Consider the following 220,186-nt stretch of genomic DNA (forward strand, 5'->3'; position numbering starts at 1 on the left):
GAATAAACCAATTGAGATTTATCACTAACTCTGTGAATTTTATTGGAATAATGTGAGTAATGAAGGTGGATTGCGTCAGTGGTGCTTTAGACTGACATTAGGTTTTAAAATGGCCAAACTATTGTGCACCATGACGTACGAAGTGGAGGGCCAAGCATTGTGACTGATGACATTGTCTCTAAAGTCGATGAGAAGAGTAAAGATGACCGTCAATTCAAATTAACAGAGAACTCTCACCTAGTCTTCCTCAAATTTCACACAGAAGTTTTATACACAGAATTTAAATTACCATAAATTTTGTGCAATACAGGTACTGAAAATTTAACAGTCTTTAGTCTCATGGCAGAATTTTATGATGCTAGAATTTCAAAACTAATTCACCGCTATGATAAGTGCCTAAATTTGTAAGGTGACTATGTTGAAAAATAGTATTTTAGTTTCGCTTTCAAATGTATATAATATAATTTTTTTCTTTTACTTTGTTTTTTTATATCAGAACATAATCTACTTTCTGGATAGCCCTTGTATATGTTTATAAGAACGTGGGAAATTGTTTAGTATAGTTTAATACCTTGAACATAAACAGTAATTTAATTCCATTTAATTTTTTACAGACATGCCAGAGAGAAATAAAGCGGCTTCGTGAGAAAGAACTTGCTTTACAGTCTGACCTGGCAAATGCATCTAAGGAGATTCTGAGGCTCCGAGAGTTGCTGAAGGAGTACACAACGGCAGGCAGTGAAGGCTCAGCCGTCTGAATGGCACAAATACTAACTGATACTTCGCCTCTTGCTATGAATGAAACAGCCAGTCTAGCAGTTACGTGTTGTGAAACATAGAACACTTTCATTCATTATATTTGTATGTTTTAAAACTCATAATTAAGGTAAAACCGATCTCTGAGTTTGATTTGAAACACAATACCATAATATGTATTATAACTGCAGTATTAATTATAAGAACACAAAAATTATATCTTAGATTTTTATTCAAAATGGTTAAAAAAGATTTTTATAGGTTTATATTTGTATTAGAATGAGTTGCAAACTCTTGGATTTATTTGTAATATTTGTTAATCTTCACAGTATTTTCATAAAGGACTTTAGAAATTACATTTATTTTGTCCAATATGCTCTCAATTAATTTATTGGTGAATTCTCTTAGTACTTTTAGAGGCACAATGCCCTTTAAAGCTACTTCTTATAAGGATTTACGATTGTCAATTGTCTAAATGTTAGTTTGAACACTGAACATACCATAATCACAACACCAATAAGTGTGAATTATCAGTATAAAACTTTGTAGAGATTGCTCTAACTAAGGTGGTGTCTTTGTCTCCGTTATCGCTACGGTAACATAAGCTGATTGTGTTTGACCTTAAAACAAGTTAAGAGAGTGTAATTGCAGTACAGCAAAACACACGGGGGCGGGAGTAAGTAGCAAGTAGAATAGAGTTGTGTGGAGAATATTAACTTTCTCCCGCTTACTTTACCTGATCACACTTGCCACCCTAGTTTGATGCAATCTTTACCGCTTACAAGTAATGAGATAAATTATCGATGTTGAGTGTGATTGGTGTTACATGTCATAACATTCTCCTTAGTACATAACACTGCATTTCTCGATCTACTACTTCTCTTTATCTCTCTTGAAACCCTCTGTGCTTACAACTACACAAGATCAGAGAGAAGTGATGTTGGGACAATTCTGTGATACACAATAAAAGGATACCTAATTTTTTTCTTTAGAAAAGTCATATATTTGGCCACTGAAGATTTAAAAATAAATATTTAATAAACATAAAGTACAGGTAGATTTGTTAATTCCATAAGCCTTCTGATGTAAGAAGCAAATTTTAAGTGTGAAAATACACTTAATTATGATTGTTTTGAATTATTGGCCCTATAAGTGGTAACTGAATAACTTATTGTGAATGTTGTCAACTATTTATGTTCATAAATGTTATTAAGAACATAATCTAATGAACGTTATACTGATTCAAAATAGAAAGAGGAAATATGCTGGGTATATAAATCCTTTGTACTGTGAGGGAAATATATCTTATTTATCTCACATTTTAAATTATGAAACTTTATATAAGTTTATGTGATATATCAGCATACATAGGATATTCAAACATAGAGACCAAACTGCCAATAACCAAAGTAACTTAAACATTGGCTATGTTAAATAAAATGCATGATATTTGGTTTTCATGAAAAGTACGGAATAATTAGTTACCCTGCAAGCACAATAGAGTGAAAACAACCACGGTGCCTAAACATTAGTTTTTGTTTAAAACATGAAAAAATTTAAAAGTTTTGCATATAAATGATTAGTAAAATGTATTTGCCACTTATAGGGCTTAATAGTTCTGAAGTTATAAACTTATACTGGCTAAAAATGAGGACATCCTGTAGCCTTTTCAGAATTAACTATTGTGTTAAAACTCCATTTTGATTAAACTGTAAGTTTCCATTGTGTACAAAATTCAATTTGAATATGCCTATATATCTGCCAAATTGTAAGTTTACAGATCAAAATGTGAACACAAATCAGGTTATTTTTTGTTCCAATGTCATTGATACTGTTAAGTGTTATTGGACACTTTGTGGAAGTAGTTATAAGTCTTACTGATCCATCAAATAAATGTTACATCATTGTTTAAAGCATAATAAACTAAAAACAACATAACACTCAGCTTCTTTTAATTTTGAAATAATGTGATATGTTCTCAAACTGAACGATTTTAATAGTGTTGGAGGAAGGCATGAAATTATATAATACAATGTTAATGTGTTTTCAGAGTTTATAATGACAGTTAGTGATGTGTTAGCTGTGCAGGAATTATGAGAGGATTCTTTTTAGTTTATGTATTGTGAAGTTTTATTTTGTATAGTATAATAAAGTAATAAATTACCAAGTGTATTTATAAGTAGAGTTATTTTGTACAAACAACACATCATTTGAAGCAAGAGCTGTTTTTGTCGTAATATTTTCATTAAAAGAGTTATATTTCTACATTCCACATTTTGAGCGCAAACCAACCTTCGCTGTTGCGTTATGTGAGTTGTACATATTTTGTTTTATAACCTTAAAGTTTGAGTTATGATTGGTTTATTCTTTGATAAATCGTTTTAGTTTTTCCTCTATTGAACGTTTTGTTTGTTTGGATTGTAGATGGATATGTATTGTATTGTATGTATAAAATGTAAGATAGGTTGGTGGAAAAGTTGTAGACAATCCCTGCATCACCATGTAAATTATAAGCACATACCAAAGCTAACATTCCAGTCTACTGGATCTTTATTATTTATTGAGCTTTCTCTATCTAATGTAAATAATGTTACGCATAAGATATATATATAAATATAAGATATTTTTAGAAATCGAATTGTGATTGAATGATACAAAGTCAAAGAAACAGATCTAGATATAGTTATGGAAAAGTTTAAGATGAATCTATTTTCTCAGAAGTTGTGAGTAACCTAGATTCTAGTTAGTGTTGAACTACTGTATTTATTCTCTGTTGTTATTCCACCTGAGTGAATCAAGTAAACGTGGCTTTGGAAAAGTCACGTTTACAACTGATTAATACTAATGTTCTTAAGCACCAACTGTTTTACAGTTTAAAATAATTGTACATTTTGTTTGATATGTGACAGAATTATTGAACCGGATTTGTAGTTAAAACAAGGATATAAAAGTTTCTGAAACAAAATTAATAGTTCTCTAAGTAACGTATGTTAAAACTAAACAAAAACATGTTTGCTGTGTGCCTTCTTTATGTTTTTAATGTTTCAACTGTTGATGAGTTCAGTTGAAAGGGAACAGTGTTTTTACATCACTATTTTAGGAATGCCATGGGCAGTAAAATAAGATAAATGTGAACAAAACTATTGAATTAATCTATGTAAATTGTTATATTAAAATGCTAGAACTGTTATGTACCTCAACTTATTTAAGAAATAATCAACCATTTATTGCTACACTCAAATGTCATCTGATGAGAAATAAAAAGTCAATTACTCATACAATAATATTTTATTTTTTATATGACATGTCATTTATATTTCATTTACTAATATCTGTTAATTTTACATAATACATAACCAATAATTGATACTGATTTGTCTTAGCCAAGTAAATATTTTCACATGTTTTGTTGTGATCATGAGAAAAAAACTTCTCCATATAATTCCTTCAGTTATCACACATTAACAACCCAATACAATCTTAGTACTAGTTAAAGTGATGTTTTCTTCTGTCTGAAATCAAAATGATACAAAAGCAATTATTTCTTTTTGAAGTTCTGAATACTATTTACTGAAAAATTTATTTTTTCATACATAAGTCTTGAACTTAATGAACAAGTTAATAATTTATGAAGCAATTTAAAAATACTAAAGTAACCATTGTTTACATAATATTTAGTCAGTAATGGACCATATTATGATTTTAATTTAAAAATAATGGTTAAAACAATAAGAAACTGACTCTTTTTACCTCAATTTTTGGATGATTCAGTTTTCAAACTATTTTTTCAACATATTGTAAAATTGATTTAAATTTACCCCAAAACGATTTGAATAAATTGAAGGAACATGTGAGTTGGGTTTAGGAAATAATCTTATCCAGTTTAAAAAAGTGTTTATTTCCTTTATCTATATGTTGTAATTTTTTTGAAAGAATTAAATTATTTTATTTGTATCACAGGTGCTAGAAACAAGTTTTGTAAACTATGTTTCTTCTTATAGTGCAATTGAAACTGTTAAAACTGTTAGAATAGTTGGCACATATAATTGTAAATACAAAGGAATTACATTACAATGTCAAATACAATGAACTGTGTTTACTTTACATCCTTTAGTAGTAGTTTTTTCTTATTACTTTCGTAAAATAATATCGGTGGTTGAACGTAAACTTGCCCTAAAATGTTTTTTTATTAACAGCCTCTAAATACAACATGTTTAAATCGAATATCATAAGTACGGTATTATTATTTCTTAGGTTTATGTGGCTGGTGTCACGGTGATCATGTAGATTTGTGGTTGAAACTGCGTTGAAAACTTTCAATTACAACTCAAATCTTGAAATATTTTGACTTTGTTCTGGAGGAAAAACCGTGAAAGTCTTTATGATCACCATGAGTATTACTTATATGTAGATACACTCTGACGTTTAACTGTCACTGTTGTAGTAATTTAATCAAGTTTAATTCTTTGTGGTCTGTAAATTTCAACTTTTATATCTCAGAAGGAAAATCAGAACAAAAATGTTTTGTTCGTTGAATTTGAGGAACAGGTCCTCTCATAGTTTGGTTCAGGGGCATTATGGTTTTCATTGTCAGTGTTGTCAGAGTTGGTATAAACTTTTACTATTTTTAGTCTGTGGTGTAGCTGACTCCCAGTTGCTTATTGATAAACGGTTTTCATCTAACTGTGACAAGGACTTGCTTCTGACAAGTTGAACTAAAAATGGGAACATTATCATGGGAAATCTTGTCAGCAGAATTGTGGCAGTGGGACCATAAAACGAATGGTGTTTGTCTGTCCCAGTCGATATCAATATAATCTTCTACAGAGCAGAGTGGTTTGGCTTCAGCCGAGAAGTCTAGTAGCTAGAACAGGGAAGCTGTCTATCTTTTTACTTAGCCGACAGAAGTGCAAGTATCAGTCTTCCGTAGGTGTCATGGGAATGAATTTCATTTCTCACAGAAAACAGATCCAGGTTCTCTTTAACAAAAAGTAAGCTAATAAGGATATAGGCTATAGATTGTCAGGATTCCCAGTTCCACAAATATAGGCTCACAATGGTCCTGTGGTCCTGCTGATGTAATAATGCGCAGGGTATTTTCTGGAGAATGAGGACATTGTCACTTCCTGACTGACATTGGCCACAGAGTTGTAGGTCATATGAGATGTGGCTGTGGATAAGTGTATAGTTAACTTTGTAGACAATAACATTTAGTTAAAGCTTATCTCATTTTCATGTTACATAAATAACTGCTGGTCATCAATAGGTCTGAACAGGTCCCTCATGCGCAAGTTTTTCACTCCTGTAACAATATATTTTGTTATTACGAGTATATGTGTTGGAACAGCCAAATCACAATAAATTTTAAAAAGCAGGAAAGTTTGTTTATTAATTTATTCCAATCAACTTCAGCAACTTCCAGATCATCTATGATAGGTATTAGTGCTGTTTCGTATGTTTATAAATAAAAATTAAATGTTGTACATTGAAAATAGCATAGTAATGAGAACGGCTGGTTTGATTTGGGCACGCTTTGTTTTAAAATGTTCTTAACAAGACAAATTAGATTTTTTGGAAAGAAAAATTGGAAAAGTAGGAAATACAGATTTAGCAGTTCCTATAGAAATGGGAAAGTGTTTATAGAAATAGTAGTCAACTATTACTGTCAACAGCAATAGTGTTATCTAACCTTTACAATAGTTGGCATCAGTGACAAATTCATACCATTGAGTGTATTCTGGATAGAGTTCAAAAATTCCTATGAAAGTCGATTTAATTAACAAAATTGGAATATGTGCATGTAAGGTACTTGAAGTTGGATTCCTTAGATATTGTGGCACAGAATATTTACAGTACCTGAAGGAATACAAACAAAAGGGGCAGATACTAACATGACTCAACAAATCATTTGCTCCGTGACTACAATTATTTGAGGAAACAAGCAAATGCAGCTAGTCCGTGATCATTGCAAATGAAATTACAAAGCAATGCTCCTGGTATAAAGTTTAATTTTTATGAGGAGTAAGAGGTCAGTGAGTCTGTTTTGCACTTATCACAAATACTATATTCATTACTTATATCAAAATTGACTTAATTCCTAGACTGAACCATGGAACAAGGAAAAAAGATTGGAAAGCAAGAATGTACATTGTTTTGTATCAGGGTTACAAATATTCTGTATTTTCCAAAAATGAAAACCGAGGTTACTAAAGAGGACAGCGAGCTTGTTGGACTGCGAAGAATTCCACGTTTTAGACATTTGACCTAGTGGTAAATAATACAGATGTGACAGTTATAAAATAGATATTTTGTATGTATAATTTATAAATTTTTATCTTTAATTAACTACAGTGTTAAAATTTTATTTTAAATTGTGTGTTTGTGGCTCTTTGTAAATATCAATAATTTCATCGCAATCAGTTAAAAGTATAAGCAATAGACTAAATGTAAGTAAATAATAAATATATATACAATAATAATAGATCATAATTAGGTTTGCTATGTTAATTGTTGAATAAAATATAAAAAGGAATTTTTAAGACTAAACAAAGTCCATATAAATTATAAAATAATAATAAAGCTTTAAGAATATTAATTATTATTTAATAAAAAACAATACAAATTAAAGTATGTTTAAATAATATTTTTTATTCTATTTAAACTATTAACGTTTTTGAGCAGCCATTTTAAAACAAAGTGGCTATAATCATGATCCTTTTAAATTGGAGCCCGAAACCTTCAGTTGATGTTAAACCGCGTAGAAAAGCTTAGATAAATTCCTTGAAGGATACATTTTCACTAAGACTGAGAACTCGCACCTTAAAATAAAATTTGTATCAAACATTTTTTGTTAATTTTGTTGTTGTTAATAATACATAATTGAATTATAATACAACTAAGTTTTACTGTTAAATTAAGTACTTGTATTTCCGGCTAACTGTAACAAAGCTTCAGAAAAAATTTCATTGGCTTTATGGTGGCTGACTGTTTATATTACACATCAGTATCGTTTTTGTATCCAGTTAATGAAGGCATACAATCCTACTTGATTTACAGTATCAATCAATAAAATGTTTAAATATTCCTTTAAATAATCAAATATATTGTGGTATTTGATCACAGGTTTAGAGAATTCATTCATTTATCTTATTTTTATTATCAGGTTTAATTAGCGTTTCTGCAATGTCTGTCTCTAGATGATCTCTAGTTTGTTATTACATGTTGAGCCTTCTTTCAATTCCATATCTTAAATATCCCCAAATTAAATCATAAATTAATGTTTCTATTTTTGTTCAGAAATGATGAATTAAAATGTGTTCAAGTTTATTTATTATTTGTTTTTAAATTTGTGGTTGACATCGCTTAACCTTCTTCATATGTTTATTAAAACTTGAAAGATTCCAGACAGTACATATTTTGGGAGATGATTTTCAGAATGATATAGAATACTATTTTATATGTATAGATATAAGAACATTTTGAATAACTCATGGGGATTCCTTCAAACAACTTTTACAATGTAATATTTTTAATTGTGTAATGTAATATTCTATATAGTGTAAGTGTTTATTTGTTTTAAAGTCATAATCAGATGTTTCTTTGTTTTAGTGTCTAATTTGTGAAGTTTCAAATGTACATTTATGTTTCCTACGTAAATAAATAAGTAATTGTGTAATGTTATAAGCAAATTTTGTCAGCTCTTCTTGCTTATTAACTCAACTCTAAATTATTTCAAAATTAATTAATAAATAATTAAATACTCTTATGTAATCTTTGACTAAAAAGAGATAATGCAATATAATTGAAAGTCCAAATCAAATTGTAACAAGGTTTTAGGTAATACATTTTATACAATATTTATTTATTTCATTTTCAGAGTGTGCAAATCTTTGAACACAATTAATATGAAATAAATGTATTTTTAAACATTTAGAATGTTATAGCTAATGTGAATTAGATGTAGAGTTTATTTGTATTAAAACCATTGTTGTTACTATTTCCATAGTAATGGTTAATATCTTTTTAATAAATTATGAACATGAATCAACCAACATAGGACTGCAGCAAGAAAGAAATCGCCTACATGAGTATCCTGGTCGTGAGTTTCATTAACTTAATTATTATCTTTGTTATCACAAGTAATTAGTTGCTATTTACTTATTTAAATAACTTGGATTGTGAATTAATTAGGTCCACCTAGTTATGTTGATAAGTAGGCGTGGTTAGCTGGAAAATATCTAAAGCTGATATGAATTGATGCAGTAATTCCTTGCAATTGTTGTTGTTGTTTCTTGTAATGTGCAGTTTCTGTGTAAACTATATTTCGACGTTCAGTGAACCAGGAAGACATTGATGTTAGTTCCATTATGAAGTATTTTAAAATGCTGTTCCTTTATCACAATAGCTTTTGAACTGATGTTATATCGTGGAACAATTATGGACGGAGAGTTTTAGTAACGAGACAGAATTGATTACATCAATGCGTGGTCTTAGTAGGAAGGTTGGAGATGCACGAAAGAGAAGAACAACAGAAGGTGTATTCTGATTGCCAACTCCAATGTAATTCCCAACAAAGATGCCTCCATTGGACAATTCTCACGTTATGCACCCACTTCATAAGCCCCAGCCCCTCTCACTCCGCTCCTCATATTGGTCTATTAATGATCATTTCGAGGGGCGTGAAAAGCATACATGGATTCCCACTTCAAGAACACCTTGTCAGCTAATCTGGTGTTCCAGTCATAGAAACATGCCTTCTTCTGATCCCAGTACTCCTGTGCCAAAAATCAAGAAGCTTCAACGCCGGGATGACGAGAGTTCACGTGATGTTTGATGTCCAAATTCTTTCTAGGTATTTTTAGTTAAGATAATCAATTTAAATGTTTGTTTGGAATATAGTTTAATTTACAAATTTGTTCCACAAAACTCTCCGTCCAAAAGTAACAGTTTAAAATTCTTAACATTAAAACCGTACACTGGGAACATGATTAACAAAAGTACAGCAAGTTAAAATATAAATAATGAACTAGTATATCAAATCCTTTACGCTGTTAGAACAGGTCGCCACTAAGTCTGCCACCTCTTATTATATTTTAGAGAAAATGTGAAATTTCTGTACCATTATAGTAGTGCAATTATGTTAAACACTTCATATAAGTCTAACTTGTAAATGAATAATTCTACAAACATTTCAGGTTTAAATATAATTTAAACCTTCATGTTGATTAATGCAAGAATTTAATCAAGAAATGTGTGATAATGTAAAGTTTGAATAGTGGGTAGACTGTTAGGAGATTAAAATTTGATACAGTATTATACTTTAATAATATAATATAATTATATTATTATAGTTTAAAATATATAAGTGATTGCCATAAATGTTATCTCTCCATATTTAGGACAGTTTGGACTGTGAAGGTCACGGTCTCAGGAATCCATGGCCCGTGGAAGTTTCCACTTTCCATGGTAACTTGCCTCAATATGTGTTACTGGTTGGTGAAAACTCCACATTTAAGACCATAACCGACGGAAGTCTTTTGCCACAGTATATTTTAGATTTCTGAGTAGGAGCCTCAGTACAGTCAGTACCTGAGAGTTCAATTCCCTGATCATGCGGACATACCGACTTCTCTAGATGACCCGGCTTCTGGAATCAATTCACCTCTAGAATTTCTAGGTCTATTAGTACTCCAAATTTCTAAATATTCTATATATCCTCAGCTATCATATTACCTGAAAATTATAGTATATTTGTACTTCTATCACGCAAAAGCCTACTATGTGTATGAAAACTGAAATATTATGTAGCCTACCTCAAATATGTCTACTTCCATTTCACAATTATAAGGCTCATGATAAGTTCTCTCACTAAGAAAGCTACAACTCTGTCTGATATTCCTGCCTACTGGCCTAAAATAGTTCAAGCTACAGTAATCTTTGAAGCTAGTCTATCAATTATCATGGAATGTTGCATAGAAATTGGTACTTATAATAACTATTTCACCCTCCAACTTCACTATTCTTGAACATAAAATCTAATCATTCCAAAGTGGATCAAGAGGTGGGAATATTTTCCATTGACCATTATTTACCTCAAGAGTGCTTGGTATGCCATTTAAAAAGGATATCCACAGCAACCCTGTTATTCATTGTGTGTAAAGCTGCAGGTAACAGCTACTGTACTAGCATGTAAAAATACCAGAAATTTATTATAATTATTAGCTTATTTTAATTTTTTTAGAGAGCAATATATTTACTGTTGGTAACATGAAAACGTTAAAAATTGATATGAGTAAAACTGAGTGTACTGAACACCGAGACATTTGTTCTTTTCTCATAATACCTGCTGTTTCATCCAGCAATCCTGTGGATTTGCCAATAGGCCCGGGCCTAAGAAGAGCATGCCCAGTGGGGCCACACAATTATCATTTACCTGTATATACAGTAATAATTTTCTCATAGCATTTTTACTATAAAAATAATGCATTTTATTTTAAAGTACCTCAAATTTAATTAAAATATAAATATACTAATTTATTCTTTTCGTACCTTTTGCCATAAATATTTAAAGGAGGAGAGCACAAATACTTTTAGTCTAGTAGTCCAAGAAAGTTAAATTTGGTTTCATGTGTCATAACTGAATAAAACTAATTGTTTTGATATATCTATTAGTTCGTTAAAGATTTTATTTATGCTTCAATGATCTTGTTTTCGATGGAAGGGCTTGTACATTTATTTCTATAAACTTCAAATTCCACAGGTTGTTTTAAGTTATGATCTAGAGCTTGATGTTGCATTATAAAATCAACCATAACTCTATAAAATATTGTGTCGCCCATCTAGTAGGGACGCGATTGTATCGAATGTGGGGAGAGCAAGCAAGTTCTAGGTTTAGTTATAAAACTAACACATTTTCCTTATTCAGTCTTTACTGATATACATCTGTTTAGAAAAAGTTACTCAAGTAAAACTTCATGAACTGTTAAGTACATTATTACAACATGGAAATTATACTGTCAAAGTAAATGTTTTTCGTCGATATTACGGTATTGAACAAGACATAGCAGTACTATGCAACAGACCAGACTGTTGTTGGCTGTGGTGATGTTTCCGTGCACGCGGTTGAATATTATAGCGGCTCCACCCCTACATGTTTGTTATTTTAAACTTGTATTCTTCTTAATTACAAAATGCATTTAGCTTCTCTGCTAATTACTGAATGCATTTTAGCTTCTCTGCGGGTTGTTAAGGATAACTTTTTTTGAAAATGCATTTAATTTATTGTTGTAGAGTTTTAAACCTGTTTTTTTATATTTGTTTTATTATTAGTTTGAGTTTACTTACTGTACAATATTGTATCAAGTCTGTGTAATGGGAAAACGTTGAAATAAATTAATATTGTTACATTTTGATTTATCAGTTTTGTTTACACCATAACGCGTTTGATTTTTTAATAAACGTGTTTTTTTTTTTAACTTTCTTACATGGCGAAGTTAGACTTAGTGGTGTTTATAATATTACGCTACTTGCCGTGGTAGTTATTGAATACATACTAAATACTAAGGCAATAAATGGAGATCGCTGACCCTCGCTGTGGGCACGTACATTATGCATGATGTTGCTGTTCTGGTTTTAGGTATCAATATAAACCGGAAACATGTTAATTATGGTTAGCCTTATCCGAATATTTGATTATCCGAAATAGTCTTGGTTTCATCATCTTCGGATATCGCGTACCTAATGCACCAATAAAATTTTAATGAATCGATTCTTGCAGAGTAAGAAATAATACATTATAGCCACCAAAGATTGTATACCTAATACATTTTTATTGTAATCTAAAATATGCACAGTACGTTGCAAAATAATTAAAGCTGGAAACCTTTTCTTAACATCGTTATTTTAATTAATTTATACTAAAAAGTAATAATAATTTTACTAAGAAAAATAAAAAAATACACATTAAACTCTGCACGGAAACTTTACTATTAATTATCAAGTGATTCAAAAAAGGAAATTAGCATTATTTTTAAGCTTCATTAAGTTAAATTTTTCTACGCTTTATTGTCTCTTAATAGATTAAGTATTTCGTCAAATATTTTTTATCATCTTTAATGTTCAATTTATATGATTAAAACTTGTCCATCTCTAATGTTCCATAGTGCATCTGAAATATTGTTCAATTTGTTTCAGTATGCTAAAGCTCCTCTGCTCCGAAACAACAGAGAATGAAGAGTAAGGAATATTTGAAGTTGTGATGTTTGGGTAGTGTTATTCTAGTGCTGCTCATAAATTATTTTTAAAAACAATGTGTAACATTTAAAAGCTGCTCCAATGTCAAACCAGTCTCTCTTTGTTTAAATCTTCTGGATAACTATCAACATAGGTTTTTGCTCTAACCTGTAAGTCTTTAAGGGGATCCGCCTCCTTCAATATATATTTTTAATTTTTTTTTTTTAATATTATACCATATGTATTTTTTTTAACTTCATACACATAAAAAAAATACTTTTTGATGTTATAATTTTTTTTATGTTTAGAACATAGAAGTTTTTTGATTTTGTTAATTTTGAGGTCATTTTTTGCGTTTTTTAAAATGTTGAATTATGTTATTTTATTTTATTCTATATTAGATTATGCAACTTTTAGATTATAGGAAACATAATAGGTTAATTATATACAAATTTACAAACGTTTAAAAAAATCAAATATAAATATTTCCAAAAAAATATTTGATTTAGAATAAAAATTTTATTTTAGCTTTTAGAAGGTTTTTCATAATCTAAAAGTTAGCTCATGGTGTCAAGATGACATAGTAAAAATTACAAGGCTCTATCTTTTATGGTTCCATAATTATTTAATGTTTAGTATAGTAAAACAGGTAAAAAATGAATTTGCGCTAAACCGCGTTCAAAGATTAAATGATAAAATACATCTATTTACTTTCTAAAATTCTCCATAGGTTTTTCCTTCCATTGCTTTTTTGTCTCCTCCTCTTGGATTTTTCTTGATTTTAGCAGCTTCCTGTATTTTTTGTATTTTTCTGTAGACCTTGCTTTACGAAGTCGATCTGAATCTCTTTTCTTGGCGTGACTTGCAGTAGAAGCACCTGGAGAAAGTCCGACTTGGTCTAGAAGCTGAGTCATAGTTAGAAGATATCCCTCATTGTAAATACATATACCCTCTCCTACTGCAGCCATAACTCTCCTCTTTGCTGTAAATGATACTTTAGGGCATTTTCTCCATATAAGTCCGTGTAAGGATTCATTGGCGTTTTGAGTTTTCCCTCAAAGAGCATCGTTGTAAAAGATCTTTCTCTGAGAGCCTTACATACAGTGGAGTTATATGCTTTATGCTTTACTACATACTCATTTAGTGGTGTCTTTATAGCTGTTAGATGTTCTCTAGGAGCAATCCCATTTGCCAAGTCTCTCTGATAAAAGCACCAGCTTTCTTTCCCAGGTGGACACTTACTGTGCCGAGGAGATTGGTCAGTTGATCTACAGTGATCAATTGTGGCAAAGATAGCTGTTTTCATTGCATCTACATCTTCAAGGTTGTTAATAATTGCATTCCTGTAGTATTTTGTGAGTTTGTCAATGATGCCTTTCAGACTACCATGGATTTTACCACCTAACGTAATTTTCTTACTAGCACAGGTTTTTACAAGGTTCCGTAATCCTGTCCCTAAACGTTTTGCCACATGATTCACACACTCTTGTTTCTCTATAACTATACTATCTGCATAAATTTTAAGAAATTGTAAGTGATCATAGGTTTTTGAGTCTCCGTCAGAGATCACACTAGTGTAACGGAACCCGATATCTTCTGAGCGTTTCCACATTCGTGCAGCAGCTTCGGTCTCAATTGCTGGAGAAGAGCCACTATAGTTTGCTTGGCAAAGTGGCTTGTGGGTAATGTACCAGTCTTCAAACTCATCAGATTCCTCAGTTATTTCAGTTTTTTTTTCTTTTACAGACACGGCAGTATTTCGACAGAACTATAAAATCAATAACTAGACCAAAATCTAGACCAGTTGTAACTTCAATAATACAACCAATCCCATATTTTTAGGTAAACCCTCTTTTTTGCCAAGACCCGTCATAACTCACAGATATATTTATTAGTCCCACTTCATCTAATGTGCTATCTATTTCTAAATAGGCCTTTCTTACCTCTATTCTGGCCTTTTTTAGTGACTCTTGGGTGTACAGGTTTGGTTAGTTAGTCACTTTTGCCACTTGTTTATCATACGTTGAGTGGCTCATGCATGGGATATTCAATCCCATACAAAAGGTTTCCATTGCCATGTGCCCTTTACCTAATGAACTAAATGTTTTAACCATCCTCATGTTTGTGTCAGAAAAGTTTCTTTTAGTGCTTTGATCAGTAACGCTTTTTGATGTTTCGAAACAAGAATATTGATCACATGACTTACATTGTATCTTTATTTGAATCACAAATGAATTTTTATATACATAAGTAACATCTGTGTTCATATCAAGGCAAAACTTACATGGTAGTTCAGCTAAAAATCCTTTGAGCAGATGTAAATCCATGAGGCAGTAAACAGAAGCGTCATCATGTACATTGACATTAGGCCTATAGCTCGAAACAAGTTCAAATCCTCGAAGCCTTTCCTTTTTTTGTAGGCTTTCATCCTCTTCGTAACTGCTATTTGTTGACTGAGCAATAGGGCTATGTTGTTCATTACTAGGACCAAGATTAGTATGATTAGGCCTAAAATTGTCTTCAAATTGCAAAGCATTTGGGATGTTATTCGCCATGGGTTCATTACTAGACCTACTTTCTACAGATGTATTGGTATCTTTCCATCTCTTGGACATAGCAGTCTTCATTACCATGGATCTATTTACTTTATGTTTTTTAACTCTACCGATATTGTATATGTATGTTATAAAAACTCTTGTAAACAACAACTTATTAGAGCACACTCTTCACTTCAATTGAAATCACTACACACAGCACTAAGTAAATGCCTTTATAAAAGTAAAACCCTTTATATAAAATAGGTAAGGTTAGGATTAGGTTTACAGGGTTACTGCACACTTAGAACACAATTTGTACAATGCAAACATAACCTCTAACATAAAAAGCTCTTGTTGTTTTTTCATCTTCAACAGCTGGTGCAGTGTTGCCAACTTATAGAAATTATGAAACTAAAACATGCACAATTATATTATGACTATAAGTGAACTGTTTATTTGTTGTTTTATAACACTAATAAACAAACAATATTAATTCTTTAGTTGAAAACATCATTTATAAAGCATATCTCAATGCTTATCAAACATAAGAGAGCAAATATAGAGCAAAACAGCAAAATGCCAGAATTTCTCGACTTGTTCTATTTTACAAAAACTCACGAAATTTTAAGAAATAATGTTCAAAATGACTTGAAATTTCACAAACACACTTCTAAGAATATGTATTTTGAAATAATATCAAAAACAAAAAATTGTCAAAAATTACCAAAATTGGTTTTTGAAGGAGGCGCATCCCCTTAAATCGATTTCGCTTATTAGTCCAGTCGTTTTAGGTTTTTTTAAACCTCAATCTGCGGAAAAAATTCCTAGTGAGCTGAATTTTGGTATACACCTTTATTGTGGCGTTTGAATGAAGATGTAAAAATCGACATTGATATCGTGCCGGCTAAAAAAATTTTATAACGGTGAAAAGGTCACGAAAATTAGTTTTTCGCGAATATCTCGCGACCTATCGCTCGGAGGTGGAGGTCAATAAAGGTCATTATAAAAATTATTCCACATACGATTATCTACAAAAAATGTCTCTTGCAACTTTCTGTAAATTCAACCGTTTTCGGACTGGAGTGCTGAGAAAGCGAGTAGAATGCACTCACATAGGGTATTATGTACCGTACATATAAGGCGTCATCTCTATTGCTTTTTTTATCAATGTATTTAAGTTTTCTTAAAACTTCTAACTTCTACTCGGGCGATTTGTGACAAATATACTTATATTATATAGGTTTTGAAACTTAGTAAAATCTACTATATATATAATACAAATGACCTCCACTGGCAGATGTTCTGTTCTTTATTGTTCTGAGACCCGTCCCTTTATACCTGCTACTGCCTGTCGGACTGTGTTTAGCTCAGTTGAAAATATTTCTTGAGTGTTAAAGACGTTATTTGCGTAGTTTTTGCTTAAACAGTTTTCATAATGTTTTTTAACAGTTTAAAAAATGCTCTAGTGTCGCTAGAAGTGATGGCAACATTGAATATTTGAATACTGTGAACATTTACAAATGATCACAGTAATTGTCGTAAAAGTTATACGAACAATTTGAGTATTGCGACCAATACGACGACAACAACATCTCCGCGCAAAAAAGAATTAATTCTTTTGATTTCAAAATATTATGTTTGTTTTGTGGAGAAGAAGAAAGTGAAGAAATCGAAGGAAAAAAAGAAAACAAAATACAGACACGCTATAAGAGAAGTGAGTACTCTCACATTTAAAGACGCGTGGTGATAAATATGGGAGAAACGTAAAGGAGCGTGTAAATTTTGAGTATCTATTGATACTTCTAATAGCACGTACACAAATACTTGATCAACCTATATCAATTTTGTTTTTAAGAAACCAGGGAAAAACAATGTTGAAACAAAAATATACTCGAATTAGAGCCTCAACAAGTATCCACACTGCAAGAAAAATATTCTGTTTCTACATACCATGATCGTACGAGACACAACTTCAACACTTTTTGGGAAAGGAAAAATTAAAGTCATGAAGATGTTTGAAAAAAGAACCTATTTACACAATTCTGCAGAAATATTCCAACAAGAAAATTGCGCTCGAGATGCCCTTGTCAATGCTGTAATACACTTTCTACTAGCAATGTACGGTGCTCCCAAATCAGAAATTTCAATTGACAATTACAGATACTGCAGCTTTGCTAAACTAACAAGACAAAGCACCACTGTGAAATTTCAATTATTACCAACCACTTCTTTAGCAGCTCGACAGCATATTTATCGAGTCTATTACCAAATACAAACCTGGCTAGGAAAAGAAATTGATCCAGAAGAGTGGGGTTGGGAGTAATATATTACAGCCAATAACAACTTTATTGCCACCAGCACCCGATGATCTACTAAACACAATCTTTTGTAATTGTATAAAAGGTTGTGGCGGCAAATGTGGATGTAAAAAAATGGATTGAGATTTTCTAAAGCTTGTGGACATTGTCGTGGATAGTCATGCTTAAACGCAGAGTCGAAAGAAAATGATGAAGATGTTGATTTAAATACAGTAATAAGTCCACTCGATTTTTTGTTAGCAACTTATGATGAAGTTAAAATTGAGGATGTCGACGACGAATGAATATAAAAGAAAATTATATACAAAAAATTGTTTTTCCCTATTTTTCAATGTTAAAATAAATAATTATTGAGCATAAAAACTGTTATTACAGATCATGGATTATGCCTACGGGAGAAACCATGTAAAAACGCGCCTTGCATTGTACCTTAAAGGTGGTGCTGAAACGAGTGCACCATCATAATGTAGACGCTTTCTCAGCGCTCTAGCCCAAAAAGTTGACTTTACAGAAAAAGGCAAGAGACAATTTTTGTAGATAATTGTATGTGAAATAACTTTTATAATGACCTTTATTGACCTCCAAGACATAGGTCGCCGTAGGTGGTTTTCGTGGCCTTTGACTCATAACTTTTTTAGCCGGCACGATATCAATGTCGATTTTTCACATCTTCATTAAAACGCCATACTAAAGGCGTATACCAAAATTCAGCTCACTAGGAATTTTTCCGCAGATAAAACCTTAAATAACTGGACTATATTTGAGAGCTACTAACAAAATCCAAACTTACATATTTTAATACATTAAATACAGTGCCCATCTTGCTCAAAATTCTATAAAGTGTCTGATGTTAAGAGTGTTTCTTCTTGCGTTAAACAAAATTGTTCACCTTCACAGATGTCGATAGACATGTTCCTCTTTTTCATTTTTCCTAGAAAATATATCATTTTATAATTGTTTAAATGTTACTGTAATTAAAGAAAAGTACACTTTTAACACTGTTATTACTTCCGGAGGTGAATAGTAAGGCGACAAATATCTTTATACATTAACACTTTGTCTTTATCCTGTCAGGATGACTAGTTTCGGAGATAACACTTGTTACTCTATGGTTTATACCTTCGAGCTTATATGTTCTAAATCTTCTCCATGTCCTGAAATTGTTGCTAATGATTGCAAAATAGTCTATCTACCTACATGTTGGTATTTCGTCACATTAAAAATATTTTAGACACGTTTATAGTTAAATGTATAAAATTGTAAGAATCACGAAGAACTAAAATAAACCATAAATGTGTATAGATTTTTTTAATTGTTGAAACATCAACATTTGGATATTTTACAATTACAAATTATTAGCAACAATAATTGGACGTTATGGATTTGAAGACGGAGATGTATAACCTTTAAAACTCATCTTGACAGAATGAAGACGCAGTGTTGAAGGTTAAAAGATATTTGTTGCATTATTCTTAATATTAGGCAGGTATAAGATATCAATTTTCATTTGGTTTCGTTTGGATTTAACGACTTTCTTTTTTTGAAGTTTTGAGCGTTTAGATAATATATTATGTTTAGAGATATTCCACGTTTGTTTGAAGAATGTTGTCAATTCTTACTGTAATGGATTTGCTTCTTCGTAGACTTTCATTTTTATGGATAGTAACAAAAATTACATGCCTCTAATTACTTTTACTTAAAACAAGTAGCAACATATAATTGACAAACTAACTGCAAGACAACAGGTTATAAAACATATTCTAGCGATTCGCGCGTTCAGTAGATAGTTGTGACGCAACTTCTATAACTTTGTTCCCTACAATTTTGTAGCAATCACGACCCTTCCTTGAACCCCTCTTAGCTACAGCTCTATTGACGTAAGTATAAATTAGGATTAATGTATACAGACAGTATTATATCTCTTTCAGACATTCTTTATTTCCAATTTTTTTAAATACATTTTTGTACGTATGTGGGTTACAAGTGCTAACTTTCCTATTGTTTTAATAAACAGTCCTGTTCTTTAATTTCCTACTTCAGTTTCACGAAAGATTATATTAAAAGCTATATTGTAATTTACTACATAAATATATACTGCAAGCTTGTTAATCACAGTAATATTTGATAGTTTAAACTGTTAACGATGGTCGTGTACGCTATTCTCCGAAACCACTGTTAAATTTCAAAAAAGTTTATAGATATGTATTAGTTTGGTCCAACCAAAAGATAATATGGTTTTATCTCAATTAATAAACGCCATTTTAAAGTGTTTTCATAGATACAGAGCTGAATTCACGTCTGTAGCCTGTTAAATGTAACCAACTATTCTGACCCAACAGGGATTACTTCTGGCTGGTTTTATACCTTCCAGTTGAACCTACCACTGGGCACAGAAAAAAACCGATGTGTCACTTAAACCTGTGCAACCTTATGGATGTCCAGGAGCGGCACGTCACTAACCGATGTTGAGATTCTGGGGTTTGACGGTCAATTCGATAGGTCTAGTCTACTGTGGGAGAGACTGTTGGAGTTGGTGGGGTTTGTTCCCTAACTATCAGAGGTTCTTGCTAACCTCAACAAGGGTGTGCACCCCCTGCCTACTTTGACAGGAGAGGCTGGTTCAGAGCTGGCCTCCCCTTCTTCCGGGGAGATAGGACTTTGAGATGTAGTGCCCTAATTCTTCCCCATGAATCTCGATAGGAGGCGGCCCCTACTCCCTAACCTTACCCATCCTGAATATCCTGTCACTCTGGAAGCAGCGCATAGGTTCTTACAGGACTAAGTGCAATTTATAAGCTTCTTGTCCTAGGAGAAAAAAACAACTGTTCTGTTTAAACATAGTTTTACGACAGTACAACCATATATGTAATTAATTTAACCACAATTTTCAATTTCTTTATAGTCTTGAAAGCATAGATTAAGGTTGATACTAACATCACTTCTTATAACAACCTTTTCCGCAATTACTGTTTGAATAAGACAATATCCAGGTAAGAAAATTAAGAATTGTAATAAAACTGCAACTGTACATTTTATTAAATGTTTTGTATGCAGGGCTTGGATAGTACTGGTTAGTTTGTAATGTTGAAATAAAAGACAAAGTTACTATCCAACTTTAACGATATACTTAGTCTGTTATAAAACCCGTCTTAGTTGTCTTTTGACGAAGTAGGCTTCTCTGTCGTGTGTTTATATATTGTTGATTTGGAAACCAGAATCAATTATGGAACAAAAAAGGCAAAGACCAGAATAAATTACCTATGTCGTAAATATACACTTTTTGAAAAGAGTTTCTTGAGCCTGGTAACAAGACACTCAACATTGGCAACGAAAATATAATTTACTTGATCCAGAAGTGCTCATACACGTGCAAAGCCTACGAAATTGCGGGCGAAGCCTCGGGTAACTAGATACCTCGTTATCATTCAAAAGGCTTCCATTCCCTATTCGATTAGAATTCGCGACGACCATTAACCAACCTCCATAGGACAAATGTTCGTTTGCCGCTTAGATTTAGAAAATCCAAAATTCTCTTATGGCCAATTATGTGTTGCATGTTCACTGTTGGTAAACCATCTAATTTATTTATCTTTTCAAAAGTCAGATTAACTAAAAATATATTGTGCAGCAAATAGCGCTTGATTGAATTTTAAATAATAGTGATAAATTTAAAAAAAAATGATGTAGTAAAAATCTATCTTTTTTTATACCTGATTGATAAAATGTAACTCATATATATATATATATGTAAGCAATAAAGAAATTTGATATTAATTATTATTTATTGTACTTGTTTGTGTGCTCGCTTGTGACTGAGTGTACCAATAGGTTAATGCAAGTTAATTAATAATTTGTATTGTATTATATAAATTTTAATGGTTGAGTTTTGTTCTGTTAGTATGTTTTTTGTTGACCCGTTACATGGGCCAACAATTCCGTGTCAATTACTAAAATTGATAAAATATCATTCGATGTTCTCGTGGATATCAATGGAGTAGTTTTGAAATGGTATTTAACCTACTGGTGGGAGGGGAGGGAGAATAACATTGTTATCCAAAAAAATGATAAAAAAACGTTGTCTTTGTAGTATTTAAAATAATTTTTTTAAAAACACTTGTACCTATGTGTCGGAACTTTATGTCCCTGAGACCACATACCTGCTCTAGGACCTTAGTATCAAGCATAATGTCCTAGTACAGTTCACTACGAAACTGAGAGAGTTTATAACAATTGTTCAAGTCGAAATTTTAACAAACACACACACACACAGATAATTTAAAACTATCATTGTTCATTGGATAGGTGTAGTATACCGGTACTAATTTTTAAATTTCACCCAAATCTAAATATTTCTATTTATATCAATAAAGACCAAACAATTGTATTTCAATTATACACTGTCAATAGAAAATAAATGGTACAATATTATAAAATAAGAAAGAAATATTACTTTTTGTTTATCTTACAAGTAGCAAAAGGGGGATAACAGACTGATCGACTACACAAGTCCGGTCGCGTGGGGAGTGAGGGACCATATAGATATTGATCAAGCAAAACGGCGACCACACGTCATCCTGCTGTCAGTTGTTCTCAATCTACTAAGTGGTCATTATACAACAAAAAGTAAAATATTTCTGATTACATTTTAAACATAAAAAACCGACATCATATATCGGATTATGCTATCTCTAAATATAACTAGAACTAGAAAAGTTGGTTGTGAAGTTTTAATTCGTTCTGTTCTGGTCCGTGTAGAGGCTTTCTAGAAATTCGGAGTGAGTTTTTATATTCTAATGAGGAGAAAATTAATTTAGCTATCGTAAAGTAGAACAGTGTATCTGCAAAGGTATACCCAAGTAGACACTTATGATGCGTAAGGAGGGCTACAGGGTAGAAAGAAAATCATATATTTAAATGGAAAGGTCATAGCTGGAGCTATGGTCTTACTCTTGGTTAAATAAGTTAAGATATCCGAGTTTTAAAATTACCATAAACTAACCATTGGACTTACAATAACGGGAATTTACATTAGAATTTAGCAATTTCTGCATATTTCTGCATTTATACGTAATTATAAAGAAAACCATTCACCACAAAACAAATTTGAAAATTCGTAACTTGAAAACTTACGATAAATTTGTATCACAAATGTATTTTTTATTATACAATTTCCAAACATTCGTTGTAGTTATATAGTTGTATCGTGTATACAGTTTTCTAAAACCAATAAACAATTAAACGGTTTTAATGAAACGATTACTGAAAAAATCTCATTAATTAGCACTTGCCAACAAAATATTTTTAGCAAGTGCTAATTAAACAGCAAATTACATCTAGTACAGTTACAACATATCAGGCCCACATAGACAAACACTCATTAGATTCTAATTATCTGAAATAGTGATTGAAGTGACTAAAAGTGTCAGGGTTTCAGTCATGGTTTATCTTAGAATTTGTTTCAATTTAATAATGTGATACTAGCTTTTTGCTGATACAATGAAAAAAGGACTTACAGCAAGTTAAAATATAAATAATGAACTAGTATATCAAATCCTTTACGCTGTTAGAACAGGTCGCCACTAAGTCTGCCACCTCTTATTATATTTTAGAGAAAATGTGAAATTTCTGTACCATTATAGTAGTGCAATTATGTTAAACACTTCATATAAGTCTAACTTGTAAATGAATAATTCTACAAACATTTCAGGTTTAAATATAATTTAAACCTTCATGTTGATTAATGCAAGAAATTAATCAAGAAATGTGTGATAATGTAAAGTTTGAATAGTAGGTAGACTGTTAGGAGATTAAAATTTGATACAGTATTATACTTTAATAATATAATATAATTATATTATTATAGTTTAAAATATATAAGTGATTGCCATAAATGTTATCTCTCCATATTTAGGACAGTTTGGACTGTGAAGGTCACGGTCTCAGGAATCCATGGCCCGTGGAAGTTTCCACTTTCCATGGTAACTTGCCTCAATATGTGTTACTGGTTGGTGAAAACTCCACATTTAAGACCATAACCGACGGAAGTCTTTTGCCACAGTATATTTTAGATTTCTGAGTAGGAGCCTCAGTACAGTCAGTACCTGAGAGTTCAATTCCCTGATCATGCGGACATACCGACTTCTCTAGATGACCCCGGCTTCTGGAATCAATTCACCTCTAGAATTTCTAGGTCTATTAGTACTCCAAATTTCTAAATATTCTATATATCCTCAGCTATCATATTACCTGAAAATTATAGTATATTTGTACTTCTATCACGCAAAAGCCTACTATGTGTATGAAAACTGAAATATTATGTAGCCTACCTCAAATATGTCTACTTCCATTTCACAATTATAAGGCTCATGATAAGTTCTCTCACTAAGAAAGCTACAACTCTGTCTGATATTCCTGCCTACTGGCCTAAAATAGTTCAAGCTACAGTAATCTTTGAAGCTAGTCTATCAATTATCATGGAATGTTGCATAGAAATTGGTACTTATAATAACTATTTCACCCTCCAACTTCACTATTCTTGAACATAAAATCTAATCATTCCAAAGTGGATCAAGAGGTGGGAATATTTTCCATTGACCATTATTTACCTCAAGAGTGCTTGGTATGCCATTTAAAAAGGATATAACCACAGCAACCCTGTTATTCATTGTGTGTAAAGCTGCAGGTAACAGCTACTAGCATGTAAAAATACCAGAAATTTATTATAATTATTAGCTTATTTTAATTTTTTTAGAGAACAATATATTTACTGTTGGTAACATGAAAACGTTAAAAATTGATATGAGTAAAACTGAGTGTACTGAACACCGAGACATTTGCTCTGTTCTCATAATACCTGCGGTTTCATCCAGCAATCCTGTGGATTTGTCAATACGAGCTCCTCCCGTTTGTTTTCAATGGGGTGATCGTGACAGGCGGAGAGAAAGAGTGGGGGCAGAGCCGAGCAGTACCGATAAATCCCGAACATTCCTGACAAACCCTGTACATGCGGCTGATAGCGACCTCAGTTCGGAACGGTTCTGATTTCTATTATCTTACAAATTAATGAGTCGTTTTATATCCGAATTAATGAGTCGTTTTATATCCGAATTAATGAGTCGTTTTATATCCGAACATATCTGCAAAACATAGAAATTATATCGAATTAATTATATTAATATTGAACTTTCTTTATAACTCTAAAGATACTTTACAAAATGTGAGATGGTGCACAACGAATAAAATGTCATAATCTAGAATAGAATAGAAAAATTATTTATTTTCTTGAAAATATGTACAATAGTAAAATTATATAAACATCATTTATACCTTAAGCACAAACACAAACATTGCTCCTTAGTTGTAGACACAATTGACATGAGAATAAAAATAAAACAATGTTACTTTTTATTAAAGAAATATGAACATGTCTTTTTTTATTTTAATACAGCTAGGGTACATCAATAAACAAAATTCAAGAAAACAAAATAGGACCTCAAAAGGCAAGAAACTGCCTGTGTAGAGGCTCCAACTTTCTTAGAAAAACAAAAGAAAACAACACTCAAGCAAATGAAATTAACAAATAAATTCAAATACGATAAATCTACCCATTTAAAACTAAGCTTTAATAAAACACTTAAATTTGAATTAAAAACACATTATATAATTTTCAAAGTCTAAAGCTAATTCAGTATACATAAAATGCCATAAATATAAATTATAACCATATCCAGTTATCTTTTTGTGATATTGGAATATATTCAAATTAATAGGACAAAAGCAACATATTATAATGTGGAGTCCTTAATTGGTAGTAAATAAATTAATAATTACTTAACCAAAAACATAATTATAGAAATATGACAAAATCAATGACAACTACCTGACTTAAATACCTAACATAGCACGTGAGAAATAAGCTAGACTTGAAATTGTGCATGCAACTTCGACCAAGCCTGATAAGTGTCATTTTGTGTCGTCTGGCGTACGCGATTATAATGCTGATCTGATCTATAGTACATGGAAATTATCGAATAATTTCTAACTAATAGTAATGTAACCTACAAATTATATTTATTTGATTAAGGCAGTTGGAAAATGCAATGAACCAAATATAATGTTACGAAACAATTTTATTGGTTTACATTTTAATACGAAAGATGCAATTAAAAAACTCAACATAATTGTTGATTTTGTGTTTGGAGACCCTGAAGATAAATTCTTTAACTACTATGCTAAGTAGGGCTCTTTTTAATCCTCCTGGATGTTTAATCCACCCTCGAATAGCTGCGCCACTGAATGTAACGAAGTTACTTTGTTACATTAGACTTCCTTACGTCTTTTTTGGTATTTCGATACTCCGTTGTATTGGTTTATTTGTATGTAGACAAGAGTAATTGCCTGCCATTAATTACGTTGTAAAATCACGGTTCAATGAAATAAATTTAATTGCGCTGCATCCTGCAGCATCCAGCTTTGAAAATGTAATATATATATTACATTTATACATATACATACATATACATATTACACCACCAGGCTCTATTAAATTCAGAGGAGTACAGAGCGAGAACGCGCGGACTGCTTATTCCACTATTCTAATACGCGGGCTATCTCTAGTTGGCAGGAGGGGCCCCTCCATCCCCACTTTTTCTCTCCGCCTGTCACGATCACCCCATTGAAAACAAACGGGAGGAGCTCGTATTTGTCAATAGGCCCGGGCCTAAGAAGAGCATGCCCAGTGGGGCCACACAATTATCATTTACCTGTATATACAGTAATAATTTTCTCATAGCATTTTTACTATAAAAATAATGCATTTTATTTTAAAGTACCTCAAATTTAATTAAAATATAAATATACTAATTTATTCTTTTCGTACCTTTTGCCATAAATATTTAAAGGAGGAGAGCACAAATACTTTTAGTCTAGTAGTCCAAGAAAGTTAAATTTGGTTTCATGTGTCATAACTGAATAAAACTAATTGTTTTGATATATCTATTAGTTCGTTAAAGATTTTATTTATGCTTCAATGATCTTGTTTTCGATGGAAGGGCTTGTACATTTATTTCTATAAACTTCAAATTCCACAGGTTGTTTTAAGTTATGATCTAGAGCTTGATGTTGCATTATAAAATCAACCATAACTCTATATAATATTGTGTCGCCCATCTAGTAGGGACGCGATTGTATCGAATGTGGGGAGAGCAAGCAAGTTCTAGGTTTAGTTATAAAACTAACACATTTTCCTTATTCAGTCTTTACTGATATACATCTGTTTAGAAAAAGTTACTCAAGTAAAACTTCATGAACTGTTAAGTACATTATTACAACATGGAAATTATACTGTCAAAGTAAATGTTTTTCGTCGATATTACGGTATTGAACAAGACATAGCAGTACTATGCAACAGACCAGACTGTTGTTGGCTGTGGTGATGTTTCCGTGCACGCGGTTGAATATTATAGCGGCTCCACCCCTACATGTTTGTTATTTTAAAATTTTATTCTTCTTAATTACAAAATGCATTTAGCTTCTCTGCTAATTACTGAATGCATTTTAGCTTCTCTGCGGGTTGTTAAGGATAACTTTTTTTGAAAATGCATTTAATTTATTGGTGTAGAGTTTAAGCCTGTTTTTTAAATATTTGTTTTATTATTAGTTTGAGTTTACTTACTGTACAATATTGTATCAAGCCTGTGTAATGGGGAAACTTTGGAATAAATTAATATTGTTACACTTGGACTTATCAGTTTTGTTTACACCATAACGCGTTTAATTTTTTAATAAACGTGTTTTTTTTAACTTTCTTACATGGCAAAGTTAGTGGTGTTTATAATATTACGCTACTTGCTGTGGTAGTTATTGAATACATATTAAATACTAAGACAATAAATAGAGATCGCCGACACTTGCTGTCGGTACGTACAGTACGTATGCGTGATGTTGCTGTTTTGTTTTTAGGTATCAATATAAACAGGAAGTACGTTTTTAATGATGGTTCGCCTTATCCGAAATTTGGATTATCCTAAATAGGCTTTGTGCCATCATCTTCGGATATCGCGTACTTAATGTACCAATAAAATTTTAAAGAATCGATTCTTGCAGAGTAAGAAATTATATATTATAGCCACCAAAGATTGTAATACCTAATACATTTCTTTATTGCACACTAGAATATTTCACAGTATGTTGCAAAATAATAAAAGCTGGAAACCTCTTCTTAACATGTCCCACTTTCTGGTTTTGTCTCTGCTCTTGATCAGGTTATTGACGTACAAAGCCGTAGCTACAGGTATATAATTTTCCAAGGTGGAAGGGAGAACAAGCCCTACTTTTCCGTCCCCTTTCCACTTCTGAACTTAGCCGATTAAAAAAAAAATTACTTTTGGTGCTACTTTTAAATCAGGTTGTAAATAATCCAGAAGTACCTGATAACTATTATATAATATTTGAAATACTTCTTGCCAATGATAAAACTGAAGTTTGTAACGTAAGAAGAGGATAAAGCAAAATAATTATTTATATAAATTTGTATTTGTATGTAATTATATATTTGAACATAAATTTTACTTTCACTAGTCATTGTTTTAAACAAAACCATAATTTTATTAAGACAAAAACACACTAAACTCTGCATGGAAACTTTACTATTAAGTGATTAAAAAAAAGGAATTAACATTATTTTTGAGCTTCATCTTTCTACACTTTATTGTTTCTAAACATATTAATTATTTCGTCAAATGATATTTTTTATTATCTTTGATGTTAAATTTATATGATTAAAACTTGTTCATCTCTAATGTTCATCCATGGTGCATCTGAAATATGTTTCAATTAGTTTAAGTATGCTGAAGCTCCTCTCCTCCAAAACAACAGAGGATGAAGAGTAAGGAATATTTGGAGTTGTGGTTTTGGGTAGCCTTCTTCTAGTATTGCTCATAAATTATTTTAAACACAATTGATGTGTAACCTTTAAAAGCTTCTCCGATGTCAATACCAGTCCCTCTTTGTTTAAATCTTCTGGATAACTGTCAACCTATGTTTTCGCTCTAATCTGTAAGTCTTTAAATCAAGTTCGCTTATTTGAGAGCCACTAAACAAATCCAAATTTACATCACTTAATACATTAAAAATAATGTCCATCTTGCTCAAAATTCTATAAAGCATTTCCGTTACAACATTTATGATGTTAGAGCGTTTCTTCTTACGATAAATAAAATCGTTCATCTTCACAGAAGTCAGAAGACATGTTCTTCCTTTTTCCTGAAAAATAAATCATTTGGTAATCGTCTTAATGCTACTGAACTTAAATAAAAGTCCAACTTCAACATTGTTATTACCTCCGGAATTGAATTATGACTAGTAAGGCGACTAATACCTTTATACTTTAACACTTTGTTTTTATCCTGTCAGGATGACTAGTTTTGGAGATAACTTTACTCTATTTTTTTGTTTTGGAGTTTGATAGTTTAGATTATATATCCTGTTTAGAGATATCCCACGTTTGTTTGATTAATGTTAATTATGACTGTAAATGATTATGTCTCTTCGTAGATCTTTAGTTTTTGGATGGTAACAAAAACCACAAGCCACTAAATACTTTGCTACATATACATATACTTTAAATACATATAACTGACAAACTCACTGCTTGACAACAGGTTATAAAAACATACTATAGCGATTCACGTGCTCAGGAGATAGATTTAAATACGCATGTTTATGTGTTTATGCGAAGTTGTGACGCAACTTCTATAACTTTGTCGTTCCTACAATTTTGCCGCCCGCACGATCCTTCCCTGACCTCCTAGCTGCAGCTATGTTGACGTAAATACAAATGGGATTAATATATACAGTATTATATCTCTCTAAGACTAATTATTTATTTACTATTTCATTTAAACAAAATTTGGCATGTATTTTTAGGGTTACAATTGCAAACTTTCCTATTGTTTTAATGCACAGTCCTGTTCTTCAATTTCCTACTTCACTTTCACGGAAGATTATAGTAAAAGCTATATTGTTGTTTACTATATAAATGTATACTGCTACCTTGTTAAATCGCAGTAACATTTGACAGTTTAAACTGTTCACGATGTTCGTGTACGCTATACTCCGAAACCACTGTGACGATTTCAAAAATGTTTATGGATGTGTATTGTTTCGTCCAACTTAAAAGATGGGATGATTTTTATCTCGATTAATAAACGCTATTTTTTTAAATTTCATAGATATAGATTTTGATTCACTTTTAGAGTCTGTTAAAGAAAATTTAACTGTTCTGTCTAAGCATAGTTTTATGACAGTACAACCATATGTTTAATTAATTTAATCACGATTTTCAATTTGGTTATAGTCTTGAAATCATAGAGCAAGGTTGATACTAACACCATTTCTTATCTCAACCTTTTCTGCAACTGGCGTTTAAATAAGAAAATATCCAGGTAGGAAAATTAAAAATTGTAATAAAATGTAACTGTACATTTTAGTAAATGTTTTGTATGCAATGCTTGACCCGATGTAGGCTTCTCTGTCCTGTGTATGTATATATCAGGAAACCAGGAAAAATCAACTGTGGAACAAAAAGGCAAAGGCCAGAATAAATTACAAAGGTCATAAATATAAATTTTTTGACAGATTTTTTTAAACTCAACATTTGCGATGAATATATATCATTGACTCGAACCAGAGTGCTCATACACGTGCAAAGCCTATGAAACTGCGGGCGAAGCCTCGGGTAACTAGATACCTCGATATAATTCAAAAGGCTTCAATTCCCTGTTCGATTAGAATTCGCGACGACCATTATCCAATCTCCATAGGACAAATGTTCGTTTGCAGCTTAGATTTAGAAAATCCAAAATTCTCTTATGACCAATTATATGTTGCATGCTCACTGTTGGTAAACCATCTAATTTATTTATATTTTCAAGACAGATTAACGTAACTAAAAATATTGTGCACCAAATAGCGCTTAATTGAATATTAAATACTAGTCATAAATCAGAATAACAATTCTTTGGAGCAAGAATAAACCTTCTTGTACCTGATTGATGAAATGTAACTCATACCTATATATGTAAGCAATAAAGAAATTTGATATTAATTATTATTTATTGTACTTGTGTGTGTGCGTGCGTGTGAGTAAGTGTACCAGTAGGTCAATGCAAGTTAATTAAATACACAAACTGGCTAAGATAATTTGTATTATATTATATAAATTTTAATGGTTGAGTTTTGTTCTGTTAGTATGTTTTTTGTTTGACCCGTTACAGATGGCGCCCAACATGGGCCAACAATTCTGTGTCAATTACTAAAATTGATAAACTATCATTCGATGTTCTCGTGGATATAAATGGAGTAGTTTTGAAATGGTATTCCATCTGCTGGGGGGAGGGGAGGGGGGAATAACACTGTTAACCAAAAAGTTATATAAAACACTTTATCTTTGTAGCTTTCAAATAATTTTTTAAAGACACTTGTACCTATGTGTCGGAACCTCAGTTTTTAAAGAAAGTCTGATTTATTTGTTTATAGTGCTATTATCTGGTCCTTGAGACCATAGACCTGATCTAGGATCTTAGAATCAAGCATAATGTCCTAGTACAGTTCACTACGAAGCTGAGAGAGTTTATAACAATTATTGTTCAAGTCGAAATTTTAAACAAACACACACACAGATAATTTTAAAGTATACGTAATTGTTCATTGGATAGGTGTAGCATACCGGTACTAATTTTTAAATTTCACCCAAATCTAAATATTTCTATTTATACCAATAAAGACCAAACAATTGTATTTCAATTATACACTGTCAAATAAAATGAATGGTACAATTATACGATTAGAAAGAAATATTACTTTTTGTTTATCCTACAAGTAGCAAAAGGGGGATAACAGACTGATCGACTACACAAGTCCGGGTCGCGTGGGGAGTGAGGGACCATATAGATATTGATCAAGCAAAACGGCGACCACACGTCATCCTGCTGTCAGTTGTGCTCAATCTACTAACTGGTCATTATACAACAAAAAGTAAAATATTTCTGATTACATTTTAAACATAAAAAACCGACATCATATATCTAATGATGCTATATCTAAAGATAACTAGAACTAGAAAAGTTGGTTGTGAAGTTTTAATTCGTTCTGTTCTGGTCCGGGTAGAGACTTTCTAGAAATTCGGAGTGAGTTTTTATATTCTAATCAGGAGAAAATTAATTTAGCTATCGGAAAGTAGAATAGTTTATCTACAAAGGTATACCCAAGTAGACACTTATAATGCGTAAGGAGGGCTACAGGGTAGAAAGAAAATCATATATTTGAATGGAAAGGAAATAGTCACGTGGCAAATTTTTGGCTCCTGACATAGCTGGAGCTATGGTCTTACTCTTGGTTAAATAAGTTAAGATATCCGAGTTTTAAAATTACCATAAACTAACCATTGGACCTACAATAATGGGATTTACATTAGAATTTAGCAATTTCTGCATATTTCTGCATTTATACGTAATTATAAAGAAAACCATTCACCACAAAACAAATTTGAAAATTCGTAACTTGAAAACTTGCAATACGATCAATTTGTATCACAAATGTATTTTTTATTATACAATTTCAAACATTCGTTGTAGTTATATAGTTGTACCATGTATACAGTGTCTAAAACCAATAAACAATTAAACGGTTTAATGAACGATTACTGAAAAAATCTCATTAATTAGAACTTGCAACAAAATATTTTTAGCAAGTGCTAATTTAACAGCAAATTACATCTAGTACAGTTACTTAAACATATCAGGCCCACATAGACAATCACTCAAATTTTAATTAGATTTCTAATTATTAGAAACTAATTGAAATAGTGGATTGAAGTGACTAAAAGTGTCAGGGTTTCAGTCATGGTTTATCTTAGAATTTGTTTCAATTTAATAATGTGATAAATATTTATAATATTATTTTTTTAACTGTTGATATTGCTTTGGGGTTGAATAGTAGAGAGGACTTTTTAATCCTAACTCCGACTCTGTAAATAAGGACCATTTCGTTTTTCATTTAAATAAAAAGGAACTTCTTGATAAATAAAAGATTGTTATCTATGAAGGACGTGGCACTGATTGTGATAATGATGAGGTGAGATACTAATTTTGACGTCACAATTCCATGTTCGTTATTTGCCTCAAAGATTGGGAACTTCTTGATAAATAAAAGATTGTTATCTATGAAGGACGTGGCACTGATTGTTATAATGATGAGGTGAGATACTAATTCTGACGTCACAATTCCATGTTCGTTATTTGCCTCAAAGATTGGGAACTTCTTGATAAATAAAAGATTGTTATCTATGAAGGACGTGGCACTGATTGTAATAATGATGAGTTGAGATACTAATTCTGACGTCACAATTCCTTGTTCGTTATTTGCCTTAAAGATTGGCTCAAGACTGACAGCTGAAGTGTCGCCAGTCCAATATTGGTGGTGAGCCAACACCACTGTTTCCCCTCGACAGGGCACTAAAAACAATAAGGATGTCTATGTGTTCATTTATAAACCACCAATGTTTATTATAGAACCGAGGACCGAGCCCGCATGACGCTTGAAAGAAAGAGAGTTAATTAGATTTTATTTGCTTTAAATGTGCTGAAAATGAAAAAAAAACTCCATTTCAGGTATCGATTTAAGCATACATTTCTTGCAGAACAACATCTTTGTTGAAATTCTGATCATTCTCAACTCTGCCATGTTCGAGATATTATTTTGCATAATGGCATATTGAAACACCACATCATGACTATGTATCATCTAATGGTTACAAATTGTACGGACTTACTGGGCAGGGTAATTTTTCCTTTGAGTTTTCTCATAGTAGAATGACGAAACTGTTTACTACGCGCTGTAATAACAGGCTTCCTTTAAGTATTTGGTGTAGATGTTGTGTCTTAGAAGTAGAGACAGTTTTCACCTCTAGAATCCTGAGCATCTTAAATGCCAAGCGTCAAATGCTTTCCATGCAGATCAATTTGTCTGATTTAAAAGATATCTGAAAACAACATCAAATTCTTGACGGCCATACAATACTTTGATGTAACTATCTCTTAGCTTTGAATTAGTCAACATCTGCATTTGGCTTTGTAAACAATAAGCTCAAATTTGGAATGATTCGGCAACTACCTTGAGGGTGATTTATATTTTGGTAATTTTCCATGCACTTCAGTAACGGGCTGTAAATAATTGAACTCTCAACTAAACATTTAACACTTCTACTGAGCCGTCATATAACTTATTCATATGTTTCATAACTTCCTGTTCTGACAGGACATCAATTTTTTCTTAAAGATGGGCGTACTGCACGAAAATTAATTTTCATACACCATTTTGAATTGTTAGTTAACAAACATAACCTATTTACTTAAAACTTACATAGGATTTTTATAACTTAATTGTCACGTCTGTTTAAAATTTGAGTTGAATTATAACAAAGCGCATGTCAGATTTCTTAATAACAATGATATAATTTAAAAACACCAGCCTTTCAGTGTTTCATACATATAATCAAAACAACACTATAACTATAACTGTAAAACCATATTATGGTTTTTACTCAAACAGAACAACGGACTAGTCATTCAACAGCCGCTCAGTGTTGCCACCTGTAGGGACATGTTGAACTATAACGGTAAATTACCTAACCAAGGCAAAACCTTGAAATCGTCTAAAAATGTTTTATTGCTTATTGTTTTCACTCGCAGTCTTCCACACGGAAGAATGTTGATTGCGCGATTTAAATTCTTTTTTATCTTGATTCCTTGGTCTTTTATAGAATTACGATTTAAGATGTGATATTTATACAGAGTACTTTTTATTTGAGTAGTTGAAAAGAAAACAAGACAAGTTTCTTCATTTTCACTGCTTAATATTTCGTCACTCTTCAGCGACATGACTAACCAAAATGTATCATCAAAATGTAAGCATAGAGGAATCTATTAATAAACAGGTACACACAATGTAATTGATCTTTTGTGACTCCTGAACGAATTTAGAAAAGTGTATAGGTTATGCCCGCACTTAAGGTTGTGCGTTACCACTTGTAAAAAGGGTGTTAGTATCAGTGAGCCCTTCATTTTTATCGATTCAACTCGCTCACTATTTCCCAATCTTCTTTGACTAATCATGAGAATATCACATCTATGTTTACAGCCAGAGCTCAGTTTCTTGTTGCAAAACAAACAAGTTAATTAGTAACCGTGTGTAGATTAGACTCTTAAAATTTTCGCCAAAGACAGTGCTCAGTTACTGTTAAACAGGTATGTATAAGTACTTTTCTCAAACTTCCTGAAAGGTTTGTTTTCTAAAACACTGTAATTCTCATGCATACATTGTCGACCGGTACGTTACATAAGAACTGTGAATAATTTATCGCTCATAAACGACACAATGCTTATTTTTCTTCAAAGCCATTGAGGCGTTGAACATATTAAACTACACAATCTGTACTTTGACAATATTATGCAAACGGGCGTAAAATGAGCCGTGAAGGATAATCTTCTCACTGCCGAACTTAAAGTTGATACTGTAAAATATATAAGTAACAATGACAGTTTACCTAGTCAATGTCAAGAGATTTATATACTCGTACAAGCCAATAACACAAAATATCTGTAATTATGACGGTGATGTTGGGTTAACCAGGGACCAAGGTCATCGACTCGCTGCATAGAATGACAATACTAGCAAGCTATAAGTCGAGAAACATTCAGTAGCCTAGCAAGACACAGTCAAGTCAGTCAGTTGTCACTGTATCCAACGGTTAACAAGGAACTATTACCTAACAATGTGCTAATACGCAATAGCAACTAACCATGGTCACGCTCCAGCGAGTCGAGAAACACTCAGTAGTCTAGCCTAGCAAGATACAGTCGTCAGTCAGTTGTCACTGTATCCAACGGTTAACAAGGAACTATTACCTAACAATGTGCTAATACGCAATAGCAACTAACCATGGTCACGCTCCAGCGAGTCGAGAAACACTCAGTAGTCTAGCCTAGCAAGATACAGTCAAGACAGACAGTCATCATTGTGTTCATCTGTTAAAAAGGATCTATTACCTAAAAATCTGCTAATACGCAATAGCAACTGACCATGACCACGCTTCTGCAAGTCGAGAAACAATCAGTAGCCTAGCAAGATACAGTCGTCAGTCAGTTGTCACTGTATCCAACGGTTAACAAGGAACTATTACCTAACAATGTGCTAATACGCAATAGCAACTGACCATGGTCACGCTTCAGCGAGTCGAGAAACACTCAGTAGTCTAGCAAGATACAGTCAAGACAGACAGTTATCATAGTGTTCATCTGTTAAAAAGGATCTATTACCTAACAATCTGCTAATACGCAATAGCAACCGACCATGACCACGCTTCTGCAAGTCGAGAAACAATCAGTAGCCTAGCAAGATACAGTCGTCAGTCAGTTGTCACTGTATCCAACGGTTAACAAGGAACTATTACCTAACAATGTGCTAATACGCAATAGCAACTGACCATGGTCACGCTTCAGCGAGTCGAGAAACACTCAGTAGTCTAGCAAGATACAGTCAAGACAGACAGTTATCATTGTGTTCATCTGTTAAAAAGGATCTATTACCTAAAAATCTGCTAATACGCAATAGCAACTGACCATGACCACGCTTCTGCAAGTCGAGAAACAATCAGTAGCCTAGCAAGATATAGTCGTCAGTCAGTTGTCACTGTATCCAACGGTTAACAAGGAACTATTACCTAACAATGTGCTAATACGCAATAGCAACTGACCATGACCACGCTTCTGCAAGTCGAGAAACAATCAGTAGCCTAGCAAGATACAGTCGTCAGTCAGTTGTCACTGTATCCAACGGTTAACAAGGAACTATTACCTAACAATGTGCTAATACGCAATAGCAACTGACCATGACCACGCTTCTGCAAGTCGAGAAACAATCAGTAGCCTAGCAAGATACAGTCGTCAGTCAGTTGTCACTGTATCCAACGGTTAACAAGGAACTATTACCTAACAATGTGCTAATACGCAATAGCAACTGACCATGACCACGCTTCTGCAAGTCGAGAAACAATCAGTAGCCTAGCAAGATACAGTCGTCAGTCAGTTGTCACTGTATCCAACGGTTTAACAAGGAACTATTACCTAACAATGTGCTAATACGCAATAGCAACTGACCATGACCACGCTTCTGCAAGTCGAGAAACAATCAGTAGCCTAGCAAGATACAGTCGTCAGTCAGTTGTCACTGTATCCAACTGTTAACAAGGAACTATTACTTAACAATGTGTTAATACGCAATAGCAACTGACCATGGCCACGCTTCAGTATTCTGTCAGTAGTTACTCAGCTTCTGCGTCTAACCGTTTGTTTTCTCGGGTTTAGTGTAAATTGTATCCATTAAATTTGTATATAGTCAGTGTAATTACCTTTAATTGGACTAAAGTCTCATTGATATAATAATGAGATAATATATTTCATTACTCTTACCTTTCATATATTACTATGAGACACTAAAAGTGGCGTTTTCCGATGTGCGTTCGAGTAAAGTACGAGGCGACAGTCGTATACGTAAATGTGATCAACAACCACACACGTAATACAAGTGTTAAAAAAGCCTTTTCTTAATATTTTTGATACAAACAAATTCATTCATTTACCGTATAATCTTTACACTAATTAGAGTTACAAATCCATACTTAGACAAGCAAACTTCTTTTCAAATTTTGTTTATATAAGTTCTGAAACAAAGTTAAGTATAACATTAATGTACACCCAACTACTTTACACCAGATTTAGGGATCGGCTTACATATTACTACCATATTAATTTATTACATAAATTAATATACTGATAACGTATATGGTAAACAAGGTTAGATACAGCTTTATGTAGAGAACGAACCATGGAGATTCCAGTCTTGGCTCTACTTTAAGGCTATTAGAATACAATTTTCAATGACGTGTTCCATGTTTTAATCCCCTAAGGATAACTTCGAGATTTTTATATTGCTCTCTATTTGCTCCATTTGGTCGATAAGGTCAAGATTGCAAATCTTGGTCTGCCAAATTCTCTTAGTTGCATCATGATTAATTTTTCTTAAACCAAAAATACCATTTATAATCAAAATTATTATTAAATGTTTTTATTTATTTATTATTTTTGTACTTTGTTGTACTTATGTTACCTAACAACAGCGCTATAGCGTTGAGCATAGCAATTATTTAAATAAGATATTAAATAAACTGAGGCCAATATTAACGCGTTATTGTTCGTTCTTCTCATATACGCTACCACGTTCTGGTAGGCTAATTGATTTGTAGGCCTGTTAATATTGTTACCTTTTAATGTTACCAAATCTTGGCAATCATTGTTATTCAACATCAATTATATTTTCTAAGTGTTTTTGTTCGGGTTGTTTACGTTTTTCAATATTATTTTTATTTTTCAGTATGATGATATTTTTAAAAAGCTTTAGTACATTTGTTTATAATACCGAAAATAAAGAAATATTCACAAACAATACTGGAAGCAAATTTTATTAATTCAGAGACTGCAACGCTGTCACTATTATAAAACTGAGTCACTTACTAGCCGCTCGATATAAAGGCAGACAGATAATAAGGCAGCCGCCATATCGGTCTGGCAGGCGGTGCCATTTTAAATGCTTTACTTCGGCTACTTTAGCCAAAGCTAATGCTCCGACGTGCGGACGTTAGCTTACACAGGTACTAACTTCCAAACACCCTAACCTCATATTAACCCTCTAAGTTCAAACTTAGATTAGTTAGGTTACAATATATCACCACCAGTTCCTGACTTTGTACTTTTAATGTTCACAATCTCGGTACAGAAATACGTGAATCGTCTCTTTCGGTACTTAGTCGAATCGATTTTCTCTCGACATAAATAAAAAAGATGTTTCCGGTAAATTTCTTTTCCAAACAATATATTAGTAGTATGTTTTACGCCATATTTGTTGTGTTTTATTTAAGTCACGACTAAAATTTACAATTTATAGATGTTGGTATGGATGATGTTGCAGAAAACATTTTACCTGAATTCCGTAAAGTTCCATAAAAGTCTCGTTTGAAATATAATGATGAGTAGTATGTAAGCATTACAAGCACTTGACATCCTTGTCGGAAAATTATCGTGCGTGCACGGAAAAGTCATTTTCCGGAATTGTAACGTGAATGCTCGAAACCAGTATCGTTATACAATGAAAGGAAAACACCTGACCCTGCCGCGTCATTGTGCTGAATTTACGTTCCACATGACATACGTGTCAAATAAACTAATCATTGACTGCACAAAATGCTACTTCTTGATTTTAATACTAACTTAAGTTATTCTCAGTAACTGTCTAGCTAGAATACCTATAGAAAACACTTTCATTGTGGCTCCATACCGAATGACCTTGACTACCATACGATACATCACGCACTATAGCGTCAGGCAAAATTAACGTGTAATGGTAGTGAAATAACCCCCATAGTTACATAGTAGGCTAATTAATGGCAAAACATTGTTATTTTAGTTTTATAATAATTAATAGTAGGTTTTTTTCTCAAAATCGATTCCTATAGGACAATATAATTAATAACTTTCCGATATATATCATCAAAAAAAGATTCCATACTAGGCCAGAACTAACCGCTGTTGCACCTTCATACTAACTACACTACTGATTAGTAAAAGGCTTTTATTTATCCAGGATGTAAAGCCCTTAACTGAATCCGAAAATCCAGTCGTGCAGTAGCATAACACTACTTGGCTGCATTTCTTAAATATAAAATATAGTCTACTATTAATATAAAAAATATTCTTTGACTATACCGTTACTTACGAACGCCAATAAAGTCTAGAATAACATCTTTATTTTCATTTCTCAGCTTTAAAAGTTTATCTACACTGTGTTAAGTGTTTTATACGCTGTGAAGGTAGTACTGGGATTACCAGTCATCGAGTCTGACTCTCTCTTGAAGTTAGTGCATATTTCTAGAATGTACAGTGAGTTTTTAGATCAGCGATATTAATAGTAACTAAGAGGAATAATATAATTTAATATTGTTCCTCTGTGGCTATCTTCTAGTTATTCACGATCACTACTTGGTTGGTCGTTGCAACAAACGCGAAGTTCTTGATAGTTGTCCTTACATTTTCACTGCCTACAAGCAGTTACCGTCTCCGGGACCCACGTGTGAATTTCACTTGGTGGAACTTTCAATGGAATAAGATACCAGAGCTGCAGGGAAAGTGGGTGGCCTTCCACCTATGTCACAAGAGAGAATTAAAGGGGTTCCTCACTACGAAAACCCTTTGTATGAATTCTGAGAGAGCGTTAAAGGTCAGGACATTATCTAAATATCAGATAGAACCTTTATGTGCCGGCAACTGATTTTTTTTATTTGTAACCTTGTCATGTTTAGCCAGACACACAGCACGCCCATTCCAGTACCTTGCCTTAAACAAACGTCAAACTACGACATGTTCGGTTATATCTATTTATACCACTTGAGGCTGATATTTAGAGAGCATTCTGGCCAAAGGTGAAAATAGTTATGCCACGCAAATCCACCGTTACAACATCTTGTTCTCAAGCATTCTCATATTCTAGTTCTTGGCTAATGGCGCGGCCTCTTCCATCGTCACTCGGTTTTACTGTTTCATTTACTCAACAGCTGAACGTCTGTTGCCCTAGTGATACTGGGTTGTTACCTATGGCAAGCTGTGTTGTCGACATAAATATGGAGTTTGATGTGATCTAAAATTTCTGTTTATCCAAGAGAGTAAATAGCGTTTCCCCAGCCCATTATAAGACCTTTTATTCTATATTTCCTTTTGCTCCGGTAACTGCTTGACGATCTTTTTGTTTATACGAAGTGCAAATATTATTTACGGACAATTTATTAAAGTCCGATTCTGTTCAGCCAGAAGATAGTGACCCAAGAATACCGCTTCAGTAGTGGCCAGTCATCTCGTAAGATCTTGATATCAGCGAATCCGGAAAACAACCGCGATCTATTTGCGTCAGCGTTTCTTTTACAACGGATGTGCTGGATTAATGTCACAGTCCTTTGTTATCTTGTCAGAGGTGCGGTCTAAGTTGCGTCAGATTTATTTTGCGTCTCTAGATGTTGCAGGACATTAGAGAGTGTGACTCACTTTGCCTTTGCACGTTTTTATTATCACCTTCTCTTCGGGTAACTACTGGAGTGATAATATTTCTTCTCTAACAATTAGCTTATTAAATTTATTTATAATACAATTAATTTAATTGTCACGATATATATATATATATATATATATATATATATATATATATATATATATATATATATATACAGGGTGTAACTGAAATACACCGACAAACTTCAGGAGGTTGTTCCTGAGGTCAAAACGAACCAAAAAGTTCCTATAAATGTATGTCCTAAAATGCATCGTTTTCCGTCTGTCCGTCTGTTTGTGTTTATTACATTAAATTTTTTTTCTAAACAACCATTAAAGGTACAAAGTTAAACTTTTCAACATATGCTAATCTAGTAAAGATTGTCAATTTTAAAAAAAATTTAAAATTTTTACTCAACAAAATTCAAAATGGCGGCTAGTTAAAATCTTTGATGGTGAATTTCTCAAAAACTACTTCCTGTATAAAAAATTTACTAGAATATAAAAAAATATGAACTTATTTATAAAACGAACGGTACCTCATTTTTTGAAATCGCTCAAGAAATAAAAAAGTTATGGCATTTTTCTTAACCTAGTAACATATCACATTTACAAGTTTTTTTTCTTGTTTCAAAAGTTAATGTAAGTATTTAGGCAGTATAAAAATAAAACGATATTTTGGGTTAAAAAACTTTAAACATGATAATTAGTATTAAATTTTAAAAACGACATTGTAACAAACAATCTACATGACTCAACTTTCATGGTTTAAACAGCTGAATATGTTTTCATGTTGAGACACAGCTGATTAGAACAACAACGAATTCAGATAAGTAAGTCATTTCCATGTTTATTTTTGACAAGATATGATCTGTTACTTTCACTTGTAGAAACATTATTAGTCGATAGTGCTCTTATTCTATTGAAGATGGCAGGTACTTTTTCCGCCGGGAGCAAGTACTTTTTGCGATTCAATGTTTATTGAAATTAAATATGGCTATTGCCATTTATACAATTTAATATAAATATATATACATATACATATATAAATTTGTATTGCAGTGTTAGCTTGTAATTATAATATGTTTGTGCAGTACCGGTAGGTATTTTATTTTTGTTTTGTTTTAAAACTGACAATAAAATTTATCTTAATGGGTTGGTTCATTTCCCAGTGGTCATATTCAAGGTTTAATTTTATATACGTTAGGCTACATTCTTCAAATTATCACATTTCAAAGGAAATTAAATCATCGTTGGTATAGATTTACGATAAAGTTTCTTTATATATTCAAAACTACAAAGTAAAATGTAACAGTCTAAGTCAACGTTTAATTTGAGTCAAAAGGTTCCGAAGGACCATTGGCATAATGTACTGATCAGGCTGAAGACTGTTTTATACTTTTAATTAGTATTGGACAGTCTTCTGGATCGTCAATCTAGATGAAGTATCTGCGCTGCCTGTGCCTAGAAGTTCTGAATCAGTACGGAGGACATTAATGGACCGATTCGTTTCTAGATACGAAAATAGTCTGCGGGCCAGTTCTAGACCGGGGGATACTGTCAAGTGTCTCGATGAATTTTCACAATAGCAATGTTTTGGACTTCACCTTCATTAAGGTGGTCTTCTAATCGTGGATAAGAAATGAAATAATACGTGAACAGATCATTAAAAATAATATATTCAAAATTTCCATTTAGCTTAGACATTGGGATAGGAGAGCAATTAATAAAATCCATTTGTAACACAAAGCAGGCGAACGCCATACCACGCGTCACATTACAAGCTTCGCTGTTTGGAGAACTTAAGTGTTTTCTCATAATGGCGTCCTAATGGAATATGTTTCATCCCATTGTAAGAAAAACTGTATTGACCTAACTTCTGCAAAAAAACTGTTAAAAGTTGTCCTGTGAAATTGCAGAGCTATCCTCCCCATGAGCCACCCCCTCAACTGTCTGCAGACCGTGGGCGTATCCTTGACGTCATCCTGGCTAGACGAGGGGATATACACAACCACTGAGCAAGATCTCGTCTGCGTAGAATTCGTGTATGTCTATAATTTCGAACCCATGGTTCAATTAGTTCTCAAGGGATTCTACAGAAAAACAATTTTACTAGTCCACTGAGTTATAGATTTCGCTAATGCTCAGATGATAAACATTGATATATCATCATAAAACCAGGTATATTATTACACAAGGAACAGCACATAAAAACTACTCCAGCACTTAAACACACAATCATCTTGGTATGGTCAGTTTGGCAGTACACCAGTTAGTGCTAACTCTCCACCCTATCTGCGTTTTAATACTCGTAGTATCTGTATCATATTTTAAAGAATTTTACTATACACGCCCTTCTTTAACATTTGTAAGACAACCATAACATTTGTGGTTAGGTAGTCTATCTGTGACAGTCTATGTCGTCGGTTGATCTCCAAAATTAAAAAAAAACCAATCCAAACTGTATTAGTGAACTTAAAGTTTAAATTATGAATTAATAAACAATACATAATATTTAATAGATTGTCTGTACAGTAGAGTACAATTCTATCTAGATTAACGCTGTCCAGTAATATAATTAATTTGTAAAGTAAAATTGCTTCGTTACGCCCAAACGTGGAATTTAACTTAAAAGCTGGCTGTAGTGAAACTACCTTGAATTTTACCCCACTAGTACAATGTTAAGCTTCAAACAATTTGTAGTCCCTTATTTTAGGTTGTAGAACTATGGAAAATGTATCATGTTAAAAATATAATTAATACGCATCGATTCGCTTTTTCGTTTTTCTTGTATTGTGTATAGCCTACTTTTTTGACAAACCTTAAATTTAGACAATCTCAGATTTTTGGCCTCATTTTCCTAGTTTATTTATGTTTATTTGTTCAGTATATGGGTAGTGACAAAATTATCTTTTACATAAAAACATAACTGAAAATAAAACTGCATTTTCTTTCTTGAATTTGTACGCGTTGTTGTACAAGTGGTATTGAAGTAATAGCAATAGATTAAACTCTGGTTTTATATAATTAATATTTTAATTAAAACATTGACTATGACAGCTGAACGAGGGGCTTTAAAAAATACAGCCACGCTACCGCCACAAAGAATTTAATACTCTAATTAACATGACAATCTCAGTCTGTAATAAATGTAGTTTAATAACTTGTTCCTGATTCTAATTATTTGTAGCTTGAATATATTAAAGGAAGACTTTGCGTTGATACGGTAACTAGTTTCTATTTAAACAGACTATTATTTTTTTAGTCGCAAAATTCCACGAAATCTAGAAGGCACTCTATAGAATAACACTGCAGCCTACTTGAGCAAATCTGATGCCCGCGCGCAAAACAACGATGTAAAACTATTACTAATTTGAATATTGTGTGTTTTTTTAACATAATGAAGAATATTTTCAATTATATTCTAGTACTACTGTACTTGATTAAGGATTTAGTTGTATGCTTTATAGGACGTTTTATTGTGTGCCAGATCACAAATAATGTAATGTAATGTAATGATGTAATGTATACATTATTTCCTATTGGTCGCTTAAATACCGCCATGACTGAGTCTGGAACCTTAAGATAAGAAAATATCCAGAAGCAATTTCTTCTTGAACAACGGAAAAGTTAAATATTTCATGTCAGGCTATATAACCAACCGCTTCATATTGATTTTACATGGAGCGCTAATGTAGGCCAGTCATGGAGGTAGAACTGCGCATGCCCGCTCACGCGCCTAGCTGACAGTTTATTTCAGAACCTTCTAGGAGTCGGACACAGCGTTCAGCTTTTAGGTCAAACGAAAAGTCGCGAAATATGGTCCACTAAAGGAAAACCATGATTCAGTCGATCGGCGAGCGAATTTTGTGCAGAGAACTTTGTAAATATAACGTAGTTCCTATAAAGTTGATCCGATGGTGCTCGGCCTGGAGTCGTATCCAGGCGTTTGGTGGTTTGAAATTAAAGTCTCTGGAATACAGACCTAAAGCAACACTCCATAGTGAACCGGTGAGTAACTGAATTATAGAATTAGTCATTTTTAAATCTAAAATGTGCAAGGCTCCCAATTCTAAAACTTTTAAGATTTGTAATATTTATAAATTTATTTGACTAGAATATTAATTTAGAGAACCATAAATAATTATTTCATACTTTATAACTTTAAGAAACTAATTAAAATATGATAATAGAATATGTATACATTTATATGCATATTTACACTGCATGCACTTTTCCTCTTTGCTGTGAATATCAAATCAAGTAAACACTGGAATATAAAAAATGTAGTACTGCTGAACATAAAATATTTTATCATAGTTATCAATAAATTTGTTTGATTTACCATCTATACATGAGATTTTATCATACACTAATTATAGAATTTAGAGTAAGTCACTTTGAAATAATGGGAAGTTGTCATCTATTTTTATAAAATATCTACAATAGTCAGAACAAATTGTTTCAAATGTTTTTTAAAGAAACAAATACTGTAACAGTTTTGACTAATTAGAATTAGTTTTCTGCAATTAATTGGCTATATTATGTGTATTTAATGGATTTCATTATGAACAAATAATAAAAAATGTTTAAGTGCTAATAACACAGCTTCAGGTAATGGAGGTGTCCTCATAGCTAAATATATTCCAAAGGATTATTTCCGTTCACATGCACATGACCTGTTGAATGACTACTGACTGTGCCAATATTGTGGGAGGTCACTAATAAAACTACAATTGGAAATATTCAATTGGCAGTGGCACTTTGACTTTTTTTAAAACACTTGATGTAGTCGTAATTACTTTATTGCACAATCAATACTATTGTCTTCTACTAAAACACTTAAGGCTACATAAAATTACAAAATATCGTAGTGAAATTTAAAAAATTGAAACTCCATGAGTTTGTCCATAAAAAAAACACAAGTTATATTGTATTAGTATTATATTTCCATAAATATCTGCCTTGTGACACATACATTGTGTGATTTAAATATTACATAAAAATATACTACACATTGACTCTTGGCATGGGAATTAGTGTTTATATGGTGAAATATCAAAATAAAATTTAGATAAGATGAACCTACTACTTATAGTAAATACTTATTGAATTATATTGCACTAAAATTAGCACTTTGTGAGCATTCCCAATAATATTCTGTTTTTATATGGAGTTCTGCACATACAAAATTAAAAGGTTAATGACCCGAGCACATAGGATACACCTATGTTAATATCTTCACTGTGGATCTATACTGAGTGAGATCAACTAACATCAATCAGTTGTGTGTTGTCAGTTAATGTGTTGAAAGGCTCACCTAACCTGTTGTACACACAAGTTATTCACTCTTCAGTTTTGGAGACTATTTCACACAAGCTTACTATTATAAAAGCATTTATACAAAATTATTTAAACATTATTGCAAGGTAAGTTGGATTGAACACAAATTTGTTGTAATCTGAGAATAAAAATTTCAGCCTGTTTAAAACAAGAAGTTTTTTTAGATGATCTTTCGCAAAATCAAAACTTACCCTTCACTTTTCTCACTCCTGAAAAGATCTGATCCACAAGCAAACAAAAATGACTCTGATAAAGACTTGGAGATGATCTGGGAACATTTGCTGATCCCACAAAACCCCAACTCTTTCAGGATTGCTTCAGACAGATTGCTAGATGCAATATCACCATGGCACCAATGCCACTTGAGACAATTTTGCAGAAAAGTTGAAAATTCTCATTTTTGTTATGTTCGTGAAAAGTCACTTCCAGAAATTTGTTTCTCATGAGAAAAAGTATCAACATTATTTTTTAATATTGTTTTACTTTTCTATTGTTAGTTTCAAGTATAAAATGGAATATAATTATAAAAATAAAATTGTCTGAATTATGGTATGATTAGTTAGTTATCCGCAAAAAGACATGAAAATTTCCCTACAAATAACATTGATGCTTGCATGTAGTATTTATGAATTTATTTATATCATCAGTTAATAATGAACTCTGCCACATTATTTATAAACTTTATTACTTCAAGGCCCCCAAACTGAATCACAACCATGTCAACCATCATGAGAAGGATTTTCTGAAGGCAGTTCTAACTGGAGCAAACACGTCCAGTCAAAGGTAAACAGTTTGAGTTAATTTAAAATTACTCCTAAATGTAATATAAAGTTAACTATACATTTTTATATTAATATTCAAGGTTTCAGTGTTGAAGCTTTTTGTTTTTCTCATTTTTATTACAACACATTTGAGCTACCACATTTAACTTGTCATTACAATTGATCATTAGTCTCATTGTTTTGTGTTGGGAAGGTAACTATGTGACAAGTTGCCACCCTGATTACTCAAATGTTATAAATTAGGTTTTATAGCCTTAACTTATTCCACTACATGATACATTAATAATAAAAATGTGAAATATACTGTTATTTTTTGTTTAAGGTAATAGTTATTTTGTACCGTCTTATTGAGTGCAGAATATATTTTAGCATAGTTTTGGATAAAGAAAACACATACATGTTTAATGTCTAATAGGTGAGAGAACAACAATTTTTCTGTGTACACTTCCTATAAAGATTTAGTTAGTTTTGTGATTGGGACAACCGTTTCACATTAAGCCAGTTACTCAAATTTGTGTAATTAATTGCTAATAAAGCCTTAAAAAACTAAAATACAAATAATAAAAATGTGAAATATCAGTATTTTTTGTTTAAGGTAATTTGTTCAAATTTTGTACCGTCTTATTGAGTGCAGAATATATTTTAGCATAGTTTTGGATAAAGAAAACACATACATGTTTAATGTCATAATAGGTGAAGAGAACAACAATTTTTGTGGTACACTTCCTATAAAGATTTTTAGTTACTGTGATTAACAACGTTTCACATTAATTAAGCCAGTTCCAATTTGTGTAATTAATTGCTAATAAAGAAAAAACTAAAATAAAACAAAACAAAAATGTAAGATATCAGTATTAATTTAAAGGAAGGAATTTGTTCAAATTAGTATAAACAAAACAGACATACATTCATTTCTAAATTGTTTGTGTTTTCATTCTGCTTTGGTAAAAATACAACATTTTACTATGTGTATATGTTTACATATAAAGAAATTATCTAAGTAACAGTGTCATTGAAGTAGAGTTGTAAATAAACATATTACGTATAACTTGCAAGTTTGTAATTTTGAAATTGATTAGCTTTATAGCCTATATGTAAACAATTATAAATTAAATTAATACAATTTTTACCCAATTTAAAATAATTGAAACACCACAAAAATATTTCAGTGATTGGTATAATAGTTCATTTTGAAGGATAAGACACCATTGTAACTAAAATATAATAAAATGCGTTCTGTATTACATTGGTTTGGTTTTTACTTTTACTAATACAATAGTTTTCTTTTATTTAGTTCATGCTATGGCATTTCACTCATTCATTATATTGTTGTAATAATCTCAATCCATTTAAGAATAGTTCTCTAGAATTAAAACAATTAACAAAATATGTGTTTATATGCTTCAAGAGGATATGCTTTCATCCATGACACAAGTTACATTCACTCGTAAGTAAAGTGCATTGGTTGATCTTCCATTCCTCTTTCCTCTTTGCATGATAGCCTGTTTTTGCGTTTTTGTAGGTGCTACTTAGGTGAACAGTAAAATTGGGAATGGGTTTGTCGGTTTGTACGCACATGGAGTGGTAAAAGTGAGTGGGATTTCATTAGAGAGTACTAATATTCTACATAAAGATACTGTTGTGCAGTAAACATGTTTATGGTGGGATAAACAAGATCAGTGGTACCTAACAATTAGTGTGCAATGTTTGGGGTCCAAACAGTGGTGTAACAAGAACTTGGAGGGGTGGGAGTGAGGATGAACTGGTTGAAAAGTGCAATACTCTTAAGGGATAATGGAATAAATCTAAATTTGGGAGTATATAACATTTAACTACCGTATTACAAACAAACTGGAAGATGGTTATATAGAATTCTTTTGATTTTTAGGGCCTTTGCAGATGGTTGTATCCCCCTGATCCTCCATTAGATACACCACTGGGTCCAAAGAATTGAGGGATGGCATTGCACTTTGATTGTTGTGTAACTAATAAAATTATACCCAGAGGAGGAGAGATTTTTCCCTTTCGATTGTAGAATTGGTTTATAAATTTGTAAGTTTCTTGATGAAATCAAAAATATTCTCATTGTTCACAGTTTTCTGGAATTGTAAAACCTTGTAATTCACGGATGTAATGTATCCATATTAGGAATATAATTGGATAAGAATATAATGTTAAGAATATAACTGTATATGTATTAGGTACCTGCATGCTTGTTTTATTATGAATAATTAATGAAAGCTACTAAATAAATAATTTATTATGTTTACATTCACGTAAAAAGTATGGATACTTTAGAGCCAGTTGTAATGGTAGCTATATTGATTTTTGCCTTATAAGTACAACGTTAAATCTTAAGCCGTTTTACTCATTAGTTTTTGGTCCATACAGTTGTTGAGTTATGTAATATATCATACAAATCCTTAAAATTTACTGATATTCCTGGTTATTTAACAAAACAATTTTTAAGTTACCATCTAGGTTTTCCAGTTAATATAACATCAAAAGTTGTTAACTCAATTAATTAAAGTATAAAAATATTTCAGCTTTGCTGTGGAGAGACATCTTTAGTGAACAATAAACATTTGTTTACTAAAGATTTCTAGCCACAATGGCCAAAATATTTCAAGATTTTAGTTTTATTAGCAATTTTTAAAGCGGCGTGAAACAGAAAACCCTAGATTATCTCGTTATGACACCAGCTACATAAGCCTAAAAATTAAGAACCTCAAAAACTTTTTAGTAGAATGCTGAATAAAAAAATTACAAATTTCACAAACTCCTATGGCAGTTGGAGGCATATAAGTGTTACCTTTAAAATAAATATCACAAAACTCTACAACCTAAAACAAGAAGAAATGTTTTATTTATGGTTTAACTTTGTTCTTTTGGGGCAAACCTAAAACTCATTTGGCTACAGCTGGCTCACAAGTAATTTGAATTTATCATTGACAATGAACACTTTTAGAAATAATATTATAACAATCTACTTTGAGTTCAAGCTACTTTCACTTACTGTATTTTATTAGTGTATAGAGCTGGCTAACAGTAAGAGTTGTTTTAGTAGATTTACAAAAATGATATGCTATACTATGAGTAGTGGTTGATGCTTGTTTGTTGTTGAACCGAAGCCTGTTTAGAATATGCTGTGGTAATTTTTGCTTTTGCTCTTCATTATTGGTTATGAGCTTATTACACTATTTAAAGTACATAACAATTTACCCTTGAGGTAAAATATAATATATTATATTTATCAAGGCATCCAGCTCATCCAGAAAATAAAGATCTTATAATATCTTAAAAATCTACAAGATCTTACAAGATTTTTGTGAAGCTGCCTGACAATGGAATCTTTGATTCTCAAAGGCCTTGCAAAAATAAAATTAATATTGGAAATTGTGTAATAATTTACTAGTGATAATAAATTACAAAATCTTGTTTATATTTTAGGGTTGAGATAGCACAGCTATAGAATAACTATTACATGAAATTCCCCTCTAATTATAATTTACTTTAAGCTAGATTTAATACAAACAATAAAACAGACAAAATTGGATATTAATTTTGAAGACTTTTCATAAGGAAATTAGTGTATCCAGTATTATAGATTGTTAAAATATGTTGGACTGTTTCTAATTGTATGAGTACACCTTCTGGATTTAAACTTGTCCTTTATATTGTTTTTTAAACTCAGTTTGTTTTGACACCATTTTGTATCTTAATATGTATCAAATATATTTCAAGTACAAATTACCGATCCTGTCAGCAAAAAGCCCGTCTGCCCAGCGATTAGTCGAGGTTCGGAAGTCACCTTTGAGCTGTTGGTTCCCAGGTTAAGTGTTAGAGACGGCCTCTTAGCCCTAACTTTGCCTGGTAAAATAAGACATTCTTTGCGTTTTTATTATAAATTCATTGGTGTAGGCTCTGAATTTGCAAAGCAATACCTTGTATTTTTTCAATTATTTTAAAATGACAATCTTTATAAATATTTTAAATTGATGAAGTAACAAAAATTATAAGACTAATCAAAATTACTCAGGGATACACAAAGATGCTGAACACCTTGTAAAACCATACAGTAATTTGAAGGAGATAAGATCAATTTATAAAACATGATTACATAACTGAAATAATGTTGACACAAGTTTACTCATTCTGGATTGAAACAATACCCAAGCAATTAATTTTGTTACACCACTACCTGTGTTGGGATCTCTTTCCCTATCTCCATTTTAACTGATGTAGTTAGAATTCCATTGTATTTTGAAAACCATAGTTGTTATTGTAAAGTGTTTCATCATGTTGTATTCTTTCTCAATTTTGAGTAATTTTCATCATATTTAAATTATTTGAATTTGAAAAAGTATCAGGTTAAATAATGGGATAAATAAAATACAAAATTATTCTTTGACGATTTATTGATATAATAGAGAGTTTACTTAGTTTTGAGGTAATCCGTTCAAAAAATATAATTTTAATTTAAAAAATATATAAGCAGCTAATTGGTTTAACAAATGGAATTTCAAACTATTTAATGAAAATTTTTACCCAAATTATATTTCAAAACCATATTTAGCCTACACTAAAAACATATACAAAACAATTAGTTTCATACTGTCTATTATGTCTAATGCATGTTGATCTAAGAGATGTAGGACAAAAAAAATATAAATAATATTATATACTTGTATATTACAGTTTTAAATGTTTTTGAAAATGAAAGATTGAGCCTTTTGTACAATCTATCTGTTTATTCTCATATTTAAAAAAATCAAATATGAGTAATATAGAAATTATTATACTTAAGAACCGGCTGGACTGGTAATAGCTCCATAAGAACAGTGTTGAGCTTCAAAGATTTTTACGACCTTATTTTTAGTCGCAGTGGAAGATATCTCACTTAGGAATAAGGATGATATGATCAATATGCATCCAAACTCTTTTTAGTTTTTTTTCAATATTTTTATTGATTACTCAGAAACAATAACAGCTTTTTTGCACTTCATATTGAAATATTGAAAAAGTATACATTTCTGAAGAAAATCTAAGTGTATTTGGATATGCATTAATTATAGAATGTGAAGTATCACTATAATTCTATGCCCAAACATAAAGTCATTGTGTTTTAAATTGACAAAGCCTGATGGTGCAAACTCAAGGTCGTTTGAAGTTGGCTTTATCATGGTGTAAACTCAAGATTGTTTCACTAGGCCGTTTTTAACACATTTTAACTGGGATATCTTTTAAAACAATATTTTAAATAATACTTATTTGTGGTCATTCATGATTTTATATTATTAGTAAATTTTAAATATATACTATCAATATTCATTATTATATTTTTGGTAAGTAAGGCAAGGAAATAACAGAAACACTATTTTACTTTACAGTAGGATAGCTGAATATAAACAAAACACCATTTTTAATGTCCCAGGCAAAACCAAGGACAATTATTTATAAAATCGTGTAAGTGCTTCTCTCCCCTTTGGCACTGTTTTCTTGATTCAAAACCTTTACATTTAATTGATGATGTGATATCTGGCATGGTCCAGGTTTTTTCTTTTCACTGACAGAAATACAAATATAGAGCAATTGGAAACTTAATTTTGAAATAATGGTAAAAGCTTTTTTATATGTTATTTTTTCTGCTTATAATTTTAACTGATTTAAGTCAGAAAATTCTTTGCAGAGAAACAATAGTTTTTGCACTTAGATGATTCTGTAAATACTTCAAACCTTTTAAGTTTGTCTACACAACTTACTTGGGTTGCACAGTTTTCAATGAAAGACTTTGTCCTCTCAGTACTTTATACATAATTGTTATATGCTTACAGATCAGAATTTATTGATAGACTGGTTGATCATATAGCAAGATGAATAACAGATGTCAGCTGAATGGCAGAAATTCTAAAAGGAACATCATAATTCATCATTGATTAAATGTGATAATAGAGGAGATCTTGTACTCATACCACATTTAGAGCTAAAAAATTACATTATTAACAGCACAAGAACATTATTGATGTTCTGAAGTGTTAACAGTAGCTGTGGTACTCATACAACTCTTCGAAATCCAGTGGAGTCATAGTCACTAGTCTTCTGTAGGCTTATGGTCACTATCAAGACTTCGGTAGGCCTTTGACTGCATAGTTTAGGAGGGCTTTTCGAAGGGGAAAGGGATGATTGGGGCAAGCTGCCCCGGGTGCAATTTAGGGTGAGGTACGGGGCGTCGTGGTGTTAGGCTGAAGCAGGAAGCATAATAATAACACAGCCACAGCCTACACTTGTACTATAATATGAAATTACAATAAAAATACACTCCTTAATAAATATTGCATTGTTATTATGTGACTAAAAGTAGAGATGATAAATGTTATCATTAAATTATTCACTTTTATATTAATGTTGGTGGAGTGAGGGGGGTTGCAGAGGCTACGCTGATCTGGATGTCACCAACCCTAGGAACGCCCCTGTGTCTTAATACACAATACAGAAACTATGCCAACCTGTCATTATGTAAAAATTCATGACAAAAAAACCATTAAAAGAGCATCACTTTAAAAATCTGTTAATACATAAATTTGCCTCGAAAATCTGTACTGAGCCCAGTAGGTACTGGTTTTGATGTTAATATTTTAATTAATGATCTATCGGCATTTCCACACGATGTATGAGGCTCTAGTGGGAACCACCAATCCTTATTTTATTATCATAGTTCGTTGACATACAAACTTCAAATTAACCACATAACTAAATAACCACTGGAATCAGACTCAATGACAGAAATTTGAGTGCCTTCTGAATGTTTCCTTGAGGCCCTTGTTTTTGGAGAATGTAAAATAGATCATATAGGGGACTTAGACAACACAGAGTTTAATGTAATGTCAAAGTGTTTAGTGAGAACTAAGTTAGTGAAAACCACATATTCCATAAAAAATACATTGTAAACTATTTGTTAAGCCTACAAAATTTCAAATGTATTTAAATTATTTGGATGTTCAGTTCTGAAACTCAATTAAAACAAAAGACACTAGTGAGCGAGAAACATTTTTCATAACAAATTCAGAATGTATTGTTTGAAATATTTAATATTAAATAACACTGGATGGATTTACCTCAACTTAAATCAACTGCCCATTTTTTAAATTCAAACATTTTTTTATTATTTTGCCAGACATGAATTTCACTAGCAAGTTCTAAGTAGCTAACATTGACATCCATTTAACCTCTCGTCTAGCATAGTTGATCTAGTGATCTAGTAAAAAGATTCCAAGAATAGAGTTTGTCCTCTACAGCTACTGTTATATGAAAGAACAAAAATATTCTTTGGCCTAAACAGACTTAGAGAAACAATCTTCAAGTTTAAGATTAGAATACATACTACTTAACAACTTATTACTTAGGAAAACAAACTTAAAATCCAAACAAAATTTAAAGTAATCATCCTTTAAAATGAAGAAGAAGAAAAGAACCATTTCAAGTTTATCTAGATGTAAATGGATGAAAACATTCGAATCATTTTCAATCAATAGCTGAATTTATTTGTAGTTCATTATTGGTTATGTTCCCAAAATTTATAAGTGGGGAACTTATAATTTTTAAATTTAATTTAAACTATAAAGTCTAGGATTAAGTTCAAAAATGACTATGCATAAAATTTGTAGAAACTTTATTTGACTTAAATTTATTTTCTGGGCTAACAAATGGAATAGTGTTGTTCTTTTTTACGAGGTTCTCATCTCTGTCTCCTTTCTGTAATATCAACTGGTATCTTTACTGCATTTGCAATCTACAAACATTCAGATAAGAATTTAAGTGTCTTTTAGCATTTATTGGGATAACTATTGATGTCTCTCTCTGCAACATAAATTGATAGACTCATGGTCATGGGACAAGGATTCTTTGGTTAAAGCATTGAAAGATTCAGGATCACATTGAAGTATTTAGGTGAGCCTTGAAGAAACAGAAATATCCACGCAGACCTACTGCCAATGATTTTTATTTTTAATTACAAATGTTTTAACATTTATATTTTTTTATTCACGTTGCACTTTACTTTAGTCTCTGGCTCAGCTGGCTAATTCTCCTGTATAGAAAAATCAATAAAAAATGGTATTTCTTAACAGTTGTATACTATAATTAGTGAATTTTCTTAGACCAACTCTAGAACTCCCGGGAAAGTGAAGCACCTTACAAATGGTTCCTTTCTCCTCCAACCCTCTCCTACCACCTATTGTCAATGGTCCTGATTGGGGTGTGTGCTGTAAGAAAAATTAATCAAAATAAACAAACCAAACCGAGTAAGACTAATTACAATGCCCTTGTTGAGTATAAGGATAACAATCTGAGGGGTAGCTATTTACTAGGATTATGTAAAAGCACTAAGCAGTTTTGAATTGGTTCTATGATTATTTTTCTCGAGGATATGTAATTATCAAGTAAATCAGAGGCTGTCTAAGTGAATGAAACTAATACCACTCAATGTTGAAAAATGTATTTGTCTGCTAATTTTGTATTATCACGCTAATTTACTAAAGCTATGATTTAAACCTAATGCTATGCAGTATATTCAATTTGGGTATGAGGAAATTAAGTAATTTGTTGAGTGAGAAAAGTTCCTACTACACAAAGCGTTTTAAATAGTTAACAAGGCGTAGTTTCCTCCCTCATGATGCTACTTACTTAATTTGTTTTGTTTCACAATTTGTAAAATATGAATTAATAATTACAATACTGAAGAGTTCATTATTTAAATATGAGGTGGTTTCCAGCTACTGAGTGTTCTATTTAGGTGTACAAAAATGAAATGTAAAATTTTTAGATGTTTATAAATAATAATTGTCAGGAAGAACTTGATAGGGTACAACTATCCATGGTCCGACAAGGTCATGCATGTTTAGAAGCTAGAGAAGTAAATTTTAAACTTTGATATTAGTTTTTGTGTTGGTGAGCTCGATGGTCTTAATGTAAATATGTACTCATTCGTTACTGGAATTTTTTTAATCGTTGGAGATATGTTCATACACATGAATTGTTATATAAGGAACCTTTTCTGAAGTTTATACAAGCACTTCTAAAACAACCAATTATAAAATCAAATCCTGTGTTTGAGATATTGAAATAAACAATAAACATTATTAATTTGTATTTAGCTCATCTTGTTACAATTTAGAAACATACAACAGTTTTATTTTGACTTGCTACAGAACACCAGTTGTATAGTAAAGGTACGTTAAGGGTCGGATTACATCGTAAAACACGAAGAATTTTCAACTAGTTGTTATTGCTCCCTAAACTTTGTTGGGAGGAAAATCATATCTGGAAACCAAATGTATTGTGTTCCAGAGCAACAGATGACAGTGGCAGTGGAGACAAGAGTACTGAAGATGTGTTATTTGATATGTTCCGAGATGAAGAGACTGATTTAATTCATATAGGAAAATTTTTATCTGTGAGTATTAAATTCTTATATAACCTAGCCGCTTTTTATACCTTTGCAAACCTCTAATTGAATTGAATTGAATTGAATTTATTTCATGTCTTTAGGCCTTGTGAGCAATGGACACAGTCATCTTACAATTAATCAGTCAGCACAATATTATATACTAGAGTAACTTATAAACTAAACACCAACAATGTTGAGTCAACAAGAAAACAAATAATCAACAAGTCAATAACAAAAAATATAAAAAATCTATAAAATTGATAACAAGATAAAATCCAAAAATATAAAATTTAACAAGACAAAATCAACAAGATAGAATCAACGAGATAAAATTTAGTAGATAAATAAAAATGTGGACTTTCTTAAGTTAAAAAACTACAATCTACATTTTTACAAGTCAGGTACTCATTGATTGAATAGAAAGGGTTTTTTACAAGCCAAATGAAAATAACCTGTTTGAATTTCTTTAAGTCTACAGAATTTGCCATACGACCGAGTTTATTAAAAAAGGTAATGGATAAATAACCAAAGTTCTTTTGAGTTTTGCTTAATCTACAGTAATCTTTGTCTAGTAAATGCCTATTTCTAGTATTGTGAGAGTGCACATCACTCCTATGGACAAGATCATTTGAATTCTCCTTAACATAAACAAGACAGGTGTATATATAAAGATTTATTACTGTAAGAATGGATTCTTGTATAAATAAAGGTCTACAACTAGCACTTCTGTCTGAGTTTGTTAAAATCCTAATTGCTTTCTTTTGTATTAGAAGAACTCTATCAATTCCAACTCCGTTTCCCCAAAAAAGTAAGCCGTATAAGAGTATGCTGTTAAAAAAGGCAAAATAAGAGTTTTTTAAGTATTCTTTAGGTACAAAGTGTTTTAGCTGTCTTAACAAAAATACAACTCTAGATAATCTAGAACAAACTTGGCTAATGTGATCTGACCATGTTAGTTTACTATCTAAGACAATTCCCAACAGTTTGACATTAGGTAAAAAAGTGCACTGATCGGGTTGTAGTGCAAATAATATTTGTTGTGTCTTACATTCATTCAGAGCAAGTTCATTAGCCTGAAACCATGTCTTAGCCTCGAGGCAAGCCTCGTCAATAAACTTACATAAGTTAGTGGTATTTTTGTCAGAGCTAAACAGAGTAGAATCATCAGCATACAGAATGGCGTTGGCCTTAACATTACAAGGGAGATCATTAATAACAATTAAGAATAACAAGGGTCCGAGCACCGATCCCTGCGGCACGCCAAACTCGACCGAGCGATAGGCGGTGTATTCTCTAATGGTGTATTCTAGAAAAATATTGCACGAAATAATACTTGAACTTCAATATTATATCATAGAAATTCTTACTATGGATATATAGCACATGCAAAATTAAAATCACTGCTCTGATGTTACAAAACAGGAGCCACTAATGGTAGGCAGTTTGCTACACTCAACTAAGAGGTCAAATGCAATTTATTTCTGGATTGCCCTTGTCAATTTATTCGCACTTTCAATCAAACACTCAAGAGATGACATGTTTGATTAAAACATCCAGTGGAGCGTCACGTGATAACTGTTATCAGTAGAATACTTCTGGAGAACTGATCTATCAAAATTATGAGTTAATTACGACACGCTTTCCAAAGCAAACTCCCCAAGGTAAATTTTATAACAGAGTGAATTCAATTACTGTTAATAATTATCCAATGAGATATCTAATGAAGTGTAACAAAGCGTTCAAAGTTAAAGAGCAGGATTCTGGTAAATTGCTTTCAGTAATTGCAGAACTAATTACTTGCTTTTAGTGTGAATAGTTTGCAATGTTTTGTTTTTCTTATTTCTTCATACTAGACTTCAAATTGATTCTTTCTGCAAAACTTTCAACCAGGTTGAAACAGTCACTTACAAATTGATAAATATCTATCCTTTTCACCAAATATTCCACTTAAACATTTTTGATCCTGGAATTTATATTATATTTTGAAAATAATTGTAATACCATTTAAATTTATTCAAGAATACATTATGTTTACAAATTAGGTATATATTATAGTCAAATATATACTTTTTTTAAATATATACTTTTAAACAAGTAAAACATGAAATGCAAGCATTCTTTTTAAATGATGAATAAGAAGAAGAATCGTCAATCTCTGATGTATATTATGGTTTTAATGATTTTCATGAAGTTCAGAATTTACAAGAGATTTGTTGTTGTAGGCAAGGTCATACACAATGTCACAGTTGACAGTATTGTAAACAAAAATATTGCTCTACAATGTTACACTTCTGTTGTTGATTTAGTTCAGAGTTATAATAAACTTGATGCTATAATGCCTTGTAAGGACATGAGATTTACATCCACATGCCTTAGATGTGTGTTAAAAGTAAAGGTACTGTATTACAATTTATTGTATTCTCATGTCAGTTTGAATTGTTGTAGGCCTTGAGAAATTCAGGACTTAGGAAGAATGATCCCAGGTTAGGTGATTTTACTGACAATTTAAGAAAAGTACACAAGGGTTCAGGATCAGAGGGAGGTTCACCAGAGACACAGAAACTGAACAGAGAGACTTTTAAAAGGTAATTTAAAATAAATATTTATCCTTACATATTTAGTTGTAACTGAATGAATATATTTAATATACTTAAGAAAGCACATCTATCGAAAAAATAATGAAAATCAAATTTATAAGTGAGTTACAAATTTATAACTTAAAAAACTTTTAAACAATACACTGTTGATAACCGATATGACTATTGTTATTTTTGTTTCAGTGTGGTATCTGGTAATCTCGTGTTAATATCCAGGGCGTTTCGAAACAACTTCATTATTCCAGATTTTCAAGGTTTCACAAAATACATAGAGGAATTTTACTGGAAGTGCAAAAGCAATTCTGAAGGGAAAGTAGGTAAATTCAGTAACTCGAAAGTAATATAGATGCAGTTAAATATAAATATAATAGTGGTAAATAAATTTCACTATGTTGTAATTATTGTAAAATAACAGCACAAGTTTTCTATCTTATTATATCAGACATTTAATTCAGCCTTAACATATGTTTTGATTGTTCTATTTTTGTCGAATTATAGAAGGCTATGCACAAGACCGTAGCCAGGAAAAATTTTGGGGGGTTCAGACAACCGATATGTTCCTGTAGTGGACAGAGAGTAAAGCCCCATTTTGTTCCTTAAAAAGTTCTTGGCCCGTTTCTTTGTTGAGAACGATCTTTCAGCTGTACATATCAGTAATACTGAATTATTAAAATAATAATAATCGTTTACTAAAACGTAATTGAAAAAAATTTAAAATTTGGGGGGTGTCTGGACCCCTTGAACCTCCTCGGTGGCTACGTCCTTGGCTATGCATTGATATGCCATTTGATGCTTAATGGTTTGTATTGAATTTCTATACAACATTTAAATTAAATATTTTTAGAAGATTATTTTAAAGTATATATATATATGGTTTATGGCAGCTTAACATTTGATGATTTTTAAACAGTAAAAAATTTATTAAAAACACGTAAGCCATCTTTGGTTTTTGGCCTACTTTATGAGTAAAACTCATGGTTTAATTGAAGCACATTTTAAAAATCTTGGAATTAAGCAGATTATGAAAAGGTTTTCTTGAGATATTTATTAATTTGAATTACATTAATCATTTCATACAAATCAGACCATCAGAATTGTCTTTAATGGTTTTACTACATGTTAATCTGAATTTAAATTAAGTTTTTTGAATAAGAATATTTAGAGAAGAGAGAAGATGTATTTATTTTATTTTATTAGGCCTACTTCGGCTGTTTATAACAACATTTTTAATTAAAGTTGTTTCAAACAAACAATGCTTTGATCAAAAACATAGCTTTTTGTTCAAAATTAAATTTGCAAATAAATATGGTAAAAGCATATTTTGGTAACTACAGTTGCACACCAAATTTGGTCAGACTGTTTGGTGCCATGTGCGTTTGTTTGGACATGTTCAAAAACCACTATTTTGACTACGGGATCCTAATAAATAATTTTATACTGAAAATTAATACAGAACGTTTTTAATTACATTTTTTCCTGTGCAATGTATGTGGAAGAAAGTAAAAAATCTGTAAATTATGTATGTTCTGATTATGAGAAGTTTATTGTTCAGTGAATCTAGACTCAGTAATTATAGAACTGTTTGGCGAAATAGAAATGTATGAAATAATAATAGAATTACTAAGAAAACCTCTCTTGCTGCTAGTACTATACTGTGGTTACTCTGATGTACTGATTCACAAAACTAGATTATTTCTGTGGTTTATGTTGTGGTTTAGAATAAATATCTTCGCTTTATAAATAATTATCTCATAAATGTTGTAAAACAGAACAAAAATGATATTTAACTCACAGCTAGCATTTACTCATATGACATTTTATTACGCTTTTTTTCATTTTTAATGAGAGGCCATTCTCCTATTTAGCCTTACTCTGCCTGTCCCACGAGCCACTGGCCACTGCAAGGATCTTATCAAATAGAATAAAGGCGGAAGTTGGTACAATACAAGGTTGAGAGTATTGATACAATATACTATTCATAGGCAGGAATTGAATCTGCACTATCTATAACTCAGACTCAAACTCCAACACTTATATAGTGCAGCTACTGGCTCTCCCATTAGACAACGAGGGATTGTTACTAACTGGCCAGGGAAAGTTTTCTTTAAGAGCAGTGGAAAAATTAAATTTCTAGTTGCAAAACTACAAATTTGATACATATTTAACCATTGCGTACTCATCTAAATCTTGCCATCACGTGATATTAAGCTAAACAGATTAAAGGAGTTTTCTTAATTGAGTAATTTTAGTGGAAGTACTTTTATTTCATATTCTTGGTAGTAAAATCATGCATAAGTGTGTTATCCACGAATAACAAACTACAGACATGATGTACTTGAACATTAACTGAAGTGAACGTATTAGACTCTTCACTTCCTCTAGGTGTATCAGAGAACACAAATATCTAGTGTCTAAAGAGTAGCATTGTGCAGGTAGCCAGTTACATTCCGCAGTTGGCTCGTATGAACCCTGACTACTGGGGAGTCAGTGTCTGTACCATTGATGGCCAAAGATTCTCCATTGGCGATGCTACCATTCCCTTCACCCTTCAGTCTTGCAGGTAAGCCTCAGTGGATTTTACTACTAAAATAATGCACTTGTTACTAGAGCACAAATTCATATAGTTTTCTTCATTCTTATTTATATTCAAACTAAATCGTTCTTTATGAATTTCCAGCAAGCCGTTGACATACGGGATAGCTCTGGAGACCCTGGGTCAGGAAGTTGTACACCAGTTTGTTGGGCAGGAGCCCAGTGGCCGCAACTTCAATGAGTTGGTGCTTGATCATAATAGTAAGCTCAGTAGATTTTCAATATTTTATTGGTCATTCAGAAAAATCTCAAACTTTTTTTGTATTTTATATTTTAAATATTAAAAAAGTATAAACTTTAAAAGAAAACTGAAAAGTATTTGAATATGTATTAATTATAATTATGTCTTTAAAAAGCTACGGTGGCCATCATTCTACAACCAAAAATAAGGGCTTAAAAGTGTTTGACTTTTAATATTGTTCTTATAGAATAAAACTTGAGTCACTTAACTACATCCGGCTTTCAATAAATGATCAGGCAAAGTAAGGATCCTGATATCTTATCTACAGCATGGCACTAGCATGGTTACAATTACTTAATACAATACAAAAGAGTGTTTGATACAGTTAAAAAGAGCTTGTGTATCAAACACTCTTTTGTATTGTATTAAGTAATTGTAACCATGGCAGTGCCGTGCTGTAGATAAGATATCAGGTGAAACCGTTTTAGTTACCTGCTTTGGTAAAGACAAGGTAAAACAACAAAACACAACTAACTCTCACTCCCTTTATAGTATGGTCCTCAACCTTGACATTGGAAAATCACACCATTTTTTCATGTAGCTTATAAATATTTATTTGGAAGTTGGTTAGTATGTAGCTGTAACATCCATTTCATTAAGAGCCTTGTGTACTAGTGGCCATCTTGATTATAGTCCCATAAGAATAATTTTAAACCTCATGCACTTTTACGACCTTACTTGTAATCATAGAATTATGGGAGATTTTAAGATATCATTAATACACATCCATATGTTTTTTAGTTTTTCAATATATTATAGGTTAATTAGAAAAATCTCAAACTTTTTTTGCATTTCACTGTTAAAATATTCAACAGTATGCACTGTGCAGAAAAACTAAAAATGTTTGGATTTGTATTAATTATATCTTTAAAATGAGACACCAAACATAACACTATGATGAAAAATAATGGTGTAAAAGTGCATGCATGGGATTTAAAATTGTTCTCATGGAGAAAAATCCAAGATTGTTTCACTACAACCAGCTGTAATTTCACTACAAGAGTCTTGTTTGAAATACAACTTCATTTATTTGTGAATAAAAATTCCTAACTTTTGTACTTGAAGTTGTTCTTAATTAACATCATTGATTGATCACAATTCAATTGAATTGTCTTTAGAATAAACTGACCTCCGGTCTCCAATCTTGGCGAGGCCTCAATTAGATCTTAGACTACCTTGACATTAACAGTCAAGTAGTCAACAAACACTGTCAGTAGTACTGGCCTCAGAGTCCTTGTGTTACAACCAATGAATGCTGGTGTTATTGTATTCACATTATGTCATGATGTTTATGATGACTAAAATATTAATAAAGGCTAATCATAACGCTGCATTAATTTTGTAGAAAGTTGTATTTCTTGTCTTTAATTAATTTGATATGAAAAAAGAATAACTCAATTGTGTTACCTTTTTCAGAGAAGCCTCACAATCCAATGATAAATGCTGGTGCTATTCTAGTTTGTTCCTTGTTGAAAACACTTGTAGAGGCAGAAATGACATTAGCGGAGAAATTTGACTACAGCATGAATTATTTCAGGGTGAGTGTGAATTTATCACTATATAGTTATAGCATAATATTTAAAGATAATGTTAATTCAGTTAAATAAACAAAACATTTTTCATTCTGTTACTCCACTTTTGAGTAACACCATAAACCAATTGGGATTTGTCACGAACAATGTGAAGTTTATGAGAACGATGTGATTACTGAAGGTGGAGTGCCTCAGTGGTGTATTAGGTTTAAAAATGTCTGAACTAATGTGCATGATGATGAAGGAAAAGGACGGCCAAGCATTGTGACCGATGAAATTATCTCTAAAAGTTGATGAGAAGATAAATGAAGACCGCCGATTCAAATAATAGAACTCTCACTTAGTTTTCCTAAACATTTCAAGGAGTTTTTTACATGAAATTGTTATGCAGAAGTTAGGTTACCATATATTTTGTGCAAGATGGGTACCGACCACACTCGGCAAATTGGACTTGAGAAGTCCTGGATGCTTTTATGTGGGGGGGGTTTCCACATCCGCCTTACAGTCCACACCTTGCACATAGCGACTACCACCTGTTTCCAGCAATAAAGACCTGGTTTGCGACGCAGCGTTTTCATGACAACATGTAATTGCAGGAGGGTGTAACTACCTGGTCGAAGTCTCAGCTGGCAGAACTTTATAACACTGGGATTTCAAAAATATTTCACCACTATGATAAGTACCTAAATTTGTATGGCTGTTATGTTGAAAAATAGTTTTTTTAGGTTAACAAAAACTACTTCCAAATGTTTGTGTTACTTTCAAATGTATGTTATAACATTTTTTCTTGCACTTTGTTTTTTTTTGTATCAAAACGTAATTTACTTACTGGATAGCCCTTGTAATTTATGCTTAGTGGAACTTGTAACCCACTGCGCTCTTCTTAAACACCAGATTGGGGGGTGTCTCAATTCCATCAAAATTTCACCAAACTTACTTGATTTTTTTCATTCTATAGTGTTATAATAAAATACAATAATTGCTGTCTATTACATATGTACGTATAACAAACCTTTTATTTAGCCTACAGACCTAATGGATTACCTGATTTCAGCATGCTTTCGATTTTGATGTTGTATATCTCAGAAGCAACGTTTTGCCATATTTTGAATCCCATATGCCCTTTTGCTTATTTATTACAGAGTTATACCTAGCTAAATAAAATTCAGTTACGATATGTGCTAATCCATGTCTAGTGTTTTAAGTTCCATAATTTGAAATTTGTCACGGTACCCTGGGTCTTTGGGCTTTTATATTTTTAAGGAATATATTTAGATTTTTGAATTACACAATTATGCTAAAGATCAGAATATTATATTGAATAAATACAAAGTGTAAGTTATTTATGACATTCATCTTATAAAAGTACACTAGAGGTAAAAAAAAGATGTCAAATAAAATACCACACTGATGGTATCGTAGATGAAGGGTATGTTGATCTACCTTGTTGGTTTTTGACTACTATTCATTATTTTATTTGGTTATTTTTCAGAGGTTAGCGGGAGGAGAATATCTCGGGTTCAACAATGCTGTATTCCTTTCGGAAAGAGAAGCCGCAGACAGAAACTATGCTCTTGGATTTTATATGAGGGAACACAAGTGTTATCCAGATAGAACCAATCTTAAGGAATGTATGGATTTTTACTTTCAGGTAATAAATAATAGGAGACATGTGTTAGAATAACACAAGTTTTACATGTTATTTACTTGAGAATAACCAGTAACAACAATAATTGAGAAAACGTGGTTTACATTGAAAAAAGTAGAGCACACTACTGCAAATATAGAAAATCTGCTAGAGTTTATAGAGCGTTTAACACATTGTGTAGAGTAATACCCTCATGTAGTATATTAGTTGGTTTAATACCTTCACTGCGACACAAGCCATGAACAGATTTTAGGATAGTCAGAGTAGTAGTAATGTGTGTCCACCGTAGTCAACATGTTAAACTAATATAATATCCACACTGAAAGTAACTTTCAGTTGTATATATTTAAAATATTTATCAGTTACTTCAGGAAGTTTTTCAAAGGAAACTTAAATAAGTTTTCTTTGACAATGGAATTTAAAAAAAATGTTTGGATATAAATACAGTAGAACTGAATAGTTAAAATTTTTAAATTCAAAATTGTAGGTAAATCAATCTTTTCTTCCAATCCCTAAGAAAGTTATTCTGTGTGTAATGGTTACATTAGGATGGTTAGTTTAAATTTTGTTTAGGATAATTTGAAATTCCTATGTACATTGTACATGATTTCTAAACTGAAATTCCTAAAATTAGACAAGGTAACATTAAATCCATCATCTTATAATTAATTGTTATAGCTGTGGGAACAGCTCCACAGGTCATTGCCAGTCATGTAATGTTTAAAAAAAGAGCCCCCTCCCGCCATATCTCACATCAAGGCTGTTTGATTTTCACAAATTTAGCGTTTTGAACGATCTGAATGTACTGTACCATGCGTCACTGCTGTTAAAATCGACGCCCCATTCTCTCCTTATCAGATCTCTTTTTTTAACCATCACTGTCACAACACATTGATTAAAAAGAATTCATAAAATCTGTGTGCTGTGTGTCTTGATTTTCTTTGTGCGTTAGACTATATTTTCTTTATTACAATATATTAACACTGTGTACTAAATATATACCAACAATAGCATCGGTATTTAACTATTTTTATAACATGAAGGTTTTTGTTACCTACCTATATAAATATCATGTCCAGTTCCTTTAAGTTTGGAAGATCCATGTTTCAATATAATTCTTTAGACATTTTTGTCTGTGATTTTCTAATATCCTAGTATATAGTAACTTTCACATTTTGGTTAGTTACGTAATTAAAGTATTTTTTACTGATTTGTTATATTCAATAAAAATTCAATTTCATTTTGTAAATGAAACATGCTGCATTTCTCAATCTTAAATCGTACAAAAATCCAATATTATAAACATTATACCTGTAAATGTTTTTCATATTGAAGAAAACATACCATACCTGATGTAACAATTTGACTCAGGAAAATACTGGCTCTAGGCCTTGACAAAATGTCAGTAGGGTCTACCTACTTGAAATATTACAATTGAAGATGTATAAAAAGTAGTATAGCTCTTTCAAAACTTTCCAGTGTTGCTCAATGGAGGCCAACTGTGAGAGCATGTCTGTAATGGCTGCCACACTGGCTAATGGAGGTATCTGCCCGATTACGGAGGAGAAGGTGCTGAAGCCAGACTCCATCAGAGATGTCCTTTCTCTCATGCACAGCTGCGGCATGTATGACTACTCAGGCCAATTTGCGTTCAAGGTAAAATTCCAAGACTGTTACTACTTTATCATACTGTAATACGAGACATATCATTGCAAGCCTGTGTTGCAGCAAATAAACTTGTTTTATATACTTAGGCCTGAGATACATTGTTTAAACTTCACATGAGTGTAGAAGATTAGTTCTTGTAATAGCACTAGGTAGTATTAACATTATAAATTGAGATCTCTTTGCATTATTAGTAAATAATACAGACAAACATCCAAGTAATATCCATAATATGTACACCACGCTTTAATTCAACGCGAAAGAAAACTACGAGTACACATACATTGAATAAACAAAATATATTCTGATGGAGCTGTAGGAGTAATCTGTTTTAGATAGCTAAATTTTGTATTATAAATGTGTAAACTGTATAAATTTGCGGAATTTAAACTACACTTATCTGAATACACGACTAAAATGGCAACGTAATGAGTTATCAGATCAATCTCAATACAATCATATCAAAAATGTAATAATAAAAATAAGAACAGAGCAAAATCATTATATTAGGATTATATTACATAGGAATCATCTTTTAATTTATTTAATAGCTGAATATATTACCTTTACAGCATTTGTATATCTTCAAATTTCTCCAGATTTTTTTAATCGTAGTGGTAATAATGAAACCGATCTTATAATGCACAATCATGACACGCGCAGTAAATCAGCCAATTTATTAAGAAAACAAAAGTTTTCAAAATTCTTAACAAGAACTTTTATTTTTTAGGTGCAAAAATGTTTAATGAAATACCAGCTGACTTTAAATTGTGTAAATCACTAATTAAGCATAAAAATAAATTAAAACAGTAGCTTTAGGACATTACAATTTATGTATATCCTAAGGTAGTCTAATTTAGTATTTATATTGATTGTTAATAAGTTTTAAATAGTTATTTTGAGTACTATTAGAAGTATGGATAATACGATTTATGTGATGTTATTCTTTTTATTATTTCCTTTTCAGAAATTTGTAAAATATTAGTTTAATTATAGTTTTAGCTATGTGGAATTTTTGTGTCACTTTTTAGCTCACACCCATATTTATTATGAATGAAATTTTGTCTTTTGTTGAATTATGTAATACCTATTATTCTGTAGTATGTTATTTATTGTCTTGGGATATGTACATACTGTTTTGGTTAAGATGCTGCACAGGCTCGTTACACTGTTTATTCTGTTATTGAGGTACACTCTAAGCTCTGTATTTTTTATGTGTTGCTGGTTAAAGATGTATTAATTAGTATTTTAAAATAAGTAGGTTAGGTTGTAATTTCATTGAAAATATAAACTGAAAAATAAATCATTATTTCATGTATTCTATAACCTAGTAGTCTTTTGTTTCTAATGGAAAAATATTGTCTAAATGTTGTATAGGTTGGTCTTCCTGCAAAATCAGGAGTTAGTGGAGGGATGTTGATTGTGATCCCAAATGTTATGGGAATTTGCACTTGGTCTCCACCACTGGACTTCATGGGCAATAGCTGCAGAGGAGTCCAGTTTTGTGAGGTACGACCAGGATTAGGATTGTACTTAATTATTATGTTTCTGTGCTATATTTTCAGAACAGTTGTAAAGATCTAAAAACAATTTCAAGACACATAAGTTGTGTAAATAATTCTAAAAAAATAATACATTTAATCATTGTATTTTTTAAATTTAATAATATAGTTGATACATTTATTTCACATATTGTCAGCTCACTTCTCGTGATCAAAACAAGAGTAAAAAAAGGTAAATTATCTTGAATTTTTAATTTAAATTAATTTATAAGGATTTATAGGTTGTATATTCATTTAACAATTATAAATAGTATATAATTGGTTGGGGGAATTTCAAAATCTCCTTAAAACATAAGAATTTCTTTTCATTCAAATTTGAAAAATAATAACCATTCAGGAAAGCATTTACAAGATACCCTGTTGTAAAACTTGCAATAATTCCCATTTATTTGTTACCTCATTAGGAGCTGGTTAGAATGTTCAACTTTCATCGGTACGACAATCTAAAACACGCAACAAATAAAAAGGATCCAAGAAGGCACAAGTACGAGACCAAGGGTCTGAGTATAGTGAATCTCCTCTTCTCAGCTGCGAGTGGGGACCTGGCAGCTCTTAGAAGGTTTGTTCTTTTTGGGTAGAGCAAGTATTAACAATTTATTTTAAGAAATGTAGAACACTTTTCTACCATGAGAACAATGTTGTAGCAATAAGGGAAGTAAAATAATGTTAGCTGCAAGCAATGCATTGAATAGCATCTAATAAGCCCATTCAGTCTTCCAATTCTAACTTGAAAAGTGTTCTCTATGTTTCTGCAAAACACAATAACGACAAATTTCAATTATCAAAGTAGTTCAGAAATAAAGCAATATTTTGAACTCTTATTATTTGAAAAAAATAGTGTATGACTACTGTGAGATGAAGGAGGCAGAGAGCCACAAAGCTGAAGTGCAACCCAAAGGAGTGGAGGTAGGATTGCAACCCAAAGTTGAGATAATTGTAAACAAAGAGTTTGCTTTCTCTAAAGTTTAACATTTGCTGTTGCTACATAAATAGTTTAAATCTGTGATTCAGATTCTTCAGAGAAGAATAAACAAAGAGATATACTGTGAATTCAAAGTAAAACAAGACATTGTGGCAATAATTTCCATAGCATAGAAGAAAATGAATAGACAGCTACTTAGTCATTCTGAAACATTAGTTTATTCTTATTAATTATTTAAAATACACTCACTGCCAGAATTGTGAGTTTATCATTGTGTAAAACAATTAAGCTGGATATCTTATAGTGCTAAATAACAGCCAAATAACTGGGATCCTACTATATTATCAAAATTGGGAACCTCAATCCATAGTTAAAATACAGAAGAGGATATCAGAGCATTACAGCAAACTTGAATTTCAATTTCAGTGATCATGGATCTCTGACAATAACAGGGTTCTACAGATTCAGTATAAAGTTTTCCAATATCCTGAGGTGATGGTTTTTTTTCATTCACTAGTGTACTAAAAATTAGTATTCCATACACTTAGGTTACCTTGTTTACAGTATGGTTTGAGACAGAGGAATGGCTTTTTCCTGACTTGGATTACCAGGATCCCAGTTATGAATCTAAATTATTGTTACAGTCCTGACGAGTTCCTGAGTATTTTGAAGAGCAAAATCAAACTGAAAAAATATTTTAGATGGCCACTTTAACAATTACCAGTAATAACAGCAGTCAAACAAAAATAACACACTACTCCAACCAGCTTCTGTCCTGTCTGTATATTTGAACAAGATAGCTGATGTTACAGACACAAGTTGTCCGGGATGGATATGACGCTGTGTGACTATGACGGCCGCACAGCTCTTCACCTGTGTGCGGCTGAGGGTCACTTGGACTGTGTCATCTTCATGTTGGAGCAGTGTGGAGTGCCTCACAACTCTAAGGACAGGTACTCCTGAATACTATTCATTAGAATATGGTGTTTTAATGATACAGTTCAAATGCAGATGTAGTTATGTGATATTAATACAGTAGAGCGTCAATAACCCGAACGTCAAAAATCCATGCCTGCTTTAAACATGTGAACTGTATTTTGCACAGTGCTGTGAGATGAAAATGGGGTAAGGGAACTTAAATCTTAACATGGGGTAAGGGAACTTAATGTTCAAGGGGAGCGTTTATCTTTTGACAGCTCTGGTGCAGAAGATCTCAAAACTAACGCCTTTAACAGAAATATTTACAACTGTGACAAAACTGGAAGACTCCACCACAAAAATCCCTTGCCTCTTTCAAATATCACAGCAGCTGCACGTATCCTTCTGTGGGTATGAAAATGCAATATTAAAGTTGCCATCAAATATATCACTAAAAGTTGTCAAACCGATAGTGTGCTCTTTGTTAGATTCATTGTACATTCTGTGTAATTTTGATTTTAACTCTTCGGACAAGTACACCCTTGATGAATCTTTTAGTGAATAATGCGATTTCCTTCCTCTAAGGGATGTACAAGTACACAATAACAATAAGAGGACGTATGATTATTTGCCCCGCATCATAATTTCTGTCGTTATGTTCACCGCTGAACTGGAAGAACGGTGATCAATCCACTTATGATTATGATCCAATTATGATTGTTGTAATCAACCAGTTTATTAAAGTTTGATATTATACATTGCTTTCTCCAGGTGAAATAACTTTAAAACAGTTATATCGAAAACACCTACAATTCTCACCTATCTCATTACTTGACATTCACAGTTTTTTCATCATGTCCTTCATTCTACCTGTTCTTTTCCTTTTCTTCATTACTTTGTACTCCAGTCCCATCTACACTATCTCTTTCACTAAATCATCACATGTATCACTATATAGACCTCTTTTTTCTTTTCCCTTGGGGCGGCCTACTGCCATCAGTTACACAATTATATCTTCTTTTTATGGTACTGTAGTGTCCTTCTATACTTAATATATGTGATCACTTTGCTCACATTTGCTAAGTACACATTGATACTTATTAACCTATACTAAATAGTAAGTATGCAGAAGGCCCTAGGTGTGGCAGGACAGGGCAAGTGCACATTTAGCCAAAGACCAAGCGTAGCCCTTAGTTATACAATATTTATATCTTCCTTTTTATGGTGCTTTAGTTCTTCACTTTATCTGTGTGATATGTTTTAATCATATCTCCTACTAGAAATTGTTTATGGAGTGGAAGTCATGCCTAATTGTTAAAATGTAGATTATCTATAAAATAATGTATTAGAAAAGATGGAACTATTTCATTTGGAACAGTTCCACATCAACACCATATTTACTGACAATGCCTAGAGCTTTAACTGTAAATGTTGGATAACTGGTGCAGGTGGGGCAATACTCCACTGAACGAAGCCATGACGTTCGGCAGAGTCCAGGTCGTCCACTATCTCAAGGAGTGGGCCAAGGGGCAGCCCATAGAGGAGGAAACCGATAAGCCGCCGATCCAGAGTGTGGAGGCCACGTCTCCTCTGCCGTAGTGAGTGGAACAACACGACATTATGACAATAACTGCAAGTCCAGCCTAGGCTACTCTCTGTACTCTTTGTTAAATAACTGTCCTTATCTTTGTTATAGTTTTAAGTATAGTGATTTAAGGTAGTTGAATGATCGCATAATACAGAGTTGCACCTACTTTACGTGTCATGCAACAAAACGACGAGCCTAAATACTTAGTTGTAAGTTGAGAAACACTCACCTTCAGAGCTCTTTGTGAAACAAATAATGTTATAAATGTGTTATCGTAAAATAACTGAGAAAATGGAAAGTATAGACAAATTGAATTAGTGTATTAATGTATGTGTCTCCTAGAGATGATCTTAAGTTTATCAACTGAAAAACTTATACACTTTATTACTGTTTAAACCAGGAATAAGCAAAATTAAATATTATTTACTAAATGATAGCAGTACAGTAATGCAGATCTGATAAGTTTAATGACTGACAGTAGAGTAGCATGTGAAGAGCATATCTTTGAATAAATTAGGAGGATTTACTTTCTTTGATTAAATCAATATTAGTACAATGTTTTTAAACGGCCTTACATAGTTAGAAAGCAATTTTTCATGTGCTTAATGGAACTTTTCCTTTTCTTAACGAGGGCATTAAGTTTATACCAAGAATGATATAGCATAGGTACTAGCTAGGTACAACCTACTAATAATATTAGTGTATTATTTCATAATCAAATTGTTGTTTGTCCTGTTGTATTATATTATTTTGTGAATTCATTGCATTAACTATAATTTCTCAAAGAGTTAGAATAAGCCAAAAAAAGCAAGAATGGGGTACATTTCTATGATTTGTTTAAGAGAATACAAGTTAAAAAACAATATACATTAATGTGTTAATCAACATTTAAGTTACACAAGATTACCTTATGTGAAAAAATAATTGCGATTTTATAGACAGATGTGATTTGACTAATCTTAGAAAATCAGATTTTTAATGTTTGAATTTAAAAACAGTAAATAATAATTAATCTTATAGAGAATACCACAAACTGCACTCAGATGCTTTATAACTAATTGTGAGTTTTTCAGTTAACAACTAATGACATTAAAAATAATAATATTGTAATTTTTGATGAGACCGGATTATTTTATATTTGCCAGCAGAAACATCATATATAAGATTTATAATTGAATTCCACCAAACCTCTACAAGTAAAACATTAAAATGTCACGGAAAAACAGATTTAAGTGTAAAATAAATATCTAATAATCAATTAAACTACCAAATAAACATATAGTTGTTGTGTGGCTTAATTAGTGCTTTAAAGCAGTATTATTTATTTGTATGTAGTATTAAAAGCTTAATGTAAGTTAGGATTAGTTGAAAAAACCAATTCCATGCAATTCTGCTTTTGAAGTTTTGTTTTCTCTACCATGTTACAATAGTTTAGAATTACTATCATACTGTTCTCGTGAAAGAAAGGATTACTTTACAAATCAGAGAAGGATAAAGCAGGCTCTAAGGTCATATCTTTCCCCCTTAAGTTTTCTCGAATACGTTGAAACCTGCCTTTCAAATACCACAATTTTGTTCAACCTTCAAGTTATTTTAAACTTCAGATTTCACAAAACCTTTCACTAAGATATCAAAGTTTGAATTCAGTGAAATAGTTCCAGATAAATTACATCTGATACTGAGATGTGAATTATAGGTTAACTATTTTGGCACTTCCACGTGTATTTTTTAGTTTGTCATTTCTTATTATTTAAAATTGAGTAACCAACCGGATACAATATTCCAGATTACAATATTCTTTGCATTTTTAGTTTTGTACATCCCAGTAATAATATGGAGTCAATGATGAAGTCAATTTGTATATTGTGCAATACTGTTCCAAAGTATGGATAATGTTAAGGTGTTATCTAGGTTGTGTAAATTTTCTTAAGACAATAATATGATAAGACAAGTGTTATAATTAGTAGTGCAAGAACAACAGTTTTGTAAAACATCATCTTTAAATGATGATGATTTGGCATTTTAACTGAAATTTGAAATTGTCTGGTACTATAAGTATTTTTACCACCCAAACTTAAAAAAATTATTATTTTTAACTCTTTATGTAAACACAACATATTTTATTATTTCCATAAACTACACTGAACACAATCATTCTGAAACACAGTTCATTGATATTTACAGTTATACATAACTTTTTAATATTGAAAATTATATATATTTAAAAACATCTTTTTAACAAATTTTAAATAAAAACTAAGTGAGGTTTAAGTGCAAGAAAGAATTGTTGAATGAACACACAAAAAATACGTATTAAGAGGAACCTCTTGTTATTGCACCACTATGTACTGTAAATATCGTAAGTTATAATAAGATTGTGTATTCATTCTTTCTTTGATCTAAATTGTTGAATTTACAAATTTTACATATTGTGAATCAGCCAACAAAATGAAATCAATCAAGCTTGAACTTTTGGAATGTTACTGTTTTAACTAGTAATTTTGATCCATCATGTTTTTTATTTGAATTTGACAGTTAATTGTGTATTACCGCAAAACCTGTCCTATTCTAAACTCCATTTTCACAAATAAAAGTAAAAAAATTAAGGTATTCAGTTTGAGTTGGCACATATAATCTGTTTTAGTTACGTTCTTTGAATTTTGTTTAATACTTGATTAGTTCGTATAATAAATTATATTAACACATTTATTATGTTCGGATACAACCACTCTACTGTATTTAAAAAGCAATGTACAACATAACACTGGGCATAAGATATTTACATTTCTTCTTTATCAAAAACTGACAGTAAAACCATCTCAAAATTTCAGGCTTGTTAGAAATGGTTGACTTGCTATCTGTTTTTATAACAGAGATTTATTGTAACAAAAAGATGTCTATTTTAACATAATTTTTATTTACTATTGTATAAATCTTGTTTCTTCTGAATATGACTAAATTAGTTGCTGATTTAAGCAATATAAAGTATTTTCACTTAATATTTTCATTTTTAAAATGCAATAATACAAAAACAACAAGGATGAATTATCAAATTTAGAAACTATGAAAGCTCTAAGTGTATATTTCTTTTAGAAATAAAAGTCAATGTTACAAAACAATATTGTATTTAAGTTACTAACCCCTTAACAGTTTTCTTTTTGACCCTTAAGTCTAGTGCTATGGCCATGCAAACTTCCTAAATGTTGTATCATTGACATAATTGACAAAGAAAATTACATCTCTGCACTTCCTATAGACCAGAGTGTGAGGTGCGACCCCCAATGAAGGTTCAGGGAGGGCCAATGCTTGCTTTAAATATTAATTCTATTTACTTACAAAATAATAAAGCAAACTTCTTATTTTTAAAATTACAAGTGTATGTATTATTTTTAGTCATCTCCGTAATAGCTGGAGATGACTCGCGTAGCGCCTGCTTGTCCAATGACTCGTGAAGTACAACCGTGACCGATCGGGTCCGGACTTTCCTGAAACCCCCACCACTCCTGCCCCTACCGCCAATACGCAGTCTAGTGCAGTTCCATGTTTTGAACGTAGCACATCTCCATATTTTGTGGTTATTTTCATAGATACTTTGGTTTTGCGTAAGTTTTTTGAGTACAAGTGTGTATATTTACATCGAAATGAAAAGATTTCTTGTAAGTGTAACAAGTGGTGGAAGTGGAGACATATCCATGAAAGCAGGTACGAGTAGTGGCGTCAGTGACAGTCAAGGTCAAAATGAGAACCCGGGCGACAACTGGACCAAGCGTAGCCAAAGTGTGCAAGTATAACAACAGTTATTTATCACTGGGTTTTACAAAAACAATCATAAATGGGCCAAGAATGGCCCAGTGTGTAATCTGTCTAGCCATCCTGGTCTCTGACAGCATGAAACCTAACAAACTTGACACTAAACATGGAAATATTGCAAACAAACTTACAGTTTTTTGAACGAAAACTTAACAGTGTTACATCTACAAAGAATGTTTTTTCCAACATAACAAGTGTACCTTCAAAGGCTTTGTTGGCATCTTATCAGATTTCTCACAGAATCGCTCAGAAGAAAAAAACCACACACTATTGGAGAAGACCTGATATTACCAGCAGCAATTGATATGGTTTCAACTATGTTTGGAGAATCTATTGGTTAACAGTTGAAGGCCATACCAATGTCAAATGATATGGTATCAAGACGTATAGCTGACAATTTGGAAGTTCTTTAAGCGCAATTAATAGAAAAGGTGAAAAATGCTCATTTTGCCCTACAAGTTGATGAAGCTACCGATCTTCATGGAGTTGCTTAATTAATATGTTATGTAAGATTCGTCGATGGTGATGCGATGCGAGAAGAGTTGCTTTTTAACACTCTCCCAGAATCATCTCTTTAATCTACATTATCTGAACCACCGGTCTCTGAGACCGGTTGATCGTAATTTAGATTTTATAAGTACCTAAAAGTGAGTTATGTAATTCCCGTCTGGAAAATAATGATTTAATATTCCAATCCACACTATAACACTATTTATTACATGTATCTATTAACAATATACATAGAAAACAGTATATAGACACAAATGTAATTGTCAGTAGTCTCAGTCTGTAGTCTGCAGCATTCCCTACTGGACACATTCAAATAGCACAGTCCTTACACACCTTCTGACTGCATACAAGACACACTGGTTTTGAGCACCTTGTGCACTTGTAGGCAGTTTTCCTCTCTTTTATTGATGGACAGGATGCACAAGTCTTTCTCTTCTCCATTTTGTCATCAGGAACTTGTGGTCTTACTGCTGCCTCGTTGTTCCCCAGAATCTTCTGAATGGTGTCTTTTACGTCACGTCTCAAATTAGGGATCCGCAGTCTTCTTTCAAGATGAGGCTTGATAAAATTCTCTCCCAATGCCTTGGTAAACTTGAATCTTGTAATCACTGGACTACCAGAATAGCTGAAGAAATCAGGGTCAACTAAAATCAGGGTTATTTGTTTGTACACCACTACTCGTGCCTGGATCCATTTTTTACACTCTAAACTAATTACAAAAAACAAATTAGGTACAGGATAGTAAAAATATAAACGTATGTTGTGGCTTATAACTAACCACCGGTCAGTAAGACCACCACAAACTTGGGCGCTAACCGAACTATCCGGTATGAGAGAGTTTTAAAAAATATACGAAATATATGGAATTCGAGGTTTGATCAAAAAGGTAGCTCCAGAAGCTAGATGGACACTGCATAATTCATAGAAAGGCTTTAGCAGCAAAAGGTATGACCCCAAATTTTGATGAAATTTTACACGTGGTTGTTAAAACAGTCAATGTCATTAAAGGGCAGACATTTAAATCATAACCTAAATGAAGCCAATAATTTATTTGGATATTTCCATGGTACAATAAACACTAGAAAGAAACCATAAAATACCCTAGGACGAGCGATATGCAATAGCTGTCTGCACTGTGTGACTACAGGGAACTCACCAAGCTGCAAACACTCATTATACAGAACCAAGGAAGAGCTGACATCTAGTAGAAAAAGCCAGAACTACTTGTGCAACGCATGGTTGTCATAGAAATGCTTCTTGTGCAGTATTAAGACACACATCAGAATAAAACAGAAACACTATAATGATGGGTAATATTATGTAAGTAGCAAATTTTTATGCAGTTGCTATGAACATTATATTATGTAAAAAACAGTGAAGGAGCTAAAATCCATACCCAAAAATATAATGTATATGTGGTCTTACTTCAAAACCTTTGTCTCTTAAAAAGTGAAACTCTGGCACATTTCTTAATCAACTAGCCTCCTAATTCCCATTGAACTATACCAGAAATTTTGTTAACAAGTAGTTTTTGAACTAAAAAAATAAGATATTCTCTTCTCAATATTTTATTTTAAAGATCAAATGAGAAGTGTTCACGATTCCAAACAAAACAAAGAAGAATAGGTGATTTAATACCATCTTATCACTATTCCCTGCAGTGCAAGAAGTTAATGTAAATTTTATTCGTAACTAGAAAAGATGCTATTAACCCTTTCCGCTCGGAGCGGTAATGTTAGAATGTCCACAGAGATCGGATGGGCAGCAGTGTTGACCACCGCCATTTCCTCTAGCGCGCGCATTTATTTTTAGAGTTGCCGTCCTCAGAGATCGGATGGTCAGCTGTGCTGTCCGTTGAATAATCCTACTAGCGCTCGGATGGAGAGCAGCGTTGACCACAAGTTATAAACTCTTTTTTTTATTCTGACGTATTTTGTTATAATACAACGCATTAATATCAATCAGCTGTTTCATTACAAAGCTTGGAAATTGATCATCTGGTCAATATTGCATTCTAGGCTTTCGTTTTAGCGCACTTTTAACCACATTGTCACTAGTGAGTTAACCTACACGCATTATTAGAACGATTGTTTATTATTCTTAGTATTGTGCAATTTTATTAAATATTAGTGTAAATGAAGTATTGTAGATATCAGTATAAATATAACTGTAAATAAAAGTTTAAATTTATCAGTATTAATACCTGGTTTTACTGGTATTATTATTAATTACTGGTATTAGAGCTTGTTGGCGATGTAAGGAACACAAATAAAAAGGAAGACCATCCCAATTGCAAGACATTTCCCGACTAAATGGGAAACTTCATCTACCATATCCTCTTGAAGGTAGAAAAGTGAAGGATTGCGTCGTGTGTAGCAGCAGAGCACAAGGCGGCGGCACCAGGAAAAGAGTGAAGTTTCATTGCAAAACTTGTGAAAATGAGCCCGTTCTTCACATCGGTGTTTGTTTTGAAAAGTACCATTCATCTCAGATATTTCAACAAGATGACAACTAGCCTGCAGTTAAATTTATATTCGGAACAATAATAAGCAGTTCAATTTTATTTTTTATCATGTTATAATTATTTACTGTCACATTATTAATACTCATTGTAACTCATGTTAGTTTATAGAAATATAACATTTCCATTGTAATACTTTTCGACTACATTATTATTTACCTTTGGACCTTTAAATCCATTTAACTTTTTAAAAGGCACAGTATCAATGACGCAGCGAAAATAAATCCGAGCTGGTGGCGACGCAACAATGACATGGCTGCTGTGTGCACGCGGGCGCCATAGTGGACAGCACCGCTGCCCATCCGATCTGAGTGGACAGTACACGCTAACGAGCCTACGAGAAACCATATTTGGTCAGCACTGCTGCCCATCCGAGCGGAAAGGGTTAATCTGCACTCATGAAAGTACCCTTGGACAGTGAATGTGAACTTTTATGATGTTTGATAGTTTATTTGAACCACTTTATAAAAAATTGACTTAAAATATTTTAGTTGTATTGCATACTGAAAAGGCTGAAAGTGAGCACATATTTACATTTGCTAAAAAGTTGTCAAGTAATTTTAGAAAAATGTTTAAGAAATCATTCTTTGATGTCAGTTATATGATAAAAGTGTATATGCACAGATCTGCTTAGGCCAGCCACACAGATAAAACGTTTTGTTATGCTCTGCTTTGTCTTGTCGGAAGAGCTTGTAGGAGCAGATGACACGACATGGGGTGATGTCTATTGAGTTGCCATCACTCTTTCTTAGTACTTAATACTTTAAGAAAAGACATACATGGGGTGATGTCTATTGAGTTGACTTTACTCTTTCTTAGTACTTACTACTTTAAGAAAAGACAAATTGCATTGAAATACGAATACATTAGATTTCTTTCCAACTTCAGTCTACATTTTATGTAAGATGTTTTTTAAAGACGAACTAAAAATTTAAGGATTGTTTTGAACTAAAACTAAAGTCTGTTGATAACCTCAAAATTAGAACAGGATAAAACATGATCCTCCTGATTCAGGTTTATAGTGGATGAACATATTTAGTGATTCTTTCACTATACAACAAAGACCATCTGTGTAATACGTGAGTGACCACAGTCAGGACTTGCAGCCTTTGAGCAGAACAGATTGTTTGATGTGGTTTGACGGAAGAGAAATACATTCAAAGGTGTTAAATCGCTACGTTGTGTTTTATAAGTTATAGTGTGTTGCAGCTCAATTCGAAGCTGTACAAAAATAAATGTCTGTGACCTCTTCTCTCAAAATGTTTTGTTCTATTGTGACACATTCGAGTACAGACATCAATTATATCGGAGATATAAACTACGCATAAAGTACCACTGCCGACTATGTAAAACAGTCATATTCCTATGATATTCAATATTATACAACATTCTGGCAATATAACAATATCTTCTTACAGCTGATGTAGTGGTTGATTTAACATAGTAAAGTTTATACTGAGTAACGGTGACAGCAACATGTTGATACTGAGTAACATGTAACGATACCATGTTGATACTGAGTAACATGTAACGATACCATGTTAATACTGAGTAACATGTAATGATACCATGTTTTCTGGAGTGTGTTTTGATTTCATGTTACCAGCTTATCGTTTTATTTAAGTCTTGTTTTTAACGAACAATACATTAGTGTTCAGATCAATAGAGCTCCAAGGTTAAACTTGAATCAAGTCATATGATTTTATATAAACATATGGCATTGATGATTGGAGCTTCCATTGATCTGAATACAACTATAGGACTAATGTTTATTATTTTTCTTTTATAATTTTTGTTGCATAAAAATATTGTGTATAAGCTATTTGGATAAAATTTTAATTTTTAATCTGGCTATTTCTTAGTGATGATGGCTTGTAGGAACATAGCAAACCAGCTTTACAAAATTAAAGGAATATATGGTTTATTTCTTATTTTTCTTAGTCTAATTAGGATGACAGTGGCCTGGTAAACCATATGTGTGAAACAATACAAGTATGTTACCATATTAAAGCAAATCAAGAACCTATGCTGTTAGTAATGCAGGGCAAATAAATTTAAATAGGTGTTCAAAACTATTTTTATTTTAATAAATATCATTTACAATAAATAGGCAGGGTATTAACATTTTCAATAAAACTATATGTAATTTCCAATAAAGTTATATGTAGTAACAAACAACAACAAACATACAATACAATATACCTATTTAATTAAATACATGAAAAACTCAAATTAAAAACAATTTCAAAACATAACTTAAGGAATGCTATGAAATGAAATATGAATCATTGCTTTCATTGGCTTTGCAACTGGAATAGTTGATCCAGAGTTATTAATTTTTTATTAGTTGCAGAATAACCTTCCTAAAATTTTACAAATACATTATTAAAAAAAGTTTTGGCTTATGAAAATTTTATTGAAATATAAATTTGTTTCAACATTTATTATGTAACCTAATGATACATTTTGAATTTGTGTTACCACATTTTTAAAACTAGTGGCACATGTTTTGAGAAAATATTCCTGTTCTCAATTAGGCTAAATTATCCATCATTAATAATAAACTTCAAACAAAGGCAACATGTTGAAAAATATCCGGACATCCTAGGATTTCCTCAAAATTTCAAACTTTTTGAATCCCTTATCTCTTGCAATCTGTTGTGGATTGACATTACAATAACCTGTAAGTAGCAAAGCACGAGGAAAATGAAAAACCATTATGTGTGCAATATACAGAACCTAGAGGACATCAGAAAGTTTAGAATGACTATGAAAGAAGAAAATGTTCTTTTAGTAAGAAAATTTAGTCTTTAAATTTGAAAAAAAGAATATTTAATAAAACTTTAACTTTTTTTAATAAATGTTGCAAGTTGTTTATACCCAAATAAAGATCAGACAACACAATGATTGCAAGCTGCTAGTATTTAGATAAATAAATCCATGTTTCTCTCTCTTTCTCTCTCTAACTAGTGTTGAATCAGTGGATTCTGAAAGGGATTTTTAAAACACTGAATTGTTGACAAACTTTTACTCCCAATGTAAATTGGATGATGCTTCAATGTTGGCCATTAAAGCCTTGATATTTCTAAAACTTAATCTGACCCGATTAAAGTAATTTTAATGTGGAATCTATCTAGATAAACTTAATTTACCTACAGATAAAAACTACTTCAATTCTTTTTAGAACTAAGTATTACATAAACAATACCAAGCTCTTTTTTATCACTGTACCTTTAGAGAAACTCTTCCTAAGATAGTTCATTACAATTTGGGTGAATATTAGTATCTAATTAACAAGACCACAACTGTTAGGCGCAATTTAAGATCCAAAAGACTATGTGTGATTTTATCTGATAAAAACATTTTATTTATAAATATAAATAATTTTATATTTGTACAGAAAGAATCTATGGCTGTATATTAAAAAAGAAATTGGAGCTAATATACATGTGTAATTTGTAGCCAGTATTCCATGCTTTCCATTTCCAAAGTGAACAAGGATGGATGTAGAAATCTTAAGAAATATGTAAGGACTTACGAAAATGTAAGAAATTCTAGCAAGACCTGGAAAGTCTTCCAGAAGCTTCCAAAATACTAAACTCCTTTAGGAAAAATACAAATATTAACTCTATAGGAGAAACAGAAATATGACAATTCACCAGTTGTTGGAGGTTTATGAAGTTTCAAGAAGGTAATGTAAGTATTTCACCCATTCACCCATTGACCCATTGTACGATTGCACAGGGAAGAAGTTTGGGCTAGAAGACAAGCGATATAATAAAAACATACTGGAAAGGGTCATCAGAACCCTAAACCATTAACAATCCCATGAGTGGACATGTTTGTTCCCTGCACTACTACAAAAAGGGTAGATAATAATCACTCATCAGTTTTGATTTTTAGAGCTAGCTTCTATTTAGGATGTATTACAGTTTTATGGACTATGAAAAAAAACTATCTTCCAAGCAGGAATTTCCTACCCAAATCCTATTTCCAAGAAGTCTTAAGCAACATTTACATTTGCGAGTAAAGTTGTGAACTACTGGGGTCACATAATATTAAGAAAGATAAGCAATTTGAAACATGAGAGCTGTCATAAATTCTTACAGCTGCATCCCTGGTTGTTGTGGAAATTAGTACAAAATCTTTTTACACATGAAAGTGATATCTCGCCAATCTTTAGAATTGAAATTTTAATCTCCAACTGATCTCTAATTCTCGTGAACAACTTCCCACTGTTGTTCTCTAATTCTTCGTGAATTCTTCGACACTGCTCTCCAGTTTTCAGAACGGCCATCTCATAAATGCCGGTCATGGCATCTCTTGTAATTATTTAGACTAACATGACTTAACATTTAGTTAAGCTAAAGTGGAACTGAATGTTTAGTAAATGGGAAATTGATCCCTTATAATACATAAATAGCATGAGACTTATCCATAGTCAAAGAGAATGGAGACAGCCAAGCGCTTGAGGGCTACAAATCTAAAAGTGTAACTCTTGACACAGTATGCAATTAACTATAACCAAATTCTGAAAGAATTGCCAAAATACAATCAGGTACACTGGTATCTTGTCAGGTCATGAAGGTAACAAGAAAAATAAAAAGATGGACTTATTGGCAAGAAATAAAGAGTCAAGTCCTTCTCAACAGGTCTGGAACCTCAAGTTATTTCAGAAAGATAGCTATGAAAAAGTCGAGAGGTTAGCTACAACCATATTAAAAACTGAACTAATTAATATATAGACAAAGCTGTTTTTAAACCACTTGGAGAAAATCAAGAAAAATCAAGACTTCTGATAAAAAATATGTACAGACAGACCTCAACGAACACATCGTACAGAAGACTTGGTGACTCAAAGATCTGTGTATTTCTGGATTGATCTGGATTTCTGGACTAGAAGCCATAACATCCTCAGAAAAAAAATATTTCTGCTTAAATCCAAAAGATTTACAAATATTGTAATACATAAAATTAAAATTTATATGTCTTAAATGTTTTAATTACAATAGTATGTTTTCAATAGAGCCACTCTTTGCCTTCATTCTATTCTACAACCAATACAATATCAAATACCAACAAATGACAGCCATTTTTTTTCATTATTTGATGGTTACATTGCTTATCAAAATCATCAACCATTCTACCAAACAAATTGTGAAAGATTACATTGTTTATACAAACTTGAAATTAACTGAACTGCTGATGAATAGGGAATGTACATGACATAATATAGTATATACAATATACTGAAAAGTAACTAATTTTTGGTGGTTGTACGGATATACTCATAGTTTGATGGACAAGTACTCTCCTGTTACCCCTTGACTGCAGTAGGCTCAGTGATGGCATGGTGTGAACTGACTTGGCTGATCTTGCGTTCACTCATCAGCAGGGAGGCAGATGACAAGAGAACTGCCACCTGCTCGGGAGTCGGACAGGCGATCACGATGCGGTCCTCGTTCGTGTAGCCATTGTTATTTGACAGAACATTCAGAAGCCTTGATAATGACCCCACTATGTTGTTCTGAAACACAATTCAATAGATAATGCGATCCCATTAATGAACTCATATTTTGCTGAACTATAAAGTTATTAACCTGATGAAATATGTTCAAACATATGGTAGGGGAGGGAGTTTCTGAAACTAATTCATATTGGTAGCGCTGTTTTATTGAATTTTATCTTTAATGTTTCAAATATGTACTACATCAGGGTGGTCACTCAAAACCTCTTTTCAAATTCCCGGTTTTTCCCAGTAGAACATTTCTGATTTCCTAGTCCATTTTCAAAACAATTAAACAACTGTAATACTGTATTTAACCATTAGGTGAAGTGCAACAGTGAAGGTCTATCGTCACTAGGTGTATTTGCAGGGAATGCCACAACGCTGTGGTTGTCTAGCAAATTTCGTAACTAACGATATGTGAGAAATTCAGTGACAATTCATCGCTACCACATATTTTAAGCTAGTTTTTATCTCCGTCTTTCATTGTTTTGACATAACATCATGTAATACCTAATAACTTTCCTTTCTGTGATGTTTGTAAAATACATGTATCCAATTCAGAAAAATAAAGAGAAAACAAACAATTACCAACACAGCTCTACTGTGGGCAGACTGCAGTCCACCATTGTCAGAGGTCTACGATTCACAAACTTTAGGAAAGAGACCACGATTTTACCGGCACACAAGGTAGGTTTGGTACAACAACAAAAAAACCCTAATACTTTCACCTGAACTTGTAGTAAAAACAAGCCTAAGAATACCACGCTACTTCAAAGGAATTTGCAGAGATTCAGGGAAGTGAATATATTTTTAAAACTGGAAGTCATATCCTCTACCTTCTGCTTTCAACTAATAGAAATGGTAGCTTATAAAATGAGCTTCCAGAATATATTCCATTTGCATACAAATATATGTACATAATATATATAGAGATATTTATAGAGAATATATTTACGTACAACAAAACAAAGTATATGAAATAAAAATTAGCCACTAAGTAACTAATGCCTGCACATAGTACCAACAGACACGCTGGCGTTGTTAAAATATAGATATTGAAAATATGAACTTCAATTAAATTATTATTTATAAATCATGTTATTTTGATTCTGTAAGTTTTTATACACAAAGAGCTGCAAAACACGTTTTAGCAATCTGTAATTTGTGTACTGTCAGTCAGCTGTTGTCCGGGAATAGATTTATTTGGATTCGAAGTTCAGCTTTCACACATCACTAATTGTAATATTGTGATTTTTCAAGTGTATTTTAAGCACTTCTGTTGGTATTGAAATCAAGTGAAAAGAGCTGTGGTATCGAGTATCATAATCCATACATCTCTAGTAAAACATTCCATGGGCATTGTAAAAACTCACACATGTTTACCCAGAGCCCGAAAGTTAAGCATAATCTACGCTTTTGTAGATTCTCATCGTTGGTGGCAGCCCTGATTACAGTTCCGCAAAAGTATTGTGGCTCCAAATACATCCCACTGCCGGCCAATAGATGAAGAATGGATCAGAAATATATCTGCTACGGAAGTTACTGAAGTGCAGTTAATATAATTAATGCGATCTGTAGAATTAATAAAGACCAGTAGAGAACATTACCTTCCATAGTTGCCGCCAGAATATGAGAAAAATTAACGTTATCAATTGCTGGCTCTTAAATATTTAGTGTTTGTCTATACATTATACCATACTAAAAAATAAGACCACAAAATGTAACATATTTGTACATAATTATCAATGAGTAGTTGCTATGCTCAAATAAGACAATATAAAATGATTTTAAATATGCTTACATTAGATTTTGTAATAAAACCATGTAAACCTTTTTCCTTTAAAACATTTGGTAAATGTTTTATTAATAATATAATATTAAACAGAATTTTACAGATTTTAAACAAACGAAAAATTAAATATGAGGCATGTACAAATTTTGTATATATGAATAATAAATAGTCTTAAACTTCAAATTAATTTAAAATGATTAAAAATGACTAACATTCTTTAAAGAGCCCTGTTATTTACAACCTGTAATTAGCGTTCAAGTTTAAATAAAAATTTCAGTACTGGCTTTATCATTTAGTAATGGCCAAATCCAAAAATTTCAAATCTCAAATCCAATTCCGAATCTTTAAAAAAATCAACTCTCGATTCCTTAAACCAATGAAGATCATCCAATAAAACAAAAAGTAATAAAAAAATATTACTCTATTTTAAAGTTATTTGCAAAAGTTCAGGGAAATGAGAAGTTTTTACATATCTAAGTCATATACTCTACCTTCTAATTGTATTTCATGAATTATACTAGAATTATACTATTACTTGCAAAAATATGGGTATATTTTTATATTTCTTATAAAATATATAATGAAATTTCTATTAATAGCCAAATGAATATAACACTCATACAACAAAGAACTCACCTCAGGTCGCTTTGATTGTTTAATCTATATATATAAAAATGAAACTGTTCGTGTGTAACAGCATCACTCACAAACGGCTGGACGGATTCGCCTAATTTTTTTTTTAATTTGTTCGTCTTGATCTGTAGAAGGTTATAGGATACTTTTTATCCCTTTCCCGATTCAGGATTCCGCCCCACTGGTTACAGAAATACCCGTAAGAAATGCATTGCAGCAAACATATGTTATTAAGTGAAAGAGTCTTTTCAAATTTTTAATCAGCTGTTCTTTGTAAACATATATAATGCGACAAAAAATTGTTGTTATTTTTGACAGTAACTAAGTAAACATAAATATTTTTGACGTTTCTATGTAAACAAACATTTTTTGACATTTACAACGAGATAGATACGTATATTAAACAGTGAAACACTATTTGAAGGCGCTAAGTTATGATGTATAATTGTCTAAACTAAATTTTTGGTTGAACTTAAAGGTTGAGTGGTAGACCACTTTGTAATAAAATACATTATGCATGTACAATACATTTTTGACATATTTTCTTGATCGTGACATCAAGGTAAAATCTACATCGGGGTTGGAAATATAATTTACTTCAACCAGAAATGCTCATACGCGGGCAAAACTTGCGAAAAGCGTGCGAAGCCGCGGGAAACAGCTAGTAGTACATATACAACAGACAGACAATGCAATAGACAAGACTATTTTCATGAGCATGAACATAAATTAACACACGGTAAATCTATGCAGATTCCAGATTCGATTATTGAACTTCATCTATCAAATCTAGAATCCAAATCTTTTTGAATCCGGTGGATTTATGACTCAGCTTCGAGACATGACTCTCTAATGTTGTATTCTTGGATTATTTTTTGTTATTGGGCATCTCCAAAGGTAGAATAGCAGAAATTTCTTTGATAATGATTTTGTTACAAACTTATACTGAAACTTACTAGGATTTATAATATCAGAATCTGAAATCAATTTTTGTAGGATTCAGAATCGATTTTGACATTTGGAGATTCAATAATCACTAGGTGACATATAACACTTCGCTACCAAAGGTTACAGCATCATCGTTGTGTCTCCCAACACTAGTCTATGAGTAGCTCAGTAATTAAGGGGTTAAACAAATACGAAATCTGCTTATCAATTCAATTTTCAAAACCTCCTTGTCTTGCACTTTGAAATAAAACAAATATTTCTCAAAATTTTGTAAGTGAAAATTTTGACACACTGAAATACCTTTACTGGTCTATACAAGATGAATTCAGTATCTCGGTTGGCGAGGTAGAGCTGCATGCTACGTTGTATGGTTGGTAATTTAGTCTTGATATTACGACTGATGTCCTGGACAAGCGTACTGACTTGTTCAGGACCCGCCCAGGGTTGTGTCCTCAACAATCCTTCTGCCTCAGTCAGTGCTTGAACCTGGCAAAGGACAGATAAAATAACAAGTTGAAAATATTTAATAAAATATAAATGCTATATTTAAACATATGAACAGAATTTATAATCTTTTTAATTGTGATTCGTTATTAGAATTTCATGAACATATTTTAGTAACCAGTTTTATATGTTCTACGACAAACTATCCATGAGGAACTCTATATATATGGAGCATCATAGTTTAATTTGGACTAATTACCCTTCTTGCAAATGATGTATTTCAGATTTGAAGTGATGTCAATTTGATGAGAGTGGCAGATTATAACGCCAATTTGCTGTGTGTCACCCCCACGTTGGTTGCGATAATTTGCTGAAAGTCAGTTCTTTAGAGTTATTGACTCACCATGTAGTTGTACGCCCCTTGTCACCAGTGGCACGTTGTTGTACCATGTTGCTCATCATGGTATCGGTCGCCATCTTGCCCAATGCTAGCTGTATTCCCTCGGTATTACTCAAAAATTATTAGATTTGAACGTCTCTGGTATTATCACCAGAGACAAGTCTGTGTGTATGTCAGGGTTCCAATATATGTTAAGTAATGATTACAAAATTTAACATCACTCCACACTTTTTATAAAAGGGATATTTAAAGAAAGTCAAACCAAGTGACCACGAGATTAATTTATTAAATGTCACACTCTCAACACATATTATAATTTCACTCACCTTGCAGTGCTTTGATAATTTTAAAAGTCTAAACAATATCCCATCCTTGATTAAATTTCAATATACTATACAACAGATCATTACTATCCCAGGAGAACTAACACAACCTCCTTGCTTCGAGTCTGGTGAAAGAAGAGCGAATCTCCGTATAAAACAACGGATACCGACTCAAAACAATACTCATCCCCTCTCTCGTTCAAATCAGCGTCTTCACGAATAAATATAATTTGATTCTTTTTTTATAATTGTCGAAATTTATTACGTTTACTATAATTAATCAATTTAAGTATTTCTATTTTCTTTTTATTATTTTTTCAAAGCTTTTTATTTAAATTTTTAGCAACATGTGCTTTATGACGTCATCAATATACAAGTCATTCATACCACAATTGGCTTTTCTGCGTAATTCTATTTAATGTTTTTGTAAAACACGAATTTTGGTTATGTTTACTTCATTTTAATTAATCAAATCTTTTCCCGAATAAAGTTCAATAAATTTCTTCGTTATTAAATAAATCTCAATTCCGACAACATGTGATTCACTGACGTCACAGTCTGCCGATTCATTGACGTCACAGTCTGCCAATTCCCCGCGAATATTCAAATGTCGTAATTTGACCTGTTACACAAATTAACAAGCAAGTACATTTTTATTATTCATTAATTTAAACACCAAACACTCCAAAATTTAATTATTGGTGTTTGATTTATACAAGATGTTTCATATAAACTGTCTCAAATCGATTGTGAAAAAACAGATTATCGCAGAAAAGAGAAAAGTTTGTCCAATATGTCAACACTTGAGGACAGTTTTAAAATACTTTAATGAATATTAAGTACAGAAAGTGTTAAAAATCTATAGAACTGGTGTTTGATTCTGGAGGTTTTAATATGTAAACTCATGTAATGTTATAGATAAATTTAAAAGTCTCTATAGAAAATACACTTTGATGAAAATAAAATTTAACTACCTTATCTAATTTTAAACTGGTGTTCAAAAAATGTGAAAAGTAAAACTTTACGTATAGCGCCGCATTGATCCACAGTTAAATTTTACCATAGAAACAGTTTGTTACATCTTATGTTAGAAATGTAGCACCATCATCCTAACAAAGGAACAAAGTGACCAAAATCTGTAAACCTTAACCTGGTTAAGTGTGAACAGAATATGTGTAATATATATATATATATATATATATATATATACTAATATATTATATAAGTTTATTGTGGAGACATCAGCACATAAAACAAATACTTTGCCCATAGTGTATTATTAACCGAATATTTTACATAAAACTGTACTGTTACCTTATCTAGAAAAGCTGTCAGAGGCCCAATAATAGAGTTTGTAGCATCAGCGATAAATACTTCACAAGATGTTTTTAGCTGACGGTCTACATCTTTACGGGAGTCCAGCCATTGTTCCTTCACTATGGGTGACCCTTCCAGCAAGAATTGTAACAAAGCATTGCTGGAAAAGAGGCGGCTTCTTTTTTGTAGAAGTTCAAAAGCTAAAATTATAAAAATCATGTTAAATAATTGTCATACATATTATTTATGACATTATTATCTACTATGTAATATTCTGTACTCATTAGAACAAAACATAGTAATATTATATGAGTAATATATACGAATTTTAAGTTTTAAAAGTTAAGAAAACACCCTAATTCCAATTTATAATTTTTTATTGCCTTGTTAACACATAAACAAAAGGAAAAATTCCAATTCAAACATAATGTTCTATTTTTTCTATCCTTTCCAATCATTCATTATCAATACCAAACTTTAAATAATAGAGGGTGTTCAAAATAAATCAATCTTTCAAAAGCTTTATCAAACGCTATTAATTCATATCATTAAGAGCACAGGCATATTGTACTATAATTCAGCAAACCCTAAGTATTTTAATTGTATTGCGTGTAACTATTTAACTTTATTATATCTTATAAATATTTTTAAACATTCCTGTTCTAACAGACATGAATAAATTTATAATCTGGAATTAGAAATTAATAACAGCCTACATGAGATTAATCAGTAACATTACATTTGATTAAATTATATTAAATGTTAAAACTTAATTATCCATACACTATAATTTTTAACAGAAAAGAAAGTCAAAGGTTAGTATGAAACTAAACTGTGTGACGTCAGTTTTTATGTAAAACAGACCTTCAATTGCAGACAAATATTCAAAAAATGGACAATTTTGACCATTGTAAGCTTGTACATAGCAGAAACCATTATTAATGTCATTGGAAGACAGCTTCAACGAAAAAAAGATCTACATCACTATAACACAAGACATGGAGGAAACTTCACCCTACCTAACCACACTAGAAAATTATTTGAGAAGAACCCTTTGTATGGGAGCAAAAGTTTACAACAGTCTACCAGATGAAATCAAGAGTGAAAAATTAAAAGTGATAAAGAAAAAAACTTCACCAATGGCTCCTGGATTGACCTTTTTATAACCTAAATTGTTTTATTTGACTGATGTATTTAATTTGTATTTACTAACAACTTAATGTGTTTCTTGCTGATGTTTTATATATATATATATATTATATATATATATATATATTTTACATTTTTTAATCGATTGTATTATATTTGTTGTTGTACTTGACACCATTTGAAATCTTGAAGATTTTGAAAATAAAGATTTCTCTCTCTTTGAAGCTGTTTGGGTTCAAACAATTTGGTAAAACCTATACATGAAAATATATACACACATTTATATACATGAAAACTTGAATGACAATTTTATATACATTCTTACCTGCTGTTTTCACTTTACTAAAATCAAAGCTCATTTCTTTGACAGTAAAATCCACCTGAAATGGAGCAATTTGTTCTCGGAGAATCAGAAGATGTTTAATTTGAAATAGTTCTCCATCTAAAGAAGTCTGAAATAAAAACAATATATCATATTATTTTACTTACATTATGTTATATAATGTAATATTATTGTTCCATATTATTATGATTATTATTATGATTCCATATTATTATGTTAATATTATAACTATGATTAAAAATATTTTCAGCAACTTTCAAGTTATAGATATAAAACATATAGTAAATGTTGTAAATATAACTAAAATTATTAATTTTCATACTTCTTGATTTGAAATCAAAATTTCATGAATTTTACATTGTACCTTTACTGTCAGAAAATTATGTCAACAATGTTGTTAACAGTTTTATTTTTTAAGTTTAGTCATATGTTTCTATACAAGGTCAACCTAGGAAGAGTGTTCACTTCTGGCCGATTTATACCTGTCAGTAGCACCTATATACATAAAAAACCTATGTGTCACTTAAATCTGGGCAACCCAATTGATGTTCAGGAGCTGCTCATCACTAATGAAAATGTCAAGATAAAAACTGGTTGATAGACTGCGAAGGGTGACTGTAAGATTGTGTGGGAATCTCTTAATATTAAAAAGTTTTTAAGGTTAAATATGAAGGAGTTTAAATTCCCCTGCCCGCTTTGACTGGAAGAGGCTGAAATAAAGTTAGCCCCTTCTTCCAAGGTGACAAGCCTACTACTACTTACCTTACAGGATAGGTGCCTGTTACTACCCATCATGGGATCTCAGCAGGGGGAGCTCTTACATCCAACCTAACCCATACTGAATATCCTGTCATTCCAAAAGTAAAACGTGTTTCTTGTTCAATGCCACAGATATTAATTAAAGATTCATTTACTGGCAAGTTGATGGTGAAGAAATAAATTTCACCAAGACCTAACCTGCTACTTTGCTAGCAATTGTGAATTTTGTCAATCTGAATTTTTATAAACTTTGCTTGGCTCAAGAAATTCGAGTCATTTTGAAAGTTGACTGAAGTTTCCTCAAAATTGTCCTATTATAAATAGTGATAGTAAAATCCACTTTCACATGAGTAAAATTCTTAATATCTAACAATATTCTTTCCTTTAATTGAGATTAGTAATAAGTTAAAACTTATACACTTCTTAACTTTGAAAATTCAGCAAAATTAATTAGACCTAGAATTTATTATACTTTTTTGCATGCTAGAGTACAAGTGCTACATTATTTATCGATTTAATTGGTTATGGCTCTTAATGGCCCTCGCCGTTTTCGGTTCAGGTCTTCTGTCCACTATGTGTGACCCTCTGTATTGCATAGTTATAAAACTCAGTCCTTACCAGTTGTGGCTGGAAAGCGCTGCAATCTATGTACCAAATAAGGAATGAAATTAAACATTTTCCTATTTGCAGCACAGACCGTAGTACAAATCGTTTAGAGTTAGTTGATTTTTATCCGAGTTTTTTTTTTTTTGGTTATCAGTGCCATTGTAGCTTCTGTGTAACCTATCAATTTATTAGAATACTAGTGCATTTGGTGGAGTCAATCCTCAAATAAGGAATTTTTTTTATATTCTGTTAATATTAGATACCTACTTCAAACTAGAACTTTAATTACATACTACTTGGTATGGTTTAAAAGAAAATAATAAATAACCAATTGAAAAAGGTTTTAAGCTTAAAGCTAATAAATTTTGTACGTGTTCAAGAACTGCATTTAAATCTCAGTCCTTTAAAGGGCCAAAGGTCAAATACTGCCATTTAAATACGAGTAAAAATTACATAGACGATCACTCAATCACCAAATGGAGATGCAAAACCCAGCATAGCATAAGCCTGCCGAGCTGAGAGGAAAAATATTTGTAATTTCTAGAATCAAGCTAAAACCTAAAGGGCTAAAATCAAGATGACTACCAGTAAGGCTGCCTCTTAAAATTTATTTATGAGCTTTCTCTGCTTGTTAAAAACACATCATTATACCAATTCATGACCAAGTAGAAACACCTGCTTGATGTACCTTATTGGTTTTGATAGTGTCGGCTGCATTGTTTATGCTCTGAATGCACATGGTAAGAGCCTCTTGTGACAGCCCTTGGAAGATGGGCCGCTCTATACACCGGTACAGTCTGGACAAACAGACCAGTGTCCGTCTGACTGGAGGATACCACATGCCATGCAGATCTCCTGGCGAGCCTGCACAATGCACTTTAGCTGAGTAAATATTGGTTTGATTAAATATTGCTCTACCTTGAACTATTACAACCTAATATTCATACATTTTTATAAAATCGGTTTAATTTAAATAAATTTTCACAAGTCAGCAATTACATAACACAATATTGTATTAAATACAAATGTATGAAACAATTAATACATCAATACTGCTCATACCTTTAGTGAGATCTATAATAAACCTCTAAATAATATAACTTACAATGAAATATCATTAGTAAAGTAATGGTCTTCATTAAAATTCAAATACACTTAGACTAAAACTAAATAATGGATTACGCTTTCTCCAATTAGCAATCACATTTTCCATTTTTTATTTATTTAAAACTCTCTCCAATTAAGGATTTTACAGTACAGTAAATGTCATTGTTCTTGTCCACTAGATTGTCCACTCAAAGTCATATATAGTAATTTTAACTAGTATTTTGACATAATGAGACTCTAAACAAATATTTGCTCACATTACAACAATCATCTTGGAAGGAATTTCATAACATTTACTTTGTTTAAGAAGTAAAATCCACAATTTTTACTATTTAAAAAAACATTTACATTTTGCTCTAAGAAACTAGTAGACAAACACCTACTTGTTGGTAAGTGTCTCTGATTGGTGGTGATCCGGGCGATCTCCTGCGATGTGGTAGAGCCCATAGAGACAAGAGAGGCTCGAGATTCACTCCTGCTCAGAGCTGCCATCTCCTGCTCATGGAGCGATTGCGCTATACTCTAAAAAATACACAAAAGTACTGAAAGACAATAAATATATTTTTTTTATTTAAATGATTATAAGTAATATACTTAATTACCTCCATCATCTCCAGTTTCTCAGGATATGCTAGGTCTCCTGGGGAGGGATTGTAGTCGGCAATGTCAGTCTTGAGGTAGAGATGTGCTCGGAACACCAATCTCTCTTGCACATCTTGCAGCAGCTGTTCAGCCACTCGTCCAAATGCTTCAAGAGCAGCAGCTGTAACAATACATACTTATTGTAAGTAATATATAATACATACTGTAAACAAGGGTGTTGTGTTTTAACATTAGTGAATATTAGTTTGTTTTTTTTTATAGTAAAATCTTTCCATCACACAATTTGAAGAACTATTTCAGTATATAGTTCAGAAAATTCTTGCGATATCTTTAAATGAATGGCTGACAATATAATCTACTGAATTCACAAATTATTTTCCAAATGACCTCAAGTTCACAATATTTAACATGTTTTGTCAGTTATCATCTCAACCTAAGAAGGTTGGTGGGCTCGTAGAGGCTCTTGCTTGTCTTGTATCTGAGTACAGTATTTTACTGCTTCAAATACAGATAAAACAAACTTAACTGCTTCCAAATACCTTAAAACGATTTCATTAATTTGATTTTGCAATGATTATAACCTATTTTTTCAGTCTGAATTCTCTCTGCAAAATGAATTGCTCCATACGTGCAACTGCAATACAGAGACATTGTTAAAAAATTGTGGTAATATCAACCGTAGATATAGTCCATCCATAGATATTAAATACAAAAAAATCAAGTTGCCCTCTTTACACACCCATACTTTTAGATGTAACATTTTGAAGTCAAGCTTTTTTTACATAAATTCTTAGGAATATTGGTAGAATCAATCTTGTTAAGCTGTTTCATTCTTTTCTACTATTTAAGTTCAGTTTCTGTCAAAATTCCTTCATAGAAAAACACACACAACATTGACGTCATTTGTCTTTGCTGTTTGTCTTTTGAGTTTGTAAACAAACATTTTTAATATAAGACTTTTGGATGAAGAAGGTTTTAATTGGTAAATAAGTCTAGAATTGAAACAGAATGTTGAGTTATCTGTACATTTAATTATATGAGACATGTTCTTTGTAACTAAATACTGTTTTGATACATAAAAAAGTTAAATTTGACTAACAATTTCATTTTTATATAAAAGCCCACACTTTTATCTACTATTCTACATAACCCCATCAATATTAAGGCAGTTATCATATTGAAAAACAACCTATTGTATTTCATCATCATAGAAGTTTGCCATCTGATTTAATCAACCACAAGATGATCGATTAGACACTATTATTGTCAAAGCTACGCTAGCCTTTAAGATGCTTCTTCAGTGTTACAAAAGCACATAAAAGTCAATAGGTACTAGTTTGGTGTTGTATGGAGGGTTATCAAACTGTTTCCAGCCAAATCTTGTGATGAGAGTTTTAGTTCATTTTGCTGCACGTAGAAAGGCATGTAAACTATATTTGTTTTATAACAGTTTAATCATTAAATACAAATTTCATAGTGAACACTTAATCATTAGTGATCTATGAGGGTCGTACAGTCCATTTCTCATCATGATGGAGAGAAATAAAACAAATCATTATTTCAATCTCTTTTAAAACACGTACCCATTGTTTTTGCACTCATAATGTTTAGTCTGAACACTTCACAATACTGAAGGTGAATTTCAACTATTTTCGTTCCTTTAGCTCTAAGAAAATAACCAACAATTTGTACTTCACAGTTAGCAGGACTCTCCATTGATGAAGGCATTTTATATTTGCATAAACATATGTAAACACAATTATACCAATTACATGGTATACTTTAAATAAAAATAAAAATTTAATAAATAAAATTTTATTTTAGAATTGTAAATGGATAGGGAATAAAAAAGTAAATTTATATTGTAATCCAGCGGCAGGCACAACGCGCTTGGAATCTGGTCTAGACCTGACTTGATGGCAGTGAATGCTAAACCAATAGTCTACAGTGGACTCAATCTTTTGTTAGGCGGCGAACCCTGCGTTGAGAGTGATTCAAACAGGCCTGCAGGAACAGGAGCGTAGTCGGTGGCAGGCCAAGAAACCACGCTCTGCTTCCATTCCGAGTTGAGAAGCGATAGAGTAAAGTCTTTAGTGCGAGTTTAAAAGTAGTGTCGGGCGTAGGATCCGTTGGTATAGATTTATTTTTAATACCGAACTCCAAGACCTTCACGACCACCAAAGAGCTAAGTACTTTTGACTGAATTATTAAATTTTTCTAAAATTTGAAAATTTGAAAATTTAAGAAGTGAATTAATTTGAAATTGGAATTGAAATTTGAAATTAACGATCAAATTCTGTGAGTGTGGACTAATATATATCTAAATTGTAAAGGAGTTATTTATTTAAAGTCAAACGTAAAAATTTAATTGAAATTATAGGGATTCTAGTTAAAATTAAGAGCTGCAGGTGCTGCACCATATCCTGTAGGAAACTTGTGGAAAAATTCCTGTTGAGAACTGTTTAGATTTGTTTGAGAATTTTTATTTTAAAGAAGTTTATAATTTTTATTTTATTATTAGTTTTTGAGAAGAAGCCTATTTATTTTATTTCATACAAATTTATTCAAGATTATTATTTTATTTTTATATTTTATTACACACGTATTTGGAGGACAGTGAGTCCATGTTAAATCGAAAGTGCCTTGCCTAAGGAAGTAGTAATTTTAAACTATTGTGCAAAACATTTCATTGGTGGAATACAAGGTTAATAATTGAAATTTGGATTGATTTAATAAACCTGAATATTTCTAAAAAGGTGCAGTTTTAATTTCCACCAGTATCTACTTAAATCTTATGAGTTCGAGAATATTTAAGGTCATCATAATAAAAACAAAAAAATTTTGTATATTAACATTTGGTATACAAATAAGTGCGCCACTCTGCTTTATTCTGGTGAACCTTAATAAAATTGAACTTAGTGGTTGTTCATTAATAAGTGGCTTGGATACTGGAAATTTATAAAGTGTTTAATATTAAACTTTTAAAATGGCACCTTAAGGTGGACTTTGTTAACCAAGGAGGAATTGGACTATGAAATTAGGTTAAGAGGTGTGGAAGTGTCTCCTAGTCTTAAAGTGATAGATTTAAGGAAAAAAGTTACGGCAGTTAATAAGTCTTGATGTAAATAGTAATTATTTGAACCTGAGTGGAAAGGTCGCTTTCAAGGAGGAATGGGATAAAATTAAGTTAGAAACCCAAGTATTAGGAAGTAGACTGGAGGAATCCATTGAACAGGGACTAACATTGGACATAGTTAGGTGTGAAACAAAAATAAATCATTGGCAGCGCCGACTAACTAACTTAAGTAAAATTGTTTAAAATCGAAGAAAAGGATATAGCTAAACATGTTTGAAAACCGGAATAGTATATTAAGTGAATTGTTGTTGTTAAAAATAAAAAACCTAAAAATTGACAAGGAAACATCTGATAACTTGGTGCGTAAGTTATATCTGATTTCCAATCTGGAAATAGAAGGTGAGCTGGAAGAGGCTAGTAAACCGGAAGTGAAAGATAAGTCTGGTCTAAATATGAGAGATGAGGTGTTTTGTTTCGGGACGGCCACATTTAAGTTATAATAACTAAACTACCGAACCCCATTGAGCGTTATTTGAAAGAGTTAAAAATCTGCGATGGATTAAATGTTCAAGAATTATTAGAATTCTTTAAAATAATCTTGAAACTTAAAAAGGAAACTAGATGTACGGAAGAGGATATTATGGAGATTGCGATTTCACATAGTCAGGGAGCTCTTTTGTCGAAACTATTAGAAATAAAACAGGACAATGTCACGGTCAAATTAATGCTTGAAATATTATTGAATTATTTCGTGCCATATCATCAGCGTGAACTTTTGAAATTTGAAAAGGTGCACCGTTCCCAAAGATATAATGAAAGCTTATCCAACTACATTATAGACATTAAGGAATCAGTAGAAGTACTTTGTTGTAACATAAATGAAAGGGATGTTGTGGAATTAATTAAGGTGGGAATTAATCCTGAAACCAGAAATAAACTAGTGTTTATGGGAAATCCGAGCACATATTCCGAACTGGATGAGATGTGTATAAGGGCGAATAATGTAGGTTATGCTGACAACGTGAGGAAAACAGGGAATAATTTGAATGTGAATAGGAAGTATAATGTACCGGTTAACAGCATCAGGGCGAGGCAAGAAACAATAAACTTGTTATAAAATGTAATAGACCTGGTCATTATGCTTATCAGTGCCGGGAGGTAAACAGGAAACCTGTTGTAAACCAGCGGAGACCTATTGTAAACCACACTCCAGCTATAAACCCCGAAAATGTAGGTCGTAATGTACAGGAGTCAAAAAACTAGTTAGTAGGGAAAGTTTCGAAACAATGAGTTAAGGAAGGGCGAACTTTCCCGGTTACCTAAAAATTGTGTCCAACAAAAATTCACATGAATTATCTGCTAAATTAAAATCATACTTGGCAAAAAGAAAAAATTCGGAAAATATCAGTTCATTGCCCAGCTTAGAAATAGATTTTGGCAAGAATATATCATTAAAATGTATTATTAGATACTGGTAGTAGTATAAATATAAATAAGTGATAGACTGTATAAACTATTATTAGAGAATAAGATTGTAAAGTGTTACCAGTTATCTAACCTGACATGTATGAGTGCTGAAAATAAAAAAATGTCCGTAATCGGCAGTGTAAATATATAAAATAAAAATAGATATGTTCACCTGGAAAGTGGAATTTGTTATAGTGAAGGACTTAGCTCAAAAGGCAATTTTAGGAGGCGAACTTTATAAAACATTCTGGTTTGTTAATAGACTTGAAAAATAATTGTTGTCGATTTGACTTTAATATAGAAAAGTGTATAAAATTTGTGCAAAATATTACAGTAGCGTGTATGAACACCAATCACACTTATAAAATAGGATGCGAAGAGGCCAGTAATGAAATAATAAAAATTATAAAGGAATTTCCAACGGTATTTTACCGACAAAATTGGTAAAACTCTAGATTTATGAGTATAAATTAAAAGTTAAAGATCATGAACCCGTAAAACTTAGACCATATCCATTGAATCCACCTAAACAATTAAAAATAAAAAAAATTATTGACGAATTATTGGAACAGGACATTATTCAACCAAGTGTGAGTCAGTACTCGAGTCCAGCCTTTTTAGTAGGTAAGGAAGATGGAAAATCGGAAAGATTAGTAGTTAATTACAAAGGAGTTAAACAAGAAGTTGGAAGGAGTGAGTTATCCTATAGGCGACATGCACGAACTATATTACCATTTGAAGGGAAACAATTATTACTCAGTAATAGACTTAACCAAAAGTTTTTATCAAATAAGTTTAGCGAAGGAAAGCCAGGAGTTAACTACGTTCTCGGTACCTTTCGGAAGTTACAGCTTTAAACGAATTCCTTTTGGATTATTAATTGGAAGTGGGGTATTGTCGTCATATATGAATAAAATCTTAGGAGAATTGAGATTTACTTGCACTCTCGCCTTTTTGGACGATATTATTGTGTATTCGAAGACATTGGAGGAACATTATATGCATTTGAAACAAGTGTTAGAGTGTTTAAAGAAAAATAATCTTACTGTGAATCCGGAGAAAGTAAAATTTTGTTATAATGAAATTAAATTTCTGGGACATTGGTTTCCAAAGACACTATAAGAATGGACCCTGACCGTACAACGGACGTTATTAGAATCTCCGAGGCCCCCGGGACAAGAAAAGTATTGCGAGATTCATAGGGATGACTAGTTATTTCTCTAAATTTATTCCAAATTACAGTATGCGGAAATAGCTCATCCACTCAATGAAATGAGGAAGAAGTCGTCCAAATTTGTGTGGGACCAAAATGTCAGGAATCGTTCGATAAACTGAAACGAGCGGTTACCCGTCCCCCCCGTGTTAGCCATCCCTGACTTCAACAAGGAGTTCACAGTCCAATGCGACGCGAGTGATAAGGCCCTCGGTTCCTGTTTATTACAGGAAGCGGACAATGGACATTTAAAAACCGGTGGCCTATTATTCGAGAAAATTTAACGAAAGTGAGGTGAAACTTACTCCCTATCAAAAGGAAGCTTTGGCAGTTGTCCTGTTCAATAAATAAATTCCGTAATTTCCTAGAAATGAGACCATTCAACTTAGTGACCGACAACTCAGCATTGGCTTGGGTATTGTCCCACTTTCGTAAGTTAGGAAAATTAGGGCGCTGGGTGGAGGTTATATTGTCTCTACCATTTAAAATTACGCATGTTAAAGGTAATCAGAACCCAGTAGCGGACTATTTATCTAGATTATTTCAAGATAGTGAAGTTGACCACAATGTGTTACATGAACTAGAAAAATTAGTGAATAAGGACAAGATGAATGATAACTCTATAAAAATGAACAATGAAACTGTAAAATAAATAAGGACTTAGTAATAAGAGAGGAAACAGTGTCTATAAATAGTATAAGTACGATGCCTTTTAGCTTTATGGACTTAAAAACGCATCAGAAGCAGGATGTAAATATAACTAAAATTATGGAGGGTGTATTGAAACTATACCAATAGTGATGTTTTACAGTGTGGAAAAAGGGGTGTTATTTTATGTGAACAATAAAAACAATTCTAAAAGGATCTATTTACCTGAGCACTTATTCAAGGTCGTATACGAGTATTATCACAAACTCATTGTCTGGCTGTCACTTCGGCATTTTAAAAAACACAACAGAAAAATAAATGAAAGGTTTTTATCACCCTAAACTAAATGATTATGTGAAAAATAATGTAAAATGTTGTGAAGTGTGTTTGAAAGCAAAAGTAGCAACTGGAGGGACCAAGGACCTTTGAACAGCAATCTGAGCAGTCGTCCAATGCAGAAGTTATATATGGATATTTATGGGCCATTACCTGCATCTTCCAATCGAATGCAATACATCCTGATAGCAGTAGATGACTTCACCAAATATAATTGGATAATGCCACTCAGGAAATGCACCTCAGGTAATGTAATTAATGCATTAGAAAATAATATTTTTCAAAAATTTTTCTTTGCCTGAAGAATTCGTTGACGGATAATGGAACATATTTTGTCAGCGAGGAGTTCAAAAAAAATTTGTTTAATTTGGGCATAAAACAAAGGACCATAATACCTTATACTCCTCAAGGAAATAAAAGTGAAAGGCAAATTCGAAATTTAAATCAAATTCTGACAGCTTATTATCATGACTGTAAAAAGAATTGGGACAAGGATTTTGTACCATGTGCAAATGGCCCTAAATACTTGTCACAATGAAAGCATAAAGTCGTCTGCATTTGAATTGATGTTCAGTTTCAAAGCAAATGATGGTTTGTCACTAAAATGGCAAATTAAAGATATTTGTGATGAAAAATGGAGCAAAGATAAGAATGCAAAGATGGTTGAAGCTATTCAAAATTTAAAAAAGACAAAATGAGCTGAATTCGAGAAGAAACCGATACAACCGAAATCACAGGCAATTAAAAATGTATGATGTAGTCTATTGTAGAATTACCAAATCAGCGATATAAGCTAGATCTGAAATATGAAGGACCATTCAGAATAAATTTCAATTATTAGCTCCAACTCATATGTGGTTCAAAATTTAAAAGAATTGAATGAGTTCCGTAGAATACACTTGCAGGATGTGAAACCCACTGGGGGAAAAGAAGAATGTATATTTAAATATAACAAAACAAAATAATTACCGAGGGATAAATAATTGAATTACAAAAAATTTTTTAAAAAAGGAACTGATTAAAAATTTATGACGAATTAAATTAGTTGTAAGAATGAAGAAAAAACTATATTGGATGTACGCTGTATGTATGTATGTTTGATTTGAGAAATTTCAGTGACAAGGAAGATTAAATTAAAATATAGTGAACAATTGAGGAAATTCTACAGCCCTGTTAAATTGTAAAATATTAATTGGAATTGTAAATCTTGTAAAAATGTATTTTAAACTTGAAGAAAACCTCAAGAGGAATAAAAAGTTTATGATTTAGATAAAAAGGGCACAGGTGAAGTACACAGTTGCGATAACTACATGGTTTGGGAGAGGAGGAGTGTATTAAACCAATTCAGTATTTATTTTTCTGAATAATGCACAAATCCGAAACTCATGGTCCGTAATTAATCTTATTAACATGTGTTATTTATGTTTGTATGTAAATTAATAATTAACACGAATGTTGGAATATTAATTTAAACTTGTTTTTAGTTTGATAAAATTTATGCCAAGGAAGAGGGGAACAGAAGAAAAAAAGACTGTTATTTCTATGATAAAGAATGGTATAGGTAAAAATAATAAAATAAGAACTGACACCCCCCGTCTGGGGATATGTTTTAATTCTATATGAAGCTGCATCAACCAGTGAATGGGCGAGCCAACACACACAGCCGTGCAGGGCAAAGGTTCCAGGGACGACCCAACTGATAACAGACCGGACCTGCTATAAAACATCCCACAACAACAATCACCGTCTTCCTCGTTCGACCCATTGTGAAGGATTATCTGGATGGACTATCTTTATGGTAGGACTTAGAATTGTAAAAAGGTAGGTGGCAATTGGACTCTTAATACTTGCCGTAGTTTAGGTCGAGGTTTCTATTGGGGAACTTAATTGTTTAAGTTTTCAAAAACAATCTAATAATGTATGGACTCTTTTAAAAAGAATTTATAATAATTAACGCTGGGTTAAAATAACTTGACAACTTTGTATGCTGCCACTTCTTACAAATATTATCAAAAATAAATTAAAACAAATAGTATAAATAAAAAAAAAAGGGTTTTTGTAGATTTTATGATGCATGTTAAGGCTAGGTGGAAATACAATTTCTAAAGGATGTGAGATAAATTTCTTAGATTTAAGTATTAAACTTGGCAGATACCAAGCGCTTTAAGGGGGGGTGTGGTATACCAATTACATGGTATACTTTAAATAAAAATAAAAATTTAATAAATAAAATTTTATTTTAGAATTGTAAATGGATAGGAATAAAAAAGTAAATTTATATTGTAATCCAGCGGCAGGCACAACGCGCTTGGAATCTGGTCTAGACCTGACTTGATGGCAGTGAATGCTAAACAATAGTCTACAGTGGACTCAATCTTTTGTTAGGCGGTGAACCTGCGTTGAGAGTGATTCAAACAGGCCTGCAGGAACAGGAGCGTAGTCGGTGCAGGCCAAGAAACCACGCTCTGCTTCCATTCCGAGTTGAGAAGCGATAGAGTAAAGTCTTTAGTGCGAGTAAAAGGTAGTGTCGGCGTAGGATCCGTTGGTATAGATTATTTTTAATACCGAACTCCAAGACCTTCACGACCAAAGAGCTAAGTACTTTTGACTGAATTATTAAATTTTTCTAAATTTGAAATTTGAAAATTTAAGAAGTGAATTAATTTGAAATTGGAATTGAAATTTGAAATTAACGATCAAATTCTGTTGAGTGTGGACTAATATATATCTAAATTGTAAAGGAGTTATTTATTTAAAGTCAAACGTAAAAAATTTAATTGAAATTATAGGGATTCTAGTTAAAAATTAAGAGCTGCAGGTGCTGCACCATATCCTGTAGGAACTTGTGAAAAATTCCTGTTGAGAACTGTTTAGATTTGTTTGAGAATTTTATTTTAAAGAAGTTTATAATTTTTATTTTATTAGTTTTGAGAAGAAGCCTATTTATTTTATTTCATACAAATTTATTCAAGATTATTATTTATTTTATATTTTATACACACGTATTTGGAGGACAGTGAGTCCATGTTAAATCGAAAGTGCCTTGCCTAAGGAAGTAGTAATTTTAAACTATTGTGCAAAACATTTCATTGGTGGAATACAAGGTTTAATAATTGAAATTTTGGATTGATTTAATAAACCTGAATATTTCTAAAAAGGTGCAGTTTTTAATTTCCACCAGTATCTACTTAAATCTTATGAGTTCGAGAATATTTAAGGTCATCATAATAAAAACAAAAAAATTTTGTATATTAACATTTGGTATAACAATCTAATTTTTCTATAATAGTAAATGTGACTTGCTAACAGTTGTAGGTACACAGTGCACTAAAGCAGGACACCAACCACAGCACAATACCAACGGTATTTCAAAACGGTACTTAATTAAAAAATGTGCCTCGTATTATAGCCAGAGTAACACAATAAGGACAAAAAAAATTATTCTGTAGGACGTTTTTGTTTACTAACATGCTAATTATAACAAATAAATTACTTGCACAACCTGTCATCTGTTGCTATTGGTGTGTAACGTATGAGGCAGTATAACATAAGTCACACAGCAAAGTTAGATACTGGAGATAAGAAGCAGGTCCACGTGCAAGTCAGCTCTTCAGTTCTGTGCAGTTTTATGCAGTTCTTAGTGAGTTTTTACTATAATAATTGGTACCTAAATTAGCAGTTTCTTGTTGTGAAGACTTCATGAACTATAACCAAACAGGTTTGACTCCCAATAAGAGATAAAATTCAATTTATTAGTCAAATTTGAATATAAGTGAGTGTCTCTAACCAGTTTGATAGGACAGGCTCTCAGATAAGGATATATTGTTGCTGAGAGCTGACCTTTGACCAGCAGATAAGATAAGCTGGAGCACCAGTGTTTGAACACCTGCAGCATTCTTTGATATTGGGCAATCTGAGCATTGTGTGCCCCTACTACTGGTTCTAATTGAATATCACATCAACTAATACCGGCTGTAGTGACAGCTGGGCATGAGACTGTCGGCTGGTTTGTTTATATAACAAACTTCTGAAGTTGTTATTTCAAATGAAATTTATTGTACTTTGCATGTGATGAATTGAGTAGTTACTTGTATAAGTGCTGAATTGTATGAATGACAGAACTCTGCACAAGGAAAACACCCGTCTGTTGCAACCAGCCGGGTATAATTCGGTAGTTGAACAGCTGTCCCTGTTATCTCTTATTGTTGTTCGTTATCTACAACCTGCTGTGTCTACAATAACCAAATAACAGATAATAACTGCTACAATATAATTACTGTTGGTGACTGTTTGTTTAAACACATAACTTAACTGCCTGCACACAGACAGGAGCAGTGACCGCCACCTGCTGACGCTGTACTTCACTGACCACAGTCACAGCTGTACTGCAGCGTGCTGATATCTGACAATATACTAAATGCCCGCATGTATCATATTAACACAACCACTGTGACCTCAAATCAGTGAAGGTTTTTAACATTTCCCCTTTGTTGTTACCAGTTACAAAGAAGCAATCTTTTTAGATAACTAACTCAATATGCCTTCAAAATATCCATGCGGAAACTGTGAAACTGGAGTCAGGTTTTCAGGAATACAATGCACAGGCTTATGTGAAAAGTGGTATCACGCAGGTTGCCAAAACATCTTGGAGAAAAACTTGAAAAAGTGGACTGCTCTTGAAATTACAAAATGGCAGTGCCTCAAATGCAAGGGAAGCCAATCTCCACCGGCAGACCAAAAAAACATTGATCCGAGCCCAACAAAAAATCCAACTACTCCCCATGGCTCTAATGGCAAACACTCTGATCCTCACAGGAATTTAGAAAACTTAAAGTCCTCCCCAATAGAAACAAAATTAGAAGAAGTGAGAACCAAAGTTATTGATCACGGGATGATAGAAGATCGAGACTTGGAAATCTCCCTGACGTTAGCTGCCGAAGCTGGAACTATTCTGTTGCAGGAAAACATGGAACTAAAGAACACACCATACAAACCTTGAAAAACCAGATATCGGTACATGAATTTAAAGCACTAGGCCTGGAGGCAACAATAGAGGATCTCACAACACTGGAACATGCTCAAAAAATTGAATCTCTCCTCAACAAAATACAGGACCTGGAAAAGCAACTGGAAAAATGCAGGACAGATAAAGCTGATCTGCAAGCTATCTTTGAGGATCATGATCTAAAACAATCTGAACTGCTCAAGAACTACATACACAAAATAAATGAACAGGAAAAAATAATTCTCAAACTAAAAAGAGCACCAGAGCCCTGCTGTACTCAGGACTTAAAATCTTTAATGGATATGGAAACCCAAACGACTGGCATACCCCTCACCAACTCTACTCTCTTGTTGGATATAGCTCTCATGAAAAAGAAGCAGGAGCTGATGGAACAGTCCATAATGGAATTGAAGAACAAAGTGAACAATCAATCTACAACTCCTGAACATGATATCATGAAGAAGAGATACAACAATAACAAATTAGAGAATAAGATAGTACCTGCTAAAAAGAAGCTATACAAATGCTTCAATTCAAATGTCAAATCAATCCCAGAAAGACCAAACAAATACCTTACACAAAAAACAATCTCAGTTACCTCAGAATTTTCTTAATGTCTCACTGCAAGTACAGAAATTGAAAGATTCTCATATAATCGGAGACTCACCTGAAAAGTCACTCATGGCAAATAATGGAGCCGGCCGAAACTCAGTACAAAATCTGAATGACCCCTGTGTGACACTGAATCATCCTCAAGAACTGAATAATTCAAAAGACCTCCACATTCTTCCACCCAATCAAACCACATCTCCACTCCCCCCTGCTCACAACAATAATTATATAATCACAGAAGCACAGGTTCATTTCCCAAATGATCATTCTCCACCAAAGCCAAAATGGGGTGACCAAGTACATCAACATAAGCATTTTTTAGACCTATACCCAAGAAAGATGTCCAAACTCTAACTCAAACAAACATTCAAATCCAGGACCTTTGTAAACTCGTGTCTCCCAGCAAACAATCTCACGTACAGGCATACAAGCAACTTAAAGTATCTCACCAAAACATCAATGGCCTTGTAAACAAAATTGACAGACTTACCCACTTTCTGTACAGCACAGACACCGACCTACTGGTTCTCACAGAACATGGCCTAAACAAGGAAAATGTTAATTGCTGTAGGATACCAGGATATGCTACTCTGGGAGGCTTCACCAGAGAAAAACACAGAAAAGGCGGGGTGATAGCATATGTCAAACAAGAGCTGGAAGATCAGTTCTCTCTGGTAAAAACCTCTGACCAGATTACAGAACTTATTTGTGAAGTAAGCCACTACAAACTGATAACCAATAGAAGCTGTCTTCTAATCCTGGGTGTGTATAGACCACCAAGCAGCAAGCTTGATGATGCTATTGAAATTCTGACAGCTGAACTAGACGAGGCACTAACATCGAACCAGGCAATCATCATCATGGGTGATATTAACGTTGACAGCCTCAGAGACGATGAGCAAAAAAAGAAACTAGAAGAGGCATTGCTCGCTTATGATATAGTAAGACTGAATCTACCAGCTACAAGAATGACACCGACCAGCCGGACTTCCATTGACATCATCTGCACTAACCTAAGTGAAAATGAAGTTGACTTTAAAGTTTTGACTACAGGTCTGTCAGATCATACAGCTCAAGTCTGTACTATTGACATGACAATGAAATGCAATGTAATTCCTCCATCTAAACAACGTCGTATCAACTCTAGAACTCTAGACAAATTAAAAATGCTACTAGCAGATCAAGACTGGACCAAAGTAATACAAAAAGCAAATGTTGACGACTCTTATCACATTTTCCAGAATATCCTTCAGCAAGCCATTAACACAGCTTGTCCATACTCAGCAGGTAGACAGAGAAGACGTTCAACGAAGCCCTGGCTGGACGCCGAGAGTGAGGAGCTTAAGAAGGCTTACTTGGCTGCTCTAAGCAAACAAATACTCACAGGCCTTCCAGCTCACAAACAAGACACAGCAACTAAGAAAAAAGCCTATGATCTTAAGTTAAAGACACTCCGGAGACAACAAAACTCCGCTTTCATTGCAGACGCGGATAACAAATCAAAAGCACTGTGGGCAATCATTAATCAGGAACGGAAGAGGAAAAATATTCACAACACTATAGAAACTCTTACAATCCACAATGAAAAAATAACCGACCCACTTAAAATAGTTCCTGTAAACCAACCCGAGACAGTACTTGCAAAACTAAAACTCACCAAAACTGACCCAAGAGAAGTCAGTGCCATCATAGACTCTTTCAAGCCTAAAACTTCAGCAGGTGAGGATGAAGTCTCAGCCAAACTCATCAAGTCTTGCAAAGCTGAACTTATTGAACCAATAGTAGACATTATAAACAAATCCTTCGAAGAAGGAACATTCCCATCAGGTCTCAAAACATCAAAGGTGTATCCAAAATATAAAAATGGAGAAATTACAGACATCAGCAGCTACAGGCCCATCTCACTGGTACCTACTCTCTCTAAAATCTTGGAAAAAGTCGTATTAACAAGACTACTTTTTAAGGTAGCAATCATCTTAAAGGTAACAATCTCCTGACTCCAAGACAGCATGGATTTCTCCCAGGCAGATCAACCACCTCAGCCATTGTACAACTCGTGGAAACTGTGATAGACCACCTTGAAAACGGATCCATAGCCACCACTATATTATTGGACCTAAGCAAGGCCTTCGACTGCTTAGGCCACAGTCTGATATTGGAAAAACTACACACCCTTGGCGTAACAGGCAAAGAGGCAAAATGGTTTAACACTTACTTAACTAACCGTAAACAGATGGTTGAATTAACCTGCAAGAGTAAAAACTCGATCATCAAAGTTAAATCTAAACCATTGGAAATGAAAAGAGGTGTACCCCAGGGGTCGGTGCTTGGACCGATCCTCTTCATACTGTTAACAAATGACCTCCCTGACTTCCTGCACAACTTCTGCCAAACAGTCTCCTACGCAGATGACACGGCCCTCATTCTTGCCAACAGAAATAAAGACCAACTTGACATTCTCAGTTTCATTGCCTTTGAAATGACAAAGCAATACTGTGGCAGGAATGATTTAGCTTTGAATGAAAGGAAAACACAGCAATTAATTTTCACTGCATCCAGAAACAACTATGACCCTCTTCCACAGCTATCCATTGCTGACTCAACCAAATATCTTGGCATAACCATCGACAGCACTCTCTCATGGACACCCCACGTAGACCATCTTATTAAAAAACTGAGCAGCAGTGTATACGTCATTAGAAGAATGAACCAAATAGATGACTCTCAAACAGCAAAGATCGCATACTTTGCCTTGTTTGAGTCGCACTTGAGGTATGGCTTGGTGGCCTGGGGTGGAACAACAGCCCAGAACTTACATAGAGTGCTGGTTGTACAAAAGAGAGCGATCAGAGCCCTCACAGGTCTGAACTGTCGTGAGAGTTGCAAAGAAGCTTTTAAGGAGCAAAAATCCTGACTGTAGTGGCACTGTATATTCTCGAGACCATCATGCACGCTGTCACATCTAACCAAACAAGACTGGCAAACCAACACCAGAAACAGACACAACTTTCTTCTGGACTCTCATCACCTCAGCCTTTACGAAAAAAAGCCCTCATACAAAGGCACTATGTTGTTCAACATGCTTCCTGACCATTTGAAGACCCTACCCGTAAGAAACCTGAAGACTGCTACAAAAAATTGGCTGCTGCAACAATCAATCTATTCTGTGAAGGAGTTCCTTGACTGGAGGAATAACGCAACAACAGAACATCCATAACCAATGCTTTTATATTTGCTGATGTATGTAAATAATCTGACTCTATTACTTTTCTCCAAGAAAATGTTAATAAAGAACTGTTTGATTTGATTTGAACAGAAAAGAGAAGGATATCTTGTTTCATTATGCTTTACACATTGACTGCATCAAACTCATAAGGGAACCTTTGTCATCATTGCTGTACGAATTATAAGTTGATAACGTCATTACACCTACATGTATAAAGGGAAATGAAACATTGTTACACATACGGTTGTTTTGAACTTGCTCTTGTATCATCTCATGGCGAAGTATCGAGCATTGTTCAGCCAAAGTTTCCAGATGTTTCATGTGAATCACAAGTGGTCGCAATGTATCGTACAAACTGATGCACAAGCCTTCTAAATATGATCTGAAACAATACCAAAATGGCATATTAATGTTTTAATTATAATACATTTACAAAAACTATACCAACACAACTAAAAAAAATTAAAGTAACTCTTGTAGGATTACGTGGTAGTGACGGGACTAAAAAAAGTCCAGACTATTCCTGCTACATTTTTACTCCTTTACAATGGGCCAAAATTCAAAAGATAGCATTATACACATATTTATTATACCATTAGATTCAGTAATTATCGTTTGACGTTGACTTCCCAAATGTTAAATTGGAAAAATTAGGTTTATTATCAGCTGTGTTAATGAATTAATATTATTTACTTGTTTATACATTATTAACTTTAAAATTGGTGGTAATGTTGAAAAAAAAAAAACACTGTTATATAATGATTGTTACAAAATTTTAAGTGTATTTAATAGTATTTCTGTTCGGAAGTAGAAAATAAAAAGAATTGTCAATAAATGTAATTTGGTTTGGTTAAATTTAAAATATAATATATTTATAAAAATGTTATAATATAGGTAATATAAAATATTTTATAGATTAGGAAGAAAAGGATAATAATTTTACCCTAAATATTTTGGTATTGTAAAAATTATAAAATAATAAGTAAAAAAAATATACTGAATTTGTTTTAAACACTTATAAACATATGATTCACAATGTGCAGTTCTTCAGTATAATAAAAAATAAGGGCATATAATATTATGAAATTATGACTAGTAAATTTTAAAGCTAGTCCTAAAATTATTTAAAGATATTGCTCATATTTCTTTATGTTTTTTTTTTTTTTAGCATTATTTAGCAGTTTACTATATCACTCTTTTAGAATGAGCGGCAGTTATCAGCCCACAAGTAATTTACAGGAAAAGACAAGATTGCCTGCCTGCTGACTTTTGTGTAATACTTACATAATAATGAAAATATGAGGAATGAAAATAATTTACTATACAGGCATATCCTTGTTACCCTCACAAAACTATTTTAAAGTTGGCAGTACAACATAACATCTGTCTATTTTTAGTAAAACTGACAATGTGCGCCAATTGTAGTGTCAAATCACAGTTAGAATTTTGTTACAAAACCTTTACTAAATAATGTAAGGAATAGAATAGTGTTAGTTCTGACACTAAAAATATTTTTTGTTCTTATAGTAAACCGATGGTAAACTTAAGAAATAAATGTATGAATTTTAAACTGTTCTGCTGAAAACATTAGCCTACTAATAAATATGACCATGTTATAGACAATTTAATTCTGTATAATTAGATAACAAATGTTGTATTTACAATACATAGCAATCACCCATGATTTATTTATAAAATTACATTTCTCCATTTTCACCATTGTCTTCTTTGGTATGTCCATTATGAAATTTGCTCACTTCAAAAATATGTGTATCTAAATAATACCAAAACTTTTCGTCATCCTAAAAGTATTAAATGCTTCAGTAAGTGCACTGACCCAATCTAGAGGACCATATTCAGTTATTTCTACTTTGTGTTAAGTGAAACAAAGTTTTGGTACAGCCATTCTATGTACAGTAGAGCGTCAATAAACCAAAAGTAAAAAATCCTAAACGTAAAAATCCAAACGCCCACTTTAAACATGTGAACTGTATTTTTCATGGTGCCATGAGAGGATAATGACCTTAGGAGAGTTTATTTTTGAACCATCCACTCCCTCTATTCTTAGTGGGCGTCTATTTTTAACCCCATTGGTATCGTTATGTCAGTGTCATCAGTCAATTCAGTTGCTTCACTTTTTGAATAGTGTTGTCATAGTTGTGTGTTGTGTCTCATAGTGCGTAATATTCTTTGGAAACATTCATTAAATAATACATAAAGTGTTTATATTTATCCTACCATTTTTAATGTAACTAGGAATTTCTAGGTTATGTTCAAAAATCCAAACTAATCAGAATCTGAACCACCACAGTCTCAATTAGTTCGGATTTTTTATGCTCAACTGTATATGTTTAATTTTAGATTGTTTGTTATGATGCCATTTGATTTTGAAAGAAATTTTAATAATTAATATTGAAAGCTCCTTGTATGAGGTGCATGGTATCTAGAACAAGTGTGGGTGTCCTGTGTATCTTGCATTATTTCTATCTAAGTTAAAACTGATCATTATAAAAAGTTATTATGTTATTAACTCCACTTATAGGGTTATCTATTTATATTAATGTAATGAAAATAACTAAAACCCAAAACTGTTTACAATTAATTGTTGTTGTAGAATAATAAGTTTCGTTATTTCTGAGAGGAATCGGAGTTTTGGGTTGGTAAAGTTAAAATTAAAAAGCTCATCAGTTTATTTTTTACATTAACCAAAGTTGCAAACTCAAACCATCTTTGAACGGCTGTCATTTTTGACTCGATTATCCGTTTGAGGTCGGGTTTGCGGCTCTGTACTCTACTAATAAAGACCTTTTATTTGATATGCATATCAACCTATGCTTACATTTAAGATTTTCTTCTGACTCCTAGCGGGCCGCCCCCCTGAGGAAGTAGCGGATCACTGAATATGGGATAAAATAGATTTTTATGTCCAGTAACTTTGTGTAAGGTTTTGTAGCTCTATTTTAAATATTTTGAAAAATATTTAACCGACCCGGGACTTTTTGGACACCCTGTATAATAGAATGAGAATAACAAAACATAGCGTGATGCTCCCAACCACCAACGCAGGGAATAACGCAGTTGAATAATTGAATTCTGTGCAATATGTGCAAAGTAACAAATATGCATATTTAATCAACATATTAATTTAAAACCTAAAGTAATTATATAGAAACTGATACTCATCAATTCTGTAGGCAATATGATAGAGCCTAATTTTGAGAGAAAAAGGCCATTATAAAAATACTTTCCAATACGTAGTATGCTTCAGTTCCCTTTTTTCAGTTTGGTTCTGCATAATATAGCTTAACAACAAGATATACAGTTCTTCAACCAGCATGGGATGCAGGTGATGTTTGAAGGCCGGGCCCTGTTGGTTTGTGACAAGATCAAAACACTGGGCATTGAGGTTTAGAAACCTGTTAAAAGAATCCGCAAAAGTTAAGCTCATGCAGTCAGTCATTTTGTCAGTATTTTACTACTGTTATCCAGCATATGGAAATAGCCTCTCAAGGGAGGACAAGGGAAGGATTCAAAATTGGCAAAACACTGCAGAGAGGTTCGTTTACTGTCTCACACATTTTGACCACGTGTCCCCCTATCGTGAGGCTGTCCACCTGGAAGTCTTCTGCAGGATGCTGACGTATTGCATATTCCACAAAGTCTTGTCTCTAAAGGAGTCGCAGTACCTGAGTGAGAAACTTCGTTCCCGGGTGTAGGGTGCTGAATGATGCGTCCATCAGCGTGGAAAGCTACACTTTTCCAGAATTAGGCTAGAGAATGGCTGGAAAAGCTTTTCTTAATTTTAGCCTACCCTTTATAATGATCTTCCGTACCTTATTGATGACATTGAAATAGTTTTAAAATTATTTAGCTGTTTAAATCGTTTATAGTTTTAATTTAATTATTAGTTTAAGCTAAGTTAGTTTTAATGTTACTTTTAACTATAGAAATTTATGACGCAAGCGATTCTGAAAAACACTTAAATAATGGTATTTTTTATTTATTTATACTAGTTAAAACCAAAATAAAATAGTAAAATTGAACATACAAAAATAATGACTCCCAACTAGGATAATTTATTTATTCTACTAGTTCCTAAGGCAACCCAGTTATGTAATTAAAAAATGATTAAATGTGTATTAATCATCTTTTAGCACATTTTAATAAAAACTAGATATTAACCTTAAAGTTCTTAAGTTGTTTTAGTAGCTGTATGAACTTACGTGAAGAGTGGCGACGGGAAGGAGAAGAACTGGTGATACAACCGCAGCTCGTCCTGTGACACATGGATCAAGAAGGCACATGCTGAACGTGTGAGGGAGCAGTGGTCTCCAGACATATTGGCTGCCAGCCCTCGTACTGTTGTAAGCACACTCTCGCTGATTAGACTCTCCCTCTGGGCCAGATACAGTTGCTGACAGTCACTCAGCAAATTCTCATACCTATTGCACATGTATCTGGTTGAAATTTGTTCAAATACCAATAATTTACACTCATCAAGCAAATGCTGGAATACGACACTGACATGTGTTCACATTCTAACCTAACATGCAACAAGAGGCTTTACTATTCCACAAAATGTCAGACATGTTTGAGTTAGTACACTATGACCTCACAGCACCGAATCTAGAGAGCCGAATATATAACAAAAAGGTTTCCAACATACAACCACTGCATTTTTCATCCAAACATGAAAGACTTTTTGCTTCAAAGTATGGTACTGAAATATGGGGAAATAAATTTCAAAAGAACATTGATAAAATTGGATTAGTACAAAAAAAGCAGAATTTTGTATCTCTGGTATTGGTTTTAAAATTAATATAAACAAAAATTTGAAGAACATCCTACCATGACAGTCCCTTGTATAATTATATATAAACTGTTGCTATGGTGATGTCAAAAAAACTTAAGGTATCAAAACATCCACCGACATAACACGAGGAGTGCAACAATATTTCACATTGAAAGTGTTCTTGCAAGGGCAGCTTCAGGCATTTATGCTTTAAATAGATTAAGAAATTTTTGTGATGTCAAAACTCTAAGAACAGTCTATTTTTCTTATATTCATTCCGTTATTTCCTTTGGGATTTCAATATATGGTGCCACAACAGTTAGAAATTTAGAAACAATTTTAAAAATCCAAAAGAGAGCAGTAAGATCAATTTTTAAACTTAAACCAGGCACATCGTCAAAAGAACATTTTATTTCATTAGGTATAATGACCGTGTATGGTATGTATATTTATGAAACAATATTATCGGTAAAGCTCAGATTTTCCAATTTGCCACAGCTTGGTACACTTCACCAATACAATACCAGGCATCAAAATGACCTTGCCATTCCCACACATCATTTAGAATTTTTCCACAAAAAACCTCAATATATGGGCACAATATTTTATAATAAATTACCTCAATATTTAAAGTCAGAAAATGTTTTATCAACTTTCAAATCAAAATTAAAATATTTTCTCATTGACAAGGCTCTTTATAGTTTTAACGAATTTTAAATACAGAACATGTCAAATTATATAGTTAATAATAATACTTTAGATGTACAATGCTATTGATGACACCATTCAGTGTACAATGTTGTGCCAATGAATAAAGAAATTTTGATTTGATTTGATTTGATTTGTAGCCAAAATACTGACTCCTAAACAATATTCACTAACATCAAGATCATTCAAGATTATTTTTTCTTGGGCCAAAACTATGGAATGCCCTGCCATATAGTATATTCAAAGATAAATTGGCTTTATCATCTTTGGATCGTCCATTTTAAGAAGTAGATGATTTTAATGGAATTACTCATGAATTAAACAATTATTGTTAATCCTAGGAAATTCTTTTATCAGTATTCTAAAGAGGTTTTTTTTTATTTAACGTATTGCTTCTTTTAGAAAGCTTGGATAAACTGGAGGATAACATTTCTCCTAACATTGAGCTTTACAGCAAAGTGTTTTCAATGTGACAATGAGTATCATTGAGTACCGTTTCAAGTATAATGACCAAATGATTTAGTTATTTGATTGATATCTGAGTATACAAAAATAGTCATGCACAGTTTAATTTAACTCATATATACCCAGATTATGGAGGAGATTAATTGTTACTCTGTGCGGTTGTACTAGTAGATGGTTGATACTGGTCCAATGGGCTTAATACCCAGTTTAAAAGATTATCTTAAAAAAATGAGAAATTACTTTTAATAATATAAAATTTGGATATCACTTGATTATATTTTTGTATACAAATTTTCAACTCTCGTCTATTCTCCATTCATTTAATTAATCATAATATCTTTATTGACAACTACATATAAACTACAAATAAAACGTGTGACCTGACAATTTATACTTCCAAACCAACATTACCATAAAGCTTATTCAATAAACAAAATAAACACCACCAGAGAATATTGTTGTAAAGCAATGTTTGTCATTTATTTCCTCTGATGACTTATATGGTCCATTCAGCAGGTGCTACAAGTGCATAATCTTTTATTGATCTAGTGTAATCTTGATGAAGATATATTCTCATTGTGTCATCAGGTGCACAATTGAGTGCATTACAATGTTTAAGACACATTTCCAAAGCACAACAGAGCAACTGAGTATTCTACACTTAACATAGCTATGGTGGGAAGGGTTGATTCATGTCAATATTGAGTATAGCTCCATTTCATCTAGATTACACTGGATAGCTGCTGAGTAACCATACTGAGCTCCTTTGTAGTCTGGGTGTTTCTGATGTCGAAACGATGCAGAGTTAATTTTGAACGTTTTCGTCTCTAACTTTTGATGGATCTTCAAATGTAGATTCCAGAGGTCACTTCGTATCAGTGTCAGATTTCAGACTCTACGCTAAACTCTACAGATACTATATTAATAATATATTTACAATTTTTTGAATTTGAAATATTTTTGTATACTAAACTCTAAACCCATTAAACTGAATTTTTCCCACAAATGCATGACCTGGCCAGTAAATAAACCTATTGGATTTATATATTAACATTTAAAACAGCCAAGTTCTAACTGGCGATACAGAAGAGATTTGCTAATTGAAAATTCTGGTTAAATCTAAAGACAACATGTAATCAGGAAGAAAATGAAAAACAAAATTAATCAACATCCTATAAAGTAAATTTTTTTATTCAACATGGCCCATCATTTCAAAGGGCAAAAACTAATAGTCTGTATTTAAATGATTTGTTTAGTTTTTATACACAATTTGAAGTGTATCAAACTAATCAATTGACAAATTTTAAGCGCCCAGCTTGTTTGAATTTGGAATTGAGAAAAATTGAAAAACGTGAAGGTTGATACCAGAGTCTTAGTTGAAGTAAGTATTGTAATAGAATTTAGGAGACAATGTTGTTTCATAATGAAAACAAGATACTTAGAGGCTATAAATATTAGGATTGTCACAGTCATATGAACCAATCTATCATGAAAAAATAATTATTACAAAGAGCACATCCTTTGCCCCCATTTTCCTCTTCCTAATTACTGAGTACAGAGCATGGATGATTGGCACTATATTATACTGTTAAAAGAAATAAGAAAGCTAAATATACAATAACGTGTCACAGCGATCAACAATTTTTTAGTTATTTTTAAAACTTACTCAGGAAACTTTGAACTGCGGTTTTCAACCAACTGAAGAATAGGTTTGAGTTTTAGGGCGGACGCTTGAAAACGAGCATAGTGGCTGGCATCACTACTGGGGTAGCTAGCTGTCTGCTGAGTGGCCTGTGTCAACACGCTCGTCACAAAGTTGCGAAGTAGACTGACAGCCCGAGACAGGCAATGTTGGTACCTGGCGAGGTACACTCCTGCTTCTTTATAGTCTGGCTGTATGGGAACAAAAGTCTATAAATAACTTCATATGTCAACTTATTAAACAAAATTACTAAAGCAATTCCAGCAAAGTTTAAAAAACAGAGCTTTAGGACTTTTCAGCAATAATTTAATTTGATTGCTCTATATCGGACGGACGTTATTGTCTGTCAACACAACAGCCAAGCAATCTTAGCAACATAAACGCAGGCTTCTTAAGAAATTAAATTTATTTTATTTCCACAATGTTCCAAATATTTAAAATATGTACTTCAATAATTATCACTTCTAAATGCATTCTTACTACTTTATTTAGCCTTTTGCGGACCTAACAAAAATGTAATGTTGATAGTGGATAAGACCAGCTGATGATATAATTTTCAATGTAATCATCAATGTAACCAACAATCTATTTATTTGAATTTTGTAGGTAAATTTGTAATTTAACACTAATATTGGCCTAAAAACATTTGATACCATGTTTTCAGACCAATAAATATAAATAATAATAATACTCTATATGTTAATTGGAGGGAAAAAATATCTGTAATGAAAGTTACTACACCATACTCTGCAACAAACTTGGAATTTAAAACTTTAGATACTTTTGGTTTAATTTGTGTGAAATGTTTGTGCTAATTTATAATTGTATATATTTTTTAAATAAAAATATTGCACTAATAACAAATTTGAGCTTTTATTAAAAAACTCAACTGTAATGATCATTTTATACTACAAATTTAAGAAAACCTATCTTTAAAAACATACTTTAGAGCTTATTAAAACATTAATTAACAAAATACATATTGGTGCCACACAATTACCAATATCAGGTGTGAGGTTGAGTTGTGTTTTATACTAAACTGATATAAAAAACCCAACTTTTATAAGGAGTTTTCATCACACTTATCTAGAAACGTTTAGAGGCATATAATCAACCTGTGTGTAAGAAAACAAAGAATATAGTGAAGATTAGTCAAATATGCTGAAAAACAGAATTATGAAATACAAGTCATAATATAAAGTCATATGCAGTGTAAATTGAATATTTCCAAAAGTGAACCCTAATTAAAAACTTTAATTTGAATTTATACAAGTACATAACTTTGAGAGCCAAAACAAAATGATCACCAGTAATTTAGGAGTTTTGGATATTAACCCTTTGAGTGCCGCAGCATTTTGATATATGGTATGCATAAAATGCCGAGCGAAAATGCCTGATTCTGCAAGGGTCTAGTTAAAAATTCATAACAAATTTATTTATTGGTGGTATAATGTCTTGGGTTTTTGTTTTTTTTTTTAGATAAATATATTTTCTTTATACATATAATACATTGATCACTTATTTAACGTTTTTATATAAATAAAAAAATTATTAACAAAAATTTTATGAGCAAAAACATTTAGTTTTTTATTTTGACACAACTTAGTGTTATTGAAATATTTTATTTTTTCACTTTTAGTTATTCTATCTTATACTCCATTTAATTATTTACAAAAAGACATATAAACATTTATTTTATACTTATAAATAAGGTTTGGAAAATAAATATGAAAATATGAACCACTACAAAACTAGAAATGTTCTAACCTAACCTAACATTCTGTGTATTGTCTACACTGATAATGCTTAAATCTAATGCCTGCAATACTAGGTCTTCATTGTCAGCAATGTTTTTACGACTCATTGTTTATAAATATCACTGAACAAACACAAAAACATAAAAACAATACGAACGTATTTAGTAAAGTACTAGATGCTTACGATCGCCGTAACTCGCGGCCGTCGTTCTTCTACTTACACACAGACTAGAACAACATACACAAACGAAATAATTTGAAGATACTAACACTACAAACCCATTTACACTTAAAAGCTTTCAATATCATTTGTGAAATAAACAGCAGCGCAAACAAAACTTGTGACGGCTCGTCCACGTAGCGGCCGATTCTAAACGCGATTGATGCCCTCACTTTACAACTGGCGTAAAAATCAGAATCTAACCAAAATGCAACAAAACCTACATCAAAAGTTACGTTGAAGCCTTTGGAATACGTATGTATAGTCATTGAGCCAATTTAGATAAATACTATATAAAATATATGCGTTACTGCAGAAGTCGCTAACAGCGATTCTGGCATTTCTTGCATATAATGCGGGATCGCTGACAGCGATGCTCCGGCACTCAAAGGGTTAAAAAGGGAACTAAAATCCCTTTGACTAAAAAAACTAGGGAACTAAAAAGCTTTGAATACTTTACAAAAATTAAAATAATAAAATCTTATATAGTATACAAAAACAGTAACAGCAGAGATAAGAATTTTCGCTATGAACTTAATGAACTTTTTTTGTTCTTTTAGGACAAGAAGCTTAAACAATTGCACCTAGTTTTATAAGGACTTTGCGCTACTTACAGAGTGACAGGATATTTTCATTGGGTAAGATTGAGAGAGGGGGACGTATCCTGTCGAGATTCATGAGGAAAAGTTTAGAGCACTAATCTCTAGTCATGTCCATAGGAAGAAGCAGAAGCCAGCTCTGAACCAGCCTCTCCAGTCAAAGCAGACAGGGGGTGGCACAACCTTATGCCTATACTGACAAGATCCTTTGACACTCCTAGACATCAATAACGTTGCCCAGATTTAAGTAACATCGGTTTTTGCTGTACCTATTGTGCATTTAACTGGAAGGTATAAACCGGCCAGAAGTGAACCCTCCTGGGGGGGGGGGGGGATAATGCACTTACAGGCCTGTAAAAGTTAGCGATACTTATGTGAGACTGTATGTACTATATGTCCTCACTCAACTGATTAAGCAGATGAAAGAATGTTGAACTGGTGACCGACAGACAGTGCTGGTGACTAGGCCTGTTAAGTATTTATTGCATTAAATAACTTGTTTTTTTATTGCCTAATATGAAAAGGCTACTTTTATTGAATAATAATTATGTATATATTTTTTGTGCAACTTATACTCTATATTTGCCTTTATTTACTAAACTGTATATACTACATTAATTCCATATCTCTTTCTGCGGCCTAGTGCCTACAATACCATTCCTTACTGGATTAAAATATTCACGTACAGTGACAGACCAATGAACCATTGTTTTCCCGAATCAGCTGTTTACTGTAAACTCACCAACCAATCACAACGGTTGACTTATCAATTGCCTACCTTGCAAGTGACGGCACGCTTGCTCGTTATACTCTCGATCCCGCCTGGGGCACTTATGTACTCTCTAGCCACTGCTTACCATACTTACTCTCTCCCCCATGTGTTACTCTCTCATTTAAATATTAGTTTATTCTATTTGTTGTACATTTACATTAACATTAAAGTCAGTGCTCTGGATTGGCAATCTCTACCAGAACGTCTCTGCTCCCGGACACCCGCGTCTACCGTGCTCTACAGGACTGGCCACAGTGTTATGAACTATTCGTTTGCGGTCGTATTGTGCGTGAGTGAATCCGTGAAGGACATCTTCCGTCTTCACGCCTGCCTACAAGACACAGCAGCCTATTTCCAACACTTACTGATCACAACCTGGCCCTCAACAACAGCAGACTACGGTTAGGTACCTCTCATGAAAATAAAGGTAACTGTTTATTTTATACACTTTATTTGAATATGCACTGTTCATAAACTCATTATGTGTAACCTAGTGAACTCTTGTTAAAATCAGTGTGTTCGGCGTCTTCACTGCCTAGTGTGAAGTGGTCCTTCTTAGTCGAGCCTCTAAAATATTATTTCACGGTTCTATAACCAAAATCCATTCTTTTCATGGTCCTTCGAGCCGGATAATAAGAACTTTAGTCCATTGGTGAATATCAGTGCAATCTCAACTCTTATAAGCTATATACAGTGCATATTTCAAAGTGTGGTTTCAGGTTCTTTCACGATTGCAAAGTCCGTGCAATATCGATTTTCCAATCCCCTCTCCAGTCATATCAGCTGTGATCATATCAGCTGTGACGTCTGATCATATCAGCTGTGGTGCTCTGTCGACTGCATTGTTTTGTTGACAAACAAGCTTTCAGACTGTTACAGCACAGGTGAACTGATTACTGTGTTTAATGGTTACCGCTTCTCAATACTTGCTGGTTATCAGCCCTACTTGTAATACGCATTATTCTAAGCAGGTTAAATATAAACAATCTTGGTTATTGACACTTTACCTTGAGCAGGACTTGCACCCTTATTGCAAAATTAAATGTTTATTTTGTCAACACTATATTCTAGTCTCAGCTTAAAAAGAAAAAAAGGCTACTTACTGCTCACAATTGTTTATTATAATTTCTATTTGAACATTGCTCACGCATATGTATGCATGGTTTATGGTTACTGTCACAACATTACCATACTTTACCACTGACAGTTTACATGTAGTACGTGCGCATAATGTTTCCAGAGCCTCTGCTACATTATAGCTGAATTTAGCTCAACAATAACCTTAATTGTTGTTTATTATTTAATAACAACTTGTCTTGTTTACGTTTTTCCATAATAACAGTGTATTTTATTTTCTCGAAACAAAACTATACTATAGGCCTATACGAGCCTACTCTACTTATTGCATTATTATTGAGTTTTTTACCTCAAAAAACTAAACAATATTTTTTAAATTGTTTTTCATTGTATTATATTGTTTAGATACTTCTTATTTCTTGGGGAAAATACTTCAGAGGAAAATAATTTAGTTTCTATTTTTATCACTGACTCAATTCAAGAGGACAATATTTTGTTTAATTTTTACTTTTGAAGTTTTACTCAAATTGATTAATTTTCTACAAACACTTTCAACATGGCGATGTCTCTTAAAGTGGCCAATGCAAAGCGAGAACACCTCTTTTCTCAGATACAAAGTATCTATGATTTAACTAAGAAGACTTCCGATCCAAATATACTTCAGCAGTTGCTTGTCAGAGCTAAATCTATTCAGAGACTTAGACAGGAATTTTCAGCAATATTAGACTTGTGCCACGAGTTGGAATTAAAAGTGGATGCCGACTATACACCTAACTATTCCGCATTAGCGAGCGTGGACGAGTTAGTTGATTACATTTCTGCTAACGTGCTTATGATTGAGACCAAGAGACAAGCTAAAGCTAATAAAAGCGAAACTATTCCGCCTGCCTCCCCTCAAGTCAACGTCCGGCTACCGAAATTGGAATTAAAAACTTTTGACGGAGCTGCCTTTGGACTTCTGTACGTTTCAATTAACGTTTATGAACAAGCCGTACACAACAATGCGCACTTAAGCGATGTAATGAAATTTCAATATCTCTTGAGCGTGCTTTCAGGCGAACCACTCTCTCTGATAAAGTCGCTAAATATAACTGAGCAAAATTATGCAATAGCTTATCAGCTGCTGAAGGATCGCTACCATAATACTAGGCGTCTACTTACACTACATTTAAATCCAAATACTAGACCTTCCTGTCATCTCCAGCACATCTGTGAAGAATATCCGTGCTTTCCTTAATCTTTTTCACGAACATACGCATATCACTTAAAGCGTTAAACAATGACATCACTAGTAACAACCCACTTCTCTCAGCCTTGTTATTACGCAAGATTGATAATCGGATGGTCACACGCCTAGAAACAGTTTCGAAAAAAGGAAGAGCTTCATACTTTGCCCTCGGTTGAACAAATAATTGAGTTTCTCAACCTGGAATGCAGCCACATTGAGGACAGTAGTCTACATGACAATATTGTGGACCCCAAGAACGCTTCAAGTTCTTATTTTGGGTCAAAACCCAAATTTGATAAACCCAAATCGTCTCTTAAAAACGTGAGCTTGTTAGCGGCTTCCTCTCCACCCTCCTCGGCCTATAAACAAGGCCCATCATGTTTTTTATTGCCATCAGAGCGGTCATAAAATTTATGGCTGTCCCAGCTTCGGCCAAAAGACACCTCAAGAACGGCACGGGATTATTAAACAGCACAACCGCTGTTCTTCTTGTTTGGGGACGCACAGATTAAGTGAATGTCAGTCTAAATTCACGTGTCGAACATGTCGTGGTCGTCATCATACCTTGCTACACTTCACTGATCGGCCAACACGGTCCAGTGTTAGTACGTTGGACCGCGTTCGTCCCGTTGTGGAGAACGGCCCGTGACGGCTGCCGGCCTGCAACACCTACACCTGCTGTCCGCCCTCCGCCTGCGACCACAGCGCTCTCACCTCCTAGCCCGGCCGAACACACCACACTACACGCTCATATGGCACACTGCATCGAGACCTCGCCCCTAGTACCTACGGTTCTTCTGGGTACTTTCTCTTGTCAAGCTCACCGCCTCTAACGGACAAGCTTATGTCTTTCGTGCGTTAATTGATTCAGGAAGCATGCTAAATTTTATTAGCGAGAAAGCCTCCCAACTGTTGGGTACACAGCGTCGTCCAGCCACTATTAATGTCGCCGGCCTTTCTCAAACCTCTGCTCACACACGCGGATTTTTAACTCTGGGCGTGGAAACTCTTGCTGGCCACCCAGTTGCCGCCCCACACTCGTTCCACATATTGCCACAAATCACTGTAGATCTCCCACGAGTGCAAATATCTCAGGAGGTCATGAATAAGGTTAAAAATATTACACTGGCTGATCCAACCTTCCACCTCCCTGGTGGCATTGACGTGCTTATTGGTGGAGCGCTATTTCCACATATTCTTACTCACGAGACCTACTCTCTTGGTCTCAATTTACCTCACGCCCTGGGCACCTGTTTTTGGTTTCGTGCTGATGGGGACGGCTCCCTGCACACCACTGACGCAGTCTGTCTCTACTATGGCTGTCTCTCTTCTCTCGACACTGCTGAGGTGGACCTCCACGCCTCTCTGCAGCGTTTCTGGACACAAGAGGAACTGCCTGCTCCCAGTAAAAGGTCTGCAGAGGAAACTCAATGCGATGAATATTTTTCTACCACGCACTCCAGGGACCGTGAGGGTCGATATATGGTCCGCCTCCCTTTCAAGGACACCAGTACTCATCTGGGAAGTTCCAAAGTTCATGCTGAAAGTAGACTCTATTCACTCGAGCGCAAGCTCCACGCTCCCACTAATGTGGAGTATTATAATTTATATTCTGATTTTATACATGAATATCTCTCTCTAGGCCATATGCAGGGCTGCCCTACTCCTGACTTAAGCACTCCCCACTACTATCTGCCACACCACAGTGTTTTTAAGGCACAAAGTAGCCACCACCAAACTACGCGTCGTTTTTGACGCCAGTGCCAAAACCATTCCGGACTCTCTCTCAACGACACTCTGTATGACCGGACCTAAGCTGCAAAATAATATTTTGTGACATTCTTCTGCGCTTCCGCCTTCAGAACGTAGTGTTCTCTTGTGACATCAGACAGATGTACCGCCAAATCAAGGTGCATCCTGACGATCAACATTTTCAACTGATATTATGGCGTGATCACCCTACCGACTTGATGTCCACGTTCAAGCTCACGACAGTTACCTACGGCCTAACTGTTCACCCTACTTGGCCATCAAAACGCTACATCAATTGGCAGAAGACGAAGGTCACCGCTACCCCCATGCTGCTGAGATTCTCAAGCACCAAGCTACGTCGACGACCTGATCTGCGGGCTGAGACTGAAGAACTCGCCGCTGAACTTCAAGATCAACTCATCAAACTCCTTCGGCTCGGTGGCTTTGAGCTCCGGAAATGGGTCTCGAACTCTCCGAGACTTCTGCAACACCTTCCTGAAGATCATCGGGAAATCCCAGTTTTTCTGCAACCCCTCTCAGGAGCCTCATTTCTCTATTTTGGGCCTTAAATGGACCCCTCTGACTGACACGTTTACGTTTTAATTTTAATTTTTCTTGTGAAAACCCCACTAAGCGTAAAGTGTTAAGTCTCATTTCTCAAGTCTATGACCCCTGTGGTTTTTTGGCGCCTTGCATAATGCTCGCAAAAAATATCATGCAACTCGTATGGATTTCTGGCATAGATTGGGATGATCCGCTCCCTCCAGAAATATACAAAAAATGGCACGCATTTTTATTTGAACTTAAGCACGTTGCTACTATTACAATTCCTCGTGCTATCCCCTACTCTGCTGCTACTCACTGGGACTTGCACGGTTTCTCTGACGCCTCAGAACTAGGCTATGCTGCTGTAGTCTACATCCGCTCTACCTCCAATGACACGGTGCACGTAAGCCAAGTTATGGCTAAAACTCGCGTCGCTCCTCTCAAAAGAGTGACGCTGCCCCGACTGGAGCTATGCGCAGCTCATCTCCTGGCCCAACTTGTGAAATATTGTGTTACTCAATTAGCTCCCACCCACAAGTTTGGTTCTAATTGTCTGCTGGTGCGACTCTACTGTGACCCTCGCGTGGATCAAAACACCTTCTTATCGCCTCAAAAACCTATGTGGCTAATCGTGTGGCGCAAACTCAAGAGCTTATGGCTGTGGAGTGCTGGCGCTACATACCCAGTGCTTCCAATCCTGCTGACTGCGCCTCCCGTGGGATCCTTCCCTCTCAATTGGTGGATCATCCCCTTTGGTGGCATGGACCCGACTGGTTGCGTCTCCCCTCCTCGGCCTGGCCAGATACTGATTCCAGCCTGGACTCGGTCCTCTTCTGGAGGAGCTTAGGGGAGCTGAAGCATTCCACTCCTGTCATTGCCTTGGCCACAGCACCGCCTACGTGGGAACCTCCTCATCCAGTACCTCTTCCTGGAGGAAATTGCTGCACGTGATGGCCTACGTCTTGCGTTTTATCCACAACAGTCGTTCACCAAACCGCCACTTCGGACCTCTCTCCAAGACAGAACGGGATTCCGCCCAGCTGCGAATTTTCAAGACCGTGCAAGAGGAAGCTTTCACTGAAGATCTAGCTCTACTGCGGGACCGAAAGATGTGTTCTACCAGACTTCAACGCCTCGCCCCATTCCAGGGTCCGGATGGACTTCTCCGCGTCGGCGGCAGACTGCGCCACGCTGACCTCACCGCCGAACGTGTCTCACCCGTGCATCCTGCCCAAGAAGCAACCCTGTCGTGGACCTCCTCATTGACCATGTCCATGTCAAACATCTCCACGCTGGCGCGCAGCTTACTCTCTCTCTGCTCTCCCAGCAAGTCTGGATCCTCTCTGCACGCAGCGTGGTAAGATCCTCGCATTTTTAGATGCCTCACATGTTTTAAGAATCGGCCTAAAAATAACGCCCCTCTCATGGCGACCTCCCCAAAGCTCGCATTACTCCAGCCCGAGCTTTTCTCTCCACCGGCATGGACTATGGTGGCCCCTTTTCGCTCAAGGGTCCATAATTTACGCTCTGTCCGCATATATTAAGGCCTATATTTGTATTTTTGTTTGTATGGTTACGAAGGCCGTTCGCACCTGTCCACCGAAGCTTTCCTTGGTGCTCTCACTCGCTTCGTTTCTCGTCGTGGCCTGTGCACAGACCTTTATAGTGACTGTGGCACGAACTTCGTAGGTGCTAAAAATGCCCTACACAAAATCCTCACGGCTGACCAGCGCAAAGGTCCAAGACTTTGCTGCTGACCGTTCAATTCGATTCGATTCCACTTCAACCCTCCTGCTGCTCCCCCATCAAGGTGGAATTTGGGAAAGTGCCATCAAGAGTGCTAAACACCATCTAAAACGTGTCATGGGACTCCACATACTAACTTTGTCTCAATTCATGACGCTCACAAGTCAGGTTGAAGCGATGCTCAACTCTCGCCCGCTTCACCGCTCTTTCCAGTGATCCCAACGACCTTCTCCCACTGACGCCTGGACACATTCTTGATCGGCTCCCTCTGGTTTCCGTGCCTGAAGAGAACTTGATGGACATACCCACGAACCCGCCTTCTCACTGGCATCTGGTTCAAGCGCTGCACCAACGTATCTGGAAGCGTTGGCAGCGAGAATAACTCCAGACTCTTCAGCAGCGCCTCAAGTGGAGCACTCCTTCCCGCAACCTCCAACCTGGAGACCTCGTCCTGGTGCATCAGGATACTCCCGCTCTCTCATGGCCCCTTGCACGGGTCACTGATGTCACTCCAGGACAAGATGGTACAGTTCGAGTGGTACATCTCAAGACCTCAAGTGGAACTCTCACTCGTCCAGCAGTGAAGGTGTTTCTCTTACCTCACCTCTACAATTAATTAACTGTCTCTCTACCACCCGCCTATAACCTTGTAATTTGAGCCTATGTTGCTCTTTCTCTCATTGAATCCCAAGGTGATTCAAGGCGGCCGTATGTTAAGTATTTATTGCATTAAATAACTTGTTTTTTATTGCCTAATATGAAAAGGCTACTTTTATTGAATAATAATTATGTATATATTTTTTGTGCAACTTATACTCTATATTTGCCTTTATTTACTAAACTGTATATACTACATTAATTCCATATCTCTTTCTGCGGCCTAGTGCCTACAATACCATTCCTTACTGGATTAAAATATTCACGTACAGTGACAGACCAATGAACCATTGTTTCCCGAATCAGCTGTTTACTGTAAACTCACCAACCAATCACAACGGTTGACTTATCAATTGCCTAACTTGCAAGTGACGGCACGCTTGCTCGTTATACTCTCGATCCCGCCTGGGCACTTATGTACTCTCTAGCCACTGCTTACCATACTTTACTCTCTCCCCCATGTGTTACTCTCTCATTTAAATATTAGTTTATTCTATTTGTTGTACATTTACATTAACATTAAAGTCAGTGCTCTGGATTGGCAATCTCTACCAGAACGTCTCTGCTCCCCGGACACCCGCGTCTACCGTGCTCTACAGGACTGGCCACAGTGTTATGAACTATTCGTTTGCGGTCGTATTGTGCGTGAGTGAATCCGTGAAGGACATCTTCCGTCTTCACGCCTGCCTACAAGACAGCAGCCTATTTCCAACACTTACTGATCACAACCTGGCCCTCAACAACAGCAGACTACGGTTAGGTACCTCTCATGAAAATAAAGGTAACTGTTTATTTTATACACTTTATTTGAATATGCACTGTTTCATAAACTCATTATGTGTAACCTAGTGAACTCTTGTTAAAATCAGTGTGTTTCGGCCGTCTTCACTGCCTAGTGTGAAGTGGTCCTTCTTAGTCGAGCCTCTAAAAATATTATTTCACGGTTCTATAACCAAAATCCATTCTTTTCAAGGCCTGTATTAGTTAGCAATAATTACATGAGACTGCATGTACTGTATGGCCTCATCCAACTGATCCAGCAGCTGAGTGAAAGTTGACCTGGTGACCGACAGTGCTGGGGACTAGGCCTGTATTAGTTAGCAATAATTACATGAGACTGCATGTACGGTATGGCCTCAGCCAACTGATCAAGCAGCTGAGTGAATGTTGTACTGGTGACCGACAGTACTGGGGACTAGGCCTGTATTAGTTAGCAATAATTACATGAGACTGCATGTACTGTATGGCCTCATCCAACTAATCCAGCAGCTGAGTGAAAGTTGACCTGGTGACCGACAGTGCTGGGGACTAGGCCTGTATTAGTTAGCAATAATTACATGAGACTGCATGTACGGTATGGCCTCAGCCAACTGATCAAGCAGCTGAGTGAATGTTGTACTGGTGACCGACAGTACTGGGGACTACACCTGTATTGGTTAGTGATACTTACATGAGACTGCATGTACGGTATGGCCTCAGCCAACTGATCAAGCAGCTGAGTGAATGTTGTACTGGTGACCGACAGTACTGGGGACTACACCTGTATTAGTTAGTGATACTTACATGAGACTGCATGTACGGTATGGCCTCAGCCAACTGATCAAGCAGCTGAGTGAATGTTGTACTGGTGACCGACAGTACTGGGGACTACACCTGTATTAGTTAGTGATACTTACATGAGACTGCATGTACGGTATGGCCTCAGCCAACTGATCAAGCAGCTGAGTGAATGTTGTACTGGTGACCGACAGTACTGGGGACTACACCTGTATTAGTTAGTGATACTTACATGAGACTGCATGTACTGTATGGCCTCATCCAACTGATCAAGCAGCTGAGTGAAAGTTGAACTGTTGACCGACAGTGCTGGGGACTAGGCCTGTATTAGCTAGCGATACTTACATGAGACTGCATGTACTGTATGGCCTCATCCAACTGATCAAGCAGCTGAGTGAAAGTTGAACTGTTGACCGACAGTGCTGGGGACTCTAGTCGGCGAGTTATTAGTTGCAGCACTTTGAACTGGTGTAGTCGTTCGCTGACTGCATTGTTGATGTCACTCAGCTTCATCTAAATGGATTTAAAAGCCATTCTCTATCAAAATGTATATAATAAAAACAGCTTGTAAGATAATATTACTCTACATAAAAGAAAATTATAAAATATTATTACTGTGTCAACTTTTTCTGACTGATTGAAAACAACACACACTGATTTTAATAGTAAATTCACAGAGTATAAATACATCTGACAATAGAGATCCAGGTTCCAACTTAAGTTGGTCAGGCATTTATCCGCAATTCACTAATTATTTTAATAAAAGCTGCTTGTTTATAATAAATAAATAATAATAAATGATAATAATGTCTTTTATTCAGTTAGCATATTTCAAATATACATTATTGTTTTACAAATAAACTCTTAACAAATCAAGATATAGTTTTAAAATAAGAATAAAAAACAATTATATACACATAACAATACATGGATAAGTCTAGTCCTATCTAGAAAGCAGCATCACGAAGTTGAAAATGAACCTGATTGCAGGGTTCTGTAACCTCCATTTTCTACCCATGTAGTCAGCTGCTCCCATAGGTAGGATAACAGTAGCTGAATACTGACAAAACCTATAGCTGCAGCTTAGCTAATTCCAGTAGCAATGTTCAGAACCTGTGCAGGCCTCTCAGTCCACCAAGAGCACGCTGGGAGGCGACGTGAGATACGTGGTCAGTGAAAGTGAGATCAACATGAAGCAAAACACCGAGAGTCTTAACCCTGTCACACACGGTCAAACCCCCACCGTCGAGCATGACCGCCACCCCACCCCTACCAAGGAACTGCACCAGGTAGTGTGGGGCAATATGAAGGACTGAACATTTGTGTACGTTGAGCTTAAGACCATTGTTTACTGACCAGGTTGAGACAGTTTTAAAGTTTTTGTTCACCCGAGTAATAGCAGTTTTCTCAGGCTCATACGCCAAATACAGTTGCCAGGCATCTGCATAAAAATGAGGAGTACAATATGTAACACAACTGGGAAAATCCGAAGTGTATAAATTGAACAATATTGGACAGAGACAACTGCCTTGAGGCACACCTCTTGTTTTAAAGAGAGGCTTAGAAGTCTCACTGCCAAGCCGTAATAACCCATCTTGGTTAACATTTCATGGTTAATCGAGTCAAATGCTTGAGAATAATCAAGCAAAACAAGGTGCTATCTCTCCCTTTATCCTTTGCTTCAAATAAGTTACTAAATAAATTGCCATACGCCAAATACAGTTGGCAGGCATCTGCATATAAATGAGGAGTACAATATGTAACACAACTGTGAAAATTCAAAGTGTATAAATTGAACAATATTGGACCGAGACAACTGCCTTGAGGCACACCTCTTGTTTTGAAGAGAGGCTTAGAAGTCTCACTGCCAAGCCGTAATAACCCATCTTGGTTAACATTTCATGGTTAATCGAGTTAAATGCTTGAGAATAATCAAGCAAAACAAGGTGCTATCTCTCCCTTTATCCTTTGCTTCAAATAAGTTACTAAATAAATTGCCATACGCCAAATACAGTTGGCAGGCATCTGCATATAAATGAGGAGTACAATATGTAACACAACTGGGAAAATTCGAAGTGTATAAATTGAACAATATTGGACGAGACAACTACCTTGAGGCACACCTCTTGTTTTAAAGAGAGGCTTAGAAGTCTCACTGCCAAGCCGTAATAACCCATCTTGGTTAACATTTCATGGTTAATCGAGTCAAATGCTTGAGAATAATCAAGCAGAACAAGGTGCTATCTCTCCCTTTATCCTTTGCTTAAAAGTTACTAAATAAATTGGTGAGGGGCATGCATGTAATATCCACTAACTAACTTAATATAATTTATTTCTTTATATTACACCTGTCACCTTACGAATGTATTAAGGCCCAATTGATGCAGATACAAGCAAGAAAGAAGTAGTTGAGATACACTACCTGATCTGCCAACAGCTGTTCACTAACTTGGTGAAGTGAGTTAGTTCTATTGGTAACTTGTCGATATTCCTTGTTCAACTCATTCAGATGGTTCAAAGACGATTCAACCTGCAAACATTATTTATAATTTAGAATTTAGCAGTCACTACACCACATATAATAATATGAAGTGAAGTATGTTCTAGAAAGTCGTTGATGTTTTCAATTGAATTACAATAAGATGGCTGTATCAAAATGGAATTTTCTCAATCTATATGGATTTTAGTAGCAGAATCCATCGTTAGAATGTGTGCTCTATTACTCCAGTTTGTTTATAACTAAGAAGAGTTCAGTTTCCACTGTTGTTTGTGTTGTGTACGGGTTACGGGGAATCGGAATAAAAGACTGAATTAGTTTACATCATCGACTGTGCTCGGTTAAGGTTGGAGGGTAACAGAGAGAGAGACAAGGGCAGGACACTGGAAGTGGTAGGTGGTACGATCTGGTGGCGTGATGAGAACAGCCAATGGCATTTATTCAAACTAATCACCCCATATGACGTCACAGCATCATAGATCATACAGTTGGTCTTTGGCTGTGGCTTTAACTTGCCAGTAACAATTTATAATATGTATAATAATTATTATTATAAATTATTATTTGTAATTCAATACATTACATTTCCTCCCTTCCAAATTTCAAAATAAATTGAATTCACACAAGTCATAGATAAATTAAACAATACAAGTGTAATAATAAAATATAATAAACACATATAAATATAAATAACACATATCATTATTAAATGTCATCCCTTAAGTACTGTAAGTTATTTACAAGTTTTAATTTCTCTACAGTTTCCTAATACGAGTTGGGTATCTGTTTGTATGATCAGCTGTTCTAGTGACAGAGAAGGAACAGCTGAGGGTAGAGAAAGACGTGGTCTAGAATGAGGGTAGTGAATGTGACATGGAGAGGTATGATCGGTGAGGAGGGGAGAGACCAGCTGATCTAGTGAGGTCAGTGTTACTAATTCTGACTGGGCTTGGAGTTGGCGGACACTGAGCGCCTGTCTCACGCTCCGCAACTGTAACGGTCCTGAGATGGTGGAATTTGACTGTCACTGTCAACAATACTACTGTGTAGTCCTATCAGCTGATCAATATGTCTACTCCAAATTAGACCAGTTTTTGTCATAACAGAATACATTACATTATTTAACTGTTTTATTACAATGCCCTCTATCCATTTGTCTTAGAGCGATAATCTCTCACTAATACAGATTGATTAGGAAATAGAATTCTCGTTTTTTCTAAAACCGCCAAAATATTCTTTTTGTTTGTCCTGTTTTTAATTGCACAGTTCTGGCTATATTAGGTCTGAGTAAATCTAGCCTGCATCTTAGTGGTCTATTAAACATTAATTTGGCAGGTGTCTCGTTAGTAGTGCTATGAACGGAGTTTCTGTAATCAAATAACATCCTAATTCAAGGCTACTTTAGTATCAATATTTTCTTGAAAAGCCAATCTTATTTTAACGTTTAGCATACTTAACTGAGTTCTCAGCCTGACCAATTAGACTGAGGATGATAAGCTGGTGAAAATGTATGTCTTATACCATTAAGTTGCATGAAATTTTTAAAATTCAACTGAGGTAAATGGTGGTCCAATTATCACTATGGATAGTGACAGGTAATCCAAATCTAGAAAATAGTTCTCTTAACTTTTCTATAGCTAGCTTAGCTGAAGTAGAGCCTACTTCAAATACTTCCAACCACTTAGTGTAAGCATCAATTACTACCAAGTAGGTCTTATCTTTGAAAGGACCCAAGTAATCAATATGCAATCTTTCCCATGGCATAGATGGATAGTGCCAAACATGTAGATTACTCTTACTAGGACTAGAACGTTCCATAAGACAGGAAGAGTAATTGTTCGCTAGGCTTTCAATGTTTTCATCTATATTTGGCCACCAAATATAGGATCTTGCTACTGACTTCATTTTTACAATTCCCAAGTGACTCGCGTGTAACTCATTTAATATGTAGCTACGCAACTTGTTAGGAACAACAATTCTATATCCCCACATAACAATGCCATGCTCAAACTGTTAGCTCGTCCCTATCCTTTGGAAATAAGGTAACAATTCCCTATTCTCTCCTGACAAAAAATTTGGCCATCCGTACATCACATAGTTATGTAAATTTGTTTTATAATAGGATCATTTTGGTTTCAGCTTTTACATCTTCAAAAGTTAAAGGTACTGAACTTTCAGCGATACAGTGTAAATAGGTACCTTTCCACCTTGGTTCATTGTTATTATTTACAACGTGTTTAGTGCTTAATGGTAAGCGTGATAATGCGTCTGCGTTACCATGCTTTTCTGACCTTACATACTGTACATCAAAATTGTATCCACTTAAAAATAATGCGTATCTTTGTAATCGGCTTGCTGCGAAAACAGGTAAACCCTTTTTCGGTCCAAATATGCTAATTAAAGGTTTGTGATCAGTACACAATGTGAATTTTCGGCCCATACAAATATTGATGAAATTTCCTTACTCCATATACTACTGCTAAAGCTTCCTTATCTATTTGTGAATATTGACATTCTGCTGGTGAATAAAGTATGAGAGTGGTATGCAATAGGTTTCTCAACGCCTTCAGGGGTTATGATACTAAGTACGCAGCCCAGCCCTGTCGAGCTTGCGTCTACTGCTAGTTTTACAGGCAAACTTTGAATCATAATGCGCCAAAACTGGTGCTTTAGTCAAAACATCCTTGAACATGGCTAAATGATTTGAGACATTTTTCATCAAAATCAAATGGCACGTCCTTTTTTAACAAGTTGTACAACGGACCTCAAGATTGTTGACAAATTTTTGATAAACTTTCCATAATAATTTACCAAGCCAATAAAAGCTTTGACTTGAGTGACAGATTTAGGTACAGGTGCTTTAATTATACCTTTAATTTTAGATTCAGAGGTATGCAGTCCATCTTTATCGATACTAAAACCAAGATACTCGATTTTGTCTACAAAGAACGTACATTTATCTTTCTTTACGGTAAATCCTTTTTTCACTCAGGCGTTTACAAACCTCTTGCAACCTACTTACATGAGTTTCGTTATTAGGTGCGGTGATAAGAATATCATCCATGAACACTGATATGCCTTCTAAATTAAATGCAAAGATTGTTCAATAACTCTTTGAAATATGCCTGGGGGCTGATGAGATTCCATAAGGCATTCTACAATATGAGAAAAGACCCTTATTGCGTGCTAATTGTACATAATTTTTGTGACTCACTATCTAACTTTAATTGCATATAGGCTTGACTAAGATCTATTTTTAGAGAAACGTTCTCCATGCCTGTAAATTTGCAAATAAATCTTCTATTCTAGGTATAGGGTACTTGTCTACTTCTAGATACTGATTTAGAGTAACTTTAAAGTCTCCACATAACCTAATTTCACCGTTCTTTTTTAATACTGGTACAATGGGCTTCCCCATTCCGAGCTGCTTACTGGAATTAACACTTGTTCGTCAACTAAGCGTTGTAGTTCTTTTCTACCTTACTTTTCAATGAGAATGGTATCGGTCTTGGCTTAAAATACCTAGGACTAGCATTTTCTTTTAGATTTAGTTTTACTGGTTCGCCTGTATACTGACCTAGTTTCTCAGTGAACACTTCTGGAAATTGATTAGTTTAGCTCGGACGTCATTGTCTCGAAATTAGCCTTGTTATCTATAGGTCTGGTTTATAACACACAAGTTATTTTTAAACGAAATGTCAACTCCCAGTACTTTAAGCCAATCACGACCCATTAAAGGATGTGAACTTCCTCTAATCACATACAAATCTAAGCATTTATGTATTTTCTCATAGCAAACATCAACATTAACTTTGCCACAGGTATAATAGGTTCATTAGTGTACGAACTCAAAGTTAGGTCGTTTTTTCTAACAATTTACAAGAACTAAAATTATTTTCATAAAAATCCTCACTACACACTGTGACACTAGCTCCAGTATCAACTTCAAATATGGTTTCTCGACCTTGCACTAGGACTTTAATCTTAATTGGGTCAACTCTAATTCTTTTACGGTGAGTTTCATTTACTTTAAATAAATTCTGTATGTCCTCGACATAACTCTCAAGATTTTCATCACTCTGAAACATAATTCTTAGAATTATTTGAATCTGACAGTTCTGAACTATCATTTACAAAATTATGTTTTCTTATAATCTTTTGTTTTTCTTGTTTTGAAAATTAGACTGATAAGATATACCTTTCTTAACTTTCGAAAGCTGATTGTCTGGTAACTTACTAATTTCAGTAGATCGACATACCTTAGATATGTGATTTCTTTTACCACATTTGTGACACACAACACCAAACAATTTGCACTGCTTCCTATAGTGACCACACGGCCCACAGCACGTACACTGCACCTTGACTTCGTGCCTTGCGTTGTAGCTCGCGCTGCCACCGCTGCCGCCGACTCTCACATGTGGGTGGTGATGCGCTGCCATCCGCTGGACCCCGGCTGCCGCCGTTCACTGTCAATGCCGCCCGCATTCTTCTTCCGCCGCTTCCACTGAGCAGCAGACGATTTTCACAGCCTGGTCGAAGGTTAGGGTGGTCTCTCCCAACAGCCTCTGCTTGGTCGACTCACTCCTGATGCCGCTCACCAGTCTGTCTCTGAGATAGTCGTTGAGGGATGGCGCCAAACTCGCAGTATGCAGACAATTTCTTGAGGCTGCGATGTACTCTGCGACTGATTCTCCTTCCTGTTGATTCCTTTTGCTGAATTTGTACCTTTCAGCTATGAATGATGGCTTCGGGTACAAATGGTCCTGAATTAACTTCACTAATTCATCGAACTTTTTCACTGAAGGTTTTTTCCGGCGTACATAAATCTCGTAACAAACTGTACGTTTTCACACCCACGACTGTTAGTAACATACTAACCTTTTTGTCGTCACTAATACTGTTACAGTCAACGAATAATTCAAATCGTTCAACATACGAATTCCAAGTTTCTGCACTGTTGTCGAAGTCACCAATTCCGCCAATAATTCCCCGCCCATTTTTACTGTTTCACTAAATAAAGACGAAATGTTCTAATTTACGACCTTGTCTTCCAACATCAAAATGTACCGATTTTGAGTCCACGTGACGCCAAACTACAGACACACTTCCTCCCACTATAATTTTCGGAGAAATTATTTACGCACAATCGAACAGGTTGCATTGCACTCGCGGGAATCGCATTAATACCTCGTCGCCAATTGTTTGTGTACGGGTTACGGGGAATCGTGAATAAAAGACTGAATTAGTTTACATCATTGACTGTGCTCGGTTAAGGTTGGAGGGTAACAGAGAGAGAGAGACAAGGGCAGACACTGGAAGTGGTAGGTGGTACGATCTGGTGGCGTGATGAGAACAGCCAATGGCATTTATTCAAACTAATCACCCCATATGACGTCACAGCATCATAGATCATACAGTTGGTCTTTGGCTGTGGCTTTAACTTGCCAGTAACAATTTATAATATGTATAATAATTATTATTATAATTATTATTGTAATTCAATACATTACAGTTTGTTTGTTTGCTCAAGTAACATAAACATAACAAAAAATTACAAAGTTGTTGGTGAAATGTGTGATATATAACCTATATATTAGCATGTTGAACATATGAAATGATTGCAAATATGTTTAGATCAATTCAATTGTAATACGATATACAATTCTACAATCAACAATTATTTTTCAAATGCATACACGATTAAAAGTGAACATGGATATAATTCTACAAAACGTTTTTATGTGATATCAAAAGTAAAAAACAAATACACAAAAAGAACTAGGCAGTACTTGGTTCCTACTTTATTAAATGTCTTGTCTACAGACATTAAAGAGATCTCTAGTTTTAGAGTTTTAAAATTAGAGGTGAGGAAATGGATTTTTTAAATATATATTATTTGAAATAAAGTTACTGAATGTTATGTTATGGTCTAATTTAAAATAGTAATTTAAGAAAACATTTTGTTATTGTGTTGCATTGTGTATTTCGTTGTTTATTATATTTAGATATTTTAATTGTTATTATATTTTATTATTTTGTATTATGCTCTATTGTTATTATATTGTTATGTTGCCAAATATTTCATATCTCCTGATTTTTGTTGTTGTTGTAGTTCATATTTTTTTATCTAGGACAGTCTAGTGAGGATTTCACACATATTTTTGAGATTTTTATTTCTCATAACTTGCTGTTCTACTTTGTTATTGATATTATAGGATTTTGGATTTAACATATTTTTAAGTTTGGTTTGTTCTGAAGAATGTGTAGTGAAATAGGATTTTTGGACAATGTCTTGAATGAACGGTAATATTGGACTGAACTGTATGAAATTGTAATTGAAATTGTTGTGCAAGTTTTATGTTATTTGAAACTGTGGACAAGCCTTATATGGTTTTAGCAGTTTCAAACGAATTATTGCAAATTTGTAAATATCGATTGAATAAAATTTACTACTATGTTATATGTTCTATGATGCTTGTTGCATAAATATGACTAAAACCACCTCAACTTACTCTCCTCTACTTCAATATTTTCAATATATTTCATCCTCAATACCAGCTAATACTTAACACAGCCAAAGGCCTTATAATAGATCATAACACCCCTAGAGCATTCTATCACCATTCATTCAAGACAATAACTATATGACCTGGGAATTGTTGTAAATGTGTTTTTTATCATATTGAAACTCACACAAAATGTAATTCTTCTTCAAATAATCTCTAAGTTTATCTTAAAAAGATGGTATTAAAGATACATGGTGGTAATGGATATAGTCACCCAGTAGATCCAAATAATATTAATTTTACAGTTGAAGCTGGTAAGTGGTAAGTTGGATTTTAGGAGCTTCACTCTACTATACTATTCAGGAGAGGGCTGAGGACTGTTTCCCCATACAATATTACTGTCTTGACCACAATATTTTCAAAAACCATTACTTTTATAAGGATAAAATTATTTTAATGTAGCAGTGGTAAAATATTGCTATTAAATTTTGTTTGGTAATCCTCTTAATTTTTTAAAACTAACAAATATATCTGAAGGAATAAGGAAGTTACTGAGAATTGAATTTATACACCAGCACTCAGATACTCTAAATCCAGCTGTAATTTGAATACATTTTTTAAGTAGTCATTAATGAAATTGGGAATAAATAATAAATATAATCTAACAAAAGTTTATTTGTTTTGTAATATTGTAAATGTAGGTATAATTAACAAGTTTGTGAAAACAAGTTATTCAGGCCACTTATTGGTAAAAGTAAATAGAATACCTGAGTTAGGAGCTGGGAGCATTCTTCTTTGCGTTCCGCAAGCTGTTTGCAATAGTTTGTATATACAAGATCTTCATCTTCTATCCACTCTTTTTCTAGACTAGAATACCATTGCAGAAACTAAAACATAAGATTATTATAAAAGTTATTTACTAAGTTAATTTATGTTATTTTACTTTTTAAAACTACAGCAACAAAAAATCCAGAGGGTCACTCGTGCTCTTTATAGATGCTAACAATCATGCTAACAGTTTGTTTTTCCACTAGATCACAGTTTTGTGCCCTCCTGCATCCTTATTAGCAATCATTCCGTTTCAATTAGTTATGTTTACACACTGGAACCACAACTAATACTTTGTTTTATTATTGTTTACATTTTTCCAAATCCTTAATTTTTATCACTTCAATGTTCTCCTTACATTATATGTGTTGTGTTCTCAATGTTTCGTGTTTATAGTTGTTGAATAAGTTTTTAGTTCTTCTGCTACCTCATGGAACAAGACAATTTGCATACTTCAGAAGTAGTCAGTGATATTGAAATATTGAAGATACTCAAAGACTGACACAAAATTGAATTATAAAAAGTAAATGAATGGTTATTGTATGTAATATAAATATCATTTTAATAATAACAATTGAATGTAACAAACAGTTTTATCTCATCTCCCAAATAACTAATTCAGGAGCTTATCACAAAATCATCCAAAAATGAAAAAATTAAATTAATTTTGATTATTGTTATTGTGCTTTATAATTAGTTAATCCAATAAAAACTGGTTTTCCATGTAAAAAAACATTGTGCTGTTTTGAATACAAAAGTATTTAAACAATTAAAAAAAAGTAATAGAACATTGATAGTTATTTTTTATTTTTTTTATTTAACATTTTTTGTAATATACTAAAAAATTTTGTTTTAATTATGTGAAGAGAGCTTCAAACACTATGTTGGTCGTAGAGCAGCAATATAGACTAAAATGTCTTGAAAAATTGGCTAATTTATCTGTATCCAAACTCATTCTATTAATATTTTAGTACATGCATGAATTTTTTCCAAAATCAATTTAATCATACAGTTCTAGAGAGACTAGGTTAATTGCTTCCTCAATGGGTTAGTCAACAAAATTATTAGAAAGTTGAATAACTGCACCTGGCTTGTAGATTCTATACATGCCACACTGTCGCCTAATATGTTGAAGTTCAAAGCATCTTTATCACTATCTTCCTTCTTTAATTCATTGGTTATTGGTTGCCTGAAGTCATCCTGAAAAATAAGTATGTTAATAATTTATTGGAAACAGAAAAATTTTGTTTGTTAAAAAAATGGTCTTGTTAAATAAATTAAGTCTAAGATGGCATTATAAAAGGTTTTAATTTATTTGAAAGGTCCTATGGATATTTTTATTTCGATCTTGCTACACAAATGAAAACTGATCATTGTAAATAGGAAATACATTTACATATGTGAATGTAAAATAATATTACAGAAACATTACACATAAATGTTTATATTTATAGAGTTCTTAATTTTATTCAGAACAACTTCTTCTACTAAATAGTGAGTGAGAAATCTGCCTATTTATTTGTACTAAACCTGGTCACAGAGGCTGTCATTCCATATCACTTAGAAATGTTCTGATCTTCTTACCTAGCCACATCAGATTTAAATGAAATTTTGCAGGGATTGCCTTCATATAAATTCAAGAAAATAATGAATTTCATTACTTTTGTATCAACCAGTTGCAAAATAGAGCAGCTTTAAACTTGTAAAATGCCTGAAACTCATCAAGTACAGAGCTGTGAGAGGTATAATTTTAAGTTTTCAAAAAGTATGTAGGTATGTAATATATATATGCAAATATATATCCCTCGTGGATACTTGTAACAAAAAATGGTAACCACAAGATAACAATCATATTTGAGTTGTCAGATTTGTTTTTTTCTTCACTGAACAAACTATTATACAAATCTGAAACGTAGTTACATACATAGTCATTATGTGCCTTTTTTAACATTTTTGATCGGGGGCCAAGAGGTAAATACATTATAACTAACTGATTTCGTTCAAGATTTATATGTGGGCTTATAACACTTGCACATCCTTTAAAGGATGATATTGATTTCACTACTGAACTGAAAGTCCTATGTTGGATTCTATCAACACGATAGCATATCGGGATTTCCGATAGTGTATAGGACAACACGATGGCTTTTTCATTTAAAAAATTATTTTAGTAGACAGGGACAACTATTTTTTTTTTATTACATACTGTGTAAGATACACTTTTTTATCAGTTATCCAAACTGAGAAAGGTGAGATGGCGTTTAGTGTAAAGTTAATAATTTCAGCCATTTTCACAAAATACATGAACTTAAACTTTAAGTAAGAAGTAAAGTTAACATAAAGTAACATTATGAGTTTCTGTTATACTCACAATTTCTGGATTATGCAAGTAGCTATGTTTGCATAACCTTGGGTAAATTTTATTTTGAGAATCATGTATTGAAACTATCATCGAACTGTGTCATTTCTAGAATATTAGTTACTTGTACAGTGCTAGCACTAGTCCTGTACGCCCTCATGCATTTTACAGGGTTTTCCAATCTTCTTAAAGTAAGTTGAGGGATGAACTAATAACAGTTTTTTGGGTTTTTTTTTAAATAAACTAGGTACTTATGCACTATACGGACCCCACCTATTTTTGTACACATTGGGCACAGTTAGGAGGGGAGAAATTGTGTAGCATGAATATGAATATATTTACAACAATGAACAGAGAGAAAAATGGTTACTGTGTATTGGTGTCATCCCAGAAGGCCACAGTGTCCGCTAGCAACGCATCAAACCTATTGCCTCTGGTCTCCGCTACTGCCGACCGCCACATGTACTCCGCCAGGAAGGTATCCAGATGATACTTACCAGATGAGTTCCCCCTTTGGACTTTATTGCGCCACTTCGCACTACCCCACATTCTTTCTACACACTACGTGTTGGCCCCAGTTTCGGGATCTACGAAGTTGCAGCTGTTGTACCGATTGTATTAAATAGTAATTTTGGGGTAACTGGATTACCGGTGGAAGGAGTAGGCCCAGAAGAATGATAAGGACTGGACAGTACAAAAATAGCCTTCTGTCAGCGAGGCGCGCATCGCAGATGGGAGAGTTTGATAACGAAATTGAGAGGTGGGGTGAGGTAGACGTGCCTCTTGATCTGTAGTAGTGGTAACGATTAAAGCCTTTGAAAGTGTTTAGAGTTGTTTCTTGCTAATCGTCATCGAACCTGCAGGTAAGTGAACTTTTTAACTGGAGTCCAATCAATATATTAATTCTTAGTTATTTTGAATAATCTTGGGGAAAGAAATATTGTAAAAATTAAATTTAATGGGATTTTGGAACTTGTCCTTTTGATCTGTGCAATATAAAACTTGTTGGTGCAGTGAGCACATGTATATAAAATTTTATGTAAAAAAAATACTACAAGAGTTTTGTGGTTGTTACAGATGCGTTCAGCAATTTAATTCTCTAACACTGAAAAGAAATCACTTTAATTCTCTAACACAGAAGAATTTTTATAATACAAATATTGTTGATATTTAAAGTAAAGTAAGAAATTAGTAACAGAATAAAATTGAATTTTGAAGATAAATTAAAGTGAAGAAATTAACAGATCAGATCAGAGTGTGAAAGTTTTGAATTTTGAAAATTGAATAAAAGACTAGCTGTGAGAACTTTGTACATTTTTTGAGTGACGAATATATTACAAGTTTGAACTTAAAAGTAATCAAGAAGTTTTTATTTTAACTTTAAATCCAGTGATTATTTTCAAGAAGAAGTTTTATTTTAGTTTTAAGTTTATTAATTTCAGAAGATTTTTGTTTTCTTTTTGAACCTTTACAAAACTTAAATTTCAAAGCTAACCCCTCATGTGCCAGTAAAACGGTACACTGTGGTTGATCGAAATATGTTCAAATCCAGCACTTTCCAGTTCACTGGTTTTGTATCCTTTCCAGCAGTCAGACATAATCGTATTACCTTGTTAAATATGCTCCAGAATATCAGCCATAAGGGTAGCTGCACAACGGTTCAGTACCTTAACCAAAAATCTAGCATTAGTTTCCCTCAGAGTCCGCCAAACACCCATTGTTCAGGCAGAACATGACCAACATTCTTCTTATGTCTGGTAAACAAGCTCTCGTCTGTTTCAACTATTTTATTGGTACCACCAATTTTCCGAACAATCTTTTTTATAACATACAGTATTCAACACATACCTCCCTCATGTAATTGTTCCAGTCCACTGTTGTGTGAATAGACATTCCCAACTGTCGGCCACACCACTTAACTGAATTTAGTTCCTCACACCATAAAGACATAAAACGCAATGTTGTTACAAAAGGCAACCTACTGTGTTCAAAACCACGTACCGACATGAAACCCCACTTTCTTCTCGCACAGTTTGACACTGCATTTCCAAAAAAGGTATTGTTCACCTAAATACTTTATAGCATAATTTCGTTACAGGCAGCAGACCTCGCGATTGGAAAAAGAACCACAGCTCCTTCTTCTGTAGACGGCAGCTCCCAAATCAGTATTGCGACAACAACGGCAATGTACTGTCACTGCGCGGTATGTGCTAGTGGCTTATCAGGCGTCTGTCAAGCAGTGACAGGCGCCCGCTCTGCGTGTCCACTACCTAGTCTCCTGACCTAGGCTAGGTTGGGTTAGGTTATGTTAATCTATTTAAAAAAACCGACTTTATTTAACTTTGTGAAAATTACATGTCATTATAAAGATTGAATCTTGTTTTCTGCTTTCCAAAAGGAAGCAAAGTTGGTGAGAAGATCATTCTGTCCCTGTCTACTACTTATTATTAAGTAGGTTACACCCCCCCCCCCCCCCACCCCCCCCCCCCCCCACCCCCCCCCCCCCCCACCCCCCCCCCCCCCCACCCCCCCCCCCCCCCACCCCCCCCCCCCCCCACCATTTAATTTTGTTTGTTGTACAATAACTTCAGAAACCTAAATTCAAATAAAACTTTAAACAAATTAGAAATGGTTTTTATTATATTAACACACTGAGACATTTATATTAAGCGTTCTAAGGGTTAATTTTCATACAATAAAAACTAGGCTAGATCATGAGACATACTCTGGGAGAAAAATAATGGGATGTGCCAACAATTAAAAAAATTATAACAAATTTTAAATATTAACATTATTTGAAAAAGTATTTTTCTCATTTAAAAGTTTTGCTCTGGTGTGTAACAATGTTACTATTTGTAATTTATTTCTCTTGAGTGATGCAATTGTAACAGTATACATTTTAGACTAACCTTGATGAGGTGGAATGTACTTGGCAGGAGGGAGAGTTGGAGGTAAGGGGATGTCATCAGCTGACTCTGACTGGGAGGGAGCTATACTCCACTGGCTCAGTTTAGGCCTTGGTTTATTTCTCTCAGGGAGAGGGAGTGTGCTCGTGTGACTCGACGTGTTCTGTAAGCTTCTAGATCTCCGCTGCTTCAGTGGTAGAGTGGAAACTGGGGATAACTAAATAGGAATAAAGTTCAGTGTCAATAAATTATCACTAATCAATATTGAAATGAAAAAAAAAAGAATTTACATATACATCCTACACAATATAAAATACTTAAATTATATACAAATTGTATAAAAGAATATAGGGATTTCAAAAATTTGAAATTTATTGGGGAAAATCATACTAACTTTTTATATTTGATGTTACTTAACAATTTAAAATTAGTTTAAAAATATTTAATTGCTACGTTTTGTGATCTTTAGAACAAGATGAATAAGATTCAAATATATGGATAACATCTTATATAATATACCAAGTTCTTAATAACTTAATAGTAACTGCTAAGTTCGTTGGTTCAAAATTATCATACATAGTATTATCTAATTGTTATGCTCAAACTCTTAGGAAAAACTAATTTTTTCCCCTATGTAACAATATACAGGGTGGCGCATATATCAGTTTCCCAAGAAAAGAAATTTAAAGACGTTATAGGTTAATTGAATAAAACACTTTTAGGCAAGAAAGCAAACTCATTATATGAAACTACTTACATATTACCACACAATGTTATAGCAGTTGTTTGAAATGTCCACCTTGATTTTGTATACACTTCATACGACTGAGAACAGAATCATAAATTTTTGTCAATAAAAGTTAATCATTATTAACAAGTTCAAATGCATTTCTAATTAGGTTTCTGAGTTCATCAAGATTTTGCAGTTTTGAAGCATGCACAGTCTCTTTTATAATACCCCACAGTGAAAAATTACATGAGGTCAGGTCTGGCGAGTGCGTAGGCCAATCAATTGTACCATGGCGACCAATCCATTAATTAAATGTGTTATTTAAAAAAAAATTCTCGAACTTGGATACCAAAATGAGCTTGGGGCACCATCTTGCCAGATGAGCTAATGAATATTGAAAACAGGATTGTTTCTGAGCTCGGGAACTACTAATTCTTACCGCAACTGTAAGTAACTTTCTGAGTTAACAATTCCTTGAAGAAAATAAGGATCAATCAGTGCAGCACTCGAAATACCTCCCCATACTGTAACACCAGGCACATTGAGTTCTGCTTTGGAATCATCCTCGTAAAGTCCTTGCAGTAAAGATGGACGGTATGGCTTAAATTTTAATTGCTTTAACATTCTTTGCAAGCTTCTTCTTCATATTTCTAGCTCAGCAGATGCCTTACGAGTCGATTTACCAGGACTGGCTACAAAAGCTTGAGCAACTGTCTGCAGGTTTTCTTCGTTGCAAATTGATTGTGGACGACCACACTTCGGCATTTAAAACACTTCCTGTGTTTTCAAATTTCTTATTTAACTTCCTCACATACTATTGAGTGAGTGCCGTGACACCTGGATATTTAACATTAAATTCTTCAATTATTATAGCAGTATTTTTATTATGCTTCCACCACAACTGAAGGATGTAAACTTGTTGTTGGGTTGTAAACACATTTTTAAAAACACACACAAACAAATAACAGATGCAAAGAGCGTCACTTTACATTAGCCAATGGAACATACAACAATGAATTTACTCCATGTTTCTGCCAACTTAACATTGTTACCAAACTATCAAAACAAAATATCCCAATTTATTGGGAAACTGACATATGCCCCCTCCTGTGTAGTTCATATTTTTATTGAAAAGTGCCATACAATGATACATTGCATTGCTATTAAATTTTGAAAAGTGCTTTGCAATAATATATTGTTGTAAAATTTTCTTTAGTTTTGTAAATTCTCGGAACGCATGGAAGACCACTGAAGACATGAAGTGATCTGAATACCCTTCAATGAGTGTTTTAAAAAAATATGTGGCCAAAGTAACAAATTTTTCCTGGACTCCTACCATCATTTGAGTACATTATTAATAAATTGATGAACCATCAATACTGTTTAGAAAACTGGAAAAAGTTCTTACAAGCCTGTACAGAGTTGTTTGACAGTAACAATTAATTGGAGATTACCATGTCTTGGTAGTATCACCACAACACCTTGCTGCAGCTCGATGTGAGCCCAACATACTTGATGTGACTCTACTTTAATATTAATTTAAAATTGTTTTTGTTTTGAAAAAAAAAAAAAAAACTACTGCTAATTCAATAATGGCCCAATAGGCCACAAACTAAAGATTTTATTTAGATACATATTTTGAAGTAAAACTATAAAACTGTCTTTTCTAGCTTGGACTTTTTGGAATACTATATGTTACAAGTCCTAATCTCTCAATATCCAACATATTGTTTGTGAAAATTTAATACAAATTGGTTACATTGTAAGAATATTTTATTTTAGACATGACAGTAAATATCTAACGAATAACCTGTTGAAACACTATGGAGGATATTTGCAGCAAACTTATAAGCAGAAAGACACTCAAGTAATTGTATAAAGATATGTTGTAATTGTTAAGCATCGTCTAGATTAGTTTAATACCACTTCAAAATTTGTTCTATTTTTCAACTCAACTTTTAAGAAATCAATCAACCAAAGCAAAATAATTTCAACTTCCATAACTATGTATTAGTTTGAAAACTAAGTATTAGATTACAATTTTGATAAAAAACATATTGCAACGTACTATTACAGTACTACAATACAGAACAAGAATTAATCAATGAAAATTAACGCTAAAGAAGCAAATTTTGTCAAATATTTGTTATTCCAATTCTTTGCTGAATATCAATGGACTCATACTAAAAGAAAATTAAGAAAATATTTAAATGGTTTGAACATAGATTAATTTAGAATTAATTTATAAAATAATAAATACAAAAGTTTTAAAATTAGAATGTAGGACAGATGCTTACTCCATTACGAAGAGATGGTCTAGGGTTGCTGGGCACGGGAGGAGCAGGTCGAGGAGGTTGGGGCCACCTGAGGTTGGTGGGCAGGCCATCTGGCCCCCATATGGTGTAATGTTCAACCAGAGCCTCCAGTGACTCCAGGAGTGGTCCATCATCAATGAAGTAACACTCTCCCTACATGGACATCCACATTCAATATGTTATACTAGTACATACATGGTGAGTGGCAACCAAAGGTCTCAAGAGATTAGGGTATGGTGAGGATTGGATTATTTTCATTTTTAAACAAAATAATAACTTCTAACCACAATACAGCAAAAAACAGTAAATTTTTTATTGACAACCTAAACAAATACAATTGAAAAAGCATTACAAAAGTAAGCAATGTTACGACTATTTACAACTATTTACGACTATTTTATATGCGTTTAAATTTGATTCTTTTCCAGCACCCTTTGAGTGCTGAGGGCCAACTACGAGGCGTATTCACAAAGTAAGTACTATTTCATTCTACTGCCACCATAGCGCTGCAATCGGTATTCCGTGCATGCACACTAGTCGTCCTTGTTCACTGGTTATCGACTCATGCCATTTCAATTGTTCTATGCTGTGTTTTCAGTTTTCTCTGAACGTTAAAAATGTTCCAGACAATTAGTGATCCCGCTGATTGTGAGATCTGTAATAAGATTTTTGAACGCAAGGAGTATGAAACTAACTGAAATTTATCGTCGTTTATGGGGAAGATGTGACGAGTGAAGGAATGGTAAGAAAGTGGGTTAGAATGTTCAATGGCGGTTGAACAAATGTGCATGATGAGAATCGGAGTGGTTGGCCTTCTTGTCGTTACTGATGATGGTAAGGGCAGTTGACGAAAAAATCCAAGACAACAGACGTTTCACTATGACAACGCTATCTGACGATTTCCAACAAATTTCACGCATTCTTTTGTATGAAATTGTTACGGACCACTAAGGTTATCGCAAGCTGTGTTCCCAATGGGTTCCAAAAATGCTCACTAATGTGCACAAAACCAAGAAACTCGGAAGTACTTTGAATTTTCTCAGACGGTACAGTGATGATGGTGAGGTTTTTTTTAAACAAAATTGTGACAGGTAATGAAACTTGGTTCTGTTATGTTACACCAGAATCCAAACAGCAGTCAATGGAGTGGCGACACACGCAATCCCTGAGGAAACAAAAATTCAAGACGACAATGTCTGCACAAAAAACCATGTGTACCTGATACATATGATTGATTTAATTTTGCCTTTTATAATTAATCCATCAGATGTTTTTTTGTTTATGTTTTAAAAATGTGGTTCTGAAAATACAATGTTATGGCAGATTACAGTTTATTTCTTATTTTTATAAGTTTAGTAATTTAACAGTGGCGACGAGGTAAAAAGAAGGAGAAATGACTAAAGAAGAAGAAGAGTTACAAAAACTAAAAAAGCTCGATCTATTATTAAGGGCCAATTTTCAAAGGGCAAAGAGATTACACCAACTCAAGATACAAGTGGAGTTTTGGAACAATTATGGAAAAAGAAAGTTCGCTACTGTACAAAGTTAAAATGGACGATGGAAGTGTTTGGAGGAGGCATGTTGACCAGCTATTGAAATGTGAAGTTTAGGGGGGGAGAATTGATACATATGATTGATTTAATTTTGCCTTTTATAATTAAATCCATCAGATGTTTTTTTTGTTTATGTTTTAAAAATGTGGTTCTGAAAATACAATGTTATGGCAGATTACAGTTTATTTCTTATTTTTATAAGTTTAGTAATTTAACAGTACCGTCTTTTGAGATCGGAAAGGTGTTTTGCTGATTGATTTTATCCCAAGAGGTGAAACCATTAATGCAGCAAGGTACAGTGAAACCTTAAGAAAACTAAAGCGGGCAATTCAAAACAAACAGAGAGGAATGCTTATAAAATCATCTCTACATATATATTTGTTATGAATTATTTGGCTGAAGACTACACAAACACCAATAGAGAGTGCTTGGGATTGAGAGATATAACATGCCATAAATGCTTGGCACTCAAAGGGTTAAATATTATTACATAGTAAGATTTTTAAATATTTACACTTTTTGCTGTGTTATTTTTAATACTTCACAACTCCATAAATCTTATTTTTTGAAGATGTTCATTTTGCATTTCGCAACTATTATACCTTGTAGTAAAATTGGAAGAAATTAATCACTATTACTCTAATTTATTTTACTTACCATCATCTGTATTTGAAAGTTGTATATATGTTGTGAGTAACACATGGTGAGAACATATCCCTTTTTTTGGTCACTGTAACGTACCAAAAATGCACCATCTTGTTTCCCTGCAGTTTTTAACACTGATGTGGCTTCATTTCGATCTAATGTTCCATGGTACCATTCAGACTTGCTGGTGGTTGGCTCTGGTAACTTGTGACTAGCTGGAAAACGAGCACATTATTTTCTACTTAACACTTAGAGTGCTAATCCCGTAATTTTACGGAACAGCGAAACTTCCGAAGAATGCTAATCCCGTAGTTTTACGTGGTTGTCATTTCAATTAGTATTATATTACATTGTCCGTATTTAAACGGGTTTTGCCTACTCTACAATGTTATTTGGGTTTTTAGTAACACAATTCACCGCTAGAAAGCGTCAGATGTATTGAATGAGCTTGATGACAAAGCAACTTCGGTCGCTTTGTTTACGTGCCGCTGACGTGACGTTCGTTGCAGCCGGCAGTCGATGTCGCAATCATGGCTTCTCGCAGCTTGAACGACGTTGCGATCAGTGATGTATTAGATGAAGATAGTTTTATTGGTGTAGATAGTATTTTTGACGATTCTGACATCGATCCTGATTTAATGGAAGAAGATTAGACACATACTTCAGGTAAGAATAAGTCTATTTATAACATAAACATCAGTCTAAAAGTTTGGTTATGTTATTGTTTTCGTGAATCAAACTATAATTTGTATTATAATAAATTAACTTTATTCAACTAATATTCTATTCATATGAATAAAATGAAAATATATTCATATTTTACATAGTATATTATTATGTTACAGATGCTGAAAACAGTGCTGACAGCGAAAGTGATGCCAACGCATCAATATGACGGCATAGTTTTTTGTCAAAAAAACTACTAAACATAAAAACATGATTTGTATTATTCAAAGGACAGTTTATATTTGTAAATGGGTCATTGTAAATAAATGTATATATGCTTAGTTTAGTTTGTTAGATAAAAAAACTGTCTCAAAAAATAATTTTTTTTCCTGAAATATATGTTTTTCAAAAACATTTTTTATGTGTAGTTTTTTTAAAAAACCACTAACAATCTCACATTAAAAGAAAGACGAAAGTAAGCTGAATTAAGGCATGTAAGTATTTTTTTCATACCTTAAATACTTTTTTTAAATAAATTTTTGAAAACCACCAAAAACGCCCAGCATTCTACAGAGTTACATGTCATTTAGGGCCAGCACTCAAAGTGTTAAATACCTCAATTAATAAGATTCTTGTTCTCACTATCTAAGCAATAAATTATCACAAATTTTGAAGATATAATGTATAATAATTAATTTATTAAATATGTACTATGTGAATAATTGTGAGTTCTTATTTTCTATTTGTACTCTGATTGTTGTATATAATAAGATTTTAAACATTAAAAATGCTTATTTAGAAGTCAATTCAGACACTGTCCTTACGCTAATGCAAATATTCTTGTGCAAAAAACCATGGAATTGACTGTTTTGTGACCTAAAGACACAACAATAAAATAAATGTATAATAAAAAGATATTCAGTTCTGCCAGCTACAATTTTTAAGCCTTGATAATATTTAAATTTAACCCCGGAAGTAGCCATCATTTCCCCATAATAGCAGACACTTTTTGTAATTTTGTAAATGTTTAAGATTTTAATCACTGCTCATCTATTTTTATAGATACAGACATTTTAAATATATCAGTGTTTTTACAAATACATGCAGTTTACAACAAAATAATTGAATATTTAATCATTTGAATTTTACTTTATAAAATAAATTAAAAAAACATAAAAGGCAGTAAAATAATAATATTTCTCAAGTGTATAACACCATGACAGACAATTTAAAATTTATTAACTCATAAATCATAAAAAAATATTTTAGTAAAATAAGTTTGTTGGTACTTTCTAATAATAAAATCTCTCATTGCGTTATGTAATGACAGTTTGGATTCTATTGGATGAACTAAGTTTTTTACTAAAATGTAAATATGCGTAGAAGAAAAAAAATATTTGTAGAAGTTTATGTTATACAGCATTTTTTCTATGGCATCTTTTTTATTTTTACAAAAGTAAAAACTGCAAAATATAGACCTAACCTTTTTTAGGTAATTTTGTTTTCAATCAAATATTATTTATAGCCTGAATTCAAAGCACATTTATATAAGTTTACAAAACTGTATAACAATGTATTTTTATTTTTACTATTTTCAAAGTGAGTAGTTTGAAGCACACTTTTTTTTATTAATTCACCCAGTTTAATTCACTGGGCAATGGTTCATGCAAGTCAGATAAAACTTCACTTATATCTACCAAACTACCAATGTCTTCTGATTAACTACCCAATACATTCCTAATGCCACTACTATTAAAATCAACACTCATTGTGAAATGTACGATAAATTATTTACTCAACAATAAAAATATTTTGCCTATAAGAACATAGGCCAACCAGCAGTTCTACAAAAACTCAATCAATTCACTTAAACCATACACAATCTTCCATATTTTTCACTTAACTAATTTATAAAATACTACACAAACGTTTATTTATACCCACTAAACAATGAAAAATTTAAATACACAAATAAATAGCAAAACAATACACTAGTATTGGCAATTGTGTAATAACAACTGAGAAATCGCTATGGCACCCAGACGATGCCTAAATTATTATCTACTAGCTGAGTCGATGATTGCGCAACAGAACAATAATAAAATACTAGTCAACCTTTACAGTGACAATACTGTTGGTTAGAAAAGTTCTTCTTTGTTTTAAAATGATTTTCACAACTTCCGGACAACAGTAAAGTAAAAAAAATAATAATCTTTAATAAAGCTATTTTTGACGCACTAGGCATTTTGGGATTTTACAAAACATAACTTTTCAAACAACTATTGTATTAACATTATTTCCTTACTGGCTATTGCAATGATGTTTCTGAAAGCCAAGAATACATCCTTTTCAATAACGACACACACGATTGTGTTATACGGTTTGACAGAATACAGCGTGTTCGGAAATTAAGTGAACAAATTGCACTGAAATGTAAACGTCCAAGTTTAAAATGTTTTAATGACAAATTTAACTGATAGCATGATGACAAAACACTATAGCATGTTTTATAGTATATTGTGAAGCCTTGGATCTTTATCTTTAAATTTACATATATTTTAGTTAAAACAAAGTAAAGTAGACTTGCTGTGAGAGATCATAGTACAACATAGTTAATGGGTCAGAAATAGCTTGGAGCCGTTTGAAAATGTAGTTAATGCGTTGATAATCGCTTAAAGCCAATTGCAGGGTTAAAATGTCTTTAATTTATTTTTTTAACTACTTGACTTTTTGGGCAATTCTCTTTTTTTATTAGCATGACCTATATGCTGTTTCCAATTTGTCATAGTACATCGCTATTCGTTTATATTGCTATTACACTTTCCTATAGCCTTAGCACAGTGTTCATTTACTCAGATCATATACCTTCACTGAGACAGGAGTCACTACGAGACTTTAGGACAGTGGGTGTAGTCATGAGGTGCGGACACCGCACTCAACGTGTTAAGTCAATTAAACAAGGGTAAGATTACTAGCATGACCAAAGTCCTATAAACATTGAGATTTTTCTGTAAGAAGCTGAGCTAATGAAGTAAACTCAGATTCAAGTTATCCGCAAAACAGCTCTCTTCAACTTGTTTCTTCATACTATTTGGCAGTGTTATTAAACGTATGTGTATTATTGTATGATTCCAGGATTTCTTCACTTACTCAAAATATCAGGTGGCAGATTTATTACCATTTAGAGATTTTGTCTTTCATAAACAAAAATGTTATCTGGATTCTTGAAATGTTTTGAAATTTATGAATTGAATATTATTCTGTGTAAAGTGCTAAAGTGAATAGAAAATTATAAGAAGTGTAACTCACAAAGAAGTTGTGCCAAGGACTCGAAACCATTCTGAAGTGCGAGATCATATGGTGTTTGGTTGGCAGCAGTTCTTGGCAGTAGGGGAGCCTTCATAGACAGCAACGCCTGCACTACTTCCTTGTGTCCTCTGCTAGCAGCTTCATGTAGAGGCACACACCCTGCATCAAATCACTCAATACTTAGATTTTTACATAAAAAACATGAACACTGAATTTTATATATTTATTTTTATGCTACTATGAAATGACAATTAAGACTGCATTCTTAGTCTGCCAATATATTTTATTTCATATGCAGCAAAGAAAATGTATCTAGAAAATTTAACAGTGTGCAAAGAATGTTCTTTAAGTAAGCACAATTTTGAAATACCACCATTATATTATGCTGTGATCAACATATACCTGTACTATTTACATGCATCTGTTAGAAGCCACAACCAAAATTATAGAAACAGTTAACTGAGTATATATTTATGTTTAAAATTACTGCTGATTGAGAATCCCACCAATTGAATCAAATTTCTGCTATGATTCATTTCTTAGTTAGCTGAGCACTAACGAGCCCGATCACTCGAGGGACTGAACAAATTTCATTAAGGTCTGTGTCTATTTATCTGTCTTCAGAATGAACAGACAGATACCATATAGCACATGATATACCATATAGCACATGATATACCATATAGCACATAATATACCATATAGCACATGATATACCATATAGCACATGATATACCATATTATTTTAATCTGTATAAAATATTAAAACATTGTATTATAACAAATCATTGTACATACTTGACTAAAAATATTGCATGATAATTGTTTGAAATTTATCAAAAAGCTTTATTTCTATATAAGCAGCATTGGGTTCGATGATGGAGCGTCACTCCATGAAGTTTGGCTGAGAATCAGCAAATATTTTTACATTGATCTTATCGTTATCCAAGATGGCAACGAAATTTTAAACAATCTGAGCAGCCTAATGTCATGAGCTATAGAATTGATACGTTACATGCAACCTCAACTAAGTCTGTTATGCAATAGATAGTGTGGCATACTTATATGTATCAAACAATCAGTATTAAATGTGACAAGCTAAGAAAAACATGAACTAACAACAACATAAGGTTGTGTGTTTATTTAGTGGAAATTGGATCTCAGTTTAATATTAAAATCCTGAAACATTATGGCCTTGCCATCAAGTCATTGTTTTTCAGATAGTTATGAGACCATAAACATAAACCTGAAGACATCTTGTTTTTTTTTTTTATTAGCTTTACATATGCTTTATGTAGCATTGTAATGATACAATGAGACAATTTTGAGTTACCAGTTATTTTTTAGCTATATACACTTATTTGCATGTTTAAAAGAGTACATGCAGCAATTTGCTCATACATTCCACATAGTCTAAACGATACAGCAAACTGTATCAGTACATTTAACATGCTTTATTGGGACAGTTTTATTTATAGATAATTTTTAATAGTATATTCTGAGACACTGTTAGCCAAACTAATCACGTGATTTTTTTTGAGAAATTTCTAATTTAATAAAAATAAACAAAGTAAGCTTGAGAGCAAATTTCCTTCACGTGACCTCTCGCATCCAGCAAACAGGTGCGACGACCTCTCACGTGTTAACTGCAACAATAATAATTCAAACTGCTCACAACCTTGCTAATAAAAACAATGATTAAATAATTTATTTCCATAGTAATACAAATCTATCAGTTTAAATTTAAAATTAAAATAGACAACATTCTTCAGTTTACTGGTAATACTGAAATTTTGAGATCAAATTATGCATTACTTTGTATTTAATTATAGATTAGTATCAATTACACGATAAGGCATCTATCAACAAAAAAGTTAGTATATTACTATGCCAAACAAATAAGTGAGTTTCAGAAAATTACTGTTAAAATAGAAATACCTTGTGATCAGTAATTGTGATGCTAAATAATATCTACAGTTGCTAGTGTGAAATTCCAGGAATGCAGTGTTAGTCCTACATCATGAACAGTGAAGAACAACCAAATATTTCTGGTTCCAAGTGTGAAATGCCAAGAATTAAATTTCAGTCCAATACCAAAAGTGGAGAACATGCATTAGTGCTTCCTAGTGCAAAATGCTGGATTTGAAATTTTAGTCCAACTTCACCTATAGTGAGACAAAACAAAATTTTTTGTGGTTCCTGGTGTGAAATGCCAGGAATTAAATTTTAGTTCAACACCAAAAAGTGAAGAAACCCAAATATTTGTGGTTCCTATTGTGGAATGCCGGGAATGAAATTCTATCCAAATCATCATTAATGAAGAACAACCAAATGTTTGTGGTCCCTGGTGAGAAATGCCAGGCATGAAGTTTTGGTCCAATATCAACAGTTGAAAACAACCAAATGTCTGTGGTTTCTAGTGTGAAATAAGGTAAAAATCTTTAGTCCAAGATTATCAACAATGGAGTACAACCAATTTTCACAGTTCCTGATCTGACAATAAATATTATTCAGTTTGTATGACTTTCCCCCTGTGACCTTCACAACTTTGAAGGCAGATTTGGGGAAATAAACCTGTCAATTCAATAATAATTGTGAAGCTGGATCATCCAAAATCTCTCAAGTATTACATTTGTCTACATTGGAAATATGTACAATAATTGAAGGAAGAGCTCTTCTTATTGAAAAACAAATTCTTTTCTTTAAAAGAAACATACAATTCTCCAATAAAAAATTATCGGAGAGTTGTGTGTTCCGTTAAAAAAAAGTACAATAATATTTATTTAAAATGTTTTATTAACCACTTAGGCTATTTATTTAATATTAACCTAATCTTTCCTACAAAATGTAATCCATGATAAGATTGTAGTGAAGTACTGAATAGAAAATAAAATATTTTTGGCTTATGAAGTTCTTGTATCTTAAGCAAACTGCAATTCAGTTTTTTAAAGAAGTAAGAAAATGACTCTAAGAAAATAAACTATTAGTATAATTTTCTATTATTTCACAAAAGAAAACTCACAATTATCCAATAATTAGTGTATTTTTCACGAGGCCTTTCGACATCGAAGATGCCATCATCAGGTGTGAATCAACAATTTAAAAACAAATATCAGCTGAGTAAAACTATCAACATTTATATGGTTAAAATTAAAATAAAATGAAATAAATATTAGTATATGTATAAAAGTTTGGGTCAAAAAGAGAATTTAGTTATATTTTAAGGAATGGTGAATTTTGAATCGGTCCAAAATCATTGTTTAAAATTGTATCTTTGTGTTTTGTTATGTACAATGTTTCATATGCGTCGAGTTCTTCTTGTTTGTGGACTTCTTTTAATAATGTAAAGTTTTTAAATGTGTGGTTTGTTTCAAAAGCATGTTTGGCGATAGCAGATTTATCAGTTTGTCCATATTTATAATATCTTTCGTGTTCTTTAAATCTTTTTTTAATAGTTCTTTTTGTTTGGCCAATATAAATTTTATCACAATCTTCACAGTTAATTTTGTAAATGCCACTTTTATTTTCATCTAAAATTTTATCTCTAGGATTTCCAATTAGGTTATTTATCTTATATGGTGTGTAAAATGTTATGTTTATGTCTTGATGTTTTCTAAATACTTTTTTAATTTCTTTATAAAATGGACCATAACTCATGGATTGCCAGTTTCGTTTTTCTTTTTGTTCACTTTTTAAAGTTGTCTTCGATGTTTTTGATAAATTCTTCTTTTGTTTCTTTAATAAACTGTCAATTATTTAGTTGAGTATCCATTGAAAGCTGCTATACTTTTTATGTTTATTATTTCCTTCATGTATTCATCGTGTTTTAAAGGTGTTGTAAGTAATCTATTAATCATTGTGTGGAAAGCAGCTCTTTTTTGGGAGGGTGGATGGTTCGAATCGTGTGGTATGTATCTGTTGTTGCAAGTGGGTTTTCTGTAAATGTCATATTCTATGTCGCCATTATTCCTTTTCACTAATACATCTAAAAATGGCAATGATGAATTAGTTTCAATTTCACAAGTAAATTTAATAGTCGGATAAAATGTATTTAGTTGATTAATAAAATTTTGAAGGTCTTGGTTTTTGTTAAAATATGGCGAAAATGTCATCAACATAACGCAACCACACTCTGGGGAAATAAGTCATATTTTGTTTCGCGTTTAATTCAAATTTTGCTAGGAAAATGTTTGCAATAAAGCATGATAAAGGGTTCCCCATTGCTGTTCCTTCAATTTGTTGATAGAACTGATTTTCGAATTGAAAAGTGGTTTGAGACATGCATAAATCAGTTAACATTATGTATTCCTTAATTTCGTCTTGTGTTAAATCTATTGATATTAACCATTCCTTGATAATATTTAACGTGCATTTCATAGGGACATTGGGATACAAAGAAGTAACGTCAAATGAAACTAAATATTCTTCACTGGTAATTTTAATAGATTTAGTCATGTCGATAAACTGATTTCTGTCTTTAACAGTAAGACTTGGAGGCTGTGAAAATTTTTCAAATCGTTGAACTAACCATTTAGATAATAAGTATGTGGGAGAGTTTATACATGATACTATTGGTCTCATTTTGTTCCCTGGCTTATACTAGAATATTATACTAGAATATTAGTATAATATTCTAGTTATACAGGGTCTGTATAATAAGTAACCGGACTGACTTCAGGAAATTTTTTATTGGCAAAATATCTACAATTTTTCTTTAGAAATCTTCAAAGTAGTCCCCATTGGAGTCGATAACACGCTGATACCGTATTTTCCAATACATGAACGCTCCCTGGAAGTCGGCAACCTCGATGTTGTCTAGAGCCCTCATCGTAGCACGTTGAACATTTTCCAGAGTCCCGAACCGCGTCCACTTAAGGTGTCTCTTGATCTTAGGGAACAGAAAGAAGTCCGGTGGTGCCTTATCCGGGCTGTAAGGAGGCTGTGGCAACGTTGCCCTCGACTGTTTTGCCAACTGTTCGGTGACGAGCAGGCAGGTGTGCAACAGTGCATTGTCGTGATGGAGAATCCACGAATCGGCAATCTCCGGACGGACTCGATGAACCCGGGCGGTTAGTCGACGGAGCACCTCTCTGTAGTACTGGCCGTTTACAGTTTGACCGGGTGGCACAAACTCTTCAGAGGACTTGACCTCTTCGACTTTAACTTCTTCTTGTTCCATTGCACAGAATAATTTACGAGGGCCATCCGGAAAGTAGTACCCGTTTCCGCCGCGTGAGGCGCTGACGACGCGAGTAGCCGCCGGTCAAGGTCAGATAGCTTCAGTGGCTTGTCTGCCTTCTCTGTTACAAGTTCCGTGACGCTAGCATTGCCTGTGTTGTTTCTATGGCAGTTCATAATGTTTAAAAAAATTGAAAACGTCGCCAGTTGTGAAGTGAGGGCTGTAATAAAATTTCTCAACGCAAGAGACGTTCGACCTTGTGATATTCATCGCCAATTAAAGGAAGTGTATGGAGACAATGTGATGGAAGAGTCATCTGTTCGGCGCTGGTGTCATAATTTCAACTTGGGGAGGGGGAACACACACGACGATGAGCGTTCAGGGAGACCATCTGTCATTACAGATCAACTGCTGAGGTCAGTAGACGAATTCGTGAGGAACGATCGGCGCGTCACATTTGATGACATCTGTGAACATTTCCCTAATGTTTCTCGAACAATTGTTCATGAAATTGTCAAAGACCATCTGCATTATTCAAAAATTTGTGCAAGGTGGGTCCCTCGCTTGCTTACAGATGAGCACAAAACCAAGGCCTCATGCAGCGGGGATAACACAACAACTTCTGCAGCAATTCAATTGGGAAATTTTCGACCATCCACCGTATAGCCCGGACTTGGCCCCTTCAGATTTTCATCTCTTTACAAAACTTAGAGTTTTTGGCGGGAAAAAGATTTGACAGCGATGAAGAACATAAAGAAGGCGTGACTACGTATTTCAATCGGCTGGCGGCGGAGGAATATGACGCTGGAATACAAAAACTCGTCACACATTATGACAAATGCTTAAATTTGCTTGGAGATTATGTGGAGAAGTAGTTTAAGGTATGCTCTTTTCAATAAAAATGTTTATATTTGTTAATATTTACTTCTGTGTCTTTATTTCACAAACGGGTGCTACTTTCCGGATGGCCCTCGTATTTAACAGCATGGTATCACATTTAAAATATGATCCTAGGAATTTGTGTAATGTATGAGGGTAACAATTATATGTCTAAGAAAGGTCAGAATGTTCAAGGATGCAGGCACAATGGTAATATTCACTTATCCAATGGAATTCTCAAGGACATGTTCTCTCTGTGGCATGATATCTCAGGATACTAGCCATACCCTTAATAAAATCATTAGGATATCTGATCAGGATATATACTGTCAGGTAATCTGCACTGTTTCTAGGGGTGACGATTAGAAAAAACACGGTCAAATATATAAAATACAATGTGAATCCTTTCCAAAAAAAAAAACAAAGTTTCACTACTTTTTGCTTAAATTTGTGTGAAATAAGAAAATGGTAAGTTATTTTAAATCAGCTCATTATACTTCTTCTTGTCTTCATATGATTATCTGACACAATTATGCCTGAACACCATTTTATTTAAATGAATGCTGCATAAACTAGGAAATATCTTTGTTTAACAATCAACTTTAACTTGATATTGCACTAAAAGCTGGTCATTTAGGAAAATTTTCCATGTGTCATCCAAAAAGTTAATTTATTCATAAGTCGTATGTGACAAACATGTTATTAAAACTGTACTTCACTTGATGAAACTAGTAAACACAAACTAAAACACAACTTAACACAAAGTAAAAGTTTCTTGGCATGTTCACCAAATAATGGATTTACTGATAATTAATAGGCAATCGCAAACGTAAGTACCCTCCACCTCCTGACAAAGTAGGTCCTGTCTGTCCCTATCCAAATCGGGGTCACTGCCATGCTGTCCTATCTTCTGAGATTGCACTGCCAACATTAAGTTAGGATTTGTTCCACCTCCGTTCACATGTATAATTCATATGTCCTACAGCTTTTTTAATTCTTCCAAATATACTAATCTACTTTACCAATCAAGTAAATGGCTGAACATTAGCCTATCACTTGAAAATTTCATTTCTGTCTGTCTGCACAATATCTTGAAATACCCTATACGCATGAAATTTTGCATCAAGCTTCATTCCTATACAGGTAATATTGAGTTCCGTTGATAGTGCATGTCACTCCATGGGATTTGGCTGAGCATTAGTAATCATTTTTACATTGGTCTCACGGGTATTTTTTTTTTTTAACTGAGTACAGTCATATGACATTATAACATGTGACATAGTAACAAAATATGTAGCTTAACTATCCGCAATATATCTAGAGAAAGAGTTCATCTGTAGAGTTCTACGATGATGCATGTCTATCCATGAGTCTTGGCCTTTAGTGAGTAGGCTGGCACTGATTCTCTTTTGTGAGATATAAAATTTTCTCTTCTGTATGATTGTCTGCCTGTCTGTTTGTCCACAGGTCATCTCAAGAATTAACTTAGCTTAAATTTGAAATTTTGCATAAAAGCTCAGTGAAGGCTGTTACACAACATATGTGGTGTGGTGTTCCCTATCTTGTACAAAAGCGTGAAAGCAGTCAACATTTTATCACCAGAGTAGTGAAATAGACAAGGCACACATTATAAGTAACGGATGGTATGAAAATATGTTATAACTAAAGATAACTGCAAAAATTTGCATGATAAGGAACAAAGTAGGCAACCTTCAATCAATACTGAATATTTGATGCAAAAGTTGGCAAAAAAAGTGTGGGAAAAACAGATACTTTAAGATTATGTTGTACAGTTCCCTACAGTGATTATCACTTGTGTCTGCACTTAAAGAACTGAATGGTCAGCAAAGTCATGACTGCATTGATGTAGTCAGACAGTCTTGTTGCTGTGGTTGTTGTATTAGTGGTAGACTTTTATGAGGACTGGAAAAAGTAGTAATTAATTCTTTCTCTCCCAAACTTTCTCTCAAAGATTTCTTGAATTGTTGCATCGGTGATGACCACCAGTCGTTGAGCAGATGGAACTTTTGGGTTAGAAAATTTGAACACGATGTAAGTAACTTTCTGAGAAATACAATATTGTATTGCTTAACCCTCTCCCGCTCGCAAGGCATGAATTGGCACGGCCACCACATAGCCACTGCAGCTTAAATGGCACAGATCGGCACGCACTGCTTTACCCACCAGAGCAGATAAGTGCTGCTCTCGAGTAGCAATATTTTGTACTACTACGGGTTGTTTGCTATCAGGAGACCATTTACTTTACTTTTACAGTAGATTTATTCCATTATTTTGCTATTTATATTAGTTGTGGTGAAACAATGGCGTGTTGTAGTCGTACACTTCGTGACCGTGAAATCGATCTCATTATTAGTAGTGATTTCGACGATTCAAGTAAGTGTAGTGATGTACCAGAGCTTTGTGAAGTGGTTGGTGGCACTGTGGATGTAGTTCGGAGTGATTACAGTGGCAGTGGCAGTGACGGCGAGCCAGACAATGACCTTCACCAAGTAACTGCGCAACAAACAACCTCGTGCCAACCCACGCCCAGCTGTCCGTGTGCTCCCTCCCTGGTCTCGTACAATCAACTTCATTGAACCAATATATATTAAAATAATTAATATATATATAATTATAGTTAATTACAATGGCAGAACGTGTGTAAGTTGAGGTGCCGCGTATTTTGACCGAGCGCGACCGGCAGAGCGAATTAATTGAGGTTAGAAGCACCGTGAGCGCCTGGAAACAACACTAGCGGAAGAGGGTTAAATATTTCACTATGAGAGGCTGAATGTTTTGTTTTACAGGGTGTTATGTTGTATGAAAAGTTCAAACTTAGATACTCTTAAGAAACCTCCAATATAACAAAATGTTCTGAAATAAAGAGTTTAAAATATTATCAGGCGACAAGATGGTAGTTTTAGATTGGGGAGGTGCCATTTAATGTACTAAAAAAGTAAGCAAAATACAAAGGTGTCATGTTACCTGGTTTACCATGCAATCTTCAGCCAGGTCTACCTTAAACACACAGTGGGCAATAAACTTCGCCACTATAAAACTAATTCAATGTTTTGTTTTAACCCTTTGAGATCTCAATAAAAATTGATTCGACTGTCCTCAGGTCGTATTTAATTTCTGTTAGTTTACAGTTCTTTGACAATACGCAAATGCAATTTTTAAATCCCTTTTTCTGCAACTTTTTTATTTTTTTTCTCTTTATATATCAATGTAAATAACCTAAAAAGAATATTTACATTATTTTATAGTATTTTTTTATAACTTTAAGTAACATTTAAAAAATATAAAAAAGAAGTAAAAAATATAAAAACATAATTTTTATTTTTTATACATATGTAATAAACCAAAATTACATGAATACAGGTGAAAAGGCACTAGGATCTCATCAGATACATGTTATTCATTATTATATATATATTATAATTTTGCCTTGTTCCAGCCCTAGGCCTACTTTCGGTAACATGTCTAGCTCTTCCTCTTAGTCTACTAGTTTGTAGCCTAGGCCTACCTCTATTATTTGCATCTCCTTGTCCTACTTCTATCACATTATCCACGAATTGATCAAATTCTTCCCCATCATTACATAAAGTTTCCAATCCAAACACATCACTTTCGTCGTCTAGGTTACCGTCATTTACCACAATGTATTCAGAAGAATTTTCACTATGATTCAACTCACAATCACTATCACGGTCTTCTTCAATAATCTGTTTTTCATTTTGGATACTAATTTCACTGAAAATACTATCACATTCATCTAATATTTCGTCATCGTCAGTAAAACTTGTACTTGGACCAGCCATATTTGTAAACACGGCGCAAGTGCAGACGTCAGTTGTATTGGTCTTCTATTTTCACTTCCAATGCCTCCTATATCGTGAATAAAGATCGACGTAGCATTCACGTAACCAAAATAGAAGGTCCAAAGTACTGAATAACTCAAATACCGAACAGCAATAGGTTAGAAATGGCCAAACAAGCAGTGACATTATCCGGTCGACCTATTGTCGACATGCGAGCGTTCAGCGAAACTGCCGCGGTCGACCTATAGTCGACGACGGATCGCAAAGGGTTAATATTGTTTACATTTTTTGGTTATTTGCGTAAACATTATGTAGAATACTGCTACAGATATGCCACATTATAAAATCAAACTATGTATGAAACGTACAGGAGATGAGGCGTTCAAAAGCATCAGAAGTGAATTTTTTAACCGTACTCAAGATTATTCAATTGCTACTACCACAAGTGAAACTTTTAACCTTGCACAATATTATCCAATTATTATTGGAAGCAGAATAAATTTATAACAAAAATATACTTTCTTATTACTGGAAGGCCATTCTGTCCCTATCTACGACTTATTATTACGCAATTGTCAATGTCGCTATAATTCTTTATTCATTGAGAATAGTAATGAGTCATCTTAGCCTACACAATACATACATTTCAGTGTTTTCATAAAATTTATAATAAGTTAAAAAATTAAGTTTAGTATTTTGATAGTTAAGGTTCATAGTTGCCGGACTGTACATACTGTAGAAAAGGTGGTTCAGCAACTACTTGTAGATTCTTGTACTTCCTGAGTCTCTGGTTGTGGTGAACTTAACCACAGGTTAAGGTTTTGAGGTTTCCTTTAGAAGAGCTTCCTCAAACTGCCGGATCATATTGGAGGTGGGTCTTAAGAGGGCAAAATATTTGTTTTTCCTCAATTTTTATGGATCATGAAGTGTGAGGTCACGATTTTTCTCTTTCATGTGTGTCCTCTTTTTAAGGCAAACTACATCCAAGTGGTAGGATATTACAAGAGCAAATGCACTATATGTCTCCAGCAATATTGTAGACCTCATTCCAGAGCTCCTTCTCAAATTGGTGTTTCAAAATTTGGAGTGCCTCCTTGTTTATATGTCTTTGTTCAGTTGTGGCATGAACAGAAGTCTGTATGAGGTGTTGAGTAAAGTATGAATAGCTGTTCTGTGTGATCTGAAATGTGATTTTTATCTACCTTAACTGAGATGCCCTTTGAGTCTAGATTGGTGGCTACTACAAGGTTTCCACTCAATCTTAATCGTTAAATTCATGACTCTTTCACAGTTTTTACTGTATAAAAATATTAGTTTAATTTCATGGTCGATAGTTTTAATAAACATCATGAATAAAAATACAAAAAGTTGGTGTTTTTCATACAGAGTGGCCAATTTCAGTATCTAACACCAAAATGCGCCACGAGCACATGCACTAGCCTAGGCCTTGGCAATTTGTCAAGTCAAGTCAAAGTCAAAGTCAAGTCAAAAGTTTTTCTTTATTCATATACATCAAGTACAGAGATAGTGTCAAAAAGTAAGTTATTTACATTTATGTGATAATAATAATCGATAGCATCAAAATTCATGATTTGTCTGATAGTTTGAGACATCCAGATAGAATTCTTGAAGTGTATAGATGGCCCGTTGAGAGAGTAGTTTCCAGAGTGCAGTCTTCAGTTCTTTTCCCTTCTTCGTCCGTATTTCTGTTGGTAGGCAGTTGCTCAGCTTTCTTCCCATGTAGGTCGGTTTCTTCTCATATTGCGTTAAGTGGTGAGTGGGGAAGTTGGTACATTGTTGAGTTGCGTGTGTTTGTAGTAGTGAATGTCTTCAAGCCTTGTAAGGTTTTCTCCGTCCACGTACATCACGAGTTCTTGGATATAGAGAGCTGTCACAGTCAAGATATTTAGGGTTGGAAAGGCCTCTCTGCAGCTTTCCCAGGGGATGAAGGTTTGCAAGGATTCTAATTGCCTTTTTTTTTGGAGGATTAGAATTCTGTTCATGTTGGTTTTTGAGGTTCCTCCCCATACAGCCAGTCCATATCTTATGTGTGTCTCAAACAGAGCGAAGTAGGCAGTACGTGCAGTAGTCAGATCTCCGATAGCTTTGATCTGCTTGAGGCATACAAGCTTGAGTTCAGTCTGTTACATAGCTGGTCAATATGAGGGGTCCAAGATAAGTTAGAGTCAACTAAAAACCCCAAGGAATTTGGTTTGGTCAACTAAGTTCACTTCTGTGTAAGGAGTTTATTTGCCCTGATCTTCTTCCAAATCCTAATTGGCTAGTTTTGGAGGGGTTCACCACTAAGTCGTTTCCATCACAATATTGATATGCCATATTGACAGCAATATAAGCATTCAGGCACAGATTTTCAGGAGAATGGTTGTCGAGGATTAAAGTTGTGTCGTCTGCGTACATCAAAAGTTTTAGTGTATTCACTTAAGTATTCTGGGAGGTCATTAGTAAAAAAGAATGAACAGCACTGGGCCCAGCACAGATCCTTGGGGCACACACCTCTTTGGATTGGCAGAGGTTGCGACCGAAAATGCCTTGGTGGTTCCTTTTACTGTAGACTTAATTTCAACTACTTGACTACGGTCTTTGAGGTAACTCTCAAAACCATTTTAGGGCCGTTGCTGTTACACCCAGTGCATTCAGTTTCTTCAGTATGAGGTCGTGTCCTAAGCCAGTCGAACGCTTTGCTGAAATCGAGGAAGATCGCTGTAGTTAGGTTCCCATTTTTCTAAGCTGTCAATTACTGATTCTAGTAATTCAATCATTGCTGTGGTAGTTGATTTACCTTTGACAAACCCATGCTGAGAGCTTGTTATCAGGTTGTTGAGTGTACAGTGTTCTAGAAGCCTGGTGAGTACTACTTTTTCACAGAGTTTTGCGACCGTTGGGAGTAAGGATATGGGCCTATAGTTGCTTAATTCTGTTCTACTACCAGTCTTAAATTTTGGATATATTTTGGATATTTTTAAAGCGGAGGGAACGTGGCCTTCATTGAAAGATTTATTGAAGATGTCAGTGAGGGGGCAAATTAGTTTCTTCTGCACAGTGCTTTAGTACTTTTTTGTGGATATGTCGTCAATTCCTGCTGAGTTTTTGGATTTTAAGCTTTTAATAATTGATCTTAACTCCTCTTGGGTTGTGGGTCTTAATGATCTGAGTTCACTGGTGTGAGTCCCTCCAGGGAGTTCAACTGGTCTCCTGGCAGTGCCATTATTACGATCAATGGTGTATTTTGCAATGTTTGGGCAAAATAATCATTGAAACTGTTCAGCTACAGCATATGTGTCTTCAATAAATTGTCCATTGATGGTCAGTTTGAGCTGAGGTAAGGTGTCTTGTTTTTTTGATCGGACACTATTAATCGTTTCCCAGATTGTTTTTGACTTATTTTGGGAGTTTGGTAATTTGATCTGCGATTCTTTGACTTCTTAGGGTCTTCAGTCTTTGGTCATACTTTTTTTTTAAGTCTGTCTGTCGCTTTGATTCTGTCAGCAAGATTTCCTGTGGTTTCAAACTGGTTGAGGTAAGCTAGGTAATCATTCTTCAGAATTAATGCTTCTGCATCTGCAAAGTGTTTAGGTTTGGTCTTTTTAGTCCTGGCAGTTTTAAGAGGGCAAGCAGTGTCCAGAGCTATTGTTACCGTGGTTCTGTAGTTGTTGTAAGCTTCCTCTGAGTTTAAAGATGTATACCACTTTTTCCCACCTTTCATTTATTAACAACCATTTCAGCTCATCCAAGTTTCTTCCTCCAATTGCTCTGTGCACTGAATTTAGGTGTTTTTATTTCCTCTAAGTTGGTGATAGTGCACTTCTGGGCTGTGTGATCAGAGAGTCCAGTGTTAAAGACTGATATGTCAAGTGCTTCAGTGATCATATTGGAAGCAATCCAGTCTATAGATGATTTTGATATAGGAGTAATTCTTGTGGCTGGCAGAATCAACTCTTTGAATATTATGGTAAGCGAGCATTTCGTTTAATTTTGCTGTGTTTCTGTCTGGCTCCAGTAATATCAACATTTATATCTCCCATGATAATGAGATGTTTATTTTCGACATGAGTGTAATCTATTATACGAGTTAATGTGGCTATTTGTATCTTCTAAGTTACTATCAGGTGATCTATATGTGCCTATGATGTAAGTAATGTCTTTCTTAAAAATATCTTGATCATTGCGACCTCACATGAAAGTTCTTGGCAATATTGTGACACATCAACCTCCTCAACATAAAGCTTGTAGAGCATCTTCTACAAAGATAGCTACACCTCCAAGTCTGTGATGGGTGGCGGCTGTAGTGGGCTATTAGTTCAAAGCCAGGTAACCATTTAATGGACTCTATCTGGTTTTGTCGGAGTCCATGCTCTGTTAAGATGATGACATTGAGTTTTTCCAGCTCCGCTAAGTGAAGGAGGCGATGGGATTTGCTTTGTAGTCCTCTTATGTTTTGATGCAGGATGGCAAGTCTTCCTTTTTTTGAGATTTTTGTCTGCCTTGCTTTGAAGTGCTCAAGTCTAAAAAAGATGATTCCTTTGATCACTTCGAGGTTGTGTACTGTTCTCCAGAACCATGGTTGTCGCTCTGCTTGGGTAACTATTAATGATTTGCCCTGTAGTGGTCTATGTTTTTGTTGAAGAACTCCTCTATTGTTTTCATTGTGTGATCGTAGTCTTGCATTTTAGGGGGGGATGGTGTGTTGTGATTTTCCTAAGTGAGGACTGCTTATTTGTGGCCGTGTCAGGTTCTAATCTATTGTTGTCACTCCCTGGTCATATCCTGGTTCAGTTTTTTAAAAGGAGTTTGGCTGTCTCTCCTGGTCATTTCCTGGTTCAGTTTTTTTAGAAGGAGTTTGGCTGTCTCTCCTGGTCATATCCTGGTTCAGTTTTTCAGAAGGAGTTTTGGCTGTCTCTCCTGGTCATGTCCGGGTTCTGTGTTTTTGAAAAGGAGTTTGGCTGACTTCCCTTGTAGTTTCTTGGGTCATGATTTCAGCATAACCTTTTTGTTTTACACCTACTGCCTGTTTTTCATTTGTAGAACTGATGCCAAGTAGTGAGATGTCAGAATGAAAAATTATTTTTCACATTGGTAAGGAAGGTTGATATGCAGGATTTGATTTTTTCCTCTTGATCCTTCAGTTTCCTGCATAAGAGGTCGTACTCCGTCTGTAAGGTCATAAGGTTATCATTCTTGGTTTCAATTTCCTTTTTTAAGTGTTTCTTCTGTACAAGATGAACTTTGTATTTGAGTTTTAAGTAAAATAGTGTCTTGTTCGAACTTAAAAGAGTTTTCTTTTCAGTTGTCTCTGTAAGTCGTTAATAGTGCTGTTTAACATATGCTTGTCGCTCTCCCCGCTTGTGGATAATGATTTCTTCTTTTAGACACATTTCTTGGTTTAATTTTCTGTTTAGATGTTGGGTTTCGAGATGGAGTTCTTGATTTCTATCTTGTAGAGTTGCATTTGTATTTTCAGAGAGTTTCAGAACATCCTCCAGGTCTTCGGCATCTTTCAAAGCAGTTTTTCAATCTGCATACTTCAGTTTGCAGATTAGCGTTTTCGGTTCTGCTATTGTGCAGTTCCTGTTTAAGTTCCTCATTTTCCTGAACAAGAAGACTGCCTGCCTCAGCAGCTAGTGCCAGGGAGGTTTCCAAGTCCTGGCCCTCTTGTTCATCAAAAAGTTGAATTTTTCTTTGAATAACAGCTAAGCTTTCAGGGCCTGGGGAAGATTTACTTTGTGGAGATGAGATTTTTTTGTTGGGAGATCTAGCTGGGGTATATACTGTTTTGCAGTCACTGCAAATCCAGGGCTCGACATCTGGCTTTGACATTTTTGTGAGGTTCTTTCTAGAAATATTTACACACTCTGCATGGTACCACATTTGGCAGTGGCCCGTGCACTTTATTCCAGAATACTTGACCCCAATAGTACATGTACCACAAGGATATTTAGTTGGTGGCATTTTATGGTATGTAAAATTATAGAAATGTATAAATGAAAATATATAATAAAGCTGGTATATAACTATGTCAAATTTCTTGAGGTCATTGAATAATTCTTGAGGCCAGATGATAAAAATTGTAGCAGTTTAAATTCGGTGTTGAATTAGGCTAACGATTCCCCTGTCAACAATGCAGTGCACATTATAGAGTGTTGTTTATGTCTAAGGACAGTGAGTGTGTATTCAGCTGGTGTGTCTATTACTGCACCAAGGTCAGATATTTTCAGTGTTTTGTTGAGATTTTGACTGGCTTCTTCCGGTTTATGTTGGTAAAGTTGTCAATCAGATTAGAATATTAATACAGTTTTTTGGTGGACCTTTGGCTGATTGCTTCAGTCAGAATAGAAGTAGTCAATCAGATCAAAATATTAATACAGTTTTTTTGGTGAAGCTTTGGCTGGTTGCTTCAGTCAGAATAGAATAGTCAATCAGATTTAAAATATTAATACAGTTTTTTTGGTGGAGCTTTGGCTGATTGCTTCAGTCAGAATAAAGTAGTCAATCAGATTAAAATGTTAATACAGTTTTTTTGGTGGAGCTTTGGCTGATTGCTTCAGTCAGAATAAAGTAGTCAATCAGATTAAAATATTAATACACTCCAACCAACCAAGTGCTGGCTGTATTGAGGTGTATAGGATTGAGTATAGGATTTGCTAGAATGAATAATTAATCACAGCTAGCAAGGTGGTCGAGGCAGAGCAGTTGTGTGTGGTCAGGTGCTGAGGTTGCACTGTCAGCAGATGCTGGGTCACCGCTCCCGTCTGTGACCTCGCTCTGTACTGTGTGCTTCTGCTGTACAAGCTGGATGCTATTACAAAGTCTAATACGTCACTATTTCTTGTGAGTTGGCTGTCCTAATGACGTCATTAAACCATTGTATGTGAGAAATGGTTAGTTTGTCTTATATCTTGAGTCACTGAAGTAATTTTTTTTTTTCTTTAAATGGTCTTGATAGATAGTGTGAAGAAAAGAGAGAAATTGTTGTTAATTGTTGTTAAGAGAAGTATTAATAACAGTTTGTGGGTTATGGCAGTTGGAATGCCATTTGTCATCTGTTGTTCTAGCATCTCAATTCAGCTTGAATACAGGTGTTTCATTTCTCAGAGACAGCAAACTATATAAAAGTTTTCCTTATTTCACTAACAATGTCGACGATTGGTGCAGGAATGGTTTATTTTTTGGAATTGACACAAGCAGCAAGAGGCGGTAGCATCCAACAGTATGGTTTTTAAAATAATGAGCATGAAAGAGGATACAATTTGCTGCTGGTATCATATCAGAGCTCTTACTATTAAGCGGCCCGTAGGAGCGGATCATACAAGTGAGAATTGCACAAACATTTAATTGCATAAGCCTAATTACGACAACTCGTGGCGTTTAGTCCTGGTGCAATTTAGAGCGATTTCAAAACACTGACGGAACGTAAATAAAAGCTGTTAGCTATTGCAGCGAAATCGCAGGATCCTTTATGATGGCCAACTCAAGTTTCAGCATTCTACTGCGATTCAATTTACCCTTCCCTGCCTCATTCAGCAGTAGTCTCTTGCTAAAACAACATCAACTAAGAATAATTTTTATTTTTATAATGCTTTGCTGTTTTTTTATTTAAGGCAATGAAGAAGAAACTGAAGTGTGGCAAGACAATTTATAGTTTATTCCATCTTAAGCTCCAGATTTCTATCAAGTCAGATTCATCTAATGTTACTGCACTCAGAACTTGAGGAAGATGCCAGAATTTTTAAAAATCATTACCAAATGTCTGAAAAACCATTTTACAAACTAATGTGGAATACTAACTTGTTTCTCGATTCCAGAAACATACGACTACACTCTACTTCTATCATAAGCCGTTCAAAGTTTGTCACCCTTTTTTAACAAGTGATAACATCAGAACTGAAATGTAAAACACCTGTATTCAAGGAGAGTTGAGGGGTAAGAATCAGCAACAGACTTACAAGCCCATGGTGTGTTTTTGCACTAAACACTGAAATAGACCACTTCGTGTGAAAGCACCGATGCTCACTAATTGTTTGCAACTCCATAAGTCCAATAGAGCAGTCAGTGATAGAGAGCGAAAAGCTGAGTTCCAACATTTTGTGGCCTTTGTGAAACTGGCCTAAATATGGTATTGAATAACATTATGAAGTGGTTCACACGAGGGAGCGCGAGCTGGCCCATCGCAATGTGCAGGCACAACGATCGCAAACAACCACCCACCACTAAAGGATTGCAGCCGACAGCAGTGACATAGATATGTGGGAGCAATGGAAGGATCCAGAGATCGCTGATAGTGGCCAACGCTCCACTCTTCTTGAAATGTGAATGCCAGTGTGTTCGACGTAGAACTGTTTGTAGAAATTATGAACAATTAAACCATCTTGGACATCACAATTAATAATGTTTCAGAGCAATAAATATTATTATGTTTGTTAACTGTAAATCAATATTAGTTTTATATTATTTTTACATAAGATTAAAATTTTTTGTATTAAAACTGATTATGCAACACTAAAATGTAGAAAATGAGTAAATAAAAAATTGACATGTTTTAAAAACTGAAAAAAGTAAATTAATTATTCCTGCAGTCAAGTAGAATCTTAATCCCATTACTAAAAATTATGTTTTTAAACAAAAAAATTGATCTCATAGTTGATTATTGATTATTTGTATAGACCAGGGCTGCCCAACCTACGGCCCGCGGGCCGGATTCGGCCCGCGAGTCAGTTTTATGTGGCCCGCCTTGTTGCCAAAACAACCAAATTTGTTTACAAGCATTTGAAATATTAAATAAATACAAATTTTGAGAACCAAGCAGTCCAGCCGATTTCACGTAGAACGAGCCGTATTCATTTGGTGGAGTATGAGTGTTGAAAGAAGTAAAGTAGTTGCAGACAGATTTCACTGACTACGGTGGTGGCTGCCGGCTGGCGAATAGAGCGCGCGTAAAGCACGGCACAGCGCGCGGTGCGGCGACGTAACCCCTACCCAACTCAATGTCACCACTCGCCACGTAATTTGTATGTCCTAGTATCCTAGTAGGCTTAATTAAAATCAATGTATTCAATTTATTGGTGACTTTTTTATTGTTCCCTCAGAATTAGAGCAAACATCCAAAAGTCTGGGTTTATATTTATTTCTACTAAAAGAACCTAAAAACATAATATATTATAAACCTTTACCTAACAACTAATAAATAATAAGAAATTACAATAATCAGGAAACAAGGGCCAAATAACCTTAAAACTCATATTTTGCACAAGATTTCTGGAACAAACCCCGGGCAATACGTTTTGTTTGGGGTTCCAAATCCCCTGGGATGTTGGCCCGCCTGGCCATAAAGGCTTTACAATGTGGTCCTTGGGTAAAAAAGGTTGGGCACCCCTGGTATAGACTATACATTATATACTTTCTTATGTTCCAAGTAATTATTTCAATATTAATAGCGTTTATTATTACAAATTTTTAGTAGATATTATTTTAATCAGATTATGGATTGGAATAAATGTAGGAAGTCATTTACTCTTTTAAGCTAATTAAAAGTTAGTTTAATTTTGTATTAATTTACATGTCAAGCTAGAATAAAGCAAGAAGTTTATATTTCAGTAATATTTTTTACAGCGAACACAATAATATTTGATCAGGCAAAACTGGTACCAAAATTTAGGTGTAATTTTGACATGCTCCTCATAGTAAAATAACCAAATCATTAATAAATGCACTTTTCTTGCCATGCAAAACTAATAGCACTAGTGAGAAAATATATTTATAAAGTACTATAGTTGTAAAATAAATAATGATAATAATGTTTTCAGGTAAACAATTATTCATAAATATGGATAATCTATCTGATTATACGTGACAAAAACAATCAAATAAAAATAAATCAAAGTTATGATTTAATAGTTAGTCCACAGATATCATATGAAATATTGCAAATAAAAAACGATAAAATATGTACATCATACTGTAAAAAAAGTAGGCTAATGTTTATGCGTTTTTGAGCATCTATGGACTCCTCTCTAACCGAATCCACCAAGATCATGTTTACCTACTTATACTGTGTAATAAAAGTAGCAGATGGGGACAGAGTAGCCTTCGTATAATGCAGAAGTACCATAGAAACAATATTATATTGATAAGAAAGGCAAACAATCAAAATTATTGAATAACACAAACTAAATCATTAATAATCATGTTGGAAAAAAAACTTACTTTGATCATTTTAATAAGTAGTAAATGTGTTTGAAGAATATTTTCCAAAGAATTTGGATGGATGAAACACTCAATATTGCAATAATTGATGGATAAAATGAGAAAATTAGATCTATTAGCAATTATAATACTTGTGCCTAACCTGTTGAAGGATTGCGGATCTGGACATTTGCTTTTCCCTTGGTGATTAGTAAGCAGACAGTATTTGGCAAATTACTTTGACAAGCATACTGAAACAAAAATTAAACATAAATAATTCATCATGATCTTTATTGTAAACTATATTTTTGAAATGCTTCTAATTAAAACAGAAAGGTTTCAAAGAACTGTTTATTGCATATTATAATAACCTTAATTAATGTAGCATTCTTATAAATAACAGTATTCAACTTGAAATATTTTTATCTTCTTTTGGTGAATTGTAACTTTTTTTTCTTGCTATGATGCTCATGATGAAGATAATTCCAACCAGAGTCACAACATACTAAATTTCATAATTATATTTATTTTATGAAAGAATTCTATATTTCTAACACATTGCAATCATAGTTCTGATTTTGCATACTATTCTTTAAAAAAATTGTATTATGTATTTTAGTATTAAAAAATTATATTCTATTAAATCACAATATATAACACTAACAGCACATTTAATAATAATTATTATCAGTGCCAGAGTACAGGAAAACTATTGAAGAGTGATGATGATTACAAAGTGAATATATCAGTCAGAGCTATTTCCTTTCTAAGACCTTAAAGATGTTACAAGTCTTTAAAGAGTTATATTCAAAATTAGAAGAATATATAAATATTACAGTAAATTAATGTTCTATTTAGTAGTCCGTGTAAATCACGGGTGCAGAATATATTCAATAATATGAGCTTTGCTTGTAGAAAATATTTGTCAACTCAGAGAAATCTGAAAGAAAGAAATTTAGATGGTACAAAGCCATAACATTAAATAGAAAAATAAAATTTGAAAACTGTACAAAAATAAATAAAATAAAATTACAACATATATCTAGCCCTTTGTGCACCACATTAAGAAAAAACAGTAGAATTGCAGAAAACATGTCTCGACCGTCTCCACTGCTGCTGTCTAAGTGCATGAGTTTACAGTTTTATCCAGAATTTGCCAACCAGTGTAAATGAGACAACAGATCTGTTCAGTTTTTGTTGGGATTGTATGTTTTCATCTAAATTTTGCTACTTACTTTAAAACATCAAAAGTGGACTGCGTGCAAGTATTGAAAGTTGTATGAAAATATGGGTATTCAAAAAGATGTATGATGTAGGACACTAATAAATAAACAATTTTTAAAAAATATTTGTTCACTTTTAAATTTAATTAGAAAGTCTAACTAACTATAGTTGGTGCTGGCTGTATTGCAATATAGATATAGACTGCCAGTAGTCACCGATTTCTCATAGCTTCTACATTGTTGATCTATATTTGTACTTCTATAATTATTGATGAAATAATAAATATTTACTACGCCTACTTCAATTTATAAGTTAAATTATATAAAAACAAAATGGTATTGAAGGAATCATGTACCAGGAAAATTTATCACTAAAAAATTATGCTCTGGGAAAATGTTGAGTAGTCAAACATCGCTGGTATAAACTAATTTAAATATTTAGGAAATTTGAAATGAGTTACATTTCAATGACACCTATAAAATATTTAATAATATCAAATCAACTTGAAAAATTATCTTTGGGATTTGAATCATCACAAATAATAGTTCAAAAATTTCAATCTTTATTATTTATAGCATAACAATTACGCATTTAGGATTCTATCAATTTGCAGAAAGGACTAATAATAATAATACTATTATCAATAATATCAAAATTACTAATAACATAATATATCTTTATCAGTGCTTTTTGTGTAAATTAAATCTAGATCATCCAAATACACAGAAACAGTTATATCATTTACAAGGTGTTTTTTGTACATTTGCAAGCTTTTTGGAAAACAATTGCTGTTCAATAACCACTTGACAAATTTACATATTTTTGTTTTTTTTTTTGAATGAAATTAAAATATATAATTTTTACGTAAACTGCATCAGCCTCGTGTCTGACTCAATGGAGTGGTAGAGTACGCGTTTTCCAATCGAGTCACAAGGATGCAGTTTACAGGCACATTTTCTGCTCAAAATTACGAACTCAAATGTCAAAGTGCACACCTACAATTGACTGCGCCCCTATAATGTGACTCTTTGGATACTGTTAAATGCCTTAATGAGAGTCTCAAGGTGTTGTCACTACTCTGAGGACTATCAGTGAGGTGCTGGAAGCTAGAGTCCAGAGTCTACGAGCTGAGGTCAAGTTCTATGAGTGTGGTGGAATTACTGCCAAGAATACGTGGATTACTGTTGGTGAAGGCGGTACAGTATTGGTCAGCAACAGATACGAACGAACCGTTTATCGATTCGAGGAAGTTAAATTCCAAAATGAATAAAGAACAAAAAATGAGTTAGTCATGAAAGAAATATAAGAAGAAACAAAGAGAATCTATTGCTCAATCTATTTCATTAAAAAAACAGACAAACATTTTGAAGCAGTCAGAATTAAACTTTACATTCAAAATTGGTCGTCATTGGCATCTACAGGCTTCCAAGTGGAAACAAAGATATATTTAAAAAAATTAGAATCCTTACTGACAGCCCTGACTTTCTATGTCCATAATTTCATCCTGATGGGCGGTTTAAACAGCTTTGGACAACAACCACCAATCCACCAAATGTTTAGCCTATTTATTAAGGTCTTTTGATCTTTAACTGTTAGTCAAAATCCCCACAAGAATAACAGTAACGACTCAATCTGCATCATTTCAAACCTTCCCAAACACTGTCACAGTATATGTCATTAATATAGCGATTTCAGATCACTATGGTCAAGAAGTAATTAATAGTGGGGAGAAGTTCAAATGGGAGCCCAAAATTTGCAAAAGAGAGAGATATGAGGTCAGAAAATATTTCTATCCTTAAAGCTTCACTTTCAAAAATAAAGTGGGCATTTTTTAAACTCTTCAACTTGCAGAGCAGCGGTTAAAATTGTATTGATAATTGTTATAATTTTCATTTAAATCTGCTGTTTTACAAAAACTATTAAAGTTTATCAGAAAATCATAAAAATTAAATACAGTACATTACCAAAGAAATCCTGGTTTTTTTCCAGAATTATAAAAAAGATTTACTGAAAAATGATTAAAGCTGCAACAGCACACAATATCCTAAATTTGATTAATTTTGTCAAAAATATTACAAAAACCATTTGGACATTATTAAACAATACATAAAGTTAAAGATTCGAAAAAGCTCATATTACAATTAGAGACCGACTTGGATGAGGTGCCTAATGGATTTCAGTTTTTACAACTGTTGCATGTGAGCAAGACCTTCGTCCATCAGCACCCAAATAAATTCTATGCAAAGACAAAACCCAGTTACCTCAATGGTGCTGACACCCGTTTGTTGAGGCAGAGATAAATATAATCATTCAGTAGTTTCCAGCGAAAAGGTCTAATTATCTCAATTCAATGTCAATGTGGTTCATCAAGCAATGCTCCAAGCACAGTGTGAGACATTTGATTACATTAGTTAATCTGTCATTTTGTACAGAAGTTTTCCCCTCACTCCTAAAAATTTCTAAAGTAATTCTAATGTTCAAATAATGTTCATAAATAATTAATTGGTCTTTCTCGATTTTGTCAATATTCAGGAAAATATTTGAAAAGCTTTGTTTAATATGAATGATTCATTTTCTTAACAAACAAAACCAACTCTCTAATGACCAATTCGGGTTCAGAAAGGGCAAATCATCGGTAGACGCAGTTGTAATTCTTGTCGAGATGAGGGTAGAAATTTTACCTTACGTGTGTTTTTCAATTTATCTAAGGCATCCGATTATGTTGACCATCTCAAGCTGCTTGACAAACTAAGTCTCATGGCATGCCTCTCTTGTGACTTAGATTATTTTTTAAGTCACTGATCTCAAGTTGTTCAAATTTCAAACCATGTTTTTAATTTAATGAAAATGAGTCCTACAAGGATCCACTATCAGTCCTATTCTCTTCCTACTCTATGTCAATGGTATAGAATCATCACTACCACATGGAGGATTCGTGCAGTATGCTGATGATACGACTTTTTGTTTTAATGAATCTACACAATCAGATTTCAAAAGATTGCAAATGTTGACTCTGCCAAGCCTCTACATTTTACAAACAAAGTAATATTGTACGTTACTTTGTGTACTTTGTAGGGAGACATAGGACGGTAGCTCATGAATGCTTACCTTCACAGATAAGAGTTCATCTCAGCAATGAATAAATGAATTTGCCAAGTGAAATAAGAAACTCGCCGAGGATTAAAACTAGTTTTGAAACGCTTTTTAGAGTAGAACGCGTTTTATAGAATGAATGAGTTTTTGGCTTATAAGTGAGAGACTGCACAATCAGAAAACTTACCAGAATTGAGGTGAGAAAAAACCGATGATGAATGGAGCAGAGTGAGTGCCAAAATATATGTTTGAATGAGAGTTTGATGTGGTATGTTTGTCCAAATTGTTAGATACTTAACATTTCCAATACAAATTAATATTTTTTGTCTCTGCAATAAATATTTGGCTACTGACTATTTAATTGGTTACAAGTCAGGTGATGTCTTTATCTACTGTATAAAAATGAATTTCTAAATGTGTTGCTAAGCGATAATCTCAGGAACGGCTACACCAACTCAGCTAGTTCTTTTTTTTAATATTCCTTGAAGTCTGAAGAAGGTTTATAAGAAGAGAAAAGTTTCTTAGAGTATTTAAGAAATCGGGAAAATAATTAAATTATTTACAACACATAATCCAAAGTGAACTGACACTTAACAGCTGTTGACACTTTCACCTGAAGTCTGCCAAAGAGACATTAACATTTGTAGACATTTAAATTTTAGAAAACATGCAGATTGCAGAGACAATTTTACTATCTACTTTTTACTACAGATTGCACAAATGACAAATTAAAAACATTAATGCATTGGGATTAATATTGAATTGTTGTTAAAACAATGTACCATAATGAAAAAAGCAGTGAATGGTTGCAAATAGGTTACTACATTTGTTGGCTTCCTTAACATAGTGTATTACATTTTCAATGTGCCTACAGGAGAAAAGAGGGATGGAAACAAACATGCTTCAACAAGCCATTCTTTTTCAGACACAAAAAACAATAAGACTTCTATCACATAACACTTATAAACGATCATAATGTGTTAATACTAATATGGCATCATAAATACAATAGACCAGAAGTGAATTTAAATGGTTGGAATAAACATTTTAAACCCATTTGATGATAAAAAGGCTGTAGACATAGGGCTCCTCAATCCTACATATGTACATACATTTTCTTCAATGGACAACAAGGCACTCAAATTATGGCACTAGAAATAGACTGGGAGTAAATTACAAGGACCAAAAGTAGACACTTTGTGATTGAAGTTGGTTTTTGTTGTATATTTTTTTGATCGAGGCAACAAGGCACACTCAACTATGGGACTGGAAATACCTTAGGTTGGAAGTTGACGCTTTTTGGCCAAAGTACGTTTCCAAGACTTTTATACGTATATATTTTCTTGACGTGGACAACAGGGCCGCAAACTCATCTGCAGTGCCAGAAATGTAATTAATTCAAACCAGAAATGTATTGTCCTACACTCACAAAACATGAAATAAGGACAAGTAAATGTTTTATTCACTTTTGGATTTATTAACCATGGACACTGAAATAATAAGTTCTAGATATACAGACCACATGGACCACTTATTCTAGCAGTATAACAAGTGAAGATAGAGACTCCGTTTCAACTGACCCCTCCCCCCCATTTTGTGACCAAAGAATTCGATAAAATTATTTTGAATAACATGCATTATTCCCCAATGTCCTTCATCTTGGTGCTTGTGGGATAGCCACTCCTTACTATGTCATTGATAATAGCTTCGGTAAACTTATACAGAGACATCGGTTTCTGTGGTGGCCAAATAGCAGGTCTAATAGTTTCCCGATTATAGGATGGAAGAATTCTTCACCATTCTAGCAAAAGATATTAAAGCACACCTTCTTCCAAAATTTTATAGTTCCCAGTTCGTCCAGGCACGTGTAGTACAACATCATGTCTGCCACATCATTACCCACCATATACTTATTATAATCTAAAATAATGTCTGGTTTCTTTACAACCTTGTTCTCTTGCTTCTCTTTTTACTTTTTCTTTACCTCAGTGACAGTAGGTTGGGTCTTGGAGGAGAGAAGTAGTACCTGTTTTTTCTGGTTCCTCTTTTCTCTATAACCACAGAGAAGAAGATTCCTATTTTTGTAGAAACAAGTTTTACCAACATTAAATTTGTTTTTTATGGCTGTGGGTAAAAACTTCTCTATTTATTCTTGTGGTACCAGTTGTATATGTACTGAGAGCTGAGATGATGGCACAGAAGAAAAGAAGTCAACATACACATGATGGCCTTTAGTGAGGTATTACCTGAGTCAAGTAGCCTCTGGGCCACTACAAATGCCTGTCCCTTCTAGTTTTGTGCTACCTTTTCTTCTGCACTTTTAGCACCCTTGTAGACGTAGAAGCTGAGGCAGTAGTTGGTAACAGAGTCACACAATACCCACAATTTTACATCCCACCTGTGGTGCTGCATCTTTGGTAAAATGGAATAGGCAATGTGTAACTTTTCGTGACAAACTTTCATCGACTGAAAGTTGACAGTTAGGTACAAAGTACTGCTTAAAGAGGTTGTTTGCATGATCCACACAACTGGTGCAAATTTTGCACATGGATCATTGGGTGAAACTTTTGTGATGTCTACAAGGTGGAAGAATTGCAGTATCAGCTGGAATCAATTCCTGGTAAACATATGAGAAAACCAAGGTGTGGCACTACATCCAGTTGTCAAAAAATAAGCAAAGATGGATAGTTTCTTGTTTAGTGCCATGTTCAAAATACAAGTGATGAACGCCTTCATTTCAGGAGCACTAACAGCCAGTCTGTCATACGCGAGTGTTCGGATAGCATTAGTGATACCAAACACTGATTTGTGTACCTATTGGTCTCTTGTAGCATCAAGTACATTGTGTATTGTGTAAAATATTATGACAAAAATAAAGAGGAGGAGCATCCTTGTTTGGCACATATTTGGGGCCAGTAGACTCCAGAAAATCTACTGATACATTAGGAAAAATGTCACGAGCCCACCTCATACCAGGTGTCATCCTCATTTTCATCACTGGAAGGTAAGTCCTCATCAAAGTCACTTGAATTGGAGTTTTAAATCCTCAGGGTCACTTTCGAAAATAAGCCTAAAAAAATGTATTGGTTCCAAATTCATCATCTTACGTTTTTTTATTGGAGTACAGGTAGAAATAACTTTATCTCTGCCTACAACTTTTTCCCTCTTTGAATCTTTAGGCCTACTCTTAGTTTGGATTGAGATTGATTCAAGATCTGTGAAGGATGATAATCCTTATCCTCATCAGTATTGTTCACTGGAATCACTATCAGTGTCTGTAGGCCAAGGCAACAAATGTTTTTCGTACTAGTCAGCCGAAAACTTGGACCAGGTTCCTAAATGTCTTTGTTTTCTGTAGTTTTAAAAGGCAACTCCACGAGATCTTCCTCCAATAAATTCCACAACACTTTCTACGTGGACATTCGGATCTACAGACACATCACCCAGCGCTGATGTCTTCTAAAAGTTTTCTCATGTGACTTTCATCTCTTATCTTATTCATTTGAAAAAACTATGTTAACTTAAAAACACTTTTAAATTAATAAAAACGCGTAATTACAAAAAGTAAACAATGCTCTACTACTAGTCATGACACTGCCAAAAGAACTGAGAAAGAGTTCTATTTTTAGTTGTATACGTCATCTAGCGGCAGTACAAAAGAGAAACATGAACTGCTGAAATGGTTCAGTTCATATTTTAGCCTTTGGTATGATGTCAGCCAGTATTAGATATTTCAAAGCCATAGTACAAATAGAATAGAAACCGTCTCGTTCCGAATCTCTGACACTCTTTGCATAAATGTGTGGTCTTGGAGCGAGACTCTCGGAACTCAAGCGTATATTTAACATCGTCTTGTAAGGAGATCCCCGATAATAACACTGATAACAGTTCTCAACTAACATTTCTGATATTCAATCACTTTTTAAATGTATATGGGACTTAACAATAGTATTTTTGATTAATAATGTACAATATTAGGTAAAAATTACATTTTTTATCTCACCTCATCAATACAGATTCCAACAGCAGCTTTTATAACAAAATATACTAATTATTATTACATCAAAACAATAGTTATGATAACATAACATAATAGTATAATACAAGGGCTGCTATTTATATTTCTGGCCTTGGCAACACTGATTGCTGCTAGGCACCAGCTGATGTTTCCAGTGCAACCTTCACATTGATAAACATAACCTCAACGAAAACATTTTATCATTTTATTGTTGGTAGTGTTAGTGATAGCACGTTGAAAAAGTAATCTTAGGAGAAAATGGAGTTAACTTGTGAACATTTTCGTGCAATAATTTTTCATAACTTTCGACGTGGCCTGACACGACAACAGTGCTTATATGAACTTAATTACTTATATGGTAATGAAGCACCTTCTTACAGCACCATTAAAAACTGGTATAACAAATTCAATCGTGGCCGACAATCACTCAAGGACGAATCCCGTGAAGGTCGTCCAACAACGGTTGTAGTGCCAGAAAACGTCGATGCTGTGCATGACCTGATAAAACATGATCGTCATGTAACATATCGCGAGATTGAGGCTTCTTTAGGCATTATTATGACAAGCATCAATACGATCTTGCATGAACATTTGCATGTGAAAAAGGTTTGTTTACGTTGGATACCGCATAGCCTGACAAACGCGCAAAAGGATGCTCGTGTTGATTGGTGCAAGAAAATGTTGCAGAAATTCACTCAAGGTGCATCAAAAGCAGTTTATAATATCTGCACAGGTGACGAATCATGGATATACTCATATGATCCTGAAACAAAACAGCAATCTACCGTATGGGTCTTTCAAGAAGAGCCAAATCCAATCAAAGTTGTTCGAGGAAGAAGCACATCAAAGCAAATGGTTGCCTGTTTCTTTGGCATAACCGGTCATGTGGCGACTGTGGCATTAGAGCAACGTAAGACGGTTAATTCGGAATGGTACACCACTATTTGTTTGCCAGAAGTCTTTGAGAAACTTCGGGAAAAGTCAAAGAAAAGACGCATCATTCTGCATCACGACAATGCGAGCTGCCACGGATCGGCTGAAACAATGGAGTTTTTGACTAGGCAAAACATTGAATTGATGGGTCATCCGCCGTACAGTCCTGATTTGGCACCTAATGACTTCTTTTTGTTTCCGAACATCAAGAAAAAACTATGTGGACAACGGTTTTCTACACCTGAAGAAGCAGTTTCTGTATTCAAAACCCATGTTTTAGAAGTACTTAAATCGGAGTGGAAAAAGTGCTTTGAAAATTGTTTCCAACGCATGGTAAAGTGTATTGATCTTCATGGAGAATATTTTGAAAAACAATAAAATAGATTTTGTCTTTAAATGCTTGTGTTTTCATTCTTAGGCCACAAATATAAATAGCAGCCCTTGTATAATGTTTTCTCTTTTAAATTACAATTTAACTGCCAGTATATCAAAGCCTCCAATAGCAAGATTATACTGATGATTAACTTACACTTAAATTAAATTTATTTTATAAAAGCAGTTACCCTATATTTTTCAACACACAATAACTGACTTTTAAAATGAATTAATACAGTTTTGAAAAAAGAAACAATAAATATAAATCAAATAAGATGATTTTAATTACACAATTTAGTTATTATTTATTTGTAGATATTGAAAATAGAAGAAACAATATAATATCTTAACCTGTTTTAATTCAAAACCAGTACATAAGTCACAATATTTTCTCTTTATTTGATTCACTACACGACTTGTCAAAATTAAAGGTTATTATATTAAGAAATCTATGTATTTTAAAGCAACTGTAAATATACTCACATGTAAAGGTGTGTAGCCATCTGTATCCCTACAATTCACCAATTTCTCCAGACAATTTGTAGTGATTCCACTGTTTATGAGTTTTTCTAAGATGTTATTTATTCCTAGTCTACATGCAAGATGAACAGCAGTCTGCCCTTCTTCATTCTTTGCTTCTAAGCTCCTGTATCCACATTTCAGTAGCTCTGATGCGACTGTGTAGTTACCTAAGCCAAAGAATTTACTAAAATCATTAGGTCAGTTACATACAAACACATTTTATGAGTTTAAAAATTAGCTACAACAGCTATGAAACTAACTTACCTACTGTAAATAACATGCTTTTCAGTAACTTAAGCATCACTTAAGAAGGAAAACAATCTAAGTTAAAAAAGTACATAATTTGAAAAATACATATACCACTTGCTAGAGAGTCATCTCAGAAAAGGCATATTATTTAGCTCCATATCTCCGTCTTCTAATGCTGATACTAATATACATTTCATTTCCATGTTGTTTTATTATAAAAGAAGAGAAACAAAAATAAATAAAATAAAGGTTAAATACCTGTAATATAATTTTTAAACAATGTAATTATACTTAATAACAAGTTAGAAATTACAATTGTGATAAGGACGACACAAATAAATAAATTAAAATAAAGAATTCTATATCCCATTTTCCCAGTATTTCCACAATACTACACAAGTGGTATAGTATGTGGCAAAACTCAGGAAAGTATTGAAATGTCATCTCATATTGGGCTATCATTAAATAAAGATTTTTTAAATAGTACAAACCTTTTACTAAATTCAAACAAATCAAATCTTATAGCATTCAACAAGGCAGACAAGAGTCAAAATTAATCCTAGTATTTTTATTGACGAAGAAGAAGTTATTCATCAAGTACAAGTAATGGGAGTTTCTTGGCCTGGTAATAGATCAAAATTTAACATGGGGCAAGCATGTAGATTGTTCTACACAAAACTTCTAACGCAATATATACACATATTGAGGCTTATGGCTAAGTAAGCAATGCATTACTGACACACTGAAAACCCTGTTTTATGCTTTAATTCAATCACACATTTCTTACGGTATTTATAGAGCAACGTCCAATAAACATTTAGATAGGATATTGCTTCAGCAAAAATGGCATTAAGAATAATTTTTAATTTAAATTAAGGGAAACTGTAAGGCAATTTTAATTCCAAACCAGAAATATTAAAGGTTGATAAGTCATAAATATAAACTTGATAGTTTATATATTTATGAAACTGTCAAGTTAGTGTATGGAAATAATACATACAACAATTGAGGATGCCAGAAGACACTAATACAACACAAGAGCTCATATAATTATTGCGTATTGAACAATAGTCCTTAAAAAAAAAACTACTTTTAAGGGTCAACAATTTTTGAATGTTTGCCTGAACCACTTAAACTGGAAAAAAATACAAAATTTTAAATTTTATTTACAAATATTTGTTCAAATCTTTATTTTATTCTTTGGACAAACTTTTTAGTGAGGGATTGGTAGATAAAGTGTTAAATGTCTAGTCTATTAAATTGTTTCTGTTTAGTTAATAGCATAATTTTAATGATTTTATTTGTCTTTGACTCTATTCATTGTACAACAATGTACATATATGGAATAAAGAATGATTTGATTTTAAAAATATTGTGTCAGTGTCCCATGCTGAGCACTGTCTATCTTCATCTGTCAGCATAAGAAACACATGCAGATTACATTGCAATTTACAGCAAAAATTTGAAATTTCTGCAGACTATGACTATGAGGTACATGCTTTTATGCATTTTCTAAGGTAAAAGCAGTTAAAATTTACTGTCGGAATGTTTGAATCAATTATGTTCACAAAACATTATAAGTGATGAAATGGCATTCAAATGGGTAAGAGCTTAAAAGATGTCCAAAAGAATGTTCATTATAACAAATGAAGTTGACAGCCCATGATCACTAACGATTTCTTCCAGAAAGTGAATGATAAAGTGAAAATGAAACACTTTCCTCGTTTCAAGAAGTGTTCTCTACGACATTTTTATTGAGAAACATGTTTTTTCTATATGGTAATGTTCATCCACATGCAACAAAATGAACTTAAGATCTCATTATCCAGCATTTTGCTAGGGCAAATTTGATAATCCCCCAAACATCCCCAATTTATCGCTCAGTGACTATCATTTGTTTTTTAATCAGAAGAAGCATCTTGTAGGTTATAACACAACATAACAATAGCGTCAAAATGATTGTGTTGCTGTCACTGGTAAATCAAGCAGCAATAATCTATGACAACACTATACAAAAGGTTATTTTTAGGTATGAAAAGTGCCTTTATGTTAATAGCGAATAAAGTTTACAATAGACTCCTGCTTATCCGAGTCCCGATAAACCGAGGCTCCATATTAACCGAGGCCTTCGAAGATAAATAATGTTTTTTTATAGATCAAGCAGTTGCAGTACAATAATAAGATAATGCGTATGTGACTAGCGGCTATACCAATTTGTGATGCATGCTACTCTGGCTGTTACTAGGTCAAGTAGTGAATTCTTAGAATACGTATCCTCGGTAACGTAACAGTTGCTGATATATGTTAGGTCGCCCGACGTTTGTTTGAAAAAGACTCGTCTGAGCATAGCCTATAAGAATGAACTTTCACTGAGTGATCCTGCAACATTACCATATTTCTGGGAGGCCACAGACGTTAATAAATGTGTGAGGGGGGATTAGTGGTTTATTGCGGAATACAATGAAGAAAGGTGAATATGAGCTGACATCAGAAGCCTTGTTTTCATGGTTTACTCAAATGCAGAGTTTGGGCAGCATTATAACCGGCGTAACACTAAAAGCAAAGACAACAGAATTAAAAGTAATTCTGGTATAAGACAAAAAAAGTAAAGGATGGTGATCACAGTTTTGTAACCAGCGATGGATGGTTGAACAGGTGGAAAAAGCGGCACCGTATTAGACATCTTAATATTGTTGGTGAAAAATTATCAGTAGATTCTTCAGAAACTACAACATTTCAAAATAAATTGCCATAAGTTGTTTTGAAGTCTGATCTAACATTATACTAAATATGTAACTGCAATGAGACTGAACTCAATTTTCGTGTGCTGTTGACTAAAACTTTGGTGGCTAAATTTGAAAGATCCGCTCCAAGATTTAAGAAGAGCAAAGAGCGTGTTACAATCTTAGCATGCTTCAATCAGGAACATTTAAACTGAGACCTCTACTGATTGGAAAGGCCCACAAACCCAGGGCCTTTAAACACATCAATGTTAACTGTTTGCCTACCATATACAGAAACAAAAAAAGCATATGGATGAACACGCAGATATTTAAACCTTTGAGTGCCGGAGCATCGCTATTTGCGATCCTGCATTATATGCAAGAAATGCCAGAATCGCTATTTGGAACTTCTGCTGTAACGCTTATATTTTATATAGTATTTATCTAAATTGGCTCAATGACTATACATACGCACTCCAAAAGCTTCAACGTAACTTTTGATGAAGGTTTTGTTGCATTCTGGTTAGATTCTGATTTTTACGGCGGTTGTAAAGAGAGCGCGAGTTTAGAATCGACAGCTACACGGAGGAGTTGCCACATGTTTTGCTTGCGCTAATGTTTATTTCACAGATGATTGTAATTATTGAAAGATTTAAAGTGTAAATGGGTTTGTAGTGTTAGTATCTTCATATTATTTCGTTTGTTTATGTTGTTCTAGTCTGTGTGTAAGTAGAACATGACTTGACCGTGAGTTACGGTGATCGTAAGCAGCTAGTACTAAATACATTTGTATAGTTTTTATGTTTTTTGTGTTTGTTCAGTGGTATTTATAAGCAATGAGTCGTAAAAACATTGCTGACAATGAAGACATAGTATTGCAGGCATTAGATTTAAGTATTAGCAGTGTAGACAATACACCAAGTGTTAGGTCAGGTTAGAAAAATTTCTAGTTTTGTAGCGGTTCATATTTTAATATTGTTATAAGTATAAAAAAGTTTTTATATGTCTTTTTGTAAAGAATTAAATGGAGTATAAGATAGAATAACTGAAAGTGAAAAAATCAAAAATTTGAAGTTGTGTCAAAATAAAAAAACAAAATGTTTTTTGCTCATAAAGTTTTTGTTAATGGTTTTTTTATTGGTATAAAAATGATAAATAAGTAATCCATGTATTATATTTATAAAGAAAATATATTTATCTACAAAAAAACAAAAACCCAAGACATTATACAAAAAAATAATTATTTTATGAATTTTTAACCAGACCCTTGCAAAATCAGGCATTTTCAATTGGTATTTTATGCATACCATATAGCAAAACGCGCGGCACTCAAAGAGTTAAGAATGGTTTCATAAAAAGTTTATCCCTGTTGTCGAGGATAAAAAAAAAAACACAGAAAGCTTCCCTGAAAATCAATCCTAATTGTTGTAAAACGCACCTACACCCCGATGAGGACGAGCTTTGTAGTGGTGATATTAAAGCCATGTTTTTACCCCCTAATGTGATCTCGCTATTACAGTCCCTAGACCAATCAGTTCTTGAGACCATGAAAAAAACTACATACGTAGACATCTACAAATGGTTATTTCACGTCTAGACAATGGGATGTGGGATGAGAGTTACAGAATCTCTGAAAAAATAACAATAAAAAATGCAATTTTTTTGGATCACAACGGCTTGGAAGGAAGTTAAAAATTCAACACTACAAAAGTCGTGGAGAAAACTTGCCAAAGCATAAAGAAAATGTATAAGCAGAGGATAATTAAAACCTATCTGAATTAGCGCAACTGTCTAATCAGCTTCCTTGTGATCAGCAAATAGAAAATGAAGATATCCGTGTGTAGTGTATTGAAGATGTTCAAATGGAACTTAGTGATGACGCAATTGTGCACATTGTCAACAATCCGCAAGAACTTGAACCTGACACAGACGATATCACCCCTAAACTGTCTCATTCCGATGGACTGAAGGCGATCGACACTGCCATTGCCTACATCGAACAGCAACAGGAGTCCACGCCACTTGACCTCCTAACACTGCAGCAGTGGTGCTACATTGCGGCGACCAAAAGGGGAAAGAGGTAAGCACAAAAACGAATCAAATACTTTTTTACACCTTCAATATTACTGTATATTATATAACAACTGTTTGTAATGAAGTTTAAATACGAATTTGGCACGTATATAATACTGTTTTTAAAATTCAACATGTTTGTTGTTATTTATAACCTATTTAACATTCTCTCTGGATTATCCGAATTTTTCGTTATCCAAGATAGTCTCGGTCCCATTTACGTCGGATAAGTGGGATTCTACTGTAATTTCATAAACTATATATATATATATATATATATATATACATAGTAGGTATATAAATGGTACTTATTAAAAATACAAGCCTCATATTTTCATTTAGCTTTGAAAATAACACGACCAATATTAAAAGGATGTTTCAAAAGAAGGATATGAGCAGAGTTAACTCACCTTCCTTAGTGGCCCTGTGAAGCAGATTGGTGCGTCCATGTCTTCGGGAGTCGTGGGGCGGAGGGTCCTTCTTGATCGGAACGGTCAGCTTCGTGACCAGGCAATCAGCACTCCTCTGATACATATCTATTAGTGTCTCTAACCCATGAGTTATTGTTGTCTCATCTGTAATACAACAAAAAAAGTCAAATCATTTTTATTAACTTATTCATTAAGAATAGTTACAATCAAGAGATCAAAGATTCAAAGATCAATAAAAAGACCATAAAAACAAACTGTATAAAGATCATATGATCTATAATAAGATCATACAAACATCTTATGTATGAAAATTTCAACCAAACACCTTGATGGAATCTCAGTGCCAAACTCACTTATGAGCGGAATGCATAACATTGTAAGGTTCCTAGTAGGCTGTATTTAGCAAGGTGGTAGATCACAGATTATTGTAAGCATGCACCCAAAATATTATCCATATATTTTCTTGTTGTACTTTTTAATATAAATTCAATTATTACAGTTAAATTCAAACATTTGTATAATCCAGTGATAATATTGACTAAACTAGTCTCAACTTATATCCAGGCCTGAAAAGCTCAAAGATAGCAAATTTGTAGTAATATCTAAATTGTGTAAGAATGAAGTGCAGATACAAACATTGAGAATGTTTGACCAACTAGAAAGTATTTATTTATTTGTTAAACATTACACAGCCATTCACAGCAAGCCCTAATTGTTCTACACATTTGAGGTGTGTTAAAATAAGTAATTGGAATTTTTAAGTTTCACGGGTTTGTTGAATCAGATTGTCCACATTTTTGTGTATTATGATACAACTCATGCTCCTGAAGTATAATAAAATTTCCAGCTATTTAATTGTTTACTTTTTCAGGGTCAGCTGTAAGATTAGATGTTTTTTATGAAGTCAGTGATTTTCGTTTTTTTTTTTTTTAATGGATCAAAGAATTTGTATCAAATTTAGTGCTAATTCAAACAAAGTCTGGGAAATATTAACAAAGGCCTTTGGTGAGTCTGCTAAGAGTAAAACAAGGGTTTACAAGTGATACAGGCTATAAACATTTCAAAGATTGCCATGAAGACATTGAAGATGACGAATGCTCCAGACACCCCAGCACATCAACAACCGATGAAAACGTAAAAAAGCGGAAAAAATTGTTATGAACAATCGCTATATTGTGATCAGAGAAGTCGCTAATGATGTTAGTATATCAATTGGCTCACGCCATGAAATAATTTTTTCCAATGTTACAAGTATGAAATGTATTGCAGCAAAATTTGTTCCAAAAATGTTGAATTTTGAACAAAAACAGCGGCAAATAGAAGTTGCTCAGGTGTCACTAAATGAAATCAATTATGATGTAGAATTACTGAAATGTCTTGTAACAGGTTATGGATAGGATGTTGATACTAAGGTTCAATCATCCCAGTGGAGGCATTCTGGATCACAGAGAGCGAAAAAGGCTTGATAAATGCAGTCAAATGTGAAGGTTATGCTCACTGTGTTCTTAGATTTTAATGGCATAGTGCATCGTGGATTCTTGCCGCAAGCTCAAATGGTCAATAAGGATTACTACCTGCAATGCCATTTGCGTGAAGCAAAAAAATGCCAGGATTTGTAGAAATACAATTTACAATTTTGATAGCTTTTGCATTGTGACAATGTATCTGCTTACACTTCACTGCATGTTCATGAATTTTTTGTCAAAAAGAGTACTATACTGATGGTTCAGCCTTCATATTCTTCAGACATGGCTCAGTGTAACCTTTTTTATTTAAAAAAATAAAGAGAACTTAAAAGGGCTGTCGTTTTACAAGCATAGATAACATTAAAAGTACATAGCTAAAAGGTAAAAGCTATCCCAAGATTGAGTTTCAGAAGTGTTTTGAGGATTAGAAGAATCACTGGCACAAGTACATAATATCTAATGGGGACTATTTTGAGGGTAATATATTAATATTAACATATTATTAATATATTAATATATTATAATAACATTAATGTAAACGAATAAATAATTTTTTTAAAATAAAAATTCACGTTACTTTTTGGACAAACCTTGTATATCCTTGCTGATGTTATTCTTGTTTGAGTGAACAATGCTGAGTATAATAACAATTTGTCTACTGTTTATTTACCCAGGAATGTGTTTCCTACACAGTACTCACACAATACACAATACTCTCATAACTGCTGTTGTATCACAGGTGCAGAGGGCTAGGGCTATGGTGTGGGGCTGAGGAAGTGAAATGAAAATGTGAATTTTTTCTCTAGACCAAAACAACTGGTATTTGATTGTGTAATATTGTTTGTACTACTACTACTACTACATAAAAGAATAAAGAAGAATTTAATCCTTTTACTATGGCAATAAAGATTATATGTTTGAGTTGTTGCTTTGTTGTAAGAGTTGGCTACCTTAAAAGTCTTTTTACAGCAAACTTGGCTGTTTTTGTTAATCTAGTGACGTTTAAAAACAATTTGAGTTTATTTTCTAAGATTAAGAGGAAGGAAGAGCTCGCCAACTCAGCAAACAGCAACTGAGAAGCTTTAATGTGGAAGCCAAATCTATATAAACTATTTTTAGTAAGGAAAAACATTTCACATTCAAATGATATTATTTTCTTCAGTCATGCCATATAAATATTTTTAAAAATCTCAATAAACATTGATTTACAAAAAAGTAATTGTCCACAGGGAGATCTTTAAATGGCTGGATAACTTTATTAAAAACAGTGGTATTGATTGGTCAAAATGCATTGGCTTGACAACCGATGGGGCATAAGGTATGTCTGGCATCTTTAGAGGACTGATTGCGAGAGTTAGGCCAGGTACCCCTTTAGTGAAGTGGACTCACTGTAGTCTCCATAGAGAGGCTTGCTGTGAAAGATTTGGATGGCAGATTGAAGGAAACATTGGATGATGCAATGAAACTTGTAAATTACATTTAAGTCCAGACCGGTTTAAAATGTAAAATCCAGAATTTTCTCTATTTTGTGCAACGAAATGGGTAGTGAACATAGTCATCTTCTTCTCCATTGCAGAGTTAGGTGGTTATCAAGGGATACAGTTTTCACCAGATTATTTGAATTAAAGGATGAACTAAGAACTTTTCTAATGGATGATGATTGTGAAAAAACATCAGTATCTAAGTTTCTTAAACTTTTGAATGATGAATTCTGGCTTTTGAGGCTCGCTTATTTGAGTGATGTGTTCAACTATTTAAACACCCTCAATCCATAAGTTTTATGTGCAAAACAAAATAGAAGCTACAGTAAAAAAATCACAAGATGACAAACTGAAGTTGAAAACAATAATTTTGACAGTTTCTCAACAATGCACAATTTTATGGAATCTAATGATTTCACAGTAGACAGGAAACAGCTACAACATTCAAGGAGCACTTGTCTTCATTACTTTCTAATTTTAGGTAATTAAAAATTATTTTTATATATTTGATTTTACCGTATGTTAAACTCTGATTTAATTATGTTTAGTTTTAATCTGCCATTCATCCACTTTGTAGCCTAATATGTACTTTTATAGTTGGTCCCTGCAATAATTTTTTTTTAATTTTAGGAACTACTTTCCTAAAATTGACGATAGCTTTTCATGGATGAGGAATCCATTTTTTGAGGACAATTTAAAAAATGTGTCACATTCTCAAGAGGATTCACTAATTGAAATTTCATGTGATTCAGAATTAAAGACTTCTTTCAAACATTCTATTCTTATTGGTTTCTGGATCTAAGTTGAAATATAAAGTGAATATACAAAATTAGGAAAAATCACAATAATGGAACTGATGGGTTTCACCACAATCTATTTATATGAATGATCCTTTTCGTTTGGTGTTACTTATAAATAAATATAGGAATTAGCTATGTGTTGAAAACAACTTGGGATTGAAATTATCTTCCTTTAATCCTGATATTAAGGCTATTGGCAATAATGTAAAAAATATCACAAATTGCATTGATTTTCTTAGTTTTTAGTTAGTGAATTTTAAATTAAAAATATAAACAATCTTGTTTAAGTTGATTTATTTGTTGATAAACTTACAGTGGGTCACAAAACATCTCTAATTCACGGTGGTAGGTCGCACAAGTAAAAAGATTGGGAAACACTGGTCTAGATCATGTTACTACAGCTGACTCTGTTGTTATTGTAGTACTCTTGTTCTATATATTTACTTCTCTTAGCACTTGTGCAAAATAGCTTATATTATTTCACTAAAGAAATATTCAACTATACAGGGTTTGTCCGGAAAGTAATAGGACTGAGTTGATTTAAAAAAATGTATTGAGCCAATCGTTACAATTCTTTAAAAACTTTCAAAATAGGCTCCTCCTGCGTCGATGCAGCGCTGCCAGCGCGATTTCCAAGCATTGAAGGCGTCACAGAAGGCATTCTCCGGAATAGCCTTGAGAAGCTGCGGTGCATGCTGCTTGGATCCCCTCTGTCGTCTCAAAATGCTTGCCTTTCATCGGCCTTTTCAGGTGAGGAAACAAAAAAAAAGTCCGGGGGGGCCACATCTGGGCTGTAGGGTCTTATGTTTGTTCTAAATAACAGTACTTATGCCGGGGGCGGGTGAATCAAAATAAAGAACACTTTTACATTTCTTAAAACACGGCCACACAAGGGGTGGTGTGGCAAGCTAGACTGGGAGTTGACTGACTGCCGGCTCAAGGAATGCTCGGACGAGGCAGTGACCAAAGGAGAGGGGGGTCAGGTGATCTCGAGTAGCCAATGCCGTTTGTTCAAAATCATACGATTAAAACAGCCGACACATTACGTCATATGGGGTGAGGTGCACATGTTGCAAATATATCTAAACTTACTAGATAATGATACAAAGAATATTCATATATAACATAGGGCAGCTGTGGAAGAGTTGGGATGCCGGTCAAGTAGCTGTTCACAAGAAAGGCGGTGTGAGCCGGGGCGTTGTCGTGGTGCAACTTCCAGTCGGCTGCGATGTCTTGTCGGACCCGATTGACCCTTTGTTTGAGTCTCTTGAGCACTTTCACGTAAAACTTGGCATTGACGGTTTGTCCAGGAGGAACAAATTCATGGTGAACGATGCCTTTGATGTCAAAAAAGACAATGAGCATCGTTTTCACTTTGGATTTGCTCATTATTGCCTTTTTTGGGTGAGGAGACGTCGGCGTGTGCCACTCGGAAGATTGCCTCTTTGTTTCGGGATTGTACTGAAAGATCCACGACTCATCACCTGTGATTACATTATGCAAAAATTGGGGGTCACTTTCACACATGTTCAAATTTTCTTGGCACATTTCCACTCGCCGCAATTTTTGGTCGTCAGTGAGCACTTTTGGGACCATCTTCGCGCACACCTTGCGCATGTTCAAATGCTCTGTCACAATTTCATGAACCACAGATTTCGGTAAATTTAACATCTGGGCAATTAAACGAATACTTAGTCGACGGTCTGAGTTCAAAACATTGCGCACACGAGTCACATTGTCAGTGTTTGTCGAAGTCGAGGGTCTTCCAGCACGGTCTTCATCAGCGACCTCTTCCCGGCCCTCCAAAAAGGCCTGGTGCCACCGAAACACACTACTTCTTGCTAAAGCAACATCTGGGTATGCCTGCTTGATCATATCAAATGTCTCTGTCGCAGATTTACCGAGTTTCACACTGAATTTAATCGCGTACCTCTGCTCTAATGAACGCTGCATTTTCGGCTTGTACCACTCACAGAAACATGTCACGCGAAAATGCCTGTCCTGACTCTCCAGGTGCTCGGAGACAACTGACCAGCCGCTTGTTCGTTCGGCAGGAATGCCCTCTACCGAATCCAGTCGGTGCGTGCATGCTCCGAAGTAAAGTCGCGGCGGAAGAAAATCAGTCCTATTACTTTCCGGACAAACCCTGTATCTTAGAAGTAAATCATACTTCCAATACAATAGTCACATAATACAATAAATGCTCACATTTAACATTTACCTATTGAAAAGAAAGCATCCTCTCCATGTCTCACTATTTGATAGTGAACGACTTCACCTTTGTACAGCACAGACAGTACATAGTTTCCTGCTGCTGTGCTACTCTCCCTCACCAAGAATAATCCATTCTGTCTCTTTTCATCTGAAACCATTAAGTTGTAAATTACTGTTTAGTATATTATGTACATATTGATTCACAAAATGCAACATTTAAGCTTACGATTTAAAGATTGTAGATTTTGTTCTTACAGACAAAGAAAATGGATTTTCTCTCTATCTTTAAACATTACTCATTTATCTGTAAAAGACTAAGTGAAAAAGTCTTATTGTTTCATTTTGTGATTGTATCTTCACAATAACATCAGCTCAACCAACTGATAGTAGAATATTGATGTTTTTATAAAAGATAAATAAGCCGCCAAACTTTGAAATATTGAAACACATTAAAATATAGAAAAAGTTCTGAAATGAAGATCTTAAAATACTTATTTTTCTGCCTGTCTTTTTTACATTTTCAAAGTAAATGTATAAACTTGAAATTTTGAATGGAATTGCTATCCTTCCTTCTGTTGAAATAAACAATAAAACTTTTTTATCAACAAAGTCCAATATGGGAGCCTGTAAAACACAGTACAGTACTTTAACCCTTTGAGTGCCGCAGCGTTTTGCTATATGGTATGCATAAAATGCCGAGCGAAAATGCCTGATTCTGCAAGGGTCTGGTTAAAAAATTCATAACAAATTTATTTATTGGTATAATGTCTTGGGTTTTTGTTTTTGTTTAGATAAATATATTTTATCTACACATATTATACATTGATCACTTATTTAACGTTTTTATACAAATAAAAAAAATCATTAACAAAAACTTTATGAGTAAAAACATTTAGTTTTTTATTTTGACACAACTTAGTGTTATTGAAATATTTTATTTTTTCACTTTTAGTTATTCTATCTTATACTCCATTTAATGCTTTACAAAAAGACATATAAACATTTTTTTTATACTTATAAATAAAGTTTTGAAAATAAATATGAAAATATGAACCACTACAAAACTAGAAATTTTCTAACCTAACCTAAAACTCTGTGTATTGTCTACACTGATAATGCTTAACCCTTTAAGCGTCATGAAAAATTAGACCTGATCTTTGATAAAGTTACAATTTTTTTAAATTTCCAATGTGTAAAGTTAAATTTTTTTTCATTTCTGTATGTCAAAATAGAGTTATTTAACGGCGAAAAAGATTTGTTTAGCCCTTTTTGGATTTCCTAGGCTAATTTTTAACTTTTGAAAATATCGTAGAATAGCAGTGTAGTTGTCACTAATATTTTTTTTATTTTTTTCAATTTGTATGGGAATGAAACACAGTTTTATAGATAAACATATACTATATTACAAACCAATAAAATTAGAAAAATACAAAAGTAGACAAAGAATGTTTATTTGGTGGCGGGCTGTCACAACTGACATTCCGCGCGTCTCCCGCAAGCCACTGTTATCGCGTGGACTTTGAACCTTCTTATCGCTCGGCAACCTGTAGGACAGCCTTGCGGGGCTTGAATTATGTTTCTTGCTTTCTGATAACATCCTTATGACCGTAGTAATATATGAAAAAGTTTGGGGTTGACAAGTAATTGCTCAAAATTACCGAATCTTCAAATTCCGAATCGTCTGGATTCGCCATTCACACGAGTAATGGTAAAAAACACTGAATAAATACTGTAAACTGCTGTATATAATATGAATAATTTACTTTAAAAAGAATAGGACACAACAGAAAATTAGCGATAACCGAAATACATATGCGCGTACCGGACGCTTCCCACTAACTGGCTAGATGCCTTGACGGGAGCTCCCGTCAATGACTTTGTGAAAGGCGCGGGGCCACGCCCGCTAAACAGTGTTTTGGCCAATTAGAAGCAACTGCCACTCCCATTGTAACAGAATTCGAGGCGGGGCAACCCGTCTGTATGTCGCATGACTACTAGAACCATCTAGCAGCAAAATATTAAACTAACATAGCAGTAAGAAAATAAAGAATGCAAAAACGCGGATCCACGGCAATAACGTTTTGAGCTTGTAATGGCCCTCCGCGGATCCGCGTCAATAACGCTGGAAAGGTTAAATGTAATGCCTGCAATACTAGGTCTTCATTGTCTGCAATGTTTTTACGACTCATTGTGTATAAATATCAATGAACAAACACAAAAACCATAAAAACTATACAAACGTATTTAGTAAAGTACTAGCTGCTTACGATCGCCGTAACTTGCGGCATTGTTCTACTTACACACAGACATACACACAACATACACAAACGAAATAATTTGAAGATACTAACACTACAAACCCATTTACACTTAAAAACTTTCAATATCATTTGTGAAATAAACAGCAGCGCAAACAAAACACGTAACGGCTCGTCCGCGTAGCAGTTGATTCTAAACTCGACAGACACGCTCACTGTACAACCGTCGTAAAAATCAGAATCTAACCAGAATGCAACAAAACCTACATCAAAAGTTACGTTGAAGCCTTTGGAATGCGTATGTATAGTCATTGAACCAATTTAGATAAATATTATATAAAATATAAGCGTTACTGCAGAAGTCGCTAACAGCGATTCTGGCATTTCTTGCATATAATGCGGGATCGCTGACAGCGATGCTCCGGCACTCAAAGGGTTAATATTGGATCCCATAACAATCTAACACAGTATAAAAACTTCAAAATAATTACATTTTCCAATTGTATATTAACCCTTGATCGAGATTCACTTCAACACTAGCATCTCGATTGAGGCGCATTATGTTATGCATTCCTTATTGTATAATTGCTTGCTACGATTACATAAAATAAATTTTAAATATTGTACCATATATCGTTATGTACCGTAGTTTTATATTTACGTGTAGAAATATAATTTGATTTCCACAGAAATGTATGTTAGCAGTACTAATATGTGGCAATGGCTAATGTTTTAGTAATGTAATGTTTTATTTTTAATTTTCAAAAAATCTTTAATGAATATGCCAATTAGGGCTTAAAGGTTGATACATAAATGTACACCATTTGTAGGTTTAAATACATGATTTTTTTAATATAGCGCGAAAACAAAAATGTTCAAACATTTTATGAGTCAGTTACACGTGAAATTATCAATTACCAAGTTTAAACAAGAAAATCATTTTCTAAAACAGGCCGCCAAACTTTTGGCTTTTGGAAACATGGTTTATTGTTAAATAAACAATTAACACAACGTCTCATGGTAAAGAAAATTTGTATTTGTTTTACTAATCTCAATGAGTTCCAGTTCTTTATTATCAAAATTGTTTCACTGTCCTTCGTTACCACTGAAAAGCAAGCTACTGAAACAATTTAAACATCAATCATCACACCAATATAATTATTGGACTAAAGTAAATCATTTGCATATTCCAAATGTAAAATTATTAACCTCTCATAGACCTACTACAACATTGTTAAATTTTCATTTTATAGTACGCGCTATTATGAACACCAAACATATTCATGGAAGAACAAATTTTGTTTGAAATTCAATAAAAAATGTTTATTATTACAAAACTTGGAACTCCTTCCACTGTGTAAAACCAATCTGGGTAACCCAAAAACCTAGACAAACAAGATTTTACGATATAGCATATATTGAAAATTTAAATTTTATACCTTTAACATAACTTATAAAATTGATATAATCTAAAAAAAAAAAAAAACAAATATATAGACAGTAAACTTTTTTTAGAAGCTTTATTGGAATTCCAAATCAGCTTTCCATTTTTAATCTGAAAGATCATAATTAACCAGTGGCGCAGTGTAGTGGGTACGGCAGTTATCGCAAGATAACCAGATCAAGCAACGCCGAGCGTGGCTGCTGCTTGGACAGGTGACCGCTGAGCGATCCTGTCCTTGCAAGCGGCCCGCCTGCCCGGCCATTGGTGGTGGTTCGGAAGTCACCTTTAAGCCGTTGGTCCCCAGGTTAAGTGTTAGAGAGGGCTTCTTAGCCCTAGGGAATTTCTCGCCTTGACTAGATAGTCAACCATGGCAGAACCTTAAATGCTGCTCCAACTTCGCCTGGTAAAATAAGACATTCTTTACTTTACTTTTATTAACCCTTCTAGCACGGCTAGCAACGCCTATAAATGCAGAACTGACAATGCTTTAAACGCAGCTAGTGCCGATAAACACAAAAAGCTTTACTTTTAAAATGGTGAAGAACTAGTTCTGAATTAATCCAAGCAGTTCGTCATCATCGTTGATATATTTAACATAACTGTCTACAGTCGGCTTTAAAGCAACGGCCGCTAACATGGCTTGTAGCTGAGATTCCGCCTATAGATGCGTTAATTTTATTAACAATATATATATATATATATATATATATATACATTCTTTACTGGCACATTAGATCCAAGCACAATATAAACACATTTTGGACGGGTGATTTGTCATAAATGCTAAGCTAATACTATAACCATCCTAAAATACAAACACTGAACAATACAGACCACTAGCTTACAGTTATTTTTAATAAACTTGTTTTTAGTATATTACTACACTGGTTTTATTTTTTTTTTAATCATTCAAAATTTAAAATTAATGGATTCTTGTACAGAATAAAAAGGATTATAAATTAATAACGTCTTCAACTCTTTGATTTGATTTTCATTTAAACTTTTATAATAATTTGTTATAACATTGTACAACTTCAACCCAAAGTCCTGAGGACTCCTTGCAAATAAATTAAGACAGTGATTTAGTAATCTATATTTATTACCGATTCTTGTATTGTAATCATGCAGAAATTTTGTACTTTCTGGTAAACTATGTTATTTACAATAAATCCAATTGAGTCTCGTAGATGTACAGTCCCACTATAGTTAATATTTTAAATTTTTTAATGATTTTTGCATTAAGTTCTTGGGTGGGAATTTGTTATGATATGTATTAACCGTTTTTGGAGTCTGAATACTGTTTTAATTCCTGACACCTTCCCCCCACAAAACAATACCATATCTGAAAGTGGACTCAACATAACCATGGTCAACAACTTTAATTGTGTTTAAAGTTGACATGAAAGCTGACTGACACGCTTTTGCTCGCTCCGTAAGAAACCAGTATTTGTGCGGGAATTAGTGATTATTTAATGTTGAAACTGTGCATGTACATTATTTCTGTAGTGTTGGAGTGATTACGAACCAGTTTGCATGCTTACTGGTAGTATATCCCGTGCAATTCGAATTAATAGTTGTTGCGTAAGCAGGTTTAAGGTTAGGAGCGGTGCAGTGAGGTGTGTCAGGTCAAGGTCGACTGATAAGCGCTTGACAATGGTCAACACACGGAGCAACAGCTGTTCTAGTCAGGAGGAGCGCAACAACATGACTGTTGACGAGAAATTAAATCTGCTGATTGACGAAGTACGGCAATTAAAACACAGGAATAGTGAATGTTTGAATGAAATTTCTAAAGTAAAGGAAGACATCAAACTTTTCAAGAAGGAGATTACTGAAACTTATGATATGTGCTTTAGCAAGATTGAAGACTGAAAATTCGGTGAAAGAAAATGCCGGTAAAATTACAAGTGCTGAAAATTTGATTGAAACCCTGAGGAGTGAAAATGTAATCTTGAAGAAATCTGTGTCTGTGTTGAAGAGGAAGGTTGCCGCAAGCGAGCAGTACTCAAGGAGCAACTGCCTGGAGATCAATGGTGTGCCGGAGGCAAAGACTGAGGACATCTGTGAGGTCGTGAAGAAGGTAGCGAATGCTGTCAACTTCAAGTTCGAGAGCTCCATGGTGGACGCTGCCCACAGACTGGCCAAGAACCCGAGCAAGCCTGAGTCTCCGCGCGGCATTATTGTCAAATTCTGCCGTCGGATTGATATGGAGGAGATGCGCCGCCGAGTCAAGGTGAAGAGATCAATCAACGCAGCTGAGCTGGGCTACCACACGAGAACAAGATCTTCGTCAACTTGTCCTTGTCGAAGGATAACCGTCATCTCTGGGCCGAGGTGAGGAAGTTTAAGACCGAGCACGACTATAGCTACGCCTGGATCACCAACGCCGGGAAGATCTTTCTACGCAAAAGGGAAGGCCGAGCTGCTGTTCTTGTCGCGGATGTGTCGGATCTGGACTCTCTCAAGTAAGATACATCAACCTTTCATCATAACTTCGGTTTATATGTATTCTTTTTACCGCATGTTAATAAGCACTGTTGTTGTTGTTAATTTATTGCATGTAATATTAATTTATTAATTTGTTTTGTGTTTATTTGTTACAGTTAATATATTTGCCTGTATTAGAATTTCTAAATAATAATTGATGGGATCAAATAAGATTTTGCATGTATATTATCAAAATGTAAGGGGGCTAACGGTCAAAAACTACAGATTTTCGTTTAAATACGAGGTCCAATCAAAAAGTATCCGACCTCGTCGTGTATCGCGGCTTCTGCTGCCAATAATGAGATAAGATTTGTTGCGACAATAGTTCCTACTATGATAAGGAAAGGTACAAAGTCTTATCTTGATCCCCCGACTGGTTCGCCGGAGACGGGTCAGTATGTACTGATAAGTCAAGTGCATGTATCGGTTTTCTCTAACTGTGAAGATGACGAAAAAAGTGGAACAACGTTATTGCATTAAATTTTGCGTGAAACTCGGAGAAAAACAAAGTGAGACCATTCGGAAAATTCAGCTAGCATTCGAAAATGAGGCAATGAGTGTTACGCAGATTAAAGAGTGGTATAACCGTTTCAAAAGTGGTCGAACCTCGGCAGAAAGTGACGCGCGTTCGGGCCGACCAAAAAACAAGTCGAACTCAGGAAATCATCGAGAAAGCAAAAGTTTTGATCTGTGAAAATCGTCGAATGACTGTGGAGGAAGTAAGTACTGAGTTAGATGTCAGTTTCGGATCAGCTGAAGCAATTTTAACGGATGACTTGGGATTGCGCCGGGTAGCCGCAAAATTTGTGGCAAAATTGCTGACAGACGAGCAGAAGCAACAGCGATTGGATGTTGCCGAGGACATGCTGCAATGTTGTGAGGATGATGCGGACTTTTTGACATCGATAATAACTGGAGACGAAAGTTGGGTCTATGGATTTGACCCTGAGACCAAATTTCAGTCATCACAATGGCAGTCTCCCCAGGATCCTCGGGCCAAAAAAAGCAAGGCAAGTTCGAAGCAATGTCAAAGTGATGCTTACTGTTTTTTTCGACCACCGTGGAGTTGTGCACCATGAATATGCCCCTGAGGGTCAAACTGTGAATGCACAGTACTATTTAAGTGTCCAACGTCGTCTCCGAGATGCGATTCGCCGCAAAAGACCTGACTTGTGGGCGTCTCAAAATTGGCGGCTACACCACGACAATGCGCCAGCTCATTCTTCCCAGCTCATTCAAACTTTTTTGGCGAAACACGGCACTCCGCAAAGTTCCTCAGCCTCCGTACTCTCCAGATATGGCTCCATGCGATTTTTGGCTCTTCCCCCACCTCAAAAAAACCATTGAAAGGCACCAGATTTGAAAGTCGAGAAGCAATTATGAAAAAAACGACGGCTGATCTCATGGCGATGCCGAAAAGTGATTTTCAAGACTGCTTCCAGAAGTGGAAACGTCGCTGGAATCGTTGTGTTGCTTCTCAGGGTGCTTATTTTGAAGAAAATTAACGCCAGCTTTTTTCAGGTAACTTCAGTTTTACGTTGCACCAAAAGGTAGGATACTTTTTTGATTGGACCTCGTATATTGAACAACAATTGGAATATAATTGCCTTAACAGAAACTTGGTTAAACGAGTCAGTGTATAACGCAGAACTGTTCCCCGACGGCTATCAGGTATTCCGTCGGGATCGGTGTCAACTGCGAACAGGAAAGACAAGGGGGGAGGGGTGTTAATTGCAGTTTCAAATTATATTAAAGTTCAGAGACTTAGTGATTTAGAAGATTTTGGAGAAAACATATTGTTAAAGTTGGAGTTTCTAAACAAATCATCAATAATTGTATGTTGCACATACTTTCCTCCCAATTCACCATTGGCTGATTATAATTCTTTTTTCGACAAATTTCATTCCCTATCACTTAAAAACAAAAAACTTTTAATCCTTGGAGATTTTAATCTACCAATTACTGGAATAAACTTTGATTTAAAACTGGGTAATGAAATATGTAAGCAGTTATTATTTTTTATGGAAATGTATAATTTACTTTTGCATAATGATATAAAAAACGAACTTGGTAAAACTCTAGATTTGAATTTATCTGACATAGTAGGTCTAACTGTTGAACAGTATTGTTATCCAGTAGTCAATGTTGATAAATATCACCAACCACTCAGTATTACTTTTAAGTCCACTGTTCAGAGCATTAATTACATAGTTCCTAATACAAACTTGTTTAACTTTAAAAGAGCAGATTTTTTAATGTTGTATAATTATCTAAGAGATGTTGATTGGTCTAATTTATTAGAAATGTGTAGTGTTAATGAAGCCGTTAATTATTTTTATTCAGTTTTAAATAGAATTATTTGTCAATGTGTACCTGTTCATCGTAAATTGAATTCTAAGTACCCTCCTTGGTTTGATCGATATTTAATTAGTTTGATTAGGCGTAAGAACATTGTTAGACGTAAATACTTAAAATATAAGATCCCTAGCATTTATGAAGAGTACAAGGAATTACGAAGTACAGTAAAAGTTTGCACTAAGCAAGCGTTTAAAAATCATATTAGTATTGTTGAAAGCAATTTAAGGTTAAATCCTAAATCTTTTTGGCGAGAAATAAATAATTTGAGAGTAGTAGATGGCAGACCGGCTGTTATGAGCTTAGACGGGGAGGGTAGAGGAGGCCGCCCAGATAACAGACAAGTTTGCTCGGTATTTTGGTTCAGTGTATGAACACTGTCAGCTGGACAGTGAGGAGTTGTGGCGCTGTGCGCTCCGCTCCCCGGTCATGCCCGGCGTGCCTGTCATGACACTCGCCGCTGTCACCCGCAACGAGGTGCTCTCGGCTCTTCAAAAATTAAAACCAAAAGCTTCCGTGGGGCCGGATGGTCTGCCTCCCTATATTTTCAAAGCTTGTTCCGAATTACTGGTTTCACCTTTACTTCACATTTTTAATATTTCCATTTCTTCTTCACAATTTCCTGACGTTTGGAAACGAGCCAAAGTTAATCCTATTTTCAAAAAAGGACAAAGATCAGACATAAAGAACTACAGACCCATATCTATTTTATCAACACCTGCTAAAGTATTTGAGTCCATATTGTACAACAGATTGTTCGCTCATGTAAAATGCTTCATTAGTCCTCATCAGCACGGCTTCTTTCCTGGTCGATCCATCACATCAAACTTAGTCAATTTTTCTGAATTCTGCATTTCAACTTTAGATTCTGGAGGTCAAATCGATGTCATATACACAGATTTCGAAAAGGCATTTGACAAAGTGGACCATTTGACATTGCTTTCCAAACTTAATTATTTTGGCTTATCTTCTTCATTGATAAAGTTGTTTTCATCTTATCTGTCCAAAAGAGTTCAATATGTTTTTTTTTTTTTTTTTTTTTTCTCTCTTAGGACAAGAAGCTTATAATTGCACTTAGTCCTGTAAGAACCTTTGCGTTGCTGCTTCCGGAGTGATAGGATATTCAGGATGGGTAAGGTTAGAGAGTAGGGGCCGCCTCCTATCGAGATCCATGAGGAAGAATTAGGGCACTACATCTCAAAGTCATCCCGGAAGAAGGGGAGGCCAGCTCTGAACAAGCCTCTACAGTCAAAGTAGGCAGGGGATGGCACACCCTTGTTGAGGTTAACAAGAACCTCTGAGGTTAAGGGAGCAAACCCCACCAACTCCAACAGTCTTCTTCCACAGTAGACTAGACCTATCGAATTGCCCATGAACCCCAGAATCTCAACATTTGCGGTTAGTGATGTGCCGCTACTGGACATCCATAAGGTTGCCCAGGTTGAAGTGGCACATCGGTTTTTTGCTGTGCCCAGTAGTGGGTTCAACTGGTAGGTATAAACCAGCCAGAAGTGATCCCTGCTTCAATATGTTACTTATGAAGGTACATTGTCTTCTGAATTTCATCCGGGATCTGGAGTTCCTCAAGACTCCAACTTAGGTCCACTTCTGTTTATTATATTTATCAACAACATCACTTCTCCAATTAAACATTGTGAATTTTTACTTTATGCAGACGATTTGAAAATATTTAAGAGTATAAACGATATTTCTGATTGTCAGATTCTGCAAAATGATCTTGACAATCTGTTTGAATGGAGTAGGACTAATTTAAAATTCAACATAAAAAAATGTTCTATAATGCGTTTTTTAAAAAGATCTCAGAATAACAACGTTATTTTTAATTACTCGATAGGAAGCGTTGACCTGGCATCCAACAGTTCCATTAAAGACCTAGGCATCACGTTTAACGAAAAATTCTCATTTTCAGACCATGTTATTTCTATCTGTAAATCTTCATTCTCAGTACTGGGTTTCATCCGCAGATCTAGCAATTTCCTAAAAAATACAAATGTAATCAAACTTCTTTACTGCTCCTTAGTAAGGTCTAGGTTAGAGTTCGGCTCAGTCATCTGGAATCCACAGTTTGTTTACCTCTCCGATTTAATAGAAAGCGTCCAGAAGAAATTTCTAAGGTTTTTATATTTCAAGGAATTTGGCCATTACACAACAGTAGTTCCATATCTCGAACTGCTGTCAATATTTAATCTTGACTCCCTGGGTAAAAGGCGGCGGGTGGCTATATTGGTCTGCCTGTATAGGCTTGGTGGGTGGCGCAATCGACGACTCAGCTCTGTTATCAAAATTACAGTTCTACGTTCCTAGACACAATTCACGAAACCGTTTGTTGTTCTCTCCTCGCTACTCTCGTACCAGCCGGGCTGCCAACTCGCCAATCAATGTAATGATTGGTCTTCACAATGCTTTACCGCTAGATGTGGATATTTTTGGTAATTATCTAAGAATATTTATCAAAAATGTTTCAAATTGCATTGATTAGTATTTATTGGTGATCTCCGTATTTTTAGTTTTGCATGTATAAATTGATTATCAAGTTCTATAAAATATTTCCATTTTGATAGTTTGTATTTTGTCATCTTCTTCAATAAAATCGGTCACGTTGTTATTTAGTATTTAGAGTATTTTGACTTTAGTTGTTGTTCGTGGTTTGCTATTTATCTATTATATTGTTCTTGATATTATTACTTATTATTTTTTTTAACTTATACTATGTCGTTATGCATATTTATATACTTATGTGCATATAGTATTCTCTCTGTATTTAATTAATTATATAATTTAATGCTGCATTGTAATTGGGGAAACCTGTAATGTAAGCATTATTCTTAATAAACGAATTTGAATTTAAAGAAATCAGAAATTCTTTATTGATAATCTTTAAGATTACAAGTAGCGTCGATTAACAAAAAGTTTACATAGTTATAAAAAAAGAAACAGTATCTCGTAAATCCAAAAAGACAGCTATTGATTTAAGTTTCTTCTGTAGATATCTAAATTAATCTTACAATTAATATTATCATCTAGATATGCCTAAGAATTTATGCTATTTTGTAAAGTCAGGAAGATTTTTGCTTTCCTATTTACCAGTATTTTTAACAGAAAGATGAATTACTTGTTTTAGTATAATACCATTTCAACACATTGGCAGTAAACCAACCATCCATTTAATTTATAACAACTAGAAGTGTTTCTAACATAATCTTCTCTTTTAAAATAGCTGTTGTTTATATATATATATATATATATATATATATATATATATATATATATATATATATGTACACACAACGCACACATACATATATTGAGCTTAACCAATCAAATGTCCGGCAAAAAATTCATGAAATAAATATTTGGAATATTATGAACACTTCTCAAGTGCAATCGATTTTGATGCTGTGGACAATAAAGAGGGCAAAAATATAGGTTAATCCTTCATAACCTAAGTGAAAGTGATGAGAACATAGATGTTAATGATGTTTTCTATAAATACACTACAGTAATTAAACAATATTAACACATTCACTGCGGGTGACGAGCATGCTTGTCATGCGAAAATGGCGCACCAGGCAGTGGACGAGCGAGCTTGGCATACGGCAGCTGCTTTCATATTGCCTCAGTGTGAGCTGAGCAGTTGCCCGGGAAGGCTGTAACACTCATAGCGAGGTGTGCCTGTTTCAGTGAGTCAATTGGTGCGATTCGTCGCCGGTTCGTCATTTTCGTTTGTTGTGTATGCTTTGCGATATTTTGTGAGTGGATTATAGTGTCTGTTGACTGTGTATGTACTCATAATGGAGGAAGACGATAATGTTATTGACGATAATTTTTCATCTGATGAAGACAATGAGTCGAGTTCGAATACATTCTAAGGACAGTGAAGGCGGTGTCCCCCACCCCCAGTGGGCCACCCCACCCCAATACGTGCAATTGATGTACTATCTACGTGTCATTCATGTACTATATACATGTAATTTGCGAGTGTTTGTGCCGAAACCTAGTGCGCTGCGAGCACATACAACACGGGGACCGGCACCCGGTGCGGATGACGAGCAGACTCGGCACGGACATGACGTCACCCGTTCCGGCCAACGAAGCTTCCGGGATACCTTGGACAACCCTTTCGGCTATCCTGACTCCGTTTTGGGTAAGTAAAAAACAAAAATAATTCCCACATTTTCTGTCGCCGGTAATTTTGTCATACGCAGTGAATGTGTTAACAGTGTAGTTTGAGTGCATTTTTTCATGAGCAATATTTTGTGTGTATTTTGTATATAATAACAATTGCATTATACAACTCTATTTATTCTAACCAAATAAGATTTAAAAAGTACAATATTTCAGTTTTTTTCTTGTAGGCTACTGTATGAATCAGTTTGTGTCAAATTTCACATTTTTACATGTAAATATTTATGCACATTTTTATTGAACTTATTTATTTCTATGCACTAAACTATGCAAAAACTTCAGTTACAATTTACTCATTGTAAATAATCTGCATAAATTGATAATAATCTGTTATGTACTATTTCCTCGTGTATTATCGTGCACTGTGGTTTATTCCCAATTTCAAATGTTTTCACTGCGTACACAAATTTCAAAAATATATAATACTGCTGTTATATTTTTTACGGGAGTAATTTTAATTGCGTTTTAAGAGATAATACGTATTGAGAAAATAGCAAAATTATTATGTAGAATCACACAGGTTTTGTCCTTGTTTTCGATGAAAAGAAAAGAATATGAATGGGGATAATCTACATATATGAAAGTAGGGACAGTAATGTATATGCCTTGTAGGTAGGAGAATGCTGACTCCTGACCAGAACTTTTAGGATTATAACTTCCACACCAAAATAAAACATAATTATTACTAAAAGATGTATTACAGTTATTACTAGTATCCATTTTCGAGACAATATTCTCTTCAACTAGAACATTCTGTTTATACACCAGACTACTGACATGACTTACCACTTAATAACAATTCTTCGGCAGCCTCTCTAGACGTCCTACCATGATACCAGTACAAATTATCATCTGTTGTCATATTTTCTTATTTATCTCCTGAAAAACAAAAATGTAGATAACATTATTTTGCTAATAATGTTATATAATGTTGTAATTTATCTAAATACCTTGAAACTAAATATCTACATCAATATGTTTATACATGGAATTCAAACATTGATTGGTAGCCCACTGAGCTTTGTAATGGACATGCACAAGGTAGAACTAATTCTTGTCTATGTAGAAATCTTCCAAAACCCGATCAGCACATCTGTCATTAAATATGTTCACCTAAATAGTTGCCTTAGCAAAATGAAACACCAAACTATAGTAGCAAAAGGAAACTTCACAGTAACCCAAGATTTCATTAACAAAACATGCAGCTACAGTATAATAAGCGGCCACCAACACAATTAGATGATGATTATCGATACTATCGAATACAACATAGGCTATGACCTATAGATACTCATAATTAATCATTGACAGCTTTCTTTATTTAAACTAGTGACAACATTAGCAAGCGTCATAAATAGGCTGTTGCTAGTGTCGTTATTATCAGCTGTTGTTATTTACTTTATGTATTATGAAGGTTAGTGAAAATGACAATGAATATGCAAATATTGGCTCAAAATGTGTTTATAAACAAAGAAATCTTTAAAACTGGTCTCAGAAGTAAGTGCATTGCAGATTATGTGTATCAACGAGAAATTATGATTATTGGTGGTGATCCATTTCAAACATGTCTACTCTGTGAAATAATAGTACTACATGGTTCAAGAGTATTTTAAATACAATTTAGATATTTTATACAATTTAAAAAAGAAATTCATTTCTTTTACATATAAAAATATAGCTTCTCTATATCAACATTTTTAAAGCCTGAAATATGTCTTTCAAATGTTATTGTTTTGTTGTAATTATATATTATAATTTAATTATATTTATACATTATAATTTCAAAGATTGAAAACTAGCCAAACTATACTGTTCTTTGAAATATCTATTACGTTATTTGATCTGACATTTTGCTTTCAGTCCATTGGATGGTGATGAATATCGATGATTTCATATCATTGTCTGATTGTTGGTGGCCACTTATTATACTGCAGACAAACATGCTCAAGAGGTTAACTTATTGTTGTCTGTTTTTTTTTTTAAGGAAAGCTGAGAACTAGCATTAAGAATTAGACTACGTATTGATATCTCCTTCTTTGGAAAACGAACTTCATTTCAGCGAGCAGTTCCATACTAGGCTACAATAAAAGAAAGCTCCTAATCACTGTAGAGATGTTCCTGAAGGCTGTGTCTGAGTTTGTTTTGAAGAATAAGGAGTTATGTTATAGCTTATATCAAACCAAAAACTGAGTTGAAATTTCTAATAACAAATATTATGTTTAAAAATAACATATATCACAGTTAACACAACACTGTGTTTTTTAACAGTTATCTTCAATTAGATAACGTAATAAAAAAATAAAAATAACGTAAGTTGTAGCCTAATTTTTTTAAATGTTCAATAAAGAAATCCAATATACATACCTTACATATCAATTTAATCCTAAAACGTTTAAGTATAACTTTTATAGTAGGATGAAGGTGCTTTACAACAAAAGATAAGAAAATCTGATATCACGTCTTGTACTCAGTACGTAAATTACATTTTCATTTAAACTTCTCTTTTATACTATTGACAACCTCAAATCCAACCAAAGCAAACCAAAGTAGACATTACAGTGTAATTCACGACTTCATATACAACGAAGGATTACAAAGCGAAAGCACAAACTATAAACAGCTGATCAGATCAGATACGACAAAATATTCTTTGGTAATGATCATACGGATCAAATCATAGAGTATAAAAATGGACAAAACTTACTAATCCTTGTAATGCTAAGATCTATGGACTCTAATCATGTTGTTTGTTTTCTACTCTATGATATTTTCAGTAATGCCACAAGCAATGGTAACGCCCAATTATAGAGATTAATCAATTTCACCTTTTCTTTTATTGAAGCGATAAGACAACACAATATCGTTTTTATGCGGAGAGGATTTTTGACGTGACAACGTCTTAAATTAGGTTGCGGCTCGGAGTCACTCATGAAAAAAATGTAACGCCCGGTAACGTTACGATGCCCGTCCAGTGGGTCCGCCGCACGGGATCCACACGGGATAAAGCAGATAACTGTGGGTTCGCCGCACGGGATAAAGCAGATAACTATGTTTATTCGTGAAAATGTGGAGTGCTTAGATTCGTCATTTACAACAACTACAACAATAAAGGTAAATAATTGTACACTGATATTTCATTATCGTAAACTATGATTGATTGATTAATTGTTAGATTGACACAAAAGTTGAGAAACTGAGTTTATAGGTTATGTCATACTATTGACAAATGTTGATAGTGTTAAGTAAATTATTAGTTTAAATCACTCTGCAATCAATCGTAATTCAGTCGATTGAGAAGAAACAGCGCGTATTGCTAGTCAAACATTTAAAATAACAAATTATAACCTCTAACCTGTCATAACAGTGCGACCAAACAAACGAACTAAACCGACCAATCACCACGCGCGGAGTTAGAATTTAACTGTGTTTAGCAAGAATTTCAAATTCCAATTTTAGTAAATTTTTTATTCAACTTTACCATTTACAATAACAAATTTTAATTAATTTCAAATTATGTACAATGTTTTAGTAAACAAAATATATTTCTATAGTTAAAATTTGTGCAATTCTTATTTTCATTCAATTCCTTGTTCCTGTTGTGCAATTTAATAATATTCATATCAATAAATATTCTACCGAGAAAAAGACGTTGTCACGTAAAATCTTCGCCCGTAAAACCGACTTTACAGGCAACCATAATTTTTTTGTTGGTGAACATTAATTTTGTGATCAATATTTTTTATACATAATAATATTAGTTTTCAATAAGTCATTTGTAGAATAAAGTGACTAGGCGAACCGCTAACAGTGATGTATTTAACATGAATTATGATTAAAGATAATTATTAACAAGCGATATATAACAACAATCAGAATGTTGTAAGAAGACTACTTCTCATAAATAAAACAGTAGCGACTTGGACAACAGAACATCAATCATGTATACAATAATAACCAACAATAGAGATTAAGGAAAGGCACGAAATCATATAGAATACCAAACAAAATTCAGAGGACAAAGTCACAGGAGTCAGAGGATTATAAAATGTATGGTAGTAGATTGTAGATATTAGAGCGACTAATAATAAATTATGGAAAGTAGTGATAGGATAACAAGTAAGTCTAAGAAATTAGACTATTGGAAATACTAACTGATAAATTCACCACCATGACAGCAAAGCTCTTAATCCAATCATGATAGTTTCTTGTGGTTGGTCATTGTAGATGGTTAACTGAGAAAGTGGCGGCCATATCTAAAAGATGTTGGACAGAGAGTGATATTTTTATTTTTTTTATTTATTTATTTCTTGTTGATGCCACTTGGCATAGGCTAGGTTTGAAAACCAAAAAGCCTCTTTGAACCCTTAACTCTTTTTAGTTGTGATTGCCTTGAATTATAAATCAAATAGACATTGATAGCATGCAATAGAGAGTGATAATAACATTTATGTTTAACAATTTATTAATTAGATGTTAGTTTAAATTAGGTCCTTTCCTGTGAATTTAGATTTTCTTAAGATGATTTTAATTACAACAGGTTATTTACAATATGTGTGTCTAACCGTGTTTATTAGTAAAAGATTTAAGGACATTCTATTGAGAGAAGGATTAAACTTGGATGGTTGGGTTTTAGGATGATCTTCTTGCCAGGGGTCCATCAGGCCTAGTCTATCCCGAAAAGGTTTGGACCGCGGTAGACAGAGCCCATGACCAGGAGACACTTAATTTTTTCTAGTGTGTGTGAGTGATGTTATAAATTTATTTTACACAATGAAATGAATTGGTTTATTTCCTTATATAACTCTATATCTTCTTGCGCCAGAATGCTACTTAATGTTACATTATCACTAACAATTAGTCTACTGATTTTCTTAAAACATAGTTGTCTTATATAATAATTACTGGGGCATTTGAATATGAAGTGTTCTATGGTTTCTGTTTGTCCTAAGGAGCATTTTAGACACATGGGGGTGAAATATTGTTTCATTTTATAGAGATTAAGGTTAACATTTGCATGACCCAACCGTAGCCTAATGATGTTTATTAGGTTTCCTCTGCTCATGTTCATTGTATTAAACCAAGGTTTATTATTAAATTCACTCTTAATTTGTTTATACCATTTTGCTTTGGGTGAGTCTTTTACATGTTGATTAAATTTGTTGATTTATAATTTTTTTTTATAAGCTTTAAAATCGTGTGCACCAATGAAAAATTCCTCTTCTTTATCTCCATCTCCTATCGCTTCTTTGGCCAATTTGTCTACTATTTCATTGCCATCTATACCTGAGTGTCCCGGTACCCATTGAAATGTAATATTTTTATTTCCATCTAAAATAATTTTTATAATGTTCATCATTAGTCCTTCTGGTGTTTACCTTACTTGCATTTTCAATTGCTACAATCGATGATTGTGAATCTGAACAGATAACATAATTGTCAAAATTGAGGGTATTTATGTACTGTACTGCTTTATATGAGGCGCTAAGCGGACAAGTGGCCTAACCCACAAAATAGCAATATTGAGATATGAGCCTTAGAATATCTCTAACACTCTTATTCTAAATACTGCATATCGATCCAAGCCACCTTTTCCATTTTTCTGATAGATAGCAGCACTAGTTTTGTTTGTTTATTATTGGTCTTTGAGTCAGCTGCAAACTGAAATAGTGGCCCAAGCCACAGCCGTGTGGCCTAAACCCACATTCTGTTCCATTGTTGTGGCTTGAGACATTTGTTTGTTTACTTAAGTGTCACCTTAAATTTGCCGACTGAACACTGTAAAAAAAATATTTTATTCCTATTATGACCTAGCGGACCATAATCTACAAACCTCCTTTATAAATAACTTAGTAACAGTTGTCAAAAAACAAAGAGTTTTATACAAAATCTAATTCAGAGAAACGAATGTTTACAAGGATATATAACTTAAAAAAGGAAAGTGGAGAAGAAGTCAGGGTATGTAAGGAGTATTTAAAAAAAAGTTTTTAGGAGTAAGTGATGGCAGAATTTCAACGGGCCATTAAAAAATAAAGACAACGCCATAACCCCACCAAAAGACAAGAGAGGACAAGGAAAAAGTCCCTAAAAATAAAACCCCTGATCATAGGCTGCAAAAAGGTAAAGGACTTCATTAGTAAGTTTCTAGCTTATGATTCCCACTACTCTAGGGTAAAACATCCAAATCGAAAGTATCTTTCGCCCAACTTAAATATCTCAATCATGTACAAAATGTATGTTGAAGAAATCAGGTTGATCATGTTTCACCCTTTGTCTTTAGAAAGGTTTTTAATAATGATTTTAATTATCACTTTCATGCTCCAGTCACAGACAGCTGCCGTAAGTGTGATGCATATAACATCAAACTTAAATCATTACCAGAAACTGAACAAAGGCCTGTAAAAATTGAACAAGAATTACACTGGCGCTTAGCTGAATCAGCACGAACGGGTTACAGGGTAGATGCTGAAAAAGGGAAGGAATCCTTCAAATGACGTTAGCGTGATTGCGTTTGATTTAATGAAAACATTGCCAACACCTGTGCTATCCACAGGGCCAGTTTATTACACAAACGGCAGTTGTGGACGTATTGTTTAGGAATACACAATTTGTCCAACTAAAGACAGCTACATGTATGTGTGGAATGAGGCTGTAGCCTCCCGTGGCCCTGAGGAAGTGGGATCATGTATTTTTACATTTTTGTGGAAAACCATGTTTAAAACTTCAAAACTGATCATGTACAGTGACCAATGTGGCGGTCAAAACCGCAATATAAAAGTAGCTGCACTATGTGATTACATTGCTACGTCTCCTAAATATTTTTGTACTGAGATTGACCACAAATTTTTAGTCTCAGGACATACATATTTGGCCTGTGACCAAGATTTTTGGTCTTATTGAAAAAGAAAAAAAGTATCACTCTGAAGTTTATGTACCAGATGATTGGATCAAGGTGATCTTGTCAGCAAAAAAGCCACAATTTTAAAGTAAAAAAAATTGAAAAAAGATGACTTTTCATTTGAAAAGCTTATGAACAATATTACAAACCGCAAAGTTGTCAAAACTGGGGATGTGGGAAATGATCAATAAAGGTTGAGTGGCTTAAAATACAGTGGATTAATTTTAAGCAGTCAGAGCCTCTGCTCTTACATTACAAATACTCTAACAACGAAGAGGTCCCCTTTTCCATTGTCAACGTCAAAAAAGGACAACAACGGAAAGTAATGCAGTTAGATGTTCTCTACCCCAATGGAAGAAAAATAGATGAGCCGAAAAAGAAGGACTTGATGTCTCTTTTAGAATACATACCACCAATCAAACACTCATTTTACACATCAATTTTAAGTTCTGGAGGTATTCCGTCAACCGTTCCAGTCGATGAGGAAGAAGATGAACTTGTTTGAATTTTGTATCTTTGTATTAATGTTTAATTTTTTACTATATCCTGTTTTAAAGTAGTGTACAATTTGTTTCATATCAAGTACAAGCTTAATGGTATCATGTGATGTAATAAAATGTTAATTGACAGTAAAGTTGTACAGTACTTATATTAATATATTGGCCCAACCCACATAAATTTACTTAATGTATAAAATATGCCAATTTTCAAGTGGCCCAACCCACTTTTATTTTTAAATTAATGAAAATAATTAAATAAAAAGGTTACCATGAATACAAGGGTTATGTTCTTATATAACAGTAACAATTACAACTAGAAAGCTTGAGTTTTTAATGTGTTTAAAAAATGTTAAAAAAGTGACAAATCTTTAAACGCTAATAAACTCAATACAGCTGTTTTGGGGTTAGGCCACTTGTCCGCTTAGCGCCTCATATATTGCATATAATTCGGTTGTATAGTTTGACATATATTTATTCAGAGAAAATTTTTTTCTTTGTGTTTATCTGTGGAATGAAGAAGGCAGCGCCTATACCTCTAATGTCTTTGGATCCATCAGTGTAAACAATAATATGGTCTTTATAGGTTATGTGTATACAGTTGTTGAATGTTGAATTATTGTTTTAACATCATGGTATTTTGATCTTTTTTAATTTCCTGATCATTTATAGTACTATTGCATCTTAGTGTTGTTTTTTCCATGAACAAGGGCATATTAAATTCCCAATGCTCTATTGTAGCTGTTTTCCCTTGCACAAAGTTAGGGTTAACCACTTCCATAGTATTGAGTGCAGATATAAATAGTGGAATTTTCTTTTTCTGCCAGTAAGGGTTGATGTTGCACATCATATTCATATACATCATTTTTTTATATGCTGGATGGTTTGCTTCTGATACAATCTTGTGAACTAACCTTTCGGTTAAAATTTGGCGTCTCAAATTTAGAGGTAGTGAAGCTGTTTCCAATTGTAGGGCAAGTATTGGTGAAGATTTTTGTGCTCCAGTGCAAATTCTTAGTGCTTGATTTTGAATTGTATCTAATTTATTTAGTATGTTTTGTGGCAGGTGACCAAACAAGTGACAACAATATTCCAATTTTGAGCGAATTAATGCTCTGTATACTTGTAAGACTGTTTTTGGATGAGCCCCATTTCTCCAGCAGGAAATTATTTTTAGTATGTTCAGATCCTTTTGACATTGTAAGTGTAGGTTATTTACGTGATGTTTGAATGTGAATTTGTTGTCAATTATAACGCCTAATAATCGTAATTCATTTACAATTGGAATTTCTTCTCCACCAAGGAAATATTGTCTGCTGTTATCAATAACTCTTTTTCTTGTAAATATAATAATTTTTGTTTTGGATGCATTTAAATTGAGCCTTATTTTCATAAATGTGTTTTCCATGATGTTTAGAGCATTCTGCATTTTATCATGCGCAATAATATAATTTTTGTTAAATGTATATAGAAGCACATCATCTGCATATTGTAATGTATATATATCATAGGGCAAATTCTTATTTATGTCACTTATATATATATAGAAAAAAGTATTGGACTTAATACACTTCCTTGCGGCAGGCCTCTGCTGGTATTTCTTGATAGAGTGTATTCTGAATAACTTATGGTTAATACTCTGTCGGCTAGCCATTTGCTGCAATGTAAAATGAACTTAGCAGGAATACCTAGAATGAACATTTTATTGTATAGTGTGGGAAGATGGACATGGTCATAAGCGTTAGCTATGTCTAGGGATGCAGCTATTATATTTTCGCTTTGTGATAGCGCATTATGCACTTCTGATGAAAAGGTGGTTAAGTAGTCTGCGCATCCTCGTTTCCTTCTAAAACCATATTGTGTAGATGGTATAATATTAAGTTTATTCACAAACCATTCTAACCTATTTCTTATCATAGTATTCATAATTTTTATGAAGCAAGGGATCAATGAGATTGGTCTATATGATGTTTCGTCACTATTCTCTTTCCCTGGTTTCAATATACCAATAATTTTAAATTGTTTCCATACAGAAGGGATGTTAGATTTTCCATTCCATATATCATTATATATTCTAAGAATCATTTTGTGCCCATTCTCTGGTAGTAGTCGTATCAGGCTGTAATTGATATTATCCATTCCAGGTGATGTATCTCTTTTTTTGCTTAATACTGCTATTTGGAATTCATTCAATGTAAAGTTGGTTTCAAGAATGTGGTTGGTATCAGTAATTAAAGGTGTAGTAATTTCAGTCACATGTGGGACATAATCTGGTATTATATTTTTAATAAATTTTTCTCCAAGTTCTTCATTATTTTTTATGCAGTTATCATAATAAGTAGTTGCATGATTTTTAGTTTTTAATTTATTTATAATATGCCATGCATGAGCTGTGGAGTTGGTAAAGGCCATGCTTTGGCAAGTTTCCTCCCATCCCCTCCTTTTTGCTAGCCTAATGACCTCTCTGGTATTCAGTTGTGCAATCTGGTATTTATGGTAATTAATAGGGGTCATAGCTAATCTAAATGTTTTTAAAGCTAATCTTCTTTTAGCTACTGCATGGGAGCATTCCTGAGTCCACCATGCTTTGGGTTTAAATGTAGTTTTTTTCATTATGGGTTTTATATCAAGAATATTTTCTTCTACAGCCTGGTAAATAATTTCATATAGATTTTCTATGTTATGATTTAATTCATTTATTTCCAGATTACTAATTTTCTCTTTTACGTGTTTAGTATACCCTTTCCAATTGGCTTGTTTATAATTTTTCATGTTTGGACAATTAGACTGTTGATTTTTAAAATAAACTATAGGCCTATTGGGGTTATTATTATAATGCTCTTGAAATTGAATGTAAATGGGAAAATGGTCGCTTCCCATAGGGTCATTTCCTACTTTCCAGGTTAGCAGTTGTGCAGGTACTTTGGGATTATACGACCACACCCAGACATGAATCGTTATTTCACATTTCGTTTCTACTGATTACTAGATTAGCGTAGAACAATATTTCGTCAATATAAAACAGGAATTGTCTTATCGCAAACCCCTCCCCATCCTCAGACAGAGGTCAAAGTCGAGCGTCTAGTAGATAACGTGATTGCAGTCTCGCCGCCCGTTCAGCTGGTGCATCGCTTTGTTGTACTTCCGTGTTTTACCTCTACATTTCTCCAAACACAAAAATTCAACAAAAACAATCATTTACCAAACTAAACTCTTTATTAAAAAAACACTAAAAACTTGTTTTTATTCTTGATCACATTCCGCCACCCAAAATGCGAGTGCCTCCGGCCATCAGCGCGGGCATTGACAGCACCTTCGGTGCTGCCCCGCGCTGATGTCGACGAAAGAAAAACATCCCTCGAGATAGTACCTATCAGTAAAATATCAAATTCTAGAGGGGCTAATCAGAAATATAAATTGAATTGTAATGGAAAGGCAATTATGTACCGTGCAAATCACGTGATGCCGCGCGGCCCTGCCGTAATCAGGATTCTCGAGAAAGATAAGATAACAGCGATCACAATACCTGGAAATGCTTGTAAGTTTGTAATTTTGTAATTGAAGAGTTGTTTTTTCGTTCTATCATGTTTGTTTCTATAAATTTCTATTTTTGTGTTCTTCATACTAGTGTGGTCGGTATAATCCCAAAGTACCGTTGTGCATATAGTTCTGGAGTTATAAAGGTTAAATCTAGGATAGATTGCCTTTTAAACATGTTGTTTACTGTTGTATAATTGTGATCATTAATTAAAATAAAATTGGAATCATTATAGACCTTAAAAATTGAATTGCCCCTTCTGTCGGCTTTAGTACAATTCCAGAAAGGATGATGCGCGTTGAAGTCTCCACCAATTAGAGTATGTCCACTATCTTTAGAAAATAATTCGTTGTACCAGAATGCTGGATTTATATGTTTATTGGTGCAATATACGTTATATAGTTTAATAGGAGAACTTAAATTATTAATACTTATAGCTAACAATTGTAATATATGATTGTTATATTCTCTAATAATCTTAAAACTTATACTAATATGTATAATAAAGGCTATTCCTCCATACGAGTCATTCCTATCTAGCCTGATTAGTTTATAATTATTGTCAGTTAGCCTATCATTTGCCTGTAACCAGGTTTCTTGTATAAGTGCTATATGAATTTCATTTTGTATTAATGTATTAATTACCTCTGGCCACTTAGATTTAAGTGACCGAGCATTCCACTGAATAATAT

The 220,186-nt window shown here is 33.7% G+C and overlaps 4 protein-coding genes across 6 annotated transcripts in view; 2 read left to right on the forward strand and 2 right to left on the reverse strand.

Moving 5' to 3' along the window:
* Positions 1 to 4,842, forward strand: part of LOC124363576 (rap1 GTPase-activating protein 1) — a 16,498-nt gene extending 11,656 nt beyond the window's left edge. The window contains exon 9 of the mRNA XM_046818832.1: positions 615 to 4,842. Coding sequence (XP_046674788.1) covers positions 615 to 758 — 144 coding nt within the window. The 3' untranslated portion in view covers positions 759 to 4,842. The remainder of the gene's footprint in view (positions 1 to 614) is intronic.
* A 39,944-nt stretch (positions 4,843 to 44,786) lies between these two features.
* LOC124362683 (glutaminase liver isoform, mitochondrial-like) lies at positions 44,787 to 75,003 on the forward strand. 2 transcript variants are annotated; one of them, XM_046817385.1, is made up of 15 exons: positions 44,787 to 45,060; positions 47,087 to 47,175; positions 48,583 to 48,621; positions 56,520 to 56,625; positions 59,065 to 59,204; positions 59,400 to 59,529; positions 61,649 to 61,776; positions 61,894 to 62,009; positions 63,466 to 63,587; positions 65,074 to 65,232; positions 66,709 to 66,885; positions 68,272 to 68,403; positions 68,861 to 69,015; positions 70,191 to 70,331; positions 71,745 to 75,003. In XM_046817385.1, the coding sequence occupies exons 1-15, from the start codon at positions 44,890 to 44,892 to the stop codon at positions 71,893 to 71,895; spliced, it is 1,956 nt and encodes a 651-aa protein (XP_046673341.1). In that variant the 5' UTR covers positions 44,787 to 44,889; the 3' UTR covers positions 71,896 to 75,003. The 2 variants fall into 2 exon arrangements, with proteins under 2 accessions (XP_046673341.1, XP_046673342.1); XM_046817386.1 differs by lacking the exon at positions 48,583 to 48,621.
* Positions 75,004 to 80,788: 5,785 nt separating this feature from the next.
* On the reverse strand, positions 80,789 to 142,172 carry LOC124363577 (conserved oligomeric Golgi complex subunit 3-like). Its single transcript, XM_046818833.1, has 15 exons — positions 142,137 to 142,172; positions 140,740 to 140,853; positions 139,593 to 139,712; positions 132,242 to 132,349; positions 130,165 to 130,332; positions 117,873 to 118,099; positions 114,465 to 114,683; positions 110,484 to 110,623; positions 94,658 to 94,818; positions 94,439 to 94,577; positions 93,637 to 93,812; positions 91,566 to 91,692; positions 90,089 to 90,291; positions 87,908 to 88,093; positions 80,789 to 84,252 (listed from the first exon to the last, which is right to left on the reverse strand). Exons 1-15 carry the CDS (start codon positions 142,170 to 142,172, stop codon positions 84,043 to 84,045), a joined length of 2,334 nt encoding a protein of 777 aa, XP_046674789.1. The 3' UTR covers positions 80,789 to 84,042.
* Positions 142,173 to 144,892: 2,720 nt separating this feature from the next.
* Positions 144,893 to 211,166, reverse strand: LOC124362684 (tyrosine-protein kinase Shark-like). 2 transcript variants are annotated; one of them, XM_046817387.1, is made up of 10 exons: positions 210,929 to 211,166; positions 209,351 to 209,443; positions 195,822 to 195,962; positions 189,833 to 189,997; positions 184,339 to 184,544; positions 174,376 to 174,463; positions 154,137 to 154,295; positions 150,174 to 150,376; positions 147,946 to 148,116; positions 144,893 to 145,135 (listed from the first exon to the last, which is right to left on the reverse strand). In XM_046817387.1, exons 2-10 carry the CDS (start codon positions 209,424 to 209,426, stop codon positions 144,917 to 144,919), a joined length of 1,428 nt encoding a protein of 475 aa, XP_046673343.1. In that variant the 5' UTR covers positions 209,427 to 209,443; positions 210,929 to 211,166; the 3' UTR covers positions 144,893 to 144,916. The 2 variants fall into 2 exon arrangements, with proteins under 2 accessions (XP_046673343.1, XP_046673344.1); XM_046817388.1 differs by lacking the exons at positions 209,351 to 209,443; positions 210,929 to 211,166 and having other exon boundaries at positions 195,809 to 195,940.
* Between the last annotated feature and the right edge of the window lie 9,020 nt (positions 211,167 to 220,186).

This window comes from Homalodisca vitripennis, chromosome 5 (genome assembly GCF_021130785.1).
Source record: "Homalodisca vitripennis isolate AUS2020 chromosome 5, UT_GWSS_2.1, whole genome shotgun sequence".
Classification (NCBI taxonomy): domain Eukaryota; kingdom Metazoa; phylum Arthropoda; class Insecta; order Hemiptera; family Cicadellidae; genus Homalodisca; species Homalodisca vitripennis.

Excerpts from the sequence above, each read along its gene's own strand:
- LOC124362683 (XM_046817385.1), top strand. The coding sequence starts at position 44,890 with ATGATTCAGTCGATCGGCGAGCGAATTTTGTGCAGAGAACTTTGTAAA. Across the intron at positions 48,622-56,519 it reads GACACAAGTTACATTCACTC|AGCAACAGATGACAGTGGCA; the intron begins GTAAGTAAAGTG and ends ATTGTGTTCCAG. Across the intron at positions 59,530-61,648 it reads AAAGCAATTCTGAAGGGAAA|GTAGCCAGTTACATTCCGCA; the intron begins GTAGGTAAATTC and ends AGCATTGTGCAG.
- LOC124363577 (XM_046818833.1), bottom strand. The coding sequence starts at position 142,172 with ATGAGGGCGTACAGGACTAGTGCTAGCACTGTACAA. Across the intron at positions 90,292-91,565 it reads TAGTAAAGTGAAAACAGCAG|CTTTTGAACTTCTACAAAAA; the intron begins GTAAGAATGTAT and ends TTATAATTTTAG. Across the intron at positions 84,253-87,907 it reads TCTTGTATAGACCAGTAAAG|AACAACATAGTGGGGTCATT; the intron begins GTATTTCAGTGT and ends ATTGTGTTTCAG.
- LOC124362684 (XM_046817387.1), bottom strand. The coding sequence starts at position 209,426 with ATGACAACAGATGATAATTTGTACTGGTATCATGGTAGGACGTCTAGA. Across the intron at positions 189,998-195,821 it reads GGATGCTTTCTTTTCAATAG|ATGAGACAACAATAACTCAT; the intron begins GTAAATGTTAAA and ends GTTGTATTACAG. Across the intron at positions 150,377-154,136 it reads GTCCTTGGCACAACTTCTTT|CTAGTCACAAGTTACCAGAG; the intron begins GTGAGTTACACT and ends CTCGTTTTCCAG.